General features: G+C 45.5%; 8 protein-coding genes and 1 pseudogene across 12 annotated transcripts; 4 read left to right on the top strand and 5 right to left on the bottom strand.

The window, feature by feature from the left end:
* Window positions 1–8,180: 8,180 nt before the first annotated feature.
* On the bottom strand, window positions 8,181–29,800 carry LOC126546346 (uncharacterized). 2 transcript variants are annotated; one of them, XM_050194543.3, is made up of 12 exons: window positions 29,545–29,800; window positions 29,203–29,454; window positions 21,183–21,382; window positions 18,465–18,740; window positions 17,859–18,144; window positions 15,480–15,553; window positions 14,783–14,866; window positions 12,425–12,557; window positions 11,872–11,991; window positions 10,241–10,371; window positions 8,487–8,561; window positions 8,181–8,326 (listed from the first exon to the last, which is right to left on the bottom strand). In XM_050194543.3, exons 1-12 carry the CDS (start codon window positions 29,618–29,620, stop codon window positions 8,288–8,290), a joined length of 1,746 nt encoding a protein of 581 aa, XP_050050500.3. In that variant the 5' UTR covers window positions 29,621–29,800; the 3' UTR covers window positions 8,181–8,287. The 2 variants fall into 2 exon arrangements, with proteins under 2 accessions (XP_050050500.3, XP_054918548.2); XM_055062573.2 differs by having other exon boundaries at window positions 8,181–8,561.
* Window positions 29,801–30,017: 217 nt separating this feature from the next.
* Window positions 30,018–51,490, top strand: CSN7 (COP9 signalosome subunit 7). The gene is made up of 9 exons (XM_050194549.3): window positions 30,018–30,146; window positions 30,965–31,170; window positions 32,859–32,934; window positions 41,130–41,218; window positions 42,498–42,700; window positions 46,325–46,430; window positions 50,302–50,423; window positions 51,035–51,115; window positions 51,400–51,490. The coding sequence occupies exons 2-8, from the start codon at window positions 30,985–30,987 to the stop codon at window positions 51,057–51,059; spliced, it is 807 nt and encodes a 268-aa protein (XP_050050506.1). The 5' UTR covers window positions 30,018–30,146; window positions 30,965–30,984; the 3' UTR covers window positions 51,060–51,115; window positions 51,400–51,490.
* On the bottom strand, window positions 37,961–39,327 carry LOC140216277 (tigger transposable element-derived protein 6-like). The gene is made up of 2 exons (XM_072286672.1): window positions 38,180–39,327; window positions 37,961–37,966 (listed from the first exon to the last, which is right to left on the bottom strand). Exons 1-2 carry the CDS (start codon window positions 39,107–39,109, stop codon window positions 37,961–37,963), a joined length of 936 nt encoding a protein of 311 aa, XP_072142773.1. The 5' UTR covers window positions 39,110–39,327.
* Window positions 51,491–52,741: 1,251 nt separating the features above from the next.
* LOC126546279 (uncharacterized) lies at window positions 52,742–75,290 on the bottom strand. 4 transcript variants are annotated; one of them, XM_050194446.3, is made up of 12 exons: window positions 75,183–75,290; window positions 73,724–73,878; window positions 71,835–71,998; window positions 71,013–71,096; window positions 69,684–69,864; window positions 68,444–68,652; window positions 66,281–66,367; window positions 66,111–66,199; window positions 63,235–63,439; window positions 59,441–59,563; window positions 54,182–54,344; window positions 52,742–53,232 (listed from the first exon to the last, which is right to left on the bottom strand). In XM_050194446.3, the coding sequence occupies exons 2-12, from the start codon at window positions 73,810–73,812 to the stop codon at window positions 53,079–53,081; spliced, it is 1,548 nt and encodes a 515-aa protein (XP_050050403.2). In that variant the 5' UTR covers window positions 73,813–73,878; window positions 75,183–75,290; the 3' UTR covers window positions 52,742–53,078. The 4 variants fall into 4 exon arrangements, with proteins under 4 accessions (XP_050050403.2, XP_050050398.2, XP_054918549.2 ...); XM_050194441.3 differs by having other exon boundaries at window positions 71,835–72,001; XM_055062574.2 differs by lacking the exon at window positions 75,183–75,290 and adding an exon at window positions 74,735–75,153 and having other exon boundaries at window positions 71,835–72,001.
* A 280-nt stretch (window positions 75,291–75,570) lies between these two features.
* Window positions 75,571–162,619, top strand: LOC126546191 (ATP-dependent DNA/RNA helicase DHX36-like). Its single transcript, XM_050194340.3, has 25 exons — window positions 75,571–75,743; window positions 76,574–76,654; window positions 76,760–76,881; window positions 83,235–83,537; window positions 84,199–84,273; window positions 88,996–89,091; window positions 90,974–91,047; window positions 94,849–94,923; window positions 95,017–95,183; window positions 97,592–97,673; window positions 103,706–103,819; window positions 104,847–104,949; window positions 106,783–106,867; window positions 107,154–107,274; window positions 117,124–117,267; window positions 122,721–122,838; window positions 138,333–138,431; window positions 140,629–140,802; window positions 143,525–143,611; window positions 143,767–143,844; window positions 144,383–144,482; window positions 150,814–150,892; window positions 152,139–152,262; window positions 154,793–154,933; window positions 162,374–162,619. The coding sequence occupies exons 2-25, from the start codon at window positions 76,582–76,584 to the stop codon at window positions 162,575–162,577; spliced, it is 2,838 nt and encodes a 945-aa protein (XP_050050297.2). The 5' UTR covers window positions 75,571–75,743; window positions 76,574–76,581; the 3' UTR covers window positions 162,578–162,619.
* Window positions 133,300–135,965, bottom strand: LOC126546292 (ankyrin repeat and MYND domain-containing protein 2-like). Its single transcript, XM_050194471.3, has 2 exons — window positions 134,981–135,965; window positions 133,300–134,585 (listed from the first exon to the last, which is right to left on the bottom strand). The coding sequence occupies exons 1-2, from the start codon at window positions 135,962–135,964 to the stop codon at window positions 134,208–134,210; spliced, it is 1,362 nt and encodes a 453-aa protein (XP_050050428.2). The 5' UTR covers window position 135,965; the 3' UTR covers window positions 133,300–134,207.
* A 9,455-nt stretch (window positions 162,620–172,074) lies between the features above and the next one.
* On the bottom strand, window positions 172,075–177,004 carry LOC126546451 (uncharacterized). Its single transcript, XM_050194551.3, has 3 exons — window positions 176,415–177,004; window positions 173,856–174,158; window positions 172,075–172,421 (listed from the first exon to the last, which is right to left on the bottom strand). Exons 1-3 carry the CDS (start codon window positions 176,562–176,564, stop codon window positions 172,194–172,196), a joined length of 681 nt encoding a protein of 226 aa, XP_050050508.1. The 5' UTR covers window positions 176,565–177,004; the 3' UTR covers window positions 172,075–172,193.
* A 7,665-nt stretch (window positions 177,005–184,669) lies between these two features.
* Window positions 184,670–217,315, top strand: LOC126543693 (high-affinity choline transporter 1-like). Its single transcript, XM_055077913.2, has 9 exons — window positions 184,670–184,898; window positions 187,901–188,008; window positions 190,746–190,901; window positions 191,597–191,820; window positions 202,288–202,437; window positions 206,183–206,312; window positions 206,916–207,133; window positions 209,005–209,287; window positions 216,726–217,315. Exons 1-9 carry the CDS (start codon window positions 184,670–184,672, stop codon window positions 217,313–217,315), a joined length of 2,088 nt encoding a protein of 695 aa, XP_054933888.2.
* On the top strand, window positions 214,763–214,942 carry LOC126520986 (U2 spliceosomal RNA; annotated as a pseudogene).
* Window positions 217,316–288,358: the final 71,043 nt, after the last annotated feature.

The following is a 288,358-nucleotide window of genomic DNA, read 5'->3' on the forward strand; positions in this document are numbered from 1 at the left end:
CTATTTCGCCCTTGGTGATATCACTCGTACATGGTATGAAAACCGAAAAGGCAGTCTATTGACCTGGAGTGACTTCTGCCAGCAGCTCCTTGACACCTTTTATCGAATGACAGGACCGTGCCTAGCAGCTAATTGAGTTACTAGTTCAGAAACCCAACAAAAGCGTCACAATGTTTGCCGAGGACATGGCCTGTCTGTGTTATGGAGCTGACCCAAACATGACAGATGATAAAAAGTTACGTTACCTCATGCGCGGTGTGAAACAGCAGTTTTTCGCTGGACTGGTGCGCAATCCACCAAGTACTGTGGCTGATTTTATCAAAGAAGCTACTGCTATTGAGCGAGCACTTCATCAATGACGCAGACAGTATGATCGCTTGTCCAGCAGCAGTGAAGTCAACGCTGGCACCATAAGTGTTGACACTCAGAGCTCTCTGCATGATCTGATTTGGAAGATTGTTTGAGAAGAAATTCAGAAGTTCGCAACGCTGACAGTAAAACTGCCAGTGGCATCTGTTGACGAAGTCGTATGTGACGAAATCAGGCAAGTGTTCTCGTCTACGAACCTTAGTCCTGAGCCGCATTCCATGAACTACGCTGCTGCGGTTCGACGTCCACCATCTATTATGTCGATACCGCCACACCACCAGCTGTCGACTGCTACACTTTGGTCATCCCAGGAAGAGCCTCCGAGCCGTCCACAGTTTGTGAAAACGGACATATGGCGGACTGCAGATCAGCGCCCACTCTGTTTCAACTGCGGTAGTGTTGGCCACATTTCCCGCCATTGCTAGCATCACAACACACTCTTTCACCCTCTCCACCCATGGTTTGATGGTCGACATGCCAACGATGACTATTCGCTACGCCGCCAAGCTCCTTTTCAAGGTCCTCCAGCCACCCGCTTTCATTCTGACGATCGCCGAGCCAATGACGAGGAGTCGCTGCCGAACCACCAGGCCGACATGGACCCTGTCTCCTACACATTCGTCTGCACCAATATGCTGCACTTTCACTGACCTCAGAGGCAGGAGGTCACCTAGCCCACACTGGAGAAACGAAAGGCGGCAACCTCTGGGGGTAAAGTTGCAAGCCGTCACGATGATAAAAAGCCCCTGTTGCTTCTGCTGCAGGACGCTATAAAGCCAACGAGCCGTAAAAGCGACGAAGTTGTAAGCGCAGACCTTAATGTTTTTGCTGACGGGTAGCAAGTGACAGCTTTGGTTGACACTGGTGCTGACTTCTCCATAATAAGGTGGCCAGTTACTGATTTCTGGCAAACGACATACTGTAAGATTGGTCGGACAATCTCGCCGCTGCCACCATTTGTTAGAGTTGTCGGACGATCTACGAGCTGTAGGCCGATCTCGCCACTGCCATTCAGATGTAAGATTTGGCAGTCGTAGCTGTAGGAAGGAGCTTGGCTCTTCGTCGGGACTTAAGAGAGCAGGATTTATTTACATGTTATTTACAGTTGAACATGAGATACATTAGCAGCCTAGCGTGACTCCCAAATGGAGCCCGCAAGACGAGCATACAGCAAACAGTTTACGAGCACACAGCTCACAAGTACATTTCGAGCACGACAACGAGCACACAGCTCATGAGTACATTTCTAGCACGACAACGAGCACATTCTAGCAGCCGACAATAGCTGCTTATAAGTACTCCGCTCGACGTCATAGTTCGATGTCATTGTAGATGACCCACCCTTTTGGAGGAGGATGAGGGCTATCGACTTGGAGGAGGATAAGGGCTATCGACTTGGAGGAGGATGAGGTCTATCGACTTGGAGGAGGATGAGGGCTTACATACATGTGCCGCACACACACACAGGTGTAATGGTCCGGAGCCGACGTCAGAGGTGCTTCGTAGAACTCCCGGGTGACGCGGCCGGGTAGCACATTGTCTGGTGTCGCGAAAAGCTCATGGGGAGGTTCTGACAATTACCTCCCCTCGAGAACTTCCCTGAGCTGACCCCGCGCCACGTGGCTGCCGGTTATCCGCAGTTCTCTGAAGTGCGCCCCGTCCGGTTGGATTGGAACACGTGCAGCGGGCTGAAATAGCTGCAGGCCGATCCTAACAATACGGCAAGAGTCAACATAGGAGGTGCATCTTTTGTCTGCACTTTCGTCATTCTCGCTACATGCTGTAAAGACTTGGATATTGGAATGGACGTTTTGAGGGAGTATGGTGTGGTCATCAACATCCCAGACTGTGTGGTAGCATTTCACCATAACCCTGATCCAGATGATTGCTTAGAACCACCACGTAACTCATTATGTCTGAGTGATGACATTATCATCCCACCTCGGTCGTGCACCCTTGTTTGTGGCACGTGACGTGCCGTTTGATGGGGAACGAGTTGCAGACTAAGCAACCCCTCTGTTATTTACTCACGGTATTTCAGTTGCATGAGGTGCTGCCAACATGGTTATTGAGCACACAAATTTGTTGCTGACAAATTTCAGGACGGAGCGCCAGCACCTTCTAAGGGGCATGGCTGTGGCCTATTTTGAGGGTGTTGCAGGTGTTCATGGCTGCTTTTCAATGCTTGAAGGAGTATCTGCACAAGATCTGACTCCTGTTCTTGATGTCAGGACTACCTTGCCTCAAGAAGAACAACAAAAACGCCTTGCATTAATAGCCGAGTTTCAGGACTGCTTTGCATTGACATCAGAAGTCGGTCGCATGCCTTAACCAAGCAAGAAATAATAACTGAAGATATGGCCAGACCAATTCACTAGAACCCTTCTCGTGTGGCTCTAAAAGAATGTGAAGTGATACAGCAGCAACTAGAATGCTCGAAGACAACGTGATTCAAATGTCAAAGAACCCCTGGGCATGAGCTGTAGTTTTAGTCAAGAAGATGGTAGCCTGCATTTTTGTGCCGACTACCGCAAGCTAAATCAGGTTACAAAGAAAGAAGCCTATCCACTCCACGTATAGATGACTGCCTCGACCGCCTTCGACACTCTCGTCACTTCTCCATAACGGATTTGAAAAGCGGATATTTGCAAATCAAGGTGGACCCGAGAGACTGTGACAAAAATTACTTTTGTGACGTCAGATGGACTGCACGAATCTAAAGTTTTGCCCTTCAGTTTGTGCTCTGTGCCCACAACTTTCCAAAGGCTCATGAATACTGTACTATCGGGGCTGAAGTGGAAGACCTGCTTGATCTATCTTGATGGCATCAATGTGTTTTCTGCAACATTTGACAAGCACCTACAATGACTGAAAGTGGTTCTGCGAGCCATCTGGTTGGCAGGCACCACACTGAAGCCAGAGAAATGCCACTTTTGCATTGAGGAACTGCAGTTTCTTGGTCACGTCATCAGTCATGCTGGTGTTTGTCCCAATCCTGAGAAAATTGCCACCGTTGTACAGTTCCCTACACCGTCCGATAAGAAAGCAGTCAGGTGCTTTCTGGGCCTCTGTGCATATTATCGTCGGTTTATTGCAGATTTTGCATGCATTGCGTCGCCATTAACTCACCTCATGAGAGATGATGTGGCATTTGTGTGGGGCGACACACGGAAAACTGCATTTAATGAGCTGAGGCAATGGCTACAAACAACTCCATTACTTGCCAACTTGGATGAAGCAGCCCCTACGACACTTCACGCTGATGCCAGCACAGTTGGTCTGGGAGCAGTGCTTGTGAAGTTGCAGGATGATGCCGAAAGGGTGATTGCCTACGCAGGCAGAACATTCTCGTACACAGAAGTCAATTACTCGACAAATGAGAAAAAATGCCTTGCCATGATATGGGTGGTTATGAAATTTCGCCCGTATTTGTACAGCCGCCCTTTCAAAGTTGGTGATCATCATTCACTATACTGGATAACAAACCTGAAAGATCCTTCTGGGCGACTAGTGCACTGGAGCCTCAGGCTGCAAGAGTTCGACATGACGGTCATCTTCAAGTCAGGGAAAAGACATACTGAGGCTGCCTGCCTGTCGCGGTCACCGATAGAGTCGACTGCTTCATCTCATGAAGATGAAACGCCATTCCTCAGTGTTCTTGATATGGCCGCCGTTGCACACCAACAACGTGATGACCCTGAGTTGCTTGCCCCTATTAATATTTTAGACGGATGAACTCCCAAGGTGCCTAGAATTTTTTCAAGAGGACTACCATCGTTTTGTTTCCAGAACAACGTTCTCTGCAAAAAGGGACTTTTCACCCATCGGATGCAGCTATTTACTGGTTGTTCCTACACCCCTTTGGACTGAAGTACTCCAAGCATGCCACAATGAGGTAACTTCTGGATGAACACTGAACAGAGTACGACAAAGGTACTACTGGCCAAGACTCGCCATGGCCGTGAAACATCACGTACGAACTTGCCTTGATTGCCAGTGGCATAAGTTGCCCCCAAGAAAACCAGTCGGCCTGCTAGAACCAGTTCAGGTCCAACGCACTCCATTTGCCCAGATTGGAATGGACCCTTTGGGCCCTATTCCTGCGTCTAGTGCCGGAAACCGTTGGGTTATTGTCGTGACTGATCATCTGACTCGCTACGCCGAAACAAAGGCTCTTCCACGAGGCGATTTTTCGTAGAGAATGTTGTGTTGAAACATGGTGCACCAACCATCGTAATCACACACAGAGGAACCGCATTCACGGCAGTGCTTCTAGATAATGTCCTGATGCTCAGTGGAACGACTCGCCACAAGATGATAGTCTACCATCTACAAACCAACGGACTCGCAGAGCAACTAAACAAAACTCTTGAAGACATGCAAGCAATAATGGCACTGGACCTCACCAAAGCCTTCGATAATGTCATCCACAATGCCATCATGAATGCCCTCTCCGACTTAAAAACATAGGAGAGAGAATATACTCACACATCTAGGCTTTTCTAACCAACAGAACGGCTCAAATAACATTCGGAAGCACCTAGTCGGATACACTACAATTAGGAAGCAAAGGCACACCGCAGGGGTCGGTGCTGTCACCCTTTCTGTTCAAATAACCTTCATACCTATGGCCAAGCTTCTTGCCGTCATACCAAACTTATCCTCGGCACTCTAGGCAGACGACATCACCCTCTGGACAGTCAGGGGAAACGAAGGTGATATCGAAAGCACGCTACAGGCGGGAGCAAATACAGTATAGTGACCAGATACGTTAGGAAAGTCAGACTAACGTGCTCGCCACAAAAATCCGAAATCCTAGTTATCAGACACAGACCAAAGAAAAACGATCCCCCGGCACACTTGGATGTTAGGGTTGATGGCACAAAAGTTTCAGAAGTACAAACCTTGAGAATCCTGGGAATGCACATTAAAAACAATGGGAAAAACACAACTACACTAAACGAACTAGTCGCATGAGTTGGACAAACCAACAGGCTCATAAGACGAATAGCTAACAAACATCAGGGAATGAAAGAAACATTTGAGGAGGCTAGTGCAGGCTTTCGTGCTCAGTCGTATATAGTATATTCTCTCCCCCATCTCAAACTTCAGGCAATGGAAAAGAAAAAGGTTGAATGCCTCATAAGACAATCGTACAAGGCAGCCCTTCATCTCCCTAAGTATACATCAACAGAAAGGCTGCTAATGTTAGGCATACACAACACGCTTCCCCAGATAGTCGAGGTGCACAGAATCGCACAGTATGACAGGCTAACAAAAACACCCACGGGAAGACATTCTAAGGACCTTGGATATGGACGGATGCCGTGCAAATGCCTAGTGACATTCACCAGTATCTAAGAATAGATCCAATCCTAAAAAACATGCATCCTGAACACCTTGCAGAAAGGAGGTGGCGAGAGCCAAAGCCCTCCACAGGCCATATTCAAACCATAAAGAGGCAGTCTGTACGGACGTTGTAGAGCTCCGTGATCACGATGCCTTTTCGATAGGTGTCATGGGCACGGACCTAAAACCGATCTCCGCCGCCTCTGCATGGAGCAAAAAGGCACAAGAGGTGGAGGAAGTGGCCATCGCCTTAGCCATTATAAGCACTGAAGACAACACGATTTTTAGCGACTCGAAGACAGCCGTTCGAAACTTTGCAAAAGAGAGGGTCCACAAACCCGCCAAACAAATCCTAAAATCGCAAAATTTAAATGCCAGACTCATTAGCATCATATGGGTTCTGGCCTACGCGTTGCATCCTGGGAACGAGGTGGCCCACAACTTAGCCCGAGGTTTCGTCAACCGGGCAGCGGGTGAGCCGGTCCTAAGTCAGCCGTAGAGACCTTGACAACCTACCATGAGATTACATTATATTGTAGAAACAACAGAAGGATGCTCCCGCCGCCGGACAAAAGCCTTAATAAACATCAACAAGTGGCATGGCGGAAGCTACAAACTAACACCTTCCCCAACCCCTATATATACTCTAAGGCCTACCCAGGAGTCTACACCCCCGAATGTAAGCTCTGCGGGGTCACAGAGGCAGATTTAAAACACATTTTATTCGAATGCGACAATCTAAAACCGAAAAGAGAATGGCGACTCTCTAACGAGCAAGAGTGGGAGGATGCGGTGTCCAGCTTGGACCGTGTGGTTCAACTGCAGGCCATCAGCTGGGCTTTGGAAGTCACCGACTGACAGGGCCTCACGACCATAGCAGGTGGCACTAGAGGAACTGATCGGACGACCACCTCACGCACCCTGGAAGCCCACTAAAGTCAACCAAATCCTTTCTGTTGATGAAATAAAGTTGTTACCACCCACCCTCAATGAATGTGGATGTCAAACACAAAAATTGGGACGAGACCTTGCCTTGAATAACTTTTGCGTACAACACCGCTAAGCAAGAAGCAACACGGATGGCTCAGTTCAGCCTTGTTCATGGAGGAGAAGTATGGGTGATGTTGTATGCAATGCTCCCACAGGAATGTGACGGTGCTGACATGGATGCAGATGCGTTTACACAATGCGCCGAAGAAGCTAGACAGCTTGCACAGGTGGGGATCTGCCAACAGCAGGACTACGACGCAGGCCGCTACAATGCTCGCCATAGACCACTAACCTACAAAACCGGCGACTGAGTGTGGGTTTGGATGCCCATCCTATCCGAGACGCTATTAAGGCGATACTTCGAACCGTATCGAGTAATAGGACGCCTAAGTGACGTCACCTACGAGGTAGTCCCAGATAGCCCCTATTGCACGAGATGCCGCCAGCACTGGCCTGAAGCTGTGCACGAAGTACACATTAAACCATATGTCTGCGAGTGACTTGTGCAAGGAGCTTCACACCAGTGACCTCCTCTAGCATCAGGGTGATGCTTCTTTTTTTAGAGGGAGGCAAATGCCACGTCTCTTCTATGTCGACAACAAAGACAACGATGGGAGCTTTAGTAGGCTTCGCCTCATGCATCGGCCTAGCGGAGGTCAGAAGACAAAGTCCTCTCTAGGCTTGACTACTAAAACAGGCCGTCTTTGTTATATGTGTCATTGTCTCCTATATTCATTGCACCGCAACGGTATGGATCGTTTTGCAGCCGCTAGATCCCATGTGAACGAGAAATGGCATGAGGCATGCGCAATCGAGAATGGTACGTAGCTGCCTGTCTCACGTGAAAACGACGATGCGCATACTTTCTTATTTCGGTACCAGCAAATCTCCAGCCCCCAGTTGTCGCACACTGCATTCACAGCTATCGCCACCAAACCTATTGCGATAAGCATCATCACCTATCTGTTTTACAGCGCTTGGTGCGTAGTGCCATTAGTAGCGTACTGCATGGTTTTAGTATGCGATAATCCAAACTGCGCCATTGTTCCCTGCTGTAGGCGGCGCAATGTGAGCGTCGCATTTCGCTTGGGTGGCATCTGGCATCACCCACCATCTCGGTTTTGTTTTGATTTCCCGTTGCCCTCTGACAACACCATGCAATAGGAAAACAACAAAACGCGTCTCAGACCTCTGAACCTCCACCAGCTCGATATGCATCGGCGTCTCCTGCCTCAATGATCTGCATGATGCTTCGCATTAAGTAAATGTAAAAATTCTTTTTGTTACTTTGGATTGTATGTTTTCCCGATTAGTAAGTTCCTTTCTCGTGTTTTTTCCCAAGACGTATGAATGAGGTTCTGCTGTATGTATCGTAATTTGCAACAAACTAGCCTGCCTTTCTAAGAAAGCACAAAGACTACCAAACAAACAAACAAACAAACAAACAAACAAAAGTCAGACATGCTCAAGGATGAATAAATGTATAAATTTATTTTGAAGAAAATATGTATATCATATATATAAAGACGCAGTGTGACGACCGTGTGAATTAAAAACCGTGCTTGCAAAAAAAGTGCTCTTAGCGTCTTTGCCTCAAAAGAGGTATCTGTTCATTGTCCTGCAAAACAAAAACAAAAACACAGGAGTATGGCAATTTGCACACATAGGCTGGTACAGTCGGGCTAAGAAAGCATGCGATTTCCAACACACAAATAGCAGGAAACGTGTTAGTGAGCATCGCTGGCAGTGGTTAGTTCCGTTTTTGATGAACTGTCTACCTCTTCTGCTTCCTCGCCGTTCTCATTCACTGACTGCTGCTGGCCAAGTTGTGGGAAGGAGGCAAGGAACAGCACCTAGAGACAGAAGAGACATGAGGTTTGAATGTAGCAAAGCAACACACACACACACGCACGCACGCACGCGCACACACACACACACACACACACACACACACACACACACACACACACACACACACACACAAACACACACACACACACAAACACAAAACAAAATTCAAGATAGACCAGTTCACAGGACGACCAAGACTTGCAAATGATTAACCATGGTCGAATGAGGAATGTCTCTGGCAGGAGCCAACAATAAAAGAGTTGATGAATGCCACAACACCACAAGAAGCCTCAGCACAGGTCATCGAAATTCATGATCATCAGAGAGCCCAGGACAAGGTAAGTATGCTAAACCATAACCAAGAAGCTAGGTCACATAGAGGCATTAATACATTGCAAAGGTGATGAGTGTTTCAGACCAGCCATGAAATTGAAGTCACAGGTTCTGATGCGAGGTCCCAGGTTTCATAGATATGTGAATCTGGATTGCAAGATTGTTGGCTCCAGTAGAAAATATACAGTGGACTTCTGTCAGTTCAAGCTTCATGGGACCGACGAAAGTGGCCAAATTATCTGGCAGGTCGAATTAAAAAACATGCAGAAAAAACGCCAAAAAGCGCCACTGATTCACATTGCAGTATTTTTCCAACCCTCGCATGCTCCCAAATCAAATGCTCATCCGCTTTCTATGTGTCTAAAGTAGAAAACTAATGCAGAAATGACATTAAAGCTCCCAAACAAGGTAGAAATCTAGTGCATACCCGATTTTCATAAAGAAATATGGGCAAGGTTCTAATATGGTGTTGCACAATGATGGCCAGTTTCTTAAAGTCAGCTTCGCCACAATACATTGTTATGCAGTAAAGCTTACAAATGCCACAAATGCAGTTTTAGTTTTGTCTCCGATTGCACTGTACAAGCAATTCCCAGCCCAATCTCTTCTACAAAAAAAGTTGCGTGTTAGAATGGGTCAAATGCCGCAATCAGACATTGTGAGCTACCACTATTGCTTGAAAATATTCTTATGGCAGGCCGAAAATAGGCCCTTTGAGGACGGGATGACATATATTTGACGTATTCACTGCCCCTAAGCTCTGCCTAGACAGACACTGTTGCTAAAGGGGTCGTGATTGGGCTCATTAGGATGGGTCAGGTGTGTGTGAGCTGAGCAGTCAAGTTTAAATTATTCAGCGAAGGCCCATTGTTGGATCGAAATAATGAAAGTTTCGACCCGTAGAAATGCGTGGGTGCATGCCGGAACCTTTGGTCGGGATCGAATTAACCGAAAAATGATATAGAATTAAAAGATTCGAATTAAGAAAGAGTCTACTGTATTAAGTATAAATTGTGTGTGCTAGCTCATTCACATGATTTATTTTCCGGTACATCGACTTGGTAATCGACTTGGTACATCCACTTGGTATCTCGGATTGATTGTATGTGCCATGCAAATCAGACACCCTCTTAACGATGGCTGCACATATGGTGGCTATGTGTAATGGGAAAAAAATAGGCACTGTGACAAAGAACTAGAACCACTGCGAGAATACACTGAAGTGATAGCATGCACAGCCTGCCCTTTGCCATGCAAACTGCAGTCCCAGTAGTAATGCTACTATTAGTGTTTGTTTGTGTAAGAGATGCAGAACAGTGGCCATATTGATGGCCTCAAGCATACATACCGTGAACAGGACTGATAGGCCACAGGGGACACCAAAAAGCATGCTCTTGTGCTGTAAGGTACCTCCTGTCCACAGCGGTCCCAACGTACAGCCTAACTGCATTACGCCCATGTACAGCGACTGCATAACAGCTGTAGAAGAAGGACAGGAAGATGGCATGTAGTGAACAATACTACTTGTCACAGCTGCCAACGGAGCATATGATGGACCATGACCATGCATCTAAACATTTCTCGGAACGTTCAAACAATGCCAGAGGCCGAAAAGTATAAATTGCTGCATTCAGTGACCGCACTGGTTGCTAAATAGGGCAGCTGAAGTTTCGAGCACACAAGTTTTGATTAACTGACACAATGATTGACTGGTGAAGTTTAACATCCCAAAACAATACAAGGGCTGTAAGAAAGGCCATGGTTGACGGCTCCAGATCACATTTGACCAGCTGATATTTTTAAAGTGCATCCAATGCTTGGTACACAAAGCATTTTTGCATGTTCCCTCATTGTAATGTGGCTGCCATGGCTGGGTACTGAAGTTGCAACGTTGTCCTCAGCAGCAAAATGCCACAGCCACAAAGCCAGTGTAGCAGGTCGCTTGCACAGTACAGCATGCAGGTGTAGTATCACAAAGGCAGATTTATGCGAAGAACAGCAGAATTGCTCATTCAGCATGCGAACAGAGGGTTACATGGCTCAGCAGCAATAAGTCATGCTCCACGAAGCTTGTTTGCAGAGCCGTTACACACAACACAAGCCGATGCCATTGCATCGCATCATGCTCTGTCTGCTTGCTGACTGAAGTGGCAATTTGGTGCACTGTATGAATTTAGTACCTTTAATTTCAGTCATAACGAATAACTAGCAACACGTGACTTCCATATCCAGGAATGCACTGCTGCCTACGTCAAATCCACCTAGATTCCAAGTGCCTAGTTACATGTATATGAAATATAGTGTGAAACTTCTTGAGAAGTGCACTTCTACTTCGTTTGACACCTCAGACAAAAGTAAGACTAGCTACGAACAAATGCTAATAAATGAGAGAAATTAAAATATAGAGCTACAAGTAACTCTTGTCGTTGGAACCAGTTAAAGCTCATAAACTAACAGCATGGATACACAGAGATGCATAGTGCATCACAGACTTCAGCATGGAACTGTGGAGTATGAAAAGACGAAATGTTTTGCTGTTTTGTTTTTTAACATTGTGAATATAAAACAGTATGGTATAACAAACACTTCAAATTACAGGCCATGATGTGAAGGTAAGGCAGTGCATTATGCCACAGAAGGTTAATCAGATCTTCATGAAAACAAAGTCAGTGCCAGTTAAGCTACCTCATGTAGTTACTTTACTGGCACATTGTATGGCGAAAAAAATTATGACATGTGACTCAAAACATTTTTCATTACAGTGGAATCTTGATAAACGGAAATCGCTTGAATGGAACTCCTGATAAACGGAACCCATTTCCATGGTCCCTTGAGATTCCATCTAAAGAGAATCCACTGTATATGTAAGACTCTCAGACGTGACCTCTTCAATATGATATTACAGGTTAACATGTTTAAAGGCCAAATGAAAAAAAAAAAAAACTGCAAGGTGGGAAAAGGCCTATGCAGACCACTAACCTTGATGTTTGCTGCTGGTGACCTTGGATATTAAAGAACTTGTGCACACTGTCAGCATGGGCATTCCAATCAGGTCAATAGCAGTTCCGAGCACAAACAGAGGCAGCGAGCTCAACCTTCCTGTGGACAGAAGAGCAAAGTGAATTTTTTAAAGCAGTTATTTAACTGTTTCCATGTGCACATAGTAGATGAACACAAAAACTTGAAGTCTAATGTAGATCTTTGGAACATGTCAAAATCATTAAGGTTTACCAACCGAACAGTGCATGAAAATTTGAGTGAGTGACAGCCAAGACATGATTTCTATTACAGGTTTTGATAAGAAGTTGATGGGACACCTGCAATAAGACACTTTTGCATCCACATTCCCACAAGAATTGCTGTTTCCTTAGTTTGGGCCTGAAATTCAACTAGTGCAGTCTTCTTCAGTCGAAGTGTAAACATTGTTTTGAAGAAGTGGTCTATAACCTAAAATTGTTTAATTGTTTCTCTTTGGCAGCCTGTTAAACCATGCAGCTGTCCTGCTGCGCTGCTCATACAGCACATGACTAACCTGGACTTGCAACAAAACTGAAACCAAGCCAAAGGAAAGTTCCCGCACAAGTGAAGACTAGGCCAACTAGGAGCAACAGTCGGTCTGAAAGCTGCCGACTCAGGATGCGTATACTGACAAACACCAGGAGGACCTGCAAAAAAAAGAGACAGAGCCTTTAATACCAATTTGGTGCTCGCAGTTATCCATGTCCAGCACTTAAGTAGTTGGGGAATACTCAATGCTATAAAGCTACAGTTGATATTGACAACACACTATGTGGGACTTTTTGAACGTGGAAATGTCCTAACTCGTCATTGAACTCTAATACATGCTACCTAAGACACCAAGATACCCGAGTCGAGGCCCTCTCTATGCAATGCACTACAGGGATCAAAGGCACTGGGTGACTCAGGATTTATTTGAGTAAATAATGCTAATATAACGTTGATGTCAAATGGGCCCCTTTGGTTGCTATCGTACACAACTGCGATTGAATTCTGAAGACAATGTCTTTCTTGGCGAGTTACTGCCACTTCTCTGTATGGGGTATGTCTGTTTCCACCGTCTAGCCTCTTTCGTGGGCCAATCCTGGAGATAGTGCAGTCTAAAAACGAGGGTGCAGCCCCAAAGGTAGCGCAGTCTAAAGTCGAATGCCTTTCCTACTCCTTTCATGCAAGGAGTGACATGATATAGAGTGCCGTGCGCAGCTGAACACCTCCCCTATCGCATCCATCGGGCATCGCTGGTCCGCTATCGATGGTTTGAAATGCCGCTTTCGAGACCTTCCACGCCACTCATGGACACACTGCGCTATTGGACGTGAAGGAGGAGAACCATATTTTTGTTTTCTAAGCAGTTCGCTTTTTTTCCTGCCAGGCAGTGAGTTTTGAATGCATTCTGAAGTTTTGCGATTGTCAAAGTAGGAAGCAAAAATGGCTGCCCACTAATGAAAGTTTAAAACACCGCTTTTGAGACATTCCGCACCGATCATGATGATGATTTAATGGCATCCCCTTTGCAACGGGGCGATGACAAACTTTAGCAGACATTAGCAGACAGCCATACGAAGTAAGGATAGCACATTTATCAACTGCATCAACTTGTAAACATTCGCTTGGCTGACTAAATTAACAAACATGGTGTCAGCACGCACAGCAAACATGAACACATGATACTTGATGACCGCGGACACTCGCTGTCGAAACATTGGCATGAGCAAGTGCGGCAGCAGCAGCAAGCGAAGTGACCTTCGTGCTGTCTATCGCTTCAACACAAACTGAGTGCCGAGAGCACACAGCATGCACAAAGCTACTAGCCGTCGATGCACTCAGACTGCCCCCCAATGCAGATCTCTCTCAAGATACAGCTCCATGGCCACATGCAGCCGCCACATACGGAGTTGCAGCCAGAATAGAACGCTGCCCCCTCCCTCCCCTATCTACAGTATCGCAACATTGGGTACCTCGCAACATTGGGTACCTCGCACACGATGGAGGACGGTGTGCTTCCTCCCCGTTATCTTCCCTCTTCCGTGCTTTCACTCGCACATACAGCGTAAGATGCGCGGCAATGGTGTTATCACCCTTTAACTTTATACAGAACATCATGGTGTCACCAATGGCAGTAATGCGCCTGGAGTGTCCATATAATTGTTGCAATAATAATAATAATAATAAAAAATCTCGCACTCAAAAAGTTGGAAGGGCAATTCAACCTCTAGTTGACCTTGATCAAACATTGTCACTCCAGCGCAGCTCTGACAATAAATTAGACAGTTCATACACCCCATTCTCAACCACAACTCACCAAGGAAGGCATTGTTTTTCATCTACTTGAACTAGAGGCTGAATTGCCTTTCAACATTTTTTCAATCACAATTTGTCCCCTTGTACAAGCTCACAGAATACAGCCAATGGGGCCCACAGATTTCGATCTTCATTTTGAATGCTTTATGAAGGCATGCGCGTGACAGAGCTACCGAACTTTATAGTTACAGTGTAAGAGCAAAACATGCGTGTTCACTTGAACAAGAAGTACATATATTAAACAAGTAACAAAACATGGCTCATTTCCCAGACAGGGCCTATCACTTAGCAACATGACGCATGAGTAATTACTAAGAATATGTAACGAACGTGTGACTTGATGCAATGGCAAGCCTTGTGATGGACACTCAACTGTTCATGATAAAAATATGTGCACTGAAACTTCAGTTTTACTGATTCATAATTTAGCAGCAAATTCAGTGACTGAAAATATTCACGACAAGAATGGCTAGGAAGACCTTCTTCACTGTAATCAGTTTAAATGACACAACAGTACACGCATAACCACATGCTAGCTTTCGACATGATGTGGCATTAACTGCCTTCTTACCTCAACACCACATACGAGGTATATCGCAATGCTTTTCATCTCTCCATAGCGGTAGTACTCTTTTGCCACAGGATAAAGAGCAGCCTGGAATTTATAAAAAAGTCGGAGATACCAAAATTCAAAACAGTGCAGAGTCATATATAGCCAATTATTATTATGACAAGTGCTGCTGATCAGTCCTTGTTATGCTACACTGCAGAGAGCTGGCCATAGATCAGTGGCATAGACTGCACACCAATGGCAGGAGCAGAACCATTGAAGCAAACAGGGATAAAAATAAAAATGAATTGATATTATTCACAATGGACATTTTCAAGAACATCTGAATCCATAGATTGAGACTAGTTGGAACCTATTAAAGTATAAATAAAAACAAACACATTACACACAAAAACGACGTCAATACGAAAATTGCATAAAATTCCAAGCAAACTGATCAAGGATATAAAAAAATGTAATGTGTTACAGTAACTTACACAAGCAACAAATTAATGTGAACATTATATGATGCACTGAACACAATGGCAATACAGCTAATAAGCTAAACTGACAATAAATGAATACCAATATTGCTAACAAGTGAACATAACAATAACGTGAGGGTTAAATATAGTTCATGGTGAGGCACAACAACAACAACAAAAAAAAAACACTGTCACAAGTCATGACATTGTAATCTGAGGATTGCTTGGCTCACCTGAAGAGCCGTTTGGCTGTAGGTGACCAGAAACGTAATAGCCAACAATACAACTGTATCTTCTCTGATATACTCTGCAGGAAAAAAAAAAATATCAAGTCAATATAAAGTTGGTATTCTAAACACATTCTAGACTGGATAACAAGTCCTACGAAAACAATAACACATCTTAAAGTGTAGTGAAGATTTCTAAATTGAATAAAAAAAAGTTAATGTCAATTTCCAAAGAGCGACTGTTAGCTTGCTGTGGCAACTACAGTATTTCACATACAGCTTGCCTAAGACAGTTTATAGAGCTCACAATAATGTTACACACGAAGTGTTTATTGCAGAGCCAGATGAATCTGGTTGATAGGCATGTTTTGATCGGTCCCGGGGCAGCTTGGCTCACGCCGTTCTCTTCTTTCTTCCACACCGTTGTCCGCGCGGCAGCCGTGGATCATAACAGAGCTCGTGACATTTCCCCGCTGGCAGACGAAGCCTGCCGGGCGAGTCAGTCATCTTGTGGGTTGTAACGCCTCAGACGCGCAACGTGTGTCACTTCAGCTGACAATATTATAGAAATTCACCGCAACCAGTGTTTCTTGGAAAGATTCATTTTGTAATTAGCCTCAGCACCTTTGTTAAATCCCTAATACTTATACTCTGGCAACCCTTAAAAGGCTGCCAAATCTGTGTGCAATCTGCACAAACACAATCGCTGTTACCATGAAAACTTAGTATATGGGTAGTGAACTAAATCTGATCACTTCATTCCATTCGAAGCTCTTTACAAATAAAGACAAAGTGCATTCCAAATAAGGTGATAATTTCTCCAGAATCAGCCAAACAATGAAGTAGCCAAACCTAACGTGAAAGCTACGGTCGACTTACAATGATTTAAACTTAGCTAATTATCAACAGCAATTATTTAGAACAAATCTCTAATCCTCGGTTCACCAGCTTTGTTCTGGCTCTTTTCAAAGCTGTGTACTTCAAACTGCTTCCAGATGATTCAAAATGGCTGGCTTCTAAAAGAGCAGAAACACAGCTAAGAACAGTGAATGAGAACATATATATGTAAGGCCTGAATAGTGAAAGCTGCCCGGCAGCAGTTGGTATTCAAACTTCTCTGTATGTTGGTAGGCATCACTGCTAGCAGCCACCAACTCGGCCATGCATTTGCAGTCCTGACATTCTGGATGTGCTTGTGTGTTTACTTTCCCCTCATCTACACCAAAGAACTCGGTTGTGACCAGTTGCTCATCCTTGAACAATGCTTCGCGGGTGTGTACATATATTTGTATCCTCATCATCAGCCTATCTTTATGTCCATTGCAGGATGAAGGCCTCTCCCAGCGATCTCCAATTACCCCTTTCTTGTGCTAGCGAATTCTTACTTGCACCTGCAAATCTGCTAATTTCATCATCCCACAGCCAATGTTCTGCCATTTTTTACTGTGGTTCCCTTCCCTCGGCCCCCATTCTGTAGCTCTAACGGTCCACCGATTGTATACCCAACGCATTACGTGACCGGCCCACATCAACTAGAATATCAGTTATCTCTGTTTTCTCTCTGATCCACACCACTCTCTTCCTGTCTCTTATGTTACGCCTAACATTTTTTGTCCCATTGCTCACTGCACGAATCTTAACTTGTTCTCAAGCGTCTTTGTTAACCTCCAAGTTTCTGCCTCGTATGTTAGCACTGGTAGAATGCAATGATTGTGCTTTTCTTTTCAACGACCGTCGTTAGCTCCCAATCAGGATTGGGTAATGCCTGCCATATGCACTCCTACCTATTTTGAATATTCTGTATATTTTCCTTTTCATGATCAGGATCCTCTGTGAGTAATTGATCTAGATAAGCAGACTCCTGCACAGGCTCTCGAGGCTGACTGGTGATCATGAATTTTTGTTCCCTTGCCAGGTTACCATATAAAATAGTGTATTGTATTGTATTGTATTGTATTGTATTGTATATTTGTATAAAAGCCTATGATTCTGATTGACAGTGGTTGAACAAGGGAAGCCTCAGGCTCCAGTCAGTGTTTTGACAAGGGGAGTTGCCTTTGTCAAGGCACCAACAGTTGTTGTCCTGAAGCTGTCATGATGATGACAAGTACTCTTGTCAAAACATTAACTCTAGCTTGTGGCTTCCCGTGTTTGCTAAGTGCTCATCACTTTGTATCTATCTTCCTGTGAACATCTGTATCGTTTAAAACTTATAATTATATCTCTTACCACACTTTATTAAACTTGGGACAACTCGTACAAAAAGCTCAGCATCCCTAGGAGTTTCAATTAGCAAAAGTAAACTGCATTTAAACGTAATGACAGAGTTTGAAAAAAATGTTATCGCTCAAGGGTTAAATAAAGGAACAGAGGAACAGAACACACCTGAGCAGTACCTGTGCAGAACCTGCGTCTCTGGCACAATAGATTCTGACTTGACATTGTCGGAGGTCGAGTGGGTCGCAGACTGCTCGATGTCACTCATGCTGGGAGGGGCACTGAACGTGCTTCTAAAAGCAGCTCCAGGGTTGGCAGACTCTGAGCTCAGTATGAACCTTTCGGCAGTCTCGATCATGGCATCGCTAAAGAGATCACCTTCATCCAGGGACAAGTTAAGCGGGCTGCGATGCATCTTGGCAAGGTTGCTATTGAGCGAGCACATTAGAGGAGCCTGAAAGGTAAACATAAAATGAATTTGTCAGAAGCTTAGGAAAATGTAGGTCACCAAACAAAGTGCTTTATTATTTCTTTTGTCAAAGGAACGCTGACATTGAATTAACGAAAGTCTACTGTTATAGCATTTGCCTTCCAACAAATTGGAAAAGGTCACTTTACAATGACAACAAACAAGTCAAAGGATTTGTATTAACAACAAAAACTTCAACACACACACAAAAAAAAAAAAGAAAAGAGAAGAAAAGAGAAGAAAGACAGCAACATGATCGCCGAAACAAGTTTTCACGCCATACTGAATAAGCCAAGCAACCCTGCCTGAATCATTCGGTGCGGGTGGTAGGGGTGGTGTGATGACGGCCCTCCTGCAGAATAACTGATGCTATCGGCATGATCCAAGTCATGCTGAAGCTCGCGGTGCTGGGGGAATGGACTGGGTGGTGGCGCACACTCTGAGACATTGCCCATGCTCGCTTCCAAGTAGCTGCATTGCAGAGTGTCTTCGAGTTTCTGCTGATGGCAAAGCTGGGCCATGTTGAAGTACGCCAGGAAGAAGCAGGCTTCCATCAGTAGCCAGAGGAAAGCCATCAGCAGCTGGAAAGGTTACAGAAGAAAGGACATCAAACCAGTGCTGGTAACATTGTTTGGGAAGCAAGGATGCCAGGTGGCGGCCCACAACGCTCCATCTTTAACGAAATGTCACTTATGGTACATGTGAATGGTCCCTACTGTGCTTCAAATCTTTTTGGCATCGATATGGAGCGTTCTTAAGATTGTAGCAAGAAAAAACCTACCCAGCTGAACGCTCGCAGTTGCTCCCAGAGCAATTGGAGTAGCCACGTGATCGAGATTCCGACGGATCTCGGTAGTGCTCCCAGCTCAAAGGAGGTGAGGGTGTCTCTGGGCGCTCCGAGTGAACCATGCCAATGTGTCTCAAGCGCTCAGTCTTGACCAGCCGTGTGTTAACCGCATTGCAAGAGCGCTTGAAAGTGACCAGTCAAATGTAACATAAGTGATGGTGACGACTTACTCATAATTTTGTTTCTACATTTTAACTGTTCCTAAATGTCTTCCTTATTATTTTTTGAAGTACACTTTTACATTACCTTTTGTAGTGGCAGGCCAATGATTGGAATGTGAAAAGGCAGAACAGTCCTTCATTTTTAAAATGATATTGCACCTTGAGGTTGTGCTTTGACTATAAAAGCAGCTTTCATGCATCTGATGCACCCAGATGGATACTAGTAAGCCCTCTATAATGTCTTTATAGGAGTAGCGACAAGTGAAGGTGTATATATCCCTCATGGGATAAAATAGGGCGAGGCATTGAATTCAGTCAAAGTGTATTGAGGAATTTTACTAGGGCAGTCTACTGGCTATTTACATCACTAAAATAAGTCAAGAGTGGAAACGGTGCAAAATAACAGGAGGTGAGAAAAGGACAGACAGCAGCGCTGTTGTATGTCCTTTTCTCACCTCCTGTTATTTTGCGCTGTTTCCACTCAAGTCATAAATGAACCAGCCCAAATGCATATGCTTCCGCAAGAAAAGTCACTAAGGCTCCAAAAAGGCAAAGTTATCATTAGAGTGATTTAAGAGGGAGCTTTAGCTCGGGCCAAACTCCAATGCCGCCTATTCAAATACATGTAAAATGCAAAAAGGTTTTTCTGAGATAGCCCAGGGACCAACTTTAATGAAATGTATTGCATTTGAGAGAGAAGGTCAAATTCTAGTGACTGTTGGAAGCAGAATTTTGATTTAGGTCCTCAATTTTGTTGCAAGAATTTTCAAAAATTTGAAAGTCTGAAAAAAAAAAAAATAGAAGCACGAAGTTTACAAATTTATAGCACTGCAACAAGAACAGATATCGCGGTTCTGTAAATGGCATCCATTAGATCATTGAAAGCGGACAAATTCGATATGTCATTTTATATCTTACTTGAATCATTTACGTTGTTTACAAGGGTTCTGCAAAAGCTGTATTTCCATATTACTAAATTTTTTGAGATTCATGTGTAACATATCAATTTTGTCCACTGGAGATGTGCTATTAGATGCAATTCACAGAATTGTATCATCATTTTTTATTGCTGAGTTACAGAGTTCTACACTTGATAGTTTCAATTTTCTAATATTTTCGATTTTTGCCAATCTTTAATAAAAAATGTATGACCTAAATCAATATTCGAAACCAACAGTCACTAGATTTTAAGTTTTTCTTTTAAATGCAACAAACCTCATCAAATTTGGTGCAGTGGTTGCCGAGAAAAACGAATTCTCTTTTTACATGTATTTAGATAGGAGCACCCGAGCTAAAGCTTCCTCTTAAGCCTACTAAATTTAGTGACTTCCTCACTAGGTTAGCGACACTGCATAAAACATAGCTTCCTGTGGCTTTTTAGGAGACCGACTGCAAAGTTTTCGGAGGATGAACCACATGTGGGACAAGCAGACAGAATGATTTCTGAAATATTCAAGTTTCATTGCCATGTTGGGGAAAGTACTGAGGCTGCTGAAAAAGTATCACATTAGCAGCCAAAAGTTCACTGCTATGAAATTTGTGAATGAGTGAATCTCATACACTTCAGTAGAAAGCCAAAGAAATGCTACGTAAGGTGAAAACACACACAATCAGTTTTCTTTTTTTGAGCACAATTACCCCCCCCAGTTCCAGAAAGCTGTGTTACAACATACACTTAATTTCTAAGAGGCTTGCGTGTTCCTAATGACAATGCTACCATTGTACATATGTAAAAAGCTTTGAACTACATCATGCCAATTTCTAACAGGTACGCATGAAGGTAATCAGGCCAGGGCACTTGTAGGCTGCTAGTGCACCGGTCTGACCTTGAAGGCAATGGTATCGATTAGATGTTCACAAAACTAAAAACTATGTAACAAGCCCTTAACCAGCCATTCATTGTAAAGAATTCTCTCAATCTGCTGCATTAATCTCAACTGTTCAAATTTTAACGTAGGCAACCAAGCTGTTGCCCACGTAGAATGAAAAGGAAAACGAGTACTGATCACACATACTGCAGGAATGGAATAGCGATCGAATGGAAATGCTCCCACGCTGAGATTCTCATTTTCAAAGACGACGTGCAGGGACGATCCAACAATAAGGCCGAGTTCACGGAAGCCTGCCAGCAGTGAAAACGTGGCAGTGCGATCTTTCTCGGTTGTGGAGCGGGCTGTATCAGCTAGTATGACTGCAGCTGTTCCAGTGCCCAGACCTTTAACAAGAGAGAGAGAGAGACAGTGAGAAAAAAAAAAAGAGTAACAACTACAGTACACAAAATTCAAAACCTCTTTTTTGATTAAAGAGGATAAACTCTCTGTTAAAAATTGTCGGAAATACCAATGAGGAACGCAGTGCTTCTTGCAGACGTCTTCGCCCTCTTGAGCAGAGAAAAACAGTCATTCTTTGGATTATCAGCATGTGTGATCTACAGCGAGAAGTTATCAGTTTGTACTATGGAGTTGCTCATGCATTCATAGCTAAGAATTCATTTCATTTCAAACGCTGGCCATAGTTTAGATGTCTATTCAATATGCATGCGCTTCCTGCACTTCAAGACCTGGGGTGGTATTCTCGAGCAATCACTTTCAGCGATAGTTTCACTTTCACGAGATGAAGTTCGCAAGAGCCAATGTTCTTTCTTGTGTTCGCCTAACCCTTTTGCACATGCACCCAGTGTTGATTCTGTTTCCTTATGTCTCGTATAATGGACAATAGAACACTGGATTCTTGATAACGGGGGTTAACTGGGTTTATTAAGCACGGGGTACACAGGAATGGGTGTGGTTACATGGAGGTACTGAGAGTACAGTGTTTAGAGATGGGGTGGATGACAAGCAGGAAGAGAGGAGCAGAAGGGTTGCAGCAATGGAGGGAGTGGAGGTTTCAGAAGGGGCAGATGGCCAGTGTGTAACACTGTACGTAGGGGATTGTGGTGCCATCTCGTGATCCTCGCTGTAACAGATTCTTGCAAGAGTGATCGTTCGAGATTACGTCCCCTGTTCCACTTTGCTATTCACTTCATCAGTGTAATGTGGCAGCATCTGAATGTCACCATACACTTCACCGAGTACAGGGCGATTACTCTGTGAACTGTCCCCTTCCAGTGATGGAAGCTGATGCTTACTATTTAGTATGGACTTGTCCCGGCTTGCAAGTGAAACGCTCCCATCTCCTACTGCAAGCTGGCCTATGCTACAGTGCGATGACTAGCTATGATCACTGGGTACACGACAACAGATACTACAGCATACATATAATACACACCATACATTATGAGGCAAGGCTTGGTTGCAATAATAATAATAATAATAATAATAATAATAATAATAATAATAATAATAATAATAATAATAATAATAATAATAATAATGATGATGATGATGATGATGATGATGATGATTGCACCCAAAAATGCAAAGCAACACGAACAGGCCGGTCTAGGCCTCAGTTGGCTCGTAGAATCGTGCATGTGAACATGATACATATGATGAATGACATACAGACATCGATGAGACAAAGAGAACAAAGAAGAAATGAATGACAAGGAATGGAAAAGAAGAATGATATAACGTTTGGTTATTCTACCTAAACAAAAGAAACTGAAGCAGTAAATATTACAATGCCAAAGTGTTCTGGAAGTCAACTAATGTCACCATAGCTCCTTCAATATTCCTTTCAGTGTGCTTTTCAGTCATGTTAAAGATTTCATCTGGTAACTTGTTAAAAATGTCTTGTGGATAAACGAGGAACCACATAACGGACATGTTTTTGAAGTTACATTGTGGCAGTATTTTTGTTTGTTTGTTTGAATGCGGAATTCCAATAATGTTTTACGACAAATGTTTCAATGAGCAAGGATTGAAAATTCGCTAGACCAAGTTCACGGAAGATATTTGCAGCTGTTACTATTGGGGAATTGTAGGCAAAATTTTGAAGAATATTTTGTATAGTCCTGTCTACCCTGCACCTCCAACGATCCGAACAGAGGCTGAAGACTGTAATGCCATATCTCAACACACTGTAACCCAATGCATGTACTATCATTTTTTTCACAGACATGGGTGCAAAACTTTTGATATTAAACAACAGCCAAGAAAATGACATCAGTCTTGAACAAATAAGCGATAAGTGATGTTGCCAAGATAAGTTATTACCGAAAGATATTCCAAGATAGTTAATGTAATCCACATATGGAATAGGCCCACATTTACAAGAAACACAGTTCAATGTATGTAAGTAGAGAGGCGTGTTAATTACAGTAGTCTTGAGCGTGTGTTTTTTGGGCATGGACAATAATTCCATTTCTAGTGAACCAATGCACTGCATTGTACACATCATTTTACAACCTTTCAGTGGACATTTTGCAATAAAGATGTTTTGCCAGTAACACAGTGTCATCAGCATACTGGAACACGAAACATTTGGAAATTGCCAAAGGAAAGTCATTAACGAAGATGTTTAACAGCAACGGCCATAAAATTGATCCATGAGGAACACCAGCATTCAGTAACAACTTAGAACTTAAAACACCCTTATTGTAGGTGGAGACCACTTGAAAGCGGCTGCTCAAGTAATTTTCGAGAATGTTGTAAAAATGCGCACGAAATCCCAAAAATACAGTTTACTTAACAAGATTTGGTGGTTCAGGGTGTTAAACGCTTTTGTTACATCTAAGAAGAGAGCACATGTGAAAAGATTTTGACAGAATGCTGAGAACAGTTCATCTGAAAATTCCTCAAGCAATGCAACAGTACTATGCCCAGAAACAAAGCCAAACTGCCGATCAGTCAGGACAGAAAATGTGTGAAGAAAAGAAGACATTGTGTGGAAGAAATTTTTCTAAGACCTGAGGAATAACTGGTAAGATAGAAATTGGACAATAGTTTTTAATCTGATCTTTCTTCCCCGACTTGTATAGTGGCATAACAACTGCAGTTTTTAGGCATTCCGGAATTTCGCCACTTTCCAAAGGACCAGTATATGAAGGACAATATTTAACAGTGCATTGAAATTCCTTTGGATGATGTGTAATGATATTCCATCATATCCAAGGGCGCTTACTAGGACGGCAACTGAGAAAAATTCCTTCCAGATCGCACCTCAACAATGTCGAAAGAAAACCTGACGCAGATATGGATTGCATTAATGACCAAGTGTTTATGGATAGAGAGACAGCCCTTTGGAATGCTTTAACAAAGTGCCTGTTCAAAGCATCAGCCACTGTTGTGGGAGGTTGCTGAAAAAAATCAAAAACAGACTGTTTACTGGAACTCACCCTCTGAGATGATTTATCAAAGACCAAGTTTGGCTGACATTACTTGAAGATCGCTGGACCTTATTAAAAAAGTAACGGCGTCTGGCACAACACAGAAGAGCAACTCTATTTTTTGCCGACTTGTATTCTAATCACAGTGCTTGGTTTCTCAGATTTCTTTAACAGTGTTTCCACAAGGTATCTTGATACGAAATCGCAGCAAGGATTTCCATGTTCATTCTTATATTATTGGTTTAGCTACCAACTGTGTGCAACGTAATGCAAAATTTTTCAGTTGCATACAGAATCTTTCATATACTTTACCCAAAGAATCTTCTTTGGTTAGGGATGCCCAGTCAAATGAAATGATAATATTAAATAGACACTTTTTCAGACATAAAATGTTGATGTAATGCCCAATGTATCATATATGCTACGCTGAGTTTCATGCCTCAAGCCTATAATTGCGTCTTTAATATGCTGGAGTGAAGCTTCAGCAGTGGACAGTGTAACAAACCATTTGATAATTAATTAGCACAGTAATTAATTTGTAACTGAATAAAAAACATTTCTTGTTTATTTCGTTTTCCTAATGTACTCTCCAAGGCCAGAAATAAACGTCAACAATTTGTTCCAATTTTCCTTCATGTGGAACTGTGTTTGGACATTACAGGGTTAAAGTACCCGATCAAACAGAATTGGTCCACTGAGCTCCAAAGCCGCAAAGTTTCATCAAGCTCTACAAGAAACTGTGAAAGGCTGCATGAGGGCAATCTATAAATCGATAAGATATGCACAGAAAATGCCGTCTTACAAACTTTTATCATCATAGATCCAGCATGTACAAAAGAAGCATCAACAGAAGAAACTTCACAGTTGTCATTTATGAAGAGAGCAATACCTCCGCAACGACACCCGCTTCATGTAACAAAATGTGCAGAAAAGCCCTGCAAGGTGAAAGTATCAAGGCAAGCCTGAGATTGATTTCCATTATTACAAGAATGTCTACGAAGCCAGCTGCAGACTCAGCCACAAATTTAAACTCTTCCTACTATTTACGCAGACTTCGAATATTAACGCTCACAATGGTGAAACTTTGATCAGAATTCCATTGAAATTCTGTTTTAAATGAATTGAAGTCCGGTAGTTCACTGAAAGAAAAAGGCATGCTGGCTAAACAATGTTTTCCAGCTCTGCTTGTTAACAAATTCGAGCAAGAGACACTGTTCCATTTTTTTTTATGAAGATCTTGCCTCCTTTTGTCCAACAAAACTGACAACCCTCCTCCTTTGCCTTCGTTCTGGCTTTCCAGAAGAGATAACGGTAAGCTTTGGTCTAGTTTCATTTAAGTTGATCTTTGGAAATTATGCACCTTCACGCAGTTGCTTCAGCTTTCCATGCGCTTCAAACCATTTTTCCTTCCAAATTACAGATGTAAAGCGGTACCAGGACCACAGGTGTACCCCCAATTTTGACTTTCAAGCGATGTGTGGCCGTAATGTTGTCGGATGAAAACCCAGACAGTTCCAGTTTTGCTGCCATTTGCATGATTGTTTGTGTTAAGCTTTCATTACTTTTCTCTGGCAAACCGTGAATCTCAAGATTCTTTTGTGTGCTGTACTGCTCAATTTCATTTTTGGTTTTCTTCTAGTTTTTGTATTACTGCTGTCTGGATTACCACATCTTGCTTTCAGAGCTTCCAGTTCAGCACCCTCAGATGTTTGACTTTCATGGATGTCCTGCTGCTGTTTCAATACAGAACTGCACTTCTGAGACAAAAACGAAACCGGTTCTTCAAGTTCCACAACTGATTTTGATTCCACCGTGAACTCTTCCTGCAGAACTAAGAGGGAATCATTCTCTTATGTAGAACCGGCAAAGACTGCAAACTTTTACTGAATTCTCCTAGCTCATCCAACAGTGATGATCTGAACCGCTGTTTTCCTCAAGAGTAGGCACTGTGCCACTGTTTAGTCACTTATTATTTCAGCACGTTTTACACACTCAAACATCTCTCTTAGCTTTACTTATGGTAGTAAGCGTATTAGTGGCTACTCCAGAGCATGACTGTCCGAGATTATATGAAAATTTGCATTCAAATAATAATAATAATAATAATAATAATAATAATAATAATAATAATAATAATAATAATAATAATAATAATAATAAAGAGGGAATGAGGACATGTTCTTGTTTTTTGCTTCACCCTTGTTCCTTTGCGCATCATTTGTAATAATTATGACTAAATAAAAGGTTATATGTTTTGCCCTGCCATCAGTGCAGGTGACGCAGATTTTTCTGTTAGAATGAAAGGTATACTTAGATGCTAACGGGTTAACAAGATTGCCTTTGACATGTTTGTTTTAATAATACGCATGCACATACTCCCCCGAAAAGTCCCAATTTGGTGAGAAAAATGCTTATTTGTTCATATTCTCCATTTGTGTTTTTAGTAAACCATGCTTCATAATGTGCAGTGTAACAGAAACTTGCCAACACTATGAATACTAGGATGTGAAAACTGTTCAATATCAGTGGTTTTTGAAAATCGCAGCTTTTTATTTACTATTACAAAAATATTAGGTTCAGTCTCAAAATTTACATTTTGCACACTCCTAGAATGAACCTGTCAATTTGGGGCTTGTTCATGCCTGGCTAGAAAACAGTGTCTGTACACATGACAGAGAGCACATGAAAGATACACGTGCCTTTCACCCAATAAGTCTGCCCTGAACTATTCAAATGCATGACTTCTTCAACAGGGACATCAAAGGTGAACCTGCACAATTAATAGCCTACTCATCTATTTAATAAATGCTTTGATAAATCATTTTGTCAGCGCATTGACACCAGGCATGCGCACAACCCTTTGTATACTCTTTCATCGAAATGAAGAGCACTCAGTTGATAGTCAATGTTTGTATGTGCCATTTGTCTATGTTCATGTCTGCTGTACGGTACTTTTCTAGCTATACTTAATCAAAGTACATGAAAGATCAAATGGATCACACATGAGCTAAAATCTCACCACTGCTACCTGGCAAGCGTCTCAGATGACTGTGTGCAAGTGAAGCACACACTTGTCTGAGATGCAGCCTGGGAGGTGTTACTAATCTGCATGCCAAATTGTGTCATCACAAAAGTACAATACTGAAGGTTCTTAGGTCCCTTTAGCCACAAATTACATGAAAGCTTCGTACATAAAATGGGACAGCAGCTGCTATAAGTTACACTTGAGGTGTGCAAGAAAGCATGACAGACATCAAGTTATTTATTTACTTATTCATTTAAAAATGCCTTACAGGCACCCAGAGGCATTGCATAAAAACAAGAATGTACAGCAAATGTCATAGCGCTAATATAAGAAAGATGAAAAACACCTGTAGCCGCAATAATTCCATAAATATGAAAAATAAAAGTAGCAAGAGAAAGCCAAGTAAAGCATGGGATATACATCAACGATTAACACATAACCATGTTAATAAGTGCAAGAACAGCAGTTTGAAGAGTCAGCAAAAAAGATATTTATGTGTGCCAGCGTCGGACATACAACTGTCAAACAGTAATATAGCACAGGGCACTGAATATGAGACAAGAGTAGTGTGTCTCGGAAAAGAAAGCATGTGCGTTAATAACCACTCCTGACAAATCAACGGCAGTGTGGTTGCAGATACGTGTCCTCACTGTCTTCTCCTATGCGAGAGAAAAGAAGCCTTGCAATTTATTGTTTACACTTCACAAGCACTGAAACAAGGCACAATACTTTCCTTCCACAGTCGGCTTTCAAACCTGCCACTCTGGTGCTCAGCTGAAGAATAACTTGGGTCACTAAACTACTATGGGCCATACAACATATATCAGGGACCCATCCAGAGCTACAATAGAACTTTAGGACCTTGCTCTTATTTCTCTCTCTTTAAGGTTCAGATCAGTATTTTAAATATAACAAATAACGCTGAAAGGTTTGAGCAGGTCTAGCTACGTATAGGCTTTCTTGTGCCAATTTGCAAAACGCCAGAAACGATTCGTATTACAGCGCAGGAGATGCGATGTGGCAGATCTACTACTATGCAGGCTTCTCAGTTAAGTGGTCCTGCGTTGAGACTCCTCAATTAAAGCAAAAGAAGCCTCCTCTAAATAACAAAAACACGACAGTCAGGTTTATGACACACACAAATACAAAAAGAAAACATAATTAAAAGAAGAAACGTCGTCCTATTCCACGGTGTCTGCAAAGGCAAACAATGGAGCGCACTTGCGTAGAGCCGGTATTTAGATAAAATGCACGTATGAACAAAACAATCGAAACGAGCGGAAGACGAACTCCAGCACCACAGCAGTCAATAATTGTCCTACCAAAAAAACTGCACGCAATTTTTAACTCCTGAACACTTTCGGTAACAATTTCAAGGAGCCTGCGCGCACCGACCTACGAGGAAATCACATCGACAAGACAAACAAAATATCGACAAAACCGTTTTAAATCGAGCACCTTAGCGATAGCTTCCGCAAAGCAGCTTCGCGCGGCGTTTCTAAATAAAGACACGCGCTGCCTTGGTGTTTCAGTGACGTCACGCGGTGCAGCGGTCAAACGCGAAGGGGCGCGTGGGTTGTGCATCGCAACAAAAAAGTTTTTCGTTGCGCTCCTTCTTGTCAGCGTATGATTCACTCAGGCGTTATGACACCCGCAGGATTTGCGGTGTCGGTTTGTTTACACTCCTCGGTGAACCGACGCGCTCGCACGCGAGCATCGACAACCGTCCGCGCTTCCTTACCTGATAGCAGCCGGGCAACCAAGAGAAGCCAAGGAGATATGCCAACGAAGTACAGCAGGCTGCCCGCGAACTGTCCCACATTGACAACCAGTAAAACTGAACGTACGTTGCGCGTCCCATCTGCCCACACACCCACGAACGGGCTCACGAACAGCCCTGTCAGGCAGCACGCCGAGATCACCACGGCGATCGCATAATCGGGCGACTCGAGGCAGTTCTTGAGATACATCCATACCGACGGCAATATCACAGCTGCGAAAGAACAAGAGAAATGACGCTGTGACAAAAGTTGCGAAAAAGAAAAGAAGCGTGACACACTGCCCGTATGCCTACGCGACTCACCGTATTCTATTCCGGTGATGACAAAAAAGCAACACGCTGTACAGAGAGTTATCCTGCGCTTGGTCCTCAGATTCATATTACTGTCAAACGACTATCCTTGTCAACCGCATCGCGTGAACTAGCAGGTAATGACACATGACGCAAATTGCTGCGACAATTTTCGACAAGCTCTGCTCACATGATGCTGTTAATTTAACATTATCTTAGTGGCGAAGATCGCCCGACAGAAGCTGATGCTGCCATTCCGCGTTTCCATAGCTACGGAAGGAAACGACGAGAACGCTTTCAGGAATATTGACGTAGTGCCGTAGCAGCACTGCGCTTGAATGCGCTCTTATCTTCACTTACAAATACCTAACACCGTTACTTAATTTTTACTAGAACAATACTTAGGATAAAACAAATTGTAAATATGTTATCTTCTCAGAATGTTTTATATATTGAGTACGAAACTATACAATTCCCTCTTGCTGGCTGATTCCGTTTGTACTTTATATCTGGGTTGAATAGACTAGAAGCTGTCTATATAGTTGAAGATTGTGTAGCACCCTTTTAAAGCTGTCTTTTGCAGCGCTAGCTTTTCTTATATAACCATATTTATCGTAAGTATGTGTTCTGTTCACAAACACTTTTCTACGTTGTGTGCTGCAATCGTTTCAACCGTGTGAATGCGTGTTCTTGCTTTGGCGAGTACTCGCCTTAGAGTCGCCAAGTTGCCGTTATTAAACTAATATTTTCTGTTCGATAGCTTGTGTTGATTGCTAAAAGAGCATTTAACCTGTCTTAGACCAGCATGGTGCTGTGTAGGATGCTTTTTGATTCAATATCTTTCACGAGGACGTGATCTTGAAGTATTGTCGAGGCAGCTTGTGGCATGCACTTACGAGATTACGATTTTAACTTACTGCTGCACCACTGTCATTAGCAAAATTGTGTTACATAAATCGTAAACGTTACGGTCACTTAAGTTGTATTCTGTTGACACGTTTAGGTTAGACTCTAGTTCAATCAGCTTAGTACATTTCATTGTTTTGACTACGTCCAGTCGTCTGACAGTTCGGGCTTGGCAGAAACACAACGCGTTTCACATAGCGGGATTAGTGGTTTTCCGTGTATGTGTTGCGCAAACTCGTGAGCTTCACAGAAGGAGGCTACTGATTGCTGCCTATGTCTCGAAATACGGCCGGTGACCTGTGTAGCAGGCGACTGACAGTGCGTAGACAAACGCCTTGCCCTAGCTTTTATTGCTGTACTACTGCCCAACCTGCTCAGCGCGGGAGCTCTTGCTATTTTCCCATTATGGTTTCGTGAGGAAACGTGCGACTGGGAATTTAGAAGAACCTGCTGCTGAGCTCGGTCGAGTGATGAGTCTAGTGCAGGTTGTGTTCTGAGCGTCTCGTCCGTTTACTGGATTGTGCAGAATAGTGTGGTTTGGCAGCCATGGGTGAGAACAAAACCGCCGCCGCCGCCACCACCACCGTGATGCAGTCATCTCAGCTGGAACAGTACCTTCTCTTGGCCAAGACAGCGAAAGGCGCCGCAGCCGCCGAACTCATCAAGCAGGTCACAGAAGCCCCTGGCGTTCATGTCTTTGGAGAATTACTCGACATGCCAAACATTCAGGAGGTAAGCTGTAAACCGAATCACATTGTCACTGAGCTACAGCTCAACGAATTTACATCTGTTCAACCATGCTAGTAAAAATATAATAGTTATTTTTTTTTTAAGGCTACAAGAAGGCCATGCCACTTTTTCTTATCACTTGTATAATCATTTTAGTGGGGGAAATAGCATGTACTCTCTGGGCTATTGCACAAGAGTGCAAATTGCATATGCTGCGAGTCCTTCAGTGCATTTGAGTGGGTGCTCACAACATCCCAGAGGGCATTACGGCGATGCGCAGGGAGCTCTCGTTAAGAAGCTCTGTAACCCGCTGTGGTGGCTTAGTGGCTTTGGTGTTTTTAGCCCGAGGTGGCAGAATGGAATCGTGTTCACAGCGGCCGCATTTCTATGGGGGCGAAATGCAAAAACATCCGTGTACCTTGCATTGGGTGCACGTTAAAGAAGCCCAGATGGTCAAAATTAACCCGAAGTCTGCCGCTATGGCGGGCCTCATCATATTGTGGTTTTGGCACATAAAACCCCCGAGTTTACCTTTTTTTTAAAGGCTCTGTATGCACTGTGCTGTATTAATGATTAAAGCTTTTACGGAGATTGATGGAATAATGTCTAAAATTTATTGGGAGAAAATGAGAGTCTCTGAGCAGAAGAATTTGAAATGTGCTATAGATACTTTTCCTTCAGCTGTAGCTGGTTTGTGTGTGCAGTTCCTGTCGCCATGCTGTCATCATAGTGCTTTAGAAGGCATGCCCGAACTGTAAAGCTAACTCTTCCAGTATAGATGCTGCAAATGTTTCGAGTTCTGACTTTTTGCTCCACCAGCTCATTTCACTTCAATTCATTACCGTTGTACACTGCCATGCCACCTTCAATGCTTAGTCAGCAAATATCAGCAAACAAAGTAGAAAGAGGGTTTGCATAGTCTAGCCTGCAAAAAAGAACACTTGCCAAGCAGCCGACTAGAAGCCTCATTCCAAGCAGCAGCCTTTAGATCACGGGAGGCTGTGTTTTACTCCAGCTTTCATGTGCCACATCGCTGCTAGAAACGGTTTCTTGTGCTTCTTTTGTTCCAACATGAGAAGTGCTGCTCTCTGCTTGCACATTATGATGTATACATAATTTATGGGATTTATTCCGGACTATTGGTGCCTGTGCACCAGAGCTCTTTCTTCACATTGGCAACTAGGCATCTGCAATCTCTGAAGTTCAAAAGCCAGCACACACCAGGTGCATGTGGAGCTGACAGGCAGTATATGTTGATTCTGTGGGCAATTTCTGCATTGCACTTAGTTTGTAGTTTATCATTTTGAAAGAAAAGGTGCATTGCAAGGAAGTTGAATCATGAAATAAAGAAGTCTACGAGCTCTTTATTGAGTTACAGATGTGCCCTTTCTAGTCTTAACACTGGCAAATGCTAAACAAATGGTATGTGCACAGTGTAATGCTTGTCATAGCACATAAAACAATGTCACTGGTGAGCCACTTTGTCATTGCCAACTTTTGCGTCAACTGCATGCTAGAATTCATGGTATTTAACGATGCAAACGACAATCAGCCATAGGATAGCACAACAATAAAATTCAACATCGATTGGTAGTAAACACAATATAGTTTGCATTTACAGCAACTGCTAGTCTTTCCATGTGGATAGTTGAGCTTTCCGTTGAGCTTTCCTCTTTTGTTTTCCTTTCTAGCTGGCAAATGGTCCCCACAGCAGCTACCTAAACCTTCTCAACTTGTTTGCATTTGGGACCTATGCAACATACCATGGTGAGTAGCAGCCATTACTTTTTCCATTTGTTCAGTTTTTTGTTTGCTGATTTTATTCGCACACAAAATATTGTTACGTGTAGCTGTAGCCTAATGCTATATACATTTATTCAGAGGAAGCTAACGGAAGGCCACTATGGCGACGCTATATCAAGCGGGTCCACGTCGTCTTCCTCTTCGTCAGTGCAGCCACACTGTGGTGGCTGTTTCGTAGCATCAGCCCCGGCAGTAGAAGCACCGTCCCGGTGCTTAATCTACACATCCGCGGTGAAAGGTGTATGGTATGGCTTTGGTCTTGCCACGTGAACAATGTCACTTGTAGCCGACGATGACGCTGAGGGGTCGGCGGGGACGACTTCATACGTGACATCGGTCACTTGTAGCACCACACGGTATGGGCCAGTGTAGCGCGACAGCAGCTTTTCAGAAAGGCCCACCCGTCAAATTGTTGACCAGAGAAGCACCAGAGAACCCGGAGTAAAGTGCACGTCGTGATGGTGGCAATCATAGAGGCGTCTCTGGTGCTCCTGTGAGGCCTCGAGACGGGTGCTGGCGAGCTGGCGCGCGTGGTCGGCGTGTGCGATCGCGTCGCGGGCGTATTCAGTGGCTGAACGTGTGGCCGAGGGCAACAAAGTGTCTAAGGGCAACGCGGGTTCTCGGCCATATAGGAGATAGAATGGTGAATAGCCGGCGGTGTCGTGACGCGATGAATTGTACGCGAACGTCACATATGGTAAGTGAAGATCCCAGTTGTGGTGGTCGGTCGCAACGTACTTCGAAAGCATGTCGGTGATGGTCCGGTTGAGGCGCTCCGTGAGGCCGTTGGTCTGTGGGTGGTAGGACGTGCTGAACTTGTGCTTTGTGGAGCAGGAGCGGAGGATGTCCTCGACGACTGCTGACAGAAAGCTGCGGCCACGGTCAGTGATTAATTGGAGCGGAGCACCGTGCACTAAAATGATGTCATAGAGTAGGAAGTCAGCAACGTCAGTAGCACAACTTGTCGGAAGGGCTCTGGTGATTGCGTACCGCGTAGCATAATCAGTAGCGATGGCGACCCATTTATTTCCGGAGCCCGAGAGAGGAAACGGTTCAAGCAGGTCTAGACCAACACGGAAAAAGGGTTCCGGTGGGATGTCGATGGGCTGGAGACATCCAGGTGGAGGTGTGGAGGGCTTCTTCCGGCACTGACAAGGCTCACAAGCGGCAACGTAGCGCCGCACGGAGCGGGCGAGACCCGGCCAAAAGAATCGACGTCGTACACGGTCGTATGTGCGCGAGACGCCCAAGTGTCCAGCCAAGGGAGCGTCGTGAAGTTGTTGGAGGACAGTCGAACGCAGGTGCGATGGAATTACGAGCAGAAGGTCAAGGCCGTGCGGGTCAAGATTGCGGCGGTATAATGTCCCCTCCTTAAGGAGAAACATCCGGAGAGAGGCGTCGCCAGGCGTTGACTCCAGATGGTCGATGAAGGCTCGTATTGAGGGGTCGCGGTGTTGCTCGTTGCCGATTTCAAGCAACTGGGACACAGAGAAAACGCAAGCGATGGCGTCCGCATCAGCCGGTTCATCGATGGGGCAGCGGGACAAACAATCGGCATCCTGGTGCAAGCGTCCCGTCTTATATACCACGGAGAAGGTATATTCTTGCAGGCGCAATGCCCAGCGAGCGAGTCGTCCCGTGGGGTCCTTAAGCGAGGATAGCCAGCAGAGCGCGTGATGATCAGTGATGACACAGAAGGGGCGTCCGTACAAGTATGGACGGAACTTCGCAACAGCCCACACAAGAGCGAGGCACTCGCGCTCTGTGATTGAATAATTGTGCTCGGCGGGGGATAGAAGTCGGCTGGCATAGGCTATAACACGATCATGTCCACGCTGGCGTTGTGCTAACACTGCTCCTATGCCGTGACCACTGGCATCAGTTCGAACATCCGTTGAGGCAGATGGGTCAAAGTGGGCCAAAATTGGAGGCGTGGTAAGGAGAGTAGTGAGCTGCAAAAAAGATGTGGCATGGTCAGGTCCCCAAGAAAATTGGGTGTCTTTCTTCAAGAGGTCGGTAAGGGGGCGTGCGATGGTCGCAAAATCCTTCACAAAGCGTCGGAAATAAGAGCACAGCCCTACGAAACTGTGAACGTCCTTGGTAGGCTTCGGAACAGGAAAGTTCGTAACGGCGCGAATTTTGTCCGGATCAGGTCTCACGCCTCGGGCGTCCACAAGGTGTCCAAGGACGGTGATTTGGTGGCGAGCGAAATGACACTTTGACGAGTTCAGCTGGAGACCGGCGCGGCGGAACACGTCAAGAATCGCTGAAAGACGGTCTAGATGCGTGTCAAAAGTGGGCGAATAAACGATGACGTCGTCCAGATAGCACAAACAGGTGGACCACTTGAACCCCTGAAGCAAAGAGTCCATCATTCGTTCGAAGGTGGCGGGCGCGTTACAGAGACCGAAAGGCATCACCTTGAACTGATAAAGGCCGTCAGGGGTAACAAATGCAGTCTTCTCTCGCTCCATGTCGTCGACGGATATCTGCCAGTAGCCGGACCGTAAGTCGATAGAAGAAAAATAGGTGGCACCGTACAGGCAGTCTAGAGTGTCATCAATACGTGGCAAAGGGTACACGTCCTTTTTTGTGATTTTATTGAGGTGGCCATAATCTACACAAAAACGCCACGTTCCATCCTTCTTTTTGACAAGTACGGCGGGAGAAGCCCAGGGACTACAGGAAGGCTCGATAATGTCCTTTACAAGCATATTTTTGACTTCCTGTTGGATAACAGCTCGTTCGGACGCAGAAACACTATATGGACGGCGGTGAATAGGGTTGGCATCGCCAGTGTTTATGCGATGGGTCACGACGGACGTTTGACCTAAGGGTCGATGGTCAAAGTAAAAAATGTCGCAATAGCCTTCAAGAACGCGGCAAAGAGCTTCAGCTTGAGCGGGTGTAAGGTCAGAGGAAACCATCTTCTCAATCTCGACGTCAGTACCGTGCGGTGACGCTCTGAGCTGAGTACTGAGCTGTGACGATCTTCCACTGTGAATGGCTCAATTTCATCATCCTGCAAAGCGATAATTATAGCCAATGAAATCCCCTGAGGCAGAACTTGCGCGGTTAGCGCGAAATTGACAAGGGGAAGGCAGGTGCGGTTGCCAGTAATTGTCAGCACAGTGTGCGGCACGGTAACACCATGTGTAAGTATAACTGCCGGAATTGGTGCGACCACGTAGTTACCGTCAGGTACAGCTGGTGAGGACAACAAGTTGACGTGCGTCACAGAGTGAGGCGGTAGGCGAATAAAATCCATGCAGCTCAAACGGCTTGGAGGCGGGTCCACAGGGTCGGCAAGGAGAGGCAAGTCAAGGCGAAGTGAGCCGGCCGAACAGTCAATGAGGGCAGAATGATTGGCGAGGAAATCCAGACCGAGAATGAGTTCGTGAGGGCAATGCTCGATGACGGTGAAGAGAACGACGGTGTGTCTTTCAGCAATGGTGAGTCGCGCAGAGCACATGCCAACAATAGCGACAGTCCCTCCGTCGGCGACTTGTACGAATCGGTTCGGGGCAGGCGTCAGAACTTTCTTGAGCCGATGGCGAAGAGCAGCACTCATAATGGACATATGCGCCCCGGTGTCAATCAACGCGCACACAGGAACATTGTCGACGAGAACGTCCAAAAGATTCTTGTTCGTCGGTAAGGTGAAGCGAGGATTTTCAGCCAATGTCGTCTTTGCAGCTTCACCTCCAGAAGCTGCACTGACTAGTTTTCCGGTTGAGGGTGCGGCGAGTAGGTCGGAGAAGGAGCACGGCGTGACGGGGGCGAACAAGATTGACGACGGGAGGGAGAAGGCGAGCGGGAGTAGCGGGGTCGTGTCAAAGGTGTCGCTGGGTCAAATGATGGAGCGGGCATAGAAGGAGCGAAAGAAAAGGACGTGCTAGAGGGGCGAGGGTGGTAATCAGGAGAATAGCGTATCGGAGAAGTCCAGCGGCTGCGGCAGTGGCGAGCGACATGTCCAATGCGTCGGCAATTAAAACAGATCGGCTGGTCATCCACAGTTCGCCATTCGGAGGGGTTGTGCTGGCCGTAAGAGGAGTAAGAAGAACGTGGTGGGGACATGCGTGGAGAAAGAGGTTCCGAGCGTATGGAACGAATGGATTGCAGGCCGACGTTGGACAACTCTTGACGGACGACGGCCTGGATCAAGGAGATTGTCACCGGAGAATGATCAGGTGACGTGAATGAAGGGGCCGCCGGTTGTGCCGCTTCGACCTCACGACGAATGATGCGGGTCAAGTTATCACATCGTGACGGCTGGTGGAAGAGGTCGTCACAGGATGATGTAGCAGCTGTGTTGGGAAGTCGCGTGATGTGCTGGGATACCCGGCGGCTTTTAGCATGCTCGAGACGGCGGCACTCCTTGAGGATCGCATCGATACTGGTGACGTTTGTAAACACCAGTAAATTGAAGGCGTCGTCAGCAGTGCCTTTGAGGACGTGATTAACCTTATCGTCCTCAGACATGGTCGGGTCAGTCTTGGCACAAAGGGCCAAGACGTCGAGAATGTACGACACGTAGGATTCGGTCGACGTCTTTTTTGGCAGTGACTTGGCGACCGAACGGATTGCCAAAGAGGTCGCGGAGCTTCTCTTTGAAGAGATCCCAGCTCGAGATCTCCTCTTCGTGAGTCTGGAACCATGCAAGTGGAACTGCGTCGAGGTAGAAAAGAACGTTCGCAAGCATAATAGTTGGATCCCACCTGTGACTGGTGCTGACACGTTCGTATAAGCGGAGCCAGTCGTCAACATCAGGACTGCCGACTCCGTTGAAAACACCAGGATCCCGAGGGGGGGAGACGGCGACGTACGTCGGGGCTGCAGGCGGAGACGGTGGCGTAGATGAAGTGCCGCCAGCCGGAGCCGAAGTTGCAGTGTCGCCGTTGCGACCGCTGCGAAGCTTCATGACGGGTACGGGGAACGTCCACCTCCACCAAAATAATGTTGCGTGTAGCTGTAGCCTAATGCTATACAGTTAAACCTGGATATAACGAAGTTGACAAAAGCTCGCAATTTTTCGTTACATGCAGGTTTTCGTTACATGCAGGTTTCGCGTGAAGGCTCGTACGAATGATGCAGAAACGAAACCAAATAGCTCAATATATCCGTGAAGGTGAACTCACCCTTCAATCATTTATTTTACACTAAAAAACTGCGTAATTTCCGCTTGCTTCTTCGGCACGAGTGTAGGCACAACACGCCGCTCCAAAGAGGCTAAATCGTGTAGAGCTCCTTCATTGTCGAGCGAGCCGATGAAACGGCGCATAACGTCCATTGCGTTCATCACCTCCTTTGCAGTAGGCACGTCACACGGATCTGCCTCACAAGCACCATCATCACCGCCATCCGGATTTTGCACGCTTTCAGCTACTGCTGCATCAGACATTTCTTCTGTAGTCACGGCGGCGTTGTCGGCAAACAAAAAGTCAGTCAGTTCAACGTCGTCGGGTACACCACCGTTAGTACATAGCTCGTTCCACGCTTCGGCCACATTGGACGGAGTAGAAAGGTCTTCCTCCTCCTCGTCGGCACCAGCCCGTGCGTTTTTGGCTATTCCGGCCTTTAAAAAGCAATTCGCGATAACTTCTGCCCTGACCTCTTGCCAGGAGGCAGCAAGCATCTCGACTGCTTGATAAATGTCGATCTTCATCTCCCGTTCCAGACGGATGTCGAGAAGTATTTTCAGGATTAGTCGGCGCCGGTAACAGCATTTAAAACTGTTAATGACCCCTTTGTCCAGGGGTTGTATTAGGGACGTGCAGTTGGCCGGGAAGTAATGAAGTTCGATGTTCGACAGCTGCAGGCCCTCGACGTGGTGCGCCGAGCAATTGTCCAGCAGTAGGCAAACTTGACGGCCTTGCCGCTTGACGTCCTGGTTAAATTCCTTTAACCACTCAGAAAATATTGGCCGAGTCATCCACGCTTTGGAATTCGCCACATACTTCACGGGCATACGCTTCGTTCCCTTAAAACACCTGGGACGGGCACTTTTGCCGACAACTAGCGGGACTCGCTTGTCGGTGCCGTCGAGGTTGGCACACAGCAGAATCGTTATGCGGAGCTTGCTCTGCTTTCCACCGCGGCAGTCATCGCCTTTTAACGCTAGCGTGCGGCCCGGAAGCATTTGATAAAATAGAGCTGTCTCGTCGGCATTGTAGACATCAGCCGCCTCGAAGCGACTCAGGATTCCAGGCAGCTTGTCAGCCACCCACGAAGCAGCAGCATCGCTGTCTGCGGAGGCAGATTCGCCGCTGATTACTCTTCCGACGACACCGTGCCGGCTCTTAAATCCCTGCAGCCACCCGTTGCTTGCCTTGAAATCGTCATGATCCAAGATACACACAAAATCCTTTGCCTTCTGTTGCAAGATCGCGCCACTTATGGGTACATTTCTGGCTCGCGTGTCCAAAAACCACGTGAACACTGCCTTGTCCACATCAGTGTATGTGGACAGCTTCAGTCTTTTTTTCTTCGAGCTTGTTCCCGACTCCACTGCGTTTCTGATGCTGTGTTCCGCACTCAAAATCGTTGATAGTGTGCTCGCTGGAATGCTGAAACGGGTGGCAACGTCCTTCTTCTTGCCCGCGGAGACTGCATTTAAAATTGCGAGTTTGTCTTCAAAAGACAGAACTTTTCGTTTTCTGGCAGTAGAACTCATCATGACCAACCGACGACGCAGTTAGAAGCGGAGACGCACGACTACACGCCGACAGGCAGGCCTAGCACCTCCAAAACAAGTCGGACAAACCAGTACCAGAGCACAGTTGACACACGCACACGTGCAGAACGCAGGACAACACTCAAGATGGCGAATGCAACGCATCCATAGAGAAAGAAAAAAAAGTGACGGATATCGTTCGTCATCGTCCCTCCCCCTCTCCCTTCCGGCGCCTTGGCAATGAAAGAACCGGCTATCAGCGTTGCTTTTCAAGTGAATTCTTACACATAAGTGTGTCTAAGCCGTTGAAACAAATGAAAATCACAAAATAAGAATGCTTGTCCTCAAATCCATACGAAACAAAATAATTCTGCAAGAGAAATCAGCTGCCGATACCAATGCCACCTGGTGCCACGCTAGACAAGCAAAGCCTGAAAAGACTGCTACGTTAGGCACGGAGCGGCGCTAGTTGCCGCCATCATCATCATCATCGCTAACTTTGCTCGGTCGCGGCAATCCCTGGCGTTCGCGTAGCTGCTGGCTCCTTATAGCATTAATATTCAATAATCTAGAGCATTTCTTCGGCCGAATTTTCCTTAAAAGTGCTAAAAGTAATGACTGATCAGCTTTGGGAGTTCGTTACATCAAGGCTAACCGCCGCAACGCGTTCGTTACATTAAGGTCGAAAATACATGGGCTTCAATGGGGGCAGCGTTGGGGAATTCAAAAACTTCGTTAAATCCAGGAATTCGTTACATATAGGTTCGTTACATCCAGGTTTAACTGTATACATTTATTCAGAGGAAGTTAACGGAAGGCCACTATGGCGACGCTATATCAAGCGGGTCCACGTCGTCTTCCTCTTCGTCAGTGCAGCCACACTGTGGTGGCTGTTTCGTAGCAATATTTCGGCTTTCAATCCTGTACTATCTGGCAACACAACTTCATAGTTGTGGCATCACTATAGGGCCAAAGTTAGAGTTCATATTTGTGATAAACCAACATTGTTTTAGGGTGTAAATGACAAATTGTGAATTGAAATATAGTGATTGTGGTCATCGTAGTTCTTGTTGTTGCTATTAGCATGGAGTCAGGCTGCTAGTTCTAATCCATCTATTGTCAAAATTACGTCTCTGTGCTTATTAATGAAGTTTAGCTGGTTAGGTTTCTCCATTCTTATGCTGTTTTCTTAAACCTGTAAACATTGACACATAGATTAGTGCGAAATAACTACAAACCTTTTTGTCTTTTTCTGTCTCATTGTTGATAGCTTGATTAGCCATTGTGTACTTCGCTGTGGTCGTTTTGTTTGTTCATAGAATTCGAGAGTGTAACTTTACTAAAACGTTATTGTACTTGCCCAGCAAGGTTTAATGCCAGCTTTGTTCCCAATGTAGTCCCCCCTTTTTTTCTCCCCCTTGATTACTGTACTTGTGTTGTCATTTCTTGTGACCCTTGTGCAATAACTTTTTTTTTTCCGTTTCAGAGAACAAATCTCAATTTCCACCATTAACACCAGCCATGATTACAAAATTAAGGCACCTCACAATAGTGTCTTTAGCAACAAAAACAAAGGTAGTGCACATTTTTTATCTTTTCACTATCATGCATCACGTAAGGGCTACGTTTTTGGAAAAGAGGGGAAGGTCAGTCCAACCTTAAGAAATGTTTGCTGAGCATTCGTGTTCATTCAGTTGTTTGCTCAGGCACAAAAGAGCGAAGAGGGAGCTAAGAAAAGCTAAGTTTGGTGAGCTAATGGGAGTTTACTTATCACCCTAAGCCTCTTAAGTGACACATGGAAGTGCTTTCATTTAATATCTGTCCAGTACTTAAGATAGTTATAGGACTAAAACTGTGTGATGCACTTTTACTTTTCTCACATCTTCAGTGTTTTGACATTCAGCAAAAATTATAGTGATACAAAATGAAATTCCACCAGGTGTATTACTTCATGCATATAATCCGGTCATCCTTTAAAGCGGTCTGAATGCAGCGAGCGATTTCTTTATAGGAGCAATATTTCAAGCTGATTAGAACCATTACATCACTGCTGTACTATTTCTGTGGCCCCTTTCGCCTAGGTACACCCACATAGTGAATAAATTTTGTTCATAATTGTTGTCAGCCTTCCTATGGAATGATTTAACAAGCTGATGGCAGTGTAGTTAAATATCTTAAGTCTGCAGGTTTGTGCAGAACTGCCGGCATCTATCATTTGAAAGGTTGAAGACGTGGCTGTAGTGATGAAATAATTCATTCAACAACCAAGTGCTGTCACGTGCAGTTCTTACTGTGTTTATTTGAAAAAAACACAAGAGCCACTGTTAGTGAGAAAAGCATGCAGCACTGCTTAGAAGGATGCTTGTGAATTGGGTAAACAGTTTAGTGCGTGAACAGTCTTATAGTATATTGAGTGAATTGCTCGGATGTTCACTTTACAAGTGAATTTCTTAAAGTTTATTTTATCCACCGCTGTTTCTCAGTGGCTATGGATATGGTTGCTGAGCAGGAGGCTGACGTGTTTGATTCCCACCCGGGGCGTCCATATTCCAACACTGATGGAATGCAACAATGTTCATGTATGAAGCCAATCCAAAGCCCTTTACTATAGTGTCTCTCATGGCTTGTGTGTTAAACACCAGAAACCAAATCCCATAATGTAGCCTAAAGTTTCTCTTTACATGTTATACGGGTGTATTAATTTGCAAAGCAAACTTGCTGTCATATCACCATCTCATGATTCCTTCTCTATTTATTCGAAGATCTCGGCTGTAGCTGGTGAGGAGTGCTACCGCTGCATGCTTCCCAAGATGTTGTTTAAAAAATGCTGCTATACCCTGTTTCTCCCATCCAGTGTATCCCATACTCCACGTTGCTAAAAGAACTTGACATGAAAAACTTGCGGGAGTTGGAAGATCTGATCATCGATGTGATTTACGCGGACGTGGTGCGAGGGAAATTGGACCAGAAGAACAATCAGCTGGAAGTGGACTACACCATTGGCAGGGACATCCGTCCAGAGGACGTCAGCACCATAATCCGAGTGCTCCAAGAATGGTAATCCATGCTGCATTTTGTTTTGCACTATCGCTAAGCGAACTTGAGTGATAGCCAAAATTTTTTTGTTCATGCCAACCTGAAAACTGCATTTGTTTTAATATACGCTGCCATATATATTGTGTACAGTATATTCACTTTTCACCATTCCTGTTACAATGAGTATTGTGATTGACAGTATGTATGTACAAATACAGTAGAACCTCGTTCAAACGTATTGGAAAAAGCACAACAGAAAGGTACTAACCGGGAAAATGTTCGATCTGAAGTAACTAAAATTTTACAGACTGAACTATTGTTGAGATCTAATTACCGCAAAGCATCGCGCAGATCGTTGCGGCACGAGACTCGCGTCAGGCTGGTGGTGATTCAGCGGCACGAGATGCGTTTCGTTGTTTTCCTATTGCACAATGGGAAAGTAAGCAAAGTTGAGCTGTTGGGCGACTCTGGATGCTGCCAAAGCGAAACGTGATGCCCACATCACGCTGCCTACAGAGGGAACAGCGGCACGTTTGGATTATCGCCTACTAAAAGCTTGAAGTACGCTACCAATGGTACTACACACCATGCACTGTAAACAGACAGGTGAAGATGCTTATCGCTGTAGGTTTTGCACCGATAGCTGTGAATGCAGTGTGCAACAACCTGGGCAGAGATTTGCTGGTACCAGAATAAGAAACTGTGCGCGCTTTCATTTTCATGTGAGACAGACTATTGAGATATACTGTTCTTGATCGCAGGTGCCTCGCACCTTTTCTCGTTCACATGAGGTCTAGCAGCCGGAAGACGTATACGATCGCAGTCTGCGTACGCTATGCTTCCGATGGCACCATGCACTGTTAAACAGATAGGCGAAGATACTTTTCGCAATAGGATTGGCTGTGATAGCTGCGAATGTCGCATACGACCATCCCAGAGAAGATTTGCTGGTACCGAAATAAGAAACTGAGTGCATGCCGGCGATTTCGCCTGAGACGGGCGGATGAGTATTGTGGTGAAGCTGCCATGGTGGACAGCTATATTTGTATTCTCAAGTGTGTATGCCTCGTGCATTTTCGTGTTTATATGGGACCTAGGTGCCGTAAAACATATACAATCGCAGTTTGGTGACATACTGAACGTTGGTGCCGAAAAATCTGGTTTTCCGGGAATGTATGAGCTGGTGAAAAATGGGCGTAACTTGATTGGGTCATTTCTTGTGTTCTGGATTGCGAACGTTGGCACCAGGAAAACATACGAAACGGGAATGTATCAACAAGGATCTACTGTAAATTAACAAATAATAGGGGACATAAAAAAAGACAATGACACATAAGGTTAAGCTAAGTTGGTAGAATACACATCTGGAATTGCAAATGGGGCTTACTGTCACCAGGAACTTGTTAGACTGAAAAGGACATAAGGAAGATTGGTGGCAATGCGAACTTGAAACAGGCTCCTGTGACTCGGCAGTGTTTTCGTGACATCAAGTTTTGGCAATGTCTGCTAGAAGTTTAGCTGTTGTGTATTGTTAAAAAATATAATATAATGACTTTATGTTCTAAATGAAATATAAAAACTCACTCCAGCAATTCTTGCTGGCCTTTCATACTTGCAAAAGTCTCAAGTATGTGAAAATGTGCCATAGAACCAATGTCACAGGAATTATGTCATAAGTGCCATGGTTTAGGCAGAAAATTTAGAGGGAATCGAAGTTAACAGAGCTAAAAGCAGAACAAAGATGAAAGTGGATAAATACTCTTGTTTTGTTCCTGTTTTTATTGCTGTTACCTTCAAGTTCTGAAAATTTATTCACCAATCCAATTCAGTGTGCTGCCTTAAGGTTTTGCTCGCTCATGGTTAAGCTTTTCTTGCTGAGGGAATATAGCTTTGGAAGTGCAGTATACCTTTCAAAACTGTTTTAGTCTTTCTCCTTAGTCTTCTTGTGGTGTTCCGAAATGGAGAGTGGGAGAAGAGAGACTGACACTTGGTAATGCCCCAAAATAGAGAATCCAGGTTGACCTTTCAAACTTCATTGTTTGGGAGTTGCACAGGAGAATTGAAGAAACAGGAAGCAGGAGCATGGGAGTTTGGTAGTTTTCCTAGGTACATACTTTGTGGTGCAAAATACATTTCTTGAAAGGGACAGAAGAAAGGAAGACAGTGAAGCGCCAAACTACCAACTGTTTAATGACAGCTTGAAAAAACGTATAGAAGAAAAGAAGAGACAACTTCAGCTCATGCACAGGGAGGCAACGTGTGACAGAACAACATGATCATGATAACATACTTTGGATAAAGCACATTCCTGCGGAATATAATATGATAGATGTATCGCTGACATAGTCAGACCCTTTCTTTTTAATATAAAATGCTTCCAACAACTCCCTTGCAGTTTGGTCCCTACTTTTGCCAAGAATCAATACTTGCTCAAAGCATGGCGTACGACGACAGGCTTTACAGTGCGCAGGAAGGTGCGCCTTGTCAGACTTACACCTTGCCTTCCTGCGCATGAGCGGAAGTTTTCTTTTCTTTTCTTATAGACGTTTTTTCAGGCTGTCATTAAACAGTTGGTAGTTTGGCGCTTCACTGTCTTCCTCTCTTCTGTCCCTCTTCAAGAAATGTATTTTGCACCACAAAGTATACCTAGGAAATCTAAGCACCGACTTGCCCAAGAAGAAGTCCTTTTGGAGTTTGGTAGGTACAGAGGGTACTGGTAGGTACAGGTGTCTGTCTAGAGCACGTAGGCTGCGTGCTTGGGATTGCATGGCCAGTATCTAACGATAACACCTAGCTAGGGACCGGCTGCATGTGAGCATGCTTAGGTGCATTTATGAGACGCCTTGTCTTTTCTTGCCCTGCTGGTCACCGCTAGCTTTGACAGCTGCTTTTGCCGTCATAATTCCTCCTGTGTTGCCACCCTGCGCAGCACTCCAAAATACTTTGCTCACACTATACCTGCAATAGTTGGCAGAACAATGACACAACTGCAGCTGTGTTCATGTGCGCTGAATTGTGTAATTATGCCTCCACTTTGTGCTGTAGCACTTCTGGCAGTGACCTTGATGTCGAAAACAGTTGCCAAAGCATGTGGTTACCAACAGTTCGAGAAAAGGCTGGGCATCTCAAAAACATAACCATGCATGCTCACGTTAAGCTAGTTTTGAACCAAATGTTATCTCTGGTGCCGGCAGCGAACTCCACAGCATGTGGCTCCCACATTCTGTACAAGTGTCCTGTCCTCTTGCAAGGTTTCTGCTATAGGTTGTGGGTTGCAGTGAGGAACCCACAACTGTAGTGCCAATATGAATGGTAAAAAGTCCAGAGTTGTGCATCTGTGCTGAAATCTCGGGTTCAGAATGTAAATTTGTCTTTTGTTGCCACTGGATTGTGCTTTCTTTGATTAGGTAATATTGGAGAATTCTTCAACTCACATTCTTAGGCTGAAAGATACCAAAAAAAGACTGCAAAGCTAGCATTCTGTTTTCAGTTTGACTTGCAAAATGTGACTGGTTATTTTTAATGGCTGCAATTATCATAGCTAATTAGCCAGAATAGAACAGCAACTGAAGATGTGGCTGCACTTGCTTCCACATTAACTGACACAGAGTATTAAAATACTATTGATGTTTTTCTCCACCTTAGGTGCACAAGCTGCGAGACTGTAGTGAACAGCATTGAGTGCCAGATTGCCCGTGCTAATGCCATGAAGGACTCCCACATGAAACTGAAGCAGCACATTGACAATGAGGTGAATTACCCAGTACATCTGATGCGTGTCTTGTATTTCATTGCTGCTGTTACTTTTTTGGAGCTGTAATGTCTAATGTTACCAGAAGCATAGCTTTACAAAAAAAAAAAAAAGAACATGGAAAACTTTTAAATCAGTATTATTAGACTACTTATCTTGTCTCTTAGCAAAGCATGAGTGGTTTGTTTATTCATGTCATTATAACATCATATGGTACTGTTCATGCATACCTTATAGGCTTGTATGTATACAGTCTACTTTCGTAATTCAATTTTTTGATTTATTTGATCCCGACCAAAGGTCCTGGCCATCGTTCATTCATTTCCATGGGCTCAAACTTTCGTTATTGTGATCCTAAAATTGGCTTTTGCCAGATAATTCGGACTTGGCCAGTCAGCAGGCACGTGCCTGACCCCTATGGTGACCCCAACTATTGGGTTGTGTTGTTGGGGGGAGCTTGGGGACAGTGAATGCATTGAACACATGCCATCACTGGTCGAAAACACCTATTTTTGGCCCACGCTAGGAAGATTTTCAAGCATAAGCACAGCTCACAATGTCTGATTATGGTATTTACCTGACTACAGCAGCGTGTCCTCGTTTTCCTTAAAAAGAAAGTTGGGCCGAAAATTGCCAGTATGGTGCAATTGGACACAAAACCAAAACTGCCTTCGCAACGGTTGTATGCTTCATAGCATAACCCCTTTGCATTGCGGCGGAGCTGACTAAAAAATCATGTCGCGAAGCTGACTTTTAAAAACTCGCCGCCATTGTGCAACAATTTTTCTAACCAAAAATCGGGTGTGCGTTAGATTTGTACTTCGTTTAAGAGCTGTAATGACATTCCTACATTAGTTTTTTACTTGGGACACCTAGAAAGTGGGCGCTTGTTTGATTTTGGGGTGTGTTAGAATAGAGCAAATACTGCCAAGGAGTCAGCAGTATGTTCTGGCATTTATTTCTGCATCTTGTTTAATTCGACCCGCCGGATAATTTGATCAATTTCGGCGGTCTCTTCAGGATTGAATTAACAGAAGCTGACTGTATTAGTAAATTACCCTCTTACAGTACTAAGAACACCACTCTCACCGTGAGAAGAGGCTTTGTAAGCCAGAAAAGATGCAGAAACGAAAGACTGGTGGCAGTGCCGCCTTGAAGTTCCCACATCAGCTCACTGCCATGGCGTCATGGATTTTGATGGTGTCTCCTAGGTCCCAGCTAATTTTTTATCGGTAAAGATGGACTTACTGTACAGGTGTGCGAATACTCGCATATCATTGAATCGAAAAGTGACTGTCTTGAATAATTCAGTTTGTGAATCGAATAACTACTATTTGACTTTTCTAATATTCTACACATTTGATGTGGAGACCCGCGCAGTGCCGCACAAGCTAGTGTTCCACTCATTTCTTGGCACAAAAAGAATGCTGAGAGAGCAGTAGATGGACCACACCCCGGCTGGTGCGTTTGCGGACTTTGTCACTGCTAGCGCTCCTTCACGTCAGCCAGATGCGGGGATTGCGCACAACAGCACCGCATCGGCCGGGTCCACCTCTGTCGGTACAAAATTTGTCCAGTCCGGGTTAACAGGACCGATCGACACGATAATGCAACGCAGACAGAGGGAAGGGCAACAAAAGCAGTGCATATTTCAGGAAGTTCACATAAGCACTGGCTGATTAGCTGCCAATAGGCATGCAGATCGTGTTGGATATGCGGTGATGAACTTAACGCCGCTTCAACAGCTGCCAGATTAATCTACACGCGTGATTTCAGGACTGAGCCACCGGTATAAACATATTACAGTAAAAGCTCGTTAATTCGAATTCCACGGGGATGCTATGAAAATTCGAATTACAGTGAAAGCTCGTTAATTTGAACTTCAATAATACGAATTTATGGATAATTCGAACTGCACGATTTGGTCTGGCCAAGCTCCACAGAAGTCTATGTACAAAAAAGCCCGCTATTTCGAATGCGAGAAGGTTCCGCCACGGATAATTCGAACTACGCGCCGCCTGGCACACGGCCAGAGAAACGCACCTACTGCCTACACACGAGGCTGCGTCGCCTCCGGAACGGAGAGAACAGCGAGAGAAGGCAAAATCGGAAAAAATTTAACCGGCGCAGGGTCGGCCAGAAGGCAGCGGCGACAGCCACCTCTCCACGTAACCTTCGAGACTTCTTGCCCGTTGCGAATCTCGGAGGCTTTGCAAATCTTGTGCAGCTGCTAATGTTGTGCGGCAGATGGCGCTGCAAGCACCAGAACACAGCGAATCAAGTGCGTCGCAGCTGCGCTTGCAATCAAGAACCAACGAATCGGGGCCTTCACGACTTTCACATGTTCAGCATCTTTGTCTTGGCAGTCTTCATCGGTTGTGCACGTCTGTTTACAACTTGGAAGGTATCGGCCGTCGCGATTCTTTATGATGGTGTTAAGCCTCGGCTAACGTTCGTTTCGGTGACCATCGGTGGTGTGGCACAGTCGGACCCAGAGCTTCGACTTAAAGATGGCCTGTGCCCACGGCACACGCCATCACTTTCTGACACGCCCAATTTCTGACATACCCTGCTGCTTCCAAATCGCAGTGTACTGTTGCTCTCCTTCACTTTCGTTAGTTCGAACTTTTGTTAATTCGAACTGAAGCAGCTTCCCCTTGCGGTTCGAATTAACGAGCTTTTACTGTATACAAAATTCTAACTCATGAAAGTCGGGGAAAAAAAGAATCGCTTGGTTAAGGCACGTATATAGTCTGACGAAGCGTAGTCCCGACGTAGTCACTTTTTGCCTGTCGTGCAGATTGCCCTCACAGTAACCCACCAGCTGTAAAGTTAGCATAGCGCTTCTGTCGTTTGGAAAAAAAAAAACAAAAAAACTGGAAAGCACAACTTTCTATGCAATAAAAGTTTGCCGCAAGACACTGGTCCACTATTAAACTGAAAACCACATTGTTATTCAGTACAACAGAATGTCACGCACTAGCTTCAGAGAAAAAAAAAAGATCACTGGATTCTATTCTACATAAATTTCTAGCTGTAATAAGAGCAGACCGTACAAATTGTCTCGATTTCAGTGTACCTACGTTACTGATAGCTTGTTACATTCTTATGCAATGCTCCTAGACTCCAGAGTGTGTGCAACATCGTAATTACATGCCCAAAATTTGTAACCACAAAAATTTTTGTGATATTCGATTTGTTATACGGCTTCTTTTTCTTGATTAGATTTGAAATTTGATTTGAAATCTGTTATTCGATATTCGCACACCCCTACTTCATTGCGCTCTAAAGGAGCGAAGGAGTGAACACGGCAAGTTTTGGGAACTTCCACTGAGCCAATGCAGTCCAGATATGAAAAAAAAAGTACTTTGAAATTTGTACCTCATACTGACGTACCAGCATTGTGGTTTAGGTGAGAAATTTTGAAAAATCGGACTTCGACCTTCCTTTTCTCTTCTAATAATCAACCTATTATCATGAAATTGATGACAATAGAGATCTTAAACAATGTTATCAGACTAAACTGGTTTAGTATTTTGCTCTATTGTACCTTTCATAAAAGGTATCAGAATTAGGTATAGAAACATTCGAAAGGGCTTCCAAGTTTGCATGATATGAAGTAACAAAGTTAAAGAAGCTGGTGTTCCCAGAAATGCTACTGAAATCGGAGCTTGTGAAATTCACTTCGTGTATGCTGCAAATTTTCAGGCGAAAGCCGAGACAAACACGAGTTGTAGAAATGATTATGAAAAAGACATTGCAGGCTGGCAGGTGGATGTTTCAAAAGGCAAAAACTAAACATTGGGCGTCGTTTGAGTGTCGTGTTACATGAAACGAATGACTCAACATTCTTTTGGATGATTTTCCTTAGGTTGCAAACATAAAGAAGAACCTGAAGGTACAATCACAAGATGTGGATGACCAGATGGGTGCTGATGGCCGGGAGGACAGCCACATGGACAAGCCGGGCAAGAAGGCATCCAAGAGCAAAGGGTGCGTCTTTTATTTACCATATAATTCTTCACCAGGTTCCGTTACAAATTTTGTAAAGGAGCAAGCTCACGGTAACGTGACATAGCGCGCGCGACGGGGGAGGGAGTGGGGGACAGATTGGTGCACATCTGTCATGCATGGCAGTTGCATTAAACAACGGTGTGATGAGCATGTAGGAGTGGTGATTAATCCAGCTTTGTAAGCCCGAGTTTAAGAGTGCGGGCATAAAATCTGGCAGTACTGGCTTGAGATTGCACAAATAGCGTCACCTGGAACCAAACTATGCATTGTAAGCGTAGATGTGGCAAGCTACAGCTGTGATCAGCAATACAATAACTGCTAACATTTAACAGCAAGGTGCCAAAGGAAATGTTTTTAAGGGAGTGACTACACCGGTGCATAATTTGCAGGCACAAGATTGGTCGGGCAGATGTAAGGCCTGGCTATGTAGTTGGAGACACTAGAGGAAGGCCTCAGTCTTGTAATGGAGTTTAATTGGTTGACACGAGGGGCAGATTGCATTATGCAGTTTCTTCTTAGTACTATTGCAACTGCTGTCACTCTTCTGCGGAGGGTGAGATTTTAACGGACTTGGTAATTACCTTCACTAGGCTACCACATCAGAGTAGAAGATGAGAGTGGCTGAGAAAACGCCTGGGCTTTAAAGACTGACCTGCTTGAGTTGAAAACAGGTAAGCGTTCTTACTAAATAATCTCATTTTGCTATTTCACTTTCATTTGTAGCATTTCTTGATACTATTCTTACTAGGATGCAGAGGACACAATACCTTGTTGTTCTGTCAGATTGGTGTGTGTTTATCTGTATAACTTGATTTAATGCAGTGCATCAAAACATGCAGATTTCATCATTTTGCATTAAGCAATAATTATTTATACTTTCCCACAGTTGCAACTACCGTAGTTGGAGCAGCTTGCATTTCTTCCATTACAGTCAATCTTTTTTTTATCATTGCAGGATGGAGAAATGGCCAAGAGAAGTTCACCAAACGCTTTCTTGACGACACTGTATAAACTGTAAAATAAAAATCCTGTTCCATGCTGCCTTATTTTGTGGCAATATGTGCAGTTTTGAAAGTGCAATAGCTTGCATAAGCATGTGTGTGATCTGTTCTGATAGAGTTGAAAGGCTCTCCATGCAGCATGCAGTCCTTGTGCAACGGCTGTTTAATGCAAGGTTTATGGTTTTCTTCATTGCAAAATGACACAAGATTATGTACACCGTGATTTCTGTGTGGACTAGGTATGTCATACTGATAAAAAAACAAAACACACAGGTGTGAGTGACTGTAGAGTGATGGCACTGAAGCCAGCTAAGAAGACAGTGTCCATAACATTCTTTTGGCACTAGCATAATAGTGTCTTTTAGCACAGAAAGTATAGTTGAATAGCAGAAGACAGATAATGCTAGTGGTGGAGGCTTGAGATTTTGCATTTTCACGAATGCATGTGCACAATTCTTGCTTCATGATAGACTACACAGCTTTATTTGCTAATGCCGAGTGTTTAAGCAGCCACCTTATTGTCAATAAGGTCTTTTTTCTTGTTTTTTTTTCTCCTGACTGCAAATAAGAGTTATTAGCTAGGAAATGGGCTAAATGCATCCACTTGCTCATCCACCCACTCAGCCACTCAAAGCTGGGGGACGGGGGGGAAGGGGCGTAAGCTCCGAGCTACACAGAATGAATGCAGACCGGCATTCTATGATTTGTAATTGTATGTGCATAGATCTCCAGTAAAGGGACAGTTGCCCAGCCTGTATTGCACTAGCTGGGCAATGGAAATAGTCAATGGAAATGGTCAAGAGCCTGCTATCAGTTTAAGCAAGCCACTTGAAACAGAGTCAGACTTGGGGCTAGCTGTTCTCATCTGTTTTCTGGCATTACAGTGTTCCTACACTAGTATACATGTATTTATGCTAAAGCACTCTGTTACAGGGACTATTCAAGTTGTCTCAAAATCTGCATGCACAGACTTTTGGCTTGCAAAAGCACTGTGAACAAAGGAAGAGATTAGAAGTGTGTTCATTATTTTTTTTTTCTTGCTCGCTACTGGCATTCCACAGGTGAGGTACGCAAGGAAAAAACGAGTGCAAGTTCCTGCACAAATTGCATTATGGACAAACCACAAAACAGTTCCGGATAGAGAAAACTACAGTTATTCTGCAGGAAGCAGTGCATTATCATTATGTCCAGCTACTGAAATGGCAGCATTATTTTTTGGAACTGGAGTCTGGGATGGCATCTGATTTGACTGCACGAGACCGAAGAAGCACGAAAGAAGAAGTTGTGGTCTTGACGCATTGGTGAAAGTGTGTTTATTGTCAAAAAATACTATTGTACACATGGCTGCATGAAAGCACAAGGTAGACTCTGTGTAAAAATGCATATGGATAAGATTAATAGTTGATCACTGAGTAGGTGCTTGACTAAAAATGCATTACCTTGATCAGGCAGGAGTTGAGCTAAAACAGTTGTGCTGCAGAGTTGCGGCTCACTTATGACACTTCGCAAACACACTGAAGCTGCTGAGCAATGGTGCACACAACTAGCTTGATTCTTGGGCATTATCAGGCAAATAACAATGCAGTTACTTCACAAAACATGCCTTTTTTGAGGATGAAGCGAGTTAAAAAGATCACATGATGTTACACCAGCTCGTATCGCCAGCCTGATTGTTGCCTTGATACAGCTGTAGTTGTCTCTCTGGACTGTCGCTGCTTTTGTTCGATTCATTTCCGTCCCTCTGAGTGCATTCTGCAAGCGTCTCGAGAAACAGGACAGAGCATTCACTGCAAAACAAAAGAGAGTTTCTTAAACATTTGTGTAGTGTATACGTTTGGCAACAGGCAAAACCTAGTGAAAGTGAAGCTTGTCGATTTTTTTTAGCCTGCTGCAATGTAACGAGAATATGTTTTCAAAACTACACTGTTCCTGTCATAGCACAGTATCACTGCTGATGTAAAAAAAAAAAATTATGGGGTTTTACGTGCCGAAACCACTTTCTGATTGAGGCACGCCGTAGTGGAGGACTCCAGAAATTTTGACCACCTGGGGTTCTTTAATGTGCACCTAAAGCTATGTATATGGGTGTTTTCGCATTTCGCCTCCATCGAAATGCGGCCGCCATGGCCGGGATTCGATCCCGCGACCTCGTGCTCAGCAGCCCAACACCATAGCCACTGAACAACCATGGCGGGTAACTGCTGATGTAGTTAAAGAAGTTGTTGTCTGAAAGGGCTTGTTTAGACAGCACAATATTAAGGGGGTCCTGAATCACCGCTCGGGATTGGTAAAAAAAACGCTGTAGAGATGGCACACGCTGCTGTGAACATATCAGCCAAATTTTGAAGTCATGCACGGCGCCTGGATCTCGCAAGTGGAGCGCAAAGTCGCCTTTTTCTCAAATGCTCTCTTTTCAACAGAAGCATGCTCCTCGCTCTTTCCTGGACGCTTTATTTTGTAATATAGCAAATTTCCATACGCGTCTGCTATTGGCCAATAGCTGACATCAATCAAGAAGGGTGTTTGGATCAGTGCGCTTCTTCCTACTGTTACTGTGCACATTTATTGATGCAGTTTAATAAACAGGCTCAAGTAGTGAAAATCTGTGTTCAAATTTTGCTACACAGATTAGATTTTGATACACACATAGCAGTGGTCCGATACATAGCATAGATACTGCAGCCACCGCGGGGTGCCACGACAATTCTGCTCGCTCGTTGTGGGTTTTGTACTTACCCATTATTCTCGTGAGGTGCCCAGTCCCAGACGGCAAGTGTTGTGCCTCCCGTTACAATCCTGAGAACTTTCCGCTCCACAATGTCGGATGCCAAGGCGCTGACTTTGCCTTGCCCAGTACACTTCAGCGTGCCCACATAAGCACCGCCAGGGAGGGTTCGCACTAGTCAACGAAGGAAGTACACTTCAATTAAAACATGCCATCTCTGCCCTCAACAACCACTGTTAGAAACTTTTTCATACGCAGAAGAAGCAATGTTGCAGTTAAGTTCAGTGTGCCACGATTTCGTAAATGCAATTTGGTAAAGCACAGCTATCTTGTGCTGAACATTGTCAATGCTGGTAGTACGAGCTTTTGCATGTCCAGAAGAAGCAACAATGTGGTTAATTTCGGTGCGCCATGGTTTCGTAAATTTGATTTAGTAATGAACAGCTATCTTGAGCAGGACATCGTCAAAAACATACTGGATGGACGAATTAAATGCAAAGAAGTTTGGGCTAACAATAACATCTATCATCTTTGCTTTTGTCACTGAGTTATTCAGGCATGATTTCAACTAGTGGGCCCATGCTGTCTTCGGCAGCACGATACACATCAGTGTGAAATTGCCACTCTTATCACTTGCAAGAACGGTTCTTGCATACAGTAAGTACTTCCATGTTAGCATTTAATTTGTTCAAGGTACATGTGCAAAAATTAAGACTATTGTTTTTTTAACTTCTAGCCCAATAAAATGCTTTGCTCCATTCTCAGATATTGCTACACATATAAAGTGGAGTTTTTTTTTTATAGTACGTTAGATGCACCGAGCTGAACCATGCTATACCTGAATCAATGGTTGGGCTAGTTAGTGACTGATAATCTTCATGAAGGCAGCATGGACACACTGTACGCGGAAGATAAAAGACAAAAACAATATATTTATTGTGTACAGAGCCTTCATGCCTTTGTGAAGCTCACTGAAGCTACCATAGAAAAGCAGCTTAGGAGCTCACGCAATGTTCTGTTAAGTAGACGTCTTTACGAAGATAATATAAAACCTGGTGCAATGATGGCAGCAGGACATGGCTGGCGAAGACATGGCCTCTATTCACATTGCTCGCAAGTGGAGACAATACACTAAGCAGCGAATGTGGGCACAATGAATGAACAGCTCACAGGCACCTGTTTTACAAATACAGTAGAAACCTGTCGACACATTTTTCAAGGAACTGTGAAAAAAAAAAAAGCAAACAGTGAGGAAAGCTCGAAATCGCCACAGCAATGTTAGAAACAGCTCTGAATGGTTGCCAGTAAAGTTATCAGACATCTTGTCTGATAACTGTACTGATAACTGAAAAAAAGGGAGGTCTGGATGACCTCCCTGTCTTTCCTGTCCTTGCTCTCTATCTCTCTCTCTCTCTTGGTGCTCATACTGTGACCAGAGACAGACACATGCATGCGTGTACAATTAAGGGAAATTTACTATGTTCTGTGGCTGATAGTTCAAGTGGCTGAGGAGTTCTATAGAGATTTATACAGTACCAGTAACACCTACGACGATAATGTGAGAGAGAATAGTCTAGAGGAACTTGAAATCCCACAAGTAACGCCGGAAGAAGTAAAGAACGCCTTGGGAGCTATGCAAAGGGGGAAGGCAGCTGGGGAGGATCAGGTAACAGCAGATTTGTTGAAGGATGGTGGGAACATTGTCCTAGAAAGACTGGCCACCCTATATACACAATGCCTCATGACCTCGAACGTACCGGAATCTTGGAAGAACGCTAACATAATCCTAATCCATAAGAAAGGGGATGCCAAAGACTTGAAAAATTATGGACCGATCAGCTTACTGTCCGTTGCCTACAAAGTATTTACTAAGGTAATCGCAAATAGAATCGGGAACACCTTAGACTTGTGTCAACTAAAGGACCAGGCAGGATTCCGTAAAGGCTACTCAACAATAGACCATATTCACACTATCAATCAGGTGATAGAGAAATGTGCAGAATATAACCAACCCTTATATTTAGCCTTCATTGATTACGAAAAAGCGTTTGATTCAGTCGAAACCTCAGCAGTCATGGAGGCATTACGGAATCAGGGTGTAGATGAGCCATATGTAAATATACTGGAAGATATCTATAGCAGCTCCACAGCCACCGTAGTCCTCCATAAAGAAAGCAACAAAATCCCAATAAAGAAAGGCGTCAGACAGGGAGATACGATCTCTCCAATGCTATTCACAGCATGTTTACAGGAGGTATTCAGAGACCTGGAGTGGGAAGAATTGGGGATAAAAGTTGATGGAGAATACCTTAGCAACTTGAGATTCGCTGATGATATTGCCTTGCTTAGTAACTCAGGAGACCAATTGCAATGCATGCTTACTGACCTGGAGAGGCAAAGCAGAAGGGTGGGTCTGATAATTAATCTGCAGAAAACTAAAATAATGTTTAACAGTCTCGGAAGAGAACAGCAGTTTACGATAGGTAGTGAGGCACTGGAAGTGGTAAGGGAATACATCTACTTAGGGCAGGTAGTGACCACGGATCCGGATCATGAGACTGAAATAACCAGAAGAATAAGAATGGGCTGGGGGGCGTTTGGCAGGCATTCTCAAATCATGAACAGCAGGTTGCCACTATCCCTCAAGAGAAACGTGTATAACAGCTGTGTCTTACCAGTACTCGCGTATGGAGCAGAAACCTGGAGGCTTACGAAAAGGGTTCTGCTGAAATTGAGGACGACACAACGAGCTATGGAAAGAAGAATTTAAGGGATAAGAAAAGAGCAGATTGGGTGAGGGAACAAACCCGGTTAAATGACATCTTAGTTGAAATCAAGAAAAAGAAATGGGCATGGGCCGGACATGTAATGAGGAGGGAAGATAACCAATGGTCATTAAGGGTTACGGACTGGATTCCAAGGGAAGGGAAGCGTAGCAGGGGGCGGCAGAAAGTTAGGTGGGCGGATGAGATTAAGAAGTTTGCAGGGACAACATGGCCACAATTAGTACATGACCGGGGTTGTTGGAGAAGTATGGGAGAGGCCTTTGCCCTGCAGTGGGCGTAACCAGGCTGATGATGATGATGATGACTATGTTCTTCGACAGTGGCCCCTTCCCACTCTTAATATGCTTTACCGCATCACATGACTGTAGTGTGGTAAAGCTGCCTTTAAGAACTGGCAAAAAAAAAAAGTGGCACCAACACATGCTTATCAAGACTGACGAACATGTACTTCCAATGTAATTAAGGAAAATACCGCAGTGGGCTAGTTAGTTTAACATAATTAACGCCATTGCGTCAAGAGATGAAGGAACAGGACTTGAGCGAGAACACAACACATGTATAGATGCTGCTCAGGTGTAGTGTGTTGTGTTCTCGCTCAAGTCCTGTCTCTTTGCGCGACAGTCTTAATTACGTACTGCCACCATTTCTATGTGGGGCCATGTGCAGGGCTTGACAGGCTTCACCACAACTATACATTCATTGTCTTCATAACGACGTGCGAGAGCAAATTTGCCTCTGCATCACTAAATTTATGCGACTGCTATGTTCAAATATGTAATGCCTGAGCATTACAAAACGGTGATGTTTTAAATGAGAAAACCATAAATAGGAGTCAATGGGCTGTATGTTGAGACCGCAAAAATGCGACATAGCAGCAGGGAAAACACAACAGTGAGGAACGTCCTAATGGGGTTGCACTGTACCTGTATATGTAATTTCCAGTCTTTAAGGTCTCAGCTATGTTTGCAGCGTAAAGCATTGTGAAGCATTCATTATAATTATAATACTAAAGTATAATTCAATCCCTTGAGAAACCGGAAATCTACACCCCCACATACTGTGATATTCTGAACCAGCAGTGCAGACAACAGGACTACGGGATGATGACAACACGGGTGCCATCTTCCCATATACCTGTTGTCTCCGCTATTTGTTCAGTATGTCAATCTTGCGCCAATCAGTCCAAATTAATGAAATTATCACTCTTACCCACATATTGTGGTTCTGCTAGGTACTTATACTGTGCGTTTTAAAATGAGTTGCGCATAATCTTTAAACATCGCCTATGACAAGCAGCACAATTCCGCTCCTTGAGCTGGTGTTTACTCAGAGGCAAACATTATTTGCACAAGAAATTAAAAGATACAATTAACTAGTTAACAATAGCTCACTTATTAACTTTTAACTAATTGCATTATCACACATATTGCAATTTAAGAATTGAAGCCAGTGAGTTCACACTATCTACTTGGAACAAATTGTGACAACACCACTTTGAAGATATGTGTTCCCAAAAGGTGCAACAAAATGCATTGGTGTTGGAGTTATCATTATTCAATGCATAAAAGGGTGCTTTGTTAAAAAATTAGGTGAAGCAAAAGTCTGTTGTGCTGCAAAACTGGTGCTAGTTTCAAGATTTGTTCTAAGTAAATGTGCCTTGACAACCAACTGGCTTCAATTCATAATTTGCAATGTGCCCTAAGATAACTAGTTAAAAAGTTTATGAGTACTTTTTCAGTTAGGCAATAATGCATTTCAATTTCTTGTGCAACTGACGTTCACCTTTTCAAACAATTCAGCTGAAGGAGTAGAATTGCATTATCTGTCATAGGCAATTTAAATAAAATGATGTATAATAATTAATTCTGAAACACAATATAGCATTGTGAGTAGACATCACTGGTTTCATCCATAAGTTAGGTTTCCAGGTGTAATTGTGCAGTACATTCCAGAAAAAAAAAAAAAAAAAAAAAAGAAGCCACAATTTACAGTGACTGTTCTTGTGAAGGTTGGATGAGTAAATTTTAATTCACGATATGTAAATCTGAATTCAAGGTACTAAAGTGGTTGCAGTGTCAAACCAGGTAGCTAGCTGCAAGCACCTTGAACGCTATGCTGTTAATGCCAAAATTCTGTCTGTCTCACATTTGTTATTTGTTGACACTACATGCTCACATAGGGAAAAGATTCATCTGCAGGGCTTTTATTTTTTGCCAAACATCAGTAAAACTAGTTCCAACTGCAGCATGTACATGATTGGCAACAGTTTCATATGGAGAAATGAAGATGGTAACACCTCAAATCTCATCATAAGGTCACTGCTACCAAGCAGGAGAGCCTGCAGAATAGTGCGGCATGTCCATTAATATTTCTTCATGGATGCATATTGCCTGCATATTGCCTGCTTTTATGCTTAATACATAACACAAAATGTTTTCCACGACTTGGTCTCAACGATGACACACACGGTTTAGTACTACTTACTGTTCACTGTACTGTTTCCAGTATATCTGTCATAAGATGTTGACAAAAGAAGGCTGTCCTTGACAAAAACTGCTTTTGCAAACCCATGGTCGTGAGGGTGGTTTTTCAGGTAGTCCACCCTTCCTGATTTGAAAAAAAAAAAAAAAAAGAGACATGTCACCGTATGCACTGTGACAAAACAAACCACCCCATGGACTATCTAATAGTCACATCAACCAACATTTTGTGCTCTTATTTAGTCTGTCCACGTAAGTAGCTCATTAAGCTCATTAAGTTAATTATGTTGCCTTACCAAAATATAAATTGTCAGTTGCTAATAAGGGCTGCGGGCCAAAGTCTCAGAGCTCTATTGTGGGCACTGGAAGATGCTGATTGTAAGGTTGCCGATAAATTTTCACTTAAACCTCCATCTAAATTGCTGCACCCAATTATTTATCCAAAGTCTCAGAGCTGTATTGTGGGCAGTGGAAGATGCTGATTGTAAGGTTGCCGATAAATTCTCACCTAGACCTCCATCTAAATTACTGCACCCAATTATTTATTACCTCTAGTATTCCGGTGCAGTGAAAGCTTACTAAATTTATTCAATGCTATTCTGTATTACAGTACAAAAACGGTGACAAATTGTTGCTCAATGCAGCATTTGTGTGCACCACACTGGGATTACTGCTTTCAAAGTTTCTCTTACAAAAAGCACCTCAAGGCAAAGTCAATGGGACCTATTTTTCACATGATCCTCATAAACTTATCCAGCCTCCAAGAAGCCTTAAAACAGAGCTTTCAAGACAAATGGGAAGCCTGAACTCGAGGCAAGTATCGAGCAGCCTGGTCCGAAAGAGATGAAGGCTATCGTACAGTTCATTCTTTTGCTCAATAAACAGAAAACAACTGGCCAAGGTGGCATAAAAACTGCACAGGTAAGCCCCTGTATGAGCTTCATGAGGACAATCAGAAATGACTAGATATACAGGGTGTATGATTCATTGCTAAAGTCCTGTCAGCTCACCATATAAAACAGTGTAAGCAGATAAAGAAGTTTGCTTGGAAAATCTGTAGAGTTGTGTATAAGAAAAATAATTTCTCAAAAATGAGGCACAGAGTACATAGAGTGACAAAGCTCTACACAGTAGAGGCATGATGGTGCTAGCCTATACTGGAAAGTGCCTTGGGACAAAGGAAGTTCGTGAAAGGTACTTAGAGGTGTGAGGTTAAGAACTGACCAATCTGAAGACTATGAGAGATGGATCATGAACAACATGCTCTATAAGTTGCTTTTGTTGTATCTGCATGAAAAAGGCTTTCATGCTTACATTTACTTTCACCTCAAAGTTATGCCACGGAGCAGCCTAAGCAAATAAAAAAGAAATATGCATCCAGAAGAGACAACAGTGGTGGTGACAGACATCTTGAGACAATGTGATCAAGTGTAACACACTGAAAAACACTTCTTTTAGGAAAAGAAATTACACTGAAATTTTATGTGCAGGGGAGCAGTGGAACAAAGTCACTTAAATATTTTTAAAGGGCAAACAAGAGACACGGCACAAAAGAAAGGTCATACAAAGGACAGGCACTTGTCCTGTGTACAACATCTTTTTTTTGTGCCGTGTCTCCTGTTTGCGCTTAAAAAATATTTGAGTGACTATGTTCCTCTGCACATAAAATTTCAGTGTCATTTTTCAAAAGGAAGGAAGGAAAAGCACAGGCGCCTGTCCTGTGTATGATGTTCCTTTTGTGTCATGTCTCTTGTTTACGCTTTAAAAATATCTGCCAAGTATGCACCAACTAGGCCCACAGAAAGTTCTTCCAAGTCATAGTCACTCACTCATTATAACAAGTGTTTTAGCACTTTCGTTCGATCCAGTGTCACAAGCTATCACACTGTCAAAAGATGTTGATTTATCAACCGCGGAGCTCTCCTAAGTCCAGCATTCGTCATCCGGCGTCCTGTGTCACAAAGGGGGGCAGGTTCCAGAGCTCACCGCCAGAGGGCGCGCCGAGGGCAGGAGCGGAGCCCCATTGGGATGGGAGCGGACCAATCAGAGTGCGCGCTGGGGGAGGGGAGAGGAGAAGAGTATAAGAGCAGGTGTTTTGCCAGCGCATGTCCTTTCGTCCCATGGATTCCTCTTGACATGAGCGGCAGCACCGATGTCACGCAAATCCCGAGCTTCGAAAGCGAGAAGCGCCAGCAAAGCACCACCGGAGGGAAGCCACCACTGCCAAGAATCAAGAACGAGAAGCGGAAGCCAAGCGCTGGTGGAGGCAAGCCAACCCCACTTTCAAGAGAAGGCAACCAAAACCAAGCGCCAGCAGAGGCAAGCTAACGCCCAATTCCGGAAGTAGGAGGCCGAGCAGAGACGTTGACGCAGATTCCTCCTATGGAGGGTGGCGATGGGTGGTTTAAAGGGACACTAAAGGCAAATACCGAGTCAAGCAAAAGTGACAGATTAGTGCTCGAGAACCTCTAAGGCGACAATATTATCGCGGACACAGCCTTAATAATAGAGAAATCGAGGTAAACGCAGGACATGATTAGAGACTCCCCCGGGACATTCAATTACTTGCCCGATGACGAAAGCACTCCTCAGTTAAATTCTGTAACTAGTACTCAACTAATCGTTGCAAAAAACATCCTTGTATTGTATTATAAGATGAAAAAAAAAAAAACACGCTACTTGTCCAGTTCCATTTCATGTTTAGAAAACCTAACTCATTGAAATTACCATTGACGACGATGCGGACGGTTGAAAGGTTTCGTTTTCACTCGACTCTGAGTTGCCCACACTTTCACATTTCAATACTTTCCTGATCGCATAGTGCTGCGCTGGTTTTTCTGGCTCGCGAAACTCACACGAACTGCAAGTAGCAGAGAATTCAAGTTCCATGTGATGCTGCGGGATGCCCGAACGGTCTACGCCACTTGACCAAAAAGCAGCAGCAGCGGCAAATCCGCCGCTCTGTCTTGGCTGCATGCCGCCGTCTATTCGGCGCCGTTTTACTCACCGATATCTGCAAAGGGCGGTGATGGTGTATGCAACGTCACCACTCCCCCGGTTGGGTGGCAGGAGATTTGAATTTCGAAAAAGGTATTCGGACCCTTCAGATACAATTTTCTCTTAAATGAAGTCTTTTCTTGGCATGAAACCAGTGTAGTGAGGTTTCTGGAAAGGTATTTAAACAGTCCACATCGACTCAGTATTTGCCTTTAGTGTGTCCCTTCAAGAGAGAATTCCTCGACCGTACGTGCGGCCACACCTGCAAGGTGTGTGATAGACCATGGTTTGATTGCAACCTCATGCAACTGAAGAGTGTGCGCAATCCGGAACCGAAGCACGAATGTAGCAAAATGACAACAACGAGACGAAAGACTTTCATGAAAATCGTGCTAAACACTAGTTCAAAAACTGCACTAGCTTCACTGTTTTGACAGCTTTCACTGCATTGAACTAGTTTTATTTTTTTTAATTTTACATTCTGCAGCCCTACAAACGCGGGTATAATAGAGCATGAGTAGGTACAACAAAGGATTCACAGAGTGAACATAAACAAGAATGTTACAGGAACACTACGTAACAGAACATGACATAGTATAATGAAATGCAGAAATAAAATCCTATGGGGAATGCACATTACCAGGTAACAAATTCCAAAGGTCAACTGTTCTGGGATAAAAACTGTATTCAAATGTATTAATGCATGGTATGTAGTGTCACAAGATGCAGACACTGCTCGCGGCAGAAGCTCACGTTCCAGTGTTGCTGCACGCACCTACAATATGGACTCTCGAAACTCACCTGTGGCCCAGTCAATGACCTTCACGCACGCACTGTCCCTGCCTACAAATATCTTGGAGCCATCCACTGCCACGCAGTGCATATGACAGCTTTCGGCTGCATCGGCATCATGCACTTGTACTGCGCACAGCTCATTTGACAGCCATTGCCACACCTTTAGGCTTCCGTCGGAGGAGGCTGAGAAAACAGTGTCTGTCCAGTCAGCCTGGCAGACGCAGAAAAGCAAGGAAAAGCACGAATAAAGAGATGCCCACAGCTTCGCTGAAAAAGCAAAGCAGTGACAAGTGGCAGGTTGCGCAACTGCAAAGAATCACCATCATGAATTTTCCTCCTTTCCCTCTGTTTCATTCCATGTCTCAACAGTGCTCGCAGTAGCAGGCTCATAATGACTATTTTGTAGCATACAACCCGTGACCCTATGCGGTAAGGGGTTGGATCTGGATGAACGGTCACTACTTTTTCAGTTATGACGAGGTCACCTCATCACCCTTGCCAGGGGCATTTTGCCACTTTCTGAATGGCTAATGACGAACAGAGGCTGCCAAGGGGCGTTTTTCTTTTCACAACATAAATGACAGTAAGTTTTCCATCACCTGCACTTTTATTAAGATCTTTTACGCTAAATGGTAGCAGGTGATCCTTGTATGTCGGGGTCCCCCTTTGTGCATAGAAAAAAAATAAAAAAATCATGACCTGTAATGGTACCACTGTTTCGTTAAAAATAAGCCTAAAAATGGGGTTAAAGGCCAACTGCAATGAAATTTCACTTTGTTTAAATGGGTTATAGATGAGTAGTATATGCTACTGAAGCAATTTGGCAGCAGAGAATTTCAGAATAGGGGCCCCAAAAGTTTGGGGCCCCAAAGAGCTTTGCGTGTGTTAGCGTTGGGGCACGCAGGAGTGAAGAGTTTTACAATAGGGCTTTGCATTTGTGGATAGTGTCTTGCGCAAAGAAAAGCTATTATAAATAATTAAATAAAATATACCATTTTATGATAAGAAGAGTAATTTTGACATTCGTGTTTCTGCATTTAATTACAATTTCGAGGTTTTCTGTTAGCAGCAAGCAATTAGTTGGGCTTAGTTTTGAGTAACCAACTTTACGTGCTGTCACCAGCCAAGTTAAGCCATGTTAAGCCTATGAGCCATTATATCGACAATCGAATTTGGAATCAGCAATGCCTAAAGAATCAATCTTCATAACACACCCTAGTTGAGAGAAAGTGATAACTGCAGTCACTTCTCCTTGTTTGCGAACTTCACGCGTTACCACGAATCGAGTCCAGTTTGGTGCTAGGTTAGAGCCACCGCTTTGATGGGTGCCTCCATGACTGTTGACGCAAAGCTTTTGGGGCTCCCGCTAAATCAGCGAAATAGCATGCCCGATGTGAACCCCAATTGCAGTTTGCATCTCGCGCATGCGCAGTGGCTTAGGCGCTATTTCTCTGGGGCTCCATACTTTTGGGGCCCCTATTCTAAAACTCTCTGATACTGCAGGACTCGTTATTGTCCAGTCTTTTATTAACAACCTTTAAATGGTACTTCAGCAGGTGACGCACACACCTGGTGGTTAGCAGTATGATACAGATACTGGAACATGAGCTCAGAGATCTTCAGCACACTGCGAGTGGTGCCAAATTTTGGAAGCTACTCCCAGACGGCATGCCAGTTCTCAACCGAATGGGTCCTGTATAATTTAGGGCAAGTGGTAATGGTGGGTCGGTATAGAAAATATCCATTTCTGCGAGCTTAGCAATGCATTTATTTATATTTGAAACGCAAAATTTTGCATGGAAGCTGTTCTATATTTATGCAATTTGAAACCTTTTTACGGATAAAAAATTTTTACTGCAGTTGGTCTTTAAGCACACAATCAAATGATCCTGGGGGAAGTTGACTATGCAAGTAGTGTGACATGAGTTAACAGTAGTGCCTGCAGGACGGCTTCTAGGCTTTTAAATGTGTGCAGTTAATGTAGCATGCAGTCGGCCCAGTTCCAGAGGTTGTAACTCCATACTGCTAGCGCTAAGTTGTGGACCAACGGAATGTAACTGCTATCATTTTCCAACTTCTGAACCCGAACAGTATGTTCACCCCGGCACTGTTGCTTTCATCTACTCAATATGCTACTCAAAATGGGGCAGTCATACAAAATACAGTCATAATAAGTTCAGTCATACAAACAATTAGGGGCAGTCACATAAAGTTGCCTCTTGGCTTCTACTTACACTAGTTTTGGGGCTCAGTTCATCCTTAGTCTTTGTTGCTGGTTTAATTCATTCATTTCGAGTTTTAGACAAGAATTCCAGCTTTGCAGGCTGTCACTAATAAAAGTTTGCTAATGTGAGGTGCTGTGAGCCATAAACCACGAACAATGAATCAGTGCCGCAAGCAGTAGACAAAGTATGAAAAATTAGCACCAGCAGCAAGCAAACACCTTGCAACTACACAATTGAGGGCTGGTATTATATTGCAGCAATTTCTTTCACTTGATTCTGTCCATTTCTTACCGTCCACCACTCGTGACTGGCCAATCCTGGTGATAACATAAGTGGAGTGCCACTCCGACCAATCATGAAGCGAGATAAGGAAAATAATTGGAACAGAATTGCTTCATTTTCTCAGCCCAGGTGTCAAATCAATGAGGCAATTTTTTTTACCCTTGGCACCACAACGAGCAGGCAATATAACAAACCTCAAAAACATGTGAAAGGACAATTTTATTTTACCCCCATGAAACTTTGCAAAGCTGGTTCCATAATGCAGCCCACTGCTTGACTTAGAGCTGTGGCTTTCTGAGCTAGACATTTTTGTATTAATTACACCTGCACAGTTGTGATTTGGCACAGTTTGCAATGCCCGCATGATTCACGTACCCGTATGGACTCAATCACGCCATCGTGGCCAATGACGGAACTGAGAGGAGATCCTTTTGCCACGTCCCAAACTTCCAGCTTGCCCCCTTCTGGAAATTGAAAATGAACAAGCAGCTCATTTAACCTTAGAGATTCAAGAAAAAAGATAATTATCGCAGTATTCCACCAACCTGTGCCAACCACAATGTGGCAGTCGTCGGTGATTACTGCAAGGGCTGTAATGGCATTGTAGGTGTACATCGATTTCAGCAGCTTCCCTGCAACAGTGATGCATTTATGTAGTGCTAGAACATCTGCAAAGAGCTTTCAAAATTGAATGCCAAGTATTTAAAGCTGCTTAAAATGTGTGCAACAGAATGCAGGAATGCAAATACAGTTAAACATCGATATAACAAAGTCGGTAAAATAGGCAATTTGCTTCGTTCTATAGAAATTTCGTTTTATTGAAATTCAACCCTTTGTGCAAATAAGTACAGTCACCGCTACATTTTTCTTACATGGAACGGGGCCGCAGATTTTCCCAAATTTCCGGGCTATTGAAGAAAGCAAATCTGAATGAAAAAACAATTCATTTTGATAAATTTGGGAGTTGGCAACAAATTATATGGTTTCATGCCATGTGCGTCGACGATATCTTCTCGCCAGTACGAATCAAGTGAAACAAACCACACTTGCGCGCACACTCGGCCCCTGCGTCGCCCGCACTGAAACAACGCTATCAGGAAAACCGCTGGCAGCAGGGAGCGAATGCTTCATCTGCCTCTCGCTCCAACGGGTCACCGGAATTCAAGGTTATGCATCGTCTACCATTAAATGTGCGGTAAGACAGCTTACATGGTGTCATGCCATCTCGGCATGCCCACTCTTTTTACATTCGGCGGATTACCACTAAAGCAGGGTGCACGGCTGCGTATGCGCTCAGCCACGGCCAACATGACAAGTGTGCCAGATATCGAGACGCGCGCCCACTTGCCACCCAACTCCACCCCTGCCCCATCGCGTGCGCTTGATCACGTTACCACGAGTGAGCTCCCCCCCCCATTCTTTCCCTTTGCTTGCGCGGGAAGGTGGCGCTCGTGATGCCACCATCTTTGTCTCACCCTTGCCCACTTTCATTCGCACCTAAAGCCCACAGTGCGTGGGGCGCGACAGGATCCTATCGCACTTGGACTTTATACAGAACATGAGTTGCTCTTGTTGCGCTGGTTTTTGAGAGGTGCGTTTGTGAACAGCCGCCTGTAATTTCGACCATCTGCATCCGTGGAAGTTTCCATATATTGTCTCATCATTCCTTTGCGGCAGCAGTGAAATTTCATTATACTGAAATCACACACAAACACACTTTGTTATATTGAGGTTCTACATAAATAGCGTTCTATGTACAATAGGTTATGAAAAGTTAAATACTTTGTTATATCGAGAATTTTGCTATACTGAAGTTCATTATATTGGGGTTTAAATGTTAAAAAAGTTATGGGGTTTTACGTGCCAAAACCAGTTTCTGATTATGAGGCACGCCGTAGTGGAGGACTCTGGAGATTTCGACCACCTGGGGTTCTAACGTGAACGTGCACCTAAATCTAAGTACACGGGTGTTTTCGCATTTTGCCCCCATCGAAATGCGGCCGCCGTGGCCGGGATTCGATACCGTGACCTCGTGCTCAGCAGCCCAACACCATAGCCACTGAGCAACCATGGCGGGTGGGCTTAAATGTACTACAGTACGATTCTTTTTCATGTTGCAGGTGGTAACATATGCACAGGGCACTAGTTCATACTTTAACGAAAATAAGGTTGCTGTAATTCTGCTCGTGAAAACAAGTAAAGGATGAACCTTATTCTGATGTAGAAATCTGGAATAGCCATAACTTGAAGCAAAAAATAGAAACAATAGAAAAAAGTAGATTTTTTTACCTACAAGTAAGCCACACTTCTAATTTATGCTAGAGGTGAGAATAGTTGTGTTACTGTAAAGAAAGCGATGAAGAAAGCTTCAGGTTCATTTTCACAAGAAAAATTCCTAGCTAGAAAAAGATAAGTTCATATTTTAATTCATGTAATAGATGCATCTTGACTTTCTGCACAAAGTCTTTCAGAAGACTGCGTGACTCTAGATAGGAATTATTTAGTCTGTACAGAACTTGTATGTGACCAGTATGGTGAATCTATGGGGCTGTGTCATAACCTCTTTGAGGTTAGTATAAAGGTAAGTGACCGGATCATTGTTGAACAGTAAAGATAAAATACACATAGCACTCAAACGATTAATAGTCTGCCGTGAGCTACTTTTCTGTGGGCAAATTAGCAAGCCACCAGGCATCTCAAAAGCGCACCTTCGAGAGCAAGCCATATATTGAGACAGGCATCGGAGGAACCACTGACAGCCAGCCGATATGTTGATGTGCACCCCATGCGACCGCATAGCACTTCTGTCTGCTCAGAGGACAGGAGGAGAACAGCGTTGACAGATCCTGTGTGTCCCCGCAGACTGCACAATTCCCTGCCTGCTTGCATGCTCCACACTTTGACTGTTGTGTCGCCACTGAAACGAACATTTGAAGTCAACTTTCTCATCTTAACAATGAGTTCATGCAGCAGAAGAAGGAAACACTGAAAATCAGGTCCTGTGGTACCATAGAATGCAATGACGCCTTGATGCAAGACGCAAAAATTTCGTGCACACCGGGCATAACAATATAAAGCAACAAATGCCGAACATAGCATTGACAGAACTGTCAATCCTAAAACTTGAGAAGTACTATAGTCAAAACCAAAAAAAGACTAAAATTTTATGACAAATCACTAGATTGTGTTAATGCTACAGGTGCTTTACTGTTCATTAAAAAAAATTGGAGACTGTTTTCTGTGGGCACACTGTGAAAATGAACTCTGTGCTACAGTCACAGAAATACTTAAATGCATTGCAGACAAATGGAAATGCTCATGAACTTTCTTCACAAAATATTAATGGTCAAAATTTGCAGTATTAAATCAAATATCTCACAACAAATAAAAGGTGGTCGATATTTTAGTTGCCTTTACGGACTGGTTCAATGACTGGGTGGTGCTGCTTCAGGTAGGAATGAATAATCCAGCAGGTCCAAAAAAACATGGCTCTAAAGAATCGATCAGTGTCCATATTTGTATTTAGATTGCACACAAATGAAAAATAGCGAAAAGACTAGTGCCAATATGGCAATTGTAAACAAGCTAAAAAATTTGGTATTTTGCGATAAAATCACAAACGTTAGCAGCTACACATTAATAACTTAGTCAACCTGATTTTCTTTTCGTGCTTTACAAGCAGTCTGCGCATAGCATAATGTAATACAACTGTGATAACAAGGTTAAAAGTGTGTTTTTCACATTAAGCACGAGTACAGCAATTCCTCACATTCCTCACAGGAATCGTGAGTTCCGCTGGACAGTTGTGCATTGTTGTTGAAACTTATAATACAAATCTCCATGTGTGTTAAACCTTCTTCAAATCCATACACAGAGATATAGCACTTCTTAATAAAAGCTGATACAGTGTTTCAAGCTTAGCTTGATAAAGATGCTGAAGAGCCTAACCTAGCAGACAGAACGAGATTCTGGTCCACGGCGACTGAGTGCACAGTGTCGTTGTGGCCAAGCAGCAGCGTGCATTTGAATTTCGCTTTCTTGAGCCTCTTGTAATGCAAAAGCCATTGCTCTGATGGAGAGCTGGTGGGCACTGTTGGCATCACCGCCGTGATGAGTGGGCGCACGTAGGCTGCAGAGAGGACAAGACGGGAAATTGGGCGCGAGTTGAATCATTTCCATAGCATCACACAGAGGCTTAGCAGTAAATATGTATTTGAGTAAGATTACAAGCAATGCTACTGGCAGGAAAGCTCACAACTATCAACATTATCGGCTGCTCTGTGGAGTGGGTAGGAGGGCTGACAACTTTACAACTACCATTAGATCGGTGAAATGAATGCATGGCCATGCGATTCCAATGTTAATTTGGCATGAATTCTATTAGCCCTGTTATGATATAGCTATTACGTAACGCAACTAAACACCAAATACAAAGGTACAACCTGGGAAAGCCAGTCACAGCACCTCACCCGCTATGAATGTTTGCTGGTCTATCCACACTGCGAAACATTTGCCTCGCTGGGCTATGCAACTCAGCTATTACATTAGATGACTATTTTTTTCAAGGGGGTGCCCTTCACAGCAACAAAAAACAATCTACAACAGCTTGCTGTTATACTTGCTGAGGAGCACAACAACAGACTTAATCTACGCACCACTCTGGAAGCAACACAGGAGTTACCTTTCATTTATTTATTTTTGTTTAGTAAGCAGATTTGTAGCTCTCAATGACTGCTTTATTCGGAGTGGAGTTAAATGCTTGTGTCTTGCAAACGAAACAGTGCACTGCTTAATATGTGATTAATATAGCCCTGCAATCGAATAACTTGGCACGTTGAAGAAATCTAAATGGCGAGAAAATTAGACGTTGAATTACTTTCGCAAGCACCGAGAAAGAAAACTATGGTAAACTGTATTACAAGAAGTACTGCTTTCACCAGAAACTGGCACAGCCTACATTTCACTGCTCCAACCAAAACACTGGCTACATAGAGTTTTGCTTTATTTGTCATACATTTTATTTCCTTCACTAGTTACATGCATATAGAGAAGTGACCAGGTGCAGGACCCGAAGTTTGTGGCTACTCCATTTATTTACTTTTGCAATTATGCAAGACCATCTGAATGAATGGGTACTCCTCATATGCAGGTCACCTCGTCGAAAGAGGAAAGGAGAACAGCATCTTTCTCTAATCATGCACGCTCATAAACATATGTTTGTTAACATGTTTCTTGGGACAAACATGAAAGTGACAATGTTAGGAATGAACAACGTACGTGGTGATGATGGTTCATGGCAGGATTCCACCATTCTTGAAACAAATCGTTTCTTGTGACGACTTCTACTTTTTCTCTGCTTAGCTGGAAAGTACCAATGGCTTGTAAAGTGCCAAAAGCAGCAGTAAATGACCAAAGCAGCATTGCTGTTTTCAAAGTTAAGATGTTATGACATTCTGAAATTATCAATTACTCCATAAATATTATAGCCAAAGCAGGCAATGATCGATAAAGGGAATGAGAACAGCAGAACTACATCTTTGTAAACAATTTAACTTCACAGTCAGGAGTTTAAGCTAGCTGAACATTATAATAATAAAAAGAAACTGCCTTTAGGTAAGAAATGAAATCCCAGAGAACATTTGAGATTTGGAAATGGTTTGCCATCACTATAGTGCAAAGACAATGAAAACAGAGAAAGATAATAAAAAGAGCATATCAGGAGCACAAGTAAGTGTTTGCTGAGTACACAATCCTATTGTTTTTGCTTCTTTTCTTTGTCTTTCTTTACATCTGGTGTAGTAACAATGCAATGTAGTAAAAAAATGAACAGGGACATCAAATAATTGCATGTATGCCTGTGTGATGCAGGTACTGCAGTTAATGAGTTTGTGTACTTTTTGTCCGTTGTCCAATGCGTATAGCCCACCGGTACAAGCTGAAGGAGCCTCTCTAGATCCTGCCTCTCTGGATGGCCTCTCTGGATATTGTGCTCTGCTAATGGCTTTCCTAAACAATTACTCTTCATTTGGTGATGATCGGCCATAACACTGGCCATGAGCAAAAAAATAAAAATGCACGTAAATGACACATCAGGCTGACCTGAGCACCGTTTCCTTCCTTTTGAGCAGGGGGAAGGAGACTCTCGTGAAATCGTGGTTTGGATGTCTTCAGGGTCGGAGGACTCAAAGTCATCGTATGTGTCAAAAAGCTCCGTTCCCTGGACCTCATTGTATACATTCTGGCATTCTTCCTTGAAAGCAGTGCTGCTGCAATACAAGAAAGAAAATAATGCACGTAGTGATATAGCAATGTTGCACTGATGCTCACGCCAAAAGTTCACAGCACATTACTGAAGCAGGTTTCTGCAACATGTATCGACAATGTCTCCGTGGGCAAAAAAATTTTCATATGAATATGCTTTATTGTCACAAAGTTCCCATGTAAAGCCAAAATTGTCACATCATCTTAGTAACATTATCATAATGTGTCTGGAGTGAAATATTCGTTGACATTCAACCACTTTCCGGGTATGGGAAACTTAACCCTCCAACATTTTTTCACACTATATCACAATTACGCTTCTTTCACTTTAGGCATATTTTTACAGCACTTGATACTTCATCTCATGCCGATCATGCATGCAAGGTCCAACCTGTTTGTCAAAACAACAGTGGCAGCCACCACAAAATTTCAGGCTTCAATCCTTGAACTACTATGAATTTGACAGTGGAGCTCATTACCATCAAACATAGCAACAAAAAGAGATTCTTCTTTTTGGTTGGTGTTATCAACCATTTCTTTTTTGGGAAAGGGAAAGTGATATTTCCTAACACGCTTACCTCGATATTGTTTTAATTTCCTTAATGTAATGTCATTAGGACAGACAAAGCATTCCATCAAGAAAATGTAAAATGTTCTTAAAGTCTGCGTCACAAGTGGGCGTGGCAATGTCATCTATAATTACCTTAGACCTAAGAACTGTCTGTTATCAAAAACAGAGTTCTACATTCATTGTCATAAAAATTAAGAAGAAACGTAGTGATGAACAAACTGGAAGCCGGGCTAGTTGTCCTCAATTCATTTCGAAATTTAAAAGTAAAACAGGACAAGCACTGCGGTAAGTGTGTGCTCTTTGCCCCTATACATGCAACGAAACTTCAATGGTGAAAAATGTGTGTTATTGTCATGAGAAATGGAACGAATTGCACCTACAATAGGCCTGTCCTGGCACAAGACATATCCAAAAGCCGTTACACATGAACAAGACTCTGACATGACCAACTTGCAGGCTACCATGTACTACGTATACAAACAAGCTTTTATTGCGTAGTTCTACCGTGATTCCTGCATGTTGTGGGGTTGTGTCCTCCTATATCCCATTCAGATGCCAATTAATTCTGTCAATTTTAATTTCACCACCGTTTCTGGAATCTTCAGAGTCATGAAAGGTGTGCAGCTGCAAAACGAATTAAGGATTTTCAGTTTTTCAGTGAGCTTTGTGAAGTTTAGAGAAGGTGGACTTCATGTGCGAATACTTCACAGGAACGTCAGAATAGAGAACATCACTATTTCATACGTGGCATACTTGGAAAGCATCTTATCCGGCCACTTGAAAAATATGCCCGATGTAAAACACTGCAAAAAATAGCAAAAGAAGTGAGCCCACGCTACATGATGAAATACTGACCGCAAAAGCAAACAACCAGCCATCTAGCTTCCAACCTGTTTTACTAGATGTCTTACAAATATTATTGAAACTTGGAACAACAGTCTAATCAGAAGTGTTTCAAGGTGTGTGTGACCATTTTGAAATATCTTCATCAGTGCTATTGCAGTTTATTTACTATATTGGTGAGTAGAATCGTGTACACAGTGCCTGAAGGGAATATCTGCACTTAAATTTACACTCTTATGCTCTAAAGCGTCCCTCCTTGGATAGAAAATTCAAAAAGAAGAAGCATGTTATGCACCAACGTATGCAGACATACCTAGACATGCTGTCAGATGTGCTTCTGCTTCCACTGGCTGCATTCGTCGCCTCTGTATGAGAGGTGGGTGCCTCCGCAACACCGGTCATGTTCAGGCATTAGGATTTGCTTATGTTGCTATACAAATTCATTCCTCCCTCTGTTCCATCGTTGTCCTAAACAACAAACAATTAGACATTGTGGTCACAGAACAAATATGCCCACAAGGGGAATACATACAGAAACAGCCAACTGTCTTGAGAGTCAGTTACATCTATTAACTGAGATACAGCCAAAATAGCGCTTTTGTAGATGGGGCTTTCACAATAGTGATGCTCTTACGCTTTAACAAAGTATTTCAGTTCAGTGACAGAAAAATAAAAAAAAAGTTAGAAAATGAGAGAAAATGAAAAGAAACCAATAGGACTAGAGATGCACATCTCTGCATTTTCCGTTTTCAATTGGTACTGCAGCAGAACATATAAATTTGAATTGAAAGGGAGGTGTTTGTTTGAGAGGGCAACTGGTCCAGCATCGATTGTGGCCGATAAGAAACCAGGTGATAGCCAAACGAATTGTGGCATGACGCTTGTTTCAAATCAGGAACTCGTGTTACAAACTGTCGAACTCTCAAAGCTATTTTCAATTTTTACATTACAATAACGCGACGTTATCAGATCGCTCGTTTTAACGTCCCAGAATCGTACAATACTGATTTAATGATAAGAGTCTGCTGACGCTACTAAATAGTTAGTGCCCGAAAGCGATGTTCAGTGTACGAACGTACTACCGCAAAGAATATGCTGTCATTGTCATAAAGTGGCCGAAACAATTCAGCAACAGCTGCAAATAACGAGTATCTTAAACTACTTGTAAGCGGAATATTGTTTCGAATGCTTAGCCATAACAATTTTCTATGCTTCTTGTGAAGAAGTTTATTGACTCAGAGGTTACTCTGAGAAGTAATGGGATGGTCAGGGCAAGGCATTTATCATGTGCGCGACAAACTAGTGGATATAGGAACCGACGTACTGCATTTGGTACGTTGCTTCTAGTGGAATAATCAAGTACAGGACGTAGGCGGAAATATACGTAGCGACGCAAGTGTACAACCTTTTTTTTTTTCTTTTTGCGTCCTTTGTTTACATGCGTTGTTTGTACCTAAGCGTATCTGCCCTGCAGCTTCGCCCAAATATGTGCTTGTATGTTCCGAATTCGTTACCCGTCGACATTTCACTTAACTGGCTGCTCTGGGTTTGCTTGTGAGTGAGCATATTTGAGCGTGCCAAGAAGGAAAAAGAAAAAAGAAGGCGACTCAAAACATGCAGTATATAATTAAGCAGAAACACCGGCCCAAAGTTCCCGTTCCATGTTCGAAACCACCAGCTTTGCGTAAAGGCAGAACGTTTCGTTTTCGCAACACGCACAAAGGGCCGGCATTTATGACTGTCACACTAGCCGTATAACAAAAAGGTTTTACGTTGTTTGGAGTCGCAGCCTAAACAAAAATGCGGCTGTGTTCATCTCCTTGATCAATCAACTACACATGCATCGGCAGACCGAACGTAAACAAAAACAACCATAAAATAAAGATAAACGCTCAAAACAATCGTACAGCGTTATTATTGCAGTCTTCAGAAACGCTAGTTTTAGAGAAACATTTGCGTTAACAGAAGAAGCGTTTGGTTGTTCGTGTGCAGGTAATAAAATATTATTTAACCTTATTTTTTTTAAATATTTTTGCCGGTGTGGTCATCAACTTGTGAAGCCATGCTATGGCGATGGGCCTGTGATGCTTCGTCCAGTTTTTAGCCAAGATTTGACCAATGGTTTGTTGGTCACGTGACTTAACGAAACTTTGCACCCGCGCCACCTATCCCTTGCGCCGTTTTCGTTTTGCATTCGGTGCATTCGCCTATGATTCGCCGCTCATTCATACGTCAACAATAACCATTCATGTGTTTGTTTCGGAAATGATTGGCAGTTCGTCAAGACTGTTACATTGAAAAAGCTCACGTCAGTTCTACAGTTCCACTCCCAGGTAGGCTGAAGGCAATCAATGGAAGGAGGAAACGTGGGCACAGCCGGCACTGAACGTTGCTGTCCGTCGTTAATTACATACTTTTGAGAATAAAAAACCTTTCTGAGAGCTTTGTAGGCACGTAATGGGTGCGAAATTATTATATGTTTAGCCAAAGTGCGCTATGGTCCGCAAGCTTGGACTCCAACTTAACGCCTAGGTCAAACATTCCTGTAATTTTCGGTTTGAGAACTTCGTCACTTACTTGCACACCTCTGACCGTCGCGGCAGAGCTATTGCGTCTTCAAGTGGGCACACTAATGAGAGTAGTAGTTAACTACTCAGTGCAACTCTGATAAGAAAAAAAACGAAAAAAAAACGACTTTTAATTCTCGTAAGCACTTCGTAACTCTACAAATCCGCGGCTGTACGAGCCTGTCATCCGAATACGAGGATTTTCTGGGCCGAGGACCACTTTGAGACTCTTGTACGATAGTCGCACGTCGAAAGACTGTTGTAGTAGTCACGACGATTGCATTAAAAACACTACTTAAAAAAGGCCATGTTAGAATATTCGAGGAATGAGATGGAACTGTATATATACCCATGCGCGTTTTTACTTAGTTTGATTCTTGTTTGTAAGCATTTAATGTGGTCTTTTGCTAAGGTCTGTTTCTTGATAACTCACTTGCCCATTGACGTATATGGAGCAAATGTATCGTATGTTGAACTATATGCTATAGCCTCCTATATACATATAAAAGGCAATAGATGCTTAATTACCCCCCCCCCCCCCCCCCCCCCCTTCTCCATCCTCGTTACATATATTCCATCTTCTATTTATTTTACAGCACCTGTCATGTTTGCGCGGCATGAAAGACGGGGAGGAAGGGGAGGCAGAGGATCGGGCAGAGGCTCGGGCTGGAACAGAGGTAAATGTGTCCCATGCAGAAAGGTGTCGGTGTAATGCATGCACTGGTGCACAGCAGAGCTATTTCTGCAATCTGTTAATTTGGTTTCTTTTGCCTTTCACTTAGGCGGACAAGGCAGGGGTGGACGGCCTGGCTCAAGCTTTCCGGCAGGTCTACGAGGAAAGGAAATTGGCCTTTACTTTGCGCGGAGGGGCCGAGCTCGAAAAGAATGGGCTGCTGCTCACCAGGTAACTTAAGCAATGGGGCTGTACAGACTTTTAAAAATATTTCTTTCATTGAAAGCAGATTTGCGACAAAAAACGAAGGTAAAAATCTTAAAGAAGTGTGTATGCTGGAGAAAAACGGTGATAATTGCGCATGGTTTAGTTTCGACTCAAGCAAACTAGCTGCAACTGCATATGCCATCATAGTTCATCGTTGCATACTTCCTTGATGGTGTGCAATTTATGCATGCCCTTGTTACGTTTGCTCATGAATGATATGGTAAGTTCGTAATTTTGCATGTTTTGATTTACATTCTTCTGGATGACTGCAACACAGTTTAACCACACTGGACATCACAGATTTCATTCCTGGTTTCTGCCACATTCTAATGAGGACGCCAGTGTAAAAACACTTGCATACTTATATTCTGGTGTACATTGAAGAACTCGTAGTAGTAAAGATAATCTACAACTTCCTTATTACGGCATCTCTCATAATGCAGATGCTGCTGTAGGACAGCATCTAAAAGTACGACTGTTTCTCCTTTGTGCTTGTTGCCATCATGTGTGGTTTTTTTAAAGTGAAGCTTTCTTTGCCTAGTTTCCTGGATTTCGTGTGGCTGCCTGGGCGCTGTGTGCTGTTGGGTTGGTTGCTACCTCTACGGATATATGTGTGGATATGCATGCGAAGGTTATATGAAACTACCAGCGAAGTAACTTGTACAAGCCTTGTGCACTTACGAAGTGTGCAGATAATTATATTAGTTATTATAACAACATTCTGGACATATAATGTTGGCTTACAGGCATCTCTAAACTGCCCTGATCAGTTAATGGAGTGGCCATTTATATTGAACAGATTCTTGCATTTACTTGTATTTACTTTATTTTCTTTAATTTTGCTACTATATATGTGCATATAGCCGTTAGGTCCAGTTTGTGGTCTCCTCCTCGCGACGCTCACGGCGCGCACGCTCCGATTCCGCGCGCGCCGGCCGACCACCGCGGGTTCGAGCACTCCGAGCCGCCACGCGTGCAGGGCACCGCGTCCGCGCCTGCTCCGGCCCGCTCCGTGTACCGACGCGCAGCTGCGCGCGCACGCACCCCGCCGGCCCCCACAGCTTAGGGGATGGCGAGACCGCGCGCGCAGCAAGGGAGACCCTAGGCAAAGCTCTCGAGAAGTCGTAAAGAACATTTATTGAACTGGGAGTCAATACAAAAACACGTTTTAACGTTACGTCCGAATATGAATCTACTTACACAAAACATGGCCGAATGGTCGCCGGTGGCCGCTAATGGCGCACCGCGACAGAGAGAGAACAAAGAAACGAGGAACAAAGAACCCCAGCAGTAAGAGGCTGCCTATCCTTCGGTCAGCGCCTGCCATCGCGCGCCCCACAGCAGAGAAAAGGGAAATAGAAAGAAACGACAGACGAACAGACGGGGGCACGATCGGCAGACGCTGCCTCAGGACATCGAGACGACGGAAGAGTGCACGCGCGCCCGCCGAGGCCGGGACCCCGACGAGCCGAAGTAACCATCGGCCGGCGGCGGACAAAGGGGGGCGCCGCCGGCAGAGAGGAACACGTACGCACCTTCCGACGCCCCGATGTGGTCTCCCCGGGCGCCCGTCTTGCGCGCGCTTACCCGGAGTGCACGCAAGCAGGGCCCGAATCCCGCCAAAATGTCGGCCAATGGGGAAAGCCTGTTGACCTTCCCGTGGGCGGATGACAGCAGAGTGACAGTGTTTTATGACCCGCTGCCACCCCGTCCAGGCAAGGAGGAGAGGGACACGGAGCCCCCGGCAACACAACGCAATGGCTCCACACAACCACCGCGAGAGCCCGAAAAACGCCGCGAGAGCCAGAAACCCCACACCGTTCATGGCCAATCCTTCAGAATGGGCATGTTCCACTAACCTGAACATTTCATGTCAGCTCAAAGATATCAATATGTTAAAGCAATGGTTAATTATATATATAATTTTTTTATTTACTTTACTTTCTTTGATTTAGCTACTATGTATGTGTGTATCGCCATTCATGGTCAATCCTCCAGAATGGGAATGTTCCACTGATTCCTACATAAAACCTGAACATTTCATGTCGGCTCAGAGATATCCATGTGTTAAAGGAATGGTTAATTATATTTATAACAAAATTTTTTATATACTTTCTTTGATTTATGTGCCACTCGGGGTATTACTATTCTTTGCCTATCCTCCAGAATGGGTGTCCCACTGTGACAAGAGGTAGAGAATCCATAAATATTGCTCAATATGTGTTGCACTTTTCTGCGCATACACCCTCCATCACCATTCCTCCATCAACAAGCATCATACATCGCCTTAGTCCTTGTGACATCAATGTGTATTCGTCTTGCACTTTGCATCCACCTGAAGTAGAGTTTGTGTCTTGGCATAGGTTTTGAATGATGTGGTGCATAAGCAAAATTTGCAAGACAATTGTGACCTTCATGGTGGATAAACAAAGGACATTTCATGCAACTCCTCATTGCATGGGATGAAAGCAAACAAAATTGTGCGCAGTGTTACTAGTTCTAAAGAATTTAGCTAATCCTTTTACTAAAGCTTCACTAAACATCGATTCCAACACATGCGTTGAATCTGCATAACTTTTTTTTTTTTTTTTTTTTACAATGATGCTGTTGATCTGTAATTGGGCATGTAGTGCAGGACATTATACAGAGATATTCTTAGATATTAGAAAAAAGAAAGATGTCATCTCATGCTGAAATTTAAAGAATTCACTTTGGTTGTGCGCATAAATTTGTGAAATTTGCTTTGTATTATTTGCCTGTCATAGTAGCTCAGTAGCTATTGTATTCTGCTGCTAAGCAGAATTGCCATGCATTTGATATGTGGTCACAGTAGCTACATTCCAATGGGGGCGGAACGCAAAAACACTTGCGTGCTTAGATTTAGGTGCATATAAAAGAACCCCAGGAGGTCAAAATTAAATACAAAGCCCTTCCTACAGGATCCCTCATCACCCACTGTATAGTTTTGACGTGTTAACTCTTTCATTATCAGGCCTATAGAAATTGATAAATTTGAGTTACAGTTTTTCTGCATGTTGGTAAACATTAATGTTAGAATTTTTTCTGCTAGCAACACCATCCATCATCTGTAATGTAGACTGAACCTTAACTATCTGTCAGCACTGACTATTTTCGGCAGATTGGAGAGTCTGGAAATATAAAACTTCGAATGGAGGTATCGCCAAAGCTCGCTTTCAGTGCTCATAACACTTCCTCAATAAGACGATGCAAAACTTTATCTTTGGTGAACTTGGCAACCTTATTTAAATGACAGCAGTAGTGTACACACAGAAGCTTCTGTTGGGCTGTCTAGTTTGTAGTCTAGGCTGTTTTAACAATGTCTCAAACAATGGTAGATGCTCATAAGTGCGTGCACTTTTGATAACCTTATTTGATTAATACCAAGTGCAATTTTATTTTACCCCCCACATGCATTACTTTTATCCAGTAGCACTTTGACAGCGTACATGCAAATTATTACAAGCAATCATTCCAGTCGTGTAGAGTTTTCATACACACATGAGCACACAGCCGATTTCAAACCACCCTTCGACCGAAGCTTGGCTAGCAGTCTAATCTCTTATATCTTTAACACCACCTGTGCAAGTGCCCTTGTTAGTTAGGGCACAATAGTGTGCAACACTGCACATTATTCTACAGTACTATGCAGAAACTGTACAAGGCATGTGGAGGCTTCAATGCCAGTTGAAAGCACGCTAGACCAGCTTGCTTGCACCGAGAAGATGATAGAACACAATAATCAAGTATGAGGAGGCTTCTGCATGCTTCCCTGACCTGACAACCGTCGCTTCGTGAGCCTAAAGAATTCCGAAAAAATATGGAACATGGTGCCTGCTGCAATGAGTAAAAACAAGTGCTCCCTGCACAGTAGGAACTTGCGCAATTTTGCATTTGCAAAGCTGCTGTTTTCCCGCTTAGTAAGGGCATCACTATAGCTAGTATTGATGCCAATAAATGTGCATAATAAGTTTTCTTTTGCATGGTCTGACTTACAAAATATGGGAACTAGGAGCCAGGTGCATATTTTGTATGTATCAGGTTTTTTTTTACTCTCGGTACTTAAACTGAGTATAGCAAATTATTACTTTCTTTCATGTTCCATGAGAGGCTTCTTTGAAGTTGCAAGCACCAATTGTATGAGAAAAAAACCTGACTGGGCTATGATTACTGCTTTACATCTGTTTAAAATGCCAGTGGTCAGGCTATAATATTATGTACCATGGTAAAAGTTGCAACTACTATGTCTTGAAATAAAATGTTCGAACATAAAAGCAATGAAAACTATGCCATTTCTAGTGGTAAGGAAAGAGTTAAACCTTACAATTTTTTATTCTTTATTTTTCATTAGCCACAACAGACTGTCTCAGTGTATTGTACACATAACTTAGGACTCTCTCCATCGTTTTTAGGCTGTGTTGCAAAGATTTGTGGGCCACATTTTCTGTTTGCATATTGGGTTCATTACAATGCAGGATTACAATACTATAATGCTACCTTAGGTATTTTGGCAGGATTAGACCTCTTGACACCTGAAGAGTGAGAATATAACTGAATTGCTTGCATTTTTCAGAATCCATTTATACATCAACTTCAATTTTAGAAATGCATTTGTCATTACCTATTCTTTCATTTCAATATGATGTTGCAAACTAAGAAAAGGAAATTTTTGCTATTGGGAATTTCATAAATTAAGAGATTTGAACTAGACTTGGAAAAGGCTAGTTTTGTTAGCATAAGATTGCATGAGCAAAATTTAAATTTTGTCAAGTTGGCAGAAAATAGCAATTTATAGGGCTGTTCATTGCGAGGGGCAACACTTCACTATTGTTCAAGCGATTACAGTGACATTTTTTCTGCTAAAAGAAAAGTGGGGTGAGAGTGATTAATGGGGTACTTTAGGCAGACATCTATTATGAAGAGAGAAGTATTAAGTTGCATTTAATTTGAAGCACTACACGTGTACTGTTCTCCCTAACAGTGGATGACCCTCTACGTTTAGCAACCTTGTGCAAATTTCTAGATTTGAGCTTAAGTTGTATTAAAAAAAATTATAATTTTCACTTATTGAACTTTTGAACTTGCACATAAATTCAGCTTAAACATTTGCTCTTGCTAGCGCAGCCTTCATTAATGAGCCAGACGGTTATGCTGCTTTCTCATGAAGGTCATTGTACTACTCTTTTTTAAAATCCGAAGTGTTTGATGATTAACTCTACAACCAACTTTTCACCAAAGTCTCTGTAACAAAGCTTTCATCCCGGCTGGTTCGTAAGAGAGTAGGAATTGTTTATTTGTGTTCACATGGCAAATGGTAGAAACTACAAGCCAAGGGAACTAGATATAATACACTCGCATGTGTCTTGTTTAGCTCTCTATCTTGACCCTCTTGTTTCATTGTCTGCACTGTTTAGTCAATGTTGCTTGGGAAGAGTTGGATCAGTGAGGAATACTCAAAAGTGATGTGCTAATTAGAAGTGATAATTGGAAGCTATGGACTAGTATAGGAAGTGCAGGAGAACAAGGGAAGGGGACACCTCGGTATGGTGCTAATGTTTTTACGAGAAACATTTTCTTCATCAAATGCTGCAGCATTTGATGAAGAGTTTCTTGGCAGAGTTTAAATGGGCTTCTCTTCCCCCGTGAAAGGGGACACTCACTTGTGCCAGACTGGCTTACGACTTCTGGCCAGGTGCCCCAACAGTGCGTACTTTGAGTCACCATGAAAGGTTGATCACTTTCCTGTGACTTTTTCAAGAAATATATATGTAATGTGCAGTGTTCACGGAATGAAACATGACACGGAAACTTTAAGTAGTATATTCCATACGTGCAATTACTCGAGCGTGCCATGTCAGTTAACTATGAGTCTGATGACTGAAAATGATGCGGCTAAAATTACACTGATGTCACATGAATACAGACAATGGAAATGAAAGTGTGTGCATTAGTGAGCCCTAAATTGACATGTTTCATTTCTTGAGCACTGTACTTGGCCACAAGTTTGTCATTAGAACTACAAAATATTACATTCTTGAATGTATTACAATCAGATAACAAAAATGTAGTTTGTTTGTTTTTGATCCGCCTAATATTTGCACTCCCATTAAATTACGCAGTGTTTTTGATTTTGGGTATGTGATGCAACATATGTCTAGTTCTTTTGCTACTGTAAGTCTTTGTATTTCTGAGGTTTCATCTATCGCACACTTCTGACAATGAGTGTGCATGTTTCACTTGAAAAATACAGCCAGAAAGAACATGCACCCTTAATGTGCAGGTATTTTGTAACATTCCAGAAAGTTGCTGTATCAATTGATCCAGAAAGCCAGCAAGATCTGCAGCAGATCATCCACAGCATTAGCCTGGAAGAGGGCCCAAGCCACGAGCGACTCGACTCAATCAATGCCGTTGCAGTGGAGTACCTTTCAAGTGCACCGACACGCCTTGGCACAAGGGGCGTTGGTGGAGAACTGAAGCTCGAGCGCAATGCTGCGCTTGATGAAAAGCTTTACCAAAGCCTGGAAGCCAAGGCACAGTCACGGGAATATCAAAGCATGCTTGATTTCAGAAAGAAACTGCCTGCCTACACTATGCGAGAGGTACGAATTCTGCATGTACGATAATTTTTTGTTGTTGTGTTATTGTGTTTAAAAGGCATGGAAATGCACCTTTGGTCAGTCGTTGGGGTTTCTTTCTATCCTGGGCACTAAAGCCACGTGCAAGTAGAATAATGCAAAGAAACCAGCCGTACTTGCTGCTGTTTTATCATTGATAACAGATTAATTTGTGTGTCTTACCTGGCGTGCATCATTGCTGTTCATTACTGTACGTGTGGCTTGCTAGTGGAAATTTTCTTGCAAAAGTGTGAAAGTGACCTTCTCTCAGCAGTCTCAGCAGCAGTCATTGGACACAGTCATGGACAGTCACGGTACACAAAGTAACACTGAAGTGTTACTTTGTGTCCTAGTAAAAAGTTTGAGCCTTTCATTCACTGTCTGCTAGTGTTTTCACTTCTGCACTGTTACTACCTCAGATAATAGTTCGAGCCTCAGTCAACCCTGAAAGCCTTGCCTTTCTTTTATTGTTTGTGACCAGCTGACGTTCAAAAAGAGAAAAAATAAATGGTGCACACAATTCAGCATCTCTGTGTTCGACAGTTATAGTAAAGTGTGTTGTGAGCATTAAAGCACCAATTTAGTATTATGTGCCTCACATACTTATGCGACTGCTCTTTTTTTCTTCCCCTCTTTTGTCTATTAGCAAATAATTGAAGTCATTGAGAGCAATCGGGTTGTGGTCATCAGTGGTGAAACTGGATCTGGGAAAACCACTCAAGTAAGTTAATTTTAGAGTGAGCCTTCTGCTTGCCTTCCACTTTGTGGGTGCTGGCTGTTGTCTTGCACGATGGGTCACGGAGAGTGAACTATCTGCAGTGGTCATATGGTAGTGGTAGCTGGCTTGTGGGTTCAGTTAAAGGTAGTACTACTTTTAAAACAAAGCTTTCCTTGTCTATTCTCCCACTTTCGGGCTGCTGTCTTGCACAATGTTGCTCACGAAGCTTTCTTTGCCTATTCTTCCACTTTATTTCTGCTGCATTGTACAAATGTTACTCGGTGTGTAACGAGAGTGGAGGAAGCTTGAAAGAAGTATCAGGGATGGTTGCAATGTCGATCGTTTTACAGCGAATTGTGGTTTAGAGTGTGAAAGCATTGCTGGCTTGAAAATGTGGAGTGAAGCAGCACCCAGCGGTGCACATTTCACATGCAGCGGAGCTGTGTTGATACGGTGTGAATAATGGCTTGAAATGTGAGTGCACAATTACTCGTTAATGGGAAGTTGGGCGTCAACGACATGCAGTGGTGAGACAACAGCAGAACCGGACTGTCTTGATTATGGATGCAAACAAGTACGTTGAGAAACACTGCATGCAGGATGAGCTTGTTTTGGCATGTAGTACAGTAAAACATCATTAATTTGGGTCTCATGGGACCGAGAAAAATGTCTGAATTATCCGAATGCCGAATTAACGAATGAACAGGAAAAACAATATTAAAATCAAGTTGGAGAAGCATACCTTTATTTACTGAGGTATTTTGTAATAGTCATCTGCTTTATCGCGCAGATTCCGGCTGACATCACAATTTTTCTTAACTCTTCCAAGTGGCCAACAGCCCGCAAACTGTCGGAAGTGCTCACGCAAACGTCCTCCAATAGCAAAAGCACCTCCATGACTTCTTGTGAGGTGTGATGAGGTCATGGCTGCACCTTTTCGCATGACTCTTCGTCTGCATCATGGTCTTCCCGGGCGCCTGTGACATCATTAATAATTTCTTCATCGGTTAGGAGACCAGTCGTGGCGACACAATCATCAATCACGATGTAGTCCTGTAGGGTCACATCTATGGGAAGGACAGCATCGAAGGTCGGGTGGTCATCACCAGTGGACTCGGCTGACACCTCGTCAGCTGCTGCCTCATGCTTGGGCCTCACAAAACTGCTGTGCCAAAAACAGTTGGCGATGACTTGCGGAGGTGTATTTTTCCACACGTGGGCAATCATGTGCGCTGCACCAAGTAAGTCCTCTTCATACGGCTTTCCAGCTTCTGAGCGTCAGATCATTCATTGTTGCAGGTTCCTTTGTTACTTCGACTTCACATATTGAATGATACCCTGGTCCATCGGCTGAAGGGCACATGTAGTGTTGGGCAGCAAAAAAAAAACTACCATGACGCTCTTCAGTTAGACTGTACAGTTATGTGCACTGCAGTTGTCAACAACCGTAATTATCTTGCGGTCCTTAGATGCAACTGCTGCAGCCAGCCTTGAAAAATGTTCGAGGTCATCCAAGCCTTCTTGTTCACTCTGTACTCGACAGGAAGGGTTTTTATGTTTTTAAAACAATGTGGCTTATGCGTCTTCCCAATGACAACAAGTGGCAAGCACTCCGTGCCAGTCATATTGGCGGCAAGAAGCACAGTTATCCTTTGCTTGCGCTTCTTGTCACCATTGCACGGGTCCCTTTTGAAAGTCACCGTCTTGTCGGACAGAGCTCTGAAAAATAAAGCAGTTTCGTCTGCATTGAACACGTCACTGGGTGGTCACCCAGCGGTCACTGGGTGGGGTCCACTGGGTGGTCACGCTTTCGTCAACACTGGCCTTTTCGCCGCACACACTTCTGAAGACGAGTTCGTGTTTCTCCCAAAACCTCACGAACCACCCTTCTGAAGCTGTGAACGATTCAGTGTTCATCATTGCAGTGTACTTCCCACCTTGTGCCATGATGAGAGGTCTGCTCAAAGGCAGATGTGCGTTGCGACAGTCAGTAACCCACTGGAGCAAAGCTTCCTCGAGCTGGGGATGAGGTGCGGTTCGCAACCGCTTTCTTGATGCATGAAGCTTCTCACTTTCGAAAGCTTAAAGAATCTGTTGTTCATTTTTCATGTACGTTCCCAACGTGCTCCGCTTCACGTTGTACTTGGTCATAACGTGCTGTCGCGATTCGCCGTTCTTCAAAGCCTGCAAAATTTCCACCTTAGTCGCAAAGTTCTTGGCTTCGTACTTCTGCCGCTTTGCTGGTGTTGCCATCACTGTAGCGCATGATGGTGGTGGCATGCAAAACACGGTCACAACGAAAAAAGAAAACTCCGCAAGAAGAGGTGATACCGACTCGACAACACAAGGGAAAATGGCGTTGAAGGCGCAGTGGAGTGAAGAAAGAAGACACCGACGTTCGGTGACGCTGCCATCGTGGATGGATGGATGGATAGATGGCGGCTATACCCTTTGTAACGGGCGGCGGCTGGCGCCACCTAGCCTTTTGCTCTCCCTCCTATTTTATTATTGTTCTTTTTTTTTCTTTCTTTATATCCTCTTTTCCTTAACCTAGTTTTCACTCCCCTCCTCCTCCCAAAATAACTATCTAAAACAGTAGAGGAAACATTATCTCCCCGATTTATGGTGTTATCTATCCCTTGACTTCCTCCACCAATCCTCTAGCCTCCCCTTCGTTACTGCCACTCTTTTCTCGTCTATTTGCCCTCGTTCCCCGGGAAAACCTAATGCCCCTTCCATATCTGCCACTGTTCCCTCTGCCAGGGTCGGGCGAAGGTCTGTGCATCTCAGCACTATATGCTCAGTGGTCTCCATTTCGGCTCCGCAAGCTGTGCACCGAAGGTCCACGTCCTCAAATTTAGCCCTGTATGTTTTCGTTCTCAAAACCCCCGTCCTAGCTTCGAATAATAGTGAGCTGCCCAGCGAGTTATCAAATATGAGCTCTCTCTTAATCTCCTGTTTTTGTGACCTATACATTGATAGCGCTGGCTTTCCAAGCATTTTTTCTTCCCACATTTTTCTTTCCGTCTCCTTCACCTCCTTTCCCACACTAGAACCACGTTGGACCCCCTCCCTCGGCTGTAGGTATCTATTCTTCAGCTTCCTCGTTCTGAGTGTCCACTTTGTGTTCAAACTTTTCATGTACAGATATTTGTACACTTTTCCTGCCCACTTTTTTTCCTCCAGTGCTGGGAGTCTCTGTTCAAATTTTAGTTTACTTATTGCCTCTCTACCTTCGAATGACGTCCATCCCATGTCCCCCTGCACTCCCTCATTAGGGGTGTTCCCGTGTGCTCCTAAGGCCAACCTGCCTACACTTCTCTGTCTCGTTTCCATGCATGCCTGAACTTCCGATTTCATGCACAGTACTGAATTTCCGAATGTGAGGCCAGGTACCATAACCCCTTTCCATACGCCCCTAACCACCTCGTACCTATTATAGTTCCAAAGTGCCTTGTGTTTCATTACAGCTGAGTTCCTATTCGCTTTTTCAATCATAATTTTTTCCTGTTCTTCCAAGTACTTTTTGCCCTCGTTTAGCCATATGCCCAAATACTTGTATTTTTCAACATGATCAATCTTAGTGCTTTGTATTTCCAATGGTTCCCCCCTTTCTTCATTGTATACTATTATCCCAGACTTCTCTCTACTGAATTGCAGTCCCAATTTTTCTCCCTCCTCTCCACATATGCTCATTAGTTCCTGTAGCCCTACTCGGGTGTCAGCAAGCAGTACAATATCATCTGCATACATCAGTCCGGCTAGCACTTGAGCTACCTTCTGCCCTTCCAGCATATAGCTTATGTCAGTTCCTATTGTGCTCTGTTCTAGTCTCTTTTCCATTTGGCTCATGTAAATCATAAAAAGTAGAGGCGACAATGGACAGCCCTGCCTGAGACCTCTTCTTATTTTAGCTGGCTTTGTAGTTTCCCCCTCCCATGTTATCTCTACCTCATTATCTGTATAAACTTGTTGTACTGTTGTATGAACTTGTTGTATAATCTGTATAAACTTGTTGTATAAACTTGTTGTTGTCCCCACTAATTGATGACAATGGCGATGCTCTCAGGTTTTGGTTTCACTCCAGTGGTGCCAGTGCTGCTTTACCGCACTTTCGTGTAGTGGCAGCCGTCAGCATTTGTCTGAATTAAGTGGTGCGGGGTCGAATTCTGACAAATTAATGAAGGTTTGGTCTCATAGACTAACACTCACTTGGCCAGGGCCAATAGAGCCGTCCGAATTATCAAAATTTCCTAATTAACGGGTGTCGAATTAACAAGCTTTTACTGTATGTACAATAGACTGAGATGTCTGTCGGACATGTCTGTGCTTTTGGAGCACCACAAGTTCATGTTGAGCGAAGCACTTTCCATTGAAAATGGAAAGTGCTTGAATATTGGAAAGTGTTGAATATTTGAATTGTTGCTACACAATAACTGTGCTCCTCACTAGCACTCAGAGAAAGCTTCGCTTAAGCTGGTTCTTGAAGCATGTTTGATCTGCTTATATTTATTTGTTGACTTGTAGCATTGGTAGCTAAATGTGAGCAATGTGTGGAATTTATTTTTAAGATTTGTTGCTGTTGTGTTAATGACTTGCAGTGGCTAAAAGTATATTAGAAAAGCATGCTGGATTCTTCAGCGTTTATTTCTCTCTGCTTTCCTTGGTTTTTCACCGTACAGTACTGCACTTGTCTTGAACTCAGTCTTGCTTTCCTCTGCCAAGGTTCCACAGTTCATACTGGACTCGTACATTCAAAAAGGCATGGGGTCCCTCTGCAAAGTCATCTGCACTCAACCGCGCCGAATCAGTGCAATATCTGTGAGTAGTGTTCGCAACTGTTACATCCATATTTTTGTTTAAGCTAGTGCTCGCACTTTCTTGTACATATTCTGGCTAGTCATGAGTGGCTAAATTGCCGAAGCTTTATTTTGTGACCTGCAATCTTGTAGCTGCATCCTGGAAGGATGCAGCTGATGCAGTGTTGCAAACCAGCATCTCTCACCAGATTAGCCAATCAGCCTTAACTACCACTGAAGCACAGTGAGATTGCGATGGTTCGCTTGCTGAATTTCTATTTGACAAGCTTGGTTCCCACTGAAGCACGAGCTGGCCACCACAACGGAAAAGCATAGACAAACACACATATTTGTAAACCAGGTGCTTAGGCCACCGCAGGTTTTTTCTGTTTGTTTCATATATTCTTTTTGTTCCAGGGAAACAGCTGTTAAGACAACCTTTGCTGAAAATGCAACATATATTCTGTCAATGCCTAGGATTCGAAGCCCATCTGGGGTTTATTTTAAGTTCAGTACAATGATGACCTTAAGGATATTTGGGATGTTTTCTGGGGACATTGCTTTATTTGTGCATTAACCTGATAAACAGGCGAACAGGGTCCCCATCATTCCATCGATACATTGTGTTTGACGTTATTCAGGCAAAAGTTAAATTAGTCGATCAAGAACATTGCTGCTGGTTAAGAGTAGTCACCAGACAAGTAATGTTACGGACGCTGGCCATAGTTGAAACAAGTAAGTTGAAAATGAGAGATATTTTAACTTTTGCACAGAAGCCTTATTCACAGTGTGCAGTTGTAGTGCAACCTTGTTTACCTTATTATTTTATAAACACCCAATGGATGCAGTTGCCAAGCATTGCCAATAATGCTACAGTGGAAGAGCTGTAATATCAACTTGTTTTCAATATTTATTTGCGACTATGGCTAGCGGCTCTGACAATATACAGGGTGTTTCAGTGAACACTATCAAAATTTTTTAAAAATTGCCTGCGACAGATAACACAATTCTAGTCCATGAGCTGGTCTACTTGAAGAGGTGGGCATTACTTGCACAAAAAATAGAAATGAATAATAAACTAATTAACAAAATGCACTAATTACGTTAATAACTAGGCACCTTATGGCACATATTGCAATTTACAAATTCTAGCGGGTGAGACTGCAAGGCGTGTCTACCCGAAAAGTATTGTGCGGATGACACCATTTACGAGATATGCACTGTCAAACTAGCGCTAAAGATGCATTGTTGTTCCACTTGCTTTCTTAATGAAATGTTATTTTATACCTTGAAGCACAAAAGTAACCGGAACGCCAATGCATTCCTCCGCAATCTTCGGGAATTCAAACCTCGAAACTACTGTAATCCTGAAAATTCATTCTGTTGTGAAATCCCTGGCTAGAATTTTTAAATTGTAATATGTGCCATAATGTAATTAGCTTAGAACACAATTAGTGATTTTTTGTTAATTAGTCAGTTATGCATTTCAATTTCTTGTGTGAGTAATGTCTGCCTCTTCCAGTAGACCAGCTCATGGACTAGAATTGTGCTATCTGCCACTGGTAATTGAAAAGACATCCTTGAAAGTGTTGGCTAAAACATCTGGTATTTGTGTTAGTTGCTGTATAGTATCTTGAGGCTTTGCAACTTCTGAAGGTGTAGATTTCTGCATCTTCAGTGGCAGTGACAAGAAAAGCAATTGATTGTAGGCTTACTTTAATGCATGCGTGGGGCTTGTATGGGTTTGCTATGCAACAATGTGTCAAATTTACAGGGGCATTAAAAAAAGAGCTGAAACATTTTCTTCTCGCATTTTTGATGAAAATATGGTGGCTAGTGAGACACAATTACAATACTTGTGTTTTCTCGGCTGTGTTGCAAATGCTTTGAATCTTATATTCCAGGTGGCAGAGCGGGTGGCAGCTGAGCGGGCGGAGCAGTGCGGGGACTCGGCTGGCTATCACATACGACTGGAATGGTAACTGCACCGATCATATTTTATGCAACTTTGGCACTGAAGGCAGTTAGTGTGCTATTTATGACACAACTGCAAGTGATCACTCGCCTACTGTCATTTTATTCCCTGTCACAGAGGTTCAACGCAGTAAGTCTCGGGCCACTCATAGTTGCATTATCTTCCCAGCTTTTCGGCAACGTCTGCAGTGCACTGAATTCATTCATTCATTAAAACCTTTACATTCTGATTAATTCTCTGTCCCAGATGTGAATGCTCTTTATTCTAAACTAAACAAAACCTTAAGTGAGGCAATAATGATGCTGTTCACAGCAATTCATAAAACATATGACAGAACACATTAAGAAGAAAGACTTTGGCATTCAAAAGTAAAAATGCGCAAAAACAATTACAATTACCTACAGCAAATCAGGTTGGCTCGTAATAAAGTAGCGGTGCTCATTCGAATAAGAAGAATAGAATACTACACAAACTTAATAACTAAAAATTCAGGTTAGTCATGAATAACATGGCGTATGTACACTCTGTTCTTAAACCCCCTCTGAGCTCTTCTACCATACCAGACTTGAAGCTATTGGAGTATCATCAAACACCCTAGTTTTGACGTTTAATACCTATTTTTGATCAGTAGGTTCTTGGATAATTACTATGGCTGTCAACAAGCAATGCATTACATACCATCCTCGCCATCCTCATGCATTTAAATTTACCGATATAACATCTAGGGAAATTGTAACTCTAGTTAGCACTATGCCAGTTAAATTTTCAGTTGGTTGTGATAACATACCTTCTTTGGCACTCAAGGAGTGCATCAATATTCTTTGTGTACCTTTAGAAAAACTATTTAACTTATCATTTTACACATCTATGTATCAAGACCTTCGTAATTTATCAAATATAATCCCTATTCTCAAGGCTGGTGATAAAAACATCCCATAAAACTACCATCCTATCTCTATCATAAGTACTGTAAGTATTGTATTTGAAAAACTAATAGTCAAACGAATTATGTCTTTCCTAGAACACCAAAGTATTCTTACACCCTGTCTCAGCATAGGTTTAGAAAGGGTAGGTCAACTGACACAGCCGTCTTGTCCTTATCTGAACTTATTAACTACCACTTAAATGACAATAGAACAGTTGTAGGCATATTTCTTGACATAAAAGAGCCTTTGATACTGTCAACCACTGCATATTACATGGAATAAACAAACTAGAATGCTATGGTTTTCATAGAATGTACCTATAATTCTTAAAACATTATCTAGAAAACCGTAAACAAACAGCGCAAATAGCTGATACCCTGTCCGAGTTTCTTGAAACAACTATAGGTGTACCCCGAGCCTCAGTTCTTGGACCAACATTTTTCTCGCTATACGTTAACGGCCTTCCTTGTATCGTAAAAAAGTTATAAATATTTATGTATGCTGGTGATACAGCTCTCATATGTGCCTAAGAATTTCCGGACCATACCTTTATTTGTGCGAATTCAGAGCTTGATGATATCTACAAATAATTCTCTTCAAACACACTAACATTAAATATACAGAAAGCTAAGTATATTGAGTTTCTTTCACCACGCAAAATTCTGGATGAACACTCATGTACGCTTACAATAAATAATTCAGCGCTAGAATGAGTGAATTCTGTAAAATACCTAGGCATATTACTTGACAAATCTTTTAACTGGAAACCTTGTATCAACAAAGTCTGCAAGCAACTTAGTAAAGCTTGCTTTCTCGTACAATTTCCGAGACATATTTGACATACCGTAATGCAGTGATTTGGGCTTGTTGGTAAGACATTGTGAGGCTTATAGCACGTGAAAAGACAAGGACGAAAGGAAGACGTGACACATACAGGCTCTAGCTTGCAACAATCTTTATTTCGAGCAGGGGACCCATACATATACACAACTTTTTCGCATGCATCATCATACATGCGCTGTTTGCGAAAATTCCTTACACACCATTGCGCAGGTAAGCTAACTCTTTGCGGGAAAGGGCAATTGATGGTTTTGACACACAGTTATCCCCAATCCTATCAATCATTTCTGCTTCGATAATTTCGCAAGTTAATCTTCCTCTGGCTTTTCCCACAATGGAGCAGTCTCTGTATGCTGGAGCACACGTCGAGTGGTCACCATCATCCACCTCGGCAACAGCGGACTTGCAATGCCTGCAGTGAGCGGGGTGGGTTCTTAGACGCTCACTGCAGGCATTGCAAGTCTGCTGTTGTCTGGGTGGATGATGGTGATCACTCGACGTGTGCTCCAGCATACAGAGACTGCTCCATTGTGGGAAGAGCCAGAGGAAGATTAACTTGCGAAATTAACGAAGCAGAAATGATTGATAGGCTTGGGGATAACTGTGTGTCAAAACCATCAATTGCTCTTTCCCGCAAAGAGTTAGCTTACCTGCGCAACGGTGTGTAAGGAATTTTTGCAAACAGCGCATGTATGATGATGCACGCGAAAAAGTTGTGTATATGTATGGGTCCCCTGCTCGAAATAAAGATTGTTGCAAGCTAGAGCCTGTGTGTGTCACATCTTCCTTTCGTCCTTGTCTTTTCATGCGCTGTAAGCCTCACTTTGACATACCGACCTTACGAATAATTTGTTTCAGCTTATTTCATAGCCACTTAAATTACTGTTGAGTTACCTGGGGTCACACATACCGCTCATGTTTAGAACCAGTTATGATACTTCAGAAAAGACCAATACGCTTTATGACAAATTCAGACTATACCATGCACATACGCTACCACTCTTCTGAAGCTTAAGTATCATGCTGTTCATCATTATAATTGATTATAAAACGGCTCTAATGGTCCATTCTAGTATTAGTACCAACTATCCAGTCTGCTCATCACATTTGTTATGTTCTTGCTACGGAAGCCATAACAAAGTAAAATGTAACTACCTCACTCGGCAAACAAAAAAGATTATGGTAAAAGAAAACTTACAGCTAACGGAGTCACCGTACAGAACCTTCCGCTGGAACTAAAAAAGTCCATGAATTTCTTCTCAGCATTGAAAAGACATTTCCTATGTAATATATAGCCACTCAATATATTAATTGCTAAAAAACATTTTTCAAGATGAGTAACCATATTGAATTGACTACCATCTATAACTGTGTTGTACCTTATGCTCTGTACATACATGACTGTGTTGCTTGTACAGTTTTAACAATATGCATGCTAATGTGAAACTCGCATGTATAAATGCAGGAAACGTTTGAAATAGTATTGCAGTGTAATAATTCTGTTATAATTTGTTTTCAAATGTTATAATGTTAGTAAAGATATATTTGTTTGCATCATTATTATTTTCTCATGTGACATGCTCTTTTTCATAATTTTACTTAAATGATTCCCAACTAGCCTCGGGCTAGGGATTCAGATGCATTATTGCAATTCCATTTTTTGTAAATTGTATTAATGTCAATACAGTTCAATTCAACTATGGTGTGCCTTATAATCAAATTGTGGTTTTGGCAAGTAAAACCCCATAATATAATTTTAGTTCATATTGGATGAAAAAAGACAAGAGTGATGCCTGTAAAGATTCATTGCAGCTCCTATCCAAAAGCAAACCATTTAGAAATGTATTGTGCGTGGAATTGCAAGAATGATGCCTCTGTGTATTGTTAACATTCCTGAAGTCTGGCTGAACACTGCTGCCTTTCAAAGCACGGACAAGATTGTTAGTTCCACAAATTGTTGCTAGAATTGGGAGCTTAACAGTGTTTACTGGAGGTTTTCCAACAGCTTATGTATTTTTTTCTCTTTTCTTTTATTCAGTAGAGCACCTAGAGACCGTGGCTCTATCCTCTTCTGCACCACGGGAATTCTCTTGCAGCAACTTCAGGGTGACCCGTGAGTGTATTGCCAAATATTGCAGGCCATACTCGTTCGTGGCATAGCCTGTTCATGGCATTGCAATGTTTACTGTGTGACACTCCTTCCTAGGTACATTATGGGAGCCTCTCACATAATACTCGACGAAGTTCATGAACGCGACTTGCAGACTGACTTTCTCAGCATCATCCTAAAAGACCTGCTGGCTGTGAGGCCTGACCTGCGCGTGATACTTATGAGCGCCACAATCAATGCGGAACTCTTCTCTGACTACTTTGGTGAGTACGATTGCACAGCTGTATTCTTTACTTTGTAGTTGCACTGTAAAAAAATTGCAAAGGCAGCAGCCATTTGGCTGCAAAAGACATTGGGGAATGCCTTTTCGTGATATTGATGCAGTGCAAAGCAACGAAGTGGGGGAAGCTACAGTAGAACCTCGTTCATGTGTTTTGGAAAAAAAAAAAAAACTGAAGAAAAAACTTACTGACTCGGAAAATGTATGATCCAAAGTAACTAAAAAAAACTTGACAGACTCAACTATTCTTGACATCTACGTAATGCAAAACGTCGCGTGGATCACTGCGGCACAGGATGCCAACGTGCTTCGAGATGGTGGTGCCCCGGCAGCCTGAGACACGTTTTGTTGTTTTCCTATTGCGTGGTGTTTTGAGAGGGCGGCAGGAAACCGAAGTGAAATCGAGCAGGTGGGTGACGCTGGATGCCACCGTAGCGAAACATGATGCCCACATCGTTCCTCCTGTAGCAGGGAATGGCAGTGTGTTTGGATTATTGACTACTAAATGCGTGCAGTGCGCTACCAATGGTATTATGCACCACACATTGTAAAACATATAGGTGAAGATGCTTATCGCAATAGGTTTGGTGGCGATAGCTGTGAACCTGGCATGCGATGACCTGGGCAGAGATTTGCTGGTACCAGAATAAGAAACTTTGTGTGCCGTCATTTTCATGCGAAATGGGCGGCTATATACTGTTCTCGATCGCTTGCGTGTCACACCTTTCTTTTTGTTCACATGGGATCTAGCGGCCAGAAAATGTATATGATCACAGTCTGCAGCAGAGAGCGGCAGAGCTATTCAGTTATCACCTATTGAAAGCGTGCACTATGCTTCCGACGACACCACGCACTGTGAAACAAATAGGCAAAGATGCTTATTGCAATAGAATTGGCAGTGATAGCTGGAGTGCTGCGTGCGATGACCCCGGAGATTTGCTGGTCCTGAAATGAGAAACTGAGTATGCGCCAGCGTTTTCATTTGAGAAGGGCAGGTGAGTATTGCGATGTAGCTGCTGTGTTGGGCAGCTATATACCGTTCCCGATTGCAGGCGCCTGATGCATTTTCTTGTTTACATGGGATCTAGCGGCTGGAAAACATATATGATCGCAGTTTAGCAACATACTGAACGTTGGTGTCGAAAAATCGCGTTTTCTGTGAACATATGAACCGGTCAAGAAGGCCAGTTGATGCTGCTAGTTCTACTGCCAATTTGTACTTTATTGTTTTTGTTTTGTTTTTGTTCTTGTTTTTTTCTCACCCATCATCTTCTAACATTTATACTAAGTTTTGTGTACCACTGTATAATAATGACCACAGTGCTTATTGATGCCTTTGCCCCCCTCCCCTTGTGCAATACCCTGAAAGTTTTTTTTTAAGGGGGCAATAAATGATGATGATGATGATGAATGAGCGGACCTCTATTGGATAATTTTTTAGGTTCTCAATTACAAATGTTGGCGTTGGAAAAACGTACATAACGGGAACGTATCAATGATGTACTGTAATTGTATGCTTAATGGAAAGATGTACACACGAAGGTGCTTCGCACTTCATTTCTTTGCGCTGCATTCACGTTGTGAACCTGGACCAGCTTCCCCATATTGCTATCCTAATTAGAATGCCTTTTGCCAAAAATGCACGCGAGTGACATTAGAAGCAAACTACTGCCATCAGCTGCTCTCACTTCTACATGATGGTTCTGTTGTTGACATGTCTTCTTTTTATAACTGGGAAATCTGCGACTGTGTTTACTCTATGTGCTTCATTGAAGCGCACTCTTTTTGAGTGAAGTACTGGCATCATATTACATATTATCTGGCTGCCTGAGAATAGTCATAAAGCAATGTATATTACGTATGTACAGTTGGAAGCAAAAGTTCACTGAAAACGGGTTCCGCAAAAAAGTGAATTTCTGCACTCTTAGAGCATGGCACTTCTAATAGACTACAGTGCTACACACTGTAACATTGATGATGAGGCAGTGTGCCTAGGCTTTACGGAAATTTAGCTTTTTTTGCTATCCTGTGCCTTGTTAGTGTTTTGGGGGGACAGTATGTGAAAGAATGTTGTGTTTTGTAGAGAACGCGTTTTGCTTCAGGATAAGCATTAGCAGAATTTTCTTGTTGCTTCTGATTTTACGTGTCATGTGGTGCCATTTCTGCACCTTCAGGAAGTCTAGTGACTTACCAAGTACAAGTTGACCTCAATGCACTAGCAGAATACGACAAGTGACCCGCCATTGAGTCATCACATGCATGAATCGAGGCCTCAAAAAGTGCTGCTGCAGTGCACGTGTTAATTTGCATTGTTACCCATTTTTCTCTTGCAATGTTCTTTTGTCATTAGGTGTACTCACCCAACGTATTTTTTCAATTTTATACCCCCAGGTAACTGCCCACGGTTAGAAATACCAGGCATTGCTTTTCCTGTGGAAGTGGCCTACCTCGAAGATGTTCTTGAACAAATTGGGTATGGCTGCGTCATAGTTGCACTCTTGGTCACTGACAGCCCATTTCACACACACGTGGCTTGATGTCGGCAACCACTGCTTTTAGCAAGCCATTGAAGTAGTTTAATCAAAGAAGCAGTGATTAATCACTATGAATTGCTAAGTTACCATTTTGGCGCAGTACAAATGATATGTGGAACTTGGGGTATAAAAGTATATGTCAACTTGTCAGCACATGATTTTTTTGTTCCTGTAGTAGACTCCTAACAAGAAATGGATTGGCTAGTAATTGGAAATTTTTCATTGTATATTAAATGGCCCAAACCCAACATTGTTTCTTTGCACTATGTTCTAAACACACATGGCAAGTTCCCCACCACGTGGTGACCCCTCAGCACCAACTTGGAAAATGTGACTCTCCTTGGAGAAAACCAGAAATCATTGATTGACTGACAGGGTGCAGCATTTCAAAGGAACATCCTTGGTATGGGAAGTACTGTAGTGGGGTGCTTTGTATTAAGTTTCTTATCTCTGTGAAGGTAAGAAAGACAATGATTGAGACTGGATGTACTCCAAATTGGGTTAGTGTTGTCAAACACCTTGTTCTCGTGGCAAAGTTCTTGATGAGGGCCCTGAAATGTCCAGCTAGACCAAGGAAAACTCATACACCTTCAGCAAATTGGAAAAAAACTACAGTACCACCGAAAAAGAGGCATTGGCCATCATCATGGCATTGTGGTACTTTGGCCCTTACCTCGAAGGTCAGCACATTATCTTGCTTACGGACAACCAAGCTTTAACATATTTGCTGAACATTACTAAACAGAAGGGAAAGATTGCTCATTGGGTCAATGAAATCCAGCAGTTCGCCTTCGACGTTGTTCACCGTCCTGGAAAGAAGCTGCCTGACGCGGACGCTTTATCAAGATTGCACATTCCAGAGAATGAAATAACTGAAAGTCAGCATGTTGCAAGTATTTGGGAAGGCACAGAAGAGATTGTATTGAAGGATGGAAAGTTCGAGGTACCAAAAGCAAATCGGCAGAAGATTTTGAAGCTTTATCACGACAGCCCCGACTTGGGAGGGCATGACAGCCTTTGGAAGACATATCTGAAAGTGCTGCAGCGGTTCACATGGAAAAATATGAAAAATGATGTACACGATTATGTAAGGGCTTGCCATGATTGCCAAGTGAGAAAAGCAAAATATAGGCCTAAAGGAAAAGAAATGACTGTGTCTGTGTACTCCAATGTGCCATTTGAAGTTGTGCACCTAGACTTTGCGGAGCTTAAAAAGAAAGGGGACGGAGTGCATAAGACGCAAGCTTTTCTGGTTGCTATTCACCAATGTACACGAATGGCAGCTGCGAAACCAGGAAACGAACAGTCCAACACTCTCATTTTGTTTATTCAATGAGAAATATTTAAAAATTGGGGGCGAGCTCCACTACTGGACAAGCGGGCGCTGCCATCGGCGTGACATGGTATGAGGGGCCACGTGGACACAATGGCCACGTCGGCTGCTTCGGAAGCACCGAAGCACGCTGAAAACGAAAGCTTACAGTCCCGCCTGCGCTGCGGTTCAGATTAAGTGGGGAGGTTTTTCTGCTTCAAGTGTCTACTTGACAGCACTTGAAAGCACTGTAATAGGTAGTGACTGCCTCTGAAGGTGTCCAACATGGTAGGCTACTGCCCGGTGCGCAGTGCTGCCTATACGCAACGGAGCTTGGTGTCGGCCTTCACACGTACCCACGAGACAAGGAGCTGCGTGAAGCTTGTATTGCGAAACTTAGAACCGGCAAGGAGCCATCAGCTACAACTCTGGTGCGCAGAAAGCATTTCCGCGAGGAAGATTTCTGTTACGGCATCGGGGCATCAATGTTCGGTGAGTAGCAGAAAGCGCTCACTGAGAGGTTTGCCGCGCACTCTGCCCGGCTAATTTCATGAAGTTGTTGATGCTAGATAGTGGCAAATTCGCTGGAATGGAAGGTGAATGGTAAGAAGCACATTAAAAGAATAGAAAGGCATAGCATACGCTCATGTTTGTGTTAGCACCAAACAATGAATGTATACTGGATTAAGAAAAAAAACAAGCAACGGAAAATTGCTTGCTGAGAAGACTGATAAACATACAGTGCGATGCAACTTGAGAATTAATGAAACATCCAATGATCTAGAAGGAACGAAAAAAAAAAGAGTTAATTGTAGGGACAGCACATCGCAAATCACCATAGGTGTCCAAGTGCCTGGTTATAACGAAATTATTTTTCAACAGATATGATAGTGGTATCTACGCAACATTGGTTGTTTGTGTACTGCCAAATGCTCATATGCTGTGGTCTAAAGCTCACGGCAAAGTGTGAAAACGCACCTGCAGCGAAAGCGAAACATTGTTCGCGGACATGCATGCAGAGGTGCAGTCCGTTGCTGCGAAACCGTGCGATCGCACCATTGAGGCTTCATTCTGTTATGCTCTATTTCATTATACAGATAGCCCACTATAAGGCCAAATTTTACATAGTTTGCTTTCAGTGATTACTTCCCTTTCATGCGCGAAACTGGTTCAGGGGACTCCATAGCGGTGACCGAATGCAATGACTATTCACTGTACGTATTGGGTAAAGAAATTGCTTCTGTACACCATTCAGTGCTTTCTGTTTGCTCAAGAATAATATTTTTGACAGTAAATAACTCCTATCGTTTCGAAACTACTTACAGAAATTTCCAGGAGGGCTCCTGCTTCGTGTTTTTATTGAGCGCCAGCAGTAAAACATATGAGAAGTGCGTCGAGTTATCCCACATACTACACAAGCAAGCCACTTTCAACAGATGGCGACTCTGTAAATCCTCACAGCCAATACTAAAGTCATTGTCACCGACAATGGTCCAGTATTCAGAAGCAAAAGGTGAAGAGCTTGGGCACAGGAAAAAGGGATCACCCTGCGATTCACTACACCATACCATCCTGAGGGTAACGCTTTGGCTGAGCGATTTATCCATGATTTGAAGACATACATAACATTATATCCAAACTTCCCTGGCGGATGGAAACGCACTCTGTAAGCTACCGTCCAGCATCACAACCGCTGCTGTATGGCTGGCCTTGGTTGCACACCTCATTTTGCTACCTGTGGAACCAGGCCATGGCTACCGGCGTATCATCTCCTGGGAGTATTAGACAAGGTAATTCTACAAGAACATGCCAAGACAAAATAACAACAGCATCGGTACAAGCTATAAACGAAGAAATTTTACGACTTCAAGCATCGGTATAAAATTCCCAGACATCAAACCAGGACACTTAGTTGTTCGCAAAGGACTGGATGGCTTGAAGTCTCCATTCACTGGCCCCTACATGGTGATCAGAACAGTGAAGCAACTAGGTGTTCTGAAGGCCATTTATTATGAAGCACCAGGGGAGAAGGTTGAATCCAGCACTATTGAGAACATGATTCCATATTTTACCCCAAGAAGGAAGACAATCAAAGCCGTGGAGAGCCTGAAGTGCCTGAAGCGGAACCTCTCTGAACATAAGAAAGAAGACGACCGAGACTGGAGGTGTGGGAAGAGAAGACAATGTTCATTAAAATGGTGAACTAAACAGACCGTTTCGCTTTTATTTCCTTACAATCATGGGTTTCCATAGCACGCACCTAAGTTTAAGTACGTGAACGTCCTTGCATTTCACCTCCATCGTAATGCAGCTGTCATGGCCAGGATTCCATTCCACAACCTCATGTTTGGCAGCATAATGAATGATTCGTGAAAGGCTAGTCTGAGTCAATGAAAGGTTAGTCAGAGAGGGAGTGTGGCAACATCCACTGGTGATAAGTTTTGCATGTATTTCCAAGATGGCACCCTTTGTTACTCCTTTTAACTACAAGTTATCACTGTAGCTCTCTTTACACACGTTGGTACTCAAGGATGATAACTTTTTTCTGTTTTTGTGTTGTGCACCTTATTCTTGTAATGTGATTGAGGACATTAAAGTCATGCTTGAGTCAAGCTGAAGTGCTAGATTAGGCCTTAAAAACGTCCAAAGAATCACTTTTGCTAAGAGTAGAGCTTTTGGAAGCGAGGAGGTGACGTAAACATTGGACAAGACGCCACTTCTGTGAAAATTTGAAACCAGCTGTCTTAATCACATTGTGTGTTTTGTTCTTATTAGTCATTGGTATCACCTGCTTGATAATAAGAAGCTAACTTGCATTTGATTGTTGCAGAAAATTATGTTTGGTCAGTACATATATGTTACTGGAAATTTCTGCAGAACTCACTGATGCTACCTTTTCACGTACCACATTGCCAAAGCTACTTATAAGACTATGGCACCCTCTTTCTGTGACCCTGACTCACCAAAGGCATTAGTGCCTTGGCAGATCATAAATATTTTTTTGCATCCCATCAGTACATAATGTACTTCAGAGCACCAGTACTTTCAAGATTGCCATTGTGCAGATTACGCATCTCCACTTGTTTTATTGGGTGATATGCTGCGTTTAAATGCATTTTTTTTTTAGTGGCTGAGCTATCTCATTGCTCAAGTAACACTGAGAGGTATTGAGGACAGTAACCTGTCAATGCAGGTCTGAACAGTAGGGAAGGAGGTCAGGGAAACATAAGGTCCTTCTGAGCTGCTGAACAGGAGTCGATATTTTTCCTCGTAACATTTGCATACCAGCCAACTTGTATGGTTTTATAGTAAAATGTCAGATTTTTAGAGCTTGTTTACAATTGTCATATTGGCACTAATAATTGTACAATTTTTTTATTTGCGCCTTAGTTGGCACTGAAGTTGGCACTGATATTACAAGAGAATGTGAACACAGTGGCTGACCAATTTTTCAGAGCTTCATTCTTTCGAACCATCAATTACTTGGACCTATCCACCGAAGCAACACGATTCTATAGAACCAACGTATAATGACAACCAGAGTTTGGCTTCCAATATAGTATTTGAATTTTTCATGAATAAAATTCATAAGTATTTCTATTTGTGGTGTAGAACATTGTTGTGGTGACTATATAGAGCACAGTGCCTGTTCACAACGTCCCTACAAACAAAAGTTTCTGTGAACCTCCACAATTTCAGTATAATTTATCAAATTATTGAATTTTTTTACTTCAAATGTATTATTTTTCAAATTTCAAGTTTGGCAGGCCTGCATTTGATATCCCATAGACCAAGGGTTTCCAAACTTTCAGACCTTGGTGAACCTCACCTGCCTTCCCCTTCTGCCCTCTCATTTCTTTTCACCACTGATATGCTTACGGTCTTAATTGTTCAATTAAACCGTAATGTAAAGGTACACCGAAGGAGGGATGGGGTTGTATTCATATGGGCCAGTTGCAGAACCTTAAAATGCTGTTTGCGGAAACCAGTTTCGGAACTCCTGCCGTACACTATGCCGATGAGTGCGAAGGGCAAGTCATTTTGGATAGTGTGTTATGCCTTGGTAATTTTCTCATTGAAAAGTTTGGAAAGTTTGTTGTAGTTACACCAAGTCAAGCATGTGGTGTAAATAAAATGGAAATTCAGCACTAGACTGGCTGTTTGGGAGTTTTGATATCTTTGCAGCCATCTTGAATGGAGTGACGGTGAGGCAACTCATGGTGGTATCTACCACTCTGGCTTAGTGGCTGTTGCGTTGCTAAGCACGAGGTCACGAGTTCTATTTCTGGCTGCAGCAGCTGCATTTCGATGGTGGAAAACGCAAGAATGCTTGTGTACTTTGATTTATGTCTACACTAAAGAATCCTGGGGAATCAAAATTAATCCGGTGTTGTGCACTACGGAGTGCTTACTAATCAGGTTGTGGTTTTGGCAGGCAACACGCCAGAATTTAATCAATTTGGGAGTGTGGCGCAATGGGGAGGTTTGCCCCCAGCCCACCTCTGATTGATACGCCTGTGTACATGCATGCCTATTGCCTTAGTTACACCCTTATGAGTTGAAGTTGTGCAATTCCTTGAAAAACAAATAACAGGAGGAAATGTTTTTGCCTATGTTAGCGAAATGCTACACTCACGTATGTTTCTCATTCCTTGGCAGGTACCGAGGAAACAGTGTGTATTCTCGTAACGCTGGTATTCATTGGAAAGACAGAAAGAAGTTTGAGAGCATGATTCAAGATGCCATGCCATTTATTCGAAGCCTCGAAGGAAAGTGAGTAGGTTCTTTGGCCAGAGTGGTTCACACCTCGGGTAGATTTTTCTTTTTTGCTGCATTTATTGCACTTTGTGTGCTTTCTGCCATGCAGTGAGAGCAAGTAAAATAAATGCTACGACTGCAGTGACTACAACCTTGTGCCACATACAACGCTTGTTCTTATTATGGTGTTAAACCTCCGTAGCGGCACGACAGCAGAAAAAACTTTCTAAAGAAAATGTGTTCCCTTGAAGTTTCAGTGATGTAACGGAAATGGATGATAACTATCTGGTACTAGTTATCTTTAGTCTCAATTAATTACAGCTTTTTGTGAATAACAGGTTTGAATTGCTTTTCAAGATAGAATATGCATTAATGACTTCAGTGTGACTGATCAAGGAAGACTGCGACACAAATTATGAAGTTGAACAAACTATGCCATATTGAAGCCTGTTTTCAGCTTGTAAAGAAACAAGAAAGAACTGTTTCAAAAGTCGGTTTAATACTTCTTATAGTGGTCGTTGCTCCTTCTGCTCTTAATCATATTCTCGACCAGATTTATGAATCTTTTTTCACATGAAATTAAAAGAAACGTAATCATCCTTCCTTGAACAGCGACTTAGGATTAAAAGTAAAAGGAATTGATGTCAGGTGAAATTAAGAAACATGAGGACAGATTGAAGAGTACAGCATACTGCAGAATATCTTGAAGTCTCTTCATTCCTTTTCCTTACTTTTGTTGGCTGAGGTAGGCTAAAACATGTGGTAAAAGAGTGTTTTCATAAAGTATATCAAATGTGCAGAAAAGGGGATTATGAGTGTATGAAAGTAATTTATCACTACAAAAATGAAGGTACTGTCATTCTATCAATTCGTGATCAATTGCTGATAAACATGTAAGTATGGCATTGGGAAACCTTTACAAGGCCTCTTGCATAGTGGTTTATGAAAACTTCAAACTTGCATTTCAGGAACTTTGCTTCTGTCAAGACTGACATTTGTACATTGCCACGCTCTCCATTTTTTCTTGTCTTTTTCCACTCAGGTATTCACACAGAACCTTGGACACTTTATCAGAATGGAATGAGCTGTGCATAGACTTGGACTTGGTACATGCATTGATTTCAGAGATCTGTACCAAGAAACCTGTAAGCATACTGAAGCTTTTATACGCTAGTTTCGAGGATCTTCATGCTATACGCTCTACTATTTCTTGCTTGCCATATTTTTTTTTTAAATGTTAGATGTTGGTGTCTTATGCTGTGGGCACCTTTAAACTGCAATTGGGTGATATTCACATGATGAAAAAAATTCAATCCGAGTTCCACGTGACGCCATACACTGACAAAAGTCCTTTCGCTGTTGATTTATTCACACGGGCTGGAGAGGTATCAACGTTACCACACGAATTCAGCTAGCGCATGCATGAGCATAAGTGTCTGAGTACTGCCCCTTGCGTGCAAGAGAACTAACTATGCTAGAGAACAAAATACAAAAGCGAGCATTTCCACCGTCAACACGCAGTTTTGGTAGTGACACACTGCTCTTAAGCATGCAGATTTGTGACTTTTACGCCTTTTGAGCTGGGCACGCCATGGCTGTTCTCTGATCTGATGCACCGCTGCTGGCTATATGGTGGTGAACGATGACAATGCAGCCATAGTTGCCAGATGTGCAAACTAACTGCTATATCCGGCTTTTCCGACGCCCTCCACATGGATGGTTTGTAGTGGTTGAGCAAAACATCTGACTTATGCGTGTGTATGATGACTCGCCATAGTAGCACAATGGCTATGGCATTGCGCTGTTGAGGTCAAGGTCATGGGTTGATCTCGGGCGTGGCGGCTGGGCTATGCAAAAACGAATCCCAAATGGTAAAAAAATCCAGAATCCCTCACTGCAGCATACCTCATAATCAAATTGTGGTTTTGATTCGTAAAAACCCAGAAATCATTTTCTTTTTCAGTTGATGCAGCGTATTGTTGCGGGTGTCTTACAGTGGTTTGACATGCATGCCCTGTAATACATGTGATTTGGAGCAAACTGCAGGTTTTCTCAGCTGTTTGAGTACTGATTTAACAGTTTGTGCACATCATGAGTGCCACTTGCACGTCACCCGAGGCTACCTATTGCCTCTGAATGCTATACCCATTATACGGCATTCCCCGGCTGAGCGTGTGGTAGTGGTCACACTTTCTGGCCACATAAGCTACATTCTGACGAGTAAAAATGTGAGAATAAACTGATGTAAGTAAGATTTAGGCACATGTTAGAGAACAGTAGGTAGCCAAGTCATCTTGTTTTCTTCACTGCTGTACCTCTTATAGCTCATCTGTTGCCTTGGGACCCCTCAGTTCAATTCATCTTATTGGTTTTTATTCAGAATGAGCTAGCCGCATTCCTAGATAAGCCACAGAGTAGCCAGAAACAAGAGCAATCATGTTTAGTTAACGTGCCAGTGCAGTGTGCAATGCTAGAAGCTCTCATTTACATTTGTAGATGAGTGTGTGAACAGACCACACAACTTTTAATAGAAGCGCTTGAGAGATTGTAGCGCTGTCTTCTCACAACTGCTATATTTATCAGTGCATGGTGCTCATGCGAAGTAAGGGCTGGTCTGGCTGATAGTTCATACATGGTTTTAGGTAACTAAGCCTCACTAACTGTTCTTGAGAATTAAAAACTGCTGCTATAACAATATATTTGCTTTGTGCACTGCATTCAGAGACTACGCTAGCTGCATGCCTTGTTCAATTCTTGATATCACGAAAGAAATGCACTTAGCTTTTTGTGCCGTCTGGCAGGTGCTTGTGCACTGTCTATTTCACTATTTCAGTGTGCACTGCCGTGTGAGACAATTGAGGCTGAGATTTTCATGTCATTGCGCTGTAAGAGGATGTGAATAACTGTGTTGTCATTGTTTTTAGTTCCTTTCAATGCATTTTCACAGTGTTAATGGCTTTCAAACACGCATTCTTTAGGAAGGAGCAATACTAGTTTTCCTTCCGGGCTGGGAGCAGATCAGTGAGCTGAACAAACGTCTGAAAGCTGATTCAGGTCTTCGAGGTAAGAAGTTGCATACTTTGAATCAGCGTGGAAAACCATGGCAACACTAAAAAAGGCGATCGTCCTGTGACCTTCCTTTCTTAGTGTTGCCGTTGTTTTCTGAGCCGATTCATGGAATGCATCAATTTCACCTTGCCCAGCTTTCCACCTTACCACAAGAAGTTACATAATTTGTGTAGCCTACTTAGTGGCAGTATTCCCTCTGTGCTTCCCCCCCCCCCCCCCCAATTTCCTCCCACTATTTTCATTGCTGTGCTGGTGACTTAGTGCATCTCTATCTTTTCAGGTTCATCACTGATAATTCCCCTGCACTCTATGATGCCAACTGTCAACCAGAGACAAGTGTTCGATAGACCTCCTTCCGGAGTTCGCAAAATTGTTCTTGCCACCAATATTGCTGAAACAAGGTACTAGTTTTGCCTGTCTATCTAGTTCTTATCTTTAATGCTAAGAAAGGAAATGAGCATTTTACATTAGTAGTACTATGTATTTGCATAAGTTCTTTGTGTACACCAATTAGTGGATTTATCGAGAAACTTGACTGTCTTCGTTTTAAATCATGCTGCTGTGCTGTACCACCATTTAGCTGTTGTTTGACGAAAGCTGGGCTTACAAAAGAAATATGCTGGTCTTGACACGCTACTATAGTTTTCTCATCGTTACATATGTAGTATCAATTTGGTAATCCACGCTAAATGCATAGATGTCGTATAATATCACACCCACTAGTTGGTTTACATAGACCCTTTTCACGGAGCAGTTAGCTCTAGGGAAATGAGATGGCACTTGCAGCAGTGTGCTGCATGCTGCCTCAGGAAAAGGGCATGAATACAAAACCTTTACCACTTTTGCCCTGCTGAGGTGTGATCGTCTGTCTGAAATGCAACTATGTGTTTGTTAACACACTGTGCTCTATTCAGGCTGCAAAATGGGAAACAGTAGAGGGAAGACGTGTAGTAGTTGGCTTCAAAAATAGGGACTGACATACGTATTAAGGAATGTGACAAATCTGTCTGGCCAATTTCATGGACCACTGCTACACAGAGTGCCTGTGTTGCCGGCCCTTCATGATGTACGGCTTTCTTCAAGGATAAAAAAAATTCACTTATCTACCAGCGTTGTATTGCTTACCTCCAAAGAAGGAATTTCAACTCCAGAATGTCGGCAAGAGTGAGCACCGCTCATTACATATTGACAAAGGGAGTAGTGCCACTTGCTGGCATAGTAAGCTTTTCGCATGTTATCTACATGCATTAACCCCACCTCACACGCAAAGTTACACCCACTTTATTGCCAACGTATCAAGAATAAGTGAACTGGTGCACTCTTGAACCAATGCACCAAAGCATGGGTGATGTGGGTGCAGGGCGTAGCAGTGCAGCGACATATCCAGAAATTTATTTCGAGGGGTGATGGGGGGTTCTCTGCCAAGAACTACCACTCTTCCCCCTCCTTCTCTCTCTCTTACTATATATATATATATAAACTTTTGCAGCCACTTCACATCAAGTTATGCTATTATGCTATCATCCTTATGCTATCTTTAAAAATAATGATACAGTTAAACCTCAATATAACGAAGTAGGTAAATTCAGCAATTTGCGTTGTTATATCGAAATTTAATTATATTGAAGTTCGACCTTTTATGCGAATGAGTACAGTCGCCGATCGACTTTTTTTACACACAAAGGCGCTGCAGAATTTTCCAAATTGTTGGGCAATCGAGAAAGCTAATTTGAATGAGAAAACAATTCGTTTTGATGAATTTGGGAGTCGACGACAAATGATACAGTTTCATGCCACGTACGTTGACGATATCTTTATATCAGCAATACAAGTTAAGCGAAGCCAGCCACACTTTTGCATGCACTCCGCCCCCGCGACTAATTGTGTTGTCCGTACTGGATTGACGCTATTAGGAAAAGCGCCGGCAGTGGGGAATGAATGCTTCGTCTGTATCTCACTCCATGGGCCACCGAAACTCGAGATTACGCAACCTCCAATACTACATGTGTGGGAAGACAGCTTATATGATACTACGCCGTCTTGGCACGCCCACCCTTTGCACGCGTGGCAGACTGCTTCTAAAGCAGGGTGCGCGGCTGTATATGTGCTCAGCTGCACTTGCAGCCATGCGCAGCCACGGCCGAGATGCGTGCCAGAAATCACAATGCGCGTCAACTTACTCCTCGGCCCTTGGCCCTCACGCGCTTGATCGTGTTGCCATGAGCTCGCTTTCCTCCCACTCTTTTCATTTACTCGTGCGGGAAGGCTGCACTCGTGCGTGAAGCCACCATCTTTCTTTCTCACCGTCGCACACTTTCACTTGCACATAAAGCACGAAGTGCATGGTGCACAATAGGATCTTATCACACTTTCACTTTATATGGAACATGATGTGGCTTCACTTCAGCGGTCACTGTTGTGGCGCCGTGCACAATTTGAGAGGTGCGTTTGCAAGCAGCCACTTGTAATTAAATCATTTGACCATCTGCATCTGTGGGAGCTTCCATTTATTGTCTCAGCATTCCTTTGCTGCGGAAGCGAAATTTCGTTGTATTGAAATTGCATATAAACACACTTCTTTATATGCTGAGGTTCTAATCACATGGAGTTGTTTGAACAAGAGGTTATGAAAAGTTAAATACTTCGTTATATTGTGAATCTCGTTATATTGAAGTTCGTTATATTGAGGTTTAACTGTACTAAAAAACTGAAGTTTCGTTTATGAATCGATGCATATATATAATGTATGTTGGTGACTTAGCTGGTACATGACTTGGAAAAACGAACAGCGCTAAAAACAGGGCTATACAAAACAAGACAACACACTATCATGTGTCTTCTTGTTTGCAGTCCAGACTTGTTGCAGCTCAGGTAACTGTGGAGATCACCGCTGTTTTCCAGCCAGATCTTCTAGTGAGTGGTATGGCCTCAACTACGTACGGAAGAGGGTGGGCACTATTTTGCAAATTACCTACCCCTCAATCACGCTTTTGGCATTGTGGGCATGCTATATTATTCTAGATTTAAAAATACAGGAAGGAAGCTTTGTGCTAGAACTTCGAGAGTATCATATGATGCAAGTTTTGCTCACTTGTTGTCACCTGCTGTCCAGCTTATTTGAAGAGATTTTTGAAAGTAGCTTGCGGTCATGGTATTGTAGTCCTCACGCGATGCATATTATTATTTGGTCACACTTGGGAACTGATGAGGCAGACAGTCCGATGCAGGGCTGCTACCTGTGTAGAAGCCTTTGTGAAAATTACAGCATCCGTTGTTTGCAGTAAAATAGGGGTGAGTAGCTCAGAGACATTTGAAAGCGTCATATTTCCTGACATCCATATATTCTGAATATTGCCGAGATGTTTAGTTAGGATGGGCTCTCCACTGCAAGCAGCATGTATTACAATGGGGTAGGTGAGCTTCAGCTAGGCAACTGGCCACAGCGGACTAATATTCAACGATTGCGCAGTGACGAGACACTCTCCCTATGTCCCTATGTCGCTTCGTTCTTGACACCTTATGTGTGCATACCTCCCCCCTCCTCGTATCCATCACTCCACGCTCCTTCTTAACATTCTTTTCTGTTAGTCACTGTCACACTCTTCAACATTAACTGATTTCTCGAATGGTGCAGCAACTGCTAACATTCCTATATTTCTCTTTCTGCGTGGACTTTGAGGCCATTTATATTCACTTACCTGCCCTCCCACCTATTTGTTGTGGTGGTTTCTTAGCTGCCCTGGTCCAGCACCCCTGTCCTCTATATAACGCCCAGTCAGCGTTCTGTAGGTCTTTCTTTCTTGTTCTGTGTTAAAGTGAAGCTTTTTAAAGTGAAGCTTTCTTTGCCTCTTCCTTCAACTTTCTCACTGCTGCTGCGGCTGTCTTGCACGCCACGTCGGGGTTGGTTCAGAGCATGTATATACATGGAAGGAGTGTGGCAGAGAGGAAAGGAGACATGAGAAACTCGTTTTGATCTTTGCACCACATTGAATGTGCACAATGTCCTCTGGAGCTTCCTGGGCGCCGATCGCCACATTAGCCTCTTGACAGCTGTAATTATCTGTGACCCGTTGCAAAAGCACAGCAGAAATTGCAGCTCTTATCTTTCTACTGTACCCAAGTCCAGAGGGAATCTAGATATAATAGTAGAGAGGAGGGGGGGGGGGGAGATGAGGCAGAGAATGGGTGGAATCGATGCTGTCACGAAAAGAGGGAATAACAGCCTTGCGCTCTTCGCTCGCTGTTTCCATACAAGGAGGGGCACGGAACAGGTGACGTGAGATGGCAAGAAAATGCTACTACTATAGACATGACAGCGGTTGTGAGGAAACTCGGTAAACTTAAGCTCATGGTATGGTGACATGATAACTCCTCTCTCCTTTCTGACTGCCACTAGCCCTCGCGTTGCTGTCACATTCAAGCTTTCCCTTTCATCCATGTTGTTCTTTCAGAGCCTGCCTCCTGATACTTTCTGTTCCTTGAGAAAGGGGAGGGCTTTGACCCCCCTCCCACTGGCTACGCCGTTTGTGCTCAGTTAACAAATGTGTTGCAACTGAGCACACCCACGAGCAGTCAGGCAAAAAATAAACATTGAAATAGTATTCGCTTTGAGGAACGTTAATGGGTCAGAAACATGACAAGCCACTTCCTCAAAGCATTTCCCAAATGAAGAATGAAGAGCAAAGGACACTCATCTTGAGTTAATTCATAAGCGGAAAGTTCGTACAGCTTCAAACAAATTCCTAGCCGCACTTCTGGTACCTGCACCATGTACGCTGCTTGTTCAGTTTGCAACAGGTGTAATGAGCTCCCATAACTCTTGCATGTCGCTTCGTGTTGTTCACTCATTCACTGTCTATGATATCCACCAAAACAGAGGATTGCCCAGCTGCACTGGCGTCATACTCATCCACTGTAAACATGAAGCCATTGGTGGAAGCTGAGGCAAGCAATTGACGTGTTACCACGTGATCAAACATGGCAGCGCAAGAGGGATTGCTGTGAAAAGGGTCTATAAAGCCTTCATTTTCCATCGGAAAGCTGAGAAGTGCATCGTCACTATCAACGAGGAACCGAAAACAGTGACTATTCCTTTAGGTTTCAGACTAAGCAGGTGAAGGTGAAATGGACGGGCATATGCAGTGCAATATATGTACAACATTCTCGTCTAGTGTAGGGAATTCTCACCATGCTGCACATTGGGCTTTTGTATATATACAGTAGAACCTCGTTGATATGTTCCCATTACGTACGTTTTCCTGGTGCCAATGTTCCCAGTCCAGAACAAAAAAAATGACCTGATAGAGTTACGCTAATTTTTTATCAGTTCATACGTTCCCGTAAAACACTATTTTTCGGCAACAACGTTCAGTACGTCGCCAAACTGCAATTGTGTGATACGTTTTCGGGCCACTAGATCCCATGTAAACAAGAAAATGCGGGATTGAGGCGTGCGTGATCGAGACCAATATGTAGCTACCCGCCGCAGCAGCTTCACTGCAATACTGGCCCTCCTGCCTCACATGAAAACACTGGCACACACTCAGTTTCTCATTTCAGTACCAGGAAATCTTCACTGGGTTCGTAGCACGCGGCATTCACAGCTATCACCGCCAATTCTATGGCGATAAGCATCTTCGCCTATCTGTTTCACAGCATGTGGTGCCATCGGAAGGGTAGCGCACGCTTTTAACAGTCAATGATTGAAATGCACCACCGTTCCCTGCTGCAGACTGCGATCGTATATATTTTCTGGCTGCTAAATTCCATGTGAACAAGAATCGAGAACAGTATATAGCTGCCCACCCGTCTCATGTGAAAACAATGGTGTACACAGTTTCTTATTCCGGTACCAGCAAATTTCCACCCGGCTTGTTGCATGCTGCATTCACAGCTATCACCGCCAAACTTATTGCGATAATCGCTGCCAAACCTATTGTAGTGCGATAAGCATCTTCACCTATCTGTCTTACAGTGCATGGTGTGTAGTGCCATTGGTAGTGTACTGCGCGCTTTTGATAGGCGATAACCCAAACACGCTGCCGTTCCCTGCTGCAGGCGGCGCAATGTGGGCATCGCGTTTCGCTTTAGTGGCATCTGGCTTAGCGCACCAGCTCGATTAGCTTCAGTTTCCCATTGCCCTCTTAAAACACCACACATAGGAAAACAACACAATGCGTCTCAGGTCGCCGGAGCACCACTAGCTCAACACGCGTTGGCGTCTCGTGCCTAAACGATCCGCGTGACACTTCGCATTGCGTAGATGTAAAAAATAGTTGAGTCTGTCAATTTTTTTTACTTACTTTGGATCATACATTTTCCCGATTAGTACGTTTTGTCTCACGTCTTTCTTTTACATTGCGTATGAACGAGGTTCTACTGTATATAATAAGCAATACATATGCACAGCAAACTGTGTTATATGCATATACAGTGCAGTCCACTTATAACGATACCACATATAACGATATATCGGTTATAACGATGGGTCGACATGAGAGTGTCATTTTATGCATTAGGTCTATGGAGAAAAAAACCATTTATAACGATAGGTTATTCACCACATATCGGATATAACGATCAAAATTTTGCAGTCTGGACGGCGTTTTCCGTGCCAAATAATCGTAACGTTTGAGTTGCTTAGTTCCCTGAAACGAACGAAGTCGAGGCGAGGCGATGTTTACCTCTGTAAGTTCGTATCTGCCGCCATTACCGCGCAGCGCGTCTCGCCTCGCCCGCGCACGAGTAGGCGCAGCCAACGTTGGCGCAGCGCGCCACAAGATGGCGCTAGCTGCTTCATGCGCGTCGGCCACAGTCGCTTCGAAAGAGAGAGAAAGAAAAAAAGAAGCGACAAGCAATGCGGCGCGGCGGCGCCCGTCCCGCGTCTCTTGCTTTCCTTAGATCACTATCATCCGGCGTCTCTCTCGCGATAGCAGGCTGACGCCACCGAAGCAGCGTGCAACCAACGGTTCAACCCAGTTCGAAGATGGCGCCGACTAAGCGCAAAGCTGTGTCGCTTGACACGAAGATGGATATATTGCAGGACTCTCGATGCGGCTTCAAGGTGAGCGCCCTCGTGAAGAAGTATGAGCTCGTCCAGTTAACGATATCAACCATCTTGAAAACCGGGAGCACCGCGATTGTGAAGGCAGGAGCTATCAGCGGCCATTCCGATCAGCGGAAAAGGGGTTAGAGACCCTTTGTACGCCGATGTTGAAGAGGTGCTTTACCAATGGTTCATCACCAATTGCTTCAAGAAGGCGGGCTTTGTGCGTAAGGACGAACTTCCCCAACCCGCTGAGACCGACCCGGTGGAAGTCGCTGACATAACCGAGCTCTGGGAGCTTGTTCCTACTGGTGACACAGGTGGTGTGTCGAAGGAGGAGTTTTTGACTGCAGACAGTGCTGCCTCGTTCTGCCATGAGGTCACCGACGAGGCGATCGCCGAAGATGTGCTGTCTTGACAGACGCAAAGTTGTGCGACGGTGGCGACGGCATCAGCGACAGTGACAACGAGATCGACAGTGGCTCCTTGACCCCGACCACGATGTCCACGCAAAGTGCACTGTCGTCGATCGACTCCTTAATTGATTTTGTGCATGCTAAAGGATTGCCGCCAGTGTTCGCGCAGCAGCTGGAATCCATGCACACCGCGGTTGTGAAGCTGAAGCTGCCGCAAAAGCAAGTGCAGATTTCGAACTATTTCGGCGCGCCTAATCCTTGACACGGTCATTGGCGCTAGAAATAAAGTTTGTTTTTCACGGCCTGCTGTATACATCATCTATTCTTTAGAGCAAGTAGCGAATTCGAGCTCAGAGCTGCAAAGGTAAAGAGCGCAAACGCGTCTAAATATTTTTTTTTTGATAACTGCAGTCCAGATATAGCGATCATCGGTTATAACGATCATATTTTTCGTCTTTCTCGATATCGTTATAAGTGGACTGCACTGTACAATGCACTTGTTGCGCAATTATGACACAAACGAGTCCAGTATGTCGTGCACTTGCAAGAGTACTAATAGTCCAGCTAGTAGAAGCAGCCCAGTCTGTGGCACACTGGACTACTGTGTTCAGTACACAGATATGTGCAATACGTGCACGTATAATTGCACTCATTTTTTTCTCTCGCTGTCAGGTAACATCACAAATACTGTACACCCTCGGTAACTCCAAGCTGTAAAACCTGTAAAAAATGTGATATAATTTGAGAGGAACAAACTCGCGTAAATAGAAGCCCACTGGCTGCACATAGACCACATGGAACCTTTCCAAAATGCCGCTAGTAATATTCTCGGTCACTTTTGCGTGCATTGGCACTGGACACGTCAGTGTCTACGGGCAATGGCACCACTGGCACTGTGCCGAGATAGCACGCTTGGCACAGAGTCAAGATGATTGATCCTAATGCAATACTTGAAATCAGTCGTCCGAGCATATTTGGTTCCGGACAGCCAAAAAGCAGATGCTGCTTCTTTCTGCATTGTAATGAATACTGAACAATTTCACTTCTAAAACCGAAACTGAACTGTTGAATAGTCCAATGGACCGGCAAGACTAACAGGCAAGTGTCCAGCAGCCACAGTGGCCGGTTCTCTGACTTCCCATAGTACTTAGCAAAGGTTCATATGCATAGTAAAGGTTCATTATCATGCCTTTATCAGGCACCCACAAATGATGGGCCACTTACGCCGCACAGTTGCGCGAGCATGAAGCGAGCATGAAGCGAGCATCCTAATCGAGCCGCAATGTCGCTTGAGTGCATTGTGTACAGTGATTGCCCATGCTCAAAAGTGCCGATCATCTTGCTCAAGCTCACGCATAATACACAGTGACCACATTGGTGCATCCCTGACGGCATCATAAATGAGAGGGAAAATAAATTCATGGACGATTGCGATACTCCCTAATGCAAAATTTGAGTGCAGCTCTGCTTTATGTTTTATGGCTCTTCAAAATAAACCAACAGCACAAGCTTCTTTAGAGGCGATGTACTCAATGCGTGTCCACCAATTAAGCTTTTCTGTATAAATGATTCCCAGATATTTTAATGATTGTACCTGTGGAATTGTCTTCTGACTATACGTCAGTGTTATTCGGATAGTAGAAGTTAAGGGAAAAAAACAAAGATTGCAGGTTTGTTGACATTTAGTGATATTTGTATTCCATTGAACCACATTTTAGTCTGATTGAAACATGACTACAAAGTTCTACATAAGGTATGCATATAATTTGAAGCTGAAAAAAATTTGAGCAACAATTACGATACTCCCTAATGTGAAATTTGAGTGCAGCTTTATATGCGTTTTCATTCCGCAATATAATGGCTGGCCCGGACAATCTGTCTCATGCGGCACGTTGCGAATGGAGCGAAGTGTGGCATTAGTGTCTCACTAATTGAGAGATCACGAGAGGCAGTGCGTGGGTGATGCATGGGAGTGCTTCACAGCAGCTGCCGCAGACAGATCTCCGCTCATGCAGTGCTTTGTTTCCATACAGACGATGCGCGCTACTCAGGCAGCATCTCGTAGCCATCGTCACTGCAGGAAGGCCCATCTTGCACAGCACTATGCTTTTCTTCTCACGCTTTCGCCGTACCCTCCTCCTCTGCTTTCCTCCTCACGCTATTTTTGCTATTGCCGTCTTTCATACCCTGCTGTGCTCCACATTCACTTTCATGTTTCACTTTGCTTGTTCGCTCAATTACAAGAGACAATGCGGACGATGCCGCTCGCTGCTGGAATGGGTGCCTAACAGCAGCGCTCTAAATAAAAGACTTCGACTCCCAGCTCACTGCTGCTGTGTGAGGGTACAAGTGGCAGCAAGCAGCCGAGCAAGTGCGCAAGGTCAGTGATACTATAGAGAAAGAAGGGGGAATGATAGGCGGAGAGTGCAGTTCGGCACGGCATCTGACTTGGCTAGTAAGCTGCTGCTGAGTGAAAAGCGAGTTCAAGGGACGCTGCCGACGCTGCCCCATTGACTTCTTCCTGGTATTTTTGAAGTCAATTTCGATATATCTGGAGTCTGGTGGGAAAATTTGCAAGATAAAAGGTGAGAAACACATAGGTTGAAACCACAGCTTTAAAAAAATTGACTTAATCAATACTCTGTGATATCAGAGTTCGAGTTAACAAGGGTTTACTAGTTAGTTCTCGTGTGAGTTAATGTATGCCAGAAATTTTCTTAAATGCCAAAATGAGTAGATGTGTGTGCACATACGTGATTGTCATGCTGTGTACACTTCTCCTATTTCAGCATCACCATAAATGATGTTGTGTATGTGATCGACTGTGGTAAGATCAAGATGTCCAACTTTGATGTGGACAAAAACCTCGCCACTCTGGACGCTGAGTGGGTGTCGATGGCAAATGCCCAACAGCGCAAAGGGCGAGCAGGGAGGTAAGGCACGCATTTGTTGGTAGCATGCTGAAGTATCTCTTGGTACTGTGGCTTTTTTGGCTTTTTATGTATGACGGTTCCTGCAAGGTGGAAAGATGCAAGCACAAGTTGAAGGAATGCACGAGACAAACGCTGGACTTTATCCATAGCACATGGTAGGGTTTTGCCCCATGTCCTCCTTCAACTTGTGTTCACGTCTTTTCACCTTGCTCTTAGCTTGTGTCTTTCACCTTACATTTTTTCACCATCCTGCTGAAGCTAAAGTCATGATCAAATGGCAAAGTTGATGAGCATGTCTAAAATGGTGATGAGGTTTTGCTGAAACTTTGTCTTAACTGTGCATTGTCTCTGAAGGCTTTGAACATTGTTAACGATAATTTAGGCCCAATGTAGATTCTTTAGTTCACATGAAGATCGACAAGAAACAAGGAATATGTCACTATGCCTGACGCTCGTGCTATAAAAGTCAACGCATTATCATTGAAATATCACATGAGATTGAAGCGGGCAGGTTTGAAGAATGTACATTCTTAACCCTTTCAGTGTGTGGCTTTTTCAGAGGTGGTGCAGCCCCAACGTCAGGTTCCTTCTGTCAATATTATAAAATGAACACAGTGGTTTATATTTGCTTGTGCAGAAATGAAAAAAAAATTGCAAGGATAATGTCAAATGCTCTGTTGCTGTGATTCTCACATCCATATCTGGCAAAAAGAATGTCAAAAGGAACATGGTGGGACAGAAATGCAGAAACATACTGGTACGTCAATGACATTGGAAGGGTTAATGGAATGAAAATAGGAGAATGATTTGCCGGGAAAATGTGAGATGAAAGAATAAATGGTGAAATATAAAGCAGGTACAGCTATGCAAATAATGTGTGTTTGATATAAAGTGATACTGCCCATAATAAACACAGACATGTAGAATATACGTCACCATTAGTCACTTCTTTATTCTCCCCTTTGCCTTTACCTATTCTGTTTCCATTTTCTTCAGATCACTTCACTTCCCCCAACTTTGCTTTCATGCCTCCTGGGATGATACTTAAAGGGGCCCTGAACCACTTTTTATCTAAGTTGAGAAAGGCATTTGAAGTGAAAATAGGTTACAGTCTACTCTCGTTATAACAAACCCTGATAAGCCGACAAAAAGCCTCCGTTTTATCTGAAGTCCATAATATCCGAGGCGCCTCACTTCCGAAACTTTCGTCGCGGTGTCTAACAACTTTATTGTAAAGAGTGAGTGACGAACGTCCAAAATAAAAAACACAAACAAAAGTCGCACTTTCACCCGAAAGGTGAAACATTGATTGGGATAGCAAATTAAGCAAGGTAAGCATGGCAGCAGCAGCGAGCAAAATGACCTTCATGTGTCTCTCGCTTCAATGCGAATTAAATGTCGAAAGCACAGCACATACGAACCTACCGGCACTGGGCGCACTTTGTTCACATCGCAGATCGCTGTCAAGATGTGGAACCCTTGCTGGCATGCACTTCACCCACATTCTAGATTGCTGTCAAGATATGGCACCCGCGTGACTGCGCCGTTAACACCAGTCACGTCCATGCCTCATGCGCGAAAGACGGCGCACTTCCGCGCCGCTTTCCTCCCTCACTCCTTCACAAGATATTTAGCTGGAATCATCTGCTGACCCTTGCAAGTCAGTTGCCAGCCCTTGTTGACATGGCAAAAGTCGGTTTTATATGCCCGATTTTGATTAAAAGAAATTGCCACTAATTTCATCCACTGTAGCCGATAGTCCATGGTTGCGTGGTCCGTTAAAAGCGAACTTAATAAAATAGGCAGACCAAACTAAGATTGAAATATAGTCTGTTATGTCCAAAAGTCTGTTAGATGCGGGTACATTATAACGAACCTAGATTATGTTTCAGAAATACTTCGCCGCAAAAAGTACTTCAAGGCGTTCAACGGAAGCGGAGTTATTGGCAATCAAACACGGCCTCAGCTATGCTCCCATTCCTTCTTCAATGCCTTGAACTGCAAAGGCTACCGCCAAGTGGGGAGTGTTTACAATGCTATGCCTTCTAAATGTTACTGAAGTACTAAAGTGCCAAACAGACGACACAAGAAGAGACACGGACGAGCGCTTTCTAACAATTGATGCTTTATTGATGGAAACACACAATATATATACGCAAATCTGGCGGTGCAACTCACACATTGTCGAAAATCACGTGGTAACCAGGCAAAAGGCGATAAAACGATTGTAAATGTGACGTTCGTGACAATGACACGTGGTGTATAGGGCCAAATAACTATATATGATAATGGTTAATGGTAATAATAATGGATAATGGTAACCATTATCATTTATAGCCATTTATATAGTCATTTATAGGCATAATCTTTTATGAATACTCTAAAATGGCTGGCCAAACCTGGAAACACCTAGAGTGAATGGAAGTCGTATGGTTTCACTAGCTTTGTAATACACGTCACAGACTCTTCCTTTGTGTTTTTGGTGCTTCCTTCCAGTGCTCTACCCAGAAAAGTCCCTTTGTTCTTGAAGAATTCACTCTTAAACTTTTAACTGGCAGCTCAACAACATTGTTGACCTTACAAAAATGTGCAAACACTATACAAAACTAAATATTTGTCTGTGCCTTTCAATTTGCCTTAATTTGTGTACCTACTTAACAGCAGTAGTAGTCACAAAAATGTTGGCCGTGAGCAGCAGCAGATATTTTGGTGGCAAAACTTGAAGACTTTGTTGATATCGTCTTAGCGGACGTGGTCGTCCTATTATCGCTAATGTGAAAATTTTTTCCTTTGTTTAATAAAGCAATTTTTTTTCTCCATTGAGGTGTATCAAGAACAGGCATTTACCTTGTCAAAGCAAGTACTAAACACAAGTTTTGGACCATACATTTGCCTCTAACCAGCTGGTCAACACTATTTTTGACCCGCTGTATCTTACTTAGTATTCAGAGAAACCCTTTCATATTTCATTTGGTATGTATTTGAACAATAGCAATAAAGCAATAAAAACATTCTAGGTCAGGTTTTTCTTATCTTGCCAGTTAAAGGGTTAAAGCTGTGAGCACATGTGCCAGGTATTCTTGGAATATACAATGATGTCGTCCATGTAAATGCTACAAAAATGGCCAATGTAGAGTTTCAGAAGAGTGCTCATCATCGTTTGAAACCAACTCTGCAATATTCCAGCCAAGTGGCAGGTGATTGTATCCATATATATATCAAAAGGGGCAATAAAGGCAGTGTACTGTTTTGTCTCTTCTTGAAGTGGCATTTGCCAAAACTCTTTGCAAAGGTCAATCCTAGAAAAACCCATGCAGCTTCCAGTTTCATCGATAAGGCTGTCTATCTAGGGAATTGGAAAAAGAATCGGGTTTGTTTAGCTGTTTAATATCCTATAGTCCTTTCAGAGCTGCAGGCTGCCATCTTCCTTCGGAGGAATTGTTATTGGTGATGCAAATGTGGATACGAATAGCCAGATGATGTTGGCATCCAGCATCATTTAGAGTTCTTTGAACCACACCTGCTTTTTCCTTGTTAGATTGTATGGCTTCTTTCGTACCACTTCTCCTGCGAGAAGCCCTGGTAAGTAGTGTGGAATCTAGAACTTGATATCCCGTGAGGATCTTGGCAATGTTTGTTGGGTTTCTCCATCCAGTAATGCTGAAAAGCTTGCAACAGCTTTAACATTGCTTCGAGCATTTCAGGATGTCTAACCTGTACCAGCCACCGCAGTTCCTTTGATAATCAATGGGTAATGAGCGTTAGTACGGATTGTAACGTCAGCTGTGGCTCAGCAATCTGAAGGAGGCAGTGTTTTTCAAGGTGGAAGTACAGTAGACTTTCGTTCATTCGACTACGGTTAATTCACCGGCACTGGTGCATTTCTGTGGGTATAAATGTTGGTTATTTTGATTCTAAAGTTGGCCTTCGCTAGATAACTTGAGCTTGGCCAGTCAGCAAGCCACGCGCCTGGCCGCTATGGTGGCCCCAATAGCAACCCCATTAGTGAAAGCGTTCGTCTCAGCAGAGCTTAGGGGAAAGTGAATGCGCTGAATGCACGTCATCTCCTGCCACCTATTTTCGGCCAGTCCTAAATATATTTTCAAGCAATAACCATAGCTTACAATTTACCAAATTTAATGCGCACCTTTTTTTTCTCCTACAAAAAAAAAATAGTCCGAAAATTTTTGCCGTGGTGCAGTCGGTGTACAAAACCAACACCATCATGACAGCGCTTGTATGCTTTACCACAGAACATAGGTGTATTGCGGCGAAGTTGATCTTAAAAATCAGTGTGGCGAAACTGACTTGAAGAAACTGGCCGTCATTGGGGAACACAAAGTTCTTGCTAAAAAATCGGGTGCACGTTATACTTCTGTATTGTTTAGGAGCTTTACCGTCATTTCTACGTCAGTTTTCTATTTTGTACAAAAGAAAGTGGTCACCCATTTGATTGGGTGGCATGTTGGAATTGGACAAATATTAGCAAATGAATCAGTGGTTTGTCATTTTTTCTACATCTTGTTTAATTCAAACAGCTGGATAATTTGATTAATTTTGTAAGTCCCATCAGGATCGTATTAATGGAAGTCGACTGCACCAGACTTGAAGTGATAGTAAATTGCGTGGTCCCATCGTTCAACTGAATTTTCTTGAAATGTTATAAATCCTGCTTTCCATTTTTGGACCATGGTTCGCATTTGTTATCCAACAGCCGAGACTCGTGCTATTTTCTTGCTAGTCGAGCAAGAAATAGTTACATATTAAATATATGGTCTCTGTCAGACTTCCATTCGTATAATTCTGCAGCCTGGTTGTAGAAAGCTATCCAACTTTCTGGACTGTCAGAGGAGACATCGAATATCTCTGGTCGCACAATTTCGAACCAGCATCTCATGTGAAGGCCTACTGATGACATAAACGTTTCAATAAGCTTGTTCTGCAATATTTCCTATATATCTTCACATTGGCACAACGAAGCAGAGCCAGCCACGCTTTTGTCGCTCCGCCCTCGCGGCTCATAGTGTCGCCCGCAGTGGGACGACCCTAACATGCAAAGCGCCAGCAGCGGGGAGCGAATGCTTCGTCTGCCTCTCGCTTCAACGTGTCTCTGAAACTCGAGATTACACAACCTCCACTAGTAAATGCACACATGATGCTTTGTCATCTTGGTCTGCCCACTATTTTTGCTGTCTGCATTACCTGTTGCAGTTCTCCGCTGTGTGTGTGCCTGACTGTGGCAAGTTTGTTGTTTAATCCTGATGGAAGGAATAGTCTTCTGTTCATACCTGTGCAAAATGTGAGGGAACTTTCTTTTTTGAGTGTAGAAAGAGCCGGCACGGCACACTTTTGTACGAGGAGTTTCTTCTGCATTCCTGCTCTGTCACCGATTATATAGTTAGAACCATTTCTGATGGTCATTGCGTGGGCACTTGTTTTGGTTCTTGTACCAGAGTGCAGCCTGGTGTATGCTACCGGCTGTACACTTCCTGGAGAGAGTCTCAGCTCGAGGCCTATCAGCTGCCAGAGATGCTTCGGACCAGACTGGAAACACTAATTCTCAAGATCAAGGTAAGCTGATAAAAGGAATGCCATTTTGCCTGTAATGCGAAGCAGTGGCAGTAGGCATTAAAGTGTTTTGCATGGTGTCCATTGAGCAAACATTCGCAGATGCACGCGAGCAATCTGCTTTCGAGAGGAAAGAGAAGTGCCAGCTATATTCATTTTTAGAAGTTGTGTTCCCTGATGATAAAGTGAAGCAGTGCAGCTTTTTTTCCTCCTCTCATCCCAAACAATATAATGTCAGCGTCATCCACTAACCATGAGGAGAAGCTGAAAGAAAACAGTGAAGATGAGGCAGATGCATGCAATTGTCATTTCATGTAGATGAAAAAGCATAATTCTGCATGGCCTCTGCAACTGCGAAGCTGAGGAACTGACGCTGGCTCTTATCGACTATAGAGCTGTAGAAGTCAAGTGGGCGTCAGGTAATCTTAGCAGGTACTGGCGCGATCGTGCTCTCAAGGTGCGATATTCTCCAGTGCTGTGGCATTGGCAGAATCTTCATCTATTAGTCTGCTAGTCCGCTGTTCAAATCCCCACAAGACAAGAAATCTCTTCTTTTATTTATTTGTAAATTTCTCGCAAAGCATTTTGGGATTGCAGCAACGGACACTGGTCCCAGCAGAGACAATAAAATGACTAGGGTAGGAAGGAGGACAAATAGCGATCACTGTAAAAAATGTGGATGTTTAGTCACCAGCTGTAGGGCAGTGTCCTTTCCTCGAAGCTCCCTTTAACCCTTTCACAGTGCCTGGAGATTTCCTAAGGTCAGTGCCACATCGAATCTTTCACTGGTTGTCAGTTCTGCACTTACCTGAACAATTCCACTTTGTCCTCTTGATTTGAGCTAAAACATTGTCTACTGCATGTTGTACTGTCCTGACGGTGAAAAAAATTGTCACTTTAGCATACGCTAAAGAGAAAAGCAGAAGCCCGCGCACTCACAAGAAATTCATTACATTACTTGCGAATTTTATTAGAATGCATTGTTACTTCCTACACTCTTAAAACAGTTGCACCCTTTGCGGTGTATATTTGTCCCACAACAATAATTGTCATCTGCCTTGCTTGCACTTCCTTTCTTAAAAATGCTGCATTCGCTACTTTCCTTCTGAGACTGCTATGTCATGCTGGTAACGCACATGCCCTTCGTGACTTGGAAATGTCGGGCTCGTAGCGTTAAAGAAAGGAAATGTGGGCAAGACAGATGATGATTATTGTTGTGGGATAAGACAAGCCCCAAAGGGTGTAAATTTTTTAAGGAGCGCAGTGATGATACTGGCCTTGGCCATTTCGGAGCAGCTTTCGGAGCAGGCAAAAATGCTTTTCGGAGCAGTAAAACTGGCTTTCGGAGCAGGCAAAAATGCCTTTCGGAGCAGTAAAATGGGCTTTCGGAGCAGTAAAATGGCGCTTTCGGAGCAGGCAAAATTGCTTTTCGGAGCAGTAAAACGAGCGTTCGAAGCGGGTGTCTGTTGAAACAATTGCAAAACATATGTGCAGCTTTCACAGCAAGCAATAGGAAAGCAAGAAATGCTGAGTGGTGTTCTATCATAGCCAAAATTTAACAAACGCCACTTATTTTAATTATTAATACCACCGGTTAGTCTAGCTTTAACTAAAGTTGTCAGACAAACAATGTGTAAATATACAATTATTGCACTTTATTATTAAATGTCTTAAGGCAACAAGACTATCACAGCAGCTTGGGCAAATATTTGCACGTACTTGTACAGGAAAGATCACAGGAACAGATCCTCATGATTAAATATCGCAGCAGTGGCCTTTCACAAAGGAAATAGAATACACTCACATGAGTGAGGCAATGTGACTATGAAACAAAGAAATGAATATATGCTCATGGGACTAGCACGCCTTGTGAACAAACGTTTTACAGAAAGGAATACTCAAAATAGTGAGGCAACGTGACTAAAGAACAATCCTCTTACGAGACAAATCAAGGAATACAATTATCCTAGTGAGGCAACATTACTAGCAAGCAAACCTTGTTGATAATAAAGCAAGGAACCCAGTAATGAGGGGCAGCACGACTAGAGAACAACCTTTTTACAAAACTAAGCAATACACTCAGCCAAGTGGAGCAGCATGACTAGAGAACAAGCCTTTTACAAAACATACCAGAGAATACACTCACTTCAGTGAAACAGCAGGACTAGTTAACTGTGTATATAGCAATGAGTGAAGCAGCTTGACTAGCGAAAAAACCTTTAACAAAAAAAGAAAAAAAAATGCACAGAATACACTCACTTGAGTGAAACTGCATGACTAACTGTGCGGACCTAAACATATTACGGCGGGAACAATAGTACCTTGACAGAGAACCCCATTGATGAAAACATATCTTCTAAGTTTAAGCAGACATTATGAATATACAGAAGCACAACAATAAATATGAAGAAAATTCTGGTTATGTGCTCTAATAAACTGCCAACTAAAAAGTCCAATGAAGAAAATTCGCACAAGTTTCAACATCAGTCAGGCTTGTGTCCACAAAACTACTGTGAAACCCCGGAAAAGTACTTCACGTGCGTGCAGCCACTTTTCTCCTTTTACTATCAGCCATCTTTTGAAGGGACACTGCAAGTCTAGATTTGCCCTCAGCCAGAAGAGAATTGCCACTTTCAATGTCAGCAAAGTCCTTTGACCTGAGGCCACGGCTAATTAAAAGTTCAGCATTTGTTAGCATCTTCCTTGCGGTTTCTACTTCCTTTTGAAGGTCTGCTTGATCACCGCTGCTCGAGCCTGCCTCATCTGCCTTGCGTTGCCGCTTCGCTGACTGCTCTTCCTCAGAAGCAATGCGTTCAGAGTACAGTTTCTTTGCGTTTCGCACAACTCTAACAACTTCAGGCGTAATGCTGAAACGGCTGGGGTCACTATGGAAACGCTTGCCATAGGACACAACATGACGTATCCCATTGATGCTCTCTACCGTTAGCCGCGCCCTGTCATGAAGAAGTCTACGATTCTCACTAAAACCCCTTTCGACATCTGCATTTCCATGGGGAATGCTCAGCAAAGCCTTTACCACTTTATTAAGTAGTGGATACTTGTGCGAGCCATCACTCTTTTTTAAGTCAAAGATGACCTGCCAATATTTATCAACCCTTGGAGCACTTTCAACTGTCTCCAGTTGAAAAACTGTATACTCATCCATCAGGGTTGAGATTTCGCTTGGCTGTATCACCTGAGGCAGCTTTGCAGCTAAGCACCTCATTTCAGCTTCTGATGACTCCTCCTCCCTGGCCTTAGGAGAAAGGCAACGTAGGCTCCACAGTGCCATGTTCCCAAAGGGCAGTCGTGATAGCAGATGTTCTGTGGCTTTTAAGTAGAAACTTCGTGCACCCAACCGAAAAGCCTTTTTCTGGGCTGGTTCCCACTGGGACATAGCTGCTTCTGTGTCTCCACCAACTTCCACAACAGCCTTCCACATTGCAGAACAATGAACATCCAAACGTGGCAAGTCCTTGCCGTTAACTGTACGGTAAGCTTCGGCTTTCATAAAGCGACCAAGCAGTTTCTGAACGAGAAACACCATCTCTTCATAGAGTCGATGCACCAGTGGTTCACTTCCCTGTAGGAGTGATAGGAATGAAACAAAAATTTCAGAAACGTTCCTAATGAAGAGGAGCTTGGCATAGAAGGTCTTGTCAGAGAACACCTTCCTCAGTCGTTCACGCAACTGGCCTCCTGTGCGACAGGATGTGTCTGACAACAGGACTTTCTTCACAGCAGGATACTGCTCTATCAAGCGATCAACAGCAGGCCCCAAAGTGAGCCACCTTGAGCTCACATGGCGTAAAAATACAGTTTCAGGAAGACCAAGTGTCACTTGTTTCGCTTTCATCGCTGCGCTCTGCACAGCTGAATTCTTAAAAAAGTAATAAACATCTATCACAACCCCTTCGATGTCCGACCCAAAGGCATTCAATCCTCGAGCAAACGAGTTGTGCACTTTGTGCAGGCAGCACTCTCCTAAGTCGATGATATTCGGGTAAGCCTCTTGCATTTTCTTCTTCAAGCTTTTCATTACATTTGGACCATCGGTAAAAAAGCAAATGAAGTTCTTCTGCGGAAGGTCCATCATTGCTTTCTGGATCTCACCTGCCAAAATTTCTGCTGTTGCGGAACCCAGCCGGTACGACTGCAGGTGCTCCACTACTACCTGCTGCGCTTTGTCAGAGAAATATCTAACCACCACATCAAGCTGCTGGCACCTTTGCTCTGGAATAGGGGTTTCATCTATGGCAATAGAATAAAACACGTCTGCCTTGTTGAGCTCGTCGACCACAAGCTTCTTGAAGTATGAACCCAGGCCGTCAGAAACAATGTAAGAGGTTTTGGACCTCTTGCAGGAAAATTTCTTGGCTATTTCTGAATCCGGGAACATTTTTGGATACAAGTCAGTTGCTGTGTCTGCCCATGAATATGGAATGCCCTTTAGTGTCATACCAAGGACAAAAAGTGTCTGCGTGTGTCACTTGGTCATTCAGTGGAATGTTTCGTTGGCTTGTTAATTCCAGAGTTGACTGAGTAGTCTTCGGTCTTTGTAGGACACCTGAAGCGTCTCGGTGCTGATTGGCAGAGTCAATGTGGCGCTTTGTGGCGGCATGCCGCCTTATAGCCGTTACGCCGTGCTGCCTGCAGTTAATGCTGCTGTCGCACAAAACACAAAAGCCAGTTGCTTCGTTTGCTTGACGGCACCACAGTGATATTTTGTCACCATTTTGGTCAGTCTCGAGAAGAATGTCCTGATTGAACTTGGTGGAGCGGCCTGCACAAAAAAAAAGCAATGTATCATTTCTACTAAATAATGCAATTTACGCTATGCTAAAAGAAAAGGTTAAATTGCTCATTACTGACATTTTAGCATTACACGATATACCAGAAATAAAACTAATTCTTTCACATGCGCAAATGTTTATCAAGATCGCTTCATCTCTTAGCTTAGCACTTCAACCTTTGTCCTGCAAGAGCCTACAAGTCCAAATTCAACCTGGCAGAAAAACAACGGAGGCCCGCCGAGACGCTAGACAAGGCACGATGTTTTATTGAGTGCCCTTTCGATTCCCTTTCTGTTCAACTCTTTCTGCCCCCGTGAACAGCTTGCATTATCATTGCTGCGAGCGGCCACGATACGTTAGCTGTCATGCAAGTTCGGGCATAGCAAGCATGCCAGTTCCATAGTCCTGACTGAAATAGCTCACGCAAACAGCTAAAATTATAAGTTCTAAAGCATAACGCAGGCATGTTTCAGTCAAATAAAAAGGTAGAAAGCGCTCAACTCCGTGCACTAGACATTACAGCAAGCTAACGTGGCATCTTCAGTAGCTGTATGTATGCGAGCAACGACGCGACGAGCATTGGTGATCGCAGCGCGGCTGAAACCACCCAGGGCGACGTCGCCGAGAGAAAACAGCGACTAGAGTTTCACTAAGTTAAGCAACGTTTTTTCTGTATGCCTTAATATGTAGCTACAAGAACGGCGCGGAATTAAAACGTTAAAGATACGAATTTTTTTTTTGTTATTGGCCTACGCGACTGGTCGCTTGATTGAACCTTCCCTCCGTCCGTGAAATATTGAACCTGAGGAGGTTTCGGCAGACAAGCCGCTTTTTTTTTTTTTTTAACGAGCGCGCGCCTCCCCACACGCGACCCAAACTCATCGCTAGTCCCCATCGCGCAGCCGTCATCACGCCTGAAATCGCGCCAACGAACCGCCGAGGCAGAAGAAGCGCGTGCGGTGAACGCCAATCGCTCCTGAACAGCAGACCGCCATCTTTGCCGCTTTCTTGCCTACGCTGTTGGCACACATTTTTTTACATATAGAACAGCAGCAGACAACGTGCTGGCTATGCCTCTACAAACTTAAGCAATACAAAATGCATGATAGATGCACCAACCTTTCAGCTTTGCAAGCGCCATAGCGAAGTCGACGGCCGACGATGAGGGCTAGCACATCCAACTCAGGGCGACCGCATGCCGCAAAGACCACACCAGCAGCCCAACAGCAGCCATATAGGAAACTCTATGACAGCACAGAACACCTATACAAACTTAGAGAAGGGAAACTGTACCTTCCACAGTGCTACGGAAATAAGCGTAGCGGTGGCGTCGTGAACTAAAGTATGTGACCACAGGTGGCGCTGTACAACAGGAAATGGAAACGGGGTTTTGCACACGCTTCACCAGGTTTGCACATGCTTTACCAGGTGTTCTGTGGCTTTACTGGGTTTCTGGCTGCTGCGCCTCGATCGTGCTCCCGCCAGTTTAGTTGCTGTGTAGCAAACGTAGCGCCTACATATTTATGTAGGCGCTACGTTTGCCACACAGCAACCAAACTGGCGGGAGCACGATCGAGGCGCAGCAGAATACATGTAGCGCTGAGTCATATCTTGTTAAGGCACACTCTGAACTGACTTTTAAGGGCATCCCGAGTAGTGCCGCCGCGCTCCAGCTGTTGCATTTCGTGTAGGGCTGCTGACAGAATGCGGTTCCCAGATGGCACGATGGCCTCGACTGGAATAAATGCACACGACACCAAAGATTGAGTAAGCCTGAAAATATTTTATTTGCATTTTACAAGTACAACAAAAAGCACACGTCTACGCATCCACACAAACGCGGTTACATAGTCAAGAACATAGTCAAGAGATGGCTCATTAATAAGGGTAGCACAAACGCACAAGAAGACCTAAGCTACAAAACGTACGGTCGGCTGCTAAGTATAATAATTTCCCTGTCACCGCGTGTCACTTTTATACAGCATCTTTACAGCACTACCAGGCCGGGTAGTTTGGCGGAAAGAACGCAACAGCTTATACGGCCGTCAGCTGCCTTTTCCTTATGGGTGTCATAATTATCCTAATCTCCGCATCAACGTCGTGCAAGTTCGCATACAGGTATCTGTATCTGAACCATATGTGCCAGCTTAATACATGTGTAGTGAAATTATGATAACCACTGCGTCTTATCAAACGTATTGGTTTTGCAAATGCGCATTACAGCTGACGGAACGACATACTGTAAGTGAAGCACAAGAGAACAAGGACAAAATGAGGATACAACACTTGAAGAAATGAAGAATTAGTAGGCATACAGCAAACAAGCAATGACGGAGAAAACACAATGATGCATCGGGTGTTCTGCGACATCGGTTCGCGTACTTACGGTGTTATGGAGATCAACGGCATAAAAACGTACCTTCAAGCGTACTCCCTCAACCTCCGCCGTATTCATTATGATAGTCAATGCCTAAACAAAATGAAGCACTATTCTTTGCCAAGAGTAGACCTTCTTACAGCAAGTCTATGTAATGACTCGCAGACGAAACCAGCATGCTTTCGAAAATGTTTTACCGCCGTAGTATTCGAACGCCAACGGCCAGGAAACACATAGATACCAATAGGCTGTCGGCTGTCGGTGGTTAATCGAGCACAAAAACCCTGACGCTATGACTAAAAAGCAGCTTCAACAATCAAATTAAAAGAAAATCAACTGCCTATTTGCCTGAGGTAAAAAAGCATCCTTAGACACCTCGATTGTTCATGTCAATGGTTTGTGTAAATTAAAAAATTCAGCATGTTCAGCGCCTCTAGCAGAGAAAGCACAAATTAAACTATTCGACCAAATTACAGTAGCTCCACTTGCGCGCTTACGCTGAAACGCGCCTCGATTGATTTTTCGCCCTCTGTGGCCATTTGTTGAACTTGAGAGTGTGCGGGGCCTGATGACAGCAGCAACACCATCAGGCTTGGCTTGGCTCGGATTGCCGCGCGCGCCGCGAGTACGGTAGCTCAAGCGATGCCGCTGTCGATGGTGACATAAGCGGCACTCGATTAATTAGTTTCGTTTCTGGACCGGAGCACACCCTTCGGCGCAGGGTGGGCGCAGATTTACCATATTTTGCTGAAATGTAGCAGGATGTAGCAGTGTTCACGTTTCGGCGCAGTTCGGCGCAGCGGTATCATCACTGGGAGCGTATTACTTGTTTTCTCCCACCAAAGCTCGTGAGTTCGATTGCCTTGATGCACTTCACCGTAATTCACACCAATGTTGTGGGTTCAACTCTCGACCTTCACGATGTCAATTGGAATCCAACTTGGAGACATGGCTGGTTCGTCCATATCTCCAAGTAGGTTTGGCTACCACCAAAGGCTGTTGGTTTGAGTGCCTTAATTAACTCTATCTTAACTGTGCCTTAACACTACAGGTCGTGCTGATGCTTCTTCTTCACCTCGGCTTCGCAGTTTCCTATGAAGAAATTGATGGTCTAATTTACTCTAATTAACACCAAAGGTCATGGGTCTTGTTACGTCACAACATGGCCAAGGGTATAAAGACGTTTGCCACAAGACAACCCCACCCATCCATCAGCACCTATCTAGAAGTCAACGTAGCGTTTACACAGACTGTTGACGGGTCCAGAAAAGGCCCCTACCACTACCTGACAGTCTGAACTAATGATGGAAAAGGGCCAACGTTGAATGCTACCCTGCAAACAGCTTTGACCTTGGATTCCCAGGTTGCTAACCTGTCCCCTATTTCATACCATCCGGCTTTGGATTTCCATGTTGTTATCCTGTCACCGATTCCATACTACCAGAGGTGGAGCGGCGCAGAGCAGTGCGATCTCATAGGCAGGGTATCGCGACCGCTTCGACGATTGTAATTGGCCGCGATACAGTCATCAGATTCCTTAGTTGATTCACCTAGGGAAAACGACTGGATTAAAGGCGGATACCTTTCTTGCAGTGGGGTCGACGTGTCCTGATGTGAACTCGGACGTTAAAGATGCTCCTGCATCTAGTAGGCTTGCGTAACTGGAGCTGTGTAACTAATGTAATATAACTCCTTTTTCCTTCATTCCTACTACAGGACGTATTCATCGATGGGCATAGTGGATTCCTTGCCCTAACGCCACCTCAAGCCGCAACAGTGTTAATTAGCTTCACCTTATTCAACTCTACAGGTTGTGGGTTTGATTCACATCAAAGTTAGAGGGTTTCACTCCCTATGAATTTAGGTGCCATAATGGCAGACATTGGATTTTTCGACCCGTGAGTCATCTGAGGCTTTCGCCTTAACTTGAAGGCAGCATAAAAATGTGGCTGTGCTTAGTGTAGGGGAGCATGCTATGCATTTTTTCACCATGCAAGTAGACTTTTACTTATGCATTTACACGGATGTTTTTTGACTGAAGACAGCAATATTTTGCTAATGTGACTGCACCCTCCTCTGATGGGCCTTTTTGCTGGGCAAACGGGTACATCAGAACTCCTGTACATGTGCTCTTGCTAGAGCTTGCACCCGATTTGATGGCGCTTCTAAGATCAGTGCAAGTGTAAATTAAAGCTGTTCCAAGTGCCCCCACACTGAAAAGCATATTATGCATCGTGATTTAAGAAAGCCAGGAGGTATGATCCCACCTGCACAGGTTACGTTACGTGCACCATTTGTAGCAGCTACGAGGGCTGGTCACTTAATGGACACTGATTCAAGAAATGTGGCTGTCCCTGTTCTAATCGGAATAGGCCCTCTAGAGGATCAGCTCAATAAAGTTCTGCCGTTAAGAAACAAATTAGTATATTTTACCCTATAAAATCCCTAGTACCTACCCTCAAGCGTTGAGGGCATTTAAGTACATTTTGTGATGTTCCACATTTTCTAACGCAGCATTGTAAAAAGCACGCATACTCGGTTTGCAATAGGATATTAGATAAGCAGTATTTTTTTTCAGCAAATCATTATGACCGGAAACCAGAGAAAAAAAAACTGCACTTCTTTCCTTTCATAACAGACCTGTAATGTGCTCATGTTTGTAATACCTCACTTACCAGCAATTAAAACACTGAATACATAGCGAGAACATGCTAGAACTTGTGAAGTATGACTTGAATGTCACCACAAAGACTACTTTGTTGTTTGAATTTATTTATTGTTATACTGAAAGGTGGGGGGGAGGGGAGAGGTGAATCATGACCTCAAGTCTGCTTAAATCTTCTACTTCCTAGTACTGTAAAATATCAATCCACATGTTTTTCACTCACAAAAGTAGAGCAGCTTCTTAAAAGCACTCGCAAGCAACAGCCACAGCAGTTGCTAACACTTTTCCAGTGATGCTCAAGATGCTAGCGGTGCTGAGTCATCAACAGATGGCAGCACTTTTCTGCATTAGGTCTATACATGGCTGTTTGGTGCATGTGGTGACAAGCTTGTGTGTTTCAGGAATTCAGTGTTGCCAGCACACTAAAGCCAGCATTTCCATTACGTTCCTTCCAAGATCAACTTGTTTGAAATGTTCCTTCTTTATAATGCCATTCTGAGGATCGTATTGGGATGTGAGAGGACTGATTAAAACTGCAGGAGGCATATATCCAGCAAGACCAAAGGTTGAAACTCGCCTTTAAGTTGGGTCACAAAAATCAGCAGGTACCTAAAGGAACTGATCCAAGCAACAGTCAGATTACATTTATTTAGGCAAACACAGCATTACAGTACTGAACAGTAAAGGGTTCATTAAATAATGCCAAGTGTGAAAAACACAGCTTTCTTTCTTTCTTTAAGCACAGGAGCTCAGCATGCAGAGTGGAGAATGCAAAGTTGCTATAACAGTATCACTAAGAAAGAAAATTGCACTCTGTGATTGTGGACCTTGAGAGCTACAGTGGCTTGGAAAATGAACATACATAAGCTTGACAACACCTGACTAGAAGCACTGGTCTTTGCAGAAATGAACACTTGCCTCCATATGGCCACCCAGGTTTTTCAGGGATGACTACATGTATCGCACTGTGCGTTTGCTTGCGTTGGGCTTTTTAAGTAGTGATTAAGAAGTTCTAAATATAAGCTCTTAATTTCGGACCATATGTTCAATAGCAAGTCCAAAATTTCAATTAAAAAAGAAGCTACATTTTCCTTTCGATATAATTATCTTATGCAACACTTTCTGCCTACCTTAAACTGTTGAACTGTAATTTACCTTAAACTGTAAATGTTCTAAACGAAATCAGCTTGGAGGTCTAACATAAATTGCTTTTTAACAGGAAACTGCAATGTTGCGATGGCAAGAGTTCATGACAAATGTCTGCAGATAAAAACAGCTGCCTGGATAGACCATTTTTCACTTCAGTTTGCTAGAGAAATGCATTTTAAATATAAGCGTGATGACACATGGTGTACAGGCTGAACAGGGTGCATTTGGTGTTCTACGAGCAAATGCATTGCAAGGGGTATCTTGAGCCTCTGCATCTCACAGTAGTGCACTTCGCTTGGCCACAACTTCATCCCGTTCCCCACGTGAAAAACAATGTGGCGGCATCCTTAATTTGACCGACACTCTCGTTCAACAAGATGCGGTGATTTCAAGCAGTCGTTATGGGTGTGGCACTCGCACATTCACTGGTTGACTGGGTGTTGGTGGACTCATCGGGGCAGCCATTTGAGGATGCCTCGGTCGTCGACGTTTGTTCTTCCTTCGCATGTTGCTCTTTCTCTTCTTCAGCCGCTTTCTCGGCCAGGGCCCTCTGGTATTCCTCAGCCAGGCGGGCACAGTGGCGCTTGTGTGTGAACCAGTGCAACTTCTGGCAGGGGGCTCCGCAGTACTGCACAGACTTGCAGGCTGAGCAGCGCTTGTCGGCCTGGGGCTCGCCGCAGGCTGTGCACGAGGCTCCCTGGTCATACCCCTTCTGGCCACGCACGGCCTCGGCCAAGATGGAGATAGCACTTGGCTCATTTCCGACCTGCATAAGAGAGAAGAGTGACCGTATAACTTCACAGTAGTGAACAGCGGGCACTAGACTAACTACTCTAGGAGCAATTTGGACAAATGCGTTCGTCACCTAGCTGCAGGTGTGCTGATGCCTTGAGCAATCACTTTTGGTGCACTACTGACTTGTAGTACGATGGGGAAGTAAAAGGAACACACATGAATGAGCCCCCAGGCAGTGACTAGTGAAGATCGGCGGAGTGGCAAAACTACCCAATTGCAAAGCTGCCAGCGCAGCACCTCCTAATCTTCCCCGAGTCGAGAACGGTAAACCGGACGGCAACACCCAAAAAATACGACGGCGCTATCAAACGGCCGAATCGCAACACAATCCGCGTGACGAGAATGAACGAGAAGATTGTTCTTCACCTCGACACCGGAGAGCGTGTGCACCAGCTGCTGGAGAATGGTGCACTCGTGGTAGGGAAACTCGCGCACGGACTGCCTCAGCAGTTTCTCCAGGAGCACGGGGAAGTCGTCCTCGTCGCGGCCGCGCAACCACGTCTTGATGAGCGGCTCGAGCAGGCCCGACGTCTTGTTGTCCTTGCCGGCTCCTTCGGCGTTGCCACTGGACGTCGCTGCGCGGTCGCGCACGAACTTGCAGCACGTCCTGATGAGGAAGGCCAGGTGGTGGAACTTGAGCGCCAGCATCTCGTTGGGCTCCGCGCTGGTGGTCTTCATCTGCTTCTCGCAGAGCAGGTTCAGTACACGCTCCACCTTGGCCGACTGGTCGATCAGCTCGCGCTTCTGCTGCAGGTAGAGCGCGACGCGCACCGGGTGGATGTTGGTGCGCACGATGAGCTGGTAGAGCGGGGCCACCAGCGTCGCCGGCAGCTTGGGCTCCTTCTCGAGACCCTGGGGCCGCGCGTAGTACTCGAGCTCCTCTCGGGGCAGGAAGTTGTTGATGATGGCCACCACGTCGTGGTTGCTCACAAACGCGGCCATCTGCGCCGCCGTGCGGCCCAGCGAGTTGACGGTGGTCGTCGAGGCGCCGTGCTCGAGCAGCAGGCTCACGACGTCGGCGCGGCCGGCCAGGCCCGCGAACATGAGCGCCGTGTAGCCGGAGTCGTGGTAGTGCGAATTGACGTCGGCGCCGCACTCGAGGAACAGCTTGCAGAGGTCGTAGTTTCCGCGGTACGCGGCGTGCTGCAGCGGCGTCATCCCGTGCTCGTCGAGGCAGTCGATTCGCACGCGGTTGACCAGCGTTCGCGCCTCGGCCACATCGCCGGCCTGGATAGCCTTGTACAGCTCTTTCTCGGCGTCGGAGAGCTCGCCTTTCGCCGGAGGAGCCATTTTGGAATGTTGTTCGCTGCGGCGGCGTTGCCCTGAGAGGCGCTGTTGCGAGTCGCGCATTATCATCATCATCATCCTTCAGTTCATCTTCAGTCGTTTTTTTTCATTTTGCAGTGGTTTCACATTATTGTAAGAAACATAATTATTATAAAGCAAGAACTATGTGTAGAAGGCATGTTTGAATAAGGACCTTTTGAATATTTAGAGGTTACTTTTTGTACGGGTGATAGTTCAATGGTACCGATCGCAAAGGCCATGGGTTGCTATGGGACTCATTGCCCCTGACCTGTCGGCTTTGCCGCGCACATAGCGACTGACTGCAATCCGTCTAGAATGTAGTTAGCGTTTTTATCGCTTTATATATCCTGCTACTTGAATACTTTCCTGATGAGTAACATTACATTTAGCAATTTCTTCCTAACTTTCTTTAATTCTGTCAAAATACTTATGAATGTGTGTGCAATGTGAATGTAGCACAGTACTAGTTTTCCATCATAGCATGTTGGTCATTTGGAAGAAATTATTACTCTAACTTCTTTGCAGAGAAGACACGGTAAACTAGTGTATTTAACTTGTCTATTTAACTTGTGCATTTAACTATCTGTTGACAAGTCCCACAAACGGGGACAGTTTTACATTAACTTTTTTAGCATCACAAGCATGGTGGGTCTTTCAATGAAGACCTGGACTGGCATGCATGCATGACATCACATGTGACATTCGCATTATTGTGCATAACTTGAAACATTATTATGCCTCTCTTTGACTGTCTGTGTAAGTTTATGAAAAAGCAAACATTTGCATAAGATCACTATTTCGAAAATGAAAATGCCTGGACACTCCTTTTAAATGGACTGCCTACGATCCGGAATATCTCCTTAAATTGTAGTGCCTGTGGAAAGATCGTGTATCAATGTGATAGAAACAAGCATTATTTTACTCCTTAAATAAGAAATTATATTTATGAATACAGTTGAAACTCGATATAATGATGATCACGATCACGAGTGATGATCACGCTCAAATTATTTTGTTAAATCGGGAAGTTCGTAAAATCGCGACAGAAATTTTTGGGTCCTTCGAAATATAATATTGTTACGTAGTGACAGGCAAAAGCTACCACGGCATTGTATTTGCCGCTAATCCAGCTATCTGTTGCATAAACCATAAAATAATGAAAGCAACCCCTGCTGCCTCTACAAAGGCGGTGTTGAATCCGCTCTTCCATGCATGGGCGCGGCGTGCACGGCACCTGCAGGAGGATGGAAATTTCTTCATTAGATTGGGAACTTCATAAAATTGGGTTTTGTTAGATCAAGTTTTAACTGTATACACAGAAAGTCTGACAGTATGTATGAGTTGATTGATATGCACAGGTGAAAAATTTCAACCAAGAAAGTGGTTGTTCCATGTAATATAGTATAACCACCATCTGGTTACATATGGCCTTTAATTTATCATTTTTGTGCATGTAACTTCAGGAAGCTTATGCTGAAAAATGGCACTGCTTTTGCCCAGTGCCTTGTTACATTCTTTACTTTTTTTTTATGCTTATCACGCACATCATTGGACTCACTATCGCATTCCTGGAATTTCACATTTACTTCAAATTTGCTTCTCTTCCCTCTCCTCCGGCTCCCCGTGTCTGCATACCTAAATATGAGTTTTTCATATAACCTTTTACAATTTGAAAACATTTCTAAAAAAATGTGTGAGGTGTTACTTCTGTCACTGCCAAAGCTGTGCTTGTTTAGAGTTCTGTTTCTGCAGTATGCTGTCTCTGTCAGTCATGTGTTGCCAACATCTGCAGATTTGTAACCGCAGGATTTCTCGGATCAGAATATTATGTTTAAAATTTTCAAACCATTTTCCTGAAGAGACCGTTGCGAGTTTGGATACATTTTATGATAATCTTTCGATCATGCCACACAAGGGGGGTCCTTAAAAATCGCTGTGCAGTCCTCTCAATATAGATTGTCCATTATAATAATACATATGCACAAATCATCTCTTCCTGAGATATAAAAAATTTATATGCATTCATAAAGCTCGTGAAAACTTCTTGAAGCACAAATGTTACTCAGTAGTCACCATGTGATGTGTCCAGGATGCCTATAGGTAAAACCTTTATAACAAATAATTTCAAGGCAGAATGTTTTATACACATTTATGTCTTAATTATTGAGTAGGTTAAGACTGCTCTTTCGGCCATAGAGGTACAATTATTTTGGTACGGCTTTAACTTGGGAAATAAACAGGTTGGAAAATAAGTGCCATTGAAATTCATTGAAGATGTGGTTGAGCATTCAATGTTTTTGGATTTTTTAAAATTGTCCACAGTCAATCATGTGTATTTTCAACACTGTAAGTTCAATACATCAAATTTAAGTGCTGCATGATGTTCAACATGTATTTCATAACATTGCAGATACTGAAGCTAGGAAGTGCAGAAGCTTTTCTCCAAAAAGCAATAAATCCTCCCTCTTCTGAGGCATTACATCTTTCCCTTCAGTTCCTAATTACACTGGCAAGTATATTTCTTTTAAACCAGCTTTTTCCAAATGCTTGTTTACCACAGCTGTTGTTTCTCTAGTTTTATAGATTTCTGTTGTAACTAAAATATATGCTACTTTAGCAAAGTGCAGAAGAGTGAGAAGCTGAGAAATATGAACCTGTAAATAGGAAGCCATTAAATAAGGAAGCCATTAAAGGAGCAAAGCAAGGGTTAAGGCAGTGCGACAGATATCACTGGACGTGTGTGTTTGCTTCCTGAGCACATGCACTGTTCGGTGCTGCCATTAAAAAGCAAACATTAAGTGCAGAAAGCAAATATATCTTTGCAAGCATTTTATTGCCACCCTATCCACTCTGTACCTGTCCCTGGATAGCAGATACAGTAATACCCATGCCACGCAGGCGAGGTTAATGCCATTTAAAGTGTAATACCATTATATTTTGGTCACTGCTACATGTGCATACTTAATGACATTAAACATTGCAATGGTGATAGCTGTAGTGAAACAGTTAAGTTTATGACAATCGTAATACAATAAAAACAGTTATCTAGGGAGTGAATGTTTAAGAAATGGCATGAGAAACATTCATAGGCGAATTTTGTGTAGTTTACTTCAGGAATGTCATTGTTGCACCCAGACGTAAACTATTTGAAGCCGAAGCTAGCTCGAGGGCCAATCCATAGCGTAGCCAAAACATTAAAATTGGAAAAATGGTGCTCACAGCTTCAAAGCTTTCAAGCAGCGATCCTGAAGAATTTGACTGTGTGCTCCAGTTTGTTGTGGCATACGTGCTTCTTCAAGCCAAACATTTATTATTATTTATTATTTACAATACCCCTAAAGGCCCTCGAAGGAGGGTATTACATAGGGGGAGGGGCTACAAGAAAAGCAAGTGTACATTCAGGTACAGCATACATAAAAAGAAAAACATTTAGAAGACGTTTTTTTGTTTTCGTTCAACAAGTCAGTGTAGTCAACATAAGAAACAAAAAAAATTTGTAGAGAAATTCCAAGGCAAGGAGTCGCCACCGTGCAATCGAACATCTTCTTCTGGCTAACACGCTCACGATTAGTGCTGCAGTCATGTGTAGCGGCAAGGTCGCCTGCTGATCTCTACAAAAATAAAGAGCTTCTTTTAAAGAAAGTGAAGAATATATTAGTTGTTTTTATCTACAAGTTTACTTAATATTGTCAGAACGTGGTCACCGTGGCCACGGTGGGAACATTGGAAATGAGAGTACGCATACGATGGCCAAGTGAGTTGTAATAATTGTAAGAATGCACTACGCTGCGAAAAGAAGAGCTATTTTTAAAAGAAAGTTAATAATAGATTAATTGTTCTTCAGTAAGAATTCGTTTAGCCTCGTCAGAATATAGAGACATTGGGAACGAGAGTACGCATTTGATGGCCAAGTGAGTTACGAGAACGCACTATGTTGCAAATGGCATTAAGCTTTAATGCCACTAAGCATGTCTGTGTGGCAACCCGCGAATGACATTAAAGTTTAAGGCATTAGCAAGTTAATGTCATTTTCTGTGACCATGTGGCACGTTTATTAGACAGGTTTCAGGGTAAACAGTTTGGTGTGTAATGGTGCGGACTTATATGTGTAGCATAAAAAGCTGTGCATACAGGCAGACCTGAATGAAATGTGCACAGGGAATAAAATAAGTATGAAAGACTGTATTTTGATGTCCCATTCACTTTGGGTGTTGCACTGATACTGTTAACTTACACATGTACAGTTTTGTATGAATATGGTACCTCACAATCTTGAGTAATAATTAAACATTGAAGGTGCTTTACTTTGTTTCCCACTGCTTGCATTTCATTCTTGCCTGCCTACACAGTAGGGAACAAAATATCATGGAGTGCAGCCGCAGCAAAAACAATGCTGAATTTCTTAATAGGCTATACTTGCAGACCTTGCATCTGGCAGATGTAGCCTAAAGCACCAGCTGCAAGAGCTGTAATGGGTGAATATGTTGCCAGCTGTGAACCTATAGACACTGACAAAACTCACCGAGTCAGTCTTTCACAGAATATACGATCCATAAACTTCTGTCTCCAATTGTGCATATGACAGGGCAGAAAAAAAAAAAAAAAGCTAGATGCTCAGGATTAGCCTTTGCAATAAACATTACAAAGTTCATTCCACATCCCATGGACGTGACCGTTGTTTGAAACTAATGTTAATGCTCGTGCAGAAAGCCCTAAATGAAGATGAGACTTTGACTCCTCTGGGCTACCACTTGGCCAAGCTGCCCTTGGATCCTCAGACGGGCAAGATGATCATCATGGCATCCATCTTCTCCTGCCTTGACCCCATCCTCACTGTAGCTGCAAGTTTGAGTTTCAAAGATGCCTTTATGGTGCCACTGGTGAGTTCAAGACACTGCTTGTGATCTGAAGCATGATTAAAGCACTACTGCTTAGCATGCTGACGACTGACAAAGTGTTTTCGTTCAGTGAGATATCATGTGTAATGATAAATTTACTTTGCTTTGTGCTGTAAATAGTTCCCCTCAGCCATGCAACACCAGCAGGGATGGGCATGGGGTGAAACCCATTAGAAGAAATGAGAGTGTGAATAATGCTTCTTTATTTTTTCATGTCGGCTCTAGGGGAAGGGCTAATGTGAGAGACTACCGTACTTACTTGATTCTAATGCGCCCTCGATTGTATCGCGCACTCGTTTTCTGTGACAAAAAAAAAAAAAAAGAAAGATGCCCTCGATTGTAATGCGCACCCTTTTGCCATTGCGATAAATAGAAAAAGTCGCAATTTTGCACAAAGGCGAAGCATTGATTGCAGTAACAAATGAGTAGAATGCTATACGAAGAGTAAAGATAGCAGTTTTATCGGCCGTATAAACTTTTAAACATTGGCTTACCATCTAAATTAACAAGCGTGGCATCACGAGGGCACAAGCAAATATGATTACGTCTCACTCAATGACTGCGGAAACTTTATCAAAACGCTAGAGTGAGAAAGTGCAGTAGCAGGAGCGAACAAATTGACCTTTGTGCAGCCTCGCACTTTAATGTGAACTAAGCGACGAGAACACACTGCGGTGTCCCTAGATGCGTAGACTGTCTTCATCGCAGATTGCTTTCAAGATAGCGGTCGCACGGCTGTGCCGTACGCAGCAGCTACAGGAGTAGAACGCCTCTCCTGTTCACGCCAGTCCTGCATGCAAGTTTCGGGCACTCCAAACACCCATGATGTGGCCCGATTTCCGTCCGTCTCTGCACACCTGATCACTTCCCTTTTAATTGCGTCATCGCGTGTTTTCGCAGTTGGCACTTCCATGCTGATAGAGCAAACACAGAAAACGGGAAGACAAACAGTGTATGAGGTGGCCATTTTGAAATGCTAATGGAGATATGGTAATTCAGATTTAGGGTTGTGGTTGATGCTAATGTGCATGCAGTTTTTAGACCGTTTTATCGGGAAAAAAGTGCATGTTAGATTTCAGTAAATACGGTAACTGATAAAATGAAGGAAAATGGAGAACCTGTCTCTCAATTCTCTGTGATTTGGCCACAATTTGACTTCGGCTTGTTTCATTTCAGTGAATATGACCTGAATTTAAAAAAAAGTTGGTCATGTTCAAAACGCTTTAAAGGCATTCATGCTTTCAAACTCTGTCCAGTTGACTTCCTTAATTTGAGCCTGATGTCAACCACAAAACTGATAGAATCACCTGGCTGACCAAGTGAAACAAGAGCAGAAAAATGCCGAAACACACCATTGATTCATTCAGCACTATTTACATGATTCTAACATGCCCCCAAATCAACTGTGCAACCTCTTTTCATGGGTTCAAAGTAGAAAACTAATGTAGAAGCAACATTAGAGCTCCTAAAAAAGTATAAATGTAATGCGAATAGATTCATTAGCAAAAAAAAAAAAACATAACATTCCTCCAATCATGTCGACAAGAACAAGATGAAACTGGCAAAATTTACTTTCACATAATAGAAATTTATTTACATTACATGTCCATCATCATCGCTCTCAGACAAAATTTGATTGCTGTCTATGAACCACAACACATTGTCCTCCGTTTGGTATGATGAATTCAATCTAATGCATTTATCAAATTATTCCCTTCACAATCACAAATGGGGTGGAGTGGTGGCCCACACCTAGACTAACCAGTTAGTATAGCTAGTTCATCCTGCAGCGCATGCAATTCTCTGAAAACCTCAAAAGATGCGACATGACTGGTTGCCGCTAGCTTAACATGTAAAAAGCTTTATCTTTTGAATGAGCTTTTGTAATCAAAGACTGAAACCAGGACATCGTCATCCTGCTATCCGAGAACTTGTTCTGTTGCCATCTTGTGATGACAGTGGCAATGAAGCTGACTAGGCTGGCTCATACGGTAGGCTGTTGCAAGTGCAGCTTTGGTTTCATATTCAATTACATCGCTCAGGCAGTTTTTGAACCATTTTTCTGGGGAAAGAAAGGCGTGCGTTAGAATCTGGTCAGTACTGTATTCATTCGCTGTAAGCTACTGTTCTCATTTGAAAATCTTCCTAGGGCAGGCTGGAAATGGGCGTTTTCGGCAGGAGATATTGATGTGTTCGACTCGTTCACTGGCCCTTAAGAGTTGCCAAGACAGACGCTGCCGCTATTCGGGTCAGACACTTGCATATTGATCACTCAATTCAAATCAATTGGTGAAGGCCAATTTCAGGGTAGAAATAACGAAAGTTCGGGCGTGTAGAAATGTATGAGTGCAGCTGGGATTTTCAGTTGGGAACAACATAACCGAAAAATCGAATTAACCGGAGTCGAATTAATAGATGTCTCTTGTATAAGTTTAACTAAGGTTTCATGTGCTGTGGAGGTTAAATTAATGGAAGTTTAGTACATGAAGTCCAATTGTAAACATGTGCGACTAGCCACCAGCTACTGGTGGTGGGTGTTTTAACAGCCTATAACAACATAAACTGACAAGACTTAGACTGTCTGTACTGTATTGTTGGCTAGACAGTATTCACTTAGAGGCTTGAGATGTTACTTTAGTGCATCGAGGTCTGAGCATAATGTGTTTGGGTCATTTCTTTTTCTTTTTTTTGCTCTCTTCATCAGGGAAAGGAGAGGCTTGTGGATGAAGCAAAGAAGCGGTTCGCTGGAAACACCAAAAGTGACCACATCATGCTTGTCAATGTTTTTTCAGTGAGCAAATTGTTTTTACCTTTAGTGGTGTCCACATATATTATTGTCTCCACATTTACTATTGCGTCCTAGACACTCATGCATAAATACAATGGTGTCTGTTGTAAATATGCAAGTTGATTAAACATTTCTTTTTCTTGCTTTGTTCTTTATAGCAATGGGAAGAAGCAGTAAAAAAGCGTGATGGCAACGAGTTCTGCTATGCAAACTATCTCTCATGGAACACACTCAAGGTTACTATTTTGCGTATTTATTCCTTAAAAGGTGCTGTTAAGTTCAGTTCACAAAAGGCTGCATGTGTTTAATGGTGTAAAAAGACAAAGAAGGCAGAACAACTCCAACATCCAGTTAATTAATGCCTTTGCACCAGACATAGCATTACGAGGAAGCATTAGCTCGAGGCCAACTCTCATTTCCCTTTTTAAATACATGTAAAATGCACAAATGCTCTCATGAGACAACCGCCAGACCGATTCGAGTAAAATTTGTCGCATTTGAGAGGAAGTTTAAATTCTCTTCACAAAAATTGCTGCAAAGTTAAAAAAAAAAAAAATACTGAAGCACGAAGTTTACAAATCTGCGACTCTGCACCAAGAACAGATATCGCAGTTCTGAAAACTGCGTCAGTTGGAGCATCTCAAACGGCCAAATTTGATATAAGGAGTTTGCAGCTTATGGGGATCTTCTCTATTTGAAATTGTTGCCAATATTTATCTCTTTGTTTCGATTGCACATTTGAAATTTATATTCCCTCGAAACGATCTCTTTCAGATGCTGTCAAATATGCGACAACAGTTTGCCGAGTACTTGCACGAGTTGAACTTCATAGGCTCACAGGACATCAAGGCCCGAGAGTACAACCAAAATTCAGGTCTGATAACCAATGCTGCTCTTTTATTTGTTCATAAGGGGTTCAAGCATGAACTGAAAGTTTTATGTGAATATTGAAAAATTCACTACATTTTTACCTTTAAAGACAAAAGTTACAAAGCGAAATATGAAGGATGATGCATGTATGCTTAAATTTTGTAGAAGTGCTCGCAGTGATGAGCTGGGGCAAATAAGGTACCACAAAAGCAGTTTAAAAGAAGTGGATGCGTAATATGCATGATGAAATTTCTGAGAAGCAAAGAAGAAAAGGTCATTTGGTGTTGCCAAGTAACAAATGTTCAAAGAGAAATTAACTGATTCCTTGAGAAAGAACCTCAAGTGAGTCAGCCGTTACATAGATAAAACAAGGTTCCTGAGTGCCATGCACTATATAGTTTTGTTATCCTCCCCTTGAACATCTACCCTTACTGGTTTTGACAAGCAACATGTACTTTTCAGTAGGTACAAATGCAACAAGCTGTCTATGTTGCTCTGTTGACCGTTTACAATTATGCACTGTGTCCAGAAAGTTTGCGACTACTTTAAATTTCTTTTAAGTTTGAGCCTTATGCATCATTTCAGTGACATGATCATTACCATGAAAGATGAGAAATAAATATTCTTTTTTGTCACGCATGTGACAGCAGATGGCTACGTTATTTATGCAGATTACAAACGCCTTAAGTGGAATGACAGCTTTCAATTCATCAACCTGCTGGATTGGCCTTCTGGTACACAGTGTTTCAATGCCATCCAACTTTCTCCTGGGTGGTTGGTTGAAGGAACAAGTTTATAGATCGAAGCAGTACTTCATGAATACTCACCGCAGTGGCTACGGTATTCTAATGCTCAGCATGAGGTTGTGGGTTAAATTCGTGGCCATGGTGGCCGCATTCCAATGGAGACAGAATGAAAAAGCCACTGCTGAAATTTGGGCACATGTAAACGGAACTCATTCAGGCTCACACAAATTATATATTTTGCTTAATGCTCACTCGGACTCAAACTCGCCAAAATTCTACCCAGCAATGCCTATTCAGACTCAACAAAATTCTACTAGGCTGCGCTCACTCGTACTCGCTCACCAGAATCAGACTTGGGCAGGTCCACTTAGACCACAAGCCATAGGCGGAAAGGTTTAATTTTTTCGGGGGGGGGGCAGTGCTGATGCCCGGCCAGCTTTCTGAACCCCATGTATATATATATATAACCTTGAATAGCAGTTGCACTTGAAACTTCGTGTGACCTCGAACAATTGTTCACTGAAGTGATGGCCTGATAGGAGTATATGCAAGACCTCATAGTAGAAGACAGGTGAATTTCACAGCCCGAGTCCTCTCGCCCAACCAAGAATATGGCATCTCTTGGTGGTGTAATCTTCCTTCGTGAAATTGTTTTATACTTCGCTATCACTAATACTGCTTTCCCTCTCTGGAGAAACTGCAGCATCTCTCTCTTTTTCTTTCTGTGAGTCCAAGTATAAGCACTGCTTTGCATGAGTGCTGTTGATTGTGATTTTGATTGAATCCGGCTTGGCCTCATTTTGGTTACTGAGTGAATTATATAGGGTGGCCCAACTATCATGCACCAAGACCTGAAGAAAGAGCAGCTGCATTACTCGAAGGAAACTAGTGCATATTGTTTCCAGTACAGTGGAGAAGCCGCCAGTAATTTTTTTGTTACTCTGATTTAACTAGGTGATTATAATTAATTGTGTAACTCGAGAAGTACTGTCGTTATTATCAAAGTGTCAATGAGGCATTTGTAGACACCCCCAATCGTAGACACCCCCCGACATCCAACTGCGGTATTTTCAGCAACATACTAATCGCGTACGATTTTTTTCCGGCTGGTAAAGAAACCCCATGAAAAATGAAAAATACCACATGACTGCACTCCTACCCACATCATAAAGCAGCACCCCAAATAATCTGTTTGAAAGCAATTGCTTTACCTGTCGCAAACCCAAAGAGACAGCGCATCACCTTGATAATGGTACAGAAGGAGCACCAACTGCAGGTTTCTCGGCTTTGCAGCTATTCCTTCATCTCATTTTTACGTCACACTTATCTGTATTTCAAGGCCGACTGATCATATTGATAATAAAAGTCCCTTCATAACACGGCTGAAGTGCCGCTATGACCACACACGAAACGCGAAAAGCAATGGAATAGGCATAGAATGTTTCAAAATCTCAGCTCTGCTCACACTGCATTGAAAGAGTGCACATGCAGCTATCTTTCACGCCAGAAACTTGCTTTGGACTAAACACAAATTAAAGTGCAGGTTTTATTTTTCACTAAAGTGTATACGTGCTGTAAAAGCAGGTTCGTGGCAAAAAAGCAGTATGTGCGCACGCACACACATGTACGTACGTACATACGTACACACACACGCGCGCGCGCGCACACACGCACGCACGCACGCACGCACGCACGCACGCGCGCGCGCGCACACACACACACACACACACACACACACACATCTATGGAGAATTTTTTTCTGGGATTTGTATTTGAATGATGCGTAAGCATTTCGTAGTACTGTTGTGGTATTTTGTGGTAGTATGCTGGTGTGTTTCGTATAATCGTGAGAGCGACCAGGAAAGAACCGTGAAACGGAAAAGCACGGTTGCAGCACCGAACTTGTTAAGTGAGACCTGTATGAGACGACGCAGAAGAGGCGAGTAGAAGCAACGTTTGCCGGTGTCATGGATAGCTGCAGTGGATGTGTACGTGGGATGAAATGACGAGGGAGATGTAGCAAATGAGGGAAATGTACGCAACATTTATTAGGTACATTGAACCATTATGAACCTTCATCAACTGTGCTCAGGCAGTTGCTACGTCTGGCACGGTGGTGCGGCCCTTATCTTGAAAGCAATCTGCGAAAGCAGCAGAGTGCGGCATGTGCCGAGAGCTCCGTGAGTGCTGTGTTCTCGTGACTTCATTGGTGTTGAAGCGAGAGGCAGTATGCAGGTGAATTCACTTGCTGCTGTGGGTGCTCTGTTGAAAGCGATCGTCTTACGGGACAGACGGGAGGGATGGTTTTTCCGTTGGTAAATATAGAAATGCTTGCACATTTGAAACCATCAGATTTCAGTGTGCCCTTATTATCTGTGAATTCGTAAGCGCCGTTGAACACCAGCTGCTGCCTAGAGGACGTGTTTGAATAGGTGTCCTTCTGCAGCTACGCAGTACTGAGTCCGCTCTATCACATCTTCTGTGGCTTTCTTGATGACTGACGCTGGAATTGTATAGCAGACATCCATTGTCCTTGCCTTGAGTGCACTTGATGTCCGTCTGAATCATTTAAACATGATCTTTTATACAACCCTAAAGAAAGAAATCGAGTGGAGAGAGGTCAGATGACCTAGCCGGCCAACTTACAGGCCTGTGCCTTCTAATCTGTTGCACATAAAAAGTCGCATCCAGCCAGTATCGTGCTCGGCTGCTGCTGTGTGCGGGTGCCCCGTCTTGCTGATTCTACAGAAGTGGAAGACGTGACAGTGGGACTTTGCTGAGACACTCATCCACCACTCATTCAAGGATTTCGTCCACCGTAACGCTGTCCAGTCAGTGTGTGACTGAAGAAGATGGGACTGATTTTAGCACCAGCGTAAATTCCGAACCACACATTGAACAACCACTGGTACTGGTGCCGAGTGCGCTTTACCCAGTGTGGATTGGAGTCATTCCAATAGTGTGCATTATGCAAATTTACCTGGCCGTTTCTGCAAAAATTGGCTTCATCTGTGCACATGATGTTGCTCAAAAAGTTCAGTGACTCATCAGCTTTTGTAAGTGCCCAATTCGAGAAATCTAGACGGTTCTGCTGGTCCCTATTTTCGAAGTATTGGTGCAGGTTAAGGTGGTGCAGGTGAAAGGCTGAGTCATTTAGAAATTTCCAAACTGATGACTTGGAAATTGGTACCTGGGCGGCCACATCCCGCACGCTATCATGAGGGTTTGAGGCCATAAATGTGAGAACATCCATGCATAGGCTAGGACTCAAAGACAGAGTCCTCCATTGCTGTTTTTGGAAGCTGCCGGTTTGTCTCAGGTTTTCATAATTTCTGATAATAGTCTATGCCTTTGGTGTACTGGCACTCTTCAGTGACTGATACATATTTGCGGCCTTCCTTTTGCTGCCATTTGCTACTCCCAAGGCAAGGGTCATGTTTTTCTTCTGCTCTTTAGAGAAAGACATGGTGACTGGGACAAAACAAAATGCACCTTTAAACTTTTGCACTGATGTTGTCAATTCGCTTTTGTGGTGATAGGTTTTGTTGCAAGAAGAAAAAAACAAAACATCCGTACAGTTTAACTGCACAAAGACAACAGCTTTCACAGCTTGTTTCCAACTAGCACCTAACGGAACGTGTTACTTCAGCCGGTGCGTGGCAGGTAAGGAACTAGCTCGGTCATGACGTTTTTCTTTATTTCCTTTATTTTGTTCTGGCAAGTTGCATTCACAGACAGCGGAGCAATGCCCGGTCCGTATAATTTAGCTCATGGGCATACATTGTGCTTCAGGGGTGACCTGTATATGTAATATTGTAATACGTTTGGATGCACAAAACACGTCTTGAAACACGACACATAGGAAAAGCAGATCTCAGATGCCATTTCCCTTGACAGTTACTATGCGTGCACTCGGAAGTTTACAGCATTCATTCATTGCCACAATGTTACATTTATAAGAATACACGCTGCTGCAATTGTTGGTTTTACTATTTTACTACTCAAGAGCACTATTCCATCTACTCGCCATGTACCCTGGAATGTGTGTTTTGTGGTCAGTCAAGTTATGCCAACAAGCTTCCCTTTCTTTATTTTACAGCTTGTTCTTAAGTCGCTTGACCTAGTTATCGATCAAATTGCATAGGTAAAGTGAGAAGGATGGAAATTTACCAAGTCGTCCTCCTGGTTTAAGAGTAGAAAGTGATGAATCAATAAGACTTATGAAATCAGCGTCAACTTGAAAAACAACCTAAACTCTCCAACTTTTGAATTGCTGTTTTGTTTGTACATGCACTCATACGTTCACCCATTGCTCTCTTGTTATGAACACTGCTGCCGTGCTGCAGCAAAATCCGAGTCTAATCTCTTCTCGTATTTCCATCTGCCCAAATGCCCTGCTGATGTATTGCCTTGTAGAAGGGCTTCAAGCAAGCTGTAGTGAAGTGCTGCTCAAAGGTTGAAGAAAGATGTGTATAGGACACTTCCCTTTGGCGCAAAGGTTGTCAAAACAAGCGGAACTCGCTTACACTCACAAAATATATTTTTTTCCTTACGGCTCACTCGGACTCAGACTCACCAAAATTCTACTCAGCCAGACTCATTTTCACTTAGACTCACCATAATTACTTATACCAAAATGGAAAAACGTGCCTGTAATTTTTCTTTCTAAGGCGAAGCTTTCTTTGCCTCTTCTTCCGACTTTCCGAGCACTGCTGCTGTGGTCTTGCTCGCGCATGCCACTGGGTTTCTTGCAACACCAACAGAAGGTGCTCGCCTCCGTGCATCCCGGCTGGCGTGGTGGCGGCGTCATTTCACAGTTTGTGCGTATGGCACGTGCTGTGCTTGCTTTCCTGTGCAACAAAAATGCAGTTGCTGGGCTGTGGAGGTCTTGTGCTGGGGTGTGATAGTGTAAACATTACCATTATCCATAGCCTGCTTAGAGCTGGCCTCTCAACAGTGTGCTGGCCATGTACGCAGAAAGAGCACGTAAATATGCACCAGCAAAATGGCTCCAAAGTGTGCACTCAGCATCGAGGAGACCCAGTCCCAAAAGAAGTGTTGCGCAAAACAGGAACGTCTTCGCTATGCAGTGAAACATGGTGCAGACTGCAAATGTGTGTATACAATGTATACATACAATTATAACAATTAATTGAATTATGTACAGCCCTATAGTTCAATTAAAGTTTAACACTTCTGCCACAGTGCAATGTGCCATGTGAGGCAATGATAATGCTCAACCCTCTCAGACATTATGAATGATGACTAACAACAAGCAAATATGTCTCCCTATGTGTTCTGTGGACTACGTAGACAAACAGCTGTGGTGCATTTAAAGTAATGTTTAAAATCAACTCACCACTCTTGTATTGGACTTGACGCTGAAGAAATTGCACATTCACCGCCAACATCACCACTAATTGTTGTCGGTCAAAGCAAACAGCATACCAAGCTTAATTTACATCGATTACCATAGTGCATGTGATTTGCAAATTTTTATTACTGGAGGTTTAAAATAAGCACCAACTTTGCAGACACCCTCCATGTAAAGCTTACGCCATGACCTGAATTTATTTGATTTTCATGCAGATAACTTGAAAGTCTTGCAAGCTGTCATCTGCTCCGGTCTGTATCCAAATGTTGCCAAGGGCCAGTTCAAAAATAAAAGGTTGGTAAAGGTGTCTAAAGTTTTTGTTATGCTTTTGCACTCTGTTGGATGTTTGGGCTATTGAAAATGCAAATTTGTGGGAAGACTGCGCTTAGGAAGATTTTACCCAATCCACTGTTGCATTAGGATGTCGCATTATGTCGCGGTTCTCAAAGTGTGGATAGCAATGCTTTGCTCATGCAGGCTGTCAATGCATTCACCAAGAAATGTATGGTTTCTGACATAATATGTATTAAGTGTTAGGTCAGCGAAAAATTCACTGACAATTACAGCACTTCCTGCTGCGAAATTTTAGCGCAGCTCTTTCTGTGTTTTCTTTTCGTGGGTCAGTATCTTTTATTATGATTATATTGGTACATACACAGTTTATATTAGGAAGAGAACGCTGTGGGTAGTGCGCTTTGTTTCCATACAGACAGTGCGATGCATGCCACTCTGGTGCCATATCGTAGCCATCACCGCTGCATAGCCCGTTTTGCGCAGCACTACGCTTTTCCACTAACAACGAGAACAACCCTTTGTCGCCCAGGAATAGTGCCGCCAGTGTCAGCAGTGATGACTCCCGAGGGAGCGTCACATCGAGCCTTACTTGTAGCTGCTCGCCATCACCTCTTGCAGGAACAGTGATCTCCGTCGCTCACGCTGGTACCGCAGACTGATGCTGCCGCAGACGAGCGTAGCACTCCCCCCCTCATGCTTCCTGTAACCCCCCTTCACCCCCTTCGGAAGTGCAAATAAGATCGCCCATGTGGCTGCGGCGGCTGTGGCCACTCCTTGCTCCTTCTCCGCCTCATGCTTTCACTGTAGTGCCCTCCTCCACATTTCTCCTCGTGCGCTCTTCTTTCCCGCTGCGCTCCAAGTTCGCTTTCATCTTTTGCTGTGCTCGTTTGCTCGATCACACAGCCAAGGTATGGCGCCGATGCTCAACGCAGAAACGGGTGCGCAAGAGCTATGCTCTAAAACCATGACACAGGAGCTATATATTCTCTTCTTTTGTAGTAGCTTGATAACGCTGAAAAGTTATGCTGTGAAAAACAAATTCGTAATATTAAACTATTATATTTCCAACTGCCAAGATTCTTGTAACCAATGTCTTGATGGGCTAAGTATATATATATATATATATATATATATATATATATATATATATATATATATATATATATATATATACTTTTTTAAACAGGATTTGACGCATTCTTTTGAAGGTCTGCAAATATTAAGCATTCCATTTTTGCTTTTACAGACTTGTGAGGTGCTCCACGAAGACTGACGCAAAGGCTGCACTACATCCGAAGTCTGTGAATGTATCTCAGTGCGGCTTTGACACTCAGTGGTTTGTGTATTATACCAAAATTCGGTCGACAAAGGTAAGTAGTTCATAGCTATTGACAGTGGCATACATGTCCTCGTCTTGAATGCCAGCAGTAGCTTGCCCACATTAAACAGCATTCCTTGTGCATTAAGTTGTTTTACTAGCTGCCATGAGCAGTTTGTAATTATTCTACAGTGCACTATCCTCACGTGTGCCCACCAGAATACTTGCCTTCACAGTGACGTATGTTTTAAACCTTGTCGGGTTTCTTATGGTACACTATGTGGACTATTATTTGACTTTTAGTCATGTGTAGCAGTAGCAATACTGTGGTTTTGTGAAATAGTAAAGGGGTATGAAAGCATCAGCGATGTTACTGAGTTTCTGCGTGAGAACATGCTGCTCATTTTTAAAAAAATATTTGTAATCTATGCACTTCCCCACTACTTTGTGTGAAGCAAAAATAGAATATTTTGTCATTGCAATTGATGCTCATCATCTTTTTGGCTCTCGAAGCCTCTACAGTGTGAAATTAGACCTGGATGTAGGACAATGTATATTTAGAGTGCCGCTCTTCGGTCGCTGCTTCTGCGTTGAGCATTGGCATACCTTGGCATAGCTGAACGAACGAGCATAATGAAGGATGAAATAGCAAACACGGAGTGCAGCAGTGGGTGAAAAATGGCAATTGTGAAGAGAGCACGAGGAGGAAAGCGGAGGAGGATTGTGTAGCGGAACCATCAGGCAGAAAGCAGAGGAGGAGGGTATGGCGAAAGCGCAAGAAGAAAAGCGTAGTGCCGCGCTAGCACAGCACGGCGACGATCGCTGTGAGATGGCACCAGAGTAGTGCGCATCGTCTATTCACTGATGATGCCATTGATAAGGCATATGGCGAGCACATTCACCGATACCATATATGGAAACAAAGTGCTGCACGAGCGGAGGTTATGCAAGTTCATGCGGTTTATAATACAAATACCGCATTTACTTGCATAATGATCGTGCTCGCGTAATGATCGCACCCCTGAATTTTGTCGTCAAAATTCTATTTTTTTCTTTCCCATGTCATGATCGCACCTTGAACTTGCCGCAGTGATGTGTCATGTGCCAAGTCTAGCTGATGATAAATGCGCTTACCATCTGTCGAATGCTGTCGAATGCTATGCGAACGACTCTTCAAGACATACCAACTGGTCTGCACGCACCAAGCATTCTTAAGCAGATGCCCCATTTTACTCCTTTCATCACTTTCCACACTTCCACGAAAAAAAAAAAAAAAGCTATAGCCAAACTTGCCTTGGCTTTATTATTTGTAGGCTTTATAATGGTTGGAGTCAACAACAACAAAAAAGGCACCTTTTGATTCTTCTCGTCTGCACTCGTGGGCATGCAACAAATTGCGAGCGGCAACAATAGTAGCCACGTTTACACTGATACATTAGAAGTGTACCCTATTCATACGCTGACGCTTGTAACACAGCTAAGATATTCGGCCACACTTAGCGGAAACATGCCGTATTAGGATAGTAGTGAAGACAAATGCCATAGTTTCTGCAGCATACCCGCCATGTGTTTCAATGTCACTGGCAGCTAAGCACGCCCATCTCTGTTTCCGTGCCCTCAAAGTGGACGTGGCTATGTTATTGCCACAGACTTGTCGATATTAACAATATTATTCGTTACTGATACGGAAGAAACTGTTTCAATCCGCGTAATGTACTCACGAAAGGAAAAAAATCGTGTTTGGCACGTTCGGCTTTCTCTGCCGGCCGCCCTATTTGTTTTGGTGTCCTGCACTGTTACAGCGGCAGCCGCCTGTTTGTTGACCTGTTGTCATCCGCAGCTAATGCCGAATGAAAAAAAAATTTTTCTTCTCATGGGAAATTTAACCCACGTAATGATTGCACCCATGAACTTGCGGCACTTTTTTTCAAAGCAGTGCGATCATTATGCGAGTAGATACGGTAGTACGATCTCTATGAACGGACTGTTTTACCTGTATTTATATACTTGTGGAAGTGAGGTCTTTGTGTGTAATAACATCTGTGACTTGCATAGCTTTCTTCAGTTGGCAGACCTTGCATGGCTAAAAGATCTCTTCCCCACCTTTGCTGTCTGTTATGGCTTCTGAAATGCTTTGGCTTCCAAGCTGAGAAATACATCAATTTCTTTCTTTCTTCATTATGCCTTCTTTTTCTTTTATTCTTTCTTGTATTTTTTTGCACTAAAAGTCTGGCTCACAATCGGCAATTTTGTGGCACAAACAGGGTCTAAAGTGCAGCGCTATGCCGGTTCTTTCCAGAGCCAGACTCGCAAACAATATGAACATTAGGTACATTTAAGTGAGGCTTTAAATAGTATTGCGGTAGTGCTGCGAGTGGTATGGCACTGTGATACTGCTGTGCTCGGCACTTTCATTGCAGCTTCATGCAACATGTTCACACTGGCTGAGGATGCCAAGCAAAAAGCACAGGTAGCTGAACGTGTGCATACAAGGAATCTATTGGTAGCGCATGTTTGGCTGTGCCTACGGGTGTTCTTGTGCACTGTGCGGTACTTCAAATTTTTTCATTGTTCCTTTTCAGACGTTCCTGCACGATGTCACTCCAGTCTATCCCATTCCACTTCTGCTCTTTGGAGGCTTTTTCAGGCACAGCGGGGACACTATCACGCTTGATGACTGGATCACTCTTCAGTGTGATGATAATCTCGCAGAACTCATCAAGGTGTGTGCTCTGCAGTGCACTGAGGTTGCTTTGCAAATTTTAATTAATGGCAGAGTTACTGCAAGGGCATAATAACATTATAAGTATTACTTTTAGAGCACAGCTCTTAGGCTGCTGTTCCTGCGGCGAGCGTCGGCATTGGCGTAACCGAGTGAACGAGCTCAGTGAAAGATGAAAGTGAACGTGGAGCGCAGTGGGGATCAAAGATGCAAGAAGGAAAGCGGAGAGGAGGGTGTAGCGGCACTTTGAGGCGAAAAGCGGAGGAGGATATGCTGAAAGCGTCAGAAGAAAAGCGTTGTGCGGCAGCTAGAGCAACGAGATGGCACCAGAGTAGCGCGTGACGTCTGGGAGGTCTGTCAGCGGCGGCTGCTGTGAATCGCGCCCACGCATCGCCCATGCACTGGCTCTCGTGTCTCCAGATTAGTGAGGCAGTTGCGCCACACTTCGCTCCATTTGCAATGTGCCGCACAAGCAGATTGTCCACGCCATCTAATATATCACTAAATAGAATTATGTAGAACTGCCCTCAAATTTTGCATTCAGGAGTGTCGTAATGGTCGATAAATTTTTTGTTTTATAAAGAATGCAAGGACTTTGTTAATGCCCTAGTATTAGTGTTCCTTGTTTGCTTCACTGACCTCTCAAATCGCGGCAAATTTTATGGTTAAGAGTCACACTTTCGTCAGTACGCCACTGACGCCATGCACCATCCAACTATTCGTAGGCCTGCCAGTACTAGAAATATGTGGCCTGCAAAAATGATGCAGTTATGTAGAAGGATCGACATTTGGGCGAGTTGATTCTGGTTGAACATCTTGAAGGGGCAACGCAATAAGACGAAGACAGAAGGCAGGAACACACAGGACAGCGCTGAACTCACAACTAACTTTATTTGAAGGCATACACACACTTATGTACACAACCCATAGCCACGTGCTCTCCCATCGATGGCATCATTATCAGTGCGCAGGCAAAAAACGCAAAACCCTGTAATCTAATGCTACGCTATGAGGCGGCTTAAAAATTCAAATTCACTGTCATGCAAATTTAACGATGGCATGCTTACACAAAGCGACCCTTTTTTCTTGATATAGTAGGCTTCAATAATCTCCCTCGTGGTCTGATTTTTATGTGCGGAAAGTATTGTGGTGTTTCTATATATTGGAGTGCACCCATGCTCAGAGCAATGCCGCGCGACATGCGAGTAGACATTACCCGTTAGTGAGCGCCTATGCTCAGACAATCTGCAGCGTGTCTACCAACCGGGAAAACCGGGAATTCTCAGGGATTTTGAGTAGTCTGGAAGAACTCAGGGAAAACTCAAGGAATTTGTGCCTCTATCAGGGAAAATTAGCGGTAATCTTGCTGAAAGGGTCAAAGGTCGCGGTAATGCTGGCTCGAGTAATAGATAGGAATCGTAATAAATCGTCTTTGACGCCCTGTCGTCGGCTGGAGGAGCTTCCAGTGTACAGTCAATGACCGACTTTCCGGATGCGTGATAATTTGGACGGCTTCGCGGCATGTATCGGAACGTCTGAAATTTCGGACGCAAGAACACTTCGCCGTCCGATTTTCCGGTCTTTTTGCCCTGACCGCAGGTCCGAAACGGCATTAATCAAAGCCACCACCGCTGCCGTTTTGATTACCTCGCCGCCTCGAACCGGCGCTCTCGCACGCAGTTCCGCTGGCAGCCGTAGCCAGCACTGCGGCAACGCTAGACCTAGCTACTTCGACGTAAGCTATTAAGCTTCTTGCCGTTGTATGCCGTGTTTTTCATTGAAAGAATTCGCTGCTGTCAGCAATGGCACCGACTGCGCCTTTGTGGTCCTTGCAATTGGCTTCGAAGCTCGGAAAGCACAGTGCGTTGGATAAAGCCGGATCCTGAAAGTCAGCTTCGCCTCAGTACAGGTATGTTACGTGGTGAAGCATACGCAAAAGTATTGCGGTGAAGCATTACAAGCGTCGGAAGGGGTATTGTCATGGGTCACAATATGTATTCCTTAATTATACACGCGTGTATCCGGAATCTCCTGTTACAGTACGAGCACCGCTATGCCAAATACGTGTACCGACAGGCCTTCAGAGCGTTTTCGAATGTGCCTGTTGCGGTTTCAGCCCTTTAGGGCAGTAAATGACATGCATTTATTTTTTCCAACTGGCCGATTTTCGGACGTTTTCGCGGCCCCTAGGGAGTACGAAAAATCGGACGTGGACTGTGCAACTGACCAAGAAGATGCTTCAAATAGTTCGTGTGGCAAACGAGTGGCGGAAGGAGGACAAGAACAGAAAGAACCTATGCATTGAGGAATGAACGGGAAAGGAAACGTGCTGCCACCGTTTTGAAGGAGCTTGAGCTCAAAAAAAAAAGAAAAAAAAGTGTTGGCTGATGCCGGGATGCAGGTGGCCATCATCCAAACCAAAATAAGCTCTTTAAAGCAGTGAAACACAACACTGAGGCGTCGTGCGCGGGCTGAGAGTATGTCGGGACAGCTGAGGTTGACTTACGTGCTCTTGAGTAAGAATCTCAATTGTGACAAAGTTCGGGCCTCATACCACTGAGCTTGCTCTCAGTTGATAGAAATAGCTCATATTAGAAAATATTTGCTTCTGCATGCATCTCCTTTTTATTCATATTTAGGATGTCCGACTCGATTTGCAATTTTTTAAGACATATTATTTACTGTGCGTATTACTTAACCCCTCCTTTCTATTCTCTTTTTGAATGACATAAACACTACTCCTTAGTATTCAAACTGAATTAAGTCGTTTTTTTTTATTGCGAAGCAATACTACTTTAGGTCGCACTTCAGCCCGTTCCGTGGCGAGGCGGTGGTAGGCACCATTGACCTTTAGCGTGACCTCGCTGCGTGACGTCACACCACGTGACCTAGAGTGACGTCACACCAGCTATGTAAAAACGGGGCCCCATCTCACGCCGTCGCGAGGCGGTAGCCACCAACGGCGGCCTAACTCCTGCTCCTCTCACCAGGAGCGCGGCGCGGCGGCCGAGTCATCCTCGCGTGTCGCGACATCAGCAGCGGCCTCCTCGCAGCCGCCGACGTTCGGCGGGTGTCGAGCATCGAGAACGTCGTCATGCGCTACTTGGACCTCTCGTCCTTCAGCTCGATACGAGCGTTCGCCAACGGCGTGCTCAAGTCCGAGATACACCTGGACGTGCTGGTGCTTAGACGATTCACTGTAAGCTGTAACACTAGCATAACCCAAGACTACCTACCACCAGCCATACTACCAGCTGATTCGAGAATAACACACTATTGCTTCGCAATCACCAAGCTTAACCAAGCTAAGCCACGGCCGTTTTTTTTATTTGTTTCATATGCTTACTAGAGAGTGACAGCATCGGGCGACACGGTTTCAGCCCGTCTTGACATAAAGCATAGTTCTGCGTCACTCAGGGAATTTTGCATGGCACTCAGGGAAAACCGGGAAAACTCAGGGAATTTGGAAATGTAAACTTGGTAGACACCCTGAATCTAATATTCAGGCAACGACCTGTTTGACCGATATAGACGTGACCGCAGGAAAATGGAAGCTCGTAAACAACTCGCATTCTACAGTGCACAAACGGGGAAGTATGCTTTACAGTACAGCCTTTCCCAGCATGAGTGGAGGCAGCCTGGGCCAATTTCCTATCAATCTTACCACAAATTTTGATCATCTTGTTAGGGGCAGAAAAAACAACCTTTACATCAAACCTGCCTGCTACATTCCTGAGGCTGTGTGATAGTTTACGCACTATGGAATTACAACCAGTTTTTTCTTGTCGGCATGCTCTGGATTGTTCATTCTTGTGGGTGCTCCTAATTTTACACGCTTAACAAGCATCTGTACGGTCATGCAGATAGCATCCTCTCGAAAACCTGCCGCTCTCAAACACTCCAGTTGTTTTAAGAAACTCTCAGACGTCTGGTGAAAACACGATTTCGAAAGTGCGGAAAATAGAACCGAAAGAGCAATGCCATATTTTGCCACCTTGGAATGTGTGGAGTGAAAACTTAAAATTGGCTTTTCTGACCTTGGGCAATACATCCAGCACACATGTGTATCAGTTAGTTTGAGCCTCGTATCTAAAAATTGTAGCTCGTTCTTATCTGGCACTTCATGTGTAAAAACTAACCCTGAGCCACATTTGTGGAGTACTTGAAGTACATTATGAACCATTTGTTGGAAATTAGTACTCTTCACAAAGATCAGAAAATCATCAACATATCTTAGCACTTTGAATGTTCGGTCATCTAGGTTACTTTCTATATTTCTGTCTACCCTACCTAGGAAAACGTTAGTTAGTACCGGTGCAACCTTGGAGCCAATGCAAATGCCAGATTTTTGTTGGTATGAATTTCCTTTCCATTCAACAACAGTTGAAGCTAAGTAAAAAGAGAGAATCTCGAGAAAACTGCTGACAGATATACCACAGCTGCTAGAAACTTTAAGCTCATCATTGTCCTCGGTGATACACAGTTTAACGCTTATCATTAGTTCATCATGTGGAATGTTATAGTACAGGTCTTGAAACATTCCACACATATATATATACACATATATATATATATATATATAGATAATGTAGCTAAATCTCAATGAACTCGGTAAAATCGGCAATTTGCTTCGTTATATCGAAATTTCGTTATCTATAAAATCGACCTTTTTGTGCAAATTAGTACAGTCGCTGATAATTTTTTCTTGCACGGAAGGGGCCACAAGATTTTCCAAATTATAGGGCAGTAAGAAAAAGCAAATCTGAAGGGGAAAAACGGACTCGTCTTGATGGATTTGAGAGTTGGTGATGAAAGATACGGTTCTATACTGTGTCTGTGATATCTTCACATCGATGGGACGAAGTGAAGCCAGCCAGGCCTTCCCGTCCATTCCAGCCCCGCAGCTGATATGGTTGGCTGCAGTGGGATGACACTGTTGTGAAAGCGCTGACAGTAGGGAGCAAATGCTTTGTCTGCCTCCCACTTCAACATCTCTCCATAACTCGAGATTGCGCAACCTTTAGTACTAAACGCGTGGGAAGACAGCGCACATGATGCCATGCCATTTCGACATGCCCACTCTTTGCATAAGCAGCTCCAATACATGGAATGCGCGGGCTTCGTTTCTGCTCAGACGCTGACAGCCATGAGCAATTACAGCCACGCTAGAAAACAAGATGCCCGCCAATCTGCACCCTGCCCCACTTCCTCGTACACGCTTGATAGGGTTACTGCGAGCTTGCTCCCCCCTTTCCCCTTGCTTGTGCGGGAAGACGACGCTCACCAAGTCATCATCGTTCTTGGCTCACCCTCGCACACTTTCACTCGCACCCAAAGGGTACAGTGCATGGAGTTGCTAGGATTGCTCGGCTCGAGGTGGTGTTAGGGCAATGAATCAAACAAGCTCATCGATGAATACGTCCAGTTGTAGGAATGAAGGAAAAGGAGTTTATTTTACGTTAGTTGCACGGCTCCAGTTACAGAAGCCCACTCCGCGCAGGAGCATGTTAAACGTCCGAGTTCACATCAGAACACATCGGCCCTACTGCATGAAAAGTCTCCACCTTTAATACCATTGTCTTCCCTAGGCGACTCGACTAGGGAATCTGATGACTGAATCGCAGCCAATCACAATCGTCGAATCGGTTGTGATACCACGCCTATGCTATTGCAACACTCCGCAGCACCTGCACCTCCAAAGCCTCTGCTCACCTGAAGCATAGAATAGGGGACAGTATAGCAACCTAGGACTGCACGGTTGACGCTGGGCTTTGGTAGCATTTGACGTTGGCCTTTTTTATCATTGGTTCAGGCTGTCAGTAGTGGTGGGGGTGGGTGCCTTTTGTGGACCCATCAGCAGTCGGTGTCGACAACGCTGCATTGACTTCTTGGTAGGCGCTGATTGATGGGTGGTGGTTGCCTCGTAGCTAACGTCTAATTAATGCCTCTGGCCATGTTGAGACGTAACAGAATGTTATTGCACTTGGACTTTATGCACAACATGATGCTGCACCGTTTTGGCGGTCACTCATTGTCGCATGGTGTGCGATTTGTGAGGTGCGTTCTCTAGCAGCTGCTTGTAATTCAACCATTTGACCAGCCGCGTCCGCGGAAGTTTCCGTTTATTGTCTCAATATTCCTTTGCGGCAGCTGTGCAATTTTGTTATATTGAAATCGTGTATAAACACATTTTATTATAGTGGGGTTCTAAATACATGGTGTTGGTTCTATAGACAAGACGTTATAAAAGTTAAATACTTTGTTATGTCATGAATTTTTTTGTATTGAAGTTTGTTAGATTAAGGTTTAACTATATGTAGATATGTAAATTATATAGAAATATATAATATATAAAAAACTATACAATTACCAGCTCTGTGGCTTTGCCGAGATTGGTCCAGTGGTACATGTACTAATCATTTTTAACAAATTTAGCCAAAGTTAAATTTGTTCCATTTGGCCTTTAACTACTGTGACATAAAGGCCTACTTAGTGTTAAAAATGGCAGAGATCTTGAAAAGTCAGCACACTGCATAGACACCTGTTGTGTGCGTATGAATCTGGCGCAAGGAGACACAAATTCGCGTGCAATAAAGTGCTGCACACACACGCATGCACATGCGAATGAGGTTGAATGGCATGTTTTTGCCATTTTTGCAACACTGCCTTAGTTGACTCAACTGTGGGGAAATTAAGGGTCACAATCTATGGTGCTGTGGCTTACAATGTTTAACTATTGGGACCGCATTGCCACTGCAATTTTAATAATCCCTTCTAAAATGCATGCGTTTCAGTCAAAAGCATTACAGACTTTAGTGAAGAATTTTTTTAATTTACTGCAACTGCGTCATGATATGGGTTTGTTGTATTTTCTTGCACATTGTGCGACATCACCATTGTTGCCAGCTGCATAAGCAAAATAGTTTTGGGGCAGTAGGATTCACTTGTTTATGAAATTGCTGTGGCCTTGGAAGAACAACTAAACAAAACGTTGCGACGAGTACATATGTGTGAATCAAGGCTTATAGCACTAAATGTTTTGTATTTACATCAAAGGCAGATCATGCTACTGCCAAGATTTAGCCACAAGTCAGTCATTGAGTGTTGATTTAGTAGTAACTGCAATTTCTGTTCAATCCTACTTATGAGTCTAGGCAGATGAAGTTGAAGGGGTTGCTAAATAATTCATTATATGAACACTAAAATGCATGGAACTCGATTTAACATTTAATTGGAAGTCCAGCCTTTATATGACATTTTTTTAACAATTATGATTATTTTCGATGTTAAGCCCAAGCTGAACACTAGAATGTCTTCAGTGATGCCTGACAGAAAAGTCCAGTTTAACAAGAGGCATTTCTGTTGATATTGTGATAATCTGATATATTGGGGGCTGCATAGCTTGCTATTTATTTATGTATATCTTTATTCTAATGCACAGGACTTGCGGCAAGAGTTTGATCGCATTCTTGAAAGGAAAATTGGTGCACCTGGGATCCTGGCAGGAACCATATCAGCCAACCAGCGACGGTTACTTGCTGCCATCATCAAAGTCCTGTCAACAGAGACTGCTTTTGTGCCTGAGATGCCAGATAATGCTTTTGATGAGGATGACATGGATGTTCAGGTTATTGATGAAACATAGATTAGAGATTCTGAAATAACAATAAAAATTGTGTACAGCGTGTTTTCTGTTCATGTACCTTGTGTTCTTCCATTTCATTTTTTTTCACATTAGAGAGTTTTAGCACAGAGTGCAGCATCGAATGCAAGGACCTTTGGTCTATAGTTTACACATTCTTGCAGTTCATATTAGTGCTTCTTAATGCAAAGCTTTTTTTGCCTCTGCCTTCAACTTTCCCGCTTCTGCTGCTGCTGGCTGGCGGCTGTCTTGCCGAGTAGCTCATACACAGGACTGGACTCCTATCATTATCCCTACTTGTAATAATTCCTGTGCTGCCATGTCGTCATAGTCATTCTGTCATCATCTTTCTTTCCTGATGATTGAACTGTGATCATACCATTTTAGTTGTGCCCACTGCTTGTACTTTGAGGAGGTGAGCTAGGCATGGAAAAATATGCTGGGCAGGCTTTGGCCAGCATCGGCCAGCATCGGCCAGGATCGGCATCACATGGTGATACTGTGGTTGTCACACGGTTGACATCCAGTCGTCATTCTAGCATCGTCATACTTTTGTCATCGTGTTGTTGTCTCTGCGCTGCCAATGTTGTCGTACCATTGTCATCACTGCTGGCTACAATCTTGCAGGATTGGGCAGTACTGGACTTGGTGAAAACAAGCACTGGATATAGTGCGTATTGAGATGGCCCACAGCTGCGGAAGGCGATGCACATAAGTGTGGATATGAGCTCCAATGCAAACACACCGTTGTCATCATTACATCATCTTCATGCCATTGTGATCATTCCTTCGTTTACATTTCATTGTCATACTTTTGCCATCTTCACTGTCACTGCGTTGTCATATACAGGGTATCCCAGCTAACTTGGACCAAGATTTTGAAAAGCCTATGTGTTCTTCAGAACAGAAATCTCATGAAACAGTACCAGTTTGTTGCTCGTCTTTTTTTGAGTAATTAGCCAAGATAAATTAATTAACCTTTTAAATATAGCTTGAAACGTTCAGGCTTCAATAGGAAAGTTGTGGAGCTCCACAACTATTGCCCAACCCAGGCACTTCCAATGAGATAAGACTTAGCGTGGCCGCTTTTATTAGGAAAAAACGAAAGCCTGCAGAGTTTAAAAAATACCACGTGACAGCGCACTCACGCCAGATTGCGCCACGATTACAGCGCTTTCAACCGTACTTTGTAAAAAACATTGCTCGCTTCGTGCCTTTCATGCTGCCCTCGACAGAGCTTCGTGTTGCGCTTGGTTCAGAGATAAAAACGCCAGTGGGTTTGGGCGGCAGTTGAAATACAGTGCGGCTCCCGTTCCTGCGGCGATAATTGCACTCTGGTGCTAGCAGAATGCATGCGGAGGAAAAATGACAAGCTCGTGAGTTCAAATTTAGGAGCAAGACCCCAACAAGCAAACTCCTTGATAACAAGCTTGATAACGTCGTGTGAATTACGCTGGTTGTCACAAAAGGAAGAACTGCAAACTGACACAGAAAATTGCTTTTTAGCTTCCTGTCCATTCCTTGTTGGCAGATAATTTGTAATTTCATATTACTTGCGTGCCTTTTCCACATCGTACAAAAGTTTGACACAGATGGCACTTTTCATGGATAACGGTTGTAGAGAGTTATTCGCTGTGATGTCTGTCTAAAGAATGTGTTCAAACAAGCCGCCCTCTGCCATAATGCAGTATTGGCACCTTGTCAGCACATCCGATGTAGCTTTTTTGATGACTCAAGACATTATCTCGCTGCAGGCCTCGGCAATCTGTGCCTTTAGCGCTTCTGGTGTAGTTGTAGGTTTGCGGTACACTCGGTCTTTCACATGTCCCCACAAGAAGAAGTTAAGAGGTGTCAAGTTCGGTGACCTTGCAGGCCATGCCACTGGTCCATGCCGCCCGACCCAATGCCGTTTGAAGCCTTCGTCAAGCGAGGCTTGGGCAAGGCTGCTGCTGTGAGCTGGTGCACCGTCGTGCTGATGACAAGTTCGCTTTAAAAACGCAAGAGGAAGATCACAGCGAAAATCTTCGACTGGGCCTTCCAAGATGTTCACGTACCGCTGAGCAGTGAGCATGTGGTAAAAAATATGGGGCGAATTATTCTTCTGTCAAAGATACCGCACTACACACTGAATGACCATTGGTACTGGTGTCTGGTCTGTGCCACTCAATGCGGGTTCGTATCGCTCCAGTAATGCGCATTATGGATGTTGACTTCAGAATTTCTGGAGAAGGTTGCCTTACCTGTCCAGAGCACTTTGTCAACAAAATCCGGTATTTCGTCACTGTTCACAAGGATCCAATTGGAGAAAGCAAGCCGCCATTGAAAGTCTCTTTCTTGCAGCTTTTGGTGCAGGCAGAGGGGATACGGACGAGCTTCAGCCTTCCTAAGAACTCTTTTGACACTGAAGACTGAAATGGCGACCTTACCACTCGCATCACGCACGCTGGAATGAGGGTTTGCAGTCATGAAAGCCGAAATGTCTCCTTCAGCCTCTTCACTGATGGTCCACCCCTTTCTGTGCCGTGTCTTCTTGAAGCTACCTGTTTCTTTCAGTGTCGAGTAACTCCTCATAATTGTGTTCGCTCTAGGTCTTCCCCCGCATTGCCAATTTCAGTATACCTTGGCAGCTTTCCTCTTGTCGCCCCGTGCCGCTCCCATGGCTAAGACAATGTTCGCTTTCTGCTCGCTTGAGTACGGCATGCTTTAGGCACTGCAAACAAATGCTTCGAAACGGTTGCGCGGCACGACAGTAATAGACAGTCGAGCTCACATGCATTTAGCCGCTAGCACAGCTTGGAAGAAAAGCGGCGTTGTAACAAATGATGCTCTCTTTCGTACAGGTTCCAGACGTATGATGCATGTTCTGTGTGTACTTTTTCTATTCCGCATTGACTTCAACACTGGGAAAAAAAGATTGCTCTACTCGTCATGTCGGAATAAACGGCTGATGACGGCGCGTTCTTCAGTGACAGGCGCGAGCGGCTGCTGACGAAGCGCTTTTTGGAGCGCCGTCGCCAGCCGCTGCCGGTAATATCGGAGCCGAGCAAAGGTTGAAGCCCTTCCTCGTAAGTGAAAGGAAGACGCGGCGCTGTCGATGTTTTTACAAATAATTCATGAGAGCGCTGTAATCGCGGCGCATTCGGGCGCACAGAGCGCGCTGTCGCGTGGTATGTTTAAAACTCCGCGGGCTTTCGTTCTTCCCGAACAAAAATGGCCACGCTATATAGGCTAGAACCTTCAAGCCTCTATAGCCACGCTAAGTCTATCTCGTTGGAAGTACCTGGGTTTGGCAATGTTTGTGAAGCTACACAACTTTCCTATTGACGCCTGAACGTTTCAAGCTATATTTAAGTTAATGAATTTATCTCGGCTAATTACTCAAATAAGAAGAAAAAGAAGGTACTGTAAGTTTAGATAAACGATAACAACATCCACGCAATTTATGTTCTGAAGAACGCATAGGTTTTTTTAAAGTCTTGGTCCAAGTTAGCTGGGACACCCTGTATATCGTCCTCGCACTGCCACCTTTGAGCTATTGTTTGCAGTCATCATACCATTATACATGTAATCACTTTAGCGTCGTCATGCCGTTATCATTCCAGCTCCATCATCTCATTGTCACACTGTCGTCGTCATACCATCAGCATCAATCCAGCATTAACATCACGTCGTCATATATACCATCGTCGTCGCTCGAGCATCGTCCCATAATCACCATGCCATCATATCATTTTAACGTCGTCATGACACCGTGGCCGGTCGTTCAATCTTTGTCTTCCTTCACTGTAATTCTACAACAATGTGATGTTGATGCTGGAATGACGACAATTGGCATCATTCCAGCATCGACATCACATTGTTGACGCGCCGTCGTTGACATTCCAGTGTCGGCATCACATTGTCATCATACCATTGTCGTCGCTCCATTGTCGTCATTCCATGATCGTCATGTCATCGTTGTCACATAGTCATGCCATTGTCGACATTGTAGCCTTGTCACACTGCCATGGGCATTCCATTTTTGTTATTCCTTCATCATAACATCGGCATCATTTTCAGCTTCGATCCTCATCTCATGGTCATATGCCGTCGTCGTACATCACATCATCGTTGTCATGCCATTGTTGTCATTGTGTCGTTATCACGTGCAGTTGTCATGCCGTCGTTGTTGCTCCATTGTTATCTTGTATTGATTACAGTGACGTCATCCATTGTCGTTGCCCCATCCTCATGTCGTTGGGGTCGTTCCATCGTTATGCCTAGCATATCGCATGATTGAACGAAAAAGTTTATGTTGAGCGAGGTAGTTCCTAGGGAAAATGTGCCAAATTGGGTTGCGTAATCTCTACTTGCAAATTGTTGATAAGCAGGAACAGCTAGGGTACTTCGATCACAAATATCGATGAAAGCATTGCTTAAATTAACTGATTCCCACAGTTTGTATGATCTGCAAGAACATTTAGGTATTGCTAATGCAGGCTTCAAACACTTGCTGTTCTATACCTACATCTGGCTCTTTTTTTCAGGAACCCCGTGGCATAGTTGTTTATTTACATAAAGGTGTGCAGGTCCTCCTCATGTAGAAATTGCCCAAGCGAACTTGATTGTTGTCCATGAGCCAACAGCTATAACCGTCTGTCTGTCTGTCTGATTCATTTGTAGCTTGGCAGCTCTTATATTCTTCTTTCGGGTAGCCCTTCTTCCTGAGCAGAACCACAGCAGGTGGTGAATTTCGGTTGCAGAACCTGGACCAGCACACTTTCACAGCACACAGTTCACTGGATCTCGGACTGCTTGACCTCTGGGCCAGGTGATAGAAGGTTGCGTAAAAAATATAAAATGTGACCTAATCAATCTTCAGGAAAAACCGGGAATTCTCGGGGTTTTTGAGTATTCTGAAAAATCTCTGGGAATTTGTGCTTCTATCAGGGAAAATTAGCTGTAACTTTATTGAAAGGGAACGAGTGTCGCGTTAATGCTGGCTCGAGTAACCGACAGGAATCGTGATGAATCGTCTTTGACGCTCTGTTGTCGGCTGGAGGAATTGCCAGTAAAGACCGACTTTCCGGATGCCCGATAATTCAGACGGCTTCGCAGCACTTTCATGTACCCCAGAGAGTCAATGTATCGGAACGTCTGAAATTTCGGACGCAAGAACCCTTTGCCGTCCGATTTTCAGGACTTTTTGTCGTGACAGCAGGTCCGAAGCGGCATTAATCAAAGCCATCACTGCTACCATTTTGATGACCTCACCGCCTCGAACCGGCGCTCTCGCATGCAAATCCACTGAAAGCCGTAGCCACAACTGCGGCAACGCTAGGCCTAGCTGCTTCGACGTTCGCTATTAAGCTTCTTACCGTTGGGTGCCGTGCTTTTCATTGAGAGAATTCGCCGCTGTCAGCAATGGTACCGATTCCGTCTTTGTGGTCCTCGCGATTGGCTTCGAAGCTCGGAAAGCCCGATGCGTTGCATAATGCCGGCTCCCGAAAGTCAGCTTCGCCTCTGTACAGAAATGTTACTTGGTGAAGCATACGCAAAAGTATTGCGGTGAAGCATAACAAGCATGGGAAGGGGCTATTGCCACGGGACACAGTATGTATTCCTTAACTATACACGCGCGAACCCGGTATCTCCTGTCACAGTACGAGCACCGATATGCCTAATACATGTACTGACAGGCCTTCAGACCTTTTTCGAATGTGTCAATGACGGTTTGAGACCTTAAGGGCAGGGAAAGACATACATTCGTTTTTTCCAACTGGCCGTTTTTTCGCACGTTTTCGCGGCCCCTAGACAGTTCGAAAAATCAGACCTTGACTGTACAACTGATCAAGAGGATGCTTCAAGTGGTCCGCGGGGCGAACGAGTGGCAGAAGGAGGACGAGCACAGAAGCTAGGGCCTACGCACTGAGCAATGAACGGGAAAGGAAGCCTGCTGCCGCCATTTTGAAGGAGCTTGAGCACAAAAAACAATGTGTTGGCTGATGCCGAGATGCAGGTGTCCGTGATCCAAACCAAAATAAACACTTTAAAGCAGTGAAACACAACAGTGAGGCGTCGTGTGCGGGCGAAGAGTATGTCAGGACAGTTGAGGTTGACTTACGAGCTGTTGAGAGAGAATCTCAATTGGGACAAAGTTCTGGCCTCGTACCACTGAGCTTGCTATCAGTTGATAGAAATAGCTCATATTCGAAAATATTTGCTTTTGTAAGCATTTCCTTTTTATTCGTATTTGAGAATGTCCGACTCGATTTGCAATTTTTGTCGAAGATATTTGCTGTGCATATTACACCCCCACTCCTTTGTACTCTCTTTTTGAATAAAATTAACACTACTCCTTAGTACTCAAATAAAATTAATTCGTTTTTTATTTGTTGTTTTCGCAAGGTTACTAAAGACTGACAGCATCGGGCGACATGGTTTAAGCCCGTCTTGACATAAAACATAGTTCTGCGTCACTCAGGAAATTTTGAAAAGGCACTGAGGGCAAACCTGGGAAACGCAGGGAATTTCGAAATGTCAACTTGGTATAGACACCCTGTTAGTCCGATTGTAATTATTTCGTGTTAAGTATTACCTTCAGGTTGGTTGGAATATACGACAGTAGTATATGCACTTGTATTTAAAAAGAAAAAGTGCTACAGTATATACAATTCCGTTCATCCTACTCCAGTTAATTCGACTTTCGTATAATTAGACCAGACTATGAAGGTCCTGAGTTCGCTCGTAGAACGCGTTTGCCTTAACTTTCGTTATTTCTATCCTGAAATTAGACATTGTCTCAAAATCGCATTGTCGCAGACATTGACGTGGGGAGGAGGAGGGGCGGTGTCAAAAACATTGTTCCAGAAGGGGAAGGGGAGAAAGCATACGCCTAGCCCTGACCAAAAAGCATGCAAACCCGCAGTGGTGCCATACGTCCACAAACTTTCCCATAACTTGAAGTCGCTAATAGGTTTGGTGTGCCAGTTGTTTTCTCGGTGCCACACTAGTTGGCTGGACTGTGTCCGCGCATAAGCCGCGTTGACAAAAAGACAGGGTGGTGCCAGAAAAACCACACTAGACCGTACGTGAAATGTGCGACTGGCGTTATATACGAGATGTCGCTGAAATGTGGGAAGTCCTACGTGGGCCAAACAGATGTGTCAATGACCGGACACGGGAGCATGAATTGCCTATAATTAACAAAGGTTAGGCGCATTTACCTGCGCATTTCATGGTTTACTTGGCATCTAATGCCAGCCACTATATTGCGCAAGATTAAGATGGGTAAGGGTGGCAGGAGTGGTGATACGTTAGCAAGAGAAGTTTTGGAGGCATATCACATAAAATAGAGAGGCACGAGTTGATACGCCTGTTTTTCTGCTTGACAACCAGATGCAGCTGTTAAAAAAACGTCACTGTCGTTGCTTTTTTTTTGGGGGGGGGGGGGGTTACGTGCCCAAACCACTTTCTGATTATAGAGTGTTTTAGTTGAGCGTCTTTACGGTACGCTCCGCTCCGAGCGGCCCCGCTAAGCCACAGCGGAGCGGCGGGCGATTTTCACGTTTTAGTTGCACGTTTAGCGTAGCGGAGCGGACGGATGGATGGATGGATGGATGGATGTTATGAGCGTCCCCTTTGGAACGGGGCGGTGGCTTGCGCCACCAAGCTCTTACTACTATGCTGCCTAATATCCTACCTATGTTCACCAATGAAAAAAAAAAAAAAAAAAAAAAAAACCCACTATGAACTACCACGTCCAAATTTTCTGATACCCTATTGCGAACTGTGCTTTTGTAGTTGTAGACCTTTCGATACCCTATTGCGAACTGTGCTTTTGTAGTTGTAGACGGATGGATGGATGGATGTTATGAGCGTCCCCTTTGGAACGGGGCGGTGGCTTGCGCCACCAAGCTCTTACTACTATGCTGCCTAATATCCTACCTATGTTCACCAATGAAAAAAAAAAAAAAAAAACAAAAAAAAAACCCACTATGAACTACCACGTCCAAATTTTCTGATACCCTATTGCGAACTGTGCTTTTGTACGTCTCCGTCTTTTGTCGTTTCCCTACTTTTCTTCCACCAATCCTCCAATCGCCTCTTACTGATGTCTATTGCGGACCTGTTTGCTTTACCACTGCTCCCGCTGAACCCAAGGGCTTCAAGGAGGCCAGTGGTGCCTAAATCGACCGCTGGGTAGACGTCCTCACATTCTAATAAAATATGTTCCGTCGTTTCCCTAGCTTTACCGCAGCAAGCACATGTTTCTTCTTCATTCTTATATCTCGCTTTATAGGTGCGTGTTCTAAGGCATCCCGATCTCGCTTCGAAAAGTAATGAGCTTCCCTTTGAGTTATCATAAATGGTTTCTCTCCTAATTTCGTTTTTTCCCCTTAAGTAGTTACTCATGGCAGGTTTCTTTTCCATTGCCGCCACCCATGAGATTAATTCAGCCTCTCTGACTTTCCGCTTGACCTTCTTTGTTGCTGTGTTGCCCACCCCACAGGCCGCATACTTGCTGGTAAGCTTCCTAGTTCTTTTCCTCCACTGTGAATCAATGTTTTGCCTGTACAGATACCTGAACACTCTCCCAGCCCATTTACTTTCCTCCATATTCCTCAGCCGTTCTTCGTACTCAATTTTACTGCGGGCTTCCCTCACTTTCGTAGTTGCAGCGCCCCCTGGCTAAATTCATGGTAATGAAAGAAAATAAAAACACTTTATGATCACTCTTATACCGTAAAACGTATATATGTATATATATAACTTGTTTCTCCATGAAGTATCTAGACGTGCGCTTGTAATGCGTTACCGGTCCATTTTATCCAATGGAAAATAAAGCGCCGTCTTGGGGAACGCCACGTGTTAGCCAGCGCGCTTGCTTTCGGCATCCAATCCAATGCGTTCGGACGCCAACGCTAGCCAAAGTGCTGCGCGGCACGCTCCGCTCAGGCAGCTTCTAAGCGGACCGTGTTCCTCGCTCCGCTATCCCGCTTACGGCTAAGCGGACGGCGCATGCGCATTCGCGCTTCCGCTCCGCTTAACTGCTTAGCGGAGCGTAAATACGCTCAACTAAAACACTCTTATGAGGCACGCCGTAGTGCGGGACTCCGGAAATTTTGACCACCTGGGGTTCTTTATCGTGCACCTAAATCTAAGTACACGGGTGTTTTCGCATTTCGCCCCCATCGAAATGCGGCCGCCGTGGCCGGGATTCGATCCCGCGACCTCGTGCTCAGCAGCCCAACACCATAGCCACTGAGCAACCACGGCGGGTACTGTCGTTGCTCTAGACAGCACTGATGTACGCATGCGCATTTGTTGATTCTCCCTACTCTGCTGCAAGAATAAGGTTAGCTGAAGTTCAGCGCTCGACCTCCATGATCGACCTACCTTTTCTTACTTGTCTTCCCAAGTCTTTTTCCTGTTAGCGCAACAATGAATTCGTTAGATCTCAACCATCTCGCACAGCAACAAGTTCTACTCATACTATGTCTAACGAAGAAGCCCCATGTGAAGAAGCTTATTTTTCTTTATTTTCATGGAAAGTAGACTACGGGATAATTATGGCAGCGGAAATACGAATTCAATGCGTCACTGTTTAGGCGGGAAATAACCATCCGGCGAGCGGCGTTTATTCATCGGATGACTCGCTGCCGCTGGTCGTAGAGCTGCGCCTCCTTGTGGCTATGGCAGCGGTATTCTGGAGCTCCACGCTGATCTGGCGCCGCAGCAGGGGAAAAAAGGAACGCCACAGGGTAGCCTTGCTCTGGTCCGAGTCCAAGTACACGGCTGATGCCAGGGCCTCGAAGGCGTCCGCTAGGGGCTTGGGAGGAGCACCAATCCGGAAGCCCGGATACTCCTTGGTGCGGGAAGGTTAGAGTGGGTGATTGGATAGATAGATAGATAGATAGATAGATAGATAGATAGATAGATAGATAGATAGATAGATAGATAGATAGATAGATAGATAGATAGATAGATAGATAGATAGTGAGTGAGTGACTGAGTGAGTGAGTGAGTGGGAAAGAGAGGCAGGCAACGTAAGTTTTTTAATGCTTTCACACACACACGCACGCGACGTATTTGTGTAATTTCAGTAAAAACGTTCTTCCTTCCTTCGGATTAAGTATTTTCGCACTGCTCGCCTCAAGAATGCAGCGCCAACTCGTCCAGCAAACCATCCTTCTGTGTGCAGAGTGATGATGTCCTTATGATGAGTATACCTGATGATGTCCAGACGCTCTCTCGAGCAAAAAAAGAAAAAGTGACTTTTTGCAATGCTTGAGAATTACGACCACAAATAGCAGGTTGAGCTCAGGGGGCAGAATGCGACGTTATTTTTTTCAGCTCACTGTTAAATTACGCGCGAAACGCAGAACTCTCATTGGGCGATTGGCAAATAAAATTTCGATTAATATCTGTGGTATTACACGGGAAAGAACGGCAACTGCTTTCCTTAGCGTTTATGTGCTCGTTGCTCTCTCTCTCTTCCAACCTCAATGGGGGAAGAGAAGAAGAACAATGTGGTGATGGAAATCAAAATGTTCAAAAAAAGAAATAACAAGATCAAACAGCAGTATCAGCGCAACCTATCATCCTCCCCCTCTGTTATTTTAGGACACTGACGTCTCTCTCCATTGCACCAGCTAGCTGATTCGCTTTCTTCTCTATCAAGAGTGGGAAAGAGTGAGCAACGGTTATATTGCCACATGCACTTATTACTTTTCCCGGTGACCGTCTTTTAACGGCTAACAACTGTCCAAAGTTATCGCCCAGCACAAGACGCGCCTTTCTGCATATCTAAAGCTGCTAACCGTGGTCTGTTGCCACCGAACCTTTTTGTGTAATCAGATTGTATGCGCGACGCCAATTGTGGGGTACTTTCTGGAAGGCATGCGGGCACCAGTGATTATGCTGAAACACTCGACGATTCATGCATAAAAGCCGGTGCGCTTGAACCGCAGATCAAATTTCAACGCTCTACGAGCGCGCTCGCCGTTATCATTGTGCTGAGTGCTACTTGCCCTGCTCGACAAAGGTTCGTCCATTAAACAGTTTCGTTACTTGCGTTGTGGCACTGTGGTCGCTCACCGTCGCTACCACAGAGTTTCGCGCAATAATTATTGTACATGAAACTCTGGGGTCACCACAACGTGACATCAACGCTGCTGAGGAAAGCAGTTGTTGCCCTGACGTACGGACAATATGTTCTTGTCGAAGCGTTGGCTCCAGCGACATTCCTCGTTCGACCGCTGGTTATTCACGTGACTTTTTTTCGGCACCCTCAACTCACCCCGTCCCTCAGTTTCCTCACGTATCCAACGATGTCCTCGCTGAGCGCGGAGGACGCGGACCGGAGCAGCTTGTGCATCCCGTGGTGGACCACCACGTACCCGAAGAAGCGGTTGCTCTCGAGGCGCTTGCGCGTCTCGTGGAGCGCCTTCGGCGTCAGGGGATAGATGGTGCCGTACAGGTGGACGGTCAGCAGTTCCTTCAGCAAGGCGTCGCCCATGAAGTCCAAAGGACGCATGTATCCCGGAACGATGCGAGAAGCCGGCGGAAACGACTCGTGGGTGAAAGCCATCAGTAGGAAACCCTGCGCGGTGAGAATATGCGAAAAATGGAGGTCCTTATGGGGCCCCTAGATAGCTTACCAGGTTTGCGCATAGCAAGCGGACACGCTCGGTGCGGGTGTCAGCCGGTGACGGTCATTTCTGCAATGTATACACCGACGTAAAGGCGTGAAAATATATCTGTGAACTCAAACAAAACCCTGCGCGCTACTCTTTTCCGATGCGCCACTTGGCAGCGTACGAGATATGACGTCACGCGAACGGTACTTCTGTGGCACACGCATCGCGGCTGCAGTGCAAGAGTTGCCAGCGGAAGGGCTATGAACTGGCGGATTATCGTAAAATGCAGAGCACGCGGAACCACATCAGGAAATGCTGTCAAAGGCAGTTACAGCGGTCAATCGTAATGTTTTTCTTTTGTCTTCCTGTAACAATGCGTTAGCCGTTTTTTGGATACTTCACACTCTTTCCGGAGCTATCAAATTATAGTATATATATATATATATATATATATATATATATATATATATATATATATATATATGCATCTAACGGTCCTCCTGACTATACCTGGTTCACTGGGTAGTCAGTGGTGGCGCATCGTGCATGCTGTGCGGAAGTAACAGGGTTCGAAACCAACCATCGGTCCAACTTGGGTCAATGAGTGTGTGGTAATACGTAGATACGTGCCGCTCTTCAACGAACTTCTTTCACGCCGGTATGTGTCACTGTGGACGCAGGTCTGTGTACGTATCGAAAACTCTTTGAAGCCGGCTTGGAGTACTGTATGTGCCCATCGGTCTGTGCTGGTCTCCAATGAACCTTTTCGATGTCAACATTGGTAACTGGATATGTGCCAGCAGGTGCGTGCCTCGCTTCAAAGAACGTCTTTGACGTCAACTATATTGTGTGAATAGGTGGTGCCACTGGGAACGTGCTGTTCTACAATTACGAAAAAGATCCCTTAAATTTCTCCGATGCTAAGAGTAATCGAATCCTCGTCACAAGCATTTCTCAAGGACAGCGACTCGACGCCTATAACAGGCTGCCTGGGGTGTGCGCCACTTTTCAATGAACGCCTTTCACGCCAACGCTCTAGCGAGCTGCGCCATGAATCCACCGGGTATGTGACGCTTTTCGATGAACCTCCCGGCAACTTAGGTCACCGAGTATGTGCCGCTCTACAGTGTGCAGCAAGTGAGGAAATAATGATCAGCGTTCGGAGGTTCCGGCGCGCCACGCTCCTCGTCTCGGAGGCCCCGCACGGACTTCTCAGCAGTGTCGCTGAATGGCGCAGCGTGTCCAGAAAGAAGCGCGAGAGAGGAGCCCGGTTGCCGCGTGACGTGTTTCTCAGTGTTCGCACGCATCATCGCGCCGTGCATTTCGGAGGCCACGCACCGGCTCCGCGATAGCGGCGCTAGATGGCGTCGAGTACGTGTTCCTAGGGACTAATTAGGGACGCGCGAGAGATGAGTCCCGCTGCAGTACGTGCCTCGTGTATAACTCGTTTCGACGGTGGCAGTACGTCGTGTCGCTGTAGGTTCAATGATCATGCATTACCGTCGACAATCATCGTGAGATGGCTTGTGCCGCAATTTTTTTATCTACCTTTTACATAAATAAACGACCACTTACTACTACTACTGCTATTACAACGTCTGGAAATTCGCCTTGCAGTAAGAAAAGAAGTGAGAGCGAACAAAAAATTCCGGCGGAGCCCACCTCACGATGACTGTCGACGCTAATTCTATTATCATTCGAGCAATGTAGCGACACACCGTATTGCTCAATACATCTTTATTTATTATCTGTAGTGGCGGAAGCAGGCTGGGAGTGCTAATCACATTATAATACACCCACACGCCACAGCGTTTACAACCTCGCATGCTATAGCTCACTACCTAAGAACAGGGAAAAAGCATTTCCAGCAAAAGCGCGCTGCGCCTTTTTATTTCTGCACTTTGCAAGGAACGCATTTCTTACTGCTCGAACAGGCATGAATAGCCGCAGTGGTGGTAGAGCGGTAAAAGGAAAAGCTCGCAGTCCCGTATCATACGCAAGCACAGTTGAGCGCGAAAAGGCGCACGTATAGAAAACACGGCGAGTTTTTATCCTGATGATTTCGTTTCTAAGGAACATCCTCGACCACTAATCGAAAACAGCGAAGTAGGAGATGGAAGTACGCAAGATATCCATTGCGTCTGTCTACTGCAGCCTCACGCGACACGACGCGCCTCCCTTGATCTTTCTTGCTCCCTCCCTTCCCGAGATTGCCTCACCTTGTCACGAAAAGTGTAGCCCAGGACACGCTCGACCTCGGCGTACGGCTTCGCCGCTAGCAGCAGCTCCGGGTGCTGGGGGTTCCACAGTTCGCGGGGAACGGACATGGTCCACTCGTAGAAACCTGGTGAGACGCTGCTGATCGGCATGTCTGTTTGCTCTCTTCTGCGCGGTGTGAACAGCTTTGTTGAGTTTCGAATGGCTCGTCCACTCTCGAGCGCGCAATCTTCTTTGTCTTCTCCCTCTTCGCTTGCGATGCGCACCAAAGAGTTTCATAACGCGAACACCTGGAACTCGTAAAAGAAGTATACGCTGGGGGTTATTGGATTCCTTCAGCCTGGTTACTGAATTCCTGCACTTTGCGACAGACAGGTATAGGTATAGGTAGAATAAGGTAGGTTCCTGTCTCGCCTCGCTTTAATATAAAAAAAAAAAGAAAACAGTGCGTGACCGACGGTGGTATCGAACCTCTGCCGTCGAGCACAGCAGCACGGTACTGTCACCATTTAGAGATGCCGAAATGCCGATGACACGTAGCCAGCGAGCAATGGTTCACGTTTTACCGCAACATGATCTCGTTGTACATCTCTTTTTTGAGTTTGCAAGCTGTGTTACATGCGAGGCAGTAAAGAAAAAGGTTGGAAGGTGATTGAACCTTTCCTGTCCTTGTCCTGTCGTCTTTCTTGTGTCTGTTGTTTTGCGCTAAACAAAGTATTCGTGATTGAACCTCCAGTTGAAGTAGATGAAGGATCTTCTGCAGCGTGTTGGGGGTGAGGTAGAGTCGTAGTCGCCACCCACCGAACTCTATCGCGTCACTCCTTCGCGCGAGAGTTTCGGAACCGTCGGCGATCGGAAAATACGTCAAGCATATCCAGACGCTGGATTGCATGCAGGAACTTCTTATGGATTTTCTATCCTGGTTTTCGATATCATGCCTCAAAAGGCAGAATAGAACATCCCAATCTGCCTCTTGATGACATGCCTTTGTGGCGTATAATAAAATGAAGAAATGCCTGTGCGGCTTCATGGTTATATAAAGTATCGGGCTTCTGTGCTGGCGGTACCGTGGTCGAATCCTGCCGGCGGACATGTTTGTTTATTTATTTAACTGAAATTTCTATACATAATATGTGTATCCCGAACATAACGGCGACGACAAAAAATTGTCTGGAGTGTCCATAGAACCATATTGCAACAGTCATATGCAGCTGTACACCATACAGCTATACTTCGATATAACGAAGTCGGTTAAACCGGCTATTTGCTTCGTCATATTGAAATTTCTCTATATCGAAATTCCAGCTTTTATGCAAATAAGTACAGTCACCGATGGACATTTCTTAGGGGCCGCAAAATTTTACCCTGTTATCGGGCAATCGGAAAAAGCAAATGTGAATGAGAAAAACAAATAATTTTGTTGAATTTCGGAGCCAGTGACGAAAGATACGGTTTCATGCCACGTCGACGGCGGTATCTTCACATCGGCGGTACGAGGCGAACCCAGTCATGCTATTGCGTCCACCCCGCACCCGTGGCTGATAGTTTCAGTGGGACGACGCTATCATGAAAAACGTCGGCAGCGGGGAGCGAATGCTTCGACCGCCTCTCGCTTCAACGTCGCTGCGAAAGTCCAGATTACGCAACCGCCAGCACTAAACGCGCACGAAGAAAGCGCACATGATTCCACACCACGTCAGCTCGTGCAGTTTTTTCACTCGCGGCAGATTAGCCCTAAAACAGGGATTGCACTGAGGTACGCTGACCGCCATGCGCACAGCCATGGTCGCTCTAGAAGTAGAAACGCATCGACGTTTGACAAACTGCATTCGCATTAACTGCTGCTTGCATTTAGGTAGAGCTTGTGAGCAGTGTAGTGCGTAAACGTAGACATTACCAGATGGTAACGGTGTAATGACCAACGTATCATAAAATATGCTACGTTGAGTTTCGTGCCTCAAAATTATGATTTAAGCGCGGGAAGCCTAACACGTAGCCGGAGCGAGTTGTAAGTTGTGCGTAGTCAAGAAAAGTAATGACAAATTAATTAATTGCTATGTTTAGCTTTAAATTAGGATTTATTTGCTTTATTTTTGCACAAGTGTACTCTCCTTGGACAAAAATAAAGGTGAATAAGCTGCTCTAATTTGCCTTGATGTAATACGTTTGGGCTTTACAGGAGCATAAGGAATAGATTTTACTGACGAGAAAGGAGGAGAGGTCGGCCTGGACAGCATGTCTCTAGCCTGCTACTCCTCACTGGGGTAAGGGGAAGTGGGAGATACAGGGAAATGTAGGACACAGGGGATTATGATATGGTACAATGAACTACTATACAGATGTCCAATAGGCGGATGCGCGCTTTAGACACATTACACGCAGGAGTAATCTTGTCTACACAAAACGTTATAGCGCAAACACATTTCGCACTGTGTTCACCTCTTACAGGTCCTAGAGACGAGGCCGTCTAAGCCAGTCTCACATAAAAAAGTTCAAGAGTAATATTGTGGTGCGTTGGGCATGGTCAACTCTTCTCCACGCACCTAAAGCCTTCCGAAAAGGGGCGTGAGTCCAGGCAGTCAACACTAGACTTAAGTGTCCTTCGCTCGGCCGCATATTGAGGGCACACGCAAAATTTCTGAGCTATTGTCTCGGGAGTGTGACAGACGCTACAGTCAGGGTCCCGTTCTCGTCCAATTTTGTGAAGGTACATCGGTGAGTGTGCGCCACACCGAGCCGTAATCGATGGATGAGTGTTTCCTGGCCTCTCCGAAACCGAAGTGGAAGCCGGAATTGCGAGCCAGCGTCAAGCTGTGGAGGCGCTCTTGCCGATGTTCGGGGTTGTCCTATTGTCGCGCCATGGAGCTTTTGATGGAGTTATGAAGCAAGGCGTTCATCTCATATCGGGAAAAAGTAAGTTTTATAATTTTCCTGTCAGTGTATGCTTTTTTTGCTTTGGCGTCAGCCTGTTCAGTTCCAGCTGTTCCACAATGGCTGGAAACCACTCCAGCACGATGGTATCCCCGGACTGAGACACTTCAGCAAGCAGAGCCATGATGTCATAAACCAGAGGCCTATATGCGGTTCTGTGATTCATATAATTTCTTATGAGTTGCAGCGCCGTTTTTGAGTCACAGAACATTCTACAGTTCTCGGGGCTTTGTTGCACTACGCAGCGGACTGCTTGCTGTTGTTGTGGTTGTTGTCCTGTGTGGCCGTGGCACATACCCAAAGTGGGGGATTGGCCATGAATCGGGTGGTTAAATCAGGTGCAAAAAATAATAATAAGGGAGTTAACAATTTGAACATTGAAGTTTAAAAGTAGACGTCTTGTGTTTGGAGAGAAAAAAATATAATCACAAGAAAACCGGGTATAATATAATAGTAATAATAATAGAAAAGAACTAAACGAAAGCTGTGGTGAGGAGGGAGAACGATCAGTCTAACATGGAAATCGATTGGTTTCAATGAGGTAATTTTGGATTGCCAAGCAACATTTCTGTAACTGAACCCAATAATGGAGGCTCCAAAAGATAGGATCACAGGCACTGATAAATTTAGACTAATAGTGCGAAGCGGGATTTAGAGTAGTCGCTTTTTTATAATAGAAAAACGCCTGCAAGACAACAAGAAATGGTCTATTGTCTCCGCTTCGCCACAGAATGAGCATAATGGTGAGGGGACCAGGCCAAACTTGTGGAGATAGAAGTTTCACGAAGGTATACGGCAGCGCAGTCTCGTGATGGACACTTCAATTTTCCGTGTTCGGCAATAATCTCTGTGCCAAGGGTATAGGAGATGTCCGTAATCCACTGAGTTTGTAATTACGGAGCCTGATACTGCCTGCATTATGACACTCCTGCGAAAACTAGCAGCAGTAACATGAGCAGTCAATGGGCAGTAAGGAAGAATCGGGCCACTTATCGATGCCTTCGCCAGAGAGTCTGCAATTTCATTTATAATTAGTCCTTTGCGGCCAGGCACCCAAATCAAACGCACGCTTCTCAAGTACCCAGGTACCAACGATTAAAATGTCCTCATCACGCGAGAATCACCAGAAGCAGTAAGGGATGAGCACAATGACAACGAATCAGTGACTATCACGGCTGACGTAATTGATGGTCCTAATTTTCGTAATGCTCGCACTACGGCCATGAATTCAGCTAAAAAGATCGGTATAAAATCTGGCAGCCGAATTGAAAATGTCCATTCAAGAATCGGGGAAAATATTCCTACACCTGACTTTTCTTCACATTGTGAAGCACCTGTCGCAATTACGATGTTTGTTTGAAGGTTCTTCAGATGATCTTGTAATATACCGGCTAGAATACGGTGTGGAAGTTATTTTGCATTATTAGGAAAAATGTCATCGAATCGAATATCCGTTGCAACAGCTCTGTCGAGAATAGGAATTATATCGCATATGCGCACGCCCAAGCAGTCAAGTAATTTTTGCACGAATATAATTTGCGGAATAAGTAGTTGCGGCCAGTTGACACCGAAAATCAACACAGGTTGGGAAATAAAGATCTGTTTGGGGATGTCGCAGCGGTGATTCATAAGTCCTTAAGAATGTCTGCACTGTCAAAAGCCGGAACCTGCACGAAAGAGTAGGAACACGGGATTCTAGATAGAGAATATAATTTGCAACAAAGTTAGGAAGACTTAAACACCGACGTAATGCTTCTCTCTCTAAGAGGATTAGAGGACGGGACATGTAGGCTGGAACCCCAGAGAAGAGCACGCAACAAAATTCTAATACAGGGCGAACGTACATATGATATATCATTAGAAGTGTATCTCTTCCCAATCCTATTCGACGACTGCTCAGCCTACGCAATATGCCAATTGCACGGTTACCTTTTCCAGTCACATGATCTATGTGGGCGCCAGTTGACAGCGGCGTTATAAATAATTCCGAGGTATTTAACAGATTCCACCTGTGGTATGTCTTGAAGGTGGTAAGACAATGAAATGTGCACTATGTCATGTATCGGAAAAACGAGAACAGCACATTTGCTGGCATTGAGTATAAAGTGATTAACATCTAACCACCTCTCCAGAGCCCAAAGGTAAGTTTGCAGTCGTTGGTATAGCGTGTGGATGTCGTTTGCAGATGCGAAAAACACAATATCGTCTGCATAAAGATAAACTGCATAAACTGCATAAACTGCATAAACTGCATAAACTGCATAAACTGCTTCTCGAACGCCGGTCAACTCAGCTTGTTCTTGTTCTTCTTCTCTAATGAGATGGCACAGCCCACTCTGGAGGATCGGCCATGAATCGGGCACTGAAGGAACTGTTAGCATTTTTTTGAATAAATTAAGGTGAACTGAAATAAGTGTCTTGAAAATGGGACTTAAAGTGTCTACGGTTACATATATGAATGATCAATTATCTAGATATTTTGTGAATTTTGTGAACATTATAAGTATTTAAAAGAACTTAACATGCTGTTGACGATGTTGTGTGTCCAACGTTCAGGAAACCAAGTTTCCTGAACGTTGGTTCTAAAATGTTTTTCCTTAAAGAAAAAAAATTGCGGCAGAATGAGAAAGAAAAATGATTTATGGTCTCATTTTCTGCAAAGATTGAGCGCAGAGGGGAGGGTGCCAGACCAGTCCTGTGACGATAAAAGTTTAATGCTGGTATTCGACAGCGTAATCGGATAAAAATTACTTCAGTTTTTCTGGTGTGAAAGGAACTTTTGTGCCAAGGGAATAGGAGGTGTCGATAGGAGCTGCGCGATTCCTATTCCAAGTACCGTATAAGCTGCCGCGGAAGAAGTATGTGTTACAGTACCATCTGCAAAATTTTGTTTGGCACATCTGCACTTGCAATCAATGCAGGGTAACGCGAAATGCTTGAGCCCAGATAGGATAGGACAGGATATCCTTCTACGAAGGCGCGTACCCACTGCGGGGGATTGGCCAAGATTTGGATGGCATTAGGAAGACGCTGTTAATACAAAAAATGGTGATAGTGTCAGGTAGAAATGAATAAAAATAAAGTTTGAAGAATTTAAGAGGAACACCTTGAAACAATTATGAAGTCCTCCACGGCTGTGCAGACATCCCTGTGGTAGTTTCCAAGAGAGACAGCTCCTAGAGAAAGAATACTTAGAATGGAACAATTTAAACCAAGTTTCGTGAACGTTGGTGCTAAAATGTTTTTCCTTAAAGCAGAAAAATGGCGGCAGAATGAGAAAGACAAATGTTTTATTGTCTCATTTTCTGCAAAGATTGAGCGCAGAGGGGAGGGTGCCAGACCAGTCCTGTCACGATAAAAGTTTAATGCTGGTGTTCGACAGCTTAATCGGGTAAAAATTACTTCAGTTTTTCTGGTGTGAAAGGGATTTTTGTGCCAAGGGAATAGGAGGTGTCGATGTTCTGAAAAATTTGCTTTAGCAGAGTTAAAAAAGTCTTGTGCAATTGCATATCTCCTGAATCTAGCTCTGGTTGGGTAAGCTGATGTAGGAAGTAATGACAGTACAGGGCCATTGAGGGCCGCTCTCGCGAGACTGTCACCAATTTCGTTCATTTATAATCCCTTATGACCAGGCACCCAAAGTAATGTAATTAAATTTATGTGGGCAGGCATTGGAAAACGAAGTGTACGTAAAATGTTAGTACCACTATTTGTTGTGAGCGATATATATAAAGATAACGAATCCGTTATTATGATTACCCTCGATATTGAAGAATTTAGTTTACGTAAGGCTAACAGTACAGCTAGAAATTCAGCCGGAAATACGGATAAGTAGTCCGGAATCATGATTGAGAATGACCATGTCTAGCGCAGGAGCGACAATGCGAATACCAGAATTTTCTCCACACTGTGAGGAGTCTTTTGCGATGACCCTATTTATATCTAAACTCAATAAATGGTCTTGTAATAGTCCATTTAATATATCCTGAGAGAGCAGTTTTGCATTGTTTGGATAGATGTCATCAGATGATTTGTAGACTCTCCGTCACATCAGAAACAGGTGGCACCTCCTAAATGCGTACATTTTAGCAAGCGGCATTTTCGACTTCGTTATTCCGGGGATTGAGAGTCTCACCGTCGACTTTGCTGTCGTCCAGAGTGGAACTTTCGGTCTAGTGCGAAGTCCGACGGCTGGAGATCTTGTTGCGACAACACGACTTCTGAGTAGGCGGCGTAAGGCCGTATTCTTGTGACGTTAGTCAGTGGATGATTCCTGTGCCTTGTCAAGACCGTTAGATGCACTCGTAATGGATCATGTTGTACATAAACTAGAGCTGAGCACGCGCGTGCCTCTGCAATAGTGCCCCAAGTAGACGCACATCGTGGTAGTCCTAGGCTAATTCTGAGTGCTCGAGCCTGAGCACTTTCAAGTGTGCGTACGACAGATGTATACTAATCCGAGAAAGTACAGGCGCACTGTAGCGGATGTATCCGACAAAATGTGCCTGGTAGAACTGCAGAACAGATTATTTCGATGCCCCCCCCCCCCCCCCCCCCCGATCCTCCAGACATGCGTCGAATGACTTGAGCAATGTTGTCCAGCTTTTTTTCTTAATGCGGAGATGTGCTTCGACGAAGATAAGCCACAGGCTTTGCAGGGTTAAAGTTGCGACCTGCGGAGTGCGCAAACATAAACATTGGGTGAGATTACACGTCGTATAGGATGAGAATAAATATTTTGTCATTAAGTTTTATTGTATTCTATGCGTACTAAAGAAGATCGTACGCATTGTATTTAATTTTATAACAATTCATCTACCGCTTTACTAAAGACCTGCTTTGCGTAGACTCCACCACGTGAATTAACCCTGAAATATTTTCTCGTTTCTTCTTGTTCTACCATGCTTCGTGGATAATCCCCGTTGTAGGCATTAAAAAAATATTTCCCAGTTTTACGTGCCAAAACCACAATATAATTATGAGGCACGCTGTAGAGCGGGGGAATCCGGGTTTATTTTGACCACACGTAATTCGTGAAAGTGCACCCATTGCACAGCACATGGGCGTTTTTTTTTTTTTTTTTTTGCATTTAGCCCCCCATCGATATGTGGCCGCCTCGGCAGGGATTTGACCCTGCGCTGTCGTGCTTAGCTGCGCAAAGCCAAAGCCACTACGCCACCACGACGGGTAATCCGTTGTGGGTGCGTGGCGATGTTTGGAATAATCATCAGCATCAGAAGCGCCGCTTGCGAGCTTCGCGTGTGGCCCGTGGCACGCGGCCGTCCCATTCGGTCCTCGTCCCAAGCGGAAGGCCAGGAAAGGCGCCATGGCTGCGGTGAACATAGTGGCTCTGCTGTTCATAATCGTGTACTACTTCACAGTCATGATCGTCGGCGTCTGGGGAGGCCGCAAGGTGCTCCCGACGCAGAGCCACACGATCGGCCCGCATGGGTCCCGAATATCCAGGCGGAAGAATGAAGACGACGACTTCCTGGTCAGGGTGTTCGTCGCCAACCGGCAGTTGCCGCTGCTGCTCGGCGTCGCGTCCATGACCGGTGAGTGAAATGGGAGCGTAGTGTAGTGCGTGTTCGGGGCCTCTGAGATTTGTGCGCGCTGGCGGGTTTTGCTCCAGTCGTCCCTTTCACGAGACCTTCATTTGAGGGATCGCCAGCCGTTCGTGCGCAGGCGCGAGTAAGAGCGGGCGCGAGAGTGAAAATCTGGGGGCTTTTGCTCCTTGAATACATGACTCTGCCTAGGTACTATAGTATACGGAGGTTTGTTAGCGCGCGTTGTACGTGCTTGTCCCTAGGCGTGCCGGCATTGCAGAGTGAGGTCAACTTTACGCTCGGACGCTGGCTACTAGCACGGTGAAATAGGTGAAGCAGAGGTCACTGCCGCCCCATTTGGCGACCGCTGTGTCGGACATACTGTCTCGCACCTGCGGCGCTCGTGCTAAGCCAGTCGTGCCGGACCATAGCTTTCTCGCACCTTAGGGCGGCGTACCTTGGAAATAACAACACAGATGTTTCCGTATCAGCTGACTGCAGTAGAGGCCGGGCCGCATATATTGAATATCTAGAAGTCGGATGGCCTTAGCAACCGCGTTTGAACGCAAGTGGCTGAAAGGCCGCCGGTGACGCTTGACGCCCCTGCAGCCGCTATGAGGATACGTCGCGCTACACTAACGCCTCGTACGCTAACCTCACGAAACGTAACGTTAACCTAACCTAACGTTAACCTAAGCAGACGTGGCCGAGACGCGAAGACAAAAATTCGCACGGCGTAACCACTGTGAGAATACGCCGCGCCACCCTAACGTCTTTTACGCTAACGTAACCTAATCTAAGGTAACCTAAACATAACCTAAACCTAAGCTAACCTAACCTAACGTGGGCGAGACGCAAAGCCAATAATTCTCACGGCGTGACATAGGCAGTGTACAGCTGGAGCAAAACCTGTTAACGCGCGCAATCTTGGAGGCCATGGCGTGTTCTCCGAGGTTTTCTCAACCATTCACTACGTGGTGTCTCTACTCAACACTACGAGTCCGGTAAAGACTTAGTACATCGGTCGTAATATGAACGCCAAGATATTTACCCGCAGCAAAAGCCGCAGGGAAGGTCTGCCTTTCAGAAGCGCTGGGATTAAAAGCGTATGGAAGCATTATTGGTCACCTGTCGAGACAAGCAATATGCATTTAGAATACTGGTAGAAAAAGGAAGCAGGGAAGAGATTGATAGAACTGGAGTAGTTACAGGCATAGGCAAGGGTACATATAGAAACAGAGGTTTTAATGAGTGAATTATCAAGGAGGTATAGGCAAAATGTCAGAATGCTATATATGTGTATAATACCTGGTAAAACAGGCTAGGTATCTCTCGCCGACATACTTCGAAGGGGATGCCAGTATAAATATTTATCGTCATGATTACTGCTGTTAGCAATATAATTATCGTCATCAACACTACCGTTATGCAGATAGGAGTAGTCGCAGAATAGTCGGAGGAAGAGAATGCAGCCGCCGATACACCAGTGTCCGCAAAGGTTATTGTACCCAATTAAACAGCTAAATTCCGAGCAGTAAAGAAAACACAGCCTGTTTAGCAGCAACTCCAAGACTAGCACCGATTTCAATATGTCCGTCCTGAATGTGCTCCGAAGTGCGTCGATGTCCAGTTCACAGTTTCTGAGAAGCTTCCCTCTCGCAGTTCGGGACGCTCTTTAACTGGATTGTCAGTGCCCTCCTCAGCCGATTTTGGGTACTGCTGTCTCGAAAGTGGTGCTCAGTCACGCTATTTCTTCTAAACATACTTGAGTATACATGCTTGCAGCTTCTTTTTCGCAATTGCAACTTGCTCCCGGAAGTTAATAAAAAAAATAATTGAACAAACATTGGCTTGCGGACATTGGCTCCATGACAGGTTCGCCCGAAGGGCGAAGCTCTGACTGCGATAGCAAGGCTTCGCGTTGTGCTGGAACCCCTTGATATATATATATATATATATATATATATATATATATATATATATATATATATATATATATATATATATATATACAGGTTTAACGTTTTGAGAACGTTTGAGATAAGATCCACGTGCTGTGAATGTTATGTTTCACGGCATTTGTTTGCGGGCTGCCATTCTCAAAAATTCTGAGGCATAATTTAGTCAGGAACGTGAAAGCGAGTCCAAGTAAATTTTTTACTTGAATGGTATAACTTAATTCTACCTTTCGTGCGGCATACATGTGCCAAAATACACGCGGCACCTGACAGCGACGCCGACAGCGAAGGCGAAAATTCGCCTGCACTGTGAATATGATCGCTATTGGAATCATAATAATTGGTCGATTCTCTTGAAATTAGTTACGTGGGCATTGTGACTTCTTGTGCAAATAATTTGCGCCTTTGCAGGAATCCATCCGAGGATGCGGAACAGCGGCGTCACAGACGATTTAAAGAAAATGTATAACCGTTAGAAGTAAATAAAGAAAAATAAAGGAAGGAATGTAAAACTGGGGCTACATATGCAGTATATTTTAGGAAGAGTTGCGGCCGTATAAAAGGACGAACACAGAAAAAGATGTAGACGGAAAGAGCGCTGGAAAGAGCCGCTGTTCACGAACATATAAGATTCTAGGCAGGAGCGAGAACAAAATAGCACGTGAGCTTCTAGAAGCTTTTTTTACATCAAGGAAACGGGCGACGACTGCGTAAGTTTCACTTCTATTACCTTATGCGGAAAACCATTTCCTGCGCAGCTTTTCTTCACCTGAGGCAGGCTTGATCTGCCAACTCCCGTTCCTCGCCCCATTCTTTTTTTTTTTTTTTTTGGCGCTTGTAAACACTGCCTATATATGCAGCTTCGAAACGACTAAAACCAGTTTACAGTTCGTCCTTTTATACGCGCAACTCTAACATAGCCACTCACCAACTCGCTCTGCAAGAAGTTGCTCTAAATATATGGAGTAAACTATGTTTTTTTAGTGTGTTTTTGGCAAGAGCGTTTTTTGATAGGTGTTCACCCGATTCTAATTAGACTTCATGCTCTTACAGCAACCTGGGTTGGAGGCGGCTATCTAAATGGCACCGCCGAGGCAGTCTACAGGTACGGCATCTTAAACTGCCATGCTCCGATTGGATACGCTATGAGCCTGTTTCTTGGTAAGTTTATGGCAGTCATCTTGCTTCCGTGAATAGAGGGTGCGCCGCACAGCGTTGTAGTAAACCTATTCGTTGTAATGTTGTGATGGATGTGAAACAATCACACAGCCAGGTAGACAACCACCTTCCAGAGGCGCGCAGGAGTTGATGGGAACGTTGACTTGTGAGTGGTTGAGACGAGCAAGATAAGTTTGGAGTATTGGTGGGGGAAAAAAGCAGGGAAGAGATGTAACCGGCGTCGTTACAGGCATCGGCAAGTGCACAATATAACTAAAGAGGCTTTATTGAAGATAAAGTTAAATTAGAGATGGGCAAAATGCTACGCTTCGCGGTAGATGTACTAAAACTTGCTTAGCTCAAGCATCCTAGGAGCTCGCTTATAGGCGATTCCGTTAGAAATCATCATCATCACAGGCGCTTAAAGCACGCGCAAAATTTCTACACCCCCGAATGCGAAGTAACGGCCTCGTTCCGCGCTAACTTTCCGGCGTCATCCCATGACCACCGAGCACAAGCTGGCCTTTTAGGAAGAACACTAGGACGGAGTGCTCCGTGACAGTTTGGAAACCTAGTCTTAGCAGAAAGATCAAAATTGGTCAATCAAAAATTGCCGCTTGCATCTTATTATCACCACGTGATAGGCGAGCTGCTTGTCCGGGGGCCCTGTGGCATGGGAGAGAGTAGAGCGGAGAGCTGGTGGCGAGAGCTGATCGTGACGAGGGAATCACTAAAAGCTACCACGAACGAGACAATGTTTGAAATGGTCTGGCAACAGTGTAGGGCCGATATCCCAAGAGGCAACATGTCCGGAGGAAGGAAAGCGAGCATTATGTCACGCAGCCAGCCTTGGCAAGCGAACTCTCCGCTATAAGCCATTCTCTTTGCTTTTTCCCTCGTAGTGTTGGCCCAACATGCGACCTCTCAGACTCTGCGTATTGGCCAAGAATGTTTGTTTATCGGTAGCTTTTAATCGATGCGCACTTGTCCGGCACGAGACCTTCTTTCTTTTTTTTTCTCGCGTTTGGCCGAACGTTGTGTGCGTGCGTGAATTGCGCGAGACACATGTGGGATATTTCCCGTCTCGAAATCTACATTTCTCTAGGTACTACAGTACAACAGAAAATAGCGCGCATTGCTCCTTTTGTCCCTAGCCGAGCTGCGATACGCGGAATCGGATAGGTACTCCGGAATAGGCTAGCTTTCCGGCTAGCTTTTATTTTAATTTTTTATGTTCCTTCACTATTATTCCGATCGCAATGATATGGACACTAAAGGCGTATATCGGTCGTAGTCGTCGCCTTTTTGTTCTGTATGAAGTCCAAGCGCGATAACATCGTGGCCACGCGCCGTATCCTGTGGGTGCGAGTGAAAGCGTGGGATGGGGATGCGAGGATGGTGGCTCGTTCTAGCGCGCAAGGGAGGAAGCGTGCATTCTTCCATAGCGCGCAAGGCAACGGGGGGAAGGGGGTTGTTCTAGTCCGGCGGCGGCCGCGTATGGCGCGGCTGAGCGCGGCAGTGCGGGCCCCATCTTGAAAGCGGTCTACGATGGGTACAGAGTCTATAGGCGCGCCGCGGGCTGATAGTCATGTCGGCGCTGTGTGCACTGCGCTGTCGCCGTTTAGCTCGCGTTGAAGCGAGAGACAGCACGAAAGGCAATTCTCTCGCTGCTGCGGCCACTCTTCATGGCGTCAGCGTACTGACATTGAGTGTTCGCGGTCATCGAGTGAGATGTCTTCATGTGCGCGCTTGTGACGCTATGCTCCTTAATTTAGTTAGTAAGCGAATGTTTACAAGTTTGTACGGACGATAAAGCTACTATACCCTTACTTCGTAAAGCGGTTCAGCAATCTCGCTATCGCAATCGACACTTCGCCTTTTGGGCGAAACTGCGACTTTTAAATTCATATGCCTCTTTGACTCCTATCGTCGCTGTTTTTTTTTTAATTTCCTATGCTTCCGCACCACGGCTGGCGCCGAGGCTTCCTGCGTATACCGTGCATTGCGTGAACATTAGAGAACGCCATGTGGACAAAATTAATCCGGAGCCCCTCACTACGGTGTGCGTCATAATCCGTATCGTGGTTGTGGCCACGTAAAACTAAAGAATTTAATTTCTATTTATATCAAGTTTGAGACTATGTGCAGTATAGACCACAATATGTTACGTATGGGCGTGTATAGTCCGTTCACAATTGCATCCGCTGCGGTGGCTTAGCATCTATGGTGTCGCGCTGCTAAGCACGAGGTCGCGGGATCGAATCCCGGCCACGGCGGCCGCATTTAGATGGGGGCGAAAAACACCCGTGTACTTAGATCTAGGTACACGTTAAAGAACCCCAGGTGGTCTAAATTTCCGGAGTCCCCACTACGGCCTGCCTCATAATCAGGTAGTGGGTTTGGCACGTGAATACCCCATAATTTAATTAATGATCCCCAGGTGGTCAAAATTATTCTGGAGTCCTTCACTGCGGCGTGCCTCACAATCAGATCGTTTTTTTGCCACGTAAAAGCCCAGAATTAAAAAATTAAATTACGGGGTTTTACGTGTCAAAACCACTTTCTGATTATGAGGCACGCCGTAGTGGAGGACTCCGGAAATTTCGACCACCTGGGAATCTTTAACGTGCACCTAAATCTAAGTACACGGGTGTTTTCGCATTTCGCCTCCATCGAAATGCAGCCCAGAATTCAATTCAGTGTTCTCGACTCCAGCGACGCCCTCTCTTTTCCTGCGCAGGCGGCAGTTTCTTCGCGGCCAAGATGCGGCTGACAGGTTCGCTGACGATGCTGGACCCGTTCCAGATGCACTACGGCCGATGGACGGGACTGATGTTCTGCGTGCCGGCCGTGCTGGGCGAGATATTCTGGACGGCCGCCATACTAGCGGCTCTGGGCAAGTGCTGCGCGCAGTCGTCGTGGCGATTGAACGACTGCGGCATACCGCTGTTGAGATAGGAGCTTGAGGGCTACACTACCGGAGTGCTAAGAAAGGATGACAGTTTCGTCAAAGGGCCGGAGCTTTGATAGCGATAGTAGACAGTTTTAGCAGAGCGTTTGCTCGCGCTCCGCTCCGCACACGTTTCACGCGCACCGGTGGCTGCACAGAATGCATTGATTTCGCTTATCTAACAAGCGCGTCTCCCAGAGATGCCACTGACGTGCTCTCAGCTTGGCGGTAAAACGATTACGAAAGCAACTACACGCTCCCTGACGCACCGCTAAATCAGGGTCCTAGCGGAACGTGGTCAGCGTCCCACGTTCCGCTGCCGCTATGTGTGCTGTGCGCACGCGCGTCAGTGTTCCCGGTAGCGTTTTGCTGAGCGGCTGCGTGCCAATTGTTGTGATAGGCCGGTCTGAGCGGAGCGGGCCGTAAACGCTCTGCTAAAACTCTCTAGTGAAGATTAGCGTAGCGCTCGAAGTCTTCAGACGAAATGTTGCCGCTATATATCGCACACCGGACCACTGCCGGCTGAGCAGCTGAGGCAACCAAACATCACCCTGGCGCAGGTATGGGGTGTCTCACAGCTCTAGGCTCGATCGGATCTGGTGCCCGGAACGTGTATTGCTCTCTTTGCGTCATTTGTGTAGGCAAATGTATAAGCGCGCGGAAAGGCACTGGAAAACGAGCGTCGCAAGCAGATATCAAAACGTCTTTGCGTGCAGGCGACACGGCGAGCGTGATCATCAGGGTCGACTCCCAATACTTCATCATCATCTCCGCGTTGGTGATCTTCTTCTACACGTCGCTGGGTGGTCTCTACGCGGTCACGTACACGGACGGCCTCCAGCTCGCCACCACCTCCTTCCTGCTGGTGAGCACATTGCGCGTGACACCGACGCGCACGGCGTGGTATCTATAGCTTCGCGAAATTCTCGGCTGTAAAAAATTGACACGTTTTCATAACTTTTGTTGAGGTGCCCCTGTTGGCCTGTGGAAAAGTACTTCCTCGGGTCAGGCAGGCCTCTGCAATACCACGGTATATATACTCCACAGATTACAGTGCACGTAAGCGGCGCCCGTTGGTTTCTGTCATAACGGTACAATAATAGTGTGATTGTGAAGAGGAAGAAGCGCTATTAAGCACCATAGATAAAACAAGTGTTTAAGGAAGCGCCACTCCTCCTTCCCTGCTGGTTTCGTCCTCTCCAAACTAATACCCTAAACTGCCCGGGTGCGCCCCCAAGAAGGGTCCAAAATTTATAATGAGGGTGTGCATAAAAAGGGGGAATGTTTCGTGTGAGTTATCACGCCGAATATAAAAAAAAAATTATGGGGTTTCACGTGCCAAAACCACTTTCTGATAATGGGGCACGCCGTAGTGGAGGACTCCGGAAATTTCGATCACCTGGGGTTCTTTAACGTGCACCTAAATCTAAGTACACGGGTGCTTTTGCCCCCATCGAAATGCGGCCGCCGTGGCCGGGATTCGATTCCGCGACCTTGGCACCACTACGTATGGCACCACTGCCTGAGCGCTGATGATGTGTTGACCATGCGGAATGCTTTAAAAGCCTGATGGTTCATTGCATTATTATTTCCTACGCTGCCCTTGTACGGCATGCGATGACGGTGAAGAGCAAACGCCAACTTGGCGCCAGGAAGACGACGCTGCGTGGGTGAGCATATTCAGAAGGTCGTTTGCCCCCTTTGTCGGCTAAGCAAACCTGAAGGAACTGCTGAGAAAAAAGTGTACTGCAAATCAAACGAAGCCCGAGCATTCAAGTAAAACGCGGCTTATAGTGACAGCACCGAAACATTTGTTGTGATGATGCATCACCGACGCCGGGGTCCGGTTGCGTGTTCGCACGGACGACCTAGTCGTATACAGCTGCTTCAAGGCTCCAACGCGGACGGCGTTTAAATCTAAAAGGAAATTGACTTTAGTGAAGAGTACTCTGTTTCATAAGCGGCGTTTAGCAGATCCAAGACTGCGAGGTATGGGAACACATGTGCTTGCACAAGGTGAATATACAATGCAATCTTTATTGTGCATAAAGGAAAACAAAGTACAGATAGCAGGCTTACCAAAGCCTCAGAGGGCTTGACTGGCGGCGCCTGACAGTCAGCCCATATAATTCGTATAACACCTTCCACGCCCCATTTGCGTATTGTTGCCCAATGACGGATGCTGAGGACACGAGGCGCTACAGGCGTCGGTAGCAGGCAACAAAAAGCGGACGAAAAACCTTTCGTTGAGATCGCCTTCCTCATTGTCCGATGCGCCAGTAGCTTCCACAGAGCTGGAAGGACCTTCTCATGGGGATTATTACAGCGCCGTCTGCTTTTTTATGCCAGCTGCCGTATTACACTCTCAAACGCCTTCTTATGTCTTGGCAACGACTACGCCTTTTCTTCCGGCAAAAATCCGGCCAGATGATTAGCGCGCGGTCACTAGTTTTGAACCTTTTTTACAATGTATTAAATATCACCTCTACCCATTTAGCACATCACGTGCAAGCAGTGCACCAATTACATACTCGAATGCAGTAGAAAACAGATAGTAAGCGCGGGAGGGAGGAGGACGGCGCCAAGGATAATGAGTGTCGCGGCCTTGTAAACTTGTTTTATCTAGGGAACTTACGGTACAATGGCCACTAGCGGCCACCTGCGCCCCACTTCTTTCGTCTTCGCGACGCCCGAGAAACTCTGGTGAGGCAAGTTCCCAGCAATTAAGAGCTCGGATTCCTTCAGGTGAGCTTCGCGCTCAGGCTAGAGACGAACGAGACCACGTTTGAAACAGATATACTCCGTTTCATACATAGCAGTCAACGCTGTAGAGGATAGAGAAACTTCTTTCAGTGGCTTCGTTCGCACTTGGATATATATATATATATATATATATATATATTGTGAGACGCGGTTTGGGCAGCCAGTCTCTTCTTTATTCTCTCGAGTGAGAGCCCCACCACCAGGCCCCAAAACGGTGATGATGAGTATGTACAGGTGAGAATATGAAGCGTATGAATAATGCTCACACTAATTTCCCGGCACGCGCAAGCGGCCAGCCAGGCCGCGACTTAGCCAGGAGGGGAACGCCGAACGAAGCGTTTTAGGCGCGAAACGTGAACGATCTCCGAACCACGACAACGATGGTCGGAAGAAACGTCTACGGGGGTAACGCGATAGTTCACGGGGGATGTTTGTTCGTTAATAATATAGGGTCCAAGAAAGCGGGATTCAAACTTCTCGCACAAACCGGGTGTGCGAATGGGCGTCCAAAGGAGCACTTCCTCTCCAGGACGAAAGGAGACGTCGCGACGAGAGATGTCGTAACGTTGCTTGCGATCTAGCTGACTGACTTCTGTGTTGAAGCGAGCACGTTGACGGCATTCCTCAAGTCTCGAGACGAACTGTTCGGGTATACTGGCCGAGGTGTTAGTTGGGGCATTGAAGAAAGCGGCGTCGATGGTGAATGTCGGTGAACGGCCGTAAACTAGGTAGAAAGGTGAGTATCCCGTAGTTCGTTGGATAGCGGTGTTGTGAGCAAAAGTCACGAAAGGTAAAAGTTTGTCCCAATTGTCGTGGTTTGGCCCGATATACATTGATATCATATCTATTAGTGTGCGATGAAATCGCTCGGTTAAGCCATTTGTTTGTGGGTGATATGCGGATGTAGTCTTATGAACTGTGCCACAAGCTCCGAGTACTTCTGCTAGCATTGTTGACATGAAAGTCTTGCCGCGGTCACTTAACAGTACACGAGGTGCACCATGGCGCAGCACAATGGCATCTAGAAAGAAGGTGGCAACGTCGGAGGCCGAACTAGAGCGTAGAGGAGCGGTCTCTGCGTAACGTGTGAGCTGGTCAACAGCTGTCACGACCCATCGATGACCCGCTGGCGTTATGGGCAGAGGGCCGACTAGGTCTATCCCAACGATGGCAAACGGTGTCTCGGGACATGGAATGGGCTGTAAAAGCCCAGCAGGAGGCGAAGTCGGTCGTTTCCGCCGTTGACACTGAACGCAAGAAGCGACGTACTTGGCCACAAAGGTAGACATGCCTGGCCAAAAGAAACGGCTCCTAACGCGGTGGTATGTTTTGTGGAATCCCAAATGGCCAGCAGATGGGTCGTCGTGCAAGGCTTCAAGGACTTGTGTGCGCATCGAACGTGGAAGAATAGGTACCCAGCGGTGTCCGTCGGAGTTGTATATGTAGCGGTACAGCACATCGTTGTCAAGCTTAAATAGTCGCAGTTGTCGACGTAATCTGGCATTTGGTGCAGATGTAGTTCCGCACAGGCGTTGGATGATGCTGTTGCAGTAGGAGTCAGAACGTTGACACGAGGCGAGGTGAGTGACGCGATTGGAAGATAACGTGTCAGTAACCGATAGAGGTAATAACGGTAATAACGGGAGTGACGACTTAGTCTCATCATCAAGTGGCGAGCAATGGGGAGGTGTACTCGAAGCTAATAGTGGCAGCGGGCAGCGAGAGAGAGCGTCGGCATCTTGATGCTTTTTCCCAGACTTGTAGACAACGTCAAAATCGTACTCTTGTAAGCGTACCACCCAGCGACCAAGTCGTCCGGACAAATTTTTGATTGACGACAACCAGCATAAGGCGTGGTGGTCAGTTATGACCGTGAAATGGCGTCCGTAAAGATATGGTCGAAATTTTTGGATCGCCCAAACTACTGCGAGACATTCCTGTTCTGTGATCGAGTAATTCTTTTCGGCAGGTGTTAGTGCGCGACTGGCATAGGCAACAACTCTCTCTCGTGAGGTGGTATCACGCTGTAAAAGTACAGCACCGATCCCATGGCCACTAGCGTCGGTGTGCAAGCAAGTTGGTGCGTTCTCATCGAAGTGACAGAGGACAGGGTCGGTGGTTAATGCCTGCTTGAGGGCTTGAAAAGAAAGTTCGCATTCATCTGTCCAAGGGAAAGCAGTGCCCGACGTGAGCAACTTGTGGAGCGGCGACGCCACGGCCGCAAAATGACTGATGAAGCGGCGGAAGTAGGATGCCAGGCCCAAGAAACTTCTTAATTGCTTTTGATTTTCAGGGCGAGGGAAGCGAAGCACGGCAGCAACCTTTTCGGGATCTGGTCGAACGCCATCTTTGCTGATAAGATGGCCCAACACTTTGATGTTCTTTCTGGCAAAATGGCATTTCTTTGTGTTGAGTTGGAGTCCAGCGTTGGAAATGCATGTGAAAACTTCGTCCAAGCGCTGAAGGTGCTGACGGAAAGTTGTAGAAAAAATAACGATGTCATCTAAATAGCACAGACAGGTCTTCCACTTAAGGCCACGTAAAACTGTGTCGATCATGCGTTCAAATGTTGCAGGGGCATTACATAAACCAAATGGCATGACGTTGAACTCATAAAGTCCGTCTGGTGTGGCAAAGGCTGTCTTGTCCTTGTCCGCTTCGTGCATGGGGATTTGCCAGTATCCGGATCGGAGGTCTAGACTAGAGAAATATTCTGCACCCTGGAGGGAGTCAATGGCATCGTCAATTCTGGGCATCGGATATACGTCTTTGCGCGTGATCTTATTAAGGGCGCGATAATCGACGCAGAATCGTACAGAGCCGTCTTTCTTGCGAACTAGCACGACAGGAGACGACCAAGAACTGGAGGATGGCCGAATGATGTCTCTTTTTAGCATGTCATCAACGTTATCCGCAATGATTTTCCGTTCTGCGGAAGACACGCGATACGGGCGGCGGCGTACAACCGAACTGCCTTCGGTTTCGATGCGATGTACTGCGACGGAAGTGCGCCCCAGAAGCTTGGAGTGGACGTCAAATAAGGCTCTGTGTTTGTGCAGGAGTGCCAGAAGGTCTTCTTTCTGCGCAGCGGTCAAATCGGGATTTATCGCGGCCGTTAAAGCAGCGGCAGCAGTGTGATAATCAGTTGTGGTAGACAAAGGTGGTGATTCAGTGTGAAGCGGTACCAGCGAAAGAGGTTCGGTGTCAGTAAAGCATGTCACAGTAGAGCCCTGAGAGAGCACAACTGGCGAAGAAGTAGGGTTATGAACAGCGACTAACGCTCTACCGCCCTGAAATCGAACTAGGCTAGGAGTAAGGCTAAGCCCACCAGAAATGCAGTAACCGCTCGGTGCAAGGAACACATCACCATTAATAATAGTGTCGGAAGTCAGCGTATGAATAATGTAACATACGTAGTAGCACATTAATAGTAGCAATTAACATAGTAACAAACCGGTCGAGGTGGGCTCCATGCGTTATAAGACGGAACAGGCGATGGTCTTGCAGTGATAGGATTCAGGGACATGTGCGGTGCAGGTGCCTGTTGTGGTGGCTGTTGGGAGGGTGGCGCTATAGAGGCAACCTGAGCGTAAGTTGGCGTATGGATAGGGTGCGGGCTCGTGATTTGCGGGCAGGTCACGGCAGCTATCTCTTCCCTCACGATATGGCGTAGGCCGCCACCAGGGGGCGTCAGATGGACCTCAGGACGGTTTGACGAAGCTTGGGCGTGCAGTTCCTCACGGACGATGGAGCGAATCAAAGCACGTAGCTCGCTGTCGTTGGACGCCTTGAAATCAGAAGTGTCAGGGTGTAAGCGGAGCATATGAAGCTCATCGAGACGCTGACACGTAGTGATGATGTCGGCGACGGTAGTGGGATTCAGCACTACAAGAGCATTGAATGCCGCAGTCCCAATACCCTTGAGCAGGTGGCGTACACGGTCACTCTCTGCCATCGAGGTGTTCACGCGGCGGCAGAGGGCGAGGACGTCCTCTATGTACGAAGTGTAGGACTCGCCTGAGTGCTGTACACGCTCAGCAAGCTTCTTCTTAGCGATATCGGAGCGGACAGACGAGTTCGCGAAAATCTGGCGTAGATGGTGTTTAAAGATGCTCCAGTTGACCAAATCGAGCTCATGATTGGAAAACCACGTTTTCGCAACTCCGGTTAGGTAGAAGGCGACGTGAGCAAGTTTTGCTGATTCGTTCCAGTGGTTAAAGTCACTCACGCGCTCGTATAGCTCCAACCAGTCTTCGACGTCGTCGCCTGGAAGCCCAGCAAATACCGGTGGATCCTTCTGAGGGGTGGTGACTGTCCAAGAAGGAGTTCCCGCAGGAGTAGGCAAGGTGGATGTCGTGGTACTGGTCTGCTGGTCTTGCGACATGGTTGAGTGCAGTTGGTAGAGGCGGCGACCCGAGCGGAGCTCCAGGGATGTAGCGTAGGTGAGGCTGGAGAGAGACCTGGAGCGAGAGGGCGAAGGAACCGGACAGCACACTCCACCACTTGTGAGACGCGGTTTGGGCAGCCAGTCTCTTCTTTATTCTCTCGAGTGAGAGCCCCACCACCAGGCCCCAAAACGGTGATGATGAGTATGTACAGGTGAGAATATGAAGCGTATGAATAATGCTCACAATATATATATATATATATATATATATATATATATATATATATATATATATATATAGGCACCTTCACCTTCAGCACTTCTCCATGCTAAATCGCAGCGTGGCCGCGTATGTGCAGTCGAGTGCATGCATCTAGAGACCGCGGCATATGCAACTAAAAAAAAAAAAATCCTCTAGCACAGCCGTGCAACGTGAAATTGTGTAAAAGCATGGCGCTGGTCAAGCAGGTGCACATGGGCAGCACAACCCTTATTTCAACCTTTATGCCTTGGCTGAGGAAAAAAAAAAGAAATTTAGCGTTAACTCTGGTCCTTATACTTTCGCACTCGACTATATATATATATATATATATATATATATATATATATATATATATATATATCTGCATGAATACATACATACATACATACATACATACATACATACATACATGGTGTTCCAGCTAACCTTAGCCAGAGTTTAAAGATATCCAAATGCCACGCAGCTGGACAGAGCCAAGGTAATGTTTGCCGTCGCTTGGAGATACTCTGGTGACTTTTTTCATTCCGCCTAATTACATTATTGTATTTTAATAAATGAATCAACTTCTCAAATATTATAATTAGATGAAACGTGTCAATGAGAAAATTGTAGAGCAACATGAAAAATTCCCGATACAGCTTTCTGTTGCTCAATATGTGCTACATAAGTGTTTTTTTTTTTGAGCGTGAAAGAAGCCCGCAGATGGACGCAAAATGTGCCACGAGACTGTCCGCTCGAGGTACTTTGCGTGTATTGCACACTCGGAAGAACACTTATGTAGCACCTATTTAGGAACAGAAAGCTGCATCGGGAGCTTTTCATGTCACTCTATAATTTCCTGATTCACGGTAAATAAAAGGAACTTGACTTGACTCTTCATCTAATTTCATTTGAGAATTCGATTAAGAATAATTATCTAAATTAGGTGGAATGGCAAAAATTGGTGGAGTACATCCAAGCGACGGCAAATAACATTACTTTCGTTCTGTGCAGCTACATGTTATTTGCATACTTTGAATCTCTGGCTAAATTTAGCTGGGACAACCCTGTATTTATGCGTAGGCACTTGCAGGTCGAGGACGCACGTACGAAAAAAAAAACGCTTTATTTCCAATTTGTCGGCCGGTGTCCGGCCTTCGTGAGATAATCGTCAGGACTTCCCTGACGAAGGTGTTGCATCTGGGTCGCAAGCCCCAAGGGTAGCGTTGGCCTGGCGGCCTGGGGCACAGCTGGAAGGAGACCACGTTACTCGACGGAAGAAATCGGAGCCTCTCTCGGCGTCCGTGGGCTGCTACTTTTATACTCTCGGAGTCGAGGGCAAGAAGGAACGGCTCGGGATGAGGAGCACGTGACGGCGCCGCACGGACACGTTGAGACTAGAAGTGACGCATCCGCCGGGCCGGCGCCGGTCAGACCTCCTCGCTTCACAGTTGGGGAGCTCCTCTCCCCGGCTGCCGCGCTTTGACAAGCGTGGGCACCAACATGCACACACACACACACACGCACACACGAAGACACGTGGCATTGAAACATGCCTGGACGCGCTTGGGAGGAAGCGTTGCGGCAGCGCTGAACGGGCCAAAATGTCCGCCGCTTCGAACGAAGCCCCGGCGTCCGTTGCATCCGCGCCGCCTATACCGCGCGTCGGAGGCGAAACGTAACAAAGGCCATCGAGAGCAATGTGTGGCAAATAGCAGTAATTGATGTTTTGTTGGCTTATGCTTCGTTAACAAGTACTTTAACATTCTGTAATTTGTATTTTACAGCAGGGCCCTATGGCGGGACGAAAGGTGACCAGACAGAGAGGGTACGAGGAGCGTTTATTCAGATGCGGCGTACTGTGCTTACTGTCCTGCAATGCAGCGGTGCGAATCGTCAGGAGCGCTTCGTAGCAGATTTTGTAGTGCAGCAAAACGATTTGCTGCACCGGTCCTCACTTTATAGTAGCAGATTGCCGCATCAAGAGAAACAGAGGATGAAAGGCAGGGTTACTGGCTTTGTTTCAGGTACAGTCGAACTTTGATATAAAGAGCATAATTATTTAATCAAGCTTTTTGTTTCTCGAACTTTTCTTCACGAAATCGCGTGCATTTTTTGTCTTACAAAGGACGATGTGGGAGTATTTTTTGCTCTCTCTTGATGGATTTTGCTAGCGTGCCATCACAGATTGATACCGTTGTGCTTCGTAATCTATGCGATAAGCGCCTTGCGGGTCATTGACTGCTGTGCAGTGTTCCAGCTTCCGGCAGGAACACTGCGCCTCAGCGGATTTCGAGAGGGTCTGCTCAACGCGTTTGTGAAAGTCCAACGCTATAGTGCCTGCGGATTATTTTCGTCTGCCTATATAGTAGCGCAGCCTTGGCCTGCAGATTCGCGCATTCTAGGGTGACATGGGAAGTTGATTCTTCAGCGGGCCTTGCGATGGTGGCATGCTGTACTCATATCCGCTTTGCATTTCGCTGGCAAAAGGTCAGTTGGCAGTATACCACTAGAGGCCTCGTGCGGGAGACCCCTTCTTCCATCGGTACTTGGTCACCACTTAGTGTCGCCGGACGGCTTTACCGCTATGCTGCGATGTAAAGAAATTAGAAATTTTCTACTGCACCGAATGCGCTCAAATTTCGCTAGTTTGCTGTGGGACGTGTATGGTTTAACATGCATGCAACGACTAATTCAAGCTGTTATGTTTAGTGTCACGGCCATTTGATGCCGAACAGGATGACCTCCATCGCTGCCCGAAAATGACCATGCACTCTAAACATTTTTACGCGTTTATGGGTGTGTAAAGGGTGTTTGGTCGGCGCATGGCTAACACGCTCACGTTTAAGGGGCAAGATCAGATTGTTGGTGGGAACCAATGGCGGCATCTCGTTTGCCGACTATTTCTTGGAAGTAAAAATGACGACAGCTGTGACAAGGGACATCAGTAAAGGGTCACATCTATCCCTGTGAAATTCTTCTGTGGGATAATTCAGTCCGCCCAAGGCTGACAGCATGATTCAACTACGTCTTTTGTCATCGCGCATCTAGTTAGAGCTACGTTGTCGTCCTCTGTAAATTTTTGTAAGGCCCTAACAGTAGGGGCGTTACCCGTGTGACGAGCAAGCATCGTTAAGGTTGTAAACATTTTTTTACAGTTTGGAATTTATAAACAGAACGTCGCCGGCGTCCCGTTTTTAAATTAAAGATTATGGGGCTTTACTTGCCAAAACCACTTTCTGATTATGAGGCACACCGTAGTGGAGGACTCCGGAAATTGCGACCACCTTGGTTTCTCTAAGGCGCACCTAAATCTAAGTACCACCGGTGTTTTCGCATTTCGCCCTATCGAAATGCGGCCGCCGTGGCCCGGATTCGATCCCGCGACCGCGTGCTCAGAAGCCTAACACCATAGCCACTGAGCAACCACAGCGGGTTCCCGTTTTTGAGGACGAAACGCGTTCTTCTGGCGGACGCCGGTGCCGTTACAGTGCCGGGACAGGGTAGGTGGTGGCTGTGTGAACCACGCCTGAAAGAAGTTATAATATATACGGGAGAACATGACGTTACACTAAATAAAAAATATTTACACGCGTTGGGGCTTATCTCGTCCCACAATGATAATCGTCGTGTGTCTTGCTCGCATTTCCATTCTTTAACGCTGCGAACTCGGCACTTCCCAAGTCACGAACGGCTTGCGCGTCGTCAGCGTGACACAGCATTCTCGACAGGAAAGCAGCGAGCACCGAGTTTTCAAGAAAGGAAACGCAAACAAGGCAGATGACGGATTATCGTTGTCGGGCAAACATACACCACAAATTGTGTGCAACCGTTTCAAGAGTGTATGGAACAAGTATGTAAATGGTTGCTCGCCTGGCCGGTCCACGATTTCTGAATGAAGGGGCGTCGAGTTGAGCGTGCCTTCTTTGCTGCTCGTGCAGTGGATGTGCGTGCCTTCGTGCATATCTCACAAGGCGGTGGGCACTCTGGCTCCCCAGTACACCGACTGGATCGGCACCGTCGCCAGCGAGGATGTCAGCCAGCACGTCGACTTCTTCCTCATGACGGCGCTCGGAGGAATCCCGTGGCAGGTTGGGCGGTGATGCTACGCTCCAAGCACGCATCCGCGTGCAGGACGCCACGTTGTAGAGCGACGCGAATTTGACGGCGAAGGCAGTTAATCGAGTGTCAGGCCGGTATCCAGGGGGAACGCTAGGAGCCCCTGGCACTATATACTGCTCAACACATACTTATCATATACTGGATGTCCCACGTAACTTCTGCCAAAATTTAAATATATGCAGTTTACACCTAGCTGGACAGAGCCAAGAGAATTTTTTGTTTGACCTTATTACATTAGTTAATGTTAATTAATGCACTCGATTAAATATCAAATTAGGAGCGAATGTGTCAGTGCGAAAATATTAGTCGCATGGCACTTTTTCGCATTTCGCGGGCTTCCTTGAGGCTTGGAAAAAAAAAAGAAAGGTCAGTTTCGCCCGACAGTCCCAGCATTGATTACGATAGCAAACTATCAGACAGCTATACGGAGTAAGGTTAGTCGTTTTATCCGCTGCATAAACTGCTGGAAACGTTCGCGTACTAACTAAATTAACAAGCACATTGTCACGTACTCCAGGCAATCGCATCTCACTCGATGACGGCGGACACTCGCTGTCAGAACGCCGGCTTGATGAAGAGCGGCAGCAGCTGCAGCGAGCGAATTCCCCTTTGTGCGGCCTCTCGCGTCGATGCGAAGTAGGCGAGCGGGGGAACACGGCGCAGACGAAGCCATCAGCTATATCCGGCCGGCCAGCCTTCGAAACCAGCGCATATTGCCTCCTATGAAGGTCGCGTGCGGCCCATGTTTCCCCTTCTGCCCCCTTCCTCCCCCCCTCCTAGCGTTCTCGCACTCTCCTCGTCTTCCTCCCTTGCGAACGCGAGGAGACACCGCAGCATGAGGCAACCCTACTTCTGGGCTCACCCTCGCAAGCTTTCGCCCGCACCCACTGCATACCGGTCGCGGCGGCGATGTTATTGCACTAGGACTTCATGCGAAACATCACCGTGACGACGACGGCGGAAATTTGCCTGGAGTGCGCACATCATTTCTATCGCAATAATATTTTTTTTTTTCTAGCATGTATTGAGCAGCAGAAAGCTGGATGAGTATATTTTTCAGGCTGGTCCGCAATTTTTGCAATGACACTTTGCTGCAAATTTAGTATTTGAGCCGCTGATTAATTAATAGCTGATTGTGTAATAATGTAGATTATGCGAAATACAAAAATATAGTCAGTCCAGCAGCGTGGCACTTGAATATTTTGAAATTTTGGCACAATTTACATGTGACGCATGATCTCGTTCTAAAAGGTTACGGGGCGCAAGAGCTGCCGAGAAGCTGAACTCTCGCGAAGCGTGGTCACACAGCCTCGAGTAGCCTTCGCCCTTCATTAAATAGTGCCGTGCCTTAACACTGCAGGATTTCACATTTGTAGGGGAAACCGTACGCTGTAAACTTTTGTTGTTCACTGTACATGCCAACGTATATGCATTGTTTATCCTATCCTATGTTAGTGAAGTACGTAATTCACACGCGAAAATAAGTTAAAAGAAACCTCTCCGGAACATTTGAGTGCGGCTCTGAATGCGACAGAATCAAGCAGACACACGAAGGGAACACAACGCCCGTCAAGGACTGGCTATATCGCAGATCTTTCTGTTGGGCGCATAAAAAAAAAAGACACCTAATCTGATTTTATTCTGACCTATACATGCAGTTGCCCTTATCCTATTGTCAGGATGTCGAGTAATAGTGTCGGATTGCTATCGTGACCAGGCACGTACCCACTGCGAGACACCGTCCATCATCAAACCCTGCAATAACCCTTAAACTCATAGGCACTATGACTGTCACCCGTTAACTCGTCTGGTTTATCTCTACTTGTACAGCTCTTTTCGTGCAAAATTGCCAACTTGAAACAAGAGTAGCAAGGATTTGAGAAATTAAGCGATCTATTAAGGAAGAGAGCCAAGGCACCAGCCAAACAGGAAAAGCGAAAATTAACATATTTAACCGTTGTTTATTAAAATATTCATGGATCAACTTTTATGGATCATCTTTTTATTTGAAAATGAAATGGAAAAAACGCCGCCCGAAGTGAAGGACAATTCCGTGTGTTCTGAATGACGCTTCTACAGTTATCATTCGAGCCGCCTAACGTAGCCACTTTTCTGCTGTGCTTATGTAGTTGTTTTTCTAACCTTCCGCGGTGGGCGCAGTACGTTAGAATCACAGCTTCCTACGCCATAAGCGGTTGTACGCGACTGGCGTCTACGCATCGTTACGTAACTTCCCAAATAACAATACAAGTCGGTTGTGGCACTTGTTAGAGCAAGTAAACGAGGGATCCAAAAGAACTGTGATTGTTCCGCAAATATATATTTCTGTATAATTCTTCTAGAGCTAATTCAAAATATGCTACTATAGTCGGATACAACTTAAGTCTGCAATGAAGCCCCGCCCACGCCCTCATAACCGCCAGCCACTGTTCCTCCGCGAGGCTGCAAATAATTCGTACTTCAAACGTTTTCTGTTACCCAAATAAGGCAGTAACTAAAAAAAAAAATATTATTAGCGCGTAATCTTACACCTTTTCCCTCGCCTATTATAGTGGAATGGCGAATGCCTAATTCTTTATTGAACTGAAATAACATGCTTGCTTCGCTATAACTATTTGTTGTGAAGTTTCACTTCAGTTAGCAGTAAAGTTTCATGAATAAAACGGGTTCAGCAGTGAAATTAACTGCACCGCAGAATTTTGAAGAGCGAAATGCTCAGACGCCATACATTTTGTCCATGTCTGTTGCACACCTCATTCCTTCCGCCGATGAAAAGACTCTTCAAGAACAGAATACGCTCCGGAGGTATCAAGTACGACGCCGTTTGGAAAGGCCGCATCCCGACGATTTTCTTTTTTGCTTCCGTGATTGGTTGGCGGAGTAACACAACTCCGCGTGGTCCGTGTGCCTTTGTTGCCAACTGCTGTTTTTTTTTAAGTTCTATTCTACTAAAGTAACCTTTATTTTGCGCTTTCGCTTCTTTACTTGTTCGTGGCAGTGTTCTTCCTGCGCTTCTTTCCTGGGCGAGTCCATTTGACGTGGTTCTTTGTTTGCCAAGTAAATGAGAAGTGTATCACACAGGCCGTATCTGTAAAATACAGCTCATTTCATTTCTCTTTTGTGGGTTTACGCGTCTTTATGGCGAATGGTGGGCGTTATTCACATTTGTACTAGTAAAGGTACCCTCCCTCATTTGCATAGAAAAGTTAGCTTGGGTTGCCCCCCCCCCCCCCCCTTCCCCTTCGAAAAACAATCCTGGGTACGTGCCTGATCTTGACGGACATTGTTCAACCAGAAACTTGTGAGGAATGTTTTCTAGATGGTTTGTTGATTCATTTGCTAAAAACAAAGGAGAAAAAGGGAAATGAAAGCAGGGAATGTCCCGTAATGCAATAGAAATCTCTCTTGTAAATATGATCGAGGTTTCACCGTGATGACAGAAGTGGCCTTTTGGTTACAACACAGACACGTCACTTGCGCCATAAACTATTGACGCTGTACCGTAGTTGTAATATTGCTGCTAAATTTCGCAACGTTCTGTCACAGGCGAAATTTCTTTTGTCGAGAAAAATTTTTAATGTTACGACAGGAATGTGTCCCGCAGTTCAATAAATGTTTTTGTGCTCTTAATAACAAATTTTTTATTGCATTCTTTACCCATGAGCCGATTCCGCTCACGGGCGAAACGGTGCACGGCCTCTTGTCCCTGCGCAGGTCTACTTTCAGCGCGTGCTAGCCAGCCAGACCGTGGCGGAGGCCAAGATTCTTTCCTTCTTGTCAGCCTTGGGCTGCATATTCCTCGCCGTGCCACCCGTCCTCATCGGAGGTGCCGCCAAGCATGCCAGTGCGACACCTGTTTCTTCTTCTTCCCAAGTGTTGCTTGTCTACTGCCTGCGTGTGCATGGCTTTCTTGTATTTCGAAGGAAGTTACCATATTACCAGTGTTCTTCGACGCGTATCCTGTTAATGGAAGTGACGTAAACAGGCGCGGTTACTGGAAGCGGATCAATCAATCAATCAATCAATCAATCAATCAATCAATCAATCAATCAATCAATCAATCAATCAATCAATCAATCAATCAATTAATTAATTAATTAATTAATTAATTAATTAATTAATTAATTAATTAATTAATTAATCAATCGATCGATCAATCGATTCAGTCGATTCAATCGAATCAATCAATCAATCAATCAATTGCAGCAGCATCTAGTTGATTTTTTCAAGCTACCGTTCTTGACCTAACGTATACGTATGCGACGTCAGGCCGCGCCGAGAAGCATTCAGATGTTTCGAAGGAAGCGTCGGTCGCCGCGGCCACGTTGCCATGGCTACCGGCTGCATGTTGCGTCGCCATGGCAACGCACGGCGCCGTGTAGCGAACGAAAGGCGCGCCTCCTGAAAGCATGTCCTCTACCATCATGTCGTGTCATGTGCATTGCAGACTTTACGGTGGCGGGCTATCCGGGATCGTATCAGCTGAACGATAAGGACAGCCCGCGGGTGCTGCCGTTCGCAATCCTGTACCTGACCTCGGGCATGACCGCCATTTTCGGCCTCGTCAGTATCGCAGCCGCCGTCATGTCATCCGCCGACTCCTCCATGCTGAGCGCCTCAACAATGATCACCAGGAACGTCTACCAGATGCTTCTCCGGCCCGCGGTCAGTCCGCACCGTAGGCATAGGCAGGGAACGTTCACCGGGGCTCAGGGGAAGCAGCGAGCACTTCGCGAACCAACAACATCGGAAATAAGACGCAGCCCGCCAATACTCCCCAATCAGCCAATCTGCAATACCTAAATGCCAACTGCAATGAAATTTTGGGCCAGGTGAAAACCACCTAGTTTCAGATAATAGAGCAGCCTCCGCGCGAACTGCTACACCTGAGATACGAGTGGATCCGTCATGACAAGCTCCCAATGCCAGACGTTTTTTGATACTTATCCAGAATTCGTCTCGGGATGAATGTCGGCGGTAATGCGATTAACATTAAAGGAATATAGCGACACACCGCATTGCCACCGCGGACACGCTAAGTGGCGATCTCGCCGCCAACCACAGTGCGAAATGATGCCATGACGCAACAGATCTATCGTTGCAGTCACTGCACCTCAATAGACACTCCGTAGTGTCGTCGGTATCTTGGCTGCAACTTTGCTTGCAACGGCTCTCCATTAAGCGGCCGCACTCGCCGTGGACGTGTCTGTTGTGGACGGGGTGCTGTTGATTTTATATGCAAGTCGGCAGGCCCCTGGTATCACACTGGCACGTCATTTTCCGGGGTTGGCCAAGTATGGGCACACACTAATATCACACACGCAGTGCCGAAGTTGTCTGTTTGGGCTCGTGTACCCTGTGGCCGATGTTTTCTGCTCGGGCAAGACAGCTACGGCTAGCACGTGTGCAGTGCGCCAAACTATGTAGACAACTTGAGTCACGGGGTGAAAGAGGTTAGATTTATAGCCCCAACGTGGGTAAAGTTCCAGAGGAATGATATTGGCATAAAAAGATAGGAGACGACGCCGACATTACCACGCGCCAGTATTCACGCAGGACACAGAACTGCTCACAACCAGTGCGGATCCTCGGCATGACCTCCGAGACAAGGCGACACCCACGGCGTATTGAACACATCTCGGATGTCGCGCGTGCTGGGACTTGCGTCATATCCGCTAACCACCATTTGGACGCTTCGTCTGCTCAGTTGCTATTTAAGAAAATTGGACCCTTACCGTGTCTTCAGCTTTGCCAAGATTGCTTTGACAGTAAATACTACTGATATATAAGCAGTTTGGCCGCATCGAAATTTAATCGTAGCAGAGATTGCAGGTCTATTCAGCGTAGCAGAGATTGTAGATCTATTCAGCATTTTCAAGTTCTGCAAGGTGTGTGACGCTGTCCAAAGTTACTGGTATTTCATAACTACCTATTTGTGAGGTACGCGATGGCAATTGTAATTATACAAATTGTCGACCCGATGATCCATGCCCTTCATTGACGTCCCACTACGAGCATCACTAGGAGGCTATCCTCGCAGGCCTGTTTACAGAGAATGGTAAAAAAAAAATACCGAAGAGCAGATTTATCAAGTTGAACATTTAGACACAGTGGGTAGACCAAATGTATAATACATTATAGGAAAATAGGATTAAATATTGGCTGGCGAAATTCTGTTCTGCGCAATTAACAAATTTGCATTGTATATAGGCAGGAAGGTTGGGACCCGCGGCAACCGGCGGTGAAGCCTTATCAAAGTGCAGAAATGTTTCGCAAGCTCCAGTGATTTCTGTAAATGTTGCAGTATCACCCATAGGTAGCACTTAAATGTCCTTGCGGGGATTTATCGGTTTCCGTTATATGAACTGACGTAGCTCTTGATCTTGATGTATACCTCCCAAGAGCTTGTTTGCAGAAGTGTACTTTATGGGGTCGAAAGTATTGTTGAGGTGCCGGTCAAGGTTACTGGTGGTAAAGATCTTGCAGCAGGAACACTGAACGAAATATTTAGAACTGCCGCGGATGCTCACGTGCAGGCAACGGAGATGGAGGTGATGATCGCGCTGCGCACCATGATCTGCGCTCTGGGTTCGCTGTCCGTGTACATGGCGCTCTCGGTGAACTCCGTGTTCGCTCTGTGGACCCTGTGCTCGGACATCGTCTACGTTCTACTCTTCCCGCAGTTACTCTGCGTGTTTTACTTCAAGGAGACCAACGCCTACGGCTCAGTTCTGGGTGAGCTGTTATGGCCGCTTCGGTATAGAAATAACCGATATTTTTGGGATAAAAATAAAGTTTACGAGCTTCTTGACATTACCGGCACCTACAACAAAATGCCGTCTACAACAAAATGCGCGCAATTACGATTTATTTGGGCACTGGATATTCCGGGACGAGCACTGGCCCAAGACGGTGATGTCTTTCGAGGACTGGGTCCGGCTACGGCCTTTAGGGACACACTCCTAACTCACTAAAGCGTTTCGGATGTAAATCTTCTATTGAGCCATGCTTAGCTCTACTTCCCTTCCCCTTACACACTTCTCAATGTAGGTCTCGTGATAATATATCTCTCGTGCCATACTGATTTTATGTGTAGCAGAGTCCACGGGAAATGCTCTAACTGCGAACGAACGAGCGAACGAACGAGCGAACGAGCGAACGAGCGAACGAGCGAACGAGCGAGCGAACGAACGAGCGAACGAACGAGCGAACGAACGAGCGAACGAACGAGCGAACGAACGAACGAGCGAACGAGCGAGCGAGCGAGCGAGCGAGCGAGCGAACGAACGAACGAACGAACGAACGAACGAACGAACGAACGAACGAACGAACGAACGAACGAGTGAACGAACGAGCGAACGAGCGAGACAAACGAACGAACGAGCGAGCGAGACAAACGAACGAGACAGACAGACAGACAGACAGACAGACAGACAGACAGACAGACAGACAGACAGACAAACAAACAAACAAACAAACGAAACAAACAAATATTATGTTCAAAGATTAAAACTTTTCGTGCGACGTGTTTTTGGCTAAAAGATACATAGGTATCTTGATCATGCCCGAAATGCCACACATGACAGCACCGAGCGATTTGGAAGCATGGGTGCCGCGCATACGTGACAAGCAAAACTGAAGTTGCAGTAACTTATGCACCGTAGACAACTCACGGCGGATATAGCTAAGCTGTCTTTGCTGCATGTGGCACCGATGTACGAATCGCTTTCTGTCCGTGAATTAACGCCCTAACTCCACTTCCCTCGAAGATCCTCTTTCTCTGTGAAGAAAAACATGAAACACAGAGCAGTCCTCTCCAACGTGATGCCCGAGGCAATCGCGATCGAGCAACCTGATGAACTAGGTCAGGCAACACTGGCAGCAGCTGTCCGTTGTTAATGATACAGTTGCTGAAATTTGCGCATGTGCTGCAATACGTGTGCCGTTGACTGAGCGTATTCTACGGACGACTCCGGTCACCACCGAGGTGCCGAGTAATCCGAACTTACTAAGGCCAGTAAAATTGTTTCTCTTTGGCAGTTTTTTGAAGTATCGCGCTTGCTTGACATATTTTCGTCTCCATCTTTATTTTTTGCGTTAAATGAAGGTCCTACACCTCTTAAATCCTACAAAACATTCTGCCTAGCCTCGGAGCATCGTAGATAACTTAATCTAATAGTTTTCCTACTACCAGTTTTAGTTTAGTATCCCAGGTGATGACTGTGTCGGGACACAGAATGTGATCACGTGGGCGTGGGACATTGTGGGTTTTCGGCACTCGCTTTTGCTCGCTCGGTCGCGTCCTGTGCTGCCCCTCGTGAAGACCGATGTAGCAACATAGCAGATGACCGAGTGAGTCGAGAATGTCGAAACATCGCTAGGTCGTGCTCTCACGTGGCTACCTTCTTCGTCAAGACATCGATGATAGGTCTAGACGCGGGACATGCCATCAGCGAAGGCGGTTGGCGAATGACTAAAGAGCCCTTACGAACAAAAACCTTTGTGAAATCTGGCCCTGGTACGTGCTTGCATTTGCACAAGGTCTACTTGTGAACAGCGTGTTCTGCGAACTTTTCACGTTCTTACTGCGTTAAAAGATACCTTTCTTCTTCGTTTCTCTGGCGTTATAACTTGTCATTGAAATGTTTTTATCTGGCCAGCCTTCTCATGGCAAACCCAGCGGACAGAGTATCTCAGGTATCGCAAACACATTTGTTTGCCAATATTCTTATATTTTTGGCACAATGTCAAACTCTTATTGGATCGCGACTTTTGGAAACGTATGACGTAGGACATTCAAGAGACAAAACACGAGAAAGAAAAAAAACTTCCGCAGTCTATGGAGGCTTTCTACAGGCGACACTGTGGTGACGTTACAGAAGGTGTTCACTATCCTGTAGTTTGTTAGATATCAGCGTGAGATGCTCCATGTGACATGCGTGATGCCGTTCCGCTCGTGTTCGTTTTAAAGCACAGCTATTAGGCGCGCGTTCCTGCGTTGAGCGTCGGCGTCCTCGGTGTAAACGAGTGAACGAGCACAGCGAATGATGAAAAAGCGAACGTGGAACGCAGCCGGGGATGAAAGACGGCGATAGCGAAGAGAGCGCGAGGAAGAAAACGGAGGAGGAAGGTGAAGCGGAATCATCAGACGGAAAGCGGAGGAGGAAGGTAGTGCGAAAGCGTGAGAAGAAAAGCGTAGTGCCGCGCAAGACGGGCTCTGTGGCGATGAACGCTACTACATGGCACCAGAGTAGCGCGCCGTCGTCTGTTCACCGATGATGCCATCGATAAGGCACGCGGCGAGCGCGGCCGCCGATATCATATATGGAAACAAAGCGCTGCATGAGCGGAGGTCTGTGTGCAGCGGCTGCTGTGCATCGCGCCCACGCGTCACCCACGCGTTGCCTTTCACGATCGATCTCCCGATAAGCGAGGCATGTCGCGCCACACTTCGCTCCGTTTGCAAGTGGTCGCACGAGACATTGTCCGCGACAGCCACGCTACTTGCAGCGTTCTCTTCCTAATAGAAACCGTGTACCTATAAATCATAATACGAAATATTGACCAGCATAGTTCTTTCACGTGTACAGCGTGTTCAACTTTCCCATTAGGGAGTATCGCAATCGTCGGTGAATTTTTTCTTGTTTTTTCTTTAATGTCGGAAAAAAGTTATAAAAGCCGGAACAATTCGCTTCCGTTATAACAAAAGCGTGATATTCTTGCGCTTGCACGGCACGTGCTAGCAAGCAAGATCCGCAGTTCCAATGAGCAATCATTTTCATTAAAGTTCACTCTCTCTCCGTGATAGAGGCGTTGATATGGTAACCGGTAGCACTATGCTAAAACTTCAATCGAATCTCCACGGCTATTAGGGTATCTTAGTGCCACCATGTGGTATTCGTAACTAGAATATGAGTGAGAAACACTTTTTTGCGATTATGTTGTGATCCTGCTGCCAACGTATCGAGTAGGACATCCGGTTTGAGTGTTAACCGACCGATTTTGTCGATTGGTCTATCTCCAACTCCGATCAATGTGATTTCATCTTAACTTAAAAGACCTCTTAGGGCTGGCACGCTTATTCATGCCAATGCATTATATGGCTCATGAAGGGAAAAATATGGTTGCGACCCTGGAGATGGCACAAAGCGTCACGTGGTCACAGCTGATCAACAGGAGGCGCGCGATGCATGGGCACTGGGTTCCTTAAAGCACCACAACATGGCGCTCACCTCCGCGCATCACGGGAAGACTACAAATGAAGCTGTGCAGGGTGATATGGGCTGGACTTGTTTTGAAGTGAGGGAAGCTCGCAGTAAAATTGAGTATGAAGAACGACTGAGGAATATGGAAGAAAGTAAATGGGCTGGGAGAGTGTTGAGGTGTCTGTACAGGAAAAACATTGATTCACAGTGGAGGAAAAGAACTAGGAAGCTTACCTGCAAGTATGCGGCCTGTAGGGTGTGCAACACAGCAAAAAAGAACGTCAAGCGGAGAGTCAGAGAGGCCGAATTAATATCATGGGTGGCGGCAATGGAAAAGAAACCTGCCATGAGTAACTACTTAATTTGGTTGTGTGAGTTCATAGCGTTTTTTTTCTTTTTTTATTGTTTAACCTAGGTAGGACATTAAGCAGTATAATAGCAAAGGCTTGGTGGCGCAACCCACCGCCCCGTTCCAGAAGGGACGCTCATAACATCCATCCATCCATCCATCCATCCATCCATCCATCCATCCATCCATCCATCCATCCATCCATCCATCCATCCATCCATCCATCCATCCATCCATCCATCCATCCATCCATCCATCCAGCGGAGGTGAGCACCATCCATGCATCAAAATAAATGGGCGGCTAAAGTGCACAAGTATTTGTAGCTAAAAAGCGTGGACACAGAATGGAGGTGAATAAAGTTGGCAATCAAGTACAGGGTAATTGAACGTGTACCAGAAGAAAGTTGGCAATCAAGTACAGGGTAATTGAAAGTCTACCAGAAGAAAGTTGGCAATCAAGTACAGGGTAATTGAAAGCGTACCAGGAGTAATCTGAAAGGAAGTGAGAGAAACAGAGACAGCGAATTGGATGCAAAGAATGGAAACTAAAAACGACCAAGGAGATTTGTAAGGATGAGAAAAAAATTAGAAGGGAAAATATGTACGACATCACGAAGGGAACTGCCCTGCTATTTGGGGCTCGAGCTGGTTTCCTAATGACAAAAACATACCGGAGCAAATATTCGGAATTAGATGAGGCGTGTGTATGCTGCAGCGAAAATCCGGAGCCCACTCAGCACGTCCTTATGGAATGCGAAGGAATTCACCCAGCGCGACCAGTACGTAACGCACAACCTCCAGAAGCGCTTCGATTTAAAGTAGACGGAAGTATCAGCTGGTCGGCAGTCGAGATAAGCAAGAGACGTTTAAAGTGTTGGTGGGAGAAAAGCAGGGATGAGACTGATACGACCGGATGCATTACATGCATATGCAGCGGTACAAAGTAGATAGAGAGGATTGGGGAGATTTATACAGGAATGCTAGAAGGAAAAACACTGACAGCATAGCTGAAAGCAAGCTGGGTGACGATTTGTGCCCGCTCAGTTTCAAAGGGGATGCCAAAAAGTCGTCGTCATCACCACGGCAGTGGCGGCGCCGGCTGTGCGGCGAGAAAAAAAAAAAAACAGAAAAATTCAATGCCATTCCACTCTGTGAAGGTGAATGACCAGGAAAGCTGTGTATGTGGGCCTCTTAATGGCGAGCTGTCCATTTCCGTGCGTCAAACGGTGTATGCACATAAATGGAAGGCGAGGCTCGACTATTTGCTCCTCCACGATGTTGAGCCTCGGAAGACGATGATGTAACGGGGAGTACACGTACCCATGTATTGTTGCAAAGCGCGGCACGACACCTTTGACTAACGAATCCTGGCTCGAAGAAGAGGTACGCACCTCACAGCACTCCGAGGGCACACACTGCTTCACCGTCGCCAACGCGATCGTGCATCGGTTGACGTGCCGCAGCGCAATAATGGCTGCGAGATTGCTCGAAAACCAGAAGTGGTCACACACAACACAGACCATACAAAACTGGTTCTCCACAAACTCCCTCTGAAACCTGGCCGTTGCTCCGGTGAAACGTTCCAAGTTTGCAGCGTTGGGCCCACGTGGGCGGTTCGCATTTCATTCCGCCTCGCGGTCCTGGCGGGCAGCACTCTCACGGGACCGCCACCGCGGGAGAGCGGAAGGAAAGAAGATACGCGAGCGCTTGGATCGCCGACGAAGAGAGGGCGGTGTGAACGTAGCCGATGCGAGTCAGAGTGTAGTATCTGTTCTTATCAGCTTAATGCCTGACTCGGATTCTATTTGGGTTCAAGATATTAACCTTATCTTTTCAAGCTGGCGGAGCGCTTGAAGCCTGCTTCACCTTCGCCGCCGGTCGCCCCTGTCTTGCACTGTCTTCGGGACCTGTCCACAGCTTTTGGTCTACGGACATCGATCCGTTTGAAACTAGTTATATACAGCTCCGCTGTAAAAGCTCGCCTTCTCGCATAGGGTCCGTCGCAAGCGTTTCCCGGTAAAGAACGTTTGCATAAGCTGCTCGTGCCGGGAAACGGCAACTGTGTGACCGATCCATGTATAGCGCAGCTCTTCGCGGCGCCGTGATTTCGGCGAGTTCTGTCGTGAGCTCCGATGGACGAACCTTCGACTTCTAAGTCGATAGCGGCGCCGGGATCCTTTCCATGTCCACGCAAGTACGCGAACGAGGCCGAAACGTGATCGGAGAGACGTCGCAATTCTGTCTCATTCATCCCCGCAGGGATACCTACGTGCCCTTGGTTTATTTTTTTGCATTATCTTAGGTACACCAGTCATTGCACTGTCGTAGGCGCTCACTGCTACGAGAGATTTGTTGATAGCCGACAGCAGCACCATGTCATTTCTTTTTCTTTTTAAAGCCCAGTTCAGGCACCCGTTCCTGCGGCGAGCGTCGGCGTTGTCCCTCGTAACCGAGCGAACGAGCATAACGGAGTATAAAAGAAAGAGCTAACGCGGAGCGCAGTGGGGGATGAAAGACTCGAGGAGAAATGCAGAGGAGGAGGGTACGGCGAAGGCTCGAGAAAAGCGTAGTGTGGCGACGATGGCCACGAGATGATGAGATGGGTCACAGTAGCAAGCGTCGTCTGGGAGGCCTGTCTGCGGCGGCTGCTATGAATCGCGCACACGCGTCACCCACGCTCTGCCTCTCTCAATTTCCCGATTAGCGAGGCAGTTGCACCACACTTCGCTCAGTTTACGATGGGCCGAACGAGACAGATTGTCCGCGCCAGCCAATATATCGGAAAATGAAAACACGTTTATATAGAGCTCAGCTCCAATGTCGCATTAGGCAGTATGGTAATCGCCGGTGAATTTTTCTTGGGAGGGTTTCTTTTGTTCTTTCTCGTAGCTTTTCGGAACACGTTCAGAGGAAAAGAAAATTCGTACCTCACTCCATAAGTTATGATTTCAGAGGATTCTATATGTTACTGTATAGATAGTTTAAGGCTAATTTTACGCTTCGAACTTGATAGCGAGCGAGGAAAGAAAAAGACATTGTTGTCAAGTTTCAAAACATATTCCGCTTGCGCTTAGCCCAAGGTGCCGCAACAGTGCCTGTACAACGTCAAAACATTCGAAACAACTCTCCGAAAAGCATATCTCATTGGGCCTTGTGGAAGGGCTCCTGCAACTTGCGTACATGGCGCTCCTAAGTAGTGCGAGGGGCGCTGTCTCACAACCATTAGGGTTGAGACCTCTACCCAGCGGTCGATTTAGGCACCACTGGCCTCCTTGAAGCCCTTGGGTTCAGCGGGGGCAGTGGTAAAGTAAACATGTCCGCAGTAGGCATTAGTAAGAGGCGATTGGAGGATTGGTGGGAGAAAAGTAGGGAAGCGACAGAAGACGGAGACGTACAAAAGCACAGTTCGCAATAGGGGATCAGAAAATTTGGGTGTGGTAGTTCATAGTGTTCTTTTTCTTTTTTATTGTTTAACCTAGGTCGGACATTAAGCAGTATAATAGCAAGAGCTTGGTGGCGTCCCCGTTCCAAAGGGGACGCTCATAACATCCATCCATCCATCCATTAGGGCTTCGAAGTCGGCGTGGGGTCTAGTAAGATCCGTAGCAGTCGACCGAAACGACATATCCCGGCAGGCTTGTATAAGTGGCTTGGAAACTTTACGCTAAGGATGCAGGTCATAGACCGAGTCGCTTCGTCGCAGCTTTCTTCGTGAGCGGCGTGTTCCGGTGCCTGTGCGGCGAGCCCTCCATGAACGTGCCCGTGGTGGTGCGACTGCCCCTGTACGACCCGCAATTTGGCCAGCGGTTCCCGTTCCGCCTGCTGTCCATGGCGCTCGGCCTGACCACGCTTCTCCTCGGCTCGTACGCGGCCGACACACTCTTTCGCAGAGGTTTGCTGTCGGACCGCTACGACGTGTTCAGTTGCTTCGTCAAGCCGCCCCCGCCGTCCCAGTCTCGCAGGCCGTCAATGGTCCCCCTGCCCCCGCCGTCCCTGGCTCGCAGGACGTCAATCGCCCCCTCCGACCGGGCCGCCGATGCGGCGAACGAAAGAGAGGCCACCACCTCGGGGATTTCCAAGTACAACCGGAGGGCGTCGGTGTCCGCTGGGCCTCCCGTCGCAGCTCAGGACAGCCTAAACGTGAGGAAATCCTCGTTGGTAGGGGGCCTGTCCGGTTTGGCGTACCAGTCGTCTGGCGTGGCGGAGAAGACTCTCACGGAGGGGGCCACCACCGAGACGAGGACGTCGCGCAAGAAGTCCAAGTCTGGCGCCGCTAAAGCCGGCGGGAAGTAGTCGCGCAAGAAGTCCGTCTCTAACGGATCGGACTGACTGCAGTGCTTCGGAAGCACGCGAGATTGTCGACCAGCGCCCCATTGACCGCAAGGGGGCCTTTAGTTTACTATTTCTTTCTATTTAATTTTTTTTACGCTCTGCTTTTTGTTCGTACGCAATTTTTTTCTGCGGCTCTTATTTTATGATACATCCACCTATTTCTCCATGTGAGCGTGTGCGTTTAACGTGTCTAAAGATATATTTCGCAACTATTCGACAAATACTGGTCAGGCATCCGCGATGTTCCCATGAGCACAGGTACTACGTGGTGAAATACCGTATAGATATAGAAGTGCAGATGAGCTCTTGACACAACTTGCTCGGCGCGCTGCTTGGCCGGTGTGGTAACTTAAGTGCCATGTTTCGAAGAACTTGTGTCATTATTTGTTCACACTCATGCTTCCTTTGTCATTTTTATACCTGTGCTGTAGCTTCGCCTGTGTGTCTTTGCTTCACTTCAAGATGTCTGTGCTCTGTGTTGGGAACTAAACGTGACTACAGAAGCGTATCTCGTACTTTGTAAATATCCGCGTATACATAAAAGGATCTGTACTCGCTTCTGCATTGTTTCGAGCATAATCTGACGAGCTCAACTAAACGTGTTCGTTTTGTCTGATTCTTTACTATACTGCAAGAAGTTAATATCGATGCGTGCAGTTCTTCGACTGCAGAGTTGGACGTTTTAGGCGTGGATGGCGCCATTAGGGATGGTCGATTAATTTTTTTATTCGATCAACGATTAATCGTTCATTATTCTAGCCTTTAATCGATGAATCGCTTTCGATGCAGGGTTTTTCATTGATTAATTGATTATTCGAAATTATTTCCGGGCGCTATAGAAAGGTTGAATGTCTATTTTTATAGAAACTTATTTTGATGTTTGAGAGGTGGAACTAAGTTAGAAATACAAGTGTATAAACGTTTGGTAAAAGATAACCTTTAAGTTGTTAAAGACGAAGTATAATTGGCACTAGTCGTCTTGTAAAAGATAAACAATACATATTATAACATGGCAGTTAGAGAAACAAGATAAATGACACTAGTGAATCCATGTGCTGTATGGCTAAGCAAGAAATAAGAACAACGGCAATATTTAAAGGCAAAGTTCAACTAAGATATGCGAAGAATTCCAATATGCACAGGGGAAAAGAAAATTACTGGTTGAGAGTTTAAAGCCACATGCTCTTTTCTGCAGAGCGAGGGAATGTTAACTGGCTGGGAGGTTTGGGTAAAACCGACACCTTGTTTGAATGGCCACGCAACCAGCATGCGAGAATAGACGCTCGCAAGCTATGCTTTCGCTGGAATCGACATGAACTCCATCGCCATGTCGAATACATGCTCCGAACCGGTGCGCATGCTGTGCCAGGTCCTTAGTGGGCTGAGAGCCACACGACGATCAACGAATGGGTTTGCCATAGCATGCTATGAATGGCGGGGAGATTTCAAGCTTCCGGCTTCGGGTGGCGTGTGGGGGAAGAGAGACGAAGCGCTTGGCTCGACATCAGTCGAGACTCGCCAGGACAGTCGACGATCGCTCTACCGCAGCTGCACGGTGACTTGCTCGTTCTCCGCCGTTCTAGTGCGACTTCTAGTGCGGCTCCCGTGAAACTCTAGAAAACGATTAATCGAACATGGCTAATCGATTAAGTCGATTAAAAATGAAAGGTGAACATCTATGACGATTAATCGCTTTGCGCGATACTTTTAATCGATTAATCGTTCATCGATATTACCAACCCTGTAGGCGCCATCGAGACGTCGGTCCGTTGCACGTGGTGACGAAGCAGTGCCTCACAACGCAGGGTGACGCGCGCGTGTCGCGTTGTGAACTCTGGTTACAGCAGCAGTATAGTAGTTCATAAAAGGATCTGAGGGCTCCACCCAGAGGGTAGAGCCCTCAGCCCAGAGCCCCATTTTCTGCTGATATCGGGTTGGCCTGGCCAATCAGGTTTCGTTGGTCGTCCAAGGCTGTGTGGAAAGAGCGGCTTCCCACTGGGATGGGGAGGCGTTTGGTATTGTAGGAAGGCCGGGTGGTTTGGAGCATTCCCACGTATATATATCTATATTATAGAATGGTAGCTATTTGGGTGTCCCGCACAGAAAGCAGATTTGTCGGGAAACTGGGTAGGGAAAAAAGTATGGCGGAGAGCAAGGTTGGGGAACGTATCAGTAAGGGGCTGGCGCCAAGCGGCTGCATCTGCACGGTTTATTTTCACATTTGGTGGAGGGAACGTTCTACGGGATAGTCTGTAGTGTTGTTGTATATCCAGCGCCCATTATTACCGAGGCAGAGCTGACAAATAGGGCCGATGGTGGACACAGCGGGCAGAGCGAACAAATCGAATAACTTCAAGGACAACTTTTTGGAGCTTTAAACGGACACAAAGAATCGCTAAAATTAAGTTAAATGTTGTTACAAGGTCAATAAAATTGTCACTAGAACTCTCGAGCTAACTTTTAAGCCTGAACGTTATACACTGTAAACACAATTACATCTATGACGAGAAAAATTATGAGCCATTGCACTCTGTGAAGGTGGATGACCAGCGAAGCTGCTTAGCGCACGACACAGATGGGACAGAATTTTGAACAAAGGTACGAACATATTTATTGTCCTCATCTGGGGCATCGTGACGATAGGTACGCACACATATTCTCGTATCACCTCTGTTATAAAATGCGTCCATGTAAGACAAAGAATGGCTGATGCCCTTTTAAACAATGATTCATTCCCCCGCAAATAAAAAAGAAATATTTAACGCGTCCTCCCCATTACGACGACAGAAGAGAAATCCAATTATAAGCTGGAAAGATGAGCGGCAACGGAGCCAGCTGTGGAAGAAGATGATGCTCGAGCCATTGCTGATAATGATAATTGTTGAAGATAGTTTCCTCTTGCCAATAAAATGGTTCATTCTCCCTTAAGCAATGGCTAATACCCCCGTAAACTATGTCACCTTGGTGAATGGGCACGAAGTGCGCTCCTTAATATCTATAATGAGTCCTGGCAGTACGGCAAGGTTCCTCAATATTGGAAGATCAGCCGCCTGGTACCGCTTCTTAAGCCTGGCAAGTCTCCCTTAGAGATTACTTAGAGTGCACCTGGCGCAGCTTAGCGAGCATGGTTACGATTGGCCAGCGGGGGCGGCGACCTTAAAACCACTCAAGCTGAGACGAATCTTTTTACGTTGTTCCCACCAACATCGACTTCAACGTTCCCACCAACATCGACTCGACGGTGACATACACCATGGAATCGGTAACGACCGCGCAGTCTCGCGATCCTGACAAACGGACCATCACGGAGAGTCTACTAGTTGATGAAAGTGGCCTAAGTCGACAAGTCTCATGGGAGCGGCGTCGACATCAGGTTCACAGATTGCCACATCGTTGCCTCGTATGCGGGGAGGATAGCGCAACCTTGGCGGTGACTACGAAAGCTCCAATGGGAGGATGGTGTGACCGCGGATTTCTCTGGCTTTGGGATATTATAAGGAGACCAGGGGATTTAAGCGAAAGATTTCGTGTGTACTATCCCAGAAAGATGTAGTCTGCTTAGACCTGCAGATCATGCTACGAGAACGATGTAGAGATGGGCAAAACGGCTAACTTCAGTAAACGCCTCGGAACGGCTCACTGAAATAAACAGGTTCATTTGAACGGCTCGCCGGTTGACTAAAATCTGTAACTTGTTTGTTCCGCGCAGCGCCTCCGGCCTGTCTAGTTTTTTACAGCGAGGCTGTATATGGTGTTGTGATCTCCAGGGTAGCGTACCCCACCGCTACCGACCATATGTTGCGACGCCTGTTTCTCGCAGCTGGACCGGCGTTACTATTGGGTAGCGTTGCGTTGTCGGAAGGCTGCAGGCGTCCGGTAGACCATGGCGACCAGGCAAGGACGAGACGATGGCTAGTGCGGAACTTGCACCTTTTATTCAATGGTTGGGGAAAGATGAGAACAAGAGAATGAAGTGTTAAAAAAATAGTACATGACCCTTAAATAGGTCCCCTAAAATCGTAGGCGGGATCTTGCTCATGTCAACGTCACGTGACAGGCATTGAGTCTGGTTGTGGATGGGCTGCAGATCCGTGTCCCAGGTGACGTTTGCACGTGCTTCCCTCCAGTGGCGGCAACACGAGGGTCGAGGATAGCTTACTCTGGCATAGCAGGTTCTGGCACTATAGCGGATGCCGGCTTGAAGTAGGAGACGCGAGCTTTCCGATTCTAAGCCTGGACACGTCCATAGGTGGTACGCATCTGCCTCCATCACTGCGACTCATCTATGCGGACACGTAGCACCCAGTGGCAAATGCGCCCAGTTCAGCATTGATATCACAGTCGGTGTAAGCACCATCCCGGCTCGAAGACACCTAAGCACAACTTCCTCCACCTTAGTGAGGTGAAGGCGGAAGGGAGCAGACACACGGTGGGATAAAGGCGCGTGTGTCCGGCAGGAGGACACTTTTCACGGGCTCGAAGTGAGTTTAGGTGGGAGGAGAATAGACGAACGATATGGACGAGGAGGGCAGTGTGCCTGCTTGTCAGCAGCAATGTTGTGAGGGTTCGCAGCAGGACCTTGAATCCAGTGTACCTTGATGCAAGTAGCTGTTTTTCTATTCATACGGTGTATGTTCTCACAAAGTTCCATCGCCTTGTAAACCTTCTTAACTTCCTGAATAGACGCTGAACAATCAGTGAAGACATTTATTTGTTTGGTTGTGGGCAGCTTAGATGTGTCATCTTGCGCCTCTTCCTCTCTTACCATTTTGCTTCGCGGTCATCGCCCGCACCTTCTCCACTCTCCGGAGCTGACTCGACACCCTGTCATGAGCCTTGACGTGACTGTTTCTTTATCCCTTTTCTTTAGCCTCGATTTCATCTCCGCACCAGCTCTTCAAAGCGCATGCAAAGACGCCTTGAAATTTTCGGTTCCGTTGAGACACGTACATGCCAGCACATTAAAAGCATCTGATGCGTCGGAGCACCTCTGTCTGCAAGTGCCCGTTTAATCGAGAATTGGAGAGCACGAGAATCCGTTCGCAAAGCAGACCCAGGTTACACAGGCACGAATACACCTGCAGTACTGCGTTCCGCGTGTCGTGGGCCCCGACAATCGAAGAAAATCTCGGGAGGCGGTGGAGATGTCGAAATGCGCGGAATGTGGAAGCTTTCGTTACGGTAATAGCCAACTCTGCGATAAACGGCAATATCGCTGGTGCTTTTTTACTGTTAGGATTTTAATTACGACGCGAGTTCAGCCATGTACAAGAGGCGAACATCGACTACGCGAATTCTATCGCTGATTTAAGTATTCCCTGTTATTCCCCTACTTTCACAATTGCACATGTTGATGTCCTATGAAACACAGACTACTACTGATCAGCCACCAGATCGTCTTTCGAACTTTAGTTTACGACTGTGAGTTAGTAAAGTTGCTACGCTCTAATGTTTAAGTAAACCAGTCAATGGTGGCTTTTACAATCAGTGGTTTTATAAAGCACGCGTAATGCATCGAGAAGAACGTTCAGGGAAGGTCGCCAATGGTGTCTTTCATTATCAGCGATCGTCATGCCTGGGGATCACGGGATATCCTGAAGGTATTTGAAAGGGCAAAAATGTGTTTTGCAGGATCATTTTATAGCAACTGCCACGTCAACGCTCGCTCATAACTGTCCCATGTTTACCCGTTGACACGCATGAGTCATAGATGTACTTCTCTGTTGACTGATTCATTATCAATGAGCTCAGAGGTTTCATTTGCTCTGAAGTTTCGTTTGCTCTCATGAGCATCCTTGAACGACGGAAGCTGCATCTTGAAATATTTTGCACGTGAACAGCCGAACGTACCGGTACGTCAAGTACGTCCAATACATGTATGGTATTTACGTTATGACTTGGGAATACCGGCTTTCAACTGGAAAGCGGGTATACAGAGCATTCGACACTAGGCCAACACTGCCGAGCGTCCCGTGGGACTGTCCCGGACTTGCGGCCATTCGGTGGCGTCATCTGAATCAGCGGATTCGCTCTTGACAGTTAATAGGCTCTTCACTGCTACTACAATAGACATCTGTCGCGTTTTTATGTGCATTTATGATTTTATATTCGCAGCGGATCTTCACGGCTACTCGTAATCTCCTTTCCCAAAGCACTAGAAGCATAGCGCCGGAAGGACGATAGACAAAGACGAGGCAAGATTAGCGCTTGTCCTGTCTAGTCTTTGTCTGTCGTCCTTCCCGCGCTATGCTTCTAGTGTAACTATGTATTACCAACCAGCCCAAGCCTATACTCTTCTGATTCCCAAAGCAGCCAGAGGGTAGAGTTTTTAAAAAGTTTTCTATCCTTCTTTCAATGAAGTGCATTTGAATCTTTATTATGAAGCAAACGCGCAAGTAGTACAAGCTGTTTTCTAGCTTTGCATTCAGTATGGTACAACTGGACCCACTGAAACTTAATGCAGACTGCCCTCCTAAACCTAGAAAGCTCGTAACGTTCCAGAGAAGGGCTACACAGGGTGCCCCAACTATCATGTATCAAGATTAAGAGATATGCAAATGCCACGTGTATACATATATAGCTGCACAGAACCAAGGTACTGCTGTGTGCAGTCGCTTGGAGATACTCAGAGTAATTTTTTTTGTATTCCGCCTAATTACATAATTAGTCTTAATTATTTGTCATCTTTGCAAATATTACAATTACATGAAAAATGTAAATGAAAAAAAAATTGTAGAACATGAAAAATTCCCGATACATGTTTTTGTTGCTTATTACGTGCTACATAAAAGTGTTTCTTCCTAGCGTGAAAGAAGCCTGCGAATGCACGCAAAATTGCCGCACGACTGACCGCTCAAAGCAATTTGCGTGTATTCGGTCCACCGGGGGAAACTGTTGAGTAAGTAAATCAAGGATAAGCGATAAGTTGTGCTTGTCATCTTTCTAAATACGCTTGGCCCATTGAAAAAAAAAAAAAAGAAACGGCCATATTGTGGGAATTTATAAGCTATTCTTTGTCATCTGTACATGGTCATCATCATGTGGGGTTCATATGGGGTTCTTTTTCATCATCGCTTGTGGGGCTGGCTCTCGAGTGTGATCCGTGCTTGGTCGGTTCGCCGCATCTTTGACGCGGAATAAACGTCGTGATAACTGCTGCGTCACAAGTGGTGGAGTGTGCTCTTCGGTCCTCCGTCCTCTGACTCCCCGCTCAACCTCCTGGAGCTTCGGTCGGGTCGCCGATTGTGCCAGCTGTCCGCCAGCATGTCGCAGGACGAGCCAACAGGCACTTCAACTTCCACCATCTCGACCTCGGCTACCCCAGCCTCTCCGTATTGGGTTGTCAGTGAGCACCAGCGTGATTCCCATCTGTTTGCTGGACTTCGCGGTGAAGACGTCGAGGGTTGGCTGGACGACTATGACCGAGTGAGTTCGGCTAACCGTTGGGACGATGCGTCCAAGCTACGTCACGTCGCCTTTTATCTGACAGGGGTAGCGAAGACTTGGTTTTTCAACCATGAGGTTGATTTCACGAACTGGGACGCTTTCAAACAACAGCTCCGCCAAATCTTCGGCATATATATATCAAAACGTTTATTGAAAAAAAAAAAGAAAAAAAAGTGCAGAAAGCGAGTGGGTGGAGCCCCTAGTCCAGGGCCCCACTGGCTTGAGCGGTTCGCCGTGCCTGGTCTAGGAGCGCCAGTTGCATCTCCCGATCCTCGCTGGCGAGCGAAGTCTCCCACTGCTCCCTTCCGGAAAGTTTGCCGGTTATTATTGGTGCAATAATTTTGGGTGGCCTGTTCTGGAAATCCCACGTAATGTGGGCGAGAGTTGGCCGGCCTCCGCACCAAGGACCGCGAGCGCTGTACAGCGTTGGGTGAATGGCATGTTTCAAATAAAGGTTTGGAAATGTGTGCGTCTGTATTCGGCGCCAGTCATGAGAGTCCCGCCTGGATAGGTCAGGGTGTGGTGGACAGTACTTTCTTCGCTCGCGCCGTTGGTGCTCAAGGATGTCTCGTGGTAAGAAGGGGTTTTCGTCAGAGTGGTTGGCCGCTCGGTTGACAAAAGCACGAGCTGCGCCGTCCGCTCTCTCATTGCCCTAGAGTCCTGCGTGACCCGGGCACCAGATGATCATGTGTTTCTGCGTTAGATTGGATCCTAATAGGTGAGTGGTGCTGTGTGGTAGCCTCCCGGTGCTAAAGAGCCTAGATGCGACTTGGGAAACTGTAAGAGTTATCGACGATTGTCCCAGAGCGTCCTTAGTTTTAATAGCTAGCGCGATGGCTGAAGCTTTTGCGGTATTTGCAGATGCAACTCTAGACGTGGCGCAAGTCACAAGCTCGGGATCTGACGTAGTAGTTCTGCGGAAACCCGCAAGGTGGAGAGAAGTAATGAATAAAGGGAAAATCAGACAACCACCCGTTCGTAGCAATTGCTACAACGAAAACCCATACGGGTTCCTCGAAAGAAAAGCCTCAGGATTGAAGAAAAATTCGTCCTGGTCCGGGACTCGAACCCGGGACCACCGCCTTTCCGGGGCAGCCGCTCTGCCATCTGAGCTAACCAGGCGGCTAGCAGATGGCTGGGCGAAATCGAATTTGTCGACAACACGAAGCAAATGCAAGTGTTTGACGTAGTAGTTCTGCGGAAATCCGCAAGGTGGAGAGAAGTAATGAATAAAGGGAAAATCAGACCTGCCATCTGCTAACCGCCTGGTTGCCAGAGGAGGTTAAGCTAAGCCTCTCCCGTTGAGATATGAGCGTCGCTGCCCGTAGCTCCTCGTAGTTATTGTGAATCCCGAGGGCCAGCAAGCGTTCAGTAGAGGTTCCCTGTGGTAGGGCGAGAGCCGCTTTGTACGACGTTCTGATCAACGCATCTAGGTCCTTCAGTTCTGTTTTCGTGGAGCCCTGGAAAGGGAGGCTATATGTGAGACGACTTAGCACAAAAGCCTGAACGAGCCGGATCGTCTCTGTTTCCTTGAAACCCTTTCGGTGATAAGTTACTCTACGAATCATACGGGAGATCTGTTTCACCGTAGTTCTAAGGGTTTTAATGGTGTGGTCTACTCGTTTGTTGCTTTGCAGCCACAGTCCGAGGACTCGCATTTTCTGGACCTCCCTTATCCGGCTGTCTCCTAGAAAGAGGTTGACGGGCTCGTCAGTTTGACGGCCTCGACCTCGGATCTTGATAAATTCTGATTCATCGGGAGCGCAGCTGATTCCGCTGCTGCGAGCGAAGGTTTCAACAACGGTCGCTGCTTCTTGCAGGATTTGTTCTTTTTGTGCTAACGAGCCGCTGGTTGCCCATAGGGCAATATCGTCTGCATATAACGCGTACCCCAGCCCGGGTATGACGTCGAGTGTTTTGACTAAGCGTCTCATGCCGATATTGAAAAGAAGGGGAGAGAGTATCGCCCCTTGCGGTGTACCTCTATTGGGCATGGGAAAAGGGTCTGAGCGCGTAGTGCTGATGGCTATTGTCGCGATGCGAGAGGTCAGGAAAGAGCGGGCGTAGTCATAGATTATTTGTCCACAACTGATTTCATTTAGCTCAGATAAGTTCATGTGAAATAGTGTCGAATGCGCTTTTCAAATCAAGAGCTAGGGCGAGATGTTCTGCACCAACCGTGGTGTTGTTAAGAACTTCGCGAAGTAGCAGGAAAACATCTTGTGTCGACGAATGTTGGCGAAAGCCGAATATGTTTGTGGGAAATAGGTTGTGGTCTTCAATGTAAGACGTGAGACGTGTGTGAATGACCTTCTCAAATAATTTGGCAAGACAGGAGGTTAGTGATATCGGTCTGAGATTTTGTAGATCATGAGGTTTTCCTGCTTTCGAAATAAGCACAATTTTGGCTTCCTTCCACTGTTGTGGAACTGCGCCCCTCTCCCATATCTGTTCATTAAAATACCGAGTAAGCTGTTCTAGATGCTCGTCGCTCAGGTTCCGGATCACAGCATTTGTAAGCTGATCTGGTCCTGGAGCAGTATTTCTCTTCGCAGCTTGCTCTGCCGCGAAGAGTTCTGCCTTAGTTATCGGAGAGTCTAGCACCGCGTTTTCTTTCCCTTGGTATGACAAGGTGCATGGGGGAGTTATTACTGCTCCTACGTACTTCTCTTTAAGCTTAGTGAGGAAGGCCTGATCTGTTCCTGAATATTCTCCGCAAGTTTTTGAAAGGTGCGGTTATTGGCCGTTTTGGTTTTTCGTGGTTCCATTATGCTGCGAAGTATCGCCCATGTTTGGAGGTGTGTAACGTTTCGCGAAGTGAGTCGCAAGAACTCGGCCGCTCGCTCGAGCTCCCGGCCTTTGGGGGGGTCTGTTCGGTAACCCCAGCTGGTGCGGGGGGCATTGAAGTCCCCAAGAAGCAGTAGTCTATTCTGGGGGCCGGAGTGACACATGACGTGCCGAATGAGGGCCTCAAAATCGGCCCTCCTTTCTTTAGGTGGGCTATACACGTTCGTGATTATGGTTTTTGCCTTGCTACGCTTCTGCGGTAGTATTGTTATGATTTTGTGGTTGATGCTGCTAGTCGCCAGATAATCTATACTGGCTGCTATGTCCTTGAGCACCATCGTCGCGACCTTAGGGTAGTCTGGGTGGGATATCGTGTAGTAGCCAGTCAATCTGACCGGCTTGTTACCGATCTCTTGCAAACAAATAACATCAGGTTTGACTGGCACCGTGTTAATGTATTGCTGCAGAGCTGCCGCCCGTTTGTGGAAGGTGCGGCAGTTCCATTGCCAAATTTCGAGATATTCGTGATGTGCTCGCGTTCTACTCGCCAGGAATAGTGCTTTCGCTGTCCGAGGTCGGTATGGGTCGCGGACGGCGGTTAGATTGAGCACTGGGGCTAATGCTGGCTCGCTTACGAACCGCGCTCTTTACACTGGCCACGGATTCATCGACGTAAGTTTTTAGATTTTGAAATTCTGCGTACATCTGCTGCTGAAAATTTTGCATAATTTGTAATTGATGCACAACTTGTTGGAGTGTGACCTCCATGGAATTCGGCCTCGTTATAACCTCGAGAGGCGTGCCTGCTGCTTTAGTATGCGCTGTTTTGTTCGGTTCGGTACAGCGACTAGCTTTGAGGGAGGCCAACTCTCGCTTAATTTCTGCCAAGCTCTCGCGGAGAAGCTTGTTTTCGTTAATGATCATCTGATATTCGGGATTTTCTGTTACAGGAGCAGTAGGAGAAATGACTCGTGCCCAGCTTACCGTGTTATCTTGTGGCGCTTGCCTGGTCACACTGCCGAGAGCCCCCGATTTAGGCGACTTTGGTGATTGGGAATGAGGTGGGTTTTTGGCATTGGAGTTCTTTCGAGTCCGCGATCTTGACCTGGATCGACGGCGAGTCCCTGATACCTCCGGCGAAGGGTCCGATGCGGATTCTCCATCATCAGAACTGAACCAACGTACGCGTTGAGGTGGCTTCGTTGAGCTGTCCTTCCGGGTAGTCCGTTGAACGCCAGCCCTCGGCGTTCTTTTGCTTTGGAGTTTCTTACAGCTTTGGTCTGCTGTCATGAGACCGTCGCCACAAGCTGCACACTTGGGAGCGCACTCGTGTCCGGCAACAGGGTCCCGGTGTCCACATGTACGACATACTGGAGTGTCCGGCTGGGGACAGACGTCCGATCAGTGACCCATTTGGTGACACACTTTGCACACCTGAGTAGTAACCTTGTAGGGATAGCAAGCAAGTTCTCCGCCGTTGTAGTAGACGTACCAGGCGTAATACCTCCAAAAAAGGGGATAATGGCCGTTTTAGTGTTACGGAACCTGCGTGCTTGGAGAATTTCAACCCCTTGCGTGCGTATGCGTAGATTCGCTTTTAGCGCTTCAAGCGTCGTGTGCGGGTCCAAGCCGTGAATGACACCCTTGGCTGTCCCGTCACTTGTCCCTGCGTAGGCGTTGACCGAGTGAGGCCGGCCGTTGATGTTGAGCATTGTAATGGAGCCCGGCTTGATTCTCAGCAGAAATTGCTCACCTGATATTTAACCGTTGCATGTAGCAATCACGGCATCCGCCAGTAGTGGACTAGTCAGGTTCTTGATCGGTAGTCATTGATGCGGTCGCACCACTATCTTGAAATCGTCCTTCGGCAGGGGGGTAACCGCCTGTATGCTGGTTTGTGTTTAGATTTTCCGGTTGCTTGACCAGCGGAAACTTGTTGATTCTTCAAGGTCCCCGAATATTCCAGTGCTCTGGTCTTCTTCTCTTTCGCATTGTTTTTTCTCTGCCGACGCTTGAGGACCGTCTGCCAATCCCCATCTGTTTGACTTTGGCTCTCTGTCCCGGCGTTCTGGTCGTTGGGTCCTTTTGGTGTTGTGAGGTTGTGAGCAGCGTAGTCTTGAAAATTCATGTTGTCAAGGTCCTGGCGGCGCGTGTCCGTCATTCGCGAGGGTCCGGGACGCGCAGTTGCGTCGGGGGTTTGATTTGCAAGAGCCATCTAGCGCGCGTGGGAAACGGCGAGAAAGCCGCCTCCCATACGACTCCCGGCGAAAGCGGCCCGGGCAAGGGCGGTCGGTGAAGGTCGCGTCGTCTAGGTGGTTGCAGAGCGCGCCGACGACACGTCCGTTCACTTCCAAGGCGAAGCAAAGAGTCAATCTTCGGCACACCGGCAGTTCGTTCCATCTCGCAAAAAAGACGCTCGACACACGCTCGACACTCGGGGAATCTTATACGTCGTACATCGAGGATGTGCTTAATTGCTCCTTGTTGGCGCGTGAACACGGCCATGACCGAATCTGACAGGGTTCGCCACATCCTCAAAGGCATCGGAGCTATTGCTTTCAATGTTTTAGCCATCAACAACCCCGCTACCGTCGCTGATATCGTCGCTACTTGCCAGCGCCTTGACGAACTCGAATCAGTACGGCTGTAGCCAGACACCACTGCAAACACTACCGTCGACGACCCTACGTTACGAGCAATGATACGCGCAATAATTCGAGAAGTGCTACAGTATCTTGGCTTAGCCGCAGGGCCTATGCCTTCTCATGCCTCGGCTACCAATCTGCGAGACGTTATCAAGGAGGAATTGGCGTCCATGGCTGGTGCAGCGTACACGGACCCTCTAACCCCTACGGCCCCACCAACGAACGCACAAGTAGCCGCAGTTAATCCAGCCATCATTACACCGATGCCTCCAAAACCAACACCTGCCCAAATGGCTCCCATGACTACCAGCGCACCTACCCAAACCAGCTATCCGCAGTGGCGTCCTCCTCGTCCCATCTGCTACTACTGCGGCTATCGTGGCCACATTGTACGCTTTTGCCGCAAGCGCCAGCAAGACGAGCGTCGCGGATATGACGTATACGAACGGGATGACTTTTCGCCCGGAGCTACTTTCCAACGTCTAGGGAGCTTCTATGACCAACGCCGTCCTTATGGTCCACCGCGCGGCCGCTCTCCATCGCCTACGGTACCATCCGAGACGGCTCAGACGTACCATCCTGCAAGACGCCACTCGCCGTCACCCCTTCGCCGCTCTACGTCCCCACTGAGACTTGCTTCTCAATTCGCCGAGTGTCGTCCGGAAAACTGAATTATGCAGCTTTTGGAGGAAAAGCTGCATCGAACGACAGGACAGAAATTCCTCCATCGCGTCCGTGCAATATGATATTGGTTGTAGTAGAAGGTGTACAAGTAGAAGCTTTGATAGACACTGGTGCTAGTGTTTCAGTTATTCACCGTGAATTGTGTTCGCGACTTCGGAAAGTTACGACGCCCTATGATGGACCTACGCTACTCGCTGTTCAAGGGGCCGCGATTCGACCTATCGCCATGTGCACTGCTCGTATTTCCATCGATGGACTTCTGCATTACGTACAATTTGCAGTGCTAAGTTCATGTGCCCAGCAGCTCATATTGGGATGGGATTTTCTTTCTACGGCCTCCGCCTCCATCTGCAGCGGGCAGCGCGTTCTCTACATGACCGACACGACCTATTCACTTCATGCAGATGACGCACCACTTCACTTGCTTGCTGCAGAAGATAACGCGCTACCTCCTCGCCATCAAAGCATCGTTACCATCACGTCTGACGCCATAGACTGCGGCGACGTGCTCGTAGTACCATCTGCACGCTGTCTCGCAAGAGGGATAGCCTTTGCATCAGGGCTGGTTTGGTTTGATTATGGCTCTGCACTTCTCTACGCTACAAACCCGACATCCGAAACGATTCTCATCCCTAAAGGCACTACATTGGCTTGCGCCGCTGAATCAGAGTCTATATCTGTTGCTTCCGTTAAACCAGCTTCCTCTGAAGTTCCTTGTACCGGACGGGCCGCATCTCCTTCAGCTCTTGCAGCTGCCATTAGTTCCGACCTGACACCTTCGCAGTTACTTTTACTTGCTTTGCTCCAAAAACATGAAGCTTCCTTTGACGCGCACTCAGCTTCGTTGGGAAAGACTTCGATTACGACGTATCGGATAGAGACAGATGGTACATCCATCGTGCGCCGTAGAACATATCGCGTATCGCTAGCCGAGAGGAAAGTCTTGACGAGATTGTCACCGACATGCTTCAACGGAACATAATACGCCCCTCTGCTAGCCCTTGGTCTTCCCCTGTTGTTTTGGTTCGAAAAAAAGACGGCTCTGTTCGATTTTTTGTCGACTACCGAGCACTTAACAAGATCACACGCAAGGATGTATACCCTATGCCGCGAATAGACGATGCCTTGGATTCCCTACAGGGTGCCGAGTACTTCTCCAGCATCGATCTGCGTTCCGGCTACTGGCAGATACCTATGCACGAGGACGATAAAGAGAAAACAGCGTTTTCAACACCAGATGGGCTCTACGAGTTTAATGTCATGCCATTCGGCTTCTGCAGTGCGCCCGCAACGTTCGAGCGCATGATTGACACCGTTCTTCGCGGCCTGAAGTGGAAGACTTGCTTGTGCTACCTGGACGATATTGTTTTTTTCTCGTCAACCTTCTCTCAGCACCTGCAACGTCTGGATGAAGTTCTCACGTGTCTTGCCAACGCTGGACTTCAGCTAAAGACCAAGAAATGCCATTTTGCGAGCAAGACAATCAAGTCACATTGTGAGCAAAGATGGCATTTGTCCTGATCCTGACAAGGTTTCGGAAGTTCAGCACTTCCCTGTGCTGTGCAGAGGTTTCGACCTTATCTTCACGGCCGCCATTTTACGATCGTTACAGACCATCATGCATTATGCTGGCTTTCAACGCTGAAGATCTTGTCTGGACGACTTGGTCGGTGGATTCTTCGTCTGCAAGAATATGACTTTACTATTACCTACAAGTGCGGAAAAAAACACCAAGATGCAGACCCGCGTTCTCGCTGTCCGCTTCTTACGACACCATGCAATGGACCTCAAACTACCATCCGTGACAAGCTTTCGCACGATCCCTCCTCACATGCTTTCTTGTGGGCCACTGTCGACGAGATGCCTCCACACGACAATAAATCCTTCCAATCTCATCAACTTGCCGACTCTTACTGTCAGCGCATCACAGACTACCTTCAAGGAGCTTCGCGCCCGCCTAACGCCCGCCTTCGTCAACAGCTGACGCAATTTAAGATTGACAACTGCGTCCTATACCGTCATGTCTATCATCCTGACGGTCAACGCTGGGTTCCTGTCCTGCCACGCTCTCTACGTGCTCATGTCCTGCAGGCTTCTCATGACGTCATGACTGCTGGTCACCTTGGTTTCCAGAAAACCTATGACCGCATCAAAGGTCGCTTCTACTGGCCTGGATTGTCCGCCAGTGTAGCTAGGTATGTCGCTTCCTGTGCCCTATGTCAGCGTCGAAAGCTCCCTACATCAGCTCCAAGCGGACAACTGCAACCGGTTCCTTGTCCGTCGCAACCAGTTGAGGTCGTTGGCATTGACCTGTATGGTCCTCTTCCTGTGACTCTCACCGGTAAACGATCGATTGTGACAGCCGTTGATCACTCGACATTCTACGCCGAAACAACTTGTGTGAGTTCTGCCTCAACCTCTGAAGTTGCTGCATTCATACTTCAATCCTTATTACCGCGTCACGGTGCTCCTCGCGTCCTCTTGAGCGACCGTGGAAAAGCATTCCTCTCGCAACTACTAGACGAAGTACTCAGAGCCTCCGGAACCACCCACAAGACTACCTCCAGTTACCATCCGCAAACCAACGGCCTCACAGAGCGATTTCATCGCACGCTGTCAGACATGCTAGCCATGTACATCGAACCGGATCACAGAAACTGGGACGAATTTTGCCATTCGTGACTTTTGCATATAATACCGCCGTTAAACGCACGACCGGTTACTCGCCATTCTACTTTGTCTATGGTCGTTCACCCTCTTCCTGTCTTGACGTCTCTTTCTTCGCGCCAACTGTCCATCAATGTCCATCCTCATCTGAAGAACATGTGTCCCGTATTTCGCGTTGTCGCCAGCTCGCCCGCATCAACACCGAAACATGGCAACAGGACCGCAACAGCATTACGACGCCTCTCATCGCGTCGTGGGCTTCCGCCCTGGCGAGGAAGTGCTACTCCGGACATCACTTCGTACTCCTGGCTTGTGTGACAAGTTTCAGCTTCGGTTCATCGGCCCCTGCAAAGTCTTGGAGCAGAATTCTCCGCTTAACTATCGCGTCGCACCAGTTATTGTTCCAAATGACCGCCGCTGCCGCGCCGCTGAGATTGTCCACGTTTCCCGTATGAAGCCTTTCACGAGGCGTTTGCCGCCCCTTTGAATTGCGGCCAGGATGGCCGCTCTCGCGCGAAGGGACATTAGTGTGGGAATTTATAAGCTATTCTTTGTAATATATACATGATCATCATCATGTGGGGTTCATATGGGGTTCTTCTTCATCATCGCTTGTGGCGCTGGCTCTCGAGTGTGATCCGTGCTGTGGGCGTGGTCGGTTCGCCGCATCTTTGACGCGGAATAAACGTCGTGATAACTGCTGCGTCACAATATATATATATATATATATATATATATATATATATATATATATATATATATATATATATATATATATATATATATATATATATATATATATATGCCAACAGCTAACGTCGGCCTCGTTTAAGCCCATAACCATAACTGCCGCCTAAGAGGAGGGCATTGTTCTTACCATCGCTTCTAGACCCCACCAAGAACATGTCACCGTGATCTCTGATCCACGAGCTGCTTGCGTAACTTCATCCAAGACCAGCTCTCCGCTGCCGCCGAACCGCATCATTCGCCGAGCTATCGTCATTAGCTGCCGTCATTAGCAACATCGTATGGACCGCAGGCCGCGTGTCTCTTGGCGTCAAGCAGCGAACCCTCGTTATCGCCCGAGCCTATAGGTTGAGTTTCATGCTATAGGTTGAGTTTCATACCTTAAAATTGCGACTTTTCCGTCAGATTTTTATAGATAATGTTTATACTTCCTCCGACATTAAATTTTAAGTTGCCTAGCATTTGACTGTTTCTTATTGTCGAAATGTACTCTCCTTGGAGAAAAATAGAGGTGAAGGAGCTGCTCTAATTCGCCTTGGTTTAAAACTGCGTTTGGGCATTACAGAGCTAAAATTGGGACCTGTGCGGTGCATTAACATAAACGTTGCATAAGATTACACATCGCATAGGATGGCTGTAAAGGCTGTTTTGTGTTGTAGATTGCATTATTGTGCTCGATGCGGCACTAAAAATGGTGATGCGCTTTGTATTTAATTTTATGGCAATGACTCCACCGCTTTACTAAAGCCTTGCTCTCCATTAGTTCCACCACTTGCATTCCACCTGAATCACTTTCCTATTTCTTCTTGTATTACCATGCGCTCGCGTCGTGGATAATCTCCCGTTGTGGGCATTAGGAATACTAAATTCGTGGCCGCCGCTGGGATGCGGCTCTCAAAAAGTTCGGAGCTGGAAGACCAGCTATGGGCCATCCGGCAAGCCGAAGATGCCACCCGAGTTCACTTCGAGCCGCTACCTGAGGCCACCACAATCAAAACTGCAGACAGACATACAGACAGACAAAGAACTTTAATTACAAGGTCCTGAGAAGCTTTGTCCTAGGGCCGAGCTGCGGGCCGCTCTCTCGTGGGGACTGGTAGGCCGAGCCTAACCGCCGCATCGTGGGCTCTCTGGACAGCCCAAGTTTGACGTGACAGTTCTGAGCTCTGGATGGTAGAGCTCCATCCTACCTGCAGAACCATGCTTTTTTATAAGTTCTTCTGCTCATGTCCTGCAGGCTTCTCATGACGTCATGACTGCTGGTCACCTTGGTTTCCAGAAAACCTATGACCGCATCAAAGGTCGCTTCTACTGGCCTGGATTGTCCGCCAGTATGGCCTGGATTGTCCGCCAACACGATATGATGATGAGGCACGCTGCAGAGTGGGGGAATGCGGATTTATTTTAACCCCACGTAATTCGTGGAAGTGCAACCAATGCAATGCACACGGGCGTTTCTTTCTCTCCCTCTCTCTGTCAGTCTTTGAATTTTTCGCTGTCCGGCTTAGCAGCGCAAAGCCAAAGCCACTACACCACCACGGCAAATAACCTGTTGTGGGTGCGTGGCGATGTTTCGAATAATCATCAGCAGCAGAAGCGCCGCTCGCGAGTTTCGCGTGCGGCCCGTGGCACGCGGACGTCCCATTCGGCCCTCGTCCCAAGCGGAAGGCCAGGAAAGGCGCCATGGCTGCGGTGAACGTAGTGGCTTTGCTGTTCATAATCGTGTACTACTTTGCAGTCATTATCGTGGGCGTCTGGGGACGCCTCAAGGGGCCCCCGACGCAGAGTCAATCGATCGGCCCGCTTGGGTCCCGCATATCCAGGCGGAAGATTGACGACGACGAGAAGGATGACGTCCTGCTCAGGCTGTTCGTTGCCAATCGGGAGTTGCCGCGGCTGCTCGGCGTCGCCTCTATGATCGGTGAGTGAAATGTCTATAGCGCATGTTAATGGCCTCCGAGATTGCGCGCGCTAGTCGTCGCGTGCAAATGTCGGAGGCTTTGACTGATTACAGATTTTTCAGCTAGTTGGTTCGGATCATAATCTTGCATGTGCTTACATATCCTACGTATGCTTGATATTTTTATTGAGGTGTGAATTATCTGAACACTCCAGGGTCATTTCTACCGTAGGCGTCGCATGAGGTTCCGCATGAAGTCGAAGGGTGTTAAAATAGTGACCCTGCGCCGTACGCTGTATACGTGAGAGTGAAAGCTTGGGTGGGTGATCCGGCCATCGCGGCTCAATCTTGCGCACGCAACGGAGGAAAGCGACAAGAAAGCGCGCCGTCTTCCTGTAGTGTCGTAGGGCGACACTAGGTGCCCTTAGTTGCGTAACAAAGCCCATAAGGAGATGGCACCACTGTTGCCCCCATATATATTTATAAGTGCTCGCATGAATAAATGGTGTTGCGTCTGATGTGATATGGGTTAACATCTGTGTCGTTCTTCAGTGGATCGCACTGCTGGCCAACACTACAATTTGGCGACGAGGATGGGATGCGTTGCAGTTTCGCCGCCGCCGCTATTCCTCGCCACCCCGGGCACTCCAGCCATTCCATGGCCCCGCTGGATACGCCTCTTCGAGAATTTTCTTCACGCGTCGAGAGCTGCCGACCTGCCTGCGCCCCGCCACCGAGCTCTTTTGCTACACTGCTTGGGGCCGGAAGGACAACGCATTTTCGATGCACTCCCATCGCCAACGGCGCCGAACTAAGCTGCTTCAGCCGCTGATCGAGCGGACGCCGCGCTCTCCGAGCAAGACGCCACAGCGACGAGTTCACCAGACGCATACGACGTGGCCCGCGAGACGCTGGCTCGACATTTCGCCGACATGCGCAACGTTCGGCTTGAACGCAACCACTTCCGCGAACGCCGTCAGCTACACGGTGAGTCCAAAGAGAAAGATGGTGAGTCCATCTCTGACTTCGCCCTCGCGCTTCGAGAACTGGCTGCCTCTTGCAATTTCGGCGAGCAAGCAAACGAAAACATGTGCGAGCAGTTCATCACTGGCGTTGCATCTCCGCAGTTACGTTCACGGTTGTTATTGGAAGGAGACGCACTGACTTTCGACCGTGCCGTCGAAATTGCGCTACTTCGTGAGCGAGCTCAGCCAAAGCCACATTTTTTTCTAGGTGGCTTTGGCTCAGCTTGAGTCTGAAGCCTTTGCTAACCCCATTCAGCGCATCATACAACAGTCACGCCAACATGACGCTTTTGGAATGACCAGGCAAGGTAACCGGCGTTTCAGCGACAATGACACGCGCGTCCCTAGTCAAGCCCGCGTTCGTCATGCTCTCCCGCCAACTTCAGGCACGGCCACCGCTGTTCCGTACAGCGGAATTTCAGATGTCTGCGGTAATTGCGGCACAGCAGGTTGCGAGCCGTCTGTGCGTCCCGCTCGCGGTAAGACCTGCTTCGCATGCGGCCGCCGTGGTCACTTCATGCAAGTCTGCCGTAGCGGCCGCAGCGCACGAGGACGACGCCCGCCTCGCGTCCGCGAAGTAGTTTCTGAACAGGACACGTCAGACGCCATCAGCATTCTCACTGTTTACGAAGATAAGCCCACAGGTGTCGACATTGAAGTGGCAGTCACGCCAATCAACTCCAAATCGCAACCGCGCGTTGTGAAGTTCTTGGTCGACACTGGATCCGCTGTGTCAATTATACGGGAACAAGAATTCCGAAGCGTGTTCGAAGACAGAATACAATTGACCAGCTCTAAACTTACTTTGTTGGACTTCCAACGCCGGAAGATTCCTGTGCTGGGACAATTTAAAGCCGGAATCTCGTACAAGGAAAAAACGGCCGTTATAGCAATTCGTGTCGCACCCGGAGGGACTTCTCTTCTTGGTCTGGACGCAGTGCAAGCTCTAGAACTACATATTGTGGGTGCACAGCTACGTTGCCTGCACACGGCTGACGAAGAAGGTTCAGATGCCATGCTGAAAGGAGCAGCTAAAACTGCACAGGAACAGCACAGTCCGCTAAGTCTAGCAAAGTTCGGTATGCCAGCTTTGCTATGGGCAAAATTTTGTCATTTGTTCTCACCAGGCCTTGGACTTGCCAAGGGCATTGAGCACAAGGTCAAGATAAAGTCGTCAGCCTCTCCAGTCGTGCAGAAGTTCAGACGTTTGCCACTTTCTCTGCGCAAGCCAGTTAGCGACCAGCTTGAGCGCCTTCTTTCTGATGATGTCATTGAAAGGGTTAACGCTTCCGAGTGGGTTTCTCCTATCGTTGTAGTCCGCACAAAGGACGACAGTATCCGCCTCTGCGTTGACTTGAAAGAGCCTAACAAAGCGATTGTAGTCGGCAGCTTTCCCTTGCTCATACGGAAGAGCTGCTACACTCTCAATGGAGCACGCCACTTTTCAAGCTCGATTTAGCTTCGGCCTATTACGAGGTGCTGCTTCACCCAGATAGCAGAGACCTCACTGCTTTCATTACGCACGATGGCCTTTTTCGTTTCAAAAGGGTGTGCTTCGGACTGGCATCAGCCCCATCTGCGTTTGAACAACTGATGACAACGGTCCTGCGAGGCTGCAAAGGGGTACTGTGCTACCTAGACGACATCATTATCTTTGGCAGGACTGAAAAAGAGCACTTGTGAAATCTGGAGCAAGTTCTTCAACGCATCTCTGAAGCTGGACTTAAGCTCAATGAGAAATGCGTGTTTAATGCATCGGAGTTACCATTTCTTGGGCATCGCGTCAGCTCGGAAGGAATATCTCCCCTTCAAGCCAAGGTTGATGCCATTGTTCACGCTGCCACCCCCACAGACACAAGCATGCTGCGTTCATTTTTGGGCTTGGTTGAGTATATGCTAAGTTTATTCCGCACCTGGCTGAAGAGGTAGAACCTATGCGTAGGTTGCTTCGTAAGGATGTACATTTTGAATAGGATGACCCTGCCGAAAAGAGCTTTGCAAGGGTAAAGAAGCTCCTAGCATCGCACAAGATACTGCAAATGTTCGACCCGATGCTCCCTGTTATTGTGGACACAGATGCGTCTGCTTATGGCCTGGGAGCAGTACTACAACAGGCTCAAGGCCCACAAACTCGAACTGTTGCTTTCGCATCCTGAACTCTGACAGAAACGGAGCGGAAGTACTCAGCGGGAGAGCGGGAGGCCCTGGCGTGTCTGTGGGCGTGCGAGAAATGGCACATTTATCTCTGGGGACGACCATTCACGTTGGTAACGGACCATCAAGCCCTAGTATCTCTACTTTCGACACAAAGCACAGGACAGCGACCACTTCGCATCACTAGGTGGACCGCTCGTTTGCTTCGTTACAATTTCACAGTTCAGTACAGACGTGGAGAATACAACAAGGTAGCAGACGCTTTGTCCCGGCTACCTGTTCCAGACACAGAAGACGGTCCTTCAGATTGAAGAGGAAGTTGTGTCTCTGGTCACATCTTCAGTTCATGTCAATGACCTTCGACTTGCTACAGCCGAGGATTGCAAACTCCAGGAGGTTGCTCATTTTGTTCAGACATCATGGCCAGCGAAGAAATGTTTGACTGCTGAACTGACTCCTTACTATGAGGTCCGGGAGGAATTGTCAGTAGCAGATGGTCTGCTTATGCGCTCGGAGCGTATTGTGGTTCCAGCCAAGCTCACTGCTACGTTTATTCAGCTTGCCAATGAATCGCACCCGGCAATTGTGAAGACCAAGCAACGTCTTCTGAAAAGTACTGGTAGCCAGGTCTGGACAAACAAGTAGAGACTGCCATCCGAAGCTGCACGGTCTGTCAGTCGGCAGACAAAAGTGCTAAGAGCTATCCCACTCCACTACAGCCAGTGGCCCTTCCAGATAAATCTTGGAGCAAGATAGCTGTTGATATTGTGGGCCCATTTGAGCGTGCACCAGCCGACTGCCGTTTCGTTATATCGGTTGTTATTTTTCCAAATGGCCAGAAGTTGCTTTCTGCAGGGATGTGTCTTCCACTAAAGTGATGGACTTCCTCCGGTCAATATTTGCACGGGAAGGCTACCCCGACGAACTGGTCTCAGATCATGGACCACAATTTACATCCCGAGAATTTGAGTATTTTCTTCAAGACAGGGGCATCAAGCACAGCTTCTCGGCTGTGTACCACCCACAGGCAAATGGACAGGTGGAAAGGTTGAACCGTGTGCTCAAATCTTATATTCAGTCGGCCTTGCTGGAGCAGCGACAAGAACACTGTTACAGAGTACTTGGGGATCTTCAGAGTTACTCCTCACAGTACCACTGGCCTTTCTCCTGCAGTGCTTCTGCATGGCCGGTACATCAGGACATCCTTGGACGTCATCGGACATCCCACCTCTAACTTCTTCACGGACCCCGATCCGGAGATGTCCTCACTACGGAAGAGAGTGAAAGAGCACCAGCGCAAAAACAAAGTGTATGCTGACCAACGAAGAGCAGCCCGAGTACCGCAGTTCCAAGTTGGGAAGTATGTGCGCGTTAAGAAACCAATTCCTGGTCCGAAAGGCACTCCCAGCTTTGGACCTCCAATGAAGATTCTTAAGCGCATAGGGCGTTGGTCCTTCTGCCTGGAAGACGGTCGAACTTGGAATGCCTCACAGCTGACTGCAGTCCCAACGGGAGCATCGCCACAACATACGGTACGGTGGGATGACGACTACCAAACTGCGCCTCTACACTGAGCACAAGCCTCTTCGCTGCCAAGTCCACGGACACCTGGCAGAACCTCTGGGTATTTGAAGCTATCACCGTCAATATCTTCAAATCTTCCTCAGCCACAGGGTCCAGTACATGCAAGCCTTGCTTCAGAAGATGGTGACAGTGCTTCCGTTGTCATCGAAACTGCTGGTGAGCCGCCAGCGTTTCGCCGGTCCAGAAGAGACAAAAGACCACCGGCAAGGTTTCAGGACTATGTGCTTGGACATAAACATTGACTGGCTTTGTGAATATCTCTGTATTTAGGGAAGGGGTAGATGTAGTGCCGTATGGCGACACTAGGTGCCCTTAGTTGCGTAACTAACAAAGCCCTTAAGGAGATGGCACCACTGTTGCCCGTATATATATATCAGTGCTCGCATGAATAAAGGGTCTTGCATCTGGTGCGATATGGGTTAACATCTGTGTCGTTCTTCTGTGGATCGCACTGCTGGCCAACACTACACTTCCGTCGCTCGCAACGCTTGGTAGGGAGGGCAGGAAGGGGGCGCGCGTTTTAATCCAGGTGGCCCGGACGCGTTTTTACGATTGCTATTAGGTACAGCGGGGCGTGGTGTTTCTCACGGTGCTCGACGTTTCTGCGCCGGCGCGAGTAAGAGCGGATGTGAGAGAGAACATTTGGAGGCCTTTGCTCCTTGAAAGTGTGAGTCTTACTAGGCAAACAGATGAGGTTTGTTAACGCGTGTTGCATGCGTTTGCTTCCTAGACATGCCGGCATTGCGGAGTGCCGTCCGGTTTGTTTACGATCCGCCGCTGGCTGCCCGGGCGGTGAGACCGTGGTGTCGCGGTGTCTGGAGGGGTAACGTTCCGACTGTTGTTGGATAAGTCGAGTGTAGCTTTTTTTAGTCGCGACGATAGATTGCATTTTTTTAAAAATCAGTGCTCCAGCAGCACATGTAACCGGCAAACGGAGGCCTCATGAGAGCAGGTTATATTAAAGCAGGCGGAGCAGGATCTCTAGGGCACTCAAGCGGTAGCGGGGGGTCAAAGCTGGAAGCAGGGCGGCCCGTTGGTTGGGGCCGTAGAGGCCGAAGCGTGCTAGGGGGTGTTCGCATAAAAAGTTGGCTGTCCGCGGGTGGCTAAAGTTTCAGCTAACTTTAGCCGCACCAAATGTATGTTACTCACTTTTGTATGTAGTGTGTCAGGTTATTTTTGTGTTTGTTTCTTAATTACATAATTAGTCAAGAATAATTAACCAACTTCTGAAGCAACGAACCTAGCAAAAAATCGTATTAGAAAGTTGCCGAGTGATTTGTAAAACGTCCGAATAAACAGTTTCTGTCTTCCTATCAGGTATTAGAGTTTTTCAGATTACTGCGGGTGCCCGCCAAAAAAAAAAAAAAAAACACCCCGTGACATGCCAGCTTGCGCGTCGTGATAGCATTGCCCCTAAGCGTTCCGCGCACAAACGAACATAGCATTTAGCCAGGTGTGCTGCAGCTGCGTCTGCTTATCGCTGTCGCGAATCGCCGCGAGGGAAGCACATCGCTGGCGTAAATCGCATAGCCACGCCTACGTCACTGCCCCGTCGCCTTGAAGCGGCGCCACGGCCGGCTATATGCTATGTTCGTTTGTACACGGACAGTTTCGGAGCACTGCAATCACGGCGCGCAAGCGGGTTTGTCACGTGATATGCTTTTTCTGCAGCTGAGTGTCACAATTATATCAGTTCAACCACCCACGCGTTGAGCAAGAGAAAGAAAAAGTAACGAAGTGAGCCACTGACGCATGCTCAGACCTGTTTCTGTGCGCTCTAGTCATATGCTGCTCTCTCTCTTCTCGCGGGCGTGTATACCAGAATGCGGTGCGTTCATGTATACATAAATTACACACAGGACACAGAATCCGTACATGAATAACACACAGGACACGGCATCCGTCAAAGTCCGTGCAGTCTTGTTTATTTGCCGCAACGGAACGATCGCTGCGCGACGAAGTCGACACGCGCAGTAGAACGCTTTCTGCTTACCTTTCTTTCGTACCCACGATGCGGGGTCTATAATAACGACGCCGAAAGGTCGCAAGCGGGAGTGCTTTCCCGTTATCGTAGGCCCACATAACAGGAAGGTCCGACGCACCATCTATCGCGTAATTTCGAACATCAAAAGGAATACGCACCCGAGCAAGCTTCCTGGGCGCGAGGTCCTTTCCTCTTTAAGGCCATTATTCTATGGCGCCGTTACTCAGGCGCCGCAGGAAACAGCGAATACACTCCTCGTAAACACAAGCTTCTTGTCTCTCTGCGAACGTCAATCGCAGGGCTGTTGCTTCCTTTTACACTGGTTGTTGGTGCAACCAACGACCGCGAAGTTCCGCCCGGACAAATACCTTTTGTAAGTCCCGCTCAGCAAAGTGGCAAAAGCACGTCTAAACAAGTCTAGTTCAGCAGGAGCCGGTGGCAAGAGCGTATAGAAGCGTAGCAACACACACCGACAGTGCGGCCATTTTCTCCCGCCTCCCGCAGTCAGTTTCATAAAATAATTACTAGAGGGAACTCTGGCGCTAGTGTCTACGAGAGCTGAAGGCGGGGCCCTGGTTCAGCCCGCATGGGAATGAAGCGTACACCGATTTGCCGAAACTTCGTTCTTCTGGCTTCAAACGGCTCCGTGACTTTTTAAATTCATAACTTTCAACAAAGTAATGTAATAACTTTACTGAAATTGTCCAACGGCAGGATGCGAACACAGGATCTCTATAGCACAGAAGCCCGATATTGAAACCATTACGTCACTGATGCATGCATCGGCAAGTGGCATAGAACGCCCTTATAATTTTTTCGCGGGCAGGCCAGCGCGTTCACGCGCTTGGGGCATTTCGATTCGGCCCCCTTGACAAGCTGAAGCGCTGCAATCAGTAGCGATCGCGCGTGTTCACAGATTATTCGGCACTTACAAAAGTATAGGTGGCTCTGTAATTTACGACAGTGACAGGAGATAAAGCGTACTAAACAAATCCACAAGAACGTCTGAGTCCACAAGTACGAGATCATACAAATCCATGTATTCCCATGGTGGTTGAATGATTTCATCACCAGAGTTACCTCTAGCAACTATTGTAGAAAACTCTATATGGCCGCAGTCACCGCAGCCCACACCAAAAGGGAGCATCTGGTGTCTAGAGTAGTTCGGCGGCTGAAACTAGCGTTAGGAGGATATAAGATATCTGATCTATTCACGACTTCAAATAAATGCTCGTCCCCTAGCAGCCGCGCCAAGAACCAGCTGATGTAGGTTAAGCCGCAGGTTCTGACATCACAGTGTGCGCTGCAACGTTGCCTCGTATACGGAGTATGCACTGACGTCATCAAGGTCGCCATATTGTTGTACAGCGAGCACGGTGAGAGCCTGCGTGTTATCTCAATCCGCTTATCTCCAAAAGTGCTGTGGAAGCTGTGAAAAGTACAACAAAATGGTGTGCGGTGACGTCACTTGAATACTCGCTATAGATTTGCCGTATAGGCTCCATAAACAGTAACTCTAGCCTCGTAGTTCGCAAATCGCCGTGATGCCGCTGTGCACAATCCCGAAAAATGCAAAGAATGTCGAAAGAACGTTGGTGTGCGCCATTATGGGCGTTTATTGCGCTGAAAACAAGCAATTTATCATTTTATATTTACCCGAAAATAGCAGACGATGCACAATGGATAGCGACATGGGTAAGAAGCGTGTCCATTGGGAAAAGGTGACTGACACCATGGTGGTTTGTTCGAAACACTTCAATCAGGACTACTTCTTTTCTCCGGGCGTGTACACCATTGTTGTCTTTTTATATATTTTAAGTACGTTGATGGCGTTTCAAATCGCCGAGTGTACTTAGTGATTAGTGATGTACGGTTAAGCTTTATTTGGTTTGGATATAGTTTAGTTTTCTGCTTCGCCCGACAGGCTAAGCATTCATGGCGATAGAAAATTATTAAATAGCTATACGAAGTAAAGCTAGTCGTTTTATAAGCTGCATAAACTGCTGCAAAAAATTCGCTAACTAAATTAACAAGCCATCACGTGCACAGGAAAAACACGAGCACATCTAACTAGATGGCCGCGCACACTCACTGTCAGTAGGCTGGCGTGATAAGGAGCGGCAGCAGAGGCGAGCGAATTGTCCTTCGCGCTGTCTCTCGCTTCTACGCGAACCTGGCGCGCGAGATACCTTCTACTTTTCTACCTTGGCATACATATACCAAAATACATGCGGAACCTAATGGCAACGCCGACGGCGAAAATTCACAGGGACCGCCTATATAATTGCTATCGCAGTATTAATAATTGGTGAACCTCTTCTATTAGGTACCTGAGCATTGTGACTTCGTATGCAGATCACTTGTGCCATTACAGAACTCCATGTGAGGATGCGAAACAGAGGCGTCACAAGGCGATTTAAAGAATATAAAAAATCTAAAACGAGAAACTTCGGACGTATATAAAGTGCACTATATTTTGTAAAGTGTTTCTTTCGCCAGAACTTCTTAAGTTTCTGATAGATGTCAACCCTTTTCTAATTAACATCCTTGCTCTTACAGCTACCTGGGTTGGAGGTGGTTATCTGAACGGCACCGCCGAGGCAGTCTACAAGTACGGCATCGTCAACTGCCAAGCTCCGCTTGGCTACGCGATGAGCCTGGTTCTTGGTAAGTTCATGGCCGTCATCCTGCTACTGTGAATAGGGGACGCGCTGCACAGCTGCTGTAATGTTATACTGTACACTCTAAAAAAAGTTTACACCCTTTGGGGTGTATATCTGCCACACAACGATAGCCGTCATCTGCCTTGATGCGTTTCCTTTCTTTAACGCTGCGAGCCCGGTACTTTCCAGTAACGAACAGCATGCGCGTTATGAGCATGACATAGCATTCCCGACAGGAAAGTAGCGGGCGCGGCGTTTTCAAGAAAGGAAACGCATCAAGGCAGATGACGATTGTTGTTGTGTGGTATATATACACCCCAAAGGATGCAAACTTTTTTTTAGAGTGTATGTGAAACAATCACACCGCCAGGTAGGCAGGACCGTAGGGAACGTCCACCTTCCAGAAGCAGTAGTGTTCAAAGTTGATGTGAATGTTATGTTGTAAGTTGTCGAGGCAAGCAAGAACCGTTTAGAGTATTGGCGGGAAAGAAAAGCAGTGAAGAGATGAACCGGCGTCGTTGTACGCATAGGTGAGTTTACAATATAAATAGAAGCGTAGACTGCTGGGCCAGTTGGTGCATCATGTAGCGTCGTTTAGCGCAAAAAATGGGCGGGAAGAAACGGAGTGGACTGGATAGACGCTCACTGAAAACTGAAGTTTAATGAAAGGTTTTCCAGGAAGAGGAGGGCCGCACATGAGCAGTCAAAAGGCAGATACAAAGCTCATGCATAATCACATACAAAAATTGTAAAGTATGCTGCTGCCCGAGGAGATACGTAATTTCTTTATCCGTCAAAGCAACTTACTGACGTGGCAGATTGTGGGTATATCTGGCCCGCCTCAATAATTCCTCTCGCCAATCTGTCATTAGACTTGTTTAATATGGTTGCATTTCAATTTAGCGTAGTGCAACCGCAATTTTTGATGTGTGCAGGTAGACGCATACCACCCGTAACAGCCTTTAAAGCCGCCGAGTACTCCTTGAGTCAATTGTTTATAAATCGACCCGTTTGGCCAATGTAGAATGTACCGAAGCGGAACGGAACGGAACCAAGGAGTCGTTGAGATGGTCTGGCACCCATGTATCGCCGATTTTCCAAGAGACAAGGAAAGAAATAAACTTGGAGGGACCACTATAACATGACGCAGCCGGCCTTGGCAAGCTAACTATCCGCGACACCATTCTCTTCGCTTTTTTTTTCTCGCAGTGTTGGCCCAACATGGGACATCTGAGACTGCGTATTGGCCAAGAAGGTTTGGTTCCCGGTAGTTTTTAATCGATGCTCACTTGTTTGGCACGAGACCTTCTTTCTCGTGTTTGCCCGATCGTTGTGCGCATGTGTGAGTAATGCGAGAAACATGTGGGGAATTCTTCTGCTCGAAATCTGCCTTTCCCTAGGTACTACAGTACAACAGAGGATAATCCCAGCCGAGCTACAATACACGGATTCGGATGAGTACTAGCTCTCCAGAATAAGCAGTCTTTCCGTTCGGCTTACGTGGCGCCTCGCCGAAACGTTCGGATCTTGTCTATAAACGGCTCCTGCGTTTCAGTTCTTCGCATAATCTTTATTTTTATTTTTAATGCTTCTTCATGCATTGGTATGGCGATATCAATTATATATTGGTACAGAGTCTAGGCGCGCCTAGGGCTAATAGCTACGTGTGCTCTGAGTTCCCGCCGCTTAGCGAGAATCATCACGAAGGTAATTCACGCGCTGCTTGTGCCACTCTTCATGATGCCAACATTCTGACGGTGATTGTCCGCGGTCTTCGAGTGACATGTGTACATGTTTATGCGAGCGCGCGTGATCGACACAATGGTTTTTAATATAGTTGGTAAGTGAATGTTTACAACACAACTTTTTCTTGGGCGAGTTGGTGTTTGCTGAACAACATGTTACTGCAGCGTAAAAAAAAAAAAAAAAAAACGGAAAATAACCGATTCTAAGTGACACAGAATAGTTCTCTTACTTTCTCTTCTAACTGTCGTTTACAATGGTTACAAGTTTAAACGGCCGATAAAAATACTACCTTTACTTCGTAAGCTGTCCAGTAATTTCTCTATTTCAACCGAAGCTCGACCTGTTTGGGGAAACTGCGACTTTTCAATTAATTTCCCTCTTTCACTTATACAGTGCCTCGTTTCTTTTTCCTATGTTTCACCACCATGGCTGACGCTGAGGCTTCCTGTGCGTACCGTGCATTGCGTGCACGTTAGAAAACGCCAGGCGGTCAATATTAATCCGGAGTGATCTCACACTACGGTGTGCGTCATAATCGAATCGTGGTTATGGCCACGGAAAACCGCATAATTAAAAAAAAAATTCATGTCCAGTGTGAGACTACGTGCCGCATAGACCAGAATGTGTTACTTGTGAGCGTGCGGTGTGTTCACGATTCCAGCGATGCCCTCTCTGTCTGCGCAGGCGGCACTTTCTTCGCGACCAAGATGCGGCTGACAGATTCGCTGACGATGCTGGACCCGTTCCAGAAGCACTACGGCCGCTGGTCGGGGCTGATGCTCTGCGTGCCGGCTGTGCTGGGCGAGTTATGCTGGACGTCTGCCATACTATCGGCTCTGGGCAAGTGCCGCGCGCACTCGTCATGGTTATTTAACGTCTGTGGCATACCGCTGTTGAGAGAGTAGGAGGTTACAGCTTAACTTCCTGGAATTATAAAAAAATTTACTCGCCATCCCGACCCTGGGAAAGTGGATGGCCAGCGAAGCTGTTAGACTAAACCACTCAAATGCCGGCGATGGGCGTATGAAACGTCTAATTGTTCTCCGTAGTCTTAGCATGACGGCGTTGTTGCGCATTACTATTTTGCACTTTTCGACGCTCATCGTATTCAAGCTGCTCTTCAGGGGTCTTAACTTTGCGTGGTCTAACCATAGCGGACTTGCAATGAACTGAATGAGTTGCCAGGCAGATCTCCCTTTTATACATGAAGTTTTGTGACGTCGCTCACTGATTCGTATGCTGCTCTTGCCCCTTTCCCACCGGAGCAGCTTATGCAATCGCAATCTTTGCCGGGAAACACACATGGCGAGAAGAAACGTGCCTCGCATTGTTCCCAGGCGCCTTATCATCCATCATGCGGTGTTGACGCTTGTTTTGCGCTTTTCTCTATTGATATGCCCATTTTTGCGGTTTAATTTCTTTCTGTCTCTTTTTTTTTGCTGACGGACACGAAATATCCCGACCAACGCGAACAGCTTCGCTGTAAAAAAATGTGAGTTTCGCCAAAGCGACGGAGCAGTGACAGCGAGCATGGAGTGCAGCATGCCGCTCGAGCTCTTCAGAAGAAATACTGCCTATGCTGCAGCCATATTGCACACCGTACCACTGCGAGCTGAGCAGCAGACACAACCAAATATCGCTCTGGCAGCGATCAGATGTTTCAACTCTCGGTTCAACCGCGATGAGAAGCGCCGCCAGCGGCGCTGCGAGCGTCTTATCGGTATGGCGCACGAGATGAGGTCGACAGAAAACCGTAGCCGTTTGTTAGCGCCCAGTGAAGGTATTAGAGGGTCTATCGTGACTACACCGTGCGCTCAGACCATGTTGACGCACAGCTGCTCAGCAGGAATGTTAGTGTGCGTGCGCACAGCTACCATGCCAGCGGCGGAAGGCGAAACGTTGCCCTGGCTTCTTTGTCGAGTCAGTTTGAACGAACCTTGCCGAAGCGCCCACTTGGCATCGTCGTTCGTGCAGCCAAACGGACTGCGCGTCTCTGCAGCCTTCCTAACGCACTGATCGGACAAGGCTGATAATTACTCGCCTTCGCATGGCTTTAGCGCGCGCGCAACACATCACGTGACCTGCGACACCCGGCGCGCTCTCGCGTATGAACCATCGATAATGCATTGCCGCAGCGGTGGTGGCGGCGGCGCAGACGGTGGGAACAGCGCCTCGAATGTCGGGTATAATTGCTATCGCAATGAAATGTTCAAACAAGCAAAAATACGACAAACTTGTGCGACCTTGTAAAATCATTGCTGATTCTTTTTTCAGCGAAACTACTACTTTCGACGGGCGGCATTAAAAATTGTAGTTGCCTGTAACTAAACCATGTGTTTTAAAACGTTGCCCATGCAAGACTCAGTTGTTTCATACGTTACCCGCGCATAACGCTTTCGAGTATTTCTTTACCAAATCTCTAGCAAAGGTTGTAATTAAATACCACCCTTTGAACTATACTTGCCCACACATCACCCATAAGCTGCCCTCAATCTCCACGTGAGATAAACAAGGTGACTAGTTAAGCTCACCAAGCGCAGCGCGGACGCATCATTAAAATGCATCAAAATAAGGTGAAAATTTGCGTACGCATTTTTCCCATCATGTCATCTATTTGCCGCATCTACTACTGGAATACTAGCAGGCGCTGTCGGAGGTCTGCATGGAAAGCTTAAACTGGTTGGCTTAATTGGGCTGGTCATAATCACTTCTTCTCCATTGTATACGCAAAGGCGCACTAACATCAATCAATAACTCGATCGATCGATTGATCGACCTGAAGCCTGGAACATGTCCTGCTCTCTCTGCATCCTTTGTATACGCTAAGGTATGAGCGCACTTCGAGGCAATAGAAAACTAGCGTTGCAGACAGGTATTCATACGTCTTGGCGTGCAGGTGACACGGCGAGCGTGATCATCAGGGTTAACTCTAGGAACTTCATCATCACCTCGGCGTCAATAATCTTCCTCACCTCTCTGGGTGGTCTCTTCGCGGTCGCGTACACGGACTGCCTCCAGCTCGCCACCACCACCATACTGCTGGTGAGTCGTTGCGGGTGATACTAACACGCCAGCGACAGACCGCAAGGTACTTGTCTGAATGCATTAAAAAAAAAAATACCGACACACTGCCTTGAAGTAACATAGTGCTTATCTATAGACCCGTTTCACGACAATTCCTCGGGTGCCACCATGTTTGATCACGTGGTAGCGAAGCCCATTGGTTGTCTCAGCTTCCTCCGTTGCCTCCATGTTTACAATGAATGCGCATGACGCCCGTATGGCTCAGCAAACCCCGGTTTAGGCAGATATCATTGACGGTGAGCGGGTGGACGACATGAAGCTTCTGCCGCAGCTTTACATGCCGAGGAGATGTAAGCGGTTTTTGAGCTCAGTACGCCTCGTAGAGATGTTTCGAGCAGCGTACACAGTGATTATACTAGAAAAAAGGCTAGAAATATATTCCGAAATGTCCAAACGTCGCGCTTCTGAATTAAGTCAGGATTACAGTGTCTCTTGATCTTCATCTTTTTATTAGCCAATCACTTTCAAGTAACAGCATGTCATGTTTCTGACTCGGTAACGTTCCTCGCTGCGGTTGGTATCTGATTGGCGTGTGTGTGATCTGTTGCGGTAGATTTGTTCTTGTCGCGCACAATTAAGGCTTCGGACGTAGATATTAGGTACCCTGTAATAGCCTGTAGGAAAGACGCGTTATCGCTAGTCACTCACTTACACCTTTGGACCAATCAAAAACGTACGCAAGCTTCGAACATTCTGTGCTCTCGGTGTAGTTATCATTCAGGCTTCAGCCCATTCATTTCATTCACTTATCTCTGATAAAGTGGGCATAAACTCGAGTGTCTTTTTGGGTGGATGTGTGTAGGTAACCGTCCAGGAACTTTCTATGCCAGGAAACGGCGTTGGTCCCTTCCTACTCTCTTGCCGAAATTACAGGGTTGAGGTCCTTTCTGTGGAGGTTAGCGTTTTGTAGTAGATTTTGTAGCAGGAAAAATTATTTACAACACCTGTCCTCATTTTAGTAGCAGGTTTTCGTAGAAAACAAAGGATGAAGAGAAATTTATTTCTTTGTTGCAGATACAGTCGAACTGCGATATAGGCAACAGATATTTATCGAAACTATTTGTTTCCCGAAATTCTTTCCATTAAATCTCTTGTACCTTTCCAAGGCAATAAAAAAATAGCCATCTTTTTTATTTAGCAAAGTCTTTGTGCGCCTCGTGTATCTGTCAGATTTCGAGCTAAAATGTTGGCGTTTCTTTCGAAGGTGCTTGGGGACGTATAAGTGTGCCACTAAGTTTCACGATGCCTACAGACTCAGTACTTATGGTTCGACGCAAGTAGATGTCCCCTGCCACGGACACCGTAATTATCTCGTTCAATTCGGAGATCTGGCTAAGGGAGTATATTCCGGCACGCACCTCGTTGAATGCCATTATATTCCTGCACATTGCAACACTGTTACGGCGGTGCCATGGAGCTCCCTGTCCATTCCTGATGGCAGCGTAGGACTCTTCTCAAAAGACTGTGATAACGTGTCCAGGAGATAAAACAAGTCAGGGCTGAGCTTTTCTTCGTTCCCCTCGCCTAAAAGCAATCTCTCATATTGTAGATGGGCACCACGAGATCTGGTGTAGTCCCACTATAGTTTCCTTTGATTCCTTCCTTGATTTCTCTGCAAGTTCATGCCGTTTACAAGTTAGACTTCCAAACTTTGATTCGCATTGTTTACGTCCCAGAGAATATGACGGGTATGTAGTGAGCTTGAAAATACAGTTAATATTTTTACCTCTTTGGCTATGGTAAGTCGCGACTTCACGTCATTCGCCATCTGCAACGCTCAATGGCTGGAGCAACATGATATCCAAAGACCAGGACACTACCATGTATTTCGGCAGGGAATGAGCGTTAGGTTCTCTTACGGTTTATAGATATAAGCAATGAAAGCTGCGTAATAGTATGACAAGTCGCGCAAAATTGTTGCCTGTAGCTAGGAACTTTTCGGAGGTGTGTAAAAGGTACACACTGTACCAGTGTAGGGGAGTGGCGCAAGCGCATGTTCTTGCACGTCGTTACTTGCCGGGTTTCTATGCCGCTCAGAATAACATTAGCACATGCGTTAACGTGAGCACATTCGGAGCAAAAAAAAAAAGAAAAACCAAAATTGCTTCTCTAGGGAATCTAAGTTAACAGATTCCACGCAGACCTTTCGTTTTTTTTTTTTTTGTGGACGGCACCAGCTTTCACCGAAGCTGCCCGCTTTCTAAGCCTGTCACCACTCTCGTGACGATAAATAATAACTTATTATAATACATTTATTACTGCGATTATGAAGTCACATTAGGAATATGAAATAACTATGAATGCCAATGAAAGCATATATGCATAATAAATACAAAAAAGCATAAAAGTAAGATGGGAAAAGTTAACTGGCCGGGTGCGGCTGAACCAGTTGCCTCTGGCGCGTTCTACATAACTCAAGCAGCATCAAACAAGACAAATCCGGTATTCCAGATAAAAATAACGACTGCAGCAGCCGCAGCTCCAGCCGCAGGCGCCCGCTTTTTTATGTCCACTGCTGGTCGAAGGTAACTCCCTGCGATATCTAAATACCCCTCTCCTGCGCTAGCTGATTCCAACTGCGCCTGAAAATTTGCAATTTCATCACCCCATCCTCGTATGCGCTTCCCTACCCTTGGCACCAATTCTCTAGTTCTATTGGTCCACTGGTTATCTACCCTACGTACTTCATGGACTGCCCAGCTCCATTTTTTATGTTCATGTCAACTAGAATATCAGCTAATCCCGTTTGCTCGCTGATCCACACCACTCTCTTTCTGTCTCCTAATGTTACGCGTAGCATTCGCCGTTGCATCGCTCTTCGTGCGGTCCTTCACTGGTTCTCGAGCGTCTTCGTCGGTCGCCAACTTTCTTCCCCATATGTTAGCACTGGTAGAATGCACTAAATGTACACCTTTCTTTTCAATGATAATGGTTTTCAATGATAATGGATAATTGACCTGGATAAACGTATCCTTGTGCAGACTCTAGAGGCCAATTCATGATCCTGAATTCTTGTTATCTTACCGGGTTAGCCTACATTACCTTTTTCTTCTGCATATTTATTTTGAACGCCAATCTTACACTCTCTCTGTTGAGGTCCTCAATCATTTGTTGTAATGCGTCCCCAGTGTGGCTGAACAGGACAACGTCATCTGCAAACCGAAGGTTTCAGAGATATTCGCCGTTGAACTTTACTCCTAAGCCTCTAGTAGCTTGAATACTTCTACGCATGCAGTGAACAGTGTCGGAGATTCTGTCTCCTTGCTTGACTCCTTCCTTGATGGGTAAATAATGCGGCACCGGTGCCCATGCGCAGCTTGCGCGTTCTGGACGATGTATTGTGAACACGCGCCTGGTGCGGACAGCAACGCCTCGTGTCATCATTGCAGAAAGGGTCTGGTCTCGCACGATGCACTTGTCAGTTTTCTGGTGCACTATAGTAGCGTGGCATTTGGTCTGGAGATTCGCGCATTCGGGAACGATATAGGAAGTGGACTCTTCAGCGGCGTTGCAGTGGTGGCAGGCTGTACTCATCTCCGCTGTGCATTTCACTTGCAAAAGGCGAGCTCGTTGCATACCGCTGCGGACCTTGCGCAGCAGATTGCTTTCATTGCAATTTCGTTACCACCCAGTTTTGCCAGACTTTTTTGAAGCTGAACTGCAACATAGAAAAACATTCAAATAGACATTTTGTATTGCACCGAATGGGCTCGAGTTTTGCTAGTTTGCTGTAGGATGCGTACGGATTAACATGCAATGGTTGATTTAAACTGTAAAAATTTAATGATTCGATACCGAACAGGACGGCCCCTCCATGGCCGCCCGAAAGAGGTCGCGGAACTCCACAAACAGAACGCCAGCCGTATCTCGTTTTCTTAAACCGGCAGGAAAGCGCCCTCTTTTGACGGACACCGGTGCCTTACGGTGTCTGGACGGGGGTAGGTGATGGCTGTGCGCATCAAGGCTAAGTAATGTTCCGCGGGAGAGCATGACACTGTGGAAGAAATATATACGGGTTGCTCACCTCACCTGTCCACAATTTTCGAGTTAAGAGGCCTCGAGTCCAGCTTATCTCCTTTCCTGCTCGTGCAGTGGATATGCGTGCCTTCGTGCGTATCTCACAAGGCGGTGGGCACTCTGGGTCCCCAGTACACCGACTGGATCGGCTCCCTCGAGAGCGAGAATTTGAGCCAGGCCCTCGACTTGTTCCTCATGACGGCGCTCGGAGGAATCCCGTGGCAGGTAAGGCGGCGATGCTATGCTCCAAGCACGCGTGCGCGTGCAGGACGCCGTGTTGTAGAGCAAACGCGTTTGACGGCGACGGCAGGTGATGGAGTGCCCGGGCGGTAACCAGGGAGGCGGCTCGGAGCTGCTGAAACTACCACTCGACACAAGTTTGATATATTGGGTGTCCCAGGTAATGTTAGGAAGAGTTGCACGTATAGAAGGACGAACACAGGGGAGAAGAGCGAGGCAGACGGGAAGATCGCAAGCTATCAACTGTGTTTGTCCTTTAATCGCGCAACTCTTCTTAACTTAGAAATGCACGAACTCGCCCAGAAAGAGATTCGTCTAAACTGACCCGGGTAGCTTGGTGATAAACTGCTCTTCCGGAAATCCAATGCACGTTTACGTGTGCCGAGTGCATCCAACTTGCGCCAAAATTTCAAAACATGCAAGTGCCACGTAGCTGATCAGAACCAAGTTAACGTTCGTAGCCGTCGCTTGGAGAAAGTCAGACTATTGACTAATTACATTGGTTACTATTAGTTAATCAACTCGATTAAATGTTGTATTTAGAGCAAAGTGTGACCGAGGAAATTGTGATCATCCGGTACTTCTCTATATTTCGCAGGCTTTCTTTCAGGCTTGGACAGAAAACTTTTATCGAGCATATATTGAGCCAACAGAAAGCAGGACCGAGATTTTTTTTTTTTTTTTGGCTGGTCTACAGTTTTCATATTGTCACTTTTGCTGTACATATAATACTTGAGAAGTTGAATAATAATGAATAAATAATCACGCTTTTGTGTAAATTGGGCGAAATACAAAGAATAATCTGTGCAGCTACTTGACAATTGCATATCTTTACATATTTGGGGCAAGTTTCATGGGACACATGTTAGACTACACGTACGTGCCACCATAAGGATTACATGTTTATGCTATCGTTTAGCTTAAACAATAGAAAAAAATGACTTTTTGTGCTACTATTTGCCAGTGAAGTACACGATTCACACGCGAAAATAACTTACTTGAAATCTGTCAAATTGGCTGGTATTATCACCGCATAACCTCTCCCGAAAATAATTTCTGGGCACGACCCTGGATACGCCAGAATGCGAGCTCCTGCAGTCATAATACGTGTATGAAAAAGACACAGGAAGGCAGTGCTGCTAACCTTAGAGAAATTTCCCTGGATGTAGGGATTTCATACCTCAGTTAGGAAAAATGTTCCAAATCTAGGGAAGACATGTGCTACGACATGGAGGAAACAAAAGCTTAGGGACTGGAGAAACTACTGCGACGCTGCAATGGCCGATACGTGGAACTAATGTCGTGAGCGCGCATTTTCATTGCACTCAGCCCAACCTGTTTAGCATTAGCATGTGAAGGTGAACTTGTGGTCATCATGAGGTGCGCTGAATGCTTCTAGTGAAGTAAACGGCAATGTGTGAATATCCCCATTTAAATCAAATAGTTAACTGTAACCGGTCAAATTGCAACATACGTCTCGTATGTTGCAATTCCAAACAAAGTAGCACCCTCAAATTTTGGCATAAGCGGTATTGGGACTCGGGGGTCGAAGACGAGAGACGTACTATTGTAGCAGGCGTAGAGTAGACGAAAAATTAGTACATTACGTACATATAGCAGGTGATCGCATGCAGGCAGCTGGGCCTAAGAGCTCACCAAACTGACGGGGTGACTGGTGCCGACTCTCTCCTTAACAACTGGCCTGATGTGCCTTAAATCCCTTTGGGCGTCCCATCGTCTGTAGTACGAGGCAGGGCCGATGATGACCTGAACCGCCTCTCTTGCCTCTTTCGTCGAAGGACAATCCAAGCTGCATAATACCGGTCTCCGCGGCAAGGGGTGAGCAGTTCTGTGGAATTCTGAATTATGCCAATGGGTTCGTCGTGGGGTTTCGTCGTGGGATTCGTCGTGTTACCAAGGGCAACCACTTCAGAAGAACAAGGTGGGAAGGCCCCCCCCCCCCCCCCCCCCCTCTTCCTACCTCGTTGCCTCGATGCCCGTTGCCTCGATGTAAGCACGCAGTGTGGCACAACAGCGGACACATATACGTACCGCTAGCAAGACTAGGTGGTCAGTGCGCTGCGTAGCAGACTATGCTCTGAAATTTACCTTCCATAGGGAGAGCAAAAGACTCGCATTGTATACTCCCAGTGGTCACGTGTTTGGTTGAGTTTTGGCTTCGTGGCGAAGGACTTGTAAGCGGACGTGGTTCTGCTACGTCAGTGCATGACAACATGTACGAAAACTTATTGCACATACTTAACATTGGTGTCATGAAGGGGCACGCTGTTTTGGTATTCTTACATATTCTGTAATCTGGTATACTACGGTGCCAGGTCCCTTACAATTCAAATAAGGTTCTGTGTCAATCTCAGCATTTCACTGTCCAAAATTGTTGTGCACGTGGTACATGTATAAACATGCTGACCTTTTGTTCTGCAAATGTAGTTTCAAGCAGGCGGCTGTGTTGTTGGCATGGCGAATTCTGCTTAGCACGGCTTGTACTGCAGCATCATTCCAGCTTGAGTCGAGCGACTTCGTTATATAAATTTATAAAACGAGCTTTGAAATAAATTGAAATTTTTTTTTTAACTATAACAAAAAAGTATATCAGTCCAAGGACTTAGAGCCGCCACCTGAGGCCACCACAGCAAGAACTGCCGGACTATTCTTCAATAAAGTTTCTTCTTCTTTACACAAACTCTATTGACAAATTCAATAAGCGTATCTTGCAGAAATGTGGAGAAATCAAGGGAATTTTTATCCGATTTAGAGGAAAACTGGCTTCGAAGCCTCGCAGCACTGCGTGAAGGCAACCCAACGTTCATTGTGGACGGACTATTTGGCAGAGCTTTATGTTAGGCGCAGAAAAAGACTTCGCACGATTTTACTCTGACCTATACATGCAGTTTCCTGTTATCCTATTGCCAGGATGTAGCGGCATAGGTAGTGTGGGTATTCTAACTTGAGCGACATTGTTCAACCAGAAACTTGTCAGGATTGTTTTGCGGATGCTCTGTTGATTCAATCGCAAACAAAACAAAAAAAGCAAGAAATGTCCCGGAATAAAACGAAAAGCTATTTCGTAAATATGATCGAGGTTTCATCACAATGACAAAATTGGCCCTTTGGTTACAACACAGACGCATCACTTGCGATACTAACTATTGTCACTATACCCTCGTTCTAACGTTGTTACTAAATCGCACAATGTTCTTACCCTTACAACCTTAATTTCTTTCAAGGTAAATTTCTTATATTACAAGAGTGTGTCCCGAAATACAAAAAAAAAAGAAAAATTACGATCTTTCCGCAACAAATTGCCTATTGTATTCTTTAGAGCTTAGGTAGGTTATCATTGGTACATATATCCGGACTTTGACGATTACCTGCGTGGAAGTAAACTATGACAAACCTCCGGATACATATATATATATATATATATATATATATATATTGTCACGGCTCACTGGAGACAAGAAAGGAGAGCGGTATTTATTCGAGAGAGTTAGGGCAAGCGCTCAGTCCAGGCTTCTTCTTCTCTAGCGCCTCGTGCACACACGAGGTCGTCGTCTTTTTCGTCAACGTGATTGGGCGCAGATGGCGTCGCGGCATTTGCCCTCCTCCAGAAAGAGCATCGTCCCGATGCTCGGCGAGTAGCATCTGGTGTCCAGCAAACCAGAGCGTGTCCATGTCATTCAGAAAAATACGGCACAGTCTCAGGCAGGTCCTGACGGCGCCTCGAGCAGGATGGGCTGTCAGGAACGACTTCATAGTTGACGTCGCTAAGGCGTCGTAGAACCTTGTACGGTCCGAAGTATCGTCGCAGAAGTTTCTCCGCGAGGCCTCGGCGGCGTACTGGAGCCCAAACCCACACTCTTTGCCCGGGCTGGTAGACGACGCATCGATGGTGTTCATTTAACGTCGGGCATACGGTCTTGCTGGCTAGCTATGCGAACGCGCGCGAGCTGTCTTGCTTCTTCAGCGCGCTCTGTAAAATCTGCGGCGTCAGTCTCGGAATCGCTGAAGTCATGAGGAAGCATAGCATCCAGCATTGTAGTCACTTCTCGACCATGGAGAAGACTGAATGGCGTCATTCTTGTTGTTTCTTGCCGAGCCGTATTATAAGCAAACGTTACGTAGGGTAATATTTGGCCCCAGTTCTTGTGTTCCACATCGACATACATGCACAGCCTGTCTGCGAGAGTCTTGTTGAGGCGCTCCGTAAGTCCATTGCTTTGCGGGTGATAGGCTGTCGTCCTTCTGTGTGCCGTGCCACTGAGGGTGAGTACAGTTCGCAAAAGTTCAGCCGTGAACGCGGTTCCCCTGTCGGTTACGATGACCGCTGGAGCACCGTGCCTCAGGACGACGTTTTCGATGAAGAACTGTGCGGCCTCGGCTGCTGTGCTGCTAGGAAGTGCCTTGGTTTCAGCATATCGCGTAAGGTAATCTGTCGCGACTATGATCCACTTATTTCCGGCAGCAGATATTGGGAATGGGCCCAAAAGGTCCATCCCAATTTGTCCAAACGGTGTTGCAGGCACTGGAACGGGATGTAATAGTCCGGCAGGTTTCGTAGGTGGAACTTTTCGTCGCTGACAGTCAAGGCACGTTCGAACGTAGTGCTTCACCTGTGCTGCGAGCCGTGGCCAGTAATACTTCTCTTTGATCCGTGCTAATGTTCTTGTGTAGCCTAAGTGACCTGAGGTAGCTTCGTCGTGACAGGCCTGCAAAATTTCATTGCGGAGAGTTTTAGGGACGACTAGTAGATATTTCTTCCCTGTTGAAGAGAAGTTCCTCATAAAGAGAACACTGTTGCGTAGGCAGAATGATGACAGGTGCCTTGAGAACAATCTGGGCTTGTTTGTGGTGCGGCCTTCTAAGAAATCAATTAGTGACGCGAGCTCCTGGTCCTCTTGCTGTTGTTGAGAGATGGTGGCCGCATCAACAACTCCCAAAAAGCCAGTGGATTCGTCATCATCTGCGCCTGACGACTCGATCGGCGATCTGGAAAGGCAGTCTGCGTCTAAGTGCTGCCTTCCCGATTTATAGACCACCGTCATGTCGTACTCTTGAAGCCGTAGGCTCCAGCGTGCCAAACGTGCAGATGGATCTTTCATGTTGGTCAACCAACAGAGAGAATGGTGGTCACTTATAACTTGAAATGGGCGGCCGTATATGTACGGACGGAACTTGGTAACTGCCCATACTACAGCCAAGCATTCCTTCTCTGTGGTGGAGTAGTTCGACTCGGCACGTGACAATGTTCTACTCGCGTAAGCGATGACTCGCTCAGCGCCGTCTTGCCGTTGAACAAGGACGGCGCCTAAACCTACGTTGCTGGCATCGGTGTGGATCATTGTCGGCGCATCCACGTCAAAGTGGGCAAGAACAGGCGGAATTTGTAGACGGTGCCGCAACTCGTTAAATGCCGCCTCCTGCTCCTCGCCCCACACAAACGTGACATCATCTCTGGTTAAGCAGGTAAGCGGTGAGGCGATGCGTGCAAAACCCGCAATAAATCGCCGGTAATATGCGCATAGGCCCAGGAAGCGTCTGACTGCCTTTTTGTCTGTAGGCCTTGAAAACTTTGCGACGGCTGTGATTTTCTCAGGATCAGGTCTGACACCTGTGTGACTTACTACGTGGCCCAAAAACTGTAGTTCTTCATATCCAAAGTGGCACTTTTCAGGTTTTAAGGTAAGCCCAGCGGACCGTATGGCTTGAAGAACCGACCGTAGCCGTCTGAGATGTTCATCAAATGTGGCAGAATAAACAATGACATCATCTAGGTAGACTAAGCAAGTCTTCCACTTAAGGTCTGAGAGTACAGTATCCATTAGTCTTTGGAACGTGGCTGGGGTGGAACACAAACCAAAAGGGAGAACTTTGAATTCATAGAGCCCATCAGGCGTTACAAATGCAGTCTTTTCGCGATCCCGCTCATCGACCTCTATTTGCCAGTATCCACTTTTTAAGTCCATCGATGAGAAGTACCGTGCATGCCGTAGCCTGTCGAGGGAATCGTCGATGCGTGGTAAGGGATACACATCTTTTTTTGTAACCCGATTGAGCTTGCGATAATCGATACAAAACCGCAGGCTACCATCCTTCTTCTTAACGAGTACCACGGGCGATGCCCAAGGGCTTTTTGACGGCTGGATGACATCATCTTCAAGCATTTTCTTGACTTGCTGCTGTATTGCTTCACGCTCTTTCTCAGCCACGCGATACGGATGCTGTCGGATAGGTATTGCTGTTTCCTCCGTAATGATGCGGTGTTTCGTCAGTGATGTTTGACGCACTCGGGACGTTGTAGAGAAGCAGTCCTTAAAATCGTCAAGCAGTTCCCTGAGACTTTGTTTCTCTTGCGGCGCTAAACCTGGGTCAACGTCGACGACGGGTGCATGTGGCATCGTATCGGTGGTCGATTCTTCTTTTACAGCAAAGCAGTGTTGAACGTGGTCAATTTCATCAAAGTATGCCACAGCGGCGCCTTTACTGATGTGCCGGCGTTCATTGGTAAAATTTGTCAGAAGTATCTCTGTGCGACCACCGATTAGGCTGACGATACCGCGAGCGATGGCAACACCTTGATGGAACAGAAGTGCAGTTAGTTGTTCGGCTACGTCGTCCTTGTCAAACTGTTCTCCGCAACTGACGGAGACAAGACTGCATGATAGTGGTGGTATGCAGACGTCGTCGTCGGCGACACGTAACGATGTACGTTGGCGCTCTTCGTCGTGGCTCGTCTCTGTACTATTTGACAAGGTTATCTCGCCATCCCGTATGTTAACGACGGCACCGTACTCCCTCAAGAAGTCCATTCCAAGGATGAGTGATCTGCAGCACTCTTTTAAGATCATAAAAGTGGCGACAAAAGCTGTATTTCCTATCTGGAGTCGTGCAGTACATTTTCCTGTAGGTGTCATTATCTGGCCCCCGGCATTTCGAATATAAGGGCCCGTCCATTGCATTTTGACTTTCTTAAGCCGGTCTGCCAACTGCTCACTCATTATCGAAAAGTCTGCGCCAGTATCAACTAAAGCTGTCACGTCGTGCCCATCAATCGTTAAAAGTAGGTCGGAACTCACAAATTCGTCGGCGTTCCGATTCTCCGGGCTGCTCTGCTCGTTTCTCTGTGATGTTGGGGGACTTTCGGCGGTTCGACGACTTGCAACCTTCCCCCGGAGGTCGCTGATTTCAGTTTCCCCGCCGTGGGCTTGGAGAGCGGCCTCTTACCACGTCGGCGAAACTGCGACGGTTCGGCGAAGAATAACGCAACGGAGACGGCGAGCGCGACCGGAGATTAGCTGAGCTGCCTTGTTCTCGAGCGACACTGTCGTCGAAGCGTCGATGTCTCTCAGGAAACTGTCGTGGAGTGGCAGGTGACATTTCCTGGATGCCACCCTGGCGATGAGGGCAAAAACGATAAATGTGCCCTGGTTCGCCACATTGAAAACACAATGGTCGGCGATCAGCAGTGCGCCATACATCGGTCCTGCGAAGCTGGGGTTGCCTGATATGCTCCCTCTGTATCCAGGCAGCAATAGGTGGCCGCTGGTGGTACTGCTGTACTGGCCCGGTAGAAAGACGGCGTCGAACAGCGTCCGCGTAGCTGTATGCGCGCGGCTCGAAGCGTGGCTCGGGACACGGTTGAGGGAGTGCCTCAGGTGATGCAAATGCTTACCGAATTTCTAGGCGGACAACTTCAGCGACCGAAGCAACAGTGAACTCCTTCGGTGTCGCAGTTTGCTTCGCAATCTCCTCGCGCACAATGTCTCTTATTAGTTCACGTAGCGAGGTCTCGTCTGTCGCTGTCAATACTGCGGCTCGTGCAGGCGCATCGTTAGTCAGGCGTTCGTATTGCCGGCAACGCTGCTGCAGCGCCCGCTCGATTGCTGTGGCTTCCTTAATGAATTCTTCCACTGTTGTAGGCGGGTTACGCACGAGACCAGCGAATAGCTGTTCTTTGACGCCGCGCATGAGATGGCTCAGCTTCTTGGAATCAGGCATGTCCTCGGCAAACATGGAAACACTTTCGTTTGGCTTCTGAATGCGCAACTCGAGAAGGCGTTGTGCATTATCTCGGCGATCAGTGCTTCCGAAGGTGTCAAGTAGCCGACGGCAAAACTCGTCCCACGTTGTCAAATGTGCCTCGCGGTTTTGGAACCACGTCCTTGCGCTACCTTCAAGAGCGAAGTACACATTGGACGCCACTGATTGACCTTAGCTACGCGTTCGTACTGGTCCAGCCAGTCTTCGGCGTCTTCATACGTGTCACCGTGGAAGCTAGTGGGGACTAGATTGTTTTGAACAGTCACCTGTGTTGGACTTGCAAGCGCCATTTCCTGAGTCGGTGAGGTCGCTGACAAAGTTCCTTGCAAGAGGCCGAATTCCGGGCACAGACCTTGCAGGCGGCGGCTTGCGCGGTGCACAGGTGTCTCGACGCGTGGATGTCTTGAAGGGCTGGATGCAGGGCTACTCGCAGGAGTCGTCCCTATCATTAGGCGATGATGCGATACCCAGCACCTCCACCAGGGTCACGGCTCACTGGAGACAAGAAAGGAGAGCGGTATTTATTCGAGAGAGTTAGGGCAAGCGCTCAGTCCAGGCTTCTTCTTCTCTAGCGCCTCGTGCACACACGAGGTCATCGTCTTTTTCGTCAACGTGATTGGGCGCAGATGGCGTTGCGGCAATATATATATATATAGCTTGATTACAGCTGTATTGCTCTAAAGGCATTTTGTATGCATTCCATGTCCCTATGCTTTAGCCGATACGCTCGTGGGTGAAACGATGCTCGAACTCTTCCCGCGCAGGTCTACTTTCAGCGCGTGCTTGCCAGCGAGAGCGTGGCGGAGGCCAAGATTCTTTCGTTCATGGCGGCCTTGGGTTGCATGTTCCTCGCCGTGGCTCCCGTCATCGTCGGAGTTGCCGCCAAGCATACCAGTGCGTCACCTGTTTCCTTCTCTCCCCAAGTGTTGCTCGCCAAATATCTGTGTGTGTACAACTCTCCGGACTTGGAAAGAAATGATAAATGCGGATGAAATTTCATTAGCGACCAGGAATATAGTATATATAATATGAAATTTCAGTTATCATATTACCAGAGTTTGTTGGCGCAAATCCGGTGAACTGAAGTGAAGTAAATTTTAATCTGTGCGTTTACTGTCAGCAGATCAATCAATCAATCAATCAATCAATCAATCAATCAATCAATCAATCAATCAATCAATCAATCAATCAATCAGTTTTGCAGCGATATCTGTTTGATTCTTTCAAGCTACTGTTCTTGACCAAGTGAGCGTGCGCGTATGGAATGTCAGGCCTCGCCGAGAAGCCTTCAGAGGTTTCGAAGAAATCGCCGGTCGCTATCGCGGTGCCCGATAAAGAGAAAGGCGCGCTTTCTGAGAAATTGTCTTCCACATGTCACGTGCACTGCAGACTTTACGGTGGCCGGCTATCCGGGATCGTATGAGCTGAACGATGAGGACAGCCAGCGGGTTCTGCCGTTCGCCATCGTGTACCTGACCACGGGCACGAAGGCCATTTTCGGCCTCATCAGTATAGTGGCCGCCGTCATGTCGTCCGCCGATTCCTCCATGCTGAGCGCCTCAACAATGATCACCAGGAACGTCTACCAGACGCTTCTCCGGCCCACGGTCAGTCGGCAGCATAGGCTTGGCAGGGAACGCTCATCCAAAACCAAACAAAAACTATGCAGGTCCCACGCATTGGGTGAATCGACGTTAAGCAAAGCTTCCTGTGCTTATTGCTTTGATTGACGATAATTAGCGGTGATGTTGACGGCGAATGTTTAATTTCTTCAATATTTTGTCCAACATGGAAGTGGTGAGTTGATGTTACCTTGCGTGCACCACTCCTGTTTGTCTGCCTAGCGCACAAAACACAAAGGGAGAGGTGGTTGCTTGAGGCATTGTTGTGCGCCATATTTCAGAACCTCTTAGAAGGTTGAGCATTGTCATTGCCTCACATGGCACCTTGCATCGTGGTAGAAGCATTAAACTTGGGTTATGGGGCTGTACGTGCCAAAACCACAATCGGATTATGAGGCACGCCGGAGTGGCGGACTCCGGATTAATTTTGACACCGGGGTGTTCTTTAACGTGTCCCTAAATCTAAGTGCACGAGCATTTATTATTTTGCCCCGTGAGAATGCGGCAGCCACAGTCGGAATGAAATCCGCGATTTCGAGTAATGCCATAACCGCAAAGCTACCGCGGCTGGAAAAGAAGTGTTGATTTGACGTGCGACCGCTTCTGTTTTGTGGCCTAGATTCTGTGGTGTGCTTTAATTAATGCGGCTCTTCTTCTGCGCGCCCTGCATAAGTTGTCTGCTAGACATATTTGCGTGGTTTTATTTTTGAGAAATAGCAGAAGGCACCGTACCGTACCTTGAACTTAAGTTTATCCAGTTCTCCTGCAACCGCTGTCGTGTCTATTCGGAAGTTCTGTTGCCGATAGGTGGCGCGCAAGGCAACTCAATATGGCGCCCACATGGAGTATAGGAACCCCTGAGCACATGTGAGTCGTTCATGTCAGCTCATCTTTGGCTTAGCGTTTCAAGATGGCTCTGCCTTTTTTCACGATCACTGTCGCCAGGTGACATCATCCGCAACGTGGACGCCTCAGAAACGCGCATATGGTGCCTCATTGAAGGCGAAGAAGTCGTAAATGCCAAGCGCATTATTTGTTGCGGTGTGAAGGCCTTTTAAGGGCCGATTTACGCTCGAGCCGCCCATCGCCGCATGCCGCACCGCAAGCGGCCGGTCCGCCAGTAATGGCCGACATGACGTCACTAGAGGCGGTCGTGAACTTTTGTCTCCGTAGGGCCATCGCACAAACATGTCTCTGGTTCGAAGCGAAGTGGAGCGCGGGACCTAAGGCCCTAGACCGCAGCGGCAGTTTGTTTTTTGCGTGATTTATTGTGATCATTGCAAGAGCTATTCAGCACTTCAAAGCTATTTGTCGAACGCAGCAGGCGCTGTACTCTTCCTGACCTCTTCAGTACGTGTGATCGCAAAGGAAACACACGGATGTGTATTGTGTTTACGCGAGTGTCGGAAGGAATGACGCCACCGATTTTGTGTGTTTTAGGCCGTGTTTTGCATGTGCATTACAAACGCGAAGGACATCACATACACCTGCATTCTTAGCATGACACTAATTCGGTACGCGCCAAAATGAAAAAGTTGCGATCGCCCACCTCAGCATATGGTGTTCGTAGATGTTGTGTGTGCGCGCTTCATCGATACGAAGATTCTAAGTTTGTGCAGTGTTCAGAAGTGATGACACGATGTGTAGTGATGAGCTTCATTGTCGTGTCATCTCAGTCATTCGTAATGTGCTGTTAGTGTCTTGCTTCGTTGGAGTTGTTTTACGGGCTGCGATGTGCATTGGTGACAACGGACACGTACAGAACGTTCGAGCGCTAAGGTTCTTACTTTTGCCAAGCGTAAGTGTACTGCGATGTGTACGTGAAATGTGTCACAGTGGTGCTACACGTAGAAGTATTCGTTTTATGCCATATGCATATGTTCTGAAGTGAAACGTACATAAGCGTTGCGGGCGAGTTTTGGTTCCGGCCCTTTCTGCCTCGTTCACGTATCTTTTGTGTTTTCAGAAGTTATGTCTGTGCTATGAAGGTGTTTATAATCGGTGAGGGCCATATAAGGGAGAGCTTAAACGTTACATGAGTACATGCGTGCTGTCGTGAAATGTGGACGCGCTTGTGCACTATTTTCATGAATGCAAATTTTGGGCACTCTCATTCTTGTAATGTGGACGTTGGTGTGAACAGCCGAAATCCTGAGGCGTATTCCTATATTAAGCAAAGTATGCAGTCTTATACTGAGGGATGTGAGCGCCTTGCACGTGCAAGAAATTCAGCTACTTGTTGTTAGTGTCCGAGTACACACTGTTTGCGCAAACACCAGTGGCACGGCATGATGAGCATATAATGTGTGAAAACTGGATACTTCCTTTTGATTCTTGACAAATTTGCATTTTTTGATAAAAAGCCATATGCACTTAACAAAGTATGAAGACGACAAAACAACTGGTATGGTCAATATACGATTCGAGGATTGTATCAGCAGAACTTAAGGAACACGGACACAGAATGGACGACTAGACGCGGACGCAGCTGCACTGTCAACTGATTTCTTAATAGAAATTCCCGCTCTTATTTCGTTGCCATATCTCTTCTCTTATCTGTCTGAGGCTGTCTCAAAAAGGTGACTTCCTTTCTTGTCAAGGCGACTGACGGTGTGCTAACACATTGCGCTCCTGTTTTACTTATCTCACATGCCTCAAGAATCTCCCGAGTTAGCCTATTGTTCCTTTTCAGGACTTGCGCTTCATGAAATTTGGAAGTGCACGTGCTTACTTAGCTATCTTGTTCCTTCTTGTTCATTTCTATTTGACTGCGATTGCGTCAAAGGAGTAGTGTACGCCATCCCCCTGTCCTGTGGAAAACAATGCATAGGGCAAACAGGAAGATGCCTTAATGATCGAACAAGAGAGCACGCATCACTTTCAGGGACCCCTGGCAGCAATCTGGCCTTGCACTGCAAACGTTGCGAAATGGACAAGAAGGGACGAGATAGCCAAGTAAGCACGTGCACCCCCAAATATCATGAAGTGCAAGTCCTGAAAAGGAACAACTTTAGGCCAACTCAGGAGATTCTTTAGGCATTTGAGATAAGTAAAACAGGAGTGCAATGTGTAAGCACACCGTCAGTCGCCTTGACAAGAAAGAAAGTCACCTTTTTGATACAGCCTCAGATAGATAAGAGAAAAGATATGGCGACGAAATAAACAAGAGTGGTAATTTCAATAAAGAAATCAGTTGACAGTGCAGCTGCGTCCTCGTCTAGTCGTTTCTTCTATGCCCGTGTTCCTTAAATTCTGCTGCTACAATCCTCGAAGAATGAACCAACTAGCCCAGTTAAACACGCTTTTGTCAATATATGATATTCTGTTGCCTGTTGGAGCATGTAGTATGTATGTAGGCGTCGAAACCATTATTTGAAGCTGTTGACATTGCATACAGATGTGCGAATATTTCAACTTTGTAGTCATGCATCGAATAGTGTCCTATTCGATCCGGTGGTCACTTTTCGTAAATGTGAATTTTTTTTCATACGTTTCGGGTATTTCAAAATGGCAACCGCACCCACATAAATATTAAATAGAAAAGTACGGTAAATTTTTCACCGCGACAGGCATACACAGCCATAAAACATGAGAACTTGCATAGTGAAGCAGGCTACGTCACTCAGGTAACCACACTTTACAGGATCTACAGTGATCGTTTGCATCCTCTGAAAAGCCCTGTGGATGCGGATAAAGTACTTGCTTACTCGTAATGCTCAATTTCTGTTTTTCAAATACAATACTTAATAAGGTACTATGTGATGACAGAAACTTGCTAACTTCAAGAATACTGGGATGTAAACATCAGTTTATAATAATTATGATAATGGCTATTCATTTTTAGAAAAAAATATTCTATTCAATTCGCTTCTGGTACTATTATACTCGGCCCCAAAAATCCCTATTTGCTCACCTCTAATATTGCATCTTTTTGGTGACATGTGCATTGCAAACAAAACTCGCATAAATGTGCACTCAGAGCATATTACATATAATTAAAGAAAATTTCCCAGTGGGCTAGTTGGTTTGACACAAGACTGTTGCGCAAAGTGACGAAGGGGCAGGACTCAAGAGGGAAAAACAATGCACGGCACCCGAGTGCAAATCAAATGTTTTATTTTTCGGGAAATGAGACCTTCATATAGCCTACTCGCATGTGCAGGGATGCCCTTCCCAGTCTACCCACGCCATCTATTGTCAGTCATTAAGCTAATCTCTTTGCTGAGTGATATAGATGGCACATGGGGTCATCTTGATGTTGTAGGCTTTCACGACTTCTTTGTCTTTGGTTACTACATTTTAGCAAGATCACAATAATGTGGAAGATACGGCATGAAGCACAATCTATGGGAAGGTCTCTGGGTGCTTGTATTAAACTGAGCACGTACTGTGCACACTTTCATCGGCGGTGTGACCGGCTTGCAAATTCGCAACTTGACAACGAATTCTTTCTTCTATGCCACATGTTTGGGGAACAATTAGGTGGAGGCTCAATTCACATGCCACATCTATGTTGGTGCATTGCGGCACGCAGCTGATGCGATCGTTTTTGAATTTAGTCTTGCTCAAACGATGTGTAAAAAGAGATAATCAAGCTTATAACGGCTTGATTATCTGTTTATCTGCTTATATGTTTTGATTATATGACAAAGACGTCAATTAAGTGCGCTACCGCCACCCGCCGGATGTCACTCCGATGCTCACTGAGAAAAAAAAAAATATTCGCCGGTGGCTACCGGGTGGCATCACAGCCTTCGGAAGTTGCGAATAGCGTAAGCGTTTGCTTGCCTTCACATGTCACCCCCCCCCCCCCCCCCTCCCCAGTCTATTTGTATGGGAAATGCGAGCGAAGAGTAGTAAGGCTGTTATTCACTCGTTTCGCAACTACGTCTGTTCTACCCATTCTCTGCCTCCACTCCCCCTCCTCTCTTCCATTCTGTCTAGCTTCCCTCTGGACTTGCACGTTAGTAGAAATGTAAGCAGTTTTGCAGGGGCTCACGGATGATTGCAGCTGTCAAGAGGCTAATGTGGCGACGCCCAGGCAGCTCCAGAGGACATTGGGCACATACAACACGGTGTGGTCCAAACAAGTTTCTCGCGTCTCTTCTCTGCCAAGCTCCTTCCATGTGTATACATACACATAAGCTCCCCCTCCCGCGAGGTTTGTCATGACCTCCCCGTCAGCGCGGTGTGTCAGACAACAGCAGCAGCAGCGTGGAAGTCGACGGAAGAAGCAAAGAAAGCTCGCTTTAAGAACATCTGGAATAACTCGCAGCCAACATATCCTCCCCAAACAGCCATTCTAGAATACTTAAATGTCAACTGCAACAAAATTTTTGGCGCACCTAAAGACGCTGTACGTTCAGATAATAGAGCCGCTTTCACGCAAAATGCTACATCTCAAATACGAGTGGATCCATTACGAAAAGCTGAAGCACTCAAATGCAAAAAAAATCTGGCAGAACACATTTCGGGTTCGACGTCGACAGTAATGCGATGAACGTTAAAACAGTGTAGCGACACACCGTATTACCGCGATACAACATACATCTCTTTGCAGTCACTGCACCTCAGCAGATATACCTCGTAGTATCATTAGTATCTCGGCTGACATTTCGTTGCAATAGCCTTTCATACAGTGGTCGCGCTCGATGTGGAGGTGTCTTTTGTGGACGGGGTGCTATTACATTAATGTAATTAAGTCTACGTACCCTTTGTGTCACCTTGACACATCCATTTCGGGGGTTGGCCAATAATAGACAATTATAGCCACACATCGATATCACACATGCAGTGCTGAAGTTGTCCGGGCACATACACCCAGCGACCAATGCTTTCAGCTCGGCAAGACAGCACCGGATATCACATACCCAATGTGCCAAACTGTAAATAACTCGGGTCACTGGGAGAAAGAGGGTAGGTTTATATTGCAAAGTGGGCGAAATTGCCGAGTAATGCTAACAGCATGAATTTTAAAAAAATGACGACGACGTTACCACTCGCCGGAAATTGCGCAGGACCCAGAATTGTTCACAACCAGGGCAGCTCCTCTGCGTAACCTGACCTCCGAGATAATGCGACACCCACGGCATGCTTAATATCTCGCAGGCGGCTCATGCTGGTATTTGTGTCGTACTACCACGTGAACGCTGCGTCTGCTTACCTGCTATTTGAAAAGTGTTATTACGAAAACTGAACACTTGCCGTGTCTACAGCTTTGCCATGATAGCGTCAACATTATGTACTACTCATAATTAATATAAACACTATGTCCAAATCAAAATTTCATTGCAGCTGTCCTAGTCAAGCCCAAACAAAAGCTTGGAAATCTATTTGGCGTTTTCACGTTCTCCAAGGTGTGTTAAACCGTCCAAAATTACTGGTATTTCATAACTATCTATAAGTGCCATACGCGATGACAACACTGGAGATTATGTTCACGAACCTGTTTACAGAGAATGTTCAACGGCCTACAAAAGAGTAAATTCATCAAAGTTTCAGACAAAGTGAGTAGACCAAATGTATAAGACAATGTACGACAACACGCTTAAAAATCTTGGGGTGCTCTTAAGAGTGGAATGCGATAGCATTCAAAGATCCCCGACTGCTTCTCATGCTTCCCGACAATGGAGCCTATTTGATCGTAATGCTTACCCCGAAGCGCTGGCAGAGAATGCTGTGCATGAAGGCGAGCTTTCTGGTAGAAACGCGGCCTCTTGCGTAAGCCGATGGCGGAGGTAGTGCACAGCTGCCCCCCCCCCCCCCCCCCCACCAAATTACAAAATTTTCAGGTTTTTGTTATTGTTTCGCACTTTTGAGATTTAAGTCTGAGAAGATGTACCTTAAAAGGCATGCGCTGTCGGGTGTTTTGTTTCATGACATTTGTTTGTGGACTTTCATTCTCAATATTCCGAGGAATAACTGTGTCAAGAATCTAAGACAAGGTGTGACCACCTACGGTGATAGAATTATGTGGCATTATAACCCGCATATACGCATGTCATAGAACAAGGCGTGTCAAATACATATGCTCAAATATATATGGAAATTTTCGCTCACAGACAACTCCGCCAATACCAATTAACACCGGATTTTCTGTGACATGGGCCCATTAACGCTGTCGCGTTAATATTGCCTGGCGAAATACTAATTGGTGTAATGAACAGTTGGTTGCCGCGAAAACCGGCGGAGAAGTTTCATCAAAGTGCAGAGATGTTTTGATGTATAATTTATGTGAAGGCTGCAGTAACGCCTAAAGGTTGCCCTTAAATGTCGTTGCGTGTCTTTATCGGTATCGCTTTTTTTTGAACTGACAGAACTCATCATGTATGCCTCCCAAGAGCTTGCTTGCGTACATGCATCTTGTAGGGTCGAAAGTTTTGTTAAGCCGCCGGTTAAAGTTACTGGTGGTTAACAGGAAGCATTAGCTCGGGTGCTCCTATCTAAATACATGACTGACAAATGACTGTTGGTTTCGAATTTTTTATTTAGGTCCTCACTTTTTTATTATAAATTGGCAAAAATCGAAAATTTTCAAAAAACGAAACTATCAAGTTTACAACTCTAACTCAGCAACGAGAAAGGATAATACAATTCTGTAAATTGCATCTAATAGTACAACCAAAGGCTGTTTCACATGCTGCGGCTGCAACGACGAAAATCGGTGCTGTCACACGCGTCGCAAATCGATTTTTAGAGGGCTCATTTCACATGATTACGATTTCAACAATGCGACTGGTGCGACGCCCAGGGTTGCTTACTGCCATGTTTCGTGGCACACGCTGCATAATTCTTTTATTGTAATGAATAAAACGTTTACACTATAATATTATTGGCTTCTCTTGATTAGAAGCAAATATGTACGTTTACTAATTTAAAAACGTTAGTTAACATTTGTCTTGGAGGGCGCGACGGTGGTTTCTGTAGTTCAGTGCGACATCGCGCACGTAAACAGCTGTTCGCAGGTGGTTCAGCGGTTCTTTATTCTAGTTCAGCGCTGTGTGCTGTCTTATCTACCTTCTATGCCGGTTTCGTTCTGCCTGCGCTACAACAATCTACAAGATGACCTATCGACAAGTTCATATAGCTACCCTCACCGCATATGCAGCATTCGGAATTCGGCTGCCACGAAGTCGTGTCAGCCCAACAAGATCCTCGCGCTACCCGTGCTCGGCGTCAGCTTCTGGAGAAATGATGCGTGTATATTGCCGGTGATTGCGCATATGTGGTGCCTGCTCCTAGCCATATTCTTACGCCAAACGCAACAAGAAGCACCAACCCGAACGCCCGCGTGTGCCCCTGAACGAAGCCTCAAACGATCTGTGTGATTACGACGTGGAATAAAAATTGTGCTGTGAATTTCAACCTTAGCGCTAGCCTGGTTCGTCCATCGCCGTGCTTGCGCTGCGAATATATATATGGGAGCCCTCTCTAAATATTTCTGAAGGCGCAAAAGCCGACGCATCAAATGTTTCGAGCAGTTACCGTCACTTCTGTAGAAACCTGTACGTTGCAAGATAGCTTTCTAAAAGACACGCTTCTCTTCCATTTTGTGGTCCTTTGTCTCGCGCTGGTAGTATACTCGGAACTTATAGCAAGAATACCATATCAATAAGCGCTATCCATAATGCAGGATCGTAGGTCCACGGCAGGCGCACTTGCCGTAGAATTTTCCAGCTTTCTGCTCAGCCTCGCACGCCTCTCACGGTCAGCCTGTCTTGTGGAAATAAATATTATTATTATATTATTAATGCTGTTAGATATTATAGTTTCTTCACTGTAATATATAGCGATCATCCAGATTCCTTAAGCTAGTCATGCATTTAACCTGTATTAGGTCAACATTGTTACGACATGCTTATGGGAGTCATTTCAAACTAGTTTGCTCAGCCAGAGAAAGTACAAATGAAAGTCTCAATTTTTATTCCAATTTGGTATTCCTAAACAGATTATATTGGCAGAATTTTATGCCTGCTTGCATTTTCTGCAATTCAATGTTCAGAGGTGGAAAAACTGATTCCTTTTCTCGCTGTCAAAAGGCTGCTTTAATGTCGATAGCAAGCTATAATTATTCATTTCGAAAGTGTTAAGCAATGACTATACGTCTAAGTTTATCAATGCGTTTTTGTTGCACGAACACAGTTAAATTTTTTTCTCCCTCTCATTGACAGCCATGGAATGAAACCATTCACTTTCATAAGTATCAGGATGCAAACATACTGGAGTTTGTCCTGATCATTTGTCTGCATCCTATAGCGTGTATGTTTGTATCAAGTTCTGGTGTACAATCGCAGTGGTCTACACATATTGTTATATTGCAACAAACAAATTTATTTAACTTTGTTTTCAAATCCACAATGTGGGCATTGCAGTAACGCGATATATTTAAAGTAACTGATGCTGTTAAAGTAACTGCGATATATGCAATTTGTCTTATTTTCAACAATCGAACATGTCATATTTTCCAAGGTTTGCATATGCACTACATAGGTCACAACCTTAATGTCATGTAATCTTTATGCATTACACTGTTCACAAGCTATACCGAAATGCAAACGGCAGTTAATGTAGATGCACGCAGCGAGACATCAACACAATGACGTATGTTGAGCAAGGAATGGTGCGAGGTGTATGGAGATAAATGAATGACGTGCTTATGTACTTATTTATTTATATACCTCGCTGGCTGCAAGATTGAAGTATTATGCAAGGGGGAATAAAAAAGTTGTTACAAAAGGAAGAAGGGCACAACATTAAGAAAAAACCAGCAAAAAAGCAGTACCAATACATGGCACCAACTAGCCCAACGTATTTTACTGGCACAACATTATACAATACTTAACAAACAATAACAGAAAAAATTACTGCCCATGCACCTTGCACAGACGGTAAACCAGCGAAGTTGAAATGTGCGGCCCCGGTGTTTATCACTGGGTTAATTCCAATGGTTTATTCAAGTCTTTCTATATTATTGGTTATGTCTGTGTTTCTTAATGAGGTTATGCACATGTTTGGCTTGGGTTTATCACATTGTTTATTTGGAATGCCACACATCGCACTTTGCAAGGTCACCATCATGGAAGGTGCAATGAGTGGTTCATTGTGTTAATCCAGCGGGTCCATCAAAGTCTCTCTGAATTATGTTACGCATTTGTGTTTTGTAATGCGTTAATCATAATGGTTATGGCTCAGTTATGCACTGTAGTTACCAAGTGACACACCGGGGCTGCACATTTCATTTAATTAAATACAGGGACACATTTTTGAACCTATCGGGAAGTCGGAGAGAGACTGCTGCATGCGCGCTCTGCTGCTAGAGAGAAACGATGTCACTATCGGTCTAGCCAATGGCCCACCACACCTTTGCTGCGAGATAATAATGACATCATGATCTTGTCTTAACCCCGTCCCCCTCTGTGTCCCTTCCCTGCAATAATACGTAGATAAATGTATGTTTCAAATGCATAAGCATTTCTATGTCTACCCAACAAGAAATTTCTCTGTCCATCATGCAAGACGAATGCAATAGCTCACACCCCCTTAAACAATGGCTCATACCCCTGCACTAGGCTTTTTGGAATCGGGCCATGAGTGTTTTGCCTAGGCATATACAGCTTCACTGTAAAAAGAATGAACACCTTTCTGCTAGAGACCAAGGCGTACTAACAAGTGAAAGTTTATTGAACATGCCGAGTAAATGCTGGTTGACAAGCAATAAATCGAAGTTACACAAAAAGCATAAGCAAAAATTCATGTGTGTTCATACAGATCCCAACAGACAACGCATCCATCTCTGAAAGTGTAACAGAGGCCATGCTGACAAGATTCTCCCAGTGTATTTGCATCTACAGCTTCCATAATTTCTCTAGGCAGCCGATCTCCACAGAATGCTAGCTTCTTCCTCTACAATGCACTCTCCACATCTGAGCGTGCAATTGTAGAGGAAGAAGCTAGCATTCTGTGAAGATCGGCTGCCTAGAGAAATTATGGAAGCTGTAGATCTAAAAATGCTGGGAGAATCTTGTCAGCACGGCCTCCGTTAGAAATGGATGCATTTCCTGTCAGGAAACGCACATGAATTTGTGCTTCTCCTTTTTGTGTATGTTCGGTCTATTGCTTGTCAGCAAGCATTTACTCGGTGTGTACATTAAACTTTTGGTTGTTAGATCATCTCGGTTTTCTCGTTCGTCCTATGTGTTCTCTGGTGCCATTTGCAGCCAGGCTATTCATTATTTTTTTTAGACTGCAACAAGTCACTTTAATGGCCCTTGTGATGCTTCTATGTACCTTATAAAATATTTTATTTGGCCAATGCAGCGAGAATGTATAGTGTGAAGCAGTAAGAACAAGGTACGCTAATTTCTAATTAAAAGGTTTATTGGGAAAGTGCAGTGATCTATAAAGGTTACCAGGAAATAGTACAGCAATAAAACCTGATAAAGACTAGTGCTTGATGAAACCAAACATAAAAGCGGGAAAGGGAGAAAATACATATACATATACAAGTCCAGGGAAAAAAAAAACGTTGTGATCACCAAGTGTGCATGTGGCTACATGCCAGGAAACTCATTTTTTTCCCAATGGCATGGAACTGGAAGAATGTGCTTGCATAAGCAAGCTGTCAGTCTGTCTACTGGAATAACAACAGTGTTTCTTGAAAGGTGCTGGCATGCAGGATTGGCAATTGTAATGATTCTTTTCCTGCACTTGGAATTTTTCTGTATTTTCTTTCTCTAGCATTTTTATTTGTTTGGCAGCATCAAGCACCAATTTTTATCTATCCTTCAAAGATGTGTTTCTTTTTCTGGGGAAAACACGGGGAAGGCGGAAGATGGAAATTCAAGACGATGAGCAACACGAGAACAAGGTGAAAGTAGGAGCCAACGTTTCCACAAGTGGACCTTAAAGAAGACAAGTCCACTTGTTGAAACGTTGGCTCCTGCTTTCACCTTGTTCTCGTTTTGCTCATTCTTTTTTTTCTGGTAATTTGTATAACTCGCCACATTTTTACAAATGAACCTCAGTTGAAAGTTAGTCCTCATCCTGTTGATACTGGTTCATGCTATGCACTCTTGCAACATTTGTGTGCGTGTGCGTGTGCGTGTGTGTGTGTGTGTGCGTGTGCGTGTGTGTGTGTGTGTGTGCGCGCGCGTGGATTTGGATGGGAAATCGGGCCCTTGGGCAGAGGTATCATTCCTCTCCTGTGCAGCCTTATGAATTCATTAACTATAGTGCAACAGAAATACGATGGACAAGAACAAAGTGAACACACAGATCGCTTCGTTCTTGTCATTTGTCTATTTGTTGCACTTTAGTTAATAATGAATACACACAAACTCATCCAGTTTTCAGTTATTATGTCGGGCTTATGAGCCCGCTTGTGTCCTGGATTATCTGCATGGCTATGTATCCTTTAATTTCATTTCTGGCCATGTGCTTACAAGTCGCGTGTCAATCTCCTGATTTTCCTGACAATCTTGTGTGATGTGCAGGCCCAGACAGTTTCTGGTGAATCCATGCAGGGTGCTGCTTTGATTGCTTTCAGTTCAGCTTTTCTAGGTACAGGGTGACCTGGAATGGTACTTACTTGTATGGGGTTTAGTTTTATGTAGTGTCATGCTACTGTTTGTGGGAGATATGGGGTTCTCCTCCGTACTCTTGGGACAAAGGAACGACAACACAGTAGTGCAAACAATCACAAAGGCATTTATTGCACCTTTCATAGATCAATGCCTGCTAGCCGAGTTGCTATCCCCAAAACATGCAGATGGGCGCGCGACAAATCTAGAAGTCCGACTTACCGCGACCGCATTGCGAGCGAATATGTTCGCCCCGTGCTGGATCCCAACGCCTGGTCGTTCGCGTGTACAGTCACGCGAATGGTGGCCACGCGAGACAGTCTCGCAGAAGCATCCGACGGCGCCCGCGCGGACGTCCGCGCCCGCCGACGACCTCGAACCAAAGAGGCCCAAGCGCCTACCCTTTCGGTCCACAAGTAACCCCGCAGCAGCGCGACACTCGCGCCATCTCCCGCACTGCGCCTCAACCACTCCGACCGCCGCGGGCGAAGCCGCCCTGCAGGAGACGAGCTATGCGGGAAAACTAGATCTCAGGGGAGGCGTGAGAGTCACGCATCCCCACATGTTGCACTGCTATTGCCACATAAGTGTACTATGTGTGCCTGGTGTTTGCTTGCATAATCATGATTAGCAACCTCCTCTGTGTGTTTGGCAGTAGCATATAGTCTCCTGGCCTCTTTGTTTATTCCCACATTTCACGGTATGGGCCTGTTGTGTTTCAAGTTGAAGTGCTCCTGTGGTTGTGTTTCTAAAGGGGAGGGTAGTCGTCTTTGCATCTCGTGTGCTTGCTGGCATAGTATATTGGGACCAAGTTCCGAGCTCTTGAGGCAAAGAACTTGTGCTGCAGGCTGCAACTCTACTCTGTCTAGGTGCTTGTTCGTTTGCTCTTACTCATAGAGGTCTTCAAGCATGGTAAAGCCTGAAATACCTGTTACCCGATGCCTGTATTCAATGAGTTGTCTTTTTTGTGTGCTGCTGGTAATTCATACCGTACCATACCTTGGACACAAGCACAGCATCTGCGATTTTCCATAGTATCCACTAGTCCAGCCCCCATGATTTCAAGATTATTCTTTTCACCAGGTGTAGAGTTTGCATCCAGGCACAGCATAATTCTTTCACCCACATGCTGGCACTGCTGTCATGGTCTTAGACTAGCTGAGGATTTGTGGATGTTGACTTGCGGGTATGTTTCTCCAGCTATTGGGAGCACAATGTGCAATCTGGAGTAGTTATTGATTCTAGTCTTTTTTCCGACGTCGATGTAAGCCGACTTATCAGAAAGCGAGAGGCCAGACTGGCCAAGAAAGTCTGCAGTGTTGTCGACGGCTTGTTGCATCATTCTTGATTTCTGTATAAGTTAGCTTTCCTATAGACTGTAATACACCATAGGCTGTAGTGTTTCTTGTAGTATGCCTGTGTTCTTGGTGTGGGTGGGCCAAATGTACCTCCAACTCTCACCTGGAATTTTCTATTTTTCAGAAAGTTACTGTTTAAGTGCTCTACCAGAAATGTTTTTGCTCATCGTACCTCTTATTAGAGTAGCATGAGGTACTGCTGTTAAAAGCCTCTTCACTCTTTTATAAGCGGTATTACACAATGTCCGACAATAATGTTTCTGCTGCTTATGGCCCACTCATATCTGCCAGAAGGGACAGCTCTTGAAAAAGGTTTTCTTTGTGCTATGTGTGTGACGTAGTATGAGCATTCATGCCTTGACATTTACACAACTGTAGAACCAGCTTCCTGACAGAGTACTTGCTATACCTGATTATGCTTATTTGTGCAGTGCTGTTGAACAATACATATGGATGCAATGAATATTTACTCACTCGAATTATCACGAAAGATGGTTGTTTTACAATTCTGCCCTTTGCTTTCTATTGGTGTTAGATTTTGCATAAGCATGCCCCCCTATGCAATATTATGTTGAAGTTTAAGGGTTCAATACAAGGTGATGAACTAAATCTAAGTGCAAGAGCTTTTTTTCACCTATGACTCCCATCGAAATGCGACTTCCATGGCTGGCAAATCAACCCCTCGCCTTGTGTTAGCAGCAGAATCCTATAGCCACAGTGGCAGGTGAATAAAGTGATGAACAATATTTTTGTCTATAGATTCTTTTCTTGCCTGCATGTAAGTAAAATTTGGAATAAGTTTTTCATTGGAAAAATGCCCAGCTTGTGGTCCTTTATTGAATAAACCACATATTGTGTATAGTTGAAATGCAGAAATTTGTTCTAAAATCCTCGGGTGATATGTTCTTGCAAGTAGCATGGTATTTCATTACTTATAAAGAGTAATCACAGCAGATATCGTTATATGGGTTTACACACTAATATATGTGATCGCGAACTTACTAGAAACATGTAAGGCATAAATGCTTCTGCACACTTGATCAGCAGTGAACGAGCAAGAACTGCTTGTACTGACTAAGTTCACTGCACAGTTTTGATTTACCTTTCATCAGCGTGTCGTTTTATACTGTTTTATCTCCATAAGAACAGGCCGTTTGCCTGCTTTTCGCATTGTCGCACAAGTTTTACATAATGGTGCAGGAGGGTACGTTGTCACGGTGCCACTATAGCAAGCAAGTAATTTACTTAATCTACTAGCTGTAAAGTTAATTACCTTTCAAAGCAAGTGTTATTACAGATGCAGTAAGGATACAAAGTCTGCAACATAGGTAATGTTTATTGGTTTCTGTGCAAGAAAAGAAAATTCTCCAGAGAAGAGGTGCAACTTAACGTGCATGTAATATTTATTCAAGCCACGGATTTAATGCTATTGTAGCAAATTCATTACGATAGCCTACACTTTTGCTCTGTCAAATTTAATAATAAATAAGCTGTCAAGATGCATCGGGAAATTCGCGCTTGAAAGCCGACAAGGAAATGCAACTGAACGGTACCGCGTTCAGCACAACGTTGAAACTTCGGGTACTTTGCTGTCTTGTCATTTGCCCTTACCGAGGTTGAAATAATTCAAGCTGCTCCGTATGCGCGATTTTTGCATGCTACTGAACAAAAGAAAATTGTGACGACCTGGTCGTCTGGTGGGGATCGAACACCTAGTACTGACAACTCGCAAAGGCGTACGAAGCAAACGTGAAAATGCAGTTCATTTGCTGCGTAGCGTGTCAACAAACGCATAGAAGCGGGAGAATGGAATCTGAAGGACCAGTTTTTTATTCTCCCTTCCCGTACGTACCGAATGCGGCAATCCACGTCTCCGGCATTGCACTTGTTGTGCGAGACGCCATTTTTCAAAACAAACCGGCGAAATAGCTCCGCGATAGCCCTCCACGCAATTTTGACGGAAAATCGCAGCCATCGCTGCGACAGTGCAACTTGCTGCGACCAACCGGTTGGTCACAGCCGAAAAACGGCGGGTCGGCACTGCGACTGCGATTTTCATCGCAAACGACGGAAATCGCACTTCCGTTGCGACGAAAATCGCATGTGAAACAGGCTTAAAGCGGACAAAATTGTTATGTTACACGTGAATCTAAAGAAAAGTAGTAATATGGAAATAAAGCTTTTGCAGAACCTTCGCACACAAGGTAATAAATTCACGTAAGCTGCAACATGACATATAAAATTTGTGCGCTTTCAATGGTCTAATGGATGCCGTTTACAGAACCGCGATATCTGTTCTTGATGCAGAGCTATTAATTTGTAAACTTCGTGCTGCTATTCTTTTCAAACTTTCGAATATTTCAAAATTATTTTAACAGAATTCAGCACCTAAATCGAAATTCTGCTTCTGGCAGTCATTAGAACTCAACTTTCTCTGTCACATGCAACAAAGTTCGTTAAAATCGGTCCACGGGTTATCTCAGAAAAGCGTTTGTGCGTTTTACATGTATTTGAATAGGTCACGTCAGAGTTGGACCCGAGCTAAAGCTTCCTTTTAAGATGTCGCAGTGGCAAGACCGTACCAGATAATCTGGAACTGCCGCGGATAATCTCGTGCAGGCAACGGAGGAGGAGCTGGCGATCGCGCTGCGCGCCACGATCTGCGCCCTGGGTTCGCTGTCCGTGTACATGGCGCTCTCGGTGAACTCCGTGTTCGCTCTGTGGACCCTGTGCTCGGACATCGTCTACGTTCTGCTCTTCCCGCAACTACTCTGCGTGTTTTACTTCAAGGAGACCAACACATACGGCTCAGTTTTGGGTGAGCTGTTATGGCCGTTTCGCTGCAGAAGTATGTGCTATCTTTAGGATGAAGAAAACAATGTTGTTGCGGGAAGAAAGCAGGCCCACGAGTGTAAAATAACGTATATTTACAAATGATGGATATGGCGTTCAGGCAACTGCCAGACTTCGTCTTTCTCTAGTCCAATTCAACTTCTTCCTTCACTTCACCGCGTAACATCACCCTCCCGGCGGGGTAGCTCCGTCCCGGTGCAAGTTATGCAGCCTCACTTAATGGGGGGACATAGGGCTTGAGCCTGGTGACGTGAACAACATCGCTGGTTACGTTGGGAGGCACTGAAGCTGACCGACTGGGGCGATCTCGTATGTCACGTCGGACAGTTGGCGTAAGATCTGGTACGGACCAGAAAAACGGGACAGTAGTTTTTCCGACAAGCCGACGCGACGTGAAGGCGTCCAGAGAAGGACAAGGGAACCAGGTGAAAAATGGTGGTCTCGGTGCCGAAGGTCGTAGCGTCGCTTTTGAGAAGCTTGCGAGACTTTGAGGCGATGACGGGCGACATCTCGGGCCTGGGCGGCTAAGTCAATAGCATCGCGAGCGTAACCAGTGCTGGGTGACTGTACTGCGGAAGGTAGCAACGTGTCAAAAGGCAAGGTGGGGTCGCGGCCATACAAAAGGAAAAATGGTGAAAATCCGGCAGTGTCGTGACGGGACGAGTTGTATGCGAAATTGACGTACGGTAAAGCGACGTCCCAGTCGCGGTGATCGTTGGAAACGTACATGGCGAGCATTTCAGTGAGTGTGCGGTTGAGTCGCTCGGTGAGGCCGTTCGTTTGAGGGTGGTACGCAGTAGCAATCTGATGTTCTGTAGAACAGGAGTGGAGCAGATCATCGACGACCTTCGATAGAAAGTAGCGGCCGTGATCGGTCAGCAACTGGCGAGGGGCGCCGTGGTGCAGGATGACGTCGTATAGTAAGAAGTCGGCGACATCTGTAGCGCAGCTGGTTGGCAGCGCTCGTGCGATGGCATATCTAGTGGCATAATCGGTTGCTGCAGCAATCCGTTTGTTCCCTTTGATGGAAATTGGAAACGGGCCAAGGAGGTCGAGGCCCACACGGAAGAAGGGCTCTGTAGGTATATCAATTGGTTGGAGCAAACCAGCGGGAGGCATAGCAGGCGTCTTCCGGCGCTGACACAGGTCGCAAGAAGCGACATAACGGCGCACAGAGCGATAAATGCCGGGCCAGAAGAAGCGGCGCCGCAGGTGGTCGTAAGTACGAGTGACGCCCAGATGTCCAGCAGTAGGAGCGTCATGAAGTTGCTGGAGCGCGGCGAGTCGAAGGTGCTTGGGGACAACTGGGAGGAGCTCCGGGCCGTCAGGACGAACGCTGCGACGGTATAAAGTTCCATCGCGCAAGGTGAACATCCGAAGGGACGGGTCATTGGGCGAGGAGCTTAGGCGTTCCATAAGTGTTCGAAGAACAGGATCCTTGCGCTGCTCGTCGCCAATATGGAGGAAGCCGGAGAGGGACAGAACACTGATGTCCGAGTCCGCATCGGTATCGTCCGGTTGATCCACGGGATTGCGGGACAGGCAGTCAGCGTCTTTATGCAGGCGCCCTGACTTATATATAATAGAAAATGTATATTTTTGTAGGCGCAATGCCCAACGTGCAAGTCGTCCAGTTGGGTCCTTCAAAGAGGAAAGCCAGCAGAGGGCGTGATGATCGGTTACAACGCAGAAGCTCCGACCGAAAAGGTACGGTCGAAATTTCGCGACCGCCCATACGAGCGCGAGACATTCTCTCTCAGAAATGGAGTAATTTCGCTCGGGCGTGGAAAGAAGGCGGCTAGCGTAAGCGATGACACGGTCTTGGCCCTGTTGACGCTGAGCGAGGACAGCGCCGATGCCATGACCACTCGCGTCAGTTCGTACTTCAGTGGGCGCAGAAGGGTCAAAGTGTGAGAGAATCGGGGAAGTTGTAAGCCGCTCAATCAGGGTAGAGAAGGCTTTCTCCTGTAGTGGTCCCCAAGAGAAAGAGGCGTCTTTCTTAAGAAGGCCAGTGAGAGGGTGAGCGATGTCGGCAAAATTTTTCACAAATCGCCGGAAATAAGAGCATAAGCCCAGAAAACTACGGACATCGTTCGTTGAACAAGGTACAGGAAAATTTCGCACGGCGTGAACTTTCTGTGGATCAGGTTGGATTCCGGCGGCGTTTACGAGATGACCAAGCATGTTAATTTCACGCCGACCGAAATGGCACTTGGAGGAGTTTAGCTGAAGATCAGCCCTGCGAAACACGGAGAGTATGGTTGTGAGGCGCCGCAGGTGGCTCTCGAAGTTCGGCGAAAACACAATCACATCGTCGAGGTAACACAGGCATGTAGACCACTTCAAGCCGCGCAAGAGAGTCCATCATGCGCTCGAATGTAGCTGGCGCATTGCATAATCCAAAGGGCATGACTTTAAATTGGTACAGACCGTCCGGTGTGACGAAGGCGGTTTTCTCGCGGTCCATCTCACCGACGCTAAACTGCCAATAGCCGGAGCGGAGGTCAATTGATGAAAAGTATTGGGATCCGTGAAGGCAGTCAAGAGCGTCATCAATGCGAGGCAGGGGATAAACATCCTTCTTTGTTATCCGGTTGAGGTGACGGTAGTCAACGCAGAAGCCCCACGAGTTGTCTTTTTTCTTTACTAAGACAACCGGTGATGCCCACGGGCTACTGGAAGGTTCAATGATGTCCTTGTTCATCATCCTGTCTACCTCTTTCTGTATGATGGCCTTTTCTGTTGCCGAGACACGATATGGCCGCCTATGAATGGGGCTGGCGTCACCGGTGTTGATGCGATGAGTGACAACAGATGTCTGGCCAAGTGGACGGTCGTCCAAATCAAAGATGTGCCGATAAGATGACAGGAGGTGACGAAGAGCTGTTGTTTGCTCGGAAGGAAGGTCGGGGGCGATCATCTTAGAAACATCGTCCGCAGGCGTCGAGTACGAAGGAGTGGATGACAAAGGTCCGTTCGTACTGAGGAAGGATTCAGAGCTCAAAAAAGAAATCTGACAGTCTTCCAAAGGAGTGATATGCGCTATGGCGATACCGTGTGGCAACACATGTGACGAAAACCCAAAATTGAGGATGGGCACGCGAGCGCAGTTTTCGCAGATACGAATTAAGGTGCTCGGCAGGGCAATATTACGCGACAAAACCACGTCAGTAAGCGGCGACATGACGTACTTGCCATCAGGTACGGGAGGACAGGGCGTCAGGAGGACATTTGTAGCCGCCTGTGGAGACAGCCTTGCAAATTCAGCAGAACATAAGCGGTGTGGAGCACAAGTGGTTGCATCGGCAGGAAGCGGCAGATCCAACTGTACAACACCTGCGGAGCAGTCAATTTGGGCAGAGTGTTTCGAAAGGAAGTCGAGGCCGAGAATTAGGTCGTGCGGACAGTGTTCAAGGACGATAAATTGAACAACGGTATAATGGTCCCCAATGGTCACACGTGCTGTGCACATTCCAAGGACAGGTGACGTACTTCCATCGGCGACTCGCACGGTGCACGGTACGGCGGGGGTCAGAACCTTTTTGAGCCTTCGGCGGAGAGCAGCGCTCATAACTGAATGCTGCGCTCCTGTATCGACGAGAGATCGGAACGCCATCAACTTCAATGTCCAGTAGGTTTCCACATCTAGGCACGGTCAACAGAGGATTTGTGGGCCGGGTCGGAGTTGCAGCTTCACCTCCGGGAGCTGCACCGCCTAGTTTCCTGAAGCGAAGCGACCGGTTGCAGAAGGGGACGAAGAGCGGTGAACGAGAGGCGAACGGGACCTACCACCTTGCGGAGACGGGGAGCGGCTGGATCTTGGTGGAGCACTGTCGGCGTTGATGTTCCTATTCGGCGTATAGGGCGAGAAAGTACGATTGTCTGGTACTTGGCGGTAGTGACTGGGAGACGACCACCGAGGAGGCGACGACCAGTGGTTGCGGCAATGACGGGCGATGTGTTCAATACCGGAACAATTAAAACAGATGGGTTTATCATCCGCTGTGTGCCATTCAGCTGGGTGTCGACGGAGTGGTGGAAAGCTTTGCGTCTGGGAGCGAGCGGTCGGAGAAATTTGGTAGGTGTTTGTATGGCGGACCGAGCAGAGAGATGGAATGTCCAAACTTGCTATTTCCTCCCGAACGACCGCTTGTATAAGGGAGATAGCGGGTACGCTTTCCCGACAGTCTGAACGAACTGGAGCCGGGGCCATGGCCTCAAGCTCACGGCGAACGATGCGCGTTATTTCTTCCGGTCCTGTGGGCTGAACGAACCGCGGCGGGTCTTCGCAAGAAGATGTCGCGGCGGTATTGGGCAATCGGTCGAAAGTTTGAGTGACGCGGCGGCCCTTCGCTTGTTCAAAGCGCCGGCACTCCTTAATAATTGCATCCACAGTGGCACAATCCTTACACATCAAGAGATTGAAGGCATCGTCTGCAATACCTTTCAATATATGGCCAATCTTGTCTGCCTCAGTCATGTTGTCATCAGCCTTGCGACAGAGGGCCAGCACATCCTGTATGTACACGACATAGGATTCTGTGGACGTCTGAGCGCGGCACGCAAGTTCTTTTTTTGCTGCCAGCTGACGACCGACAGGTCTGCGAAACAGGTCTCGCATTTTTTCTTTGCAGACATCCCAGGTCGTTAGGTCAGCTTCATGTGTGTCATACTATTGCTTCGCAGTTCCCCTCAGATAAAATATTACGTTTGCAAGCATCATTGTAGGATCCCACCTGTTGTTGTCGCACACTCGCTCGTGCATCGTAAGCCAGTCCTCGACGTCGGCGTTGTCCGTGCCACAAAATGTTCCCGGGTCCCGTGGGTGAGTGAGGATGACTATTGGCACGGGCTGCCGAGGCGTTGTCGCTTGGGTCGGTTGATTTGCCATTGTAGTGGCAGGTAGATGACGTCCGCTGCGAAGTTCCGTGGTTGTACCCCGCACCTTCCACCAAAATGTTGCGGGAAGAAAGCAGGCCCACGAGTGTAAAATAACGTATATTTACAAATGATGGATATGGCGTTCAGGCAACTGCCAGACTTCGTCTTTCTCTAGTCCAATTCAACTTCTTCCTTCACTTCACCGTAACAATATCTACCGAGCTCCTTGAGACTTCTAGCGCATACAACATAATGTCTTGTCTTGCACAAAATATGTGTGCTGTTAGGGGATGGAGCTTTGTGACCTTCAACAGCGTCTGCTTTGAGCTCGAACAGGTTGACCATCGGAAAGGGTCCGGCAAAGAAGACGCGAAGTGATGTAAAAGGAAACAAAAGAAGTTCAACATATCATTACCGGTGAGGGGTGAGCTCCAAGACAAAAAGAAAATCTGAAATGTTCAGCGTGCATGCACCTGTACGCAAGGGCAAAGATGAGACCACACGTGGCGGGTCGCTGGCTTTCTTATACTCTCCCCCATCCGGACAACCTCATATTCAGCTGCTCCCTGGCTGAGTGACTTGTCATGACACGTCGGGTAAACCCACTCAGAAGGGCACAGGAAGGGAACCACCCCTTGGCGTAGACGGGCTCAACGTAGGACACGTCGGTGCAACCAACACATAAGACCACCGGGGGGGGGGGGGGGGCATTCCTTGGCATAAAGGGGATTCGCACACATCCGACAGAGAAGTCTTCTCATATTGACGAGCGTGCCGCGCGTTTGAAATCGGTTCTGTTCATTTCCGCGCAAGGTGAACCTTACCATTGCCTCATTACGCTTTATTCGGGTGCAGGATATTCGTGGACAAACACCAGTGTAAGACGGTGATGCCATTTTGAGGACCGGGTCCGGCCGCTTCGTTGAGGGAAACTTGCTCGTAACTGACGAAATTGTTTCGCACGTAATGCTTTTATTGAGCCATGCTTAGCTCTACGTTTCTTATTCCACCATGTAGTCATCGGGACAATATATTACTCGTATAACGTACTGCTTTGATTTGTACGTAAGTCCACTGGAAATGTTAGTTTACTTGAGCATCACTTTCTGTTTGGGTCATGCGCAACATCAGCAGTGGCAGAACATTACAACGAACGAACGAACGAACGAACGAACGAACGAACGAACGAACGAACGAACGAACGAACGAACGAACGAACGAACGAACGAACGAACGAACGAACGAACGAACGAACGAACGAACGAACGAACGAACGAACGAACGAACGAACGAACGAACGAACGAACGAACGAACGAACGAACGAACGAACGAACGAACGAACGAACGAACGAACGAACGAACGAACGAACGAACGAACGAACGAACGAACGAACGAACGAACGAACGAACGAACGAACGAACGAACGAACGAACGAACGAACGAACGAACGAACGAACGAACGAACGAACGAACGAACGAACGAACGAACGAACGAACGAACGAACGAACGAACGAACGAACGAACGAACGAACGAACGAACGAACGAACGAACGAACGAACGAACGAACGAACGAACGAACGAACGAACGAACGAACGAACGAACGAACGAACGAACGAACGAACGAACGAACGAACGAACGAACGAACGAACGAACGAACGAACGAACGAACGAACGAACGAACGAACGAACGAACGAACGAACGAACGAACGAACGAACGAACGAACGAACGAACGAACGAACGAACGAACGAACGAACGAACGAACGAACGAACGAACGAACGAACGAACGAACGAACGAACGAACGAACGAACGAACGAACGAACGAACGAACGAACGAACGAACGAACGAACGAACGAACGAACGAACGAACGAACGAACGAACGAACGAACGAACGAACGAACGAACGAACGAACGAACGAACGAACGAACGAACGAACGAACGAACGAACGAACGAACGAACGAACGAACGAACGAACGAACGAACGAACGAACGAACGAACGAACGAACGAACGAACGAACGAACGAACGAACGAACGAACGAACGAACGAACGAACGAACGAACGAACGAACGAACGAACGAACGAACGAACGAACGAACGAACGAACGAACGAACGAACGAACGAACGAACGAACGAACGAACGAACGAACGAACGAACGAACGAACGAACGAACGAACGAACGAACGAACGAACGAACGAACGAACGAACGAACGAACGAACGAACGAACGAACGAACGAACGAACGAACGAACGAACGAACGAACGA

The sequence above is a fragment of the Dermacentor andersoni genome, chromosome 3 (assembly GCF_023375885.2).
Source record: "Dermacentor andersoni chromosome 3, qqDerAnde1_hic_scaffold, whole genome shotgun sequence".
NCBI lineage: Eukaryota > Metazoa > Arthropoda > Arachnida > Ixodida > Ixodidae > Dermacentor > Dermacentor andersoni.

Coding starts and splice junctions, on each gene's coding strand:
- LOC126546191 (XM_050194340.3), top strand. CDS start 76,582: ATGTTTGCGCGGCATGAAAGACGGGGAGGAAGGGGAGGCAGAGGATCG. Junction 91,048..94,848: donor TATCACATACGACTGGAATG/GTAACTGCACCG, acceptor TCTTTTATTCAG/TAGAGCACCTAGAGACCGTG. Junction 103,820..104,846: donor ATTCGAAGCCTCGAAGGAAA/GTGAGTAGGTTC, acceptor TTTTCCACTCAG/GTATTCACACAGAACCTTGG.
- LOC140216277 (XM_072286672.1), bottom strand. CDS start 39,109: ATGCTTCCGGGCCGCACGCTAGCGTTAAAAGGCGATGACTGCCGCGGT.
- CSN7 (XM_050194549.3), top strand. CDS start 30,985: ATGGGTGAGAACAAAACCGCCGCCGCCGCCACCACCACCGTGATGCAG. Junction 42,701..46,324: donor ATCCGAGTGCTCCAAGAATG/GTAATCCATGCT, acceptor TCTCCACCTTAG/GTGCACAAGCTGCGAGACTG. Junction 46,431..50,301: donor AGCAGCACATTGACAATGAG/GTGAATTACCCA, acceptor GATTTTCCTTAG/GTTGCAAACATAAAGAAGAA.
- LOC126546279 (XM_050194441.3), bottom strand. CDS start 73,812: ATGACCGGTGTTGCGGAGGCACCCACCTCTCATACAGAGGCGACGAAT. Junction 69,865..71,012: donor CCATGAACCATCATCACCAC/GTACGTTGTTCA, acceptor TCCTCTCTGCAG/CCTACGTGCGCCCACTCATC. Junction 68,653..69,683: donor AATCTCGTTCTGTCTGCTAG/GTTAGGCTCTTC, acceptor TGTTCGTTTCAG/TGGCGACACAACAGTCAAAG.
- LOC126546292 (XM_050194471.3), bottom strand. CDS start 135,964: ATGCGCGACTCGCAACAGCGCCTCTCAGGGCAACGCCGCCGCAGCGAA. Junction 134,586..134,980: donor ACACGCTCTCCGGTGTCGAG/GTGAAGAACAAT, acceptor TCTCTTATGCAG/GTCGGAAATGAGCCAAGTGC.
- LOC126543693 (XM_055077913.2), top strand. CDS start 184,670: ATGGCTGCGGTGAACATAGTGGCTCTGCTGTTCATAATCGTGTACTAC. Junction 188,009..190,745: donor CGCTATGAGCCTGTTTCTTG/GTAAGTTTATGG, acceptor TTTCCTGCGCAG/GCGGCAGTTTCTTCGCGGCC. Junction 190,902..191,596: donor CGCCATACTAGCGGCTCTGG/GCAAGTGCTGCG, acceptor TCATTTGTGTAG/GCAAATGTATAAGCGCGCGG.
- LOC126546451 (XM_050194551.3), bottom strand. CDS start 176,564: ATGCCGATCAGCAGCGTCTCACCAGGTTTCTACGAGTGGACCATGTCC. Junction 174,159..176,414: donor GCTACACTTTTCGTGACAAG/GTGAGGCAATCT, acceptor CTCACCGCGCAG/GGTTTCCTACTGATGGCTTT. Junction 172,422..173,855: donor TGAGGAAACTGAGGGACGGG/GTGAGTTGAGGG, acceptor TCCCGCACCAAG/GAGTATCCGGGCTTCCGGAT.
- LOC126546346 (XM_055062573.2), bottom strand. CDS start 29,620: ATGAATCTGAGGACCAAGCGCAGGATAACTCTCTGTACAGCGTGTTGC. Junction 15,554..17,858: donor TCTGCACAGGTACTGCTCAG/GTGTGTTCTGTT, acceptor TTTTTCCTGCAG/AGTATATCAGAGAAGATACA. Junction 14,867..15,479: donor ACAGCCAAACGGCTCTTCAG/GTGAGCCAAGCA, acceptor TATAAATTCCAG/GCTGCTCTTTATCCTGTGGC.